The following is a 272,068-nucleotide window of genomic DNA, read 5'->3' on the forward strand; positions in this document are numbered from 1 at the left end:
GAGGCCTGGGGACCTACTTTTGTGTAGGGAACAGGAGAAAAAATAGGCCCCTGACTTCATGGAGGCATCGTCTGTGAGGACACTCGTTCTTTTAGCACTTTTGTGTGTGTGATAAAACAGGCATGATGTAAAATTTACTACTTGTAGCTGTTCAGTTCAGTGGCATTAAGTGCATTCACATTGTTGCATGCCACAGAACTCTTTTCATCTTACAAAATGGAAATTCTGTACTCATTAAACACCGACTCCCCATTCCTCCCCTTCCCCTAGCCTTCTCTGGCAGCCACCATTCTACTTTTTGTCTCCATAGATTTATTTATTTATTTATTTAGAGACAGACTCTCGCTCTGTTGCTCAGGCTGGAGTGCAGTGGTGTGATCTCGGCTCACTGCAACCTCCGTCTCCCAGGTTCAAGCGATTCTCCTGCCTCAGCCTTCCAAGTAGCTGGGATTACAGGCATGTGCCACCACGCCCTGCTAATTTTTGTATTTTTAGTAGAGACGGGGGTTTCACCATGTTGGCCAGGCTGGTCTCGAACTCCTCATCTCAGGTGATCTGCCCGCCTGGGCCTCCCAAAGTGCTGGGATTACAGGCATGAGCCACCACTCCTGGCCGTCTCTATAAATTTGACTACTCTAGGAACCTCATATAAATGGAATCATACAACATTTGTCCTTTTGCATTTGGCTTATTTCACCTAACATACTGCCTTCAAGAGTCACCCATGTTGTAGCATGGGACAGAATTTCCTTTCTTTTTAAACCCAAATAATATTCCATTGTATGTAGATACCACATTTTGCTTATCCATTCATCCATCCATGAACGTCTTAGTCCATTTGGGCTGCTCTTAGAGAATACCATAGACTAGGGGCTTATAAACAACAGACATTTATTTCTAACATTTCTGGAGGTTGGAAAGTCTAAGCTCAAGGCTCTAGCAGATTCAGTGTCTGGTAAGAATTAACTTGCTTCCTGGTTCACAGATGACCATCTTCTATTTTTTTTTTTTTTTTTTTTTTGTGAGACGGAGTCTCACTCTGTTGCCCAGGCTGGAGTGTGGTGGCACCATCTTGGCTCACTGCAAGCTCCGCCTCCTGGGTTCACGCCATTCTCCTGCCTCAGCCTCCCCAGTAGCTGGGACTACAGGCCCCTACCACCACGCCTGGCTAATTTTTTGTATTTTTAGTAGAGACGGGGTTTCACTGTGTTAGCCAGGATGGTCTCGATCTCCTGACCTCGTGATCCGCCCGCCTCGGCCTCCTAAAGTGCTGGGATTACAGGCGTGAGCCACCGCACCCAGCCACAGATGACCATCTTCTTGCTGTGTCTTAACCACTCGGCCACCTCGTCACTATTGTCTTGCTGTGTCTTTATATGGTGGAAAGGACAAGGGACCTTATGTGAGTCTCTTTGATAAGGACAGTAATCCCAGCCATGGGGCCCCTACCCTCATGACCTAATCACCTCTCAAAAGTCTCACCTTGTAATGGTTCCATTACAAACCATTGCCTTGGGGGTTCAGATTTCAACACAGGAATTTGGGTTAGGGCCACAAATCTTCAGTCTATAGCAGATTGCTTCTACATTTTGGCTATTGTGAGTAATGCTGCTATGAACATGGGTGTACAAAAATCTCTTCAAAGTCCCTGCTTTCAATTTCTCTTTTGGATATATACCTAGAAGTAGAATTACTGGATTGTATGGTAATTATATATTTAATTTTTTGAGGAATTGCCCTACTCTCCTACCATTTTGTGTTTTAGAGACGAAGTCTTACTCCGTCACCCAGGCTGGAGTGCAGTGGTGGGATCATGGCTCACTGCAGCCTCTGTCTCTCAGGCTCAAGCCATCCTCCCACCTCAGCCTCCTGAGTAGCTGGGACTACAGGCACGCACCACCATCCCTGGCAATTTATTTTTATTTTTTTGTAGTGACAGTGTCTCCCTATGTTGCCTAGGCTGGTCTTGAACTCTGAGCTCAAGTGATCTTCCCTACTCAGCCTCCCAAAGTGCTGGGATTACAGCCGTGAGATTAAACCATGTCTGGCCTTTCTTAATATTTTTTACCTGCTTTCTTTAATTCTGATTGTGCATTTAGAACTTGAGGGAAATTCAGTCTCATTTTGGACAGTGTTGATTTATTTCTTTTCTAAGGTCAAATTGCAAGAGCAGAATGGCTATTACCTTCCAGCCTCTATCTGTTTGGCTGTTCTTGTCCCATAATGATGATGACAATTAGAAAAATGATTAGGATGATAAAATATATTGAGGCCTTACTTTGTCCCAAGCATGATTTGAAACACTTTAACATATTGTAAGTCATTTTATCTTCACAATCATTCTATGGAGATTGTTGCCCTAATTTTACAGATGAAGAAACTGAGTCACAGAGAAGCAGACCCATAAAACGATGCTGGGGTGGACAAGATCATTTCATTCAATGCTTACTTTCACCAACGAGGGAAAGGAGCCCCCAAGGGGAGATGCCTCAGGTCGTAAACCAAGCTGGGGTGAACTTGCAGGCTTCCAGACATCTGGAATCCCCTGGCCCCATGCTCTTGCTGCCTCTAAGACAGGATTCCATTCATTTATTTTGTTTATCCCAGTGACCCAGGCAAAACCTCATCTGAGAGGCTTCTTTGCTGCGTCTGAATCCAGCTGGATCTTCCTGGTCGTCCTCCTGATCATTACTGAGGCAGGACTGAGCTGAAATATGATGGGGGAGGATTACAGGTTTGGCTCTAGGATTTTGTGAAAACACATGGAAGTAGCATATTAATATTAGTCAAGGACTGAAAGAGCCTTTTTAAGAACTTGAGATAAATTTTAGCAAAATCAGGTTGCCCCGAGGAGCATTCAATGTACCGTGAGAGAGTCTGTCAAAAAATTACATTTTTTTTCCCTTGTTCAGTTTATTTAAATAGTAAAAACCTGGAGTCTGCCTCGCTTGCAAACTTGCACCCTTGAAATGATGAGTCAGACCCTATGTATGGTGAGCCTGTGTTTTTCATTATGTTCCCTTACTCGTTAGGGTTTGCAGTTAGTCCACGTTACACGTTTCCTTCGTGTTTTTCTTGAACTTCATGAATTCTGGCATTTCATTTCACGGATGTATATCCAAGGGAAAAGTAGCCTTCCTTTGATCTTCCTCAGGACCCCATTATGTTTAACCTAAGAAAGATTAGGGAGTTTTCATTCAACGCTGAACAAACACAAAATTCAGCTGCAAAAATGGCGAGTGCTTAATCTATTTACAACGTCAACTCCATTATGAACTAATTCCACAGCAAGCCGACTTTGAAAAGAATTCTTCTGAATGGAATTCCCATCTGCCTTTGGAGGCTGGATGCATATGGTCCCAAGTACTAAATGTTTTAGCCTCACAAAGGAATCTATTTAGCACAAAATATGTACACCGTAGAGAGTGTTTAAACTTTGAGATCACCGTGGCTGTTGGTTCCCTAGATGGGAGTCGAGTTGCTCTTTGTGTCCACTCTGTCTCCCCGAACAGAATGGGCAGTTTCTGGAAAGTTCCCTCACCTTCTAGTTGTGTTTGTCACAACATCTGCTTCACGGTGGTGAAACAAGTCAGCTCCAGTCCTAGGACAAACAATCCTGTGAGCTGGGGTGAGCTTGGAAGGGCAAAAAGCTGCCACTTGGCCAGCACTTGGATGCCAGACAGCTCAGCTTCCCTCTGCCCATTTGGGGTTTCCCAAATGGGTTTTTGAAACTGTCCATCTTTTAAATAGCCCTTTAATGCAACATGCAGGTCCAATTGTGACATATTATTTTTTCTAGTCTTAAAACGAGAAAGGAAGAACAAAACAAAATCAAGTGTTAGCCTGTCAGGATTTTCAGTTCCCTGTCATGTCATGGCATTGATGGAAATTTATTTTCCTAATGAAGGCTCCAGCGCTAATGGTGGCACTTGCTAGAAACAGTTAGGACTAAATGTTATTTAATTCACGGTGAAGCGACAATCTGACTGGACTGTGATTAGTTCCAGCTTTTAGCTATCATTTATAGGTCACCAGGCAGCTAACAACCTCAATTGAGAGACCATTATCTTTTGACAAGATGAAGCTTTTTTTTCTGGGGGATAGAAGGGGAGAGAGAGGAGTTCTACCCAGAAAGCCCAGCTCCTTGCTCTCCATGGGAATAACTTCATTCCTACGAGAGCTTTGCTGCTACTTACTCAAAGGTTCCACGCTACAGTCACACACTGTTTAAGACCAGGATATGTTATGAGAAATGTGTTATTAGGTGATTTTGTTATTGTGTAAACATCATAGAAGGTATTTACACAAACCTAAATGATACAGCCTGCACACACCTCGTCTCTATGGTACAGCCAGTTGCTCGTAGACTACAAACCTGTCCAGCATGTTACTCTACTAAACGCTGCAGATAATGTAATACAATGGTAGGTATTTGTGTATCTAAACATCTTAATGTAGAAAAGGTACTCTAAAAACAGGGTATTATACACCTACAGTTTGGACATCAGGGTGAGGCCTTCTCTCCAAAAAAATATATTATAATCTTATGGGATCACTATTATACCATCCAGTCTGCCGTTGACCAAAACGTTGTTATGTGGCACAAGACTACAGTAGATTCTGGTTAGGTATCATGAAGTCAAAGAAGGAAAAGACTTTCCTCATAGCCACTCATTTATCCACTCAGCAACTCTTCCTTGAGGGAGTCATTGCAGGAGGGTGTATTGGTAGGGTTCCCTGGTACGAAGGCTAATATTCGGCCTGCACATACTGGTATGGCTGTTGTAGTTTTTTTGTGTGTTTTTTTTTAATAGTGTATCCACCATGATAGGTTGGCACATCTATTCTGATTGGTTGGTGCCAGTGCCATACTGATTGTTACAAATTCCAAATAACACCCTTGCCTGGAGTGTTCTTTTATGACGCTTACTTTTTCTGCAAGAAAATGCCATTTTCAGTTAAATTCCCTTTCATCATTAGAGTGTCTCCTTTATTAGATAAAAGCTGTAGACTCTTACTTAAGGTCTAAGCAAGATGACATGACGTTGTTAGAAAGTAGTAGTTTGGGTGTAGGTATAATATTTGAAAAAATTGGAAGGTTATATGTGCTTGGGGGCCTGGACCCAGAAGAGCTGGCTGCTCTTCTTGAGGGCCATGGCAATACTCAGTCAGCCTCCTAAGACAGCGGTCTACAGGGGGAGCCTGAATAACAAATAAGAATTATAGCCTCTGTTCAACTGGAACAATGCAATCGTTCCTGCTACCACCCCACACAGCAACCTGCACCATGCTGCTCGGAATGGCAAGAGCTGACCTCTTCCTACCCCCTGAAACTGGGATCCTCCTTCTTTCCTTCTGGGTCTTGGGAAGGTGGGAGACAGCCTTACATCTTAATCTTGCTTTTGCTTCCCTTCTATATGTGAGTCTGTGTTTTCTGTATAAAAGTCCCACGGTTAAAAGGAAAAGAACCTTTTTTTAGTTATACTTTTGGAACCAGAACATCTGACTTTAACCAGTCAAATGCAATGCCTAAAGCTACCTGCTGGGCATTGGGAGTTGTGAAGGCACTTTACACACATGCTGCCATTCATCCCTCACCTCAATCCAGGGAGATAGGCATTATTTCTCCCAAGTCCTGGAGGAGGCTGGGGCAAGACCTGGGATGCAAACCCAGGCCTGCTGTTTCATGGGACAGATCTTACAGGTGCTACCTCTGCCCTAAGGGGGCTTACAGTCAGTTGGGAAGATGAGCCATGCCCATATAGCTGCAAGGTGAAACTAAGTATCACAATGTTTGTCAAACTTGAGGTCCTGGTTTTACCCCCCAAAAATTGTAATGAACCTCCAGTGTTGACTTACATTCATAAATTATTTAAATATGCACAAATACAAACTTTGCATATATTTCTTATACTAATAATTTGGTGCATTTCCTTATATATGTACCTCAAGTATTTGGGACTTTACTTTAAATCGATTTATAATTATGATCTTCAAAAATTTCCCATACGCTAACATTTTCCTATGCCAGTCACAAAATTTAGAAAATTGTTATTCTGGGCCGGGTGCGGTGGCTCACACCTGTAATCCCAGCATTTGGGAAGCCGAGGTGGGTGGATCACCTGATGTCAGGAGTTCGAGACCAGCCTGGCTAACATGGTGAAACCCCGTTTGTACTGAAAATACAAAAAATTAGGGCGTGGTGGTGCGCACCTGTCATCCCAGCTACTCGGGAGGCTGAGGCAGGAGAATCGCTTGAACCTGGGAGGCAGAGGTTGCAGTGAGCCAAGATTGTGCCATTGTACTCCAGCTTGGGCAACAAGAGTGAAACACTGTCTCAAAAAAAAAGAAAAAAGAAAATTGTTGTTCTTGTCTATGGCCATACCATCCTGAACATTCCCGCTCTTGTCTGAACTCAGAAGCTAAGCAGGGTCAGGTTAGTACTTGGATGGGAGAAAATTGTTATTCTTTTTCATTTTGCATCAACATATGGGACTTCATTATATATTAAATGATTCCCCTAAAAGTGGGCATTTAGGTTGTTTCTGATTTGTGCCATGATAAAGCACACTGTAACATACGTTTTTCCACATGAACCTTTGGCCGCCTTTCTGATTATTTCCTTGGAGTTAATACTCAGGAGTGAAATTACTGGTTCAAAGGGCATAAACAGTTTTAAAACTTTTAACAAACGTATTTCTCCAGAAAGGTTGTACTAATTTGTCTCCTTTTTTTTTTTTTTTTTTAAGACAGAGTCTCACTCTGTCGCCCAGGCTGGAGTGCAGTGACACGATCTCGGCTCATGGCAGGCTCCGCCTCCCGGGTTCACGCCATTCTCCTGCCTCAGCCTCCTGAGGAGCTGGGACTATAGGCGCCCGCCACCATGCCCGCCTAATTTTTTGTATTTTTAGTAGAGACGGGGGTTTCACCGTGTTAGCCAGGATGGTCTCAATCTCCTGACCTCGTGATCCACCTGCCTTGGCCTCCCAAAGTGCTGGGATTACAGGCGTGAGCCACCGCGCCCAGCCCTAATTTGTCTGCTTCTAAGATTGAATATTCACTTTGGGGTGCAAGAGTTGTCAAAGAGAAAGTGGCATTGGATGGCCGGGTGTGGTGACTCACGCCTGTAATCTCAGCACTTCTGGGAGGCTGAGGCAGGCAGATCACCTGAGGTAAGGAGTTCGAGACCAGCCTGGCCAACATGGTGAAACCCCGACTCTACTAAAAATACAAAAATTAGCCAGGTGTGGTGTCAGGCACTTGTAATCTCAGCTACTCAGGAGGCTGAGGCAGGAGAATTGTTTGAACCTGGGAGGCAGAGGTTGCAGTGAGTCGGGGTTGCGCTGCTGCACTCCAGCCTGGGTGACAGAGTGAGACTCTGTCTCAAAGAGAAAAGAAAGTGGCATTTGAACCAGAACATCGAGGGTAGGCAGGAGTTCCACCAATGAAGGCAGGGGTGCCATTGAGAAAGGAGGGGACAAGGTGTATGGGAGATGATAAGCATTCAAATTCAGCAATATTGGAGAATATCCTGTGCATTGCCTCCCAGCGATTTTGTGTATTGAATGCTAGGATTTGGAGCAGGACATGAAGGGAATTAAAATATTCAAAACGTGAAACAACTTAGCAATGACACTGACACAATCACCGTTGCGGTTTAACTTTGTCTAAGTGTCTAAAAGCATTGTCGTTATTCTACCATTTCTTACTCCCCTCAGCTCTATGTTGCCGTTTGAATAGAGCTGTTTACTGATCTTACTGTGGTCTCTCATATAACGGGACAGTGTTCTCACATGTTCTAGAACACGCTGTCTTTCATGTTGACATGGAGTCACACTGTGTTGCTGTCACTCATTACTTGACAATTGCAGCCCTATCTTCCTCTTGACAGACCTCCCACTGGTGGTATAGATTTATGGTTAAGAGAAGCTGGCCAGGCACAGTGGCTCAGGCCTGTAATCCCAGCAGTTTGGGAGGCCAAGCTGGGTGGATCACCTGAGGTCAGGAGTACGAGACCAGCCTGGCCAACATGCTGAAAACCTGTCTTTACTAAGAATACAAAAAATTAGCTGGGCATGGTAGGTGGTGCCTGTAATCCCAGCTACTCGGGAGACTGAGACAGGAGAATCACTTGAATCTGGGAGGCGGAGGCTGCAGTGAGCCGAGGTCTCGCCATTGCACTCCAGCCTGGGCAACAAGAGCAAAACTCCATTATATAAAAAAGAAGTTAAGATTGTTTGGGTGCAAATTCCAGCTCTACCATTTATTGGTTGTGTGGCTTTGGGCAAGTTCCTAAACCTCTTTGTGACTTAATTTCTTCAACTGTAAATGGGGTGATATGGCTTGGCTGTGTCCCCACCCAAATCTCTTCTTGAATTGTGATCTGAATTGTAATCCCCAGGTGTCGAGGGAGGGACCTGGTGGGAGATGACTGGATCATGGGGATGGCTTCCCCCATGCTGTTTTCATGATAGCGAGAGAGTTCTCACAAGATCTGGTTGTTTGCTAAGTGTCTGGCATCTGCCCTGTTTGCTCGTTCTCTCCTGCCACCTTGCCTTCCACCATGATTGTAAGTTTCCTGAGGCCTCCCCGGCCATGCAGACCTGTGAGTCAATTAAACCTCCTTTGTTTATAATGTGCTTTGTCTGAGGTAGTATCTTTATAGCAGTGTGAAAACGGACTTACACCTGGGGTTGAGAATGTTACCTATGTTTATAGGGCTTCCTCGTCCTTAAGTGAGTTAATACACATAAACCACTTAAAACACTGCCGTGCACAGAATAAGTACCTTTAGTGTTAGCTTTTTCTTTTTCTTTCTTTTTTTTGAGACGGAGTCTCACTCTGTCGCCCAGGCTGGAGTGCAGTGGTGCGATCTCGGCTCACTGCAAGCGCTGCCTCCCAGGTTCACGCCATTCTCTCGCCTCAGCCTCCCGAATAGCTGGGACTACAGGCGCCCGCCACCACGCCTGGCTAATTTTTTGTATTTTGGTAGAGACAGGGTTTCACCGTGTTAGCCAGGATGGTCTCGATCTCCTGACCTTGTGATCCGCCTGCCTCGGCCTCTCAAAGTGCTGGGATTACAGGCGTGAGCCACTGCGCCCGGTCTTTTTTTTTTTTTTTTGAGATGGAATTTCACTCGTGTTGCCCAGGCTGGAGTGCAACAGGGCAATCTCGGCTCACCACAACCTCCGCCTCTTGAGTTCAAGCAATTCTCCTGCTTCAGCCTTCCGAGTAGCTGGGATTATAGGCATGCACCACCACACCCGGCTAATTTTGTATTTTTAGTAGAGATGGGGTTTCTCCATGTTGGTCAGGCTGGTCTTGAACTCCCAACATCAGGTGATCTGCCTGCTTCAGCCTCCCAAAGTGCTGGGATTACAGGCGTGAACCACTCTGCCCAGCCAAGTGTTAGCTTTTATTTATAATGTTATATTCAGTTTGACCTACTGGCTAAAATTGGGCAGCATATTTATAAAGGGTATATGGCCAAGAGGTATGCCAGGGCATTCTCTTCACTGAAAAAACAAGGCCAGAAAAATGTCTCCTTCCTCACTTGACCCACAGTTACAACAAACAGCCAGGTGTAAAGGTGAAACATTTTTATTTAGTTTCATTACAGAGGTTAAATAGACTTTTATGACATCCATACAAAATATAGCAATGGTTGTGGGCATAAATAAGAATTGTTCTAACTATTCTAACTGATTTTATAATGCATGGCTCTTTCAGTTGATTACAAATATGAAGTATATCACCTCAGGATGCAGAGATTTTTGAATTCTATTTAGCAATTTCCAAAAGCTGAATTCTAGAACTGAAGACACATATAAAAAGATGATTTTTAAATGGAACCAGCCACCTTGAAAAATATTTTGAAAAACATGATTTAAACTTTAGAAAATAAAACTTTTAATACTTAAGAGATAACACGATGCAAACGTTGCTTGTTGGCCTGACTTTCCAGGACTAAGACCCTCTGGGAATCAATGGGGCTCGGTGACATAGCGTAACCTGCTACTGGGGTGTGGTCTCAGACACAAAATCACACTGGATGTTGGTCTACAGAGGCAGGATTCTCTCATTGCTGGATGACTCTTGAAATGAAGCCTTTGCCTTTGTTACACATTTGGCTTTACAATCTTCATTGACAAATAGTTCTGGAAAGGAAACAAAAACAGTGGTAAAAAAACATGTATGTATATATGTTTTTCAGTTAGGGTTTCTCAATCTTGAGAAAAAATTGACATTTTGAACCAGATGATTCTTTCTTGCTGGGGAGTGTCCTGTGCATTGTAGGATGTTCAGCAGCTTTCACTGGCCTCTACCCACTGAGTGCCAGTAGCACCCCCACCAAGTTGCTGCAACCAAAATGTCTCCAGACGTTGGCAAATGTCCTCTTGGGGGTGGGGAGCAAAAATCTCCCCTAATTGGGAACCACTGGTTTATTTTCATTTTTATTTTTTTTTTTTGAGATGGAGTCTTGCTCTGTCGCCTAGGCTGGAGTGCAGTGGCGCGATCTCGGCTCACTGCAACCTCCGCCTCCCAGGTTCACGCCATGCCATTCTCCTGCCTCAGCCTCCAGAGCAGCTGGGACTACAGGCGCCTGCCACCATGCCCAGCTAATTTTTTATATTCTTAGTAGAGATGGGGTTTCACCGTGTTAGCCAGGATGGACTCTGTCTCCTGACCTCGTGATCCGCCTGCCTCGGCCTCCAAACGTGGTGGGATTACAGGCGTGAGCCACCGCGCCCTGCAGTAACCACTGGTTTAAACCAATAGAATCTTTTTTTTTTTTTTTTTTTTTGAGACGGAGTTTTGCACTTGTCACCCAGGGTGGAGTGCAGTGGCGTGATCTCCAGTCACTGCAACCTTTGCCTCGCAGGTTCAAATGATTCTCCAGCCTCAGCCTCCCAAGTAGCTGGGATTACAGGCGCCCACCACCATGCTCTGCTAATTTTTAAATTTTTAGTAGAGACAGGGTTTCACCATGTTGGTCAGGCTGGTCTCAAACTCCTGACCTCAGGTGATCCGCCCGCCTCAGCCTCCCAAAGTGCTGGGATTATAGGTGTGAGCCACTGTACCCGGCGGCCAACAGAATCTAAATCAGGAAAAAGAATTAACTAGACCGGGTGCAGTGGCTCACACCTGTAATCCCAGCACTTTGGGAGGCTAAGGCAGGCAGATCACATGAGGTCAGGAGTTGGAGACCAGCCTGGCCAACATGGTGAAACCCCGTCTCTAATAAAAATAAAAAAATTAGCCGGGCATGGTGGTGGGTGCCTGTAATCCCAGCTACTTGGGAGGTTGAGGCTGGAGAATTGCTTGAACCTGCGAGGCAGAGGTTGCAGTGAGCCAAGATTGCGCCACTGTACTCCAGCCTGGGTGACAGAGCAAAACTCCATCTCAAAAAAATAAAAAATAAAAAAAATAGAAGTGTTTTAAATGGTCAAGACAGTTGGACTGGGACCGAATGTGGTGGTTCACACCTATAATCCTAGCACGTTGGGAGGCTGAGGTGGGTGGATCACTTGAGGTCAGGAGTTCAAGACCAGCCTGGCCAACATGGTGAAACCCAGTCTCTACTAAAAATACAAAAATTGGCTGGGTGTGGTGGCAGGCACCTGTAATCCCAGCTACTCAGGAGGCTGAGGCATGAGAAATGCTTGAACCTGGGAGGCGGAGGTTGCAGTGAGCCGAGATCGTGCCACTGTACTCCAGCCTGGGTGATAGAGTGAGACTCTGTCTCAAAAAAAAAAAAAGCAGTTTGACCATCTATGACTGTATAATAGTGTACATATACTCATAGATGACAAACTAGAAGTACTATACTGGGGAAAAATGAAGACACAAAACCCCTGCTACTTGTATGGCTACGATACTATTTTTTTGAGACAGAGTCTCACTTCTTCATCCAGGTTGGAGTGCAGTGGTGTGGTCTCAGCTCACTGCAACCTCCGCCTCCCAGGTTCAAGCAATTATCCTATCTTAGCATCCCCAGTAGCTGGGATTACAGGCATGTGCCACCACACCCAACTAATTTTTGTATTTTTAGTAGAGATGGAGTTTCGCTATGTTGGCCAGGCTAGTCTTGAACTCCTGACCTCAAGTGATTCACCCGCCTCGGCCTCCCAAAGTGCCAGGATTACAGGCATGAGCCACCTCGCCCAGCTGATATTATTATTAATGTGTTTTTGGAGTAAGAGCTTTTGAATGTCTCCTGTGACATTCAGTGCCACTGGCCCAACTTCTGAGCATGGCTTCCTCTGCCTGGACTATCCCTTCTCCACTTGGCAAACTTGAATGTCCCCTCCTTGGAGGAACTGTCTTAGCAGGGGGTGCCCACGGTTGTTTGTTTCTGTCTCCATAACAGCTCACCTCCCTTAGTCATGTGTCCTTGTTCCCGTGGCTGCCAGTTCCCAGAATATGAACTGCTCTTGGGCACAAATCATGCCAATAATTTAATCATCACTATAACTTAATTCCTAGCCTGTCGTAGATGCGCAACACATCCTCTGGATGGAGGAAGGGAGGTACTACTTCTAGGCATGCTGCCAAATCTCCCACTTGGACTCCCGTTTATGACTGGGGTGATTAGGGGAACATTTAAGGGGGAGGTTATACGTGACATGAGCCTTAAAAAATGAGTGAGGTTTTGATAGATAAATGTGGACAGAGAAACAAAATTGGCAAAGGCATCCAGATAGGTAAGGGCAATAATATTTGGGGAGGTTGGGATCAATGATCTAGTTTGGGTGGAACACAGGGTATATGTAGACCCACAATGAACCCAGATTTGGGGATTCTTGAAGCTAGGACAAGGAATTAGGATGCAGGATGGTTTGGAACAAGAAAGTCTGAAGGCAGGAAGATCAGCTGGAAACGCTGGCTATAGTCCAGACACACACTGACCGAGACCTGAGTGATTTCTCCTAGAATTCCTGAAACCAAAGTTATTTTCAGATCATAAAGAAAAGTTCTGCCCGTAATTTGTGAAACCCTGAGAATGTGATTCTAATTACAAGACACATTACTTTAAATTTCCCCAAAGCAGAAGGGTTACAACCCCATGCTGCTGAGCGGGTCATTCTTCTGCACAGTGGTCAGAGCAGATGCCAAGGGAGAGGACCAACCGCAACTCACAAGAAAGCCAAGACAAGGGGCCAAGGAAGGGCTCCTACCGGCAAAGAGTAGAGGAGCACGGCCACGAAGAGCAGCAGGATAAGCAGGAACAGCAAGCCGATGATGACCCACTTAAAGCGGCGCCACACGATGAACTTCATGGTCTTGCATGGGTTGGTGAACCAGAGGAAGGAGGTTTCTGGTCGACTGCATTGCAAAGAAACAATATCACCTACCCAACTCAGGAGGGATGCATATTTTATTCCAGAGCATAACACAGTTTCAGGAATAAAGAATCACATTAATAAGGTCAAGAAAAGATACTGTTCCCCTTCGTTGACTGAGAAAGGCTCTTTAACCTATGACAGCTTCCTAAGATGCTGAACTTTGGTTTCCTGGAAAGGAGAATTCTTAAAATGAAACCAGATCACCAACCTCTCCACCCCCACCCACCACTATTAAATACCAGATTAGGAGGACCACAAAAGCTAATCCATCCCATTAAGCCAATGGGAAGGGGGGCTCTCAGCCTGCAGGTGTTTGGGGAGTGGGAGAACAAAGAAGCCCTCTCACTTTGGTAAGTCCAGCTTGGGGTTCATGTTGGGTTCGTCCCGCCCCTTCCCGGCTGGCCTCTCGTCGGCCTCCTTCTCGTTGAGGATTTCCAATGTCATCTCCACTTTCCCCTTCAGTAAAGCAGAGCAGGTTAAACATATGACATCATGTTTCACAAATATTTTTACTTCAACCCAAGGAGTATTCCCCGAGCAATGATTTTTATTCTTGTAAAACAATCCTTAGATTGCCTTCAATTTTCCTCAAGAGATTTCATCCCATTTCCTCTTTCATGTGTTTCTGAACTGACTCTGTGTGGGAAACTTTGAGGACAAATTGCTTCCCCCACTCCCTACTTTTCATTTTCTGTATCCCCCTCACTCTAACATTCTCACATTGGTCTCCTTGTCTCCCCACACACCTTCCTATGTAACTTCACTTGGACCCAGACTAACCTGAATACCACTAATAACAATATCTAACATTTATTGAGCATTATCGTAGGCTCCCAGTAAGAGAACAGAGCCATATCTCTTCATGCCTATCAATCATTGTCACCTACTGTGCACAGTGGCTGGCATTCAGTAGGTACTCCATGTACACTAGCTCAATAAATGAATGAATGAGTGAGTGAATGAACGTTTTCTCCCTGCTCACGGGTTCCTGAGTGATGCTCCCAGCACCGTTTAAATGTTCTACATGGGTTATCTCATGTAATGCTCATGGCAACCCTACAAAGGTACTATTATTGTCCTCATGTGCAAATGAGAACAGTGAGGCCAAAGTGAAAGTGGTCTAGAAACTTGCCCACTTTTGGCTGGGTGCAGTGGCTTATGCCTGTAATCCCAGCGCTTTGGGAGGCTGAGGCGGGAGGATCACCTGAGGTCAGGAGTTCAAGACCAGCCTGGCCAACATGGCGAAACCCCATCTCTACTAAAAATACAAAAAAAAAAAATTAGCCAGCATGGTGGCATGCGCCTGTAGTCCCAGCTACTTGGGAGGCAGAGGTTGCAGTAAGCAGAGATCGCACCACTGCACTCCAGCCTGGGTGACAGAGTGAGACTTCATCTCCAAAAAAAAAAAAGCAACAAACCTGCCCACTTTTATAGTGAGCCATACCTAAGATTGTAACAGACTTTGTAACAGACTTTCTAAGAGCCAGGAAAGGCAGCAAGGTCACCAACAATTTGGGAAGCCCTGGCCCTGAGTAGAGCCCTGATGACCTCTACCCTTACAAGTCAGACAAAGCTGGGTTTCTGACTTTGGCAAGTTGCTCGATCTCTCCAAGACTGTTTTTGGAATCGCTAAAGTGGGGACAATGTCTACTTCATGGCATTGTCAGCAGAACTAAGTGAGGTTATGTGCAAACTGCTGTATTGTAACGGAAAGCAGGTCAGTGGTTTCCTGGGACCAGGGAGGGAGGGAGCAATGGACTGCAGAGAGAGAGCACAAGGAAATTTTGGGGGTGATGGGAAGGTTCTGGATCTTGATTATGGTTCAGTGAGTGTCTACATCTGTCAAAAGTCATCAAATTGTGTACTTTAAATGAATACAGTTTATGTAAATTATACACCAAGGTTGTTTTTAAAAAGATTATGAATGTAAGGTACTTGGCATGCTGCCTGGTTCAAAATTAATGATCAAAAATGTTAGCTATTTTTAATAATGCATAATGAACTAGGTAGTCTTTCGTGATATGGCATGGTAACCCACACTATTGCTTCTAGATCAAAATACATCTTGAGCTCCTCAACTTGCTTGTAATTTATGGCCTTCTTATTCAACTAATGCCAGCACATCTTGCTTCTTCCACCTCTCTTTTTTTTCTTTTTTATTTTTTTTGAGGCAGAGTCTCACTCTGTCACCCAGGCTGGAGTACAGTGGCACGATCTTGGCTCACTGCAACCTATGCCTCCTGGGTCCAAGTGATTCTCGTGCCTCAGCCTCCTGAGGGTCTGGGACTACAGGTGTGCACCACCACTACTGGCTATTTTTGTTGTTGTTTTTGTATTTTTAGTAGAGACGGTGTTTTGCCACGTTGGCCAGGCTGGTCTCGAACTCCTGACCTCAGGTAATCCACCTGCCTTGGATTACAGGCATGAGCCACCACACCCAGCCCCACCTTTTTTTTTTAATGAGAAAAATTCAAATTTGAAGTTCCCTTTTCCATACGAAATTGTACTAGAAGCCTAGCATTAATTAACTTTCCTGATGAAGAAGAAAGGAAAATATAGCGAAACCACCTGGGCTTCTAGTTTTTGACCATTCCAACTTCTTCACCTTCCTCCAACTCCAAACACATGCTCACAGCATCTCCCACCTTATATTGTAAGACAAAGGCAAACATATCCCAAAGACAAACTGTTCCCATAACTTAAACTCCCACCAATTTAAAACTTCCTCATTTTATCTGGAGTAAGTCTATGGATAAAGGGCAAAACCTAAATGATAAAAGGCATAAACGATTTTCAACCAGAACCAGGAAATGTTCATACAGCCATTACGCGGGCGCCATCTTTCTCTGCGTAGCATGGCCACCATCCTTTCATGGACTTCTGCTCAAAGAGGGAGGCTGTCTTGGCTTTAAGGGGGTTCATGGCTTTGAGGTCCGGAATCATGTCCAACCTGCATTTCTCTGGTGATTTTGCAGGAATGATCGTGTGATGCAAGTCAAGTTCTAGGAAACCTAGCCAAGGAAACAACAGTAAGTCCAAATGAGCTTCAAGTGGATCAGCTGTTGTTCACAAGTGAACAGAACGTTCTTGTCAGGAGAGAGGCACACAGTGATTTTGAACAGGTAAATGGTGAGTTAGAGAAAGGGAGCCTGGTGGACATTTAAAGTCTTTCCAGTTAGGAAGGAAAATGGCCGAAGAAATAGCCGTCCACTGCACAGCATCTCCTGTTTTCTTTCTCAAAGATATGAGCATAAACAGAGTTCTTTAAACTCAAAGTAATGAAATATCTACAGACACAATTTTCACTCAACTCAAGGCCCTTGGATCTGAAATGTTTTCCTTTTAGTTCTGAGCCGCCCTGAGCAGAGAGGTCATTTGGCTTTGGGTAAAGACAATAGGTGCTTAGAACACAGGATGCTGGCTAGGCACAGTGGCTCACGGCTGTAATCCTAGCACTTTGGGAGGCTGAGGTGGGCAGATCACTTGAGGTCAGGAGTTCAAGACCAGCCTGGCCAACATGGTGAAACCCCGTCTCTACTAAAAATATAAAAATTAGCCGGGCACGATGGCACACATCCGTAATCCCAGCTACTCAAGAGGCTGAGGCACAAGAATCGCGTGAGCCCAGGAGGCAGAGGTTGCAGTGAGCAGAGATCGCACCATTGTTCTCCAGCCTGGGCAGCAGAGCGAGATTCTGTCTCAAAAAAAAAAAACAAAACAGAAAACCAACACAGGATGCTGCATGAAATGTGCATGTCCAAGACTCTCCTAGTAAAACCTCAGAAACAGAAGCTTGAGAAGGAACATGACTCAACAGAAAACGCTCACCAGGAACTGAGACTCCTAGCCTCAATCAGAGTGTCTGGAGAAGCACATTGTCCCTTCTATGATGTAAAGCATTCACTCTTTTTGAGATTGAGTCTCTCTCTATAACCCAGGCTGGAGTACAGTGATGTGATCTCAGCTCACTGCAACCTCCGCCTACTGGGTTCAAGCGATTCTCATGCCTCAGCCTCCCTAGTAGCTGGGACTACAGGTGTGCACCACAATGCCCGGCTAATTTTTGTATTTTTAGTGGAGACAGGGTTTTGCCACGTTGGCCAGGCTGGTCTTGAACTCCTGACCTCATGTGATCCACCCACCTTGGCCTCCCAAAGTTCTGGGATTACAGGCATGACCCACCATGCCCGGCCGCATTAACTCTTTAGTACCACTTCCACGGTAAGGGAAAAGTGTGTTTTGGGCTTGGGAACTCCTGTGAGCCCTTTCCTTAAGAAAATGGTATCTGTGATGTGGGGTCAAGTCTATGGATGACTGGGGCAAGAGTCTGGCCTTCAGCAGTGGCAGCGAAGAGCAACAAGGAGGTTGTGGCATTTTCTCTTTAAACTGTCAGGCTCAGGGACTACCCTTCAGCATATAGTGGACCCATAAGACACGTGACCTTAGCCTTTCTTGACCTATGACTGCTTTTGTCTCCCCTCTCCTTTTGGTTATGTGCTCACTTGGCATTTTGAGACACAGTCATTCTCTTTATTTGTTGTCTGACAGTTTTCTTTAAATTCCAAGGGAAGGCCAGGCATGGTGGCTCATGCCTGTAATCCCAGCAATATTGGGAGGCCGAGGTGGGCAGATTACTTGAGCTCAGGAATTTGAGACCAGCTTGGGTAACATGGCAAAACCCTGTCTCTACAAAACATACACAAAATTATCCAGGCTTGGTGGCACGTGTCTGTGGTCCCAGCTACTTCGGAGGCTGAGGTTGGGAGGATCGCCTGAGCCCAGGAGGTGGAGGTTGCAGTGATCCTAGATCATGCCACTGCACTCCAGCCTGGATGAGAGAGTGAGACTCTGTCTCAACAAACAAAGCCAAGGGCAAACCCTTTATTATCCTAGAATTTACTGTCCATATGCTTTATGTAAGCCTACTTGCATACTCATTTATTTGCTGACCTCTTAACTAAGCACTTAGTCAAAACCATTGCATTAGGTACTGTGTGGGGAAAAGGGATAAATAAGACACAGCCTTTGGTGGGTGTTTCCTCTGCCAGGAGGGACCCCTGGAAGCAGCGTGGAAACAGGGAGACCAGTCAGGGGCTACTGTAACATGTGGCTAGCAGAGAGTGAGTTTCAACTGGCAAGTGGCAGAGATCACAGGACTAAGAAAATAAGTGTGCGTGATAAAACAGATGACATTGCTAGAATGGAGTGGCTGGCGGGGCGTGGGGAGAAAAGAGAGGAGGAAAACCGCAGAGGACTCCGGGTGCTTTCGCCTGGGTGGCTGGGGAAATGGAGGGGTTGTGAGCTGCTAAATAAGTTCCTGAGGAGAGCAGGGGTGAGGTCAGGGAAGAAATGCTGAGTGAGATTTCAGTCACAGTACAGGCTCACTGCCAGCCAGATATAAAGGTGGGAGGTTCTGGCCAGGAATCAGGAATGACCCTCACAACGATTTCCTTTGACTGTACTGCAGGCACTATGAGAGCGCAGGCTACACGTCCTGGTTTAGGAGCCATACTTTGTGGAAAGGTGAGAGTTGAAGCATGACCTTCCACTGAGGTGAGAGTGGGTAAATCCTTGGAGGGGGTGGTTGGCGGGTTGGAGGAGAGCAGAAGAACCTCAGGGAAGGCCTGTATTCAAAAAGTGGGAGGCTGGGTGCTGTGGCTTATGCTCGTAATCCTGGCACTTTGAGAGGCTGAGGTGCAAGGATTGCTTGAGCTCAGGGGTTCAAGGCCAGCCTGGGCAACATAGTGAGACCTCGTCTGTACTAAAAAGTGAAAAAAAAAAAAAAATTAGCCAGGTTTCGTATGCCTGTAGTCCCAGCTACTCGGGAGGCTGAAGTGGAAGGATTTCTCGAACCCAGGAGGTTGAGGTTGCAGTGAGCTATGATCGTGCCACTGCACTCCAGCCTGGGTAACAGAGAGACCTGTCTCCAAAAATAAAAAAATTTAAAAATAGAGTGGGATGCAGAAACAGAGCTGGCTAATGTGACAAGACCAGAGCCTGGGAGAGTGAAAATCTGGAGAGCACAGTGCCATGGGGGGCGAGGGAGGAGTGTGCCAGGAGAGGGAAGGGCCCGGGCTAAGGGTGCATTGAACTAGTGCCCTTACCACAGAGGAGAATGGGCCTAGGGACAGGAGAAATGGCAGGGGGGTTGGGGACCTTGGTAACTTGGGAACAGGTTGAGGAGGGTGGGAGCTGATTCCCAGGTGCTGAGGAGAGAGTGGCTGGTTTGAAAGTGGATATAGGAGTGTGGCATCCCCCTGCAGAAACAGGACTTGAGTCTTCACAGACAGACAGGAGCTGGTGCAAGACCCTCACCAGAGCCCTTGAAAAGGGATGGCACTCACTGTCAGGCTGCACTGCCAAGAGCTCACACAAGCACTGGGTGTATCCCCTGTCCCCCCCACCAGGCCCCCATTACCAAAAAGTATTGAAGATTTAAAGAATTGCTTCCAGGTTTTCATTGACCTCACTAATTCCAAGTACAGTTTCTTAGAAACAATGATCCAAATGTAAGCCCTACCCAAGTAGTCATCCAGAGAAAACTTGTCATTGTCCCATATCTGAATGATCAGCCTGGGTGGGATTCGAAATTCCGTTTGGTCAATACTCCAGAAATGCTCCTAAAACGAAAAGAAACATGATCATGATGACTCTGAAACACTCACCTTTGGCTCCTTAAGACAGCATCAAAGCCTGGGGCCTTTCTCTCCTTTGCACCCCCACCCTGACACTCCCTTGGGCCTAAATCCTTCCACTCTATCTGTACAGAGAGCAGTCAGGCTCCCCAGGAAATCACAAGCTGGGCAACTGAAAGAATGTCCCAGGTATTTCCCAAAGAAGAAGATTCCTTGCCATGTCCCTATCAGTGTGACTTCCCGCTGCCACCTGGGGGTTGGAGAGTGACTCATCTCCCCACCAAAGACCACTATGTCCTATTTAGATTATCCTCCTAAGGCCAGGCATTCTAGATCAGCCCACAGTATCACCCACCGGGGTGTCACTTCTGCTCAGCAACTTTCTACCCACCCTCCCACCCACACAGATGTCTGAGTGTGCTCTTATTTTACATGGGGGTAAGGAGACTGGGGCCCAGATTCTACTTCTGCTTTTTTATCAGTGCAGATTTAGAATGTCTGGGATGTTTGGCCTTTGAAAAATACCATTGGGCTGGGTGCAGTGGCTCATTCCTGTAATCCCAATACTTTGGGAGGCCAAGGGGGTAGATTACTTAAGGTCAGGAGTTTGAGACCAGCCTGGCCAACATGGTGAAACCCCGTCTCTACTAAAAATACAAAACATAGCTGGGTATGATGGTGCATGCCTGTAATACCAGCTACCTGGGAGGCTGAGGCACGAGAATCACTCAAACCTGGGAGGTGGAGGTTGCAGTGAGCTGAGATCATACCACTGCACTCCAGCCTGGGCGACAGAGAGAGTTTCCGTCTCAGAAACAAAACAAAACAAACCACTGGCTTTTATTTGCTTGTGGTCACTTAAGACCCTCAGATCCTCATGCTAGACGTAGGTTGAAGGAAGACTAGGTAAGTGTCCTGCAAGTTCTTGCCTCCATTGCCTCAGACAATGTTAGCTAAGACTAAACATCTCTACAGCTCAGGTACACCTAAGTTCCTCTGGCCCCAGTGAAAAGAGAATTTCCCACTGCTTCATGAATTTGAAGGAAGATTACTGGGTTGTTTTTCATATTCCAGGAATGTTTTCCTTTGCAGGGCTCAGAGAGCCTGGCTCTGAGGGGCTCGGCAGCCCACTCTGCTGTTATCTGTTGCTGCCTGACTGTCCTGGGTAGGATCATGCTCCAAGCACCACAGGGTGTGGGGAGGTCCGGCCCTAGATGTGGGTAAACAGGAAAGGTAACCATACCTAAAGCCCTGATCCCCACCATCAGCCCTGATGCCACACCATCTGAAAGTGTGCATTTTTGATATCACATTGAGCTTCTGTGCCTCTTAAAAGTCCCCTTTGTCACTTTGGGAGGCCAAGGTGGGAGAATGGCTTGATCCTAGGAGTTCGAGACCAGCCTGGGCAACAAAGTGAAACCTTATCTCTACAAAAAATACAAAAATTAGCCAGGCATGGTGATGCATGCCTATAGTTCCAGCTACTAGGGAGGCTGAGGTGGGAAGATTGCTTGAGCCCAGAAGGTCAACGCTGCAGTGAGCTGTGAGTGCACCACTACACTCCAGCCTGGGTGGCAGAGTGAGACCCTATCTCAAAAAGAAAAAAGTCCCCTTTGAAGGCATTCATCCCACTGGTATTAAAACAGTGCTGGCTGGGCACGGTGGCTCATACCTATAATCCCAGCACTTTGCGGGGCCGAGGTGGGTGGATCACCTGAGGTCAGGAGTTCAAGACCAGCCTGACGAACACAGAGAAACCCCGTCTCTACTAAAAATACAAAATTAGCTGGGCGTGATGGTGCATGCCTGTAATCCCAGCTACTTGGGAGGCTGAGGCAGGAGAATAGCTTGAATCCAGGAGGCAGAGTTTGTGGTGAGCTGAGATTGCACCATTGCACTCCAGCCTGGGCAACAACAGTGAAACTCTGTCTCAAAAAAACAAAAAATAGTGCTTACTACAGCATTAGCACTGAGTAGGGCCAGCAGAGGGTAGGCCTAATGCCACACAGGGCTGGTGGCTGGTACATTCTGATCAGGTGTGGGGAGAGGGGGAAGTTGACAGAATGTGGAGGCAGGAATGGAACAGGGCATCTATAGAAGACATCTGTTGTTATTGACTATGCAGGTTCTAGGCCCCCTTTTTTGGAATGAAAGCACCCAGATTTTCCTTAGCGGACTCCCCTTTTCCCCAAATTTTAGAGAAGTTGCCTCTGTCACTAACTCTAGAGCCTGGACAATCAGAGCATCCCTGGGCAACAATGGTTGGTTCAGGGATAGGCACATGACCCCCAAAAGCAGAGACATTGAGGCCCAATTACAGAACTCTGGTTAGCCCCATGAGGGCTTCGCTCTTCTCTTTCTGCTGAGGTTTGCGGGGAGGACAGGATGTGAGCTGGGGCTGCCACCGTCTCCTGGGGAAGAGTGTGGAGGGTGAAACCAATTTCTAAAGTCATCATCACTTCATCGTGGGACCCAGATGGGCCTAAAGCCAGCAGACCCCTGGACTTTTTGGTAATGTGAACCAATACATCCTTTTTCTGGTGTCAGCCAGTTTGAGTTGAGTTCTGTAACTGAAAGTCTAACTAGTTAAGACCAGGAGGGCCCTGAGCCCTCATGGCAGTGCCTCTGAAGGAGGTAAAGCAGATGTGGAAGTTTGATAAGGAAGGATACCCACTTTAATACTGGGCCTCTGCTTGACTCTGCCTAGCATGGGAAGACATCAGTCTCCCCATCACATAAAGAACACACTTGGGTTGTTGTTTATACTAATATAAAACCGTTACTTCTACCCTTTATCCTTCACCACCAGTATGTGAGTATGTGAGGGGAAAGAAAGTTGTGCTCCTCATGCTTCCTAATGACACAAATACCTGTCCTAGCAGTGTGACCTTGGACAAGTGTCAAGGTGGCAGATTCCCCATCTCTGCTGAGAAGGAGCCGGACTCAGTGACCTCCGAGATCCTGAGCAGCTCCAGCATTCTATGAGTTTCTGAGTTAAGGAAGATCCGTGATACCCACTTCCCAGCGGCATATTTCAGAGCTCACTTTTTTCGCAATGATACAGAGTTGTTCGGCTGGAAGGTAGTCAAACGGGAAAACAAATCGCCAGTTAAAATTCCCTTCACCATCCAAAGATCTGTAATGGACATCTGTTTTCTGTTTGTTTTCTTCATTGCCAGGAATCCAGCTGAAAGGCAGAGGCAAACAGACTTAGCTTCACGTGATTGACAAGTCATATAGCCGCAAAATTGTGCAGTAATTAGGGGAGCGAAGAGCAGGAGAATTATTGCACTTTTCTTGGGCAGATTCCAGTTATCTTCGGAGCTGGGGGTGATTTATGGAGGGGAGGTGCTCTATTGCATCCAACACAGGTTGTGGCCAAATAAAATATCATTCCCCTAAAACCAAAGCAGGAAACCCTTTAGACTTCAGTTAACAGGGCTAAGGTGAAAATTTCTGGAAAATATCAACAATGTAGCTTCTATTTTGGGTACAATGAAGCCTGCTGGCTATGATTTTAGTCCTCACAACTATAACTCATCAGTGTCTTTCAGCACTGCTGATAGGTTAAATGAATATGAGTTAGCTCAAAATTTTAGCATTTCCTTTCCCATATTTTACTTAAGCAAACCAAAGAAGCACAAATCAAGTAATCTTACAGCTTCCTTTTTATAAATTATTCTTAAATTCACTATGATAATATTAATGATACCGGCAAGGAAGATGTCAGCTCTTATTTCCACATGCATATCTATGAGCATTCATTTCAGTAACATCTTAACTTTTAACGTTTGAGAAGTTTTCTTCTGCTTGTGCCTGGCACATAGTAGACACTAGATAAATACCTATTGAAGGAATGAATGAATGAGTGAGTGTGCCCAGAAAGAAGTTGTTGCTACTGGGAAGACTTCTAGTTTGAAACCAGGGGGTAACATTCGATTTGACACTGTCAAAGCAATAGAGAGCGCATGGTTTTCTCGAAACTGCACATTAGAATCACATTAGAATCGACTGGGGACGTTTTAAAAATATTGATGCCTGGACCCCACAGATAGAGATTCATGGTAGGAGGCAGGCCTGGCTGGAAAAACTCTCTGAGCCTCATCTCGCATCTGTAAAATAAGATAAATGATATGTGCGCCCTTCACATGGTCTACACGAAGACAGAAAAGATTATGGTTTAGCAGGGGCAGAGTGGGAATGGAGGTACCTTTAACACACAGTTATCATCTTCTATGTACCAGGTACTTTACATGCATTATTTTATTCTTCCCAACAACTGCGTAACTATCTCCATTTTGTGGAAGAGGAAACTGAGGTTCAGAGAGAATATATTAACTTGCACAAGGTCACATAGCCCAGAACTGACAGAACTAAGTAGGATTCCCAGGTCAGTCTGATTGCGAAGTCCACATCTGTTACTCTGCCTCAAAGAACCACAGAGATTGCAAAGTCACTTGAAAATATTAAGTCCTACTATTAGTAGTGGTATTAATACCAATCAACTGCAGTAGTTTTCCTTTTTGCTAGTCAATTAACTGACTAGATAAATGAGTTGAAAGATTCCTTTTGACTATTAACTTTTTTTTTTTTTTTTTTTTTTTACAAGAGCCAGGTTCTCACTATGCTGCCCAGGCTGGACTTCAAACTACGGGGCTCAAGTGATCCTCCCGCCTCAGACTCCTGAGTAGCTGAGACTGCAGGCGTGAGCCACCATGCCCAGTTTTGACTATTAACTTTTAAGGTAACTCACTGAGGAGAGTTCACATTCTCTTGGCCATGACCTTGGTGGCCTCACCTCCTGACCCACCCCTAAGGGTCACCATCATCCTACCCTAGACTGCTCACCCTTACAGCTCTTCCTCTCTTTTTTTGGTGAATTTTCACATTTAATTTTAAACATAAATCTTTTCATACTTTAAGACAAGTCAAACAGCTCCTATAGGTATATGTATTTGTGTGCATGTATGTATAGCTTGGTATGTAATATAATACCCAGCTGTGTCTAGCACTAGGCATGGTATTTATGCACGATTCATCTTTTCACATGTCGTATTTAGATTTTTATTCCAAATTTTGCAAGGTACTTTAAGTTGAGCTTTATTCTCTGATTAGAGGAGTTTTCTCTCCGTTCAGAATTACTTGAGTTTGTTTCCCTGATTTGAAAAAAAAAAAATAATGCTTATGATAGTCAAATAAATTTGCATATATATAATTAGCTGAGATTAGTTTCCCTAGAGAATGGTAATGAGATCCAAAAATAATAATGAAGAACTTGATGAAACATTCCCTGTTTACAGTGAACCTAAATGATACTAATTATATCTTTAACAAAGTTTTGATTGAAGGCCACATGGGATTATAGGTGAAACTTTGTTCTCACTTTATGAATATATTAAATGTTGCAAGTCTTATCTTTCATGTATCAAGGAATCAAACTCAGTCCACGTGGAATAGCAACAATACTATGTGCCAGGCACTGTCCTAAATGCTTTGGATAACTGGATCACCTGAATATCCCTGGGAAGGAGGAATAATCATTATCACCATTTTTCAGATGAGGAACAGCGAGCTAACTACCTTTCCCAGACAGTAGGGAAAGCACCAGAATTTAGTTGCTATGCTGTACTGCACGCAACATCTATGATCGAGGCATATGATCAAGGCCTAGCCATCCACAGAGACGATTTAATTGAATTAGGCAAGTAAGAGAATATTGAACAACAATGACACTTGACATGTTGGATGCTGGCACTCAGTGCAAGTTGGGAGAATAAATGACTTCCTTTGAAATCTGCGAACATTTCTTCTTTTCCATAGACATGGGCTGCTGGTAATAAAATATGTAGAAAATGAAATTTTGGGAGCTTTACTTGTGTTTCTAAGGCTAGTTATTCAGGGTATCAAAGAGGAATAAAAAGAAACTACGTGGCTAAAAAGTCCCAGAAATAATAAATCTGCTTAAGAAACGGAAGAAAATCCACTTGGTCAAAAAGGAAACAAAGAAATATTTATCAGTTCTTATAATCCTTATATAGCTTTCCTCATAAACAAAGTCTGTACAGGTCTTGCTCTCTCTCCTTTGCTTTCCAGGAGCTACCTAAGTAGATCACATTACTGAGATAAAATAACTTCAAAAAACCAAGAATCCTAGCTATCTATCTTGGGCACATTCAGTAATGAAAACTCACGAAGGAGAGAGTCTGTTTCCCTGAGCTTGGCAAAGTCTCTCACATGCTAACCTCACCCTTTGACGTAGATGTCACTCATTTCCTCTCCTGTGATGCTTTTCTCGTCCAAGATAACGTCCTTGGTGTTCCAGATGATTACACGCAGGTAGTATCTGCAAGAAGCACAGTTGGAAGGTACTTTTTTTTCTGGTCCTGGACCAAGTCCCCAGCCCAGTGTATGTATCAGGGTCTCAGGATGACTTACTTACTTCTTGGCTTTCCGGGGTGTGATGTTGAAAGGAGGGCCTGGTGGCCCCAAACTCTTGGGGAAAACATCCACCCACATCTGAAGTTTTCCCTAAACCATTTGAAAATGAAAAGAGGACTGAAGTTATATGATGGGTAGCAGAAGTCACAATTTTCTTTCATATTTCTTAGATGAAACTATTTCTTTGGTCTCTCTAATTTATTAGTCCACATGGAAGGCAAGAAGTGGAAGAGAGCAAATCAAGGTTAATCTTTTTTGTACAATGTCATTTAGGCCACCCACTTTCCATTCTCACTCAGGGGTCTCTGACGGCTGCACATGCCCACCTGTATCATAGTCTGGGTCTCACCTGGTTAATAAAACTGCAGACTTCCCATCACTAACCCAACCCCAACATACACATCCCACAGGCAGGCACGCGCGTGCGCGCACATCCCCCCGCTTACAATGACTTAAAATTGGGTCCTTCGCCTTTAGCAGTTCTCAGGCTGTCATTCTATCCATCACATTGCCCACCTGACACCAATCCCCATTTTGCCATACCCAAGGGTTTCTCTACTTACCTCAAAATATAAAATCAAAGTAATGAATGCAATTAGTGAAAATGGTATTTAATTTTGTAAAAGAAAAACAACATGGCATTTTCAAAAGAGGAGCTCAAACAATGATAACATTACAGTTCCCAAAAGGTAAGGATTCCTGGCCATTGGTTCATTAGTGCCCACCACCAGGTAAGTGGCTAGCAGGAAGGGGAGGTGAAAGCCTAGACTGACATTTGTGCTCCATCTTGGTGAGGTCCTGCTCAGCTCTTTGACTGCCACAGACTTGGCCCATCTATCTGACTCGAATGTTCTTCCAGACAGGTCAGGAATGCCATGAAAAAACTATATCAACCGTACAAACCAATTTATATTCTTCAAACTGTTTTTGAATGTTCTGTAGACTCTGTCTTCAGACAAAAACAAACTGATCTTCAAGAAAGTTGCCAAGGAAACCACTAGATTGGCTTCCTAATGCATTGTGATCAAAATACATTAAGTGGAGCTCTTGAAAAGGATGTATTTTACTATGATCCTGACTCTCCTCCAACTAATCTCTAGGGCTCAGGGCTCTACAATTCATCAAGCACTCTACAGAATATTAGGCGTCCAGTGTCTCCCCAAACCCAGCCACAGTCTGCGGCTAATAATGCTGGAGGCAGAAGTGATGGGGGTTTGTGGATTCCCAGGGAGAAATCTTCCTCACTCTGTCATTTCTTGAAACTCCTCATATGGCTAAGGGGTGAGAGGAGAGAAAGAAGGAGGAATAAGTTCTTTGGTGAAAGGAAGAGTAAGAAAAGGAAGAAATGGAAATGTAGAACAAAATAAAAGCAAGAAGGAAGTGACAAAACAACCTAGAAAGCCCAGGCCAACCCTTTTGCAATCAGCATGTCCATAGTTTTGCTGTCAGGGTCAACAATATTTGCATCCATTAGATTAATATTTCTTTTTTTCTTTTTTTTGTGAGACAGAGTCTGGCTCTGTCACCCAGGCTAGAGTGCAGTGGTGGGATCACGACTCACTGCAACCTCCACCTCCCTGGTTCAAGTGATTCTCCTGCCTCAGCCTCCCGAGTAGCTGGGGTTACAGGCACCCACCACCGCGCCCAGCTAATTTTTGTATTTTTAGTAGAGACAGGGTTTCACCATCTTGGCCAGGCTGGTCTCGAACTCCTGACTTCGTGATCCACCTGCCTCGACCTCCCAAAGTGTTGGGATTATAGGCATGAGCCACCGCACCCAGCCTAGATTAATATTTCTTAAAGTGTGATCAGAACCTCTTCAGGTACTTGTTAAAATTCAGATTCCTGGACCCACCCTAGACCTACTGGATCCAAATCTCTGCAAACATGGCCTGGACATCTTCATTATAACAAGCTTCCACATAGATTATTTTGTCAGTGGCCATGTCTTGCTTTGCTTCTATGGAAACTGCTCTCCATCTTCTGGGAGTGGAATGTCCCACCATTGCTATCCACATGGTCCTTGCCTCCCTGATACTGTAGTCTCAGATGGCACCTCCTGAACTGGGCCGAGCTCAATCACTTTCCCAGACCCTGCCCACCTCGCTGGAGCTCAGTGGTCCCATGGTGGGCAAAGGAGCCAAGTTTGGGCAACAAATCCCTATGCATTTAGAAGTAGATGGGGCTGCATTACAACACACAAGCACTCAAGGACTCTCTGTAATATCTGGACTCATAGGAAGGCGATCACAGCAAGAGGGCAGATGAAATAGACTCAGAGAAACAGATGAGACACAGAGAGACCCTGGTTCTGGTTTGTTCTGAGTCATGGCCAATCTCCTATCTAGATTTAGAGAATTACCTGAAAATTCTTACAAAAAAATTCCCTTTTGATATGACGCTAATTTGAGTCTCATTTCTATTTCTGTGCATCTAAAAGTATTCAAAGAAGATAAAAGGCACAAACATGTCAACTACTGCCATTGCATTTGGGGCAGGGATAATGGTCTTCAAGGGAGGGAAGGCCCTTTACCTGGGAAATGTTGGGCTGGAAGGTGCTGTGCAAAGTCCTTGTTTCCACGTGCTCAGGGACCAGCCCCTGAGTCCTGAGGATGTGAAGAGCAAGCCGCTCTTCAGGGGCCCCGAGGTGCTGGTGCAGGATTTTGTTGGCTTCTGCAATGGAAAGCAGCATTGAAGCAAGAATGAGTATTTGGGAATAGCTCAGCCAGATTGCCTAGAGCTGCTTCCAGCACTTCATCCCAGACTTTGCCAAAACGGACAGGCAGTGCCAACATGCAAACTTTGACTTGTGAAGGAAGAGTTGACAGAAAGAACTTCTGACCAGGAGCCCTGCCCCAACCAGGTTCAAGCCTAACTTGTGGACTGCCAATAGTAAAGGGGCCAGGACACCAGAACGGGTAAGTGGGAGCGTTATATATTTACTTCTGTGGCACGAGCTCATGGCCTGCCTGTTTCTCAGCCTCCCTTGCAGTTAGAGGAGGCCATGTGACCAAGTTCAGCCAGAGGGTAACATGGGTAGAAGTGACATGTGTATCCCCTCCGGACCTGGCCCATAAATCCCTCCTGGGTAGGAGTCTCTATGTGCCTTTTTCTTCTGGCTGCAAAAAGGAACAGCAGCCTCAGACTCCTGCACTTAAGAACTGCAGAGCTAGAAGACGGCAGGGACCTGGGTTCATGGAGCACTGCTTGGAAGACAGCTACCCACCTGGAGGATACCTACTTAGAATCAATGAGAAATAAACTTTTTTTGTGTTAGAACACGGAAATTTGGAGGTTCAATTTTTACAGCAGCTAGCATCACTGGTATTCTAGGTTTTTTGTTTGTTTTTTGAGACAGTCTCACTCTGTCATCCAGGCTGGAGTGCAATGGCGTGATCTCGGCTCACTGCAACCCCTGCCTCCTGGGTTCAAGCGATTCTCGTGCCTCAGCCTCCCGAGTAGCTGGGATTACAGGCATGCGCCACCACACGCAGCTAATTTTTGTATTTTTAGTAGAGAGGGGGTTTCACTATGTTGGCCAGGCTGGTGTCGAACTCCTGGGCTCAAGCGATCTGCCCTCCTCGGCCTCCCAAAGTGCTGGGATTACAGGTGTGAGCCACTGTATCCGGCCACCACTGTGATATTCTAAAAACATAGGCCCCAGATTCTCTTGACACTTCTCCCATGAAGAGGTGGGGTCTGTGTCATTTCCCTTTGAATCTGGAGACGTAGTCAAACACTGGAGTATGGAGAAAAGATGCTGTGTGACTCCAAGGCTTAGACACAAAAGGCCACACAGCTCCTGCCTGGTTTTCTGGGGACCCTCACTCTGGGGGACACCATCCACATGTAAGGAGCCTGAGTCTGCAGTCTGCCCTGCTGGAAAGGCCTGTGTAGGTGCTCTGGTCATCAGCCCCAGCCGAGAGCCAACACAACTGCCAGCTGTGTGTGTGGGCCACCTGACTGCTCCCCCGAGCAGGGCTTTCAGATGACTGCAGCCTCAGCCAACATCTGACTGCAACCACAGGAGATGAGCCACCCAGGCTCAAACCTAACTTGTGGACTGCCAATAGCAAAGGGACCAGAACTCCAGATCCGGTAAGTGGGAGCATTCTGTATATACTCTTGCGGCACAAGCTCATGGCCAGCCTCGGCCAGAACTGTTCACCTGAGCCCGTCCTGAATTCCTGACCCCGCAAAACTGTGAGGAAAACAAAATGGTTGTTTTCAGTTACTAAGTTTGGGGTGATCTGTTATATATCAATAGTAACTGGAACAATCCCCATGACGGGGGAGTTGTTTGATTGTTTGGGGGTACCCTTAACCATTAGACCATGATGCTTCCCAATTTATTTCCAATCCTGTTTGCAAGTTCACATGTTAGAAGCAGCATCAACATTTCTTAAACATCTAATCATCCCTGATACCAAGTCCTCTTTAAAATGGAAAGACAAAACATAAGTTTTTTTGTTTGTTTTTTGAGACAGAGTCTCACTCTGTCACCCAGGCTGGGGTACAGAGGCATGATCTCAGCTCACTGCAACCTCTGCCTCCTGGGTTCAAGCGATTCTCATGCTTCAGCCTCCTGAGTAGCTGGGATTACAGGTGCATGCCACCACACCTGGCTCTTATGTTTGTTTGTTTTTGTATTTTTAGTAGAGTTGGGCTTTCACCATGTTGGTCAGGCTGGTCTTGAACTCCTGACCTCAAATGATCCACCCGACTCGACCTCCCAAAGTGCTGAGATTACAGGTGTGAGCCACTGTGCCCGGCCTCAAAACATCGTTTTTTACAATGTCATGAATCAAGCTGAGGAGCAGAAAGCACTTTTCTTCCTGTGCACGTTTGTTCAGCTCCCCCTGGATATCCCATGCCCTTGCCACCGCCCCCTCTGGGTAACCCTCCCCCGTGCAAAATATGGAAGCACAGTTCGCATGCTCTATGATGCTTACTGCAGTCTTTGTCATAGTGTAGCTAGCTGTTGATGCGTCAGGACAGGTCGGATTATAAATTGCTGGTTGGGAAAGAGCAAGACCCCAAGCTTGAACATGAGCCAAATGGGAACATAGCAGGCTCTTCAAGCCAACCATAGCATCCCTGAAGCTTCTGGGAGAAGGGACAGAACAAATGATGGGATAAACCTGGAAGGGAAATTCCTGCACTACTGTATGGGCATTTTTTAGCTAATTATGCATTACATGGAAATTAGTTCATTACTAGTACTTTGTATAAAGCTCTAATGGCTATAATCTAAAAAGGGCAAGTGAAACAGCAGACAAGAAAATGTCTCCACTTTGACACTTGACAAGACAGCAGAACTCTGACGTGGCTGTTGTTAGTGTCACGTGCACAGTCTCATGTGGTATAATTAGGGTACTGGCTCTGTCTATTCACTCCCCCAAACCCAGCAATATATATGGGTTACTATACTTTGTACCAGTTTACAATCCACAGCTAGGTGCTCACCAAATTCATCCAAGCTGTAGTCTCGTCCTCCATATCTGATTCTACTCCCATCTTCGGAAAGGATGGGTTGTGGGAAGCCTTTGAATCTGGCGACATTTTGAAGCAGCTGTGTTGGTCTCAGTTGATCTCGCCAGGTATTGACTCCAGAACTGTGAATAGCATCACGTGGCTCGGAGTTACGGAGGAGCCTGCAGGTTCTTCTCAGATTCACACATACATGCTCATGTACTCTTAGGTGCTCCCATATAGTGGGTGCAGAAAATCTGCGCTACACTCTGACTTTGGCCTAGAAATCTATTTCAGAGTCCTAAAAACCCATATGCTATTTTGGCCTCAGAGAAACAAATGTATTTATTTATTTAATATTATTTAGCCCTCAGTTTCCTCCTCCATAAAAGTGAGGAGTTGAGATCACTCTAGTCATAATAGGCAAACTCATAAACTAGAAATTGCAAGCTATGTCTTATCAGATACTGTGGAAAGACACTGTATACCAGGCAGGGGAAGAGGGAGTCACAAAATTAAGTAGAGGGCACAGAGAATCCCTATTTCCCAAGGGCAGGAAATCCCTGCTATCAAACGTTGCTAGTCCTCAGTCCTTGACATCCAGGAGGGGCTCAATGACGGGGAGCAAGGGAACTGGTCTCTGGGCTGCTAACTGTGCCATTCCCCAGCGCACAGCACTGCTCCAGCTGCCACCATTTTACACACACTGTGATGTGAATAGGGGCCATGAGGTGGCCCGGAGATTCCCTAGAATAATCCTGCGATTGAAATCCATACCTAACTGAGTGACAGGAGCAGTGGCTCAGTGAAGGAAGGCACTAAGGTAGAGGGCCTAGGCCTCCCCAGGTGCCAATGTCAGAGGCAGCAAAGTGCCTCTTGTACAGTCAAAGCAACTTACACACAGTACTCCTCTGGTATGCCGCAGTGGGACCCAAAGCGGGAAAGGAATCGGTTTTCCAGATCAATAATTGTTTCTCCTACTTTTTCATCCCGGGTAAAGGTGTCATAATCATAGACAGAAATTTTCAGGTCTTTTTCTTGAGGTAAGTAGCAGCTCAGTTCATACATCCTAAATAAACAAATGCAAGGTCAGAATCTCCATGATCCATCTGAGTACCTCACAAAAACCGGGGCTCTGTGCACAGAATTCCCAGGCTGTGTGTAGTATGGCTGCTGGAGGACATCTGAGCAGGCTAACCAGGGTGGGTGGTGGTGGGTGGCTTGATAAATAGTACATACTAGAAATAAGAACAAGAAGAGAACATATGCTTGCTCAGGGAAACCTGTGGGCTTTAAATGCCTAGCTTCAAATCCTACCTCTGCTGCTTACCAGCTGTGGGACTCTAGACCAGTTACTTCTCTGTGCTAAGTTTTCTCATCTGTAAAGTGGTGATAATAACCCCTCCCATCAGTGTCGCTCTAAGTGTCAAGTGAAGAAATATTTAGAGAGCGTCTGACATGAGTGCATCGCTCCAATGCCAGTATAATAATAATGATGTATTATATTATTAACTTTATCATCACATGCCCATTAGCTGTTCACCAGAGCACCTCCACCCAGCTCAGAGATGAGTAAGGCACAAGTACCCTGACTTAGAGCCCCCTACCTGTGCCCCTCCTAGGTTCCCTCCTCTGCCTCAACAGAGACCACTGCCCCATGGAACATCTTTGACTCACCCCACAGAAGCACAGGGGAGGGGAGTGAGTGTGATTCACCATAGGGTGTGATACGTAGGATGCCCCGAAGGCTCCCCTCTTCTCCCAGACCCACTGGGTATGCCCTTGGCTCCAGTTCTTTAAGGCTTTTCTATAGAACCCATATGAAAATGCAAACACTCCTGAGATGAAGAGAAAGAGTCAGACAGTGCTTCTGTGGTGGGTGGGCGATGTGTGCTAGAGGGTGGGCTTTGGGCTCTGTATCTGCACTGTCCACAGAGGGACAGTCCCGGAGAAGGTGCTCAATACGTTCTATTGAAGGAGAAGCTGTGAGAGGCCTCCTCTCTGCCTCCTCCCCTTCTCCTTGCACTCTGGTGTGTGGACTGGTCCCTGCCCAAAGAGCCAGGAATGTTGATCCATTTGAGCAGAAAACAGACGTGAGAAAAGGTGCTTGAGTCATGACACATGAAGCACCTTACCCACATGTGTCCCCAAACATCACATTTCCAATCCCAAATTCCAAGAAGCAAATCACATGTGGTCTCTGGAAAGAATTCTTCAGTCAAATAAGGTTGAGAACCACTTCTTTTGCAGTTCTTCTGGACAAACTAAAGGTTCTGAGAAGTCCTGCAATTATAACTTTTAAACCCAAGTGTCTTGGTTTTACTAAGGAATATATTTTTTTTTCTTGGAACATCAATTAATATCCTGTGGAAGACACCCATATTCTTTTGAAGGTGATCTGCCATGATGGATAGGACTCTGAGTAACAGCCACGCACATAGGAAAGGTTGTTCCTTCCTGAATTCCTGTTCCAGAGTCCCCAAGAGTCTCTGCGGACAAGAAAGCTACCCCCTAAGACAGAGGCCATGGACTGGAGCCATCTGGGGACTGCAGAGCCGGCATCTCCTTGGCTCCACCCTGCTGGATGAGGGGAAGTCTGCCCATCCGCCAGACAGCGATTGGCCGAGCAGAGCCTACAGCACCCCTTCCTTCCAGGGTGCCTCCGAGCAAGACTTTTCCTGCCACTTAATTAAGCTTGTGCCTGGCTCCTCTGAGACGAGCAATTCAGACAGGGTTGCCTTTCTCCCTTCAAAGCTGGCTTTCCCTGCTTCCCTGTCTCCCTCATGGGAGCCCTCCTTCCTGCCCTGCGTGCCTTTTCCTGTCTAGACCTCGGGGCTGGATCAGTGGAAGGAAAGGAAAACGATCATATTGCGGTGCCAGAGGATTACTTCCATTCCCTGGCCCGGGTGCATGGCCTTGGGTGTGCAGCATGCCGGGGGGGCGGGGGGGCGGTGGTGGGTGGGTGTGTGCAGGTATGTGTGTGTGACACATGACAGAGAAAGAATACATAAGGCTACAAACCAACAAACCCGAGAAGGAAAGAAGCATATGGGCAAGATAATAAAGCCAGAAATAAAAATATATGCCACGCAACAAATAAGAACACAGTATTCTCTCACTCAGCAAGGTTCTGAGAACAAAACATCATTTTCACAAATGTCTCAGACAGAGAACATTTTTCTACAGGTGATGGCTTTGCCACAAATGTGAAACATCACCAAGGCGGTTGGAAAAGCATGGGGCTTGGAGTCAGCAGAATTTCTAGCTAAATCTCGGCTCTATCACTTACCCCACCTCTATTAATAGAGCTCTGGGAGCCCTGTTTTCTGCACCTGTACAGTCGGGTTGGTAATCCCTGCCCTGAGCAGCTAATAAGTTTGACATGGAGATGGAAATCAGACCGTGGCGTGCCACACAGACACTGGGGTCAGATGGTCTGAGTTCAAATCCTCATTCTTTTTTTTTTTTTTTTTTTTTTTTTGGAGATGGAGTCTTGCTCTGTCGCCCAGGCTGGAGTGCAATGGCACGATCTCAGCTCACTGCAACCTCCACCTCCCAGGTTCAAGCAATTCTCCAGCCTCAGCCTCCTGAGTAGCTGGGATTACAGGTACACACCACCATGCCTAGCTAATTTTTGTTATTTTGTAGAGACGGGGTTTCACCAGGTTGGCCAGGCTGGTCTCGAACTCCTGACTTTGTGATCCACCAACCTCGGCCTCCCTAAGTGCTGGGATTACAGGTGTGAGCCATCGTGCCTGGCCCTCACTCTTCTCTTAACAGCTAAGTACATTAAACACTGAGTCTCGGCCGGGCGCGGTGGCTCACGCCTGTAATCCCAGCACTTTGGGAGGGCGAGGCGGGCAGATCACAAGGTCAGGAGATTGAGACCACCCTGGCTAACACGGTGAAACCCCGTCACTACTAAAAATACAAAAAAAATTAGCCGGGCGTGGTGGCAGTCGCCTGTAGTCCCAGCTACTCGGGAGGCTGAGGCAGGAGAATGGCGTGAACCCAGGAGGCGGAGCTTGCAGTGAGCCGAGATCACGCCACTGCACTCCAGCATGGGTGACAGCAAGACTCTGTCTTAAAAAAAGATAAAATAGGAATAATAATAGCACCTCAGAGTTGCGAGATTTTTTTGAGATATTTTATATAAACAAACAGCTCCGCAGCCAGCCAGGTGGGAGGGGGGTCCCCGGAAAAACCCCAACTGGCCTGTGCTCCTATAACACTAGTACTAATGCTGTCTGTCTACCCTGCAAGCTATCAGAACCAAGCTTCTTCACTTCTGTGAAGTTCTTTTATTTTGGGTTTATCTATTTATTACCTGCTCCCCTGTCTAGAATGTTTATCTAGTTCACAAACACAGTTTCAGAGCCTAGGACAGGGTTGGACACATATTAGAGTCTTCATGCATATTCCGTGGAGAAATGAAGGCCAGAAAAACATTTAAGAATGTATATTACCTGCCAAAGACTGGGTTGAGAGTGTTGGGAATGTAGTGATCTCGGTCTTCAATGACTTTTTTGCCCAGTGTTATTTTTATGTAAGGGTCACACTGTGGGACAAAATAGACGGGATGTTACATCATTGTAGGGCGTAAGGTGAAGTCAAGTTCAGGGACAGACTCAGCTCGCCTCCACACCCACTCCCAGCTGATGACAAGGCGGCCGCCATGGCACCCCGTGCCTAAGACAAGGGAGCAATGCTCTCCTTTGGGTGGCATGCAGCCAGTTGTGTGGGTGCAGGGGTGGTGGCAGGGGGTGGGGGGGAGTCCTGGCTCACACCTGCAAAATGAGAAGGATGAACCAGGGGACCTTAAGCCCCCGCAAGCTCTTAGATAAATCCCCACGGGGACAATCCTCCTGAATACATTGTTTTGATGGAGTATCTTTCCCCTAGTGAGATAACAGACGCCCAGAAAGAAAGAACATGACAATTATTGTGGCTGATGACTGTAATTATCTTGCTACAGGAGAAGGCCCCACACCCAAACTCTTACCAGGCCATTGTTGTCCTGGGGCTGGAGCTCTAAGCCTCGAACAATGTAAATCCTAACCGTGCATTCCTGTGGGACGCTGTCAGGTAATTCCCGAAACTGTCTGGGAGGGGCTGGCACGCTGGGGTCATCTGGCAGAGGGTAGATCCGAAAGGAGCCCTAAAAGAGAGAGACAGAAGGACTCACAGGGCCCTGGGTGGCCCAGGTAGAGGGCTCCTGGGAAGTCCCCTCCTCCGCCAGGGGTGTGGGATTGAAGGATGGAAGGCTGCCTTTTGTGAAAGAAATAATGTATATTGCACTTTGCATATTTCCAGTAGGGAAAGTGAAATGATTCTCAAGTAATTATTTGAGAGCTCACAGGGGAGAAGAGAGGGCAGAGCAGAAATTGGGAGTCAAGAGGAGAACATGGGCCAGTGTGATGGAGGAGGTGGTGGTGAGAAAGAGTGAAATACTGCACATTCTTTGAAGATAGGAATAACAATAATTACATTTTAAACCCAACGAAATACCAACAGTGATTCCGCTTTTCCTGTAGCACCTCTGTACTCCACCTCCCACTCCCAGGCAAACTCCTGTTTATCTTTCAAGTCTCAGCTGAAAGGTGTCACTTCCTCCAGGAAACCTCCCTGACTGCTCCTGGGCTTGGTATGTCCTCTGGGTGCTCTCATCCAACCCCATACTCACCCCTGGCACAGCACTGGCCTCTGCATTGAGATAATCTATTTATTCTCTAGATCCTTCATTAGACTGTGGGCTTCTAGAGACGGGTGAGGGGAGCATAAGGTCTTGTTCATCACCCTATCTCCAGGGCCTAACACAGGACTAGGCATATAGTAACGCCAGAAAAATTGTATTTTGAAGGAGCGAGCCAACAAGACCTGCTGGAGAGGCCACATATTTTGCCTTAAAACCAGGAGAAAGCACTGAAGCCGGATTCAGAACATACAGGTCTTAGTTCCAGTGGTCTTTATTCAGTCAAGCAGCATGGAATAAGCACCTACTATGTGCCAGGTACTAGGGACCCACAAAAGAACTCAAAGACTCCCGTCTGGCACAGTGATGTTCAGTAGGGTTGGCTCTTGTGCCATATGTGATTGCTTGGTGGGAGGCTGTACTGAGAAGGATTTGAGACCACACATCGGGCATCATCCTCTCATCCCTTAGCAATGTCTGCTACAGGCAAAGGATTATAAAGCAGCAGCAGCACATCTGCCATGACTTTGCCAAGCGTGGTTGCAGGGAGGGGCAATTATAAAGCAGATACTTTCCATGTGTAAGATGCTTTCATGGAGGCATGAACCCAGACCTGTGGGAGCCCAGAGCAGGAGTGAGTCACGCTGCCCGAAGCAATCAGGGAACACTTGACAAAGAGAGTGACATTTGAGCTGGCGCTTAAAAGAATGAGTAGGACTTCGTCAGACCACAAAGCAGGTAGAAAGGGCACCCAGGGAAGGAAGAAGAGCCTGTCCCAAGCCTCCGACTTATTGAGAGGACAAGGTGTGTCCGGGGCTTGGGCGAGGCTCTCCCAGGCAGGAGGGTGGAGTGTGTGAGGGGGAGGGAGGCAGGGGACCATGTAGCTTGGGAAAGACTGGCTCTGCCTTTGAAAGGAGTTGCGACTTGACTGTGAAAACCCAAGCAAAGCCTTTCAGTAGTCCAGAGAGAAGATCAGATTTGGTTGCATGGAGGCTGGAGAGGAGTGTGACGAGAAAGGTGACAAGGACTGTCAAGTGAGAAGTTGTCACGATGATCCTGCTGAAAGCATGGTAGGGGCAGTAGGATGAGGAGAGGAACTAGATCTTGGAGAGACTGCATCTTAGGATTCAAGGCTGCCTGGCGTGAGCAGGGAGGCAGGAAGAGATGCGGAGATGGCTCAGTCAAGGCTGCTTGGCGTGAGCAGGGAAGCAGGAAGAGATGCGGAGATGGCTCGAGTGCTCTGGCCCCCCTCCCTCTTTTCCTTTCTGGCACCTTCCAGCATCCCTCAGAGGCTGCAGGATGTGCCCCTACCTAGACCCTGGTTGTCCTTTATCCTAGGCCTATATAGAAAATGAAGGTGGATTTTAAATGGGACCAACACACATCTTACTCACCTTAAACTCTCCAACCACAGAAGGATCTTCATTTTCATCCGACTTGCCTCGGTACAACTTGAACGTATCTGAGAAGTCTGTCAGGCCCTCAAATTCTGCTACATTTTCTAGTTCGCAATTATATATCTGAAAACCACCAACAGAGTCTTAATTTCTCATTAAAATGCAGGTAAGGTCTAAAATCAAAAGGGCTGACAGTATCAAGTGGGCCTGAGGTTGTGGATGGGGCGACCGGAACTCCCAAATCGCTGGCGGGAGTGTAGACAGATACAACCACTTTGGAAAATGTCTGGTAGTTTCTTTTGGAGTTAAGTAGCCACCTATTCTATGATCTAGAGATTGCATTCCTAGGCATTTACTGATGACAAGTGAAAACACATACACATGGTAGAAGAATGTTCACAGCAGCTTCATTATCAGGAGAATGGAAAAATAACTTGTGGCATATCCACACAATGGAATACTACTCAGCAATGACAAGGGAAAAACTATGAATACACACCACCACATCATGAGTCTCAAAACTACAACGTGGGGATAAAAGGCCAGACACACAAAACATAAATCATACAAGTCCATTTAGAGCAAGTGTAAAATCAGGCAAAATCAGTTTGTGGTGAGAGAAATCCAATCAGTTGCTCCTAGGAGGTATGAGGATAGTGGAAAATTGACTGGAAAGGGACACGGGGAAGTTTTCTGTGGGAATGGGAATGTTCTGTCTTGTTTTGGGTGGTGGTTCACATAGGGTATATACAATAATCACAACTTGTTGAATGGATCACTTTATCGTATGTAAAATATTTCTCAATTTAAAAAGCAAGAAGGGAAGAGGATGAAGGAGGAGAAGGAAGGAAGAAGGCAGGAGAAAAGGAAGAAGGAAGGGAGGCAGGTAGGAGGCAGGAAGAAGGGAGGGAAGGCAGGAAGAAAAGGAGGAAGGAAGAAGGAAAGAAAGGAAGGAAAGAGAAGAAAGGAAGGAAAGAGAAGGAAGGAAGGAAGGAAGGAAAGGAAGGAAGAAAGGAAAGAAAGGTAGGAAGACAGGCAGGCAGGAAGGGAAGAGGGAGTGAGGGAGGATGGAGTGTGAGGCTGATCCTTCAGCCTCATTGGATCATTTTTCTGAATGAATGGTCCTTTATGTGCTAGTATTTCTTAAGCTACACTGAGAGGTTATGACAATAACATGAAAAGGTGTGGGGTTTTTTTTTTTTTTTTTTTGCTTTGATGGGGAAAATCATTTCAATGACCAGATATTTCTCATTCTAAAGTTTTTTTTTTCTCATATACACTGTTCTGAAAACTTTAGCACTGCTTCTGCTTGAGGACACTACATGCTGAAAATTGAATGAAGAATTAGAAAATTCAAAACATGAACAGAAAGCTCAGAGCTAGTCAGCCGTGCCCAGCTCAGTCGCTTGTCTTCCTGCTGTATACATGTTCTCATGGCTGTGATTTTATGCTGCATACATGTGACAGATTCAACTTTTCAGCTTGTGAAACCAATCCCTGTTCAAAGTACACAACAAAGCATGTTGACATCTTGTGTCATTCTGCAAAGAGCACTATGACTTCTGGGTTTCCCTGAGTCAAACTGGATCATCGTGGCCTAATTAGTGTGGTGCCAGCCCATTCCCAACCATCTGCCAGATGCCTCCAAGCCCCAATGTGGCAGTCACATAACCATAACTCAATAGCTGTCCTCAAGTCCCTGGAATCTTGGCAAAGCCGAAACTCATGCAAGAGGGCTCTCCGGGAAGACAGAGGTTTTCCTGGGCCCTGCTCATTAGCACCCACCCAAGGGACCTTTTAGTCATCCTCTTAGCTCTGCCTGTGGCCAGTTTCAAAGGATGTCGATTCTCTACCCACAGCAGCACAGATCCAGGTACCTTGAGCTTGGAATAGCCTTTCTGAATATACTGTCCGCATTTTTCATGTTCCCCTGAGGAAGCATAAAATTTACTCCACCAGTCCACGATTTCTTCCTCCTAAAGACATGCCAAAATGGAAAAATCTTTAGTGATGTCCTGGATTTCCAATCGATGCAGGAAAATGCATTTGTAATAGTTAAGAAGAAATAGGTTCTTCTGACCCTGTTAAAAGTGAGATTATATGACTTTTGTTTACATGCACAATGGACAAAGCATTCACGACTCTCCTACTCAGAAGCTAGAGGTGAAATGGCCATTCTGGGCCGATGAAATGTGTTTGGCTTTAATGCCCACAATCATACTAGATAATGTTCTTATGTCTTTTACACACAGTCTATTAATTTGTTGGTTTTTACATTTTTATTCTGTTGACTTCATATTTACATATACATATAAATTTAAAGAAAACCTCCAATATGTGTTTTCTACTATCTCATTTTCTTAGCCCTTTTAGCCAGTAATGCCTTGTAATACAATACTCACTAGCTAAAAATTGGAAAAACTGGTTTTAATTCAAGTTCCTTCCTTTATGTTATAAGCCATACCCTTATGTTACAAGCTGCACTGGCTTGGGCAAGTTGTTTAACATCTCTGAGCATCAATTTCTTCATCCACTGAATGCAATAATAACACAATGGACAAAGCATTCACATGCTGCCTTCATCTACCTGCCTCCATGTACCTCCAAAAGTTGTTCTGGAAATCATATGGGATCTTTAGGAGAAAGAGCTTTGAAAATTATAAAACGTGAAACGAAAGGCAGGAGGCATCATGGTTCAGTTAGACCAGGGCTCCCAACCTATCCTAGGAGATGCAATCAGTCTGGGGTGAGACCAGGGCATCCAATAAGCTTTCAGAAGTTCCCCAGGAGAGTCCAATATGTAGACAGTGTTGGGAATCTCTGGTTTGAATGGGTAGTTCTTGGTTGGGCAGAAGGGACAGCATGTCAGAGTCACTTGTGGAATATTGTCAAACTATAGGAGGCCTCCCACTCAGATTTATAACAAGAATAGATTCTTATTAGACCCACCCATTGCTTATTTTAACCTACCTTGGAAATAATAACGCCAAAAAAAAAAAACAAACAAAAAAACACAGAATGTCACCTGCAGTAGAGCCTCTTGGGGGAAAGGAAGAAGGGACAAGAAAGGCTACCACTTTTTTTTTTTTTTTTTTGAGACGGAGTCTCACTCTGTTGCCCAGGCTGGAGTGCAGTGGCATGATCTCAGCTCACTGCAACCTCTGCCTTCTGGCTTCAAGCGATTCTCCTGCCTCAGCCTCCCGAGTAGCTGGCACTACAGGCATGTGCCACCATACGAGGCTACTTTTTGTATTTTTAGTAGAGATGGGGTTTCACCATATTGGCCAGGCTGGTCTCGAACTCCTGACCTCATGATCCGCCCACCTCAGCCTCCCAAAGTGCTGGGATTACAGGCGTGAGCCACCACTCCCGGCCTTAAAAGGCTACTTTTTATTCATGTTATATTATATGTTACATTATATGCTTCTTATTTGTGTGTATGTGTGTGTGTGTGTGTGTGTGAATGCGTGTGTGTTACACATACTTACACAGAATTACTTTCCCTTTATGGGTCAGCAACCTACACATGGATTTAGTTCTTTTTTTAAATTTTGACAGAGTCTCGCTCTATTGCCCAGGCTGGAGTACAGTGGTGCAATCTCAGCTCACTGCATTGCAACCTCCACCTCCCAGGTTCAAGTGATTCTCGTGCCTCAGCCTCCCGAAAAGCTGGGATTACAAGCACTCACCACCACGCCTGGTGAATGTTTGTATTTTTAGTAGAGACAGGGTTTTGCATGTTGGCCAGGCTGATCTCGAACTCCTGGCCTCAAGTGATCTGCCTGCTTCAGCCTCCCAAAGTGCTGGGATTATAGGCGTGAGCCACTGTGCCCGGCCCCCCTAGATTTAGAAAAAAATTATTCCCAGGCTGGGCGCGGTGGCTCACGCCTGTAATCACAGCACTTTGGGAGGCTGAGGCGGGTGGATCACGAGGTCAGGAGATCGAGACCATCCTGGCTAACACGGTGAAACCCCGTCTCTACTAAAAATACAAAAAATTAGCCGGGCGAGGTGGTGGGCGCCTGTAGTTCCAGCTACGCGGGAGGCTGAGGCAGGAGAATGGCGTGAACCCCGGGGGGCGGAGCCTGCAGTGAGCCAAGATCGCGCCACTGCACTCCAGCCTGGGTGAAAGAGCGAGACTCTTTCTCAAAAAAAGAAAAAAAAATTCTGGGCAGAAAATACATGAATCTTAAATGTAGCAAAATGTATACCATAGTTACCTTTTCTGTCAGCTGCTCGTGCACATGTCCCGTGAGGAAGAGGGCAAACCATATAACAGGTCACATAGATATGGAGACCCCAGGAACATGAAGTTTAAAGAGAAAGAAGGAAAAATTATTATTCATGCATGCCTTATATTATCAACATTTCAATGGGCTAAATTATTTAAAATTTTCTAAGTCAGGATGAGCCCACAACTGAACCCACCTTACTGGTTTCTTTTCTGAAAATATGCAAAAGGTTACACACAGTATTATAATGAAAGGCTTGGAAGTAGCCCCTTCCCTGCCCCTCATCTCATGTTTTCGATGGAGTTAGACATTTCCCAGTCGGAAGCACACAGCTCACACAGGAGCAGGGTGTGGAGCTGCTCATCCCCCTACCCCAGACCTTACGTTCCTTTTAGTTCCTAAAATATATCTCCGAACTTGGTCTAATTCTCCTCCCCACAAAAAACTGTCCTGTCACAAGATATGTTTGACTGCAATGTTATCATACAGGTACCCCCCAGCCATGCCTATGTTACAGCACCAAATAAATACTCATCCATCAAAACTGCTTTATTATGAGGATGTCAAGTTTCCCATTGGCCAAATCATTTCATGTGATTTTTTAAAAATGGAGAACCCACCCCAATCTGAGGGCCCATCCAGGAGATGAGAGAATGAAGAACTGGGAAGGGGGGCTTGAATGTGGTCCTGGTATCTGTTAGAGCATTAGCCAAGCTCGTCCTCAGCAGCAGTTTGAAGACATGCTGCCTAGACCCCTTTCTGAGATCTTAATTTTATGTTCATCCTGAAGGGCTCTTCCTCCGGTTGCCATGTGAGAGGCCATGGAGCTGCTTCCGTAGGTGCCCCTTGGTATTTTCCAGATTGATTTTTGTTCATCACAATACAATTGCCAAGAGAGGCAGAGGGACAGATAGATATATCAATTCTTTCTATTAGATTCATACCAAAGCAAGATTAAGGGTTAAATCATCACAGCTGAATTGAGATTTTGGAGAGAGTGATTTTATTTCCAAAGTACTCTTACATTCTCAATGGTTCCTGAGATCAGATTTTTAGAATCTGTTTGTTCACAATTCAAACCATTTCAAGGAAAATAATAGTTCATGATTTAAAAGGCTTTTTTTTTTTTTTTTTTCAGACTAAGTTTTGCTCTTGTTGCTCAGGCTAGAGTGCAATGGCGTGATCTCGGCTCCCTGCAACCTCCGCCTCCCAGGTTCAAGCGATTCTCCTGCCTCAGCCTCCCGAGTAGCTGGGATTACAGGCGCCTGCCACCACACCTGGCTAATTTTTTGTATTTTTAGTAGAGACGGGGTTTCACCATGTTGGCCAGGCTGGTCGCAAACTCCTGACCTCAGGTGATCCACCTGCCTCAGCCTCCCAAAGTGCTGGGATTACAGGCGTAAGCCACTGTTCCCGGCCTAAAAGGCATTATTTAAGACAAGTTGCTGATTTTAAACTTTAGAATTAGTATGGGAGAATTTATTCATGCCTACGTGATCATTAGTTCATGTGGAAAGGTAATGGAAGCAACTGATGTGATTTGCTTTATTATATCTAATAATAAACTTGCAATGGGAATCAAATCATTAAATGGCACAGAAGATTCTTCTTTTAGGCTTAAAACAATCACGTTTGTTTAAAGATCACTTTTCACTCCAAAATCTACTAATGGAAAGAGTTATAAGAATAATTCAAGTCTTTAGGCCAAGGTCCCACAGTCCCAGGCAGCCTCATGCATTTGCTTATCATACATACATGCACTGTCGCTGGAGAAGCCATTTTGCTGAGTGCTGTTGACATACTGCTTAAGCACTGGAATTGGAAGGTAATTGTTGAGATGGCCATGTACGCATGTCCATGTTATCTGGCTAGCACTTGACCAATTTTCCCCGAAGACTTATTTCTCACTTTTCTTGTGATAGTGCTCAGCCCATTTGTTAAGAATTTCCATGGACATCACACAGTAATGCCATGAGTTTCCGGAGTGTGACACTGTCACTCAGAGACACAGCCTCCAGCCCCCAGCAACAGCATAGTTATTTTTGAGGCATTCCCTCCATTTACCCAGATACAAGGCCTGAATTGAGGAAGTGGTAATACATGCGCATTACATGTACATTACATATACATGTAATACAGGACATCAGCAAGCTTGTTATTGGCTCTTTCAAAGTGCAACTTTGTTCATTTGACTTTGTACAGATGTGCGATGTCTACTTTGATGAACAAGTGGACTCAGATTTTTAGAGATTTCAACCAGCCTTTCTTATCAACACAGTGTACCTCAATTAGATGTTAGGAAAGCGGGCTGATTAAAGCAATTTACAATACAGTGGGAATGACTGATACTACCATCACCAATCCTGCTATGTTGCAATGTTTAACTCTATGATGTAAACTGAACTTTCATAAAGTGTTGCTACAGTAACATAGTCATATTTCTTAACTATGGTTAAGAAGTGAATGAAAATACTGGCATAGCTTGTTGACTTTATTCTTCTCCTGTTCCTCAGTTGTTCTTAGGGCTACTGAGTACACTGAAGGCATGTAATAAGAATTGACTGACGATGAGAGATGGCAAACCTGGAGGCAGATTATACAGCGAGATCTTAAACTGTCTTTTTCTAGAGCAGTTGTAAAAATCTACAGAAAAGATCTTAAGTATATTAACTTCTGCCAAGGCTACTACTATCTTATTAGGGATATTTGGGGTGGTTTACAAAGTGATCACAGTAGTTTTGGCCTATGGGATTGGAAATTTGATATTGTCGTTTGTGACTGTGTAGGATTCACAGAGAGTAGAATCAAACACACTGCGCACAGTGCTGGCTGTGGAGACTATATTTTATATGGTCCAGTTGTTAGTGAGTTTAATACAGTGGGAAGGAAGTAGATTTTTTTTTAAGGCACTGTTTATGGACATAACATATTAAAGTGCAATCATGTGCATTTTTGGGCTAGTTTGCACATTAAAACACGCTGTGAATGTTCATCATAAATGCCAAGAGAAACAGGGAGATATTTGGTGTTTTCTTTTTTCTGGGCTGAGGCTTTTTTCCCCCTTTCCTTCGTGTAGAAGTGGCTGGAATAGCGAGTTCTAAAATAGGGCCTTGAGTGAATATTTCAACCAATTTCTTCACTTCAAAACCACAGTGAAAATAAAAACCTGGGTGTCCCATACACTGATAAATATGGTCATTAGAAATTTATCAAACAATTCTGCTTTATGTAGGGGGAAGAATCTGGCGTGTTGCATGTTACCTCTGATCTGAATGTTGCAATGCTATAAATTTGCTTCTCAGACTTCGCTTTCTAGCAAATGATCTTTCTCAGACTGTCCACACCTGTGGTTCTCAGACCTGCCAGCATATTAAAATCATTTGAGGAGATTTAAAAACATACTGATATCTAGGTCCCTCTCCCTCTTGGGAGGTGGGGCCTGGGCATGGGTTTTATTTTAAGTATTCTGGGTGACTTATTAGTGAGGGTTGAAGACTACTAGTCTACACAATGTCATCATAACTGTTGATGAGTGCAAGATTTAGACTCTTGTCTGTACTCAGTCCTCAATAAATGGATTGGCTGATGATTATAATTGCAACAAATTGTTGTTTGACTGAATTCACCAAATGCTTAGACATCTAAGCATAGAAGATAAAACTGACAGCATCCACTGATCAGCTCCGAAGCCTACCTTAGAAGCCAGTAATGGTTTGGTGTCTTCCATTTCGATAACGATGTCCCGGCATGGTGGGGCAGACAGAAGGGAGGCTGCAAGACAAATACTTTCTTAATCTAAGATACTTAGAGAAATACAGTGGTGAACATTCTACTCCAAGTTCAAGTTTAACAGCCATAAGGTGGATGGTAGAGTTTATTCTTGGATGAGACTTACAGAATAGAGAGGACAACTCCTGAATGTAGAAAATAAACCAACAATCCATCACGTTTCCCCAAACATAATATAGTTTTAGACATTTTCTAGGGGATTATATGTCCATTACTGTTTTTAGACAATTAGTCCAGTGCCTATACAGAAAGTGCTCAAAAAACAATTGTGTCAATACATGTCTTTAGAGGGTGCAGGAGTAAGTGGGGAACCGACATTTTTTAATTTCAATAGCTTTTGGGGTACAAGAGGTTTTTGGTTACATGGATGAATTCTATGGTTGTGAATTCTGAGATTGTAGTGCACCTGTCACCTGAGTAGTGTACATTGTGCCCAGTATGCAGTCTTTTATCCCCCTCCCCCTTCTGAGTCTCCAATGTCCATTGTACCACTCTGCATGCCTTTGTATTCCCATAGCTTAGCTCCTACTTATAAGTGAGAACATACAGAGAGCCTACATCTAAAGGAGTCTTCTTTTCTTGAAGTTTGTTCCTAAGAAACAGAAAATAAAGAAGAGAAAAATAAGAAAAAGAAGGGAAAGGAGGGGTGAGAGGCCAGGGGAAGGAGAAATATCTAATGTAGATAACAGGTTAATGGGTGCAGCAAACCAACATGGCACGTGTATACCTATGTAACAAACCTGCACATTCTGCACATGTATCCCAGAACTTAAATTAAAAAAAAAAAAAAAAAAAAAAGAAGGGAAAGGAAAGGAAAAGAAAAGCAGGGTGGATTGTTATATATTTCAGGCCTGAGGTTGCAGTGGCTTATTCAGCCCTTATTCTCAACAGCGTATGCAGAGGGAGAAGACACATGCCCTGACTTTATGTACAATTCCCAGAATATCTGTGACTCAGGATTTGGGGGTTAGAGCATGGACTCAGGAGTAGTCCCTGGGCTTACTACATTTGATTCAGCTAAAGGGGTGGGGGATACCAAAGCCTCACCCTGGGGCGGGGGTAGGATGAGAGGTACATCTCCCATTTATTGAAGAAGCATCAAACAGGAAGACATTTAACAGAAGGCCAGAACCTAGGCAGAACAAACTCTGCCAAGCCAACAGAACTTTCTGTTTAACCACCCTGGCAATTGACATACAGGACATAAAGGAGGAGAAACAACAAATCTTTTTCGGTACCCACCATGTGCTGGGCACTGAGCTAAACACTTTACTTACATGACCTCACTTAATACCTCAATAGTCCTGTAGAATATGTGCCATTATCCCTGTTTTAAAAATTTTAAAACAAACAGAAGCTAAACAGCAAGCAAGTCACTTGCTTCAGGTGAAACAATTAGTGGTAAGTTGGGGAGTAAGTAACCTAGGTTTGGCTGACTCCAAAGCTTGTGTTTTAACCACTACACCAGAGCCTGGAGGAACCATCAGGGGGATACCGGGGAGGAGGGGAGACTGACATTTCCTGAGCATCTGTGATATATCAGTTACTGTGTGAGGTAGTTTTAGATCCATGTGGCACCCCTAGACCTGTAAGCAGTCTCTACACTTCCAAGACAAGCTCCCCTGCAGATCCTGACAAGTCCAACAGTACAGAACAAGACAACCAGAGGGCAGGGACACAGGAACACAACTGAACATAAGTTCTTTCCTAGAGGATCAGTTCTCCACTTCACCCTCCTCATGGAAACAAAGCCCAAGGGACAGGAGGAGAAAGTTATTCTGTGTGCTTCCAACATGAAGCCATCCAAGTGCCCTCAACTCTTAACCTATCACTGGTTTTATGAAAGGACCAGATTTTCCTTTTCTGGGGCTCTCTGAAGCCTTGACCACACTCTACATTGATTACACAGAATTGCTAGCCAGGGCAGTCTGCCTTGGACCCAGCCCACCCCTGAGCAATAGACGCAAACAGGTCCACGTAAGTGATTCTGGGGCCAGAGAAAGCGTGTAGCATTTGTACCCTCTGGGTGATTTCACATATTTGGACCAAAAAACCTTCTCTCATGAAAACAGTAAGAAAAAAAAGCCAGGAAAGTGGTTTCTCTCCATTTAGTAACCTCAAATGAAACAATTCCTGCAATTACAACAATCCTTGTTGTTATCAAAAATGCTATTTTAGGCACCATCAATTCAGCATAAAATGTTTTATATGGGACATTTCTTAATAAGCACATGTAGAGTTTTGCTTAAATGTGACTGTGGATTTTTTTCCTCTTCTCTGAATCAGGGATCGAGCATGATTAGTCAGACCTACACAACAGATGAATTTCAGAGGCTCTGTAAAATCAATACCAACACTTATGAAAGTTTTAATAGAACTAGTTAGTGACACAGCTGCTTAAATAGAAGACATCTGCTTCAGTCTTGAAGCCACCAAGGATCAGCTGAATGAGGCTGTTCCAGCCCTCCCATGGTGTCTAATTTATGAGGCCAGGGGCCCTGGGATCTCTTGCGCTGATGCAATGTAGCCCCCAGCCCCTAACACAGCCCCTAGCACATGGTAAGCTAAAAGCAAGTAACTATTGAATGGGTAATTGCAAAATGCTGTATCACTAGCTATTATTTATTATGGAAATCTAAAGTAAGTATTATGCCCTGCTCTATCATTTACATATTAATTATATGTGATAATGAGGTAGGCCAACAGGTGGAAAGCAATCTGAAATAAAATCTCCTCCTCTCTCAGTGTTCATGGGGTCAGGGAGCTTCCTGTTTTCCCCATCAAGGTATTTATCACACTGGACTGCAACTGCACACTTCCTCGTTTGCCTTCCCCGCTGGACTTTTGCTTTGTGAGAGGGGAACATGGCTTTCTTGGTCCCCACTGTCCCCAGATATCTAGAACAGCACGTGGCAGTCAGTGAGTGCTTCCTAACCATTCAGTGAAAGGCAGAGGAAATGACTTCATCCCCATCACTGATGTGGGAACAGCTCTCCCTGCTTTGCAAGCTGCTTGTTGAAAGGTGAATAGGGAACATTCATGAGCACTTAACACTTCCTCAAAAGAAGTCTTACATTCACCCAGGAGCAGGACGCTTCAGAGAGGAATCCCTCGAGCATGCCACCCACCCCTAAAACAAGGCCGAGATTCCAGACCAGCTCTGCCACTTACGAATGATAGAACCTTAGGAAAGTGCCATAACCCACCGCAACTCACGCAGTTTGCTCATCCGTAAAATGTAGACAATGAATCCAGGACTTACCTTGAGTAGGTTTGTAAAGAGTAATTCAGAGCCATGCATGAAAAGCCCCCAGACTTATGCACAGCCTTGCATGTTACCTTTGAGCTGTGGGACGATGTCCTCTTTCCCTGTATAAGGGTCACAGCGAAAGCGGTCCAGGCGCTCGATGGTGCACTGGCCGACGACAGGCTTCCGCCCAAACTGCCTGTGGTCGATGACCTTGATCACCAGTGGGGGCATGTACAATTCCTCCTTGGGCAAGAACTGGGGGTCACAAAGGTAGGTTTCATTTCTCAAGACCAGACAAGGGCAGCTTTGAGAAAAATTCCCCAGATGGACCGGTCCAGATTCTCTCTGCCACACAGCCCAGAGGACTCGCAATAGTTCAGTTACTCATGTGCCAGGCAAGGAGCTCCGTGCTTAAGAGTGTGAGCTGTCAGCCAGACTGCCTGGGTCAAATCCTGGCACTGCCACCATGAACTACCTGGCTAACCCTTCCATGCCCCCATTATTTCATGAGTAATAGTAACATTGTTGAATTACTCTATGTGAAGAGTACTTAGAATAGTACCTGACCCATGCTGTGTCCTGTAAGTGTGGAATCACTGACCCATGCTCTTTACTCTCAGTCACTGCCCTATACTCTTCCCTGTGCTCTGCTTCCTGGGAGGGGACATGCACAAGGCTAACAAGCCCAGGGCTTTGGTCATCTACTAGCCAAGTTCTGAGCAGACTTTAGAAATGGTCAAGACAAAACTGAACTTCTAAGGGAAATAACTGTGGCTGAGAGTCTCTTTGCCCTGGAAATTCAGTGTAAAAATGGATTGCTACTTTCTCCTCAACTCCGCCTGGCTCCCTCTCATGGAATTTGGTGGCTTTGCTGACAATGCCTGATTGGGGAATCATGAGCTGACCTAGGGGCCCAGTTGGTATGTGGTTCAGGTGAATTTCTATCTCTGGCTTGACACAGGAATAGAAGCTGGGGTCACCTGAGTGGTTTTTCTCATCTCTGCTGACCAAGGCTAGATTCCAGACTAGAACTTGGAAGGTGAGGGAGGTGTGGGGAGTAGACAAGGATAGGTGGAGTGGCCCAGGGACAAGCACTTTGGGACCCTGGCTGGCAGCATCCCAGTGGCTCACCGTCTGTCGCATGATAGGGAGGGGAGCATGGGCATTGGGGTTGTAAGGACCTATGTGCCAACTCTGGCCACTCACTTGCTAGCAACATTCCCTTGTGTAAATCTGTTACCTCTTGCTTTTCCCCAAGGTGGGCATAAGAGAGGTGAAAATGTTCACCCTGCAGGATTAAAGACGAGGTGTACCAAGTAAGAATGCACCAAGCCCTGCACTGCAGCTGTCACTAGTTAGGACATAGTCACTGTGGTATGGAAGGTGTGGCCTAACACTATGACACTGGATAAATCATTTCCCCTCTTTAGGCCTCAGTTTCCTCCTCTGTAATGTAAAATAAGAGGTTAAAGCACGTGACCCTAGAGTTCAAGAGCACTGTATTGGACACATCAAGGTCAGGAAAATGACTGGGGTGGGGAAAGGAAGGTTCTAGGTCTTCCAACACTTCAAGGTAAGAAACTGTCTTTATGTCACCTATTTATATAATAGAGTAAAAAAGAAAGATTTTTTTTTTAAAGTTAAGAAATTAACTGCTTTAAAAATGGAAAGACTGGGTGGCCTCTTCTCACCCCAGGTATTATGGGGTCTGTGATGGAGAGCTGTGAACTGGATCTGATGCTCTCACATCTTTAACAACCAGAGGGTAGCCTCAATGGACCAAAGAAGGTGCCATCCCAGGGGCACCTGGAGGTGGGGCACAGTTACGGGCTGCCAAGGTCATGGCCCTATCACCCCATATACCTTCCCCCACAGCTGCCCCTTCCCCAGACAGCCAGTCCTTATCCAGAAGGTTCTGGTCCATGCACAGTTGTAGGGGGTATATCTGGTCCATGCATGACTGGGGGTTAATATTCTGCCCTCATGGGGTTGACCAACAGCCTGTAATAGATAGCTGAATAGATGGAAAGTTTACTGGAGAAATAAGTAAGTATTGCTCACAGATATTTCTGTGCCACTGGAGTTATTTTGAAGCTTTAAGAAATCATCACTACAGTGGGAGAATTTAAGGGGAAAAAGTCATTGACAAGCTGAATATAAGGCAGGGTTTTTCTATTTGTCAGATTTTGGAAATAAACTCTGTGTTTGCGTGTGTGTGTGAGGCATATACTTTCATATTTCAACGCGCATGGGTGATCACAGAGAATCGATACTGTACCACTTTCATGAAGAGAACAGAACTTGGAAAGTTGGGTGTCTTCTTAAGGTTTTTGATCACCACCGATTCCACCCTTTCTCCTCCACACTCCACAACAAGACTGGGGGATGTGATAGAAGCCATCTGGAAGTTTTTCATATTTCTTAAGCCCCAAGCTAGAATCTATGAAAACAATTTAAAGAGAGGGGAAGGTAACTCAGCACTTTAAAAATAATATTCAAAAGGAAAAATTCTGTCTTAATTACTGGCAAAGTCTTTAAGATTAATTTGAACATTATCCTAGTAAGCTTGTAGGTCATCCAAAGAAAGTGGTTTTGCCCCTTTCTTTCTCCTGCCTGAGCCCCTAAAAAAGCAATGCAGTTAAGAGTATAGGAATCAAATCCTGGCTGTGCCATCTAATAGCTGTGTCAATGCTGACAAGGTAACTCACCTCCCTATGTCTCATCTACAAACAAGACTGATCGTATTATCTGTCATAGGGTTATATTGATGACCACCTGTAAACTTTTTTTTTTCTTTTTTGAGACAGAGTCTCACTCTGTCACCCAGGCTGGGGTACAGTGGCACGAACTAGGCTCACTGCAACCTCCACCCCCTGAGTTCAAGTGATTTTCATGTCTCAGCTTCCCAAGTAGCTGGGATTACAGGTGTGTGCCACCATGCCTAGCTAATTTTTGTATTTTTAGTAGAGGCAGGTTTCCACCATGTTGACCGGGTTGGCCTCAAACTCCTGACTTCAAGTGATCCACCTGCCTTGGCCTCCCAAAGTGCTGGAATTACAGGCGTGAGCTACTGCATCCAGCCCACCTGTAAACTTCTTAACATGGTGTCTGACATGCAAGCATTTCGAAGTGATAGCCTCAGCCTTTGAGAACTCTTAGCAGGACAGCCAGAGAAGGGAAATCTTGGGGTTTAACAGCTGCTTGACTGGACGGGGAAAGTCTTGAGAGTGGGCCAGACACTGTCTATCAAGCCACCTTGTTGGGGTCATCAGCTTGTATCTGACATGTCAACATTGCTCACTGCTCCCATCCAACTTCCATCTCTGCCTCCCTGCCATGCCCCCATGTCTCAGCATATACACCGTCATTCTCTTCTGGTCCATCTTCCCTCTCCCAGGTCTCCAGTTGACCTGAAAAACTCAGAAACCTGCTGGCTCCCAGTAAATGAGGAGTTTAGATGCCCTCAGGAATGTTAGAATTGACCTGTCCTTGTTGCTTCAACAAGCCTTCTACTCCTATGAATACCTCCAGTTTTTGGACAAGTTGTAAAGGAAGTTGGAGATAGCAAGAAAATATGCAGCAGGATTCTATGTTCTATACGAAAGATTCCTGTCCTGCAGTCACATCCGTTTGATTTAATGAGTAACACGTGGGGAGCAGCATACCTCAATGGCAGTGAGCTGGACCACAGGCCTTATCCCCTGGGGGACCATGTATAGATTTGGCGCCCTTTGAGGGGGAAGAATGGGAAGGTTGGAGCCATCCTGTGAAACAAACATGGATATGTCAATGCCTCACATTAGTTCAAGCAAACAGTGCCTAGAATTAACATGCATTTTAAGCAGCTGACAGAATACATGAGGAAGATCACAGCAATGTACCTTGCCCCTCAGAATCAGCTCTGCAGTTACAAGAACATCCCCACAGGCTTTGTCTCCATTCATTACTGGGTGCCAGAGAAGTTTGGGTGTGATGTCCATTTCTGAGTTCAGTTTCACCACAGGAGAGAAAATGCTTCGTCCTAAAAATTCATCTTTGCCCTAGAGAAACAAAGTGATCCTTAAATTCCCCGACAATCATCCCTTCAAATCTCCATCATCCCCAAGTTATCTTAGAAATTCTAAACGACCTACCACTTGGTCATTGTCAAAAAGTTCCATGATAACTTTGGGTGGATTCTGTAGAACTGTTTGGGGTTCCCCATAGATTTCAACTTCATCGAATATAATTGTTTGGTCCCACGTGGGATTCAGGGTTGAATGGATGATCTCAGTGGTTTTGCTCCGATGGAGGAAACAGATATGAGCATATGGATCTAAAACAGAAAAAGAGAATAACAATGGGGCCACGGCTAAAATCTAACTCCCCAGAACCACTCAGTGCAACCATATTCTTTTCCTCCAGATATAATGACAGTGGGCTCTCACTACCTGCTTGGAGATAGGGTTTCTAGGGAGCAGGGAGTTCCCCATGGAAGGTTCTGGCACTGCAGCAGAGGCACCTGAAGCGAGGACCTGATGTGTACTGAGAGGTCACTCTTTAGAGTATGTCCCCACCAAGGTTAATGGGGCCCACAGTTTTTCCCTGCAAAAGTACTGCACTCATGGTTGAGTGAGGCTCTGCAGTCAGATACACCTGAGGTCAACACCCACCCTTCACACCTGCTGCATAACTTTGAGGGAAAAAATAATCTTCCTAAACGTTGATCCCCTCCTCCATGCAATGAAAGTAATATCTGCTTCACGGTGTTGAGAGGATGAAATGATATAAGGAATGTTAGCTATTTGGGACAGAGCCTGTCCTATAGGAAGTATCTGATAAATGCTAGTTTTTATTATAGTTGTTTCTAATGTTGATGGTAATCGATTTATTCAGCAAATATTTATTGAGTTCCAGGTCTCAAGAGTATAACAGCAGCCGGAAAAGCTCAGATGCTCATAGAGTTTACAATCTGTGACAGCAGAAAACTTTGTCTCACTATACTGAAGGATGGAGAGAAAGCAATATTATGTATGGAGAAATAATCCATGTTCTCCTCCTTGCTAAATAATTTCATCAAACTTTTTGCAGTTGCCTGGGGGCTGACTTATCTGAAAAATAACACAATATCTAGCCTGAAACTCTTGTATAAGCCAAAAGTGCTTGGTTTCTAGCAGTGGAGCCATCATATGAACCCTTTGCTTTTGCCCTGATGATAATTCTTCTATCTCAAACTGCAAGGAATGTGCTTAGAGTTTTATGAAGCTTTAGTCAAGAACTTTGGAAAGATGTTTTTTTTTTAACTTTCAGTGATAGAGTGCCCCCTGGTGGAAAATATTTGAAAATGTCTTCAAAGACCCTGTTGGAGATGTATATTGCAGAGATAACCTTGAATCTGCTCAAATTTCTAAGAAAAGGAAACCATTCACAAATATTGGTAAATATTAGTGCTTGGAACACGCTTCAAAATTGATGTGAGCACATGAGAGTGTCAGTCAAATGCTTTAACAAACTTTCCGTTTGGAATAAAAAAGTGCAGCTCGCTGCCAGCACTCATTTCTCGGGGCAAATGGGAAATGGGTTAAGAGGTGTTTTCATAGAAGGCCCAGGGAAACTCTGCTGGGCTTTGAGTCCCAAAGTGGAATTCTCCCCAGATAGCCTGAACTATCCATGGTTCAGCTGCAAGGACTCAAATCCCCAGACAGGCGTGTTCTCCCCTCCTCCCCCGTCCCTTGCCAATAGCCTTCCTCTCAGAACCAGTCCGAAGCAACAAAAGCAGCTGGGTGTCAGTGCAAGAGAAGAAAAAGCCTCATGGTTTTATGGTATTGGGAATGTGGGGAGCAGGCAGAGGAGGAGATTAAAATGAACGCCAAACTGCTCAAAGCCTGGTGCTGTAGGCAAATGGGCAAATTTGTCATCTTTCTGATACCTTGAAAGAGCCTGCAAAAAAACTTAAAGGATCTTAACTTACCAATCAACCCGAGGGTCCAGGGATGAAAACACAGCCATGTATATAAACAGAGATGAGAAATCACTTTCTTGGTGCTTCTTATTACTTAATCAATTAATATCTATTAGTACCAAAAGTATCTTCTATGTATTACTAGGACCCAGCAATGGTGCCTAAAGCATTCAGTGATGATTTATCTAATGACTGAGCAGTTTGCTTCAAGCATGCAAAAATAACCTCAACATGTAAAGGGTTTTTGTTGTTAGAAATGACAAAAAGCATTCACTCGAAACACAGAAGCAAAATAGCATGCTATGTAATCATGTGTAGCATGTAGATTTTTTTTCCTTTACCTGAAAAGCTATCCTTGTCTAAAGCCAAGAGGTTTCTGGCTTGATAGACATAGCAGCGCAGATGGTAGATGTAGACTCCTAAAAAAACAGGATAAAGATTACTTACAAGAAGCGTAACACTGTAAACTGCTATTTTACTGGAATATTTGGAAAAAATACATGTTTCTGATAAATGGGTCACTTGAATCTATTATAGTTCCCCACAGTAAAGAGCACATAGAATAGTGATGATGTGGCCTCCCAAAGTAGTTCTATTTCCTGTAAAATAAAACTTATTTTTTAGGCTGGGTGCAGTGGCTCATGCCTGTAATCCCAGAACTTTGGGAGTCCTAGGCAGGCAGACTGTTTGAGGCCAGGAGTTAGGAGACCAGCCTGGTCAACATGGTGAAAACTTGTGTCTCTACTAAAAATTCAAAAATTAGCTGGGCATGGTGGTGCACGTCTGTAATCCTAGCTACTCAGGAGGCTGAGGCACAAGAATCACTTGAACCCTGGAGACGGAGGTTTCAGTGAGCTGAAATCACACCACTGCACTCCAGCCTGGGCGACAGAGTGAGACTCGGTCTTAAAAACAAAAATCCTATTTTTAAAAAATACTACAGTAAGCTCAATGCAAAGTGTATCAATCAGGAAAACATTACCTTTGTTATAAACTAACTGAATTTAGGGTACTGCTTATCATCACAGACCTTTAAAATGAAACTGGGTCTCCAGCAGTTATAGAAACGGGGCTTTCTATACTACTTCAGCATCAGATCTGGGAAACAGTTAACATCTAAAAGATTCTTTGACATTTCAAAATATTCATACTCCTTTTATTATTATATTCTCTCTGTCTCTATCACACACACATTCACTCTCTCTCTCTCTCTCTCTCTCTTTGTGAGATAGCAGAGCATTATGATTCCGTGCACAGATTCTGGGAGCTCTACTACCTGAGTTCAAATCTCTGTAGTGCTTACAAGCCATAAGACTTTGGGCAAGTTATTTAATCTTCCTGTACCTTGGTTCCTTCTTCTGTATAACGGGAACAATAATAGCACCTACCTTACAGGGTTGTTAAGAGGATTAAACAAGTTATAATATGTACAGGTCCTAGCCCGTGCTAAGACCTATATAAGCATTTGCTAATATTATTGTAGAGCAGGTCTGTCTACTTCCAAAAATCCTGAAAATTATTATTGAAATCAACCATTATTTAAATTTTGGTGCCTTTTTTCCTATAGTTAAAATTTCGATTTTGGGGGCTTACTAGACAGAATGAGCACATATGAGATAGACTGTTAATATCAGTGATCTGACCACCCTTCACCTTATATGTGATATGGTTTTCAACTGTAGTTTTAAAAACTCCTTTCATCAAGGATGAAAATGAAAGTCATGTTTGCATGAAGAGATTTTAAAAATCATATTCAGTGATTTGAAGAGTTTCCTTAAGATAAGAGTTACAGAAGTGGAATTCACAAAGTCATGTTTAAAATTCACTGCTGGCTGGGTGTGGTGGCTCACGCCTATAATCCCAGCACTTTGGTAGGCCAAGGCGGGTGGATCACCTGAGGTCAGGAGGTCGAGACCAGCCTGGCTAACATGGAGGAAATGCAAAAATACAAAAAATTAGCCAGGCATGGTGACGTGCGCCTGTAGTCCCAGCTACTCAGGAGGCTGAGGCAGGAGAATTGCTTGAACCTGGGAGGTTGCAGCGAGCCAAGATCGTACCACTGCACTCCAGCCTGGGTGATAGGGCCAGACGCAGTCTTGAAAAAATAAAATAAAATAAAATAAATCAAAAATAAAACAAAACTCACTGTCAAAATTGCAGGAAACAATGGGGGTGTTTGCTCCGAACACAGTGGTGGCACTGTGCTTCTGTTTCTCCAGGCTCTTCTCATCCCCATCTTCGGTAGTGTCTGCCCCCTGAAGTCAATTAACAGAGTCAATTAGCAGAGAAGTCAATAAACACTGCCTAAAAGCAAATCAACCAACCAAGAGGCAAGAATAACAAATGGAATTCTAGCTTTTTAAAGATGTTATCATGCAAACACCCCATTTTTAAAGATGAATAAGTCCCAGGATAGCAAGTGACTTCCCTGAAGTCGCTTAGCTGGAAAGCAGCCGAGCAGGAAGTGGGAGCCAGCCCTCCTACCTCCAGTCCAGGTTTGCCAAACCCTGCTACTGAAAGAAAGGGAAAAAAAAAGGAAAAATGTAGAGGATAAGCAGGGAGTAAAAGGATGGGATAAGGAAGAGAAAGAGCAGCAGCAGCAGAATACTGTGGGGTCAGAGTGCAGAAATACAAAAATAGGCTGTTGGGAAATGGCTCCTGACCACCCTATGGTTTTAGATCACCCACTGCCATTCTCCTATTCCTTCCTTCCACCTGCCTGCTTTTCCCCCCGACTTCTTTACTGTGCTTCAGTATGTCCTTCCGTATTGCTCTCTAATTTTGTGAGCTAGCCTTCTGATTCCCCCCCCACATCTGTATATTTATGAATATACATATGAATATTTTGTTGAACAGTTGCAGTTTCCAAGATGTGATTCAAGGAACTTGTGCCTGGGATGTGAATAGGTGTCACCTGAAACAAGGGTTCTGGAACAGATACATTTGGAAAACGCTAGGTAAAGCAGGTGTGTAGACAGCAGTATTTCTTAGAACACTCCTGTGTTAATGGTCTATTCGTTCTACACGAGGTATTGAGCACCCAGGATGTGTGGCTTTCCCTCAACCTGTTAATATTTGCCATCTTATAGTACCAGGGTTACAGGGACCTCTATGGAGTTGGCAGTGCTGTATCCAACACTCATATATTTTCTCTACACCAATATGATCTGCGCTCTGGCAACCTAGTACTTACAAGGGCACCTTCAAGTTTAAAGATGGCAGCTGCACCATGTGTTTCTGAAGGAGCCATTTTTCTCCTCCAGCGTCTGCGGCGGAAGGTATCTGAACTACGTTGTTTCCAGTGAAATTTCCAGCCAATTAAAGAAGCATATTCCCAGCCCTCTTGGTCTTGCAATTCCTCCATGGCCTAAAACAGAAGTAAACATGTTAATGATGACGATGATGATGATATTCCTTATTTTGATAAAACAGGTTATATGATCAATCAACAGATACACAGTATTCAAAATCTACTCTGTGCCAAGTACTGAGCTAGAGTCAGGAATACAGAAAAGAAAAAAACAGACAGGACCTCTGCCTTGCAGAGCTGATGGACTGCAGGAGTGCAGAGAGATAACCAGGCAATGACAGCACAATCGTGGACATACCCTCAGGAGGTGCACCTCATTCAGATTTCGGGGTGGGTGAAGCAAGTGGATTCTTTCTCAAATTGCTTTCTGTTTTCTCACTTCATTATTTCATAAAAATGTTGCTATTGTGATATAGTTTGTAAAACATTAGTATCTCCATTTTACATATGTAGGAAAAAAATTAAATGCCCCCTCCCAGGTTTAAATGTCTTGCCTGAGCTAATAGCTGCCATAACTGATAATTAAGTGATCAGAATATGTTATTTCTGTAATAACTAATAACAAATTCGTGTGGTACTTTTTAGCTTAAGAACTATTGATTTACCAGTGGTATCAGTTTTCAATGTTATATTCTCTTCATTCGACAAATATGAGTGCCCACTGTGTGACAGGGATCGTGTTAGGGGCTGAGGACACAGTGAAGAAGAGATAGGGTCTTTGCTTTCATGCAGCTGACATTTTCATGGCAGAAGTTTGATTTAAAATCTTAAAAATATGACTGGATTTAATAAATGTAAAACAATGTGGAATAATATTCAAGACCTGAGAAGTGAGAGCTCCATGTGGGTAATTATTGTTGGGTCTATTTTTTCACTTTAAATAAATGTAAAATGCAGGTTAAGCATAATCTTGTACCTGACCCTCTAGTAACATAAATAGTAGCAGTGAAAATTTTCACATAGCCAAGAGTAAGGCAGGTTAGGAAACATGATCAAAGCCTCAGAAATACTCGTTAGAGCTGGACCATATCCTGAGCCTTCTAACTGATGGCTCAGTGTTCTTCCCGCTTCAACTTGGTGCCCTCGTGTGGAAGAAGAGCGTTCAAGCACCTTCAGAAACTTCTCACCCCGTCAGACGGGGATAATTAAACAATAGAGAGACATTCATTAAACTAAAGAGCTTCTACACAGCAAAAGAAACTATCATCAGAGTGAACAGATAACCTACAGAATGGAAGAAAATTTTTGCAATCTATCCATCTGACAAAGGTCTAATATCCAGAATCTACAAGGAATTTAAGCAAATTTACAAGGAAAAAACAACCACATTAAAAAGTGGGCAAAGGACATGAACAGATACATCTCAAAAGAAGACATTTATGTGGCCAAAAAACATGAAGAAAAGCTCAACATCACTGATCACTAGAGAAATGCAAATCAAAACCACAATGAGATACCATCTCACACTAGTCAGAATAGAGATTATTAAAAGGTCAAGAAACAACAGATGATGGTGAGGCTGTGGAGAAATAGGAAAGCTTTTACACTGTTGGTGGGAGTGTAAATTAGTTCCACCATTGTGGAAGACAGTGTGGCGATTCTTCAAAGACCTAGAACCAGAAATGCCATTTGACCCAGCAATCCCATTACTGGGTATATACCCAGAGGAATATAAATCATTCTATTATAAAGATACATGCATGCGCATTTTCATTGCAGCACTCTTCACAATAGCAAAGACATGGAATCAGCCCAAATGTCCATCAATGATAGACTGGGTGAAGAAAATGTGGTATATCTACACAATGGAATACTATGCAGCCATAAAAAGTAACGAGATCATGTCCTTTGCAGGGACATGGATGGAGCTGGAAGCCATTATCCTCAGCAACCTAACAGAGGAACAGAAAACCAAACACCGCATGTTCTCACTTACAGGTGGGAGCTGAACAATGAGAACACTTGGACACAGGGAGGGGAACAACACACATGGGGCCGGCAGGTGGAGGGAGCGCATCAGGATAAATAGCTAATGCATGCTGGGTTTAATATGTAGGCGACGGGTTGATAGGTGCAGCAAACCACCACGGCACACATTTACCTGTGTAACAAACCTGCATGTACTGCACATGTATCTCGGAACTTAAATTAAAAAAAAAAGACTCATTCATTCATTAGCTCATTTATTTGACTAGATTATTTACTGGGAGCATATTTCTGAGTTAGCAAGGAGGATACAAAGATGACTGTGGCTCCATCTTTGCTTCCAGAAGCTCACCATCTAATAAAAATAATGTCATAGTGCCTACCGGAGTTACCCATTCTGTGGAATAGAGAGAGTTCCTGTTTGGACTTAGCCTGGGTTCCAACACCAGCTTTGTCACTTACTAAACACTTGGCCCAGAGCAAGTCTATTTAAACTCTGTGAGCATTATCTATAAAATGAGCATAAAATCCAAACCTTACAGAACATAGATGATGCATACTCAGTACCTAGCATTATAGAAAGCCACTTCTATACATGCCACTTATTATTGAGTGTTATTGTTCTATTTAATTTATTATTATTCCATTTAAAGCTTACAATACCCTAATTAAAAGGCATAGATATTATTCCCATTTTGCAGATGAGAAAGAAAGGGAAGTCAGGGTTTGAATCTTTACACATCTTGTTCCAAGTCCTGAGCTATTACCACTACTAGATTATGCTGCCAAAATCATTTCCGTTTAACACCTCAGTAGCAGTTCTCAACATTTAGCCTGCCTGGGAATCACCTGGATGGTTTGCTGAACTACAGATGGCTGGGCCTGCCCCCAGGATTTCTAAATCAGGAGGTTTGGGGTGGGACAGTTCTAACAAATTCCCAGGTGATGATGATATTGCTGGCTGGGGTGGGCTCACTTTGAGAACCCTTGAGTGGAGTGTTAGGCTCTGGATTTGCAAATAGTTTCTGCAGAAATGGCTAGTTAGCTGGGACTTTGTAGTCAGGAGGGCAGAGCTCCCCAGTCCAGCTCCCTTCCCTTGCTTCTCTTACCCTTGCGGTGCTTGAAGCAGTCTGTGTTAAATCTTTCTTGCGTTTTCGGACCAGCCTTCGCCGTCTATGAGTGTGGTACATTTTCTCTGCTGCAACCCAGGATTTGGGCTTATGATCAGGAGGAATGGTGATTCCATATTCCCAGCCTGGAACAGAGTTTGTGAATGGTTACCCAGAAGAGATGCATTTGCCAGATCACCAAATAAACCTCGAGGAAACATTTGTTCACTCTCCCTGCCCTCAGATGTTCTGTACTATTATGACCGAATATGTGGCTGTTTTCACTTTGCTGGGTTATTCAGCCAAACTGAATACAGCCTCATTCCCATTCAGCTCCTCAAAATGCCTCCTTGGTGGCCATGTTCTCCCCTACTTTTATGCTTCCAGTCATTCATGGTAATTGAGTGCACTTAGGAATAAAGCACAGTTCAAGAGGCAGGAAGAAACAACAGGTAAGCGTGTGGACTGTGCAGTTGCACAGCCTGGGTTCAAATCCTAGCATCGCCACATGTTGGCTGTTAACTAAATAAGTTTCCAGCAAGTTGGTAAACCTGCCTATGGCCCAATTTCCCCACTGTAAAGTGGGATTATAGGGTTACAGTATTTTAACACTATCAAAATGACATATGCAAAGCATTAGGGCCATACTTAGCACACAGCTATTGCTCAGTCAATGCTAACGATTATTCTGAGATCTGGTGTGTGCATCGAGATCAGTGAGGAGCTTATAATTGATTTGAAATCTTCTGGGTCAATGCCAGTTCTATGCACCATGCATAAGGAAAGAAATGAATCAGATTTTCTCTTTTGAGAATTCCAAATGCTATTGTTCACTTAACTTTAATTATGGTTCAGAAAAAGACAAATATCAGAAGCTATATCAGTAGTCTGCATCATTGCTGCATAGGAAGACTTTAAGGGTAGTTTACAGTTCTCTTTTCTGCATGAGGGGGGCCCTGAATGTGATGTTCCCAGGGAGGTTATGGGGTGTGGCTAGAATAGAGAAAATCTTGACTCCAGTTCCCTCCCAAATTCTCATCCTGGATCCCCAAGCATCTCAAAACCTGACCAGTTGGCCCCATCACCTGATGTTTTTCACTCTTAACACCCCCTGCTCACTTAGCACTTGTCCATACACTTGCCTTTCCCTTGGATTCTACATTTGATTAGTCACAGACGGTACCACATGACCCAGATGCCACAGACCAGCGGTCCCCAACCTTTCTGTCACCAAGGACCAGTTCCATGGGAGACAATTTTTCTATGGACAGGGTTGTGGGGTAGAGGGAGGATGGCTAGATTCCCATAAGGAGCACACAACCTAGACCCCTCTCACGTGCAGTTCACAATAGGGTTCGCACTCTTAGGAGAATCTAATGCTGCCACGGATCTGACAGGAGGCAGAGCTCAGGTGGTAATGCTCACTTGCCCGCGCCTCACCTCCTGCTGTGCGGCCTTGTTCCTAAAAGGCCATGAACTGGTACCAGTCTGGCCTGGGGGCTGGGGACTCCTGCCATAGACCAACAGAAGTGAGGCCCCTCCCTCCCAAGGAAACTTTACCCTGGTTAACCAAGGCCCTGCTGCAGAGCCCCGATCAGGTCACAGATGTAAAATGTTACCTTTCTCATCCACCGCTCGATTTATGTCATAAGACCATGCATCATCTTCCCATTCCCAACCTGGAGGACAAGTCAACTCACTGGGCGATGCTGCTTTATCGCCGTTCTTACAAAATAAAAATAAAAACAAAGAAGAGAGGTAAGCCATAGTGTCAGTAAGAGGCAAAGGGTCCAATATAGTTCCTCATTTAACTATGGCATTCACACCTTTACTTAGATACCATCTTAGAGATCCATTTCACTCAGAAAAATCTCTAATCTTTATTTATTCACAACTGCTAAATAAAAATTAGTTTAAACTACCTTTTGTTTTTACTATTAGGGAATAGTACTAGGTTCAATCATGTGAAATTGCTGTTGTTATAGGTCAAAGTGGTTGAATCTCAGCAATTTCTTATGGTTCAACTTAATATTATGAAATGGTGCAACTCTCTTTATGAGGGGTTACATGGAATAGAACCCATCAGAGAATGGGTAAAACATTCAAGACACATGGTTGTTTGTTTCTTTGTTTTGAGACAGAGCCTCGCTCTGTTGCCCAGGCTGGAGTGCAGTGGCGTAATCTCGGCTCACTGCAACCTCTGCCTCCTGGGTTCAAGCAATTCTCCTGCCTTAACCTCTTGAGTAGCTGGGATTTACAGGTGTGCGCCACCATGCCCAGCTAATTTTTGTATTTTTAGTAGAGACAGGGTTTCACCATGTTAGCCAGGCTGGTCTCAAACTCCTGACCTCATGATCTGCCCACCTCGGCCTCCCAAAGTGCTGGGATTACAGGCGTGAGCAACCACACCTGGCCTGTTTTTGGTTTTTTTGAGACAGAGTTTTGCTCTGTCGCCCAGGCTGGAGTGCAGTGGTGCAATCTCGAGTCACTGCAACCTCCCCTCCCAGGTTCAAGCGATTCTCCTGCCTCAGCCTCCCAAGTAGCTGGGATTACAGGCACCTGCCACCACACTTGGCTAATTTTTGTATTTTTAGTACAGATGGGGTTTCATCATGTTGGCCAGGCTGATCTCAAACTCCTGACCTTCAGCGATCCACCCACCTCAGCCTCCCGAAGTGCTGGGATTACAGGTGTGACCCACCACACCCGGCAGACACATGTTTTTGAGTATGGGGAAATGCTACTGGAGATTCATAATGTTAATTATATACAATTAGCAAAATTTATCTAAAATATTGACTTAAGTTTGCATAAAAATGAAGAGAGTTATGAAAAGAAAGTTCCTAAGTAAAGGAAATAAAGGCGGCCCATAAACATGAAAAAATACTCAGCTTTACTTTAAATTAAGAGAGTGAAAATTGAAATAACAGGATACCACTTATTCATGTGGCAAAGATTATAAAGCGGGATGATGAATATTTAGGCAAACGGGCTTCTTGTACTTTTGTTGAAAATATGAATTTATAAAACTTTTTTGAAGGTTATAAAATTTTATCAAAATTTTATATGCATTTAAACCTAGACCAACCAAATGCAAGGATCTTCCCTACAGATAAACGTTCATAAACATACAAAAATGTATGTTTAAGGATGTTCACTGTTACATTGCTTATAAAAACCAACGACTCAAAACCAAAAGCACCTAAATGCCCAGAAAGAGGGGATTAAATGAATTATAGTAGGTACATATAATAAAACATTCTGCAGCCATTTTTTAAAAGCTCATAGATCTATATGCATTGACATAAAAAATGTCCAAGATATATTGTTAAGTGAAAAATACAAGCTGTGAAACTGTGTGTGCAACACAATTCTATTTAGGCAGGGAAAAAGGAAGTTATATCCTTGTTTATGAACAGAAAACAGACATCAATGGTTATCTTTGGGGAGTGGAATATGGATTGGGGAGAAGAATTACTTTTGATTTCCTTTAATGCTGCTTGGATTTTTTAAAGACAGAAACATTTCATTTGTTATACTATTAAAAACTAGGCTGAGCTTGGTGTCTCATGCCTATAATCCCAGCACTTTGGGAAGCTGAGGCTGGAGGATTGCTTGAAGCCAGGAGTTCAAGACCCGCATGGGCAACATAATAAGAACCCATCTCTACAAAAAAATAAAAAATTAGTCCAGCATGGTGGCATGTGCCTGTAGTCCCAGCTACTGGGGAGGCTGAGGCAGGAGGACTGCTTGAGCCCAGGAATTTGAGGTTAGAGTGAGCTATGATTGCACCACTGCGCTCCAGCCTGGGAAACAGAAAGAGCCTATCTCAAAAAACCCTCAAACAACAACAACAGAACCCTAATTAGATAATAATAAAAATTTACCTAAAAAATTTGCACAATCCAAACTATACCGTGTTCCAACATCGAGTTAAATAGGCCTCATTTCTATTCTAAAGAAAATACTTATTGTGGCACTTGTGTGGCTTAAGCTATAAGTGGAAGACTCTTCAGAACATAAGATGGAGCGGAGGAGAGGTTAAAGCCCAAGCCAGGTGGCTGCTGGGTTCCCCGCAGATCACGATCAGAGGTGACAGGTGAGAGTTTCTTTCCGGAGCAGGCCACTCACCGCATCCGTGTAGGTGTCCTCGGCCGGCTTCCAGTCGCCCCCGGGGTAGCGGCTCTCGTTCTGATAGACTTCATCAGTGAACTCCGTGTGACCTGCATCTGCCTCAGTCAGCAAGCTGTGGGGCGGGGAGGGCTCAAGTTACCCAAGGAGACCGGGTAACCGGCTGCCTCGGGGATTGCCAACACTCAGGAAGCATCTACACCCTGGGAGTGGCACCACTTCCCTCCTCGCTTTACCCCTGTTGGTTCTGACTCCAAATTCCTCTTTGTACTAATCGCTTTTGACATTCCTTTGAAGAAAGAGCCTGCTGGAACAATGTGACCTAAATCATAGAGAACTCCTCAAATTAACAAGGTTGCTCCTTCTCAGTAATGAGGATGGGGTCTGGGAAAACAGTATTGTGGACAGCTTCTTACAGAGACCACAGACAACGCCTTCCATGTTTCTGTTTCAGTTCCAGGCTGCTCAGCTTTTTCTCAATGAAACTCTTGGCTAACAGTTCAAAAGAAAAGGGAGCTGTCCCCACTATTTTTTAAAACAGAGTGTAGACGGTCTCATGAAGCCAAATGTGGCTTGCTTGGTCTACATAACACAAACTGAAGGGAGGAGTTTAAGTTTTCTGGAGAGTTCCTAGGTAGACAGCCAAACCAGGTCATTTCAGACTCCAAACTCCATTTGGGCATTTGGGAAATCCATACTGACTCTCTGCCATGTTAATTTTCCTCTTGGATTTGGAATTCTTTGGACAACCCGCAGAGGAAAGTTACAGAGGCTCCAACTTTGACTCAAGTCTTCTGCCAGGTACCTACTCAAATGAGGGTTTTTTTTCCCTTTATTGTTTCTGCATCTTTTCTCTGCTGTATTCTCCCCTAAAATCCAGCACAGGAAAGGAATCAAAAAAACAAACAGTCCCAATCACTTATATGAATTGGGCATCACGTCTCTGGGCCTCAAAAAAGGAGAATAAAAGCCCTGGCTGCTGCCTGTAGGATTCCATCCAGCCCTGACATGCTTTGACCTTCTGCTTTTTCTATCACAATTTCCCTACCCTTTCCCTGTCCTCACTAACCTTCCTTCCTTCCAGCCAATTCAAACCCCATTTTCCTTTCCCTCACCAATTTCCCCCAACTCCACCTAGAGCAAGCTGCCTGAATTGAAAGCAATCACATGCAAGCAAGCACATTTGGGTCTTAAGAGAGCAGTATTTTCTCTTCCCTCCTCCCTCCCTAATGCCTATGCAATTACAGGAAATGAACAATAGAGACCAAACTCTAGTTGGAGGCCTTAAAACTCAACTTCACAAGGTTTTTCCCTCCCAACTCAAGGCTGCTGTCATAAGATGGCAAGAAGAGGGAATGCTGGTTCTAATGTTAGGCAACATTTAGCAAACAGGCTACAGTGTCCCCCAGACTCCAGGGGAACCATCTTTACTACCTTCTACTGTTTATTTTTTTCTTTCTTTTTAATAACAGCTTTTGAGATGTAGTTCACATATATGGAATTCATCCACTTACAGTGTACCTCCTACCATTTCTTGCAGACATTCTAGCATAATAGTTGAGTACTGGTTTGGGTGCCCACGCTAGACTTGGATTCTAGCCCCTACTATACCATTGACAAGCAATGTGCCTTTGGACAAGTTATTTAATCTTTCTAGATCTCAGTTTCCTCATTTGCAAAGTGGAGATAATACTACTACTTGTTGGGAGATAATTCTCTGCAAGTCTCTTGTGTTTCTGCGCATCTTGTGAGCTCAGGCACTGACTAACTTTGTTATGGGCTATCTTCTCAAAGATGTTTATATGGGGAACACTAAGATAGTCTCTCTCTGCAAAGCAAAGGGCCAGCCTGCTTACTGCCCATTATAAAAAATTCAAGTCCCCTAAGCTTAGAGTTCTCTCATATAACTCAATCCACTGTGTGTACAAGTGTCATCTGGCCCTCTTCATGTTACTCTGTGGGAATTCGGGCATGAAAAAGTCGAGCAAATATCAATACTCTGGCATTGCTATTGCTGTGGGCAATAAAGTTCTTTTATTCTAACCCAGGAGTCATGTGCCGGCATCTGTGAAACTGTGACGGGGGACCTTGTTCGCTTGCAAGTAGGGTCAAATCTCAGATCCTTCTTGCCACTGCCTCCCTTGTAGGGCTGTAGTAAAGATTAAGTAAGATGACGCCAGTGCCCAGCACACTGCCTGACACAGTCAAGCATAATAATTTCTCAAAATGTTAGTTACCAGGTGCTTTTTATATTAGCCTGTCTTATGGTGGAACATCTTTCAACTTTCTACAAATTTCAATGGACTTAGTTCTGCTCAGTGGGTGTTACATAACTATTATCAAGATGATGACGGAGATATATTTAGCAATTTCTAGAGAAAGATTTCATTGCTACCCTTTTTACTCAGAAAATGGACAACTTACCTTCTTTCAGGATCAACTATCCACTCTCCTTCCCATTCCCAGCCTTTTGGAGGCAGAAAAAATTCCCTCTTGAGTTTTATTTTTCCTGTGACATCAGAAAACTTATGACGTCCTACTAATCCAGAAGTACCCCATTTTCCAAACATGAGAGCTTGATTTTCATACTATTAAAAAAGAGATAAAATTGGAGAAACACCATCAGAGAGCAAAAAATAAAGCTAGCACATACATTTTCAAGTTCATCGAGGACTTAGGCTAGACAACTACAGAAAGCAGAAAAAAGCTTTATGCTCAGAAGGTACGGACCTAACTTGAGCTATTACTGATTATGCAACTTCGGATAAATCATTCAACTTTCTAGGACTCAATGTTCTCATCTGAAATCTGAGGATAATGCTACCTCTCCTATAGAGTCATTCTGGAGTTTAAATGTGGAAATGATTGCGAACGTGCTTTGTAAATAGCGATATAGCATCCTAATTGCTTCTATTATAATTTTGAATGGCTCAAGATAGTTCTGCGAACCTTATCTTTTAAATACCTATGAAAGTCCTCAGCTTATGAATGAGCAGATTTTATAAAATCTATTTGTAAGTCTACTGCTGAGAACTTGGGGCACATTTCCCTGTAGAAACAATATACAATTAATGTTGCCATTTCCCAGGCAGTCCACCAAAAAACCCATCTGAAACATGAAGGTCCTTTAATACCCAGCCCTTATTAGACCTAAAAGTTATGAGCCTTAATTCCATCTGGAATGTGGCAAGGAGACCAAGGCCTCTCTGGGAAGCAGGCTGAATGGCAATGGCAGACTCTGGCTTCTAGGGCATTCCTTTCCAAGTTAGAATCTATAAATCTATGACGGTCTGCTCTTCATCATGGCAACCATGGAAAGGGTAGAGATTTGCCAGTGTGGTGGGTGTCCATGTTTGGATCCAAACTAGAATTTCCAATTGTCTGCTGATGAATCCACTGAGAAGATGATTTGCATAAGCCATAGGAAAGCTTTTGGCTGAAGGAGAAAGGAGGAGATTTGAGTGGGGGCCTGATTAGGAAATTGGAATCAAGAGGACACAATGGTGCTTATCTCAGATACTGGCTGTCAGCCTGGAGGGGAGATGAGCTTCAGGCAGAAACTAAAGGAACTGTTATCCTAAGGGACCTTAAGGCTTGGGGTCACATGACATGGACACAGAATGGAGAGCAAGACATTCCTCCTGTTCTGCTTGGAAGCCAGCATAGCTTTAGTAAAATCCAGGCAAAGACTTTGGCATGGACAAGAGGGTATCAGCAGCAGTGGAGATGGGAGCCTCAAGTGGCTTTGAGGGCTGTGGCTTTAGTCAGCAGGACTGGGGCCGGACAGTAAGAAAAAAGTATTCATGAGTAAGCACATGTGAAGCACCTCATAGACTCCCAGAAATCTCGGGGGTGGGGGGGAATTTTGTAGAAAATTACATGCTAGTATTATTAGCACATGAAGGCAAGAGCCAGTAAAATTTCCATTATTATTAATGTGCCTCTGCTGGTACTCAACAGGTGAGTCACACAGAACAACAGAAATGAGTGGATCATCTCTCTACATGAGTTGAAGCTCAGGCTTCACTCTATGCAGGGAAGGATCCAAAAATGGGAAAGAGTGGAAGGAATCCCTGGGCTGGTCGATCATTGCTCAGGGCTGCTTTCTCCAGTTTAGACCCAGCCACAGAGCTGGAGGGCAGGTAGATGCCAAGAAATCCTACAGGAAGGCAGGAATGAGCCTCTCCTTACCTATGCCATGAAGCCCCTACTCCACACAATCCAGCTGGCTGGACATCAACATCCTCCATTCAGGGCCTCCCTAGTGGCCTCCAGCACACCCTCTATCTTCACTAGCACCTCTAAGCCTGAGCTGCAAGGGTTTGTATGTTTCCCACACATTCTACTGTTTCTTAAAGTGGTCCCCACTCTCGCCCCATGTTGGAATCACCACTGCTGCTAATCCCTAACCCAAGCTACACAATCAGAATCCCCAGGGTGCCCCTGGGAGTCTGCATGCTTAACAAGAGACCTAGTTTTGCAATCATTGCAATAGATTGTGAGATCCTTGAGGACCAGGCTTGGCTTCTTCGTCATCTTCAGCAGCTGGTTACCTGGCTCAGTGCCTAGCATGAAGCCACCACTCCCTAAAAGCTCCGATGGACAGATGGAGGGATGGAGGAATGAATGGCTGGGTGGACAGTAGGACAGATAAACTGTCATCATTTATTTATTCATTCAATAAACATGTATTGGGACCTGTTATGTGCCAGGAACTGTTGAATGAATAAAAAGTAAAAATAAAAGATGGTCAAGGGTTGTCTTGCCTAGCAAGCAGATCAGAGCCACAATCCTGAACCAGTTGTCAGGTATAGCAGTGAGTAGCAGGAATAGATTTCTAGACTAGCTAAAATGATGACAGTCTTCACCTCATTTCTTGGAGCATGAAGGCCTATCTGTAGAGTGGTGTTCATCTGAAAGTTATCAGAAGAGACCCACCAAATACATCTGGTAAATTTAAGTCAATAAGCACTTGAGTTAAAAATAGCATAAAAAATCAAAATAATTCTACTTTTAGCTGTAAACGTTTGTGAACATTGTTTTCATTGGTTTAATTGTAATGAGACTTTTCATTAACTAGATGGATTTTAAGCTCAGTGAAGGTTTTACAAATTATCTCTATTGTTTTAGAAGTATTCAGACAGCTTTTTTTTTTTTTTTTTTTGCCCCTGGACAAGCCTATCTGAGGCTTCCCTTAAGTGTGAAATGGGTCTTCAGGGGTATTAAGACCCTCTACCCCAAGTAAGCTTATCAAGATCTGAACATCTCAAGTGTCCCCTCTCCTGGGTTGGTGTGTGTATGTGTGTGTGTGTGCGTGTGTGCGTATACTCTACTTAGTGTCCCAGCATCAGGCACCAATAAGATTATTACAGAGTTCTAGTTTTGAGAGCTAGAAAGACACCCATTTTCAGTATTGCTAGTAAGATTGTGGTGGAAGTCATCTAAGTCATCTCTTGGAATTATCACACAAAAGTGTTAATCACCATGGTGTGTTCCAATGTTGACAATAAAATCTCAGGAGCATCTTCTCTTATCCCTTAGGTTAAGATCCCTTGGATGGGATTTTAGGGGATGGTAAGGAGGGCTGTGGTTGTTTTTGGTATGTAAATGTCTTCCATAAAGGTGAAAAGTAAAAGTACCCCTCCCCCCACCAAAGAAGAAAAGATAGTGAAATCATTAAAGGTACCATTTCAGCAAAGACGGTGAAAGTTCCTTCTGCGAAGCTGTTAAACTTCTTCTCCACAGCACTTAAGCCTAGCCAGATGTTCACTCGCAACTCCACAGGCACCTTTGGCCCGTTGTTTTTCTCCTGTGGATACTGTGAGATGAACAATAGCATGTGATGTTACATTAGGCACAGCAAAGACTGTGACATTAAGTTAAAGCCAAAAACAGAGGGAACATCTAATCATTGCTTTCACCAGTCTAATTTTATGTTTGCTTCAGTTAAAACATTTCCAGATGACCCTACAGCAAAGATTAAAATCACAATTAAAGCAGCAGATCTCACAGTGTGATCCATAGATTCCTGCCTGTCCCTGAGACCTTTTCAGAAGGTCCACAAGGTCAAAACAATTTTTCTAATAACACTAACATGGTATTTATCTTCTTTACTGTATTGACACTTGCACTGGTGGTGCAAAAGCAACAGTGGAAAAAACTCCTGCACTGTAGCAGGAATCAAGGCAGGATTGCCAAACTGGACCTAGTAGTAACAGTAAAAGTAATAGTAATAATAACAGCAATCTCAGTAAAGAAACAAAATTCCAGTTTCACTAAAGAATTATCTTTCCCTTTTTATGTGCAAAAACATAAAAATAAAAGGATTCTGTTGATCAAGCAGTAATGATTACTAATTTTTTTTTTTTTTTTTTTTTTTTTTTTGAGACAAGAGTCTCACTCTGTTGCTGGAGTGCAGTGGCTCAATCTCGGCTCACTGCACCCTTGACCTCCAGGGCTCAAGCGATCCTCCCACCCCAGCTGCCAGAGTAGCTGGGATCACAGATGCATGCCACCATGCCTGGCTAATTTTTGTATTTTTTTTGTAGAGACGGGGGTCTTGCCATGTGGCCCAGGTGGGTCTTAAACTCCTGAACTCAAACGACCCACCCACCTCAGCCTCCCAAAGTGCTGGGATGACAGGTGTGCACCACTGTGCCCAGCCAAGATTACCAATCTTATTAAATCTCAACCCTTGAATACAGGTCTTGTTAATATTTTGTGTGATGAGATGGGAAGTACATGCGAAGCACTTCTGCTGCATATTGGCATATGATGGTTGTCTTGAGAAAAAGCTCTTGTGCAATTTTTTGAGTTGTAAGTTGAACTAGATTTTTGAAAAATGAAATATCACTTTTACTTAAAACTGCGATTGACAGGTAAACATGGTTATTCCAATTTGAGTATGGGGCAAGGATTTTTTTTTTAAACATAAACAAAGTGAGCCTCTCACTCCAAGGAAAAGAACTCTTTATTTGTTGGTGATGACAAAATTCCAGCTTTCACGTAAAATAATAGAGTGTTGGAAAACATGAATCTGTAACAATAAGTTTGATAGCTTCCCAACACATAAAGACTTTCTGATAAGTGATATTAACAAATGTGATTTCAAAGTGTGATTTTTTTCAATATTGTATGATGAAATGTGTCATAACTCAGTGATCTACATAACTCAGTGAATTTTCCAAATGATTGTACATTATGTTACAAAATCATGCATGAATAAAAGAGTCATTCAAAGTCCAAGAAAGACCAAGGATTTTAATGTAGCTGAGTATGAAAAATTCATTGATATGGTTTCAGGTGTCACATTGCAATTAACCTTTTAAAAGCTACCACTTGAGTTTAGTGTTATATCAAAGATGAATATTCATAATTATCTGAAAAGGTTATTATAACACTCCTCCCTTTTCCAACTACATATCTATGTGACGCCAGATCCTTATCATATACTTCAACCAAATAACTAATTCCATCAGCTTAAATGCACAAGAAGATGAGAGAATCCAGTTATGTTTCTGTTCAGCAAGACATTAAAGAAGTTTGCAAAAATGCAAAACAGTCTCACTCTGCTTTCTGATGTTTTACACAAAATGTATTTTGTAAAAATATGTAGTTTATTAACATTTTAAATTAAATATGTAATTGATGTAATTTATGTTAGTAACGGGTTATTGTTACAGTTAAATCAATAAATATTTTAAAAATTTATCAGCTTCGATCTCTATTATAGTAAATATTCATAGGTATAACCCACATAAACCAAAGCTCTCTGGGGCCTTCAATCTTTTTTTTTAAAGTATAAAGGGATCTCAAGACCAAAAAAACTCATGAGTTAAACAGCTCCCTAAACTGTGTAATGAGTATTAACAAAATCAATAAATATATAAAACATTCTCTTAAAAGCATTTTGCTGTTTATCCACTAACTTCTAAAACCTAACACAGAGAAGGTGCCTTTGTCTCCTCTCCCACCCCCTGTGAAGCTTTATTTATTAATCAGTTTGCTTCCACCCACTGCTGAGGTCAATTATAATTGTGGTTCTATCTTAAGTAAAATTTATTCTACCAAGAGACACTTGAAAGAAGATAATCACTCTGATTCTATTTACACCCTCCTGATTAAAGAGCAATGAGTAAATTTATTAAAAGTTAGCAGAATCTCCTTGTTTGAAGAGAACACTCTCTCCAACTCTGCTTTTTCTCTTCTTAATTGTTATTTCTCTGTCCCAAATGCAAAGAACTCCAGTTGGGGTTGGCCAGAGAGATGACGTCAAAACATATAGATGGGAACTATTCTGATTTCTTTGTTTCGGCCCTAGGCTCACCTTTGATTCCCCGTATACACACACAGAGTTCTTAATACGGGGCCCTGGAATGGGCTTATGGGTTGTATGAAGCTCCTAAATTCTATGCAAAATATTAGCTGAACATGCAGTGTGCATTTCCCTGGAGGAGAAGGCCTGTGGCTCTCGTCAGGCACTTAAGAGAGTCTATGACTCTAAAAATATTCAGAATCTCTTCCCTAAAGTTACAATTGTCAAAAATGTTCAATTTGATTGGTTCATCAAATTGAAATTGATTCAATCTATTGCTCATTAGGTTAGAGCAACAGATTCCATGGACCATCCCTACTGCTTTCTCTTTCTTTCCCCAACATTCACTAGAATGAAAGGAAGAAAGGCATTGCCTTGTGTGAGATATTAGAAGTGAAATATTCATGCCAGAAAGCAAAGCATTCACAATGCCATGTTTATATTAATGTCACAAAGACATCTAAGGAGGTGTCCTTGATTGAAAGCTAGCCAACCTCAGATCACTCTCTCTCAGAATTATTGCCCCAGAGGGAGGGACCAGGATGGGCTAGAATTGATCCCAATCACCCTTACCATTCAATGATTTGCAAATGATATAAAGCAGCCCCTTCTCAGGAATACAGCTTTTGCATTTAGTGTGTTTCACATGACACAGTGAAGACATGTACCTTCAGAAAGATGGTTTGGGTTTTCCCACAGTATTTTCCAGATGCATTCTCACCACTGGTGGAGTACAAGACTTGATGTGCGGGAATTCGTGCATAGGCCAGTCTCTTCTCTCCCCGGATCATCCAGATGATGATGTCAGGCATGCTGTTCTGTGGCTGTTCATGAGGATTGGATGGAAGAGGAAGCACAGCCATGGTTAGTCTAAATGGAGAGGGACTGAAGACCCTGCAGGCTGGACCCTCAGGGATTCATTTGGCAAAGAAACGCTGTGGTTAGGGCTCTGTCTCAAATTCCTGAGCTCCCATCTTCTAGGACCGCACTGTGAGTTAGCAGGGCTGGGAGGCAGACTGTGGCTGGCCAAAGGGAAGGGTGAGAAGCAGAGGTGCAGCTTCACCTAGCAAAAGCCCCTCCTACTCTTCTCTGGGAGGTATCTTAGAAAATATTCCATCTTATCTCAAGCATCATTTGAAGAAAGCCACCAGCAGCAGTCAAAGGGTTACAGATTGCATATATTTTACAGGACAAAGAGTCTCTGGCTCACCATCCAATATTTGTCAAATCTGAAATATTAATTTTGTTTTCAAAAACCTCTTTTTTTCTGATTATAAAGAAGATAATCCAGCTTCCAGGGCTGGATATCCAAATGTCCCTATTGGCACACAGTGGTATAAAAAAACTGCTTCTCCTAAGTCCACTATAGAACACTGTGAAAGTACCAAAGCATACAAAGTAGAAAATGAAATTACCTATAATCCTGTGTGCTTTTTCAAGTGTATTTCTACCCACAAATATATGACTACCTACCCAACCCTCTGATTTCTGAGAAACGGGAAGAGTCATCTCCTTACTTCCTCATTCTTCTAGTCCACCGAAGTTAGTGGAGGCCAGCATTTATCCAGCGCTTACTGTATGCCCTCAACTGTGCTAAGCCCTTTACACCTACCATTTTTTTTTATACTTTAAGTTCTAGGGTACATGTGCACAATGTGCAGGTTTGTTACATAGGTATACATGTGCCATGTTGGTTTGCTGCACCCACCAACTCATCATTTACGTTAGGTATTTCTCTTAATGCTATCCCTCCCCCAGCCCCCTACCCCGCCGACAGGCCCCGGTGTGTGATGTTCCCCACCCTGTGTCCAAATGTTCTCATTGTTCAGTTCCCACCTATGAGTGAGAACATGCGGTGTTTGGTTTTCTGTCCTTGTGATAGTTTGCTGAGAACGATGGTTTCCAGCTTCATCCATGTCCCTGCAAAGGACATGTACTCATCCTTTTTTATGGCTGCATAGTATTTCATGGTGTATATGTGCCACATTTTCTTAATTCAGTCTATCATTGATGGACATTTGTACACCCACCATCTTTTTAAAATCTTCACACAACAAAGCTAACTAGTAAGCACTATGTTTATCTCCATTTTACAGATGGGGAAACTGAGGCTCAGAGAGGTTGAATAACTTGCCCAATGTTATACATGGTAGAACCAAGGTTCAAATTCAAGTCTTTCCAACCCCAGCCAAAGCTGACATTTTAATCCTGTGAACTGCAAAGATCATTCAAAATATTCTCCGACAATACCATGAAAATGATAATGATTTGTCCACTTTTGAAGACATTTCCAAGATCACCAACTCAATATTCTTCCCCTGCTCTGATTTCAATCACATTCATCATTAGCATCCTCAGCCGTTACTCTCTGATTTTTACAATCTGTCAGAGCTGCTCAATATCCAAGATAATGTAGTAGATTCTCTTTCCACCATCCTATTCTTGGTGCCATTTCGCAGAGCCCTTCTTCCATATCAGGTGACGTTTGTGTAGTTTAAAAGTCCTACCTCTTCAGTCAGCTGCATTAATTTATCAAGCCAGTCCTCAACTTCTGCCAGTGTGGACTTCACATCTGTGGCTTCCGACCTCATCCTCACAGCCGCCTCATGTATTTGGGAGAGAGATCTGGACCGCAGCTTTCGGATCTGAGTATCGAGAACTGTGACGTTGGCTTTTCCTTCTGTGAGAGGCAACGTGTATCTAGAAAAATGAAGAAAAAAAGAAACAGAGGATTTGAAGAATAACCTAATTTTAGGCTTCAGAACTGTCAAATACATTTATGTTGGATTTCCATCTTGCAAACCACATCAACCTCCTAACTGAATCTACAAGCACTGCCTGGTTTACGCTGGAGTAGAGTGTATCTGGCATTGCCAGAGCAGACCTGCCAGTCTCTTAATGTTCATAAGGAATACAGGGAGAATAAAATCCCAAAGCCATTTTAGGCCTTAGGGTTTAACCTACGGCCCAAGGAGTCACTGGAAAGAAGATGGAAACAGTGGCAGCTGAGAGAAACTGGCTCTCCCTTCTTTTGCTTCCTAGAATCATTTTACAGACCCATAAAATGATGGAAGAAGAAGGGAGGTTAGAGACCATTTAGCTGAAGCATACTTAACTTAGGGAATCCTGGGCCTCTAAGCAATCTATGGGTGGGTCTCGAAGGTCTGTGAAACTCTGGAACTTATAAAGAAAACTGTGTCTATCTGTGTCAACACGTAGTGTGATGTAATGATGAACATAGGCTTTGGAGCCAACAACCTGGGTACTAATCGTGGCTCCATTCTTTACTAGTTCTATTGTCTTGACCAGTCACTTACTTCCTTGTCCTCCTATTTTCAAATGTGGGAAATGCTTTTTGGGGCTGTTATGAGAAGGAAATGAGTTGCTGTATGGAAAGGATTTAGAATAGTTGCATAGCAACGTCTAAACAATGTTGCCATCCTCATCATCATCTCGTTGTCATCTTTATTATCACCATCATCTCATCAGATTCTCAAAGGGGCCCATGAACTCCAGAAAGATTTATGAACCAACCATGTAGGCCAAATCTCCATTCAATATGAGAACTTGGATGTGTTGTGATGAGACCCCCAAGGGTTCCTGAGAATGGCTGAGCTAGAGCCAGAATTAGCCTTCTGCTGCCAGGCCTTGCCTCCCACCATGGCATCTGGTGGGACACAGGGTGAGGATTTCCACCAGGTTCACGAAGCTCTGATTCACAGTGTCCTTACCTAGAATTTCCACTCACTTGAATTTCACCTAGCTTCTTCAATGAAGAAAATCCTAGCACAACTTCCCTTAAACACTGAATTTCCTGTTACATAAAGTTTAGAAAGATTCCAATTTGATTCCTCAAAAACAGCTCATATCAGAAGTATAGATAGATGACTGTGGTTTGCTCTGCAAATCTTAAAATTCACAGACATTTTCTCCATGAAAGTTATTACCAAATGTTTCTGTTTGGTTTCATAAATAACTACGGCATTGTATTTGAAGGGTTAATTCCCCAGAGTGAGACTTTGAGGCAAAAAGATATCTGGAAGCTGTTAGTTCAAAAGTCACACTTGGGGCCTTGAACAAATAGATGTCGACTGTGAAATACATGTCAGGAAGAGGGGCTGAGTTGGCAAACCCAGCTCTGGGCATCAGATATGTCATTTCTCCTCTTTGGGCCTCTGTTTTCTCATTTACAAGATAAGGAAACTGAAGAACATGATCCCTTAGGACCCAGCTCTAACATTCAGAACTTAAACAAGCACCCCAGCAGTATTTGATTCTGGTTGCATTTCAATTACCTGGCTTTACCACTAGGAGGCACAAGAAGACAGGGTGACTTAGGGTGTTAGCCCAGCGTGGGGAATAAAGGCCTTTTTGCTTGTGGAAAGCATTCAATATGCTTTTCTTTCGGAACTTCCCTGTCCACTGCTTTATTAACCATTATTTAAAATGAGTTTGGAACGAATCACTTCCCCCTTTGATTTCCATATGCTAAAAGATCTGAGCTGTTTCCCCGAATCAGTTATGAAAGGTCCGCTGGTTCAAGTCAAATCTACTGGTTTTGCCTAACAGAGGCTTGGCCACAGTGTTCATCAGGCATTCAGTAAAAGAGCAAGTAAAAGGGCTGTTTCTAAAAATATGTTTATGAATTAGAGATATTGTTCTGAATGGTAAAATCAATGCTCCACTCCCAGATCCCATTCTCCGTAGGAGCCAGAAGTCACCCTTCTCCAGGGTGGGGGTCATTCTTGGGTTGATGAGAAGCAGAGGCTCAGGCTTGCTTCTTCCTCCCCTCCCCATCCCTTGCCTGAGGCTGCCTGGGACGTGCTTCCGGGAGTGGAGCCTCAGCCTCCCTAGGCTACTCGAGAACTGGCACCAAATCAGAAAGTGGAGCTTTTCCTGGTGGTGATTCAGGCACTCCTCCCAGTGAGGGCTTTTTACGAAGTTTGAATAATTCAAAATCACTTCTTAGACAAACACTAGAAACAATTCCACAGGCTTTACAGTCTTAGAATTTCAGGGAGGAGCGCCTGGATGAAAATTCTGAGATAGGCGTAAGATCACTGTACCTCGTGTCTTCTATAACTTCATCTATCAGCTTCAGCCACAATTCAGCCAGCTGGTTTGCAGGAATTTTACCTTGGATCCCTGATTTTAGAGCTTCTATATTTGTTTGCTGAAGAATTTGAAAAGAGAGGAAATAATTGATAATTGTTCATTATACCATTATACCTTTTCATATAGTTTAACCTGTGAAATCATGTAAATATCTTTATATATTCAAAAAACAAATAAAATGAAACCAGCAAAGATAGGAGAGGGAACCCTAAAGTGGAATATAACCAGAAATAAAACAGATCTAATTACATTTCAGATGAATAACATAATTACACTAAACTAACCCAAGTAACTTTTGGAACACAGTATTTTGACTATGTACACTTTGTTAAAAGGCAAAAAAAAAAAAAAAAACCCCATAAACATATTGAACTCTAATTAGTAGGCTTATTTTTCACAGTGGTTTATCTACAGATTTTAGGATTGAACCAAGGAGTAAATATATTGAGGATAACAAAGGCCAGATTTCTCACTGTTGGAGAAGAAAGTTAGAGACATAGAAATACAGAGGACTAGAATAAACCTTGTGGTATTGGACTGGAATTGGAAGTATCTTTATGAAGTCATAGCTTTTAATATATTGATAGATATAGAAATAAATAGACATACATGTGTCTGTGCAAATTCGTTTGCTGAGAAGGCCTAGAAGCAATGATATTTCAGTAGTAGTGAGCATTGTATACCCAGATTTTGTTTCTAAAATGCTATTCCCCACTCAAAGGAAACAGCTGCTTGGAGAAATAGCGATTTACGGACTGGGGCAGAGAAAGTACAAGATAAGCTCAAAACATATGGTTCTATCCCATTGAGCACCTGCCAACAGAGAAGTTGAGGAAGAGCCTACCATGAGTGTCAAAAGTCCTAATCAGGGAAAAGGGAAAGCCACCATCCTGTCCAGATTAGGCAGCTTGGTCAGTGGAGAGAGCTGATAAGAAGAACCAGGATGAAAATTGCTGAAGAGCATCTCAAACACAATTAGAACACAGGTGCAACTAATTCTCCACAAATGCCTTTGAGATGTACATTGCCTATCAATTGCAACTTTATTTTCAGGACAGTTATGATTAAGTCAATTTAAACCTATAGTTTTCCTCCCAGATTGCCTTTATAACATAAAATAATATTTCAGATTTTGCCATAGAATTTTAGATCAAGTATAGACCTGAAACCCCATATGTTTTGGTCCAGCCCTGGTGGAGATTAGATCTTTAAAAAATTAATATTAACATAATTTTGAAATCAAAACACCAATGCCAGACGGATTTTAGCACTACCTGATAGGAGTAACTTAGTATATGTGTATATGTGTGTATATATATATATTTATTTATCTTTTTAGGCAGAGTCTCAGTTTGTCCAGGCTGGAGTGCAATGGCGCCATCTTGGCTCACTGCAACCTCCGTCTCCCGGGTTCAAGTGATTCTCCTGTCTCAGCCACCCTAGTAGCTGGGATTATAGGCTCACATCACCATGTCCAGGTAATTTCTTTTGTATTTTTAGTAGAGACAGGGTTTCACCATGCTGGCCAGGCTGGTCTCTAACTCCTGATCTCAAATGATCTGCCCACCTTGGTCTCCCAAAGTGCTAGGATTACTGGCGTGAGCCACTGCACCTGGCCCAAGTAACTTAGTATTTTTGCTTAGTTAGAAATATCTCAGACATATCCCCCTTCTCCTCACCAATCTAGTTGACCAATGTCAACTAGACAGATAATCACAGATATCATATATATGCAGTTTTCACCCAAGGAAATCCCCAACCTCCAAACAAAAGAAGTTCCTCTAGTCTGCAGCAAGAGTGGAATGTGTCAGACACTGGTTCCTCAAAGCTACCTCTTCCTGCAGTGGAGATTCCCACTGCAAAGTTCTCAGAGTTTCATATTGCTATTGGAATGAACCATTCTCTCTAAACAAAAATTATGGCAGAAACTATGAGTTCCTGTTCCACCCCACTCCTACCTTTTTAATCCTCCCTTCTTCCAAAGTAAGAAAATTTTTATCTGGGCATATGCCTGCCCAGGCATAAGACTAACATTTTCCACCTTCCTTGGAGTCACATGTGGCTGTATGACTGGATTCTGGCCAGTGGAAAGTGAGTAGAAATTAAGAGTATGACTTCTGCATCCTTCCCTTCAAGAGAAAGGCCTATGTCATCTTCTCCCCACTGTTTACCACCCCTCCCCTCAGGCTGGAGGGCAGATGTAGTAGTGAGCTGCCTCTACCATGCAGACAATGATAACTCCTGAGTGATGGCAGAACAACCGGGGGTAAGTGCCTGGGTCCCCAATACCACTGAACCTCCATACTAACTTAGGACCATCTACCTCCACTGTTCCTAGAGACATTGCTCTTACCTTATTGATCACTGTATTGAGCACTGTCTTGTGTTATAGTGGCCTGGCCTCCATCCTAATACCTAATTCACCCTGCTTGGTGAAAAGGAAATGCAGAAAAAGAGAAACTTACCAGCCGTTCTGCCATAGCTAGGAGAGTGTTCACCGCATCCAGGCGATGACTAATATCCTCCCAGTATGAAGTCAGGGTAACAACTGGCTTGGTGTGGGCCCAAGGCAAGTAATAATAGTAGTTGCCTGGTATAAAACATTGGGGGTCAATGAACACTGAACACTTAAAATAGATAGCATGTTTATTAAAGAGATGTGCAGACTGAGCTGCTGATTAATCCACAGGCTTAGGGAATAGCTTGAGGTGGTCTGGTTCTTTAATTTGACTCAATTAAGCAACTGAAGACTAGGAAGCTCTTTTTCATTCAGGCTGTTCTGAAATTTTCTCTGAGACACCCTAGTAAACTGAGCACAGCAATCTCAGGATCGTTTAGTGATTCAGGGCCATGCATCTGAACATCAAAGATGGTTTCTTAACGTGGTAGTAGAAAATACAGATGACATAGGAAGCTAGGCTGAACATGTTAGTCCCTAAAAACTGTTATTCTAAATAAATGTTTTTGTTGGAACTGGGGCAAAAGAAAAGAATTTTCTGTTCTTGGAAAGCTTTAGCTGGCTACATAGGGTTTGGTACTAGAGCCTTACTGTGATTAAGAATTATTAGCTGATGTTTTCTAGGATGTCTTATATTTTAAAACTGCTTGTACAAAAGTTAAGTTAAAACTCTGGCAATACTGTTGGGAAATTTGATCAGTATTCCTCTCTCCCTTCTCTGTACTCTCAAACCATTTGTTGACAGTTTTATTGGAAGTTCTCATACTTTGCTTTCTATTATGATTTATTTTATACACTAGAATGTAAGCTCCTTAAAATCAGGGACTGTTTCTCACCCATCTTTGTTCAAACACAGCTATTTAATCCTCACATCAACTCCAGAGAAGACGAAGAAACTGAGGGTTAGAATTCAGTGACACGGTTAAGGTCACAAGCTGGTGAGTAACAGAGTGAAGACCAGAAGCATGATTTCCCAGTATCTGAGCCAGAGTCCCATTCATTTTCCACTACTCAACCTAAGAAAGATCTGGGGCTTCGTAGGGGTAGGAGCTGCTTTGTGGAGCTCAGTACTTAGCACAGTGGCTACCTTGGGGTCTTACATGGCAAACCCAGTGTTAAAGCTGGGTGGGGAGAGGGTAGCATTGGGGTTCAGCCTCTGGCAATGGGACCTGCAACTTCTTGGGTCTGGCCAGTCTTTAAGGTGCCTGAACCCCAACCACACTCTCTTCCTCATTCAACCTTTTCCTTTCCACTAACCATAGGCTGGGTAGAACAGTGCCAGAGGGAAGACACAGTGCTTGCTTCCGGTCCCGTGATGCACCCATTGTAAACGTGTGGAGGAGAGAACTGTTAGTGCCAATCTTACCATCAAATACAGCACGGCTGTACTGAGTTGTTGATGCCAAAGGCTTACAGGTGGTGTCAAACTTGTTGCCATAGTTCCCAATGCTGACTTCAAACTGAATGGCCTCACCAACATCTTGCAACATGGTGGCTGAATGAAACACGGCAGACAGGCTGTACTTCCGCCTTCGCTGGTATTTCTATAAAGTATGAGCAGACATAAGGTTCAGTGAAAGGCCTTTTGTCCTTATTTACATGTGGATTTCTAGCAGACGCAATTCTACACCTAATAATTAGTGCTGAATTAAATGACAGGGGAGAATGTTCTTGGACCCAGCTGTTCCTCTTGCACTCATACAAGTGAGCAAAGATAGAAGCACTAGGATGTTCCTTGCAGCATTGATTGAAATGGAGGGGAAGAAATGAAAACAGTACACACGTCTTTCAGTAGGCCACTTGTTAAACAAGTTATGTTACATCCATAAAATAGAATGAAGGTTCATAAAAAGACTTAATTAGATCCATATGTGCAACCATGAAAAAAGAGTATATTTTTTGGGCTGGGCACGGTGGCTCATGCCTGTAATCCCAGCACTTTGGGAGCCCGAGGTGGGTGGATCACTTGAGGTCAGGAGTTCAAGACCAGCCTGGCCAACATGGTGAAAACCTGTCTCTACTAAAAATACAAAAATTAGCTGGGTGTGGTGGTGCACACCTGTAATCCCAGCTACTCGGGAGGCTGAGGCACGAGAATCTCTTGAACTCAGGAGGTAGAGGTTGCAGTGAGTCGAGATCGTGCCACTGCATCCAGCCTGGGTGACAGAGCAAGACTCCATCTCAAAAAAAAAGAGTATATTTTAAGTAAATCTATTAAATGGATATTTTAATATTCATAAAGGCATATTCATAAAGAAGGTCTGGAGGAATATAACTCAAATTGTTAACAGTAGTTATGTTGAAGAAGGTAGAGAGATTATGGCAAACTTTACTTTCTAACTTATACATTTTTAATGATTTTGAATGAAGTATTCTTTTTTTTCTTTTTTTTTTTTGAGACAGGGTCTCATGTTGTCACCTAGGTTGGAGTGCAATGGCATGATCACGGCTTACTACAGCCTCGACCTCTTGGGCACAAGTGATCCTCTGGCCTCCCAACTAGCTGCAACTACAGGTGCGTGCCACTGCACCCAGCTAAACTATTGATTTTCTAATCAGAAATAACAATAAAGATTTTCATGTCAGATGTAAATAAAAATAAGGAAACTGGGTAAATTTATTTTAAATTGAAATGGGAAATTAAACCTTCCTTTTCCTTTTTAAATTACTGGTTTACTAAGAGAGTTGAAGATAGGGTCAACGATAACCACACTGAGTGCCTATCAGCCTACCAGAAATGACCATGAGCCCTTCAAGCCTTCCTTCATGGGCACATAACATCTCTTGAATCCATATCCTGCCCCAAATCCTTGCTCAGCTGGCATATCTCCTTCTTTATGAGCCATATCTCCACAGATCTTCGGGCACTGTGCCTTCTTTTGCCAAAGAGCCATGCAATGGTTTAGGTTGCTGTGTTTCATTATGTCCCGTGCATTCTGCCATGCAATACTATCCACATCCTGTGTCTATTCTAGAACTCTGGTGGTACCCAGTCTCTGCTTTCAATTATTTTGGGTATATACCCAGAAGTGGAATTTTTAATTCTTTTTTTTTAGACTATGTCTCGCTCTGTCGCCCCGGCTGGAGTACAGTGGCTTGATCTCGGCTCATTGCAACCTCTGCCTCCTGGATTCAAGTGATTCTCCTGCCTCAGCCTCCCAAGTAGCTGGGATTACAGGCGCGTGTCACCACACCTGGCTAATTTTTGTATTTTTAGTAGACACGGGGTTTTACTGTAGTTGGCCAGGCTGGTCTCTAACTCCTGACCTCAAGTGACCTGCCTGCCTCGGCCTCCCAAAGTGCTGGGATTACAGGCATGAGCCACCGTGCCTGGCTAGAATTTTTAAATTTTTAAGGACTGTTTTAAGAACTTCTGACAGTGACTGAAGCTTGTAGTCTTGAAGAACCCCTGGACATCCTTCTATTACAGAGTCTCCATTTTGGTTAAACGAGTTTTTGACATGGTATAATAGAACCCTCCAATAGGGTTTTGTCAAATCCCCTCTAGGCCTCAATCTTTCTAAAAAGTCTTTCTAAACACTGGTTTGTAACCTGAGCTGCACATTGAATGACCTGAGGAAGTTTGACGGGGGCATTGTGAGTCTAAAAGCCTCCCTAGCTTAGTCCACTGTCACCTTGATAAGGGAGGATTGGGGGTGCATGCTACTTGTCAAGAGCTCTGCTTAACTACCCACAGCAAAGCCCCCTGGAATACCCATGGTCCAGAATGATGTGGAAATTCTGGGTTTGGGTTTGAATTGTGTCAAAATGAAAAAGTAGGAAGTTATTTGGATTAGTCATAACTACATACAGCGTAACTTCTTCTTTGTAAACCAACTAGGATGATAGGAGAAAAGGGAAAGAGCTAAAAATAGGAAACATAATTTGTGGCCTGAGTCAGGACCCAGGAGAAAATGACCGGTATTTAAGCCAGAGCCATCTGTTAAGCCAGGGACTGCACAGGATGGAGAAGGATCATGGGGAGGCTTGGAGATGGAGTGGGAACTACGGGGATGATACTCCCAGCTGGGCCGGCTCTACCCCGTAGGCCTCCACATAGCCAGGATTCCATTAGAACCCCGTGGATGCTCTCACGCAGAGCTTGCAAAATGACCCACAGAATCCCTGATAGGACGCTCACCCTGGAGAGTCTGAGCCCTAAAAGCAATAGTTTGGGCTTCTGGCCATCAGCACAATTCCCAACAGAGAAGGGACTCACTATGAGCAAGCCGCTGAAGATGGAGCCGCTGGATCACCGTGCAAGCCCAGATTCCAGGAGGAGCAACCCTACCATCTGCTCACCTGTGCCAGAGCCAGGCTACCCTCGATGATTCAGGCAGCTGAGAATTCTGCCACTCCCTCAGACCTTTCCCACTTCCTCTCTGCCCTCAGGGCACAAAGAGGTAGAGAGAGGAAGGAACAATAAACACCATTCAGAGAAGTACAGAGCCTGGGACAAGATCTGCCTACAAGAGAAAATTAAAGAATATAAATTGGGCTGGGCGTGGTGGTTTACGCCTTTAATCCCAGCACTTTGGGAGGCCGAGGCTGGCGGCGGATTACCTGAGGTCAGGAGTTTGAGACCAGCCTGGCCAACACGGTGAAACTCTATCTCTACTAAAAATACAAAAAATTAGCTGGGCATGGTGAGAGGTGCCTGTAATCCCAGCTACTCAGGAGGCTGAGGCAAGAGAATCACTTGAACCCAGGAGGTGGAGGTTGCAGTGAGCCAAGGTCACACTATTGCACTCCAGCCTGGGCAACAAGAGTGAAACTCTGTCTCAGAAAAAAAAAAAAAAAAAAAAAAAAAAATGTAAGTTGTAGTCTATTGGACTTAGGTGGGGTTAGGGCCTTGGGGCTCTCTTTCTGATCATCAGTGACTAGTGCACCTTGTAGATAAGGTGGTATAAAGTAGAGTTTCAGCAGTCGATTTGGAAAAGGAGGTGATTTCTGTCAAGCAAGATACCGATAAGGGCTAAGAGTTGTTGAAAGTGGCTGTGGACACATAAGGCATGGGACATTAAAGGTCAGTGACAAGATCAGGTACCAATGAACACTGCCCAGCATGCCACCTTCGGTATGTCTACTGAAGGGAGCTGATACCTGATGGAGCAGCTGGAAGAACCTGAAGGTGCTGTTTCTAGCAATATTTTTGAGCCCTTAATGTGGGCCAGACCAATGAGAGCTCTCAAGGAGATTGTAGTTGAGTAGGAGAGAGAATGCAAGTGCATAGAATGCTCCCAAAATACATTCGGTCACATCCAAGGAAAATGGGGAAAGAGGAGCAGGGAGAAAGCAGTCCAAGAACAGACTCTTGATCCTGGAGACAAAAAATGGAGTCCTTTAGTGGCAGGGCAGAGGTTCCAGAAGCCAGCGGGTATTAGAATAACACTGGGTTGGCAACATTTGATCTTCTGTCTGCCTGTTTTACTGTGGAAGTGGCCAGGCTGAATCTGCTGCATCCTTCCTGCACTGCAGCCCCTCTTGACCAGGCCCACCGGGAGCAATAGCTCAGCTCTGCTTTAGAAAGATGGGGAGCACTTGGCAGTTTGGCAAAAAATTTGCCCATTTGTTGCAGCCTCTTTAGCTTTACCAAAAAGTTTTGTTAGCTGCACATAATCCAGAACAGAGGACCTTTGCAAGACAGACAAGGGTCATGATCATGTTTGTAGGTTGACTGCATTCGTTAAGTCCTTCTGGCAGGTGCACAGATCTGCTCATTTCACTCTCTCCTGGGGCTCCTGTTGCTTGAAGTGTGGCTATGTCTTCAGAATCCTCATTTCTCTCCTACTCTGTAACACTGTTAGGTTTTTAAAATTTTTGCTTCATTTCACTTTTGATTTAATTAAATTTATTTAATTAAAAAGATGAGCTATTTTGCTGTCTGTGTTTAATTTAGAGCAAATAAAATGAATTCTGTTTTGTTTACCAGTCAATAAAAAGCTGTTCTTTTATTCTGTTGACATATACTGTGGGCAATATATATTGTTGACTTTTTTTTTTTTTTTTTTGCTTTTACACTAAACTAATGAAATAAGCTTCTTTGCCTGTATGTGTTTAACTATTTGCAGTGAAGAAAACTAATTTGGTTTTGCATTCCAGTTAATAAAGCATTTAAAAAATATTTTCTTGGGCCTCTTTCTCCTTCTCCCTGCAACTATGGTTATTTAAAACAAAGAGAAGCAGCATGAACTTAAATTACATTCTGGTGATGGAACCAAATAAAAGAGGTACTATAATGGTTGAGTGTCCATGGTGGCATTTCTGAATAACCCTGAATTCCAACCAATATTTCAAGAGCCAACTCCAATCTGTAACTACTCAAGTCAAGAACTACCATGTGTCTCTACGGAGGCCTCCAAGTGGTTTCTGGCTATTCTTTTGCATGATCCTGGCTGTAACTAGCATGCAAACTGCCCCTTTTCTCACTCTCCCTCCCTCTTTTTTCCTTAATTTTTCCTCAAGATCTATTGCAATTCCTGGACTTCAGAGTGGGTAATGTTGTGGAATAGAAAGACTATGACCAGGACCTTATTGACTTTTGGCTCCGTGTCTCTTTAGTAAAAAAACAAAACAAATGATCATCTTTGCTGTAGTAATTCATGGGGGAGAACTATTTATTTTCCCCATGTGAAGTTACACGGATGCCCCGTGGCTTGCTGCTGTGGTGATGCTAGGTTCCTTCCTGAGGCTGTGGGGTGGAGAGAGGGCAGTCTCAGGAGCCTGCTCCTTTCCTCTCAAAGGAGGAGACAGGAATGAAATTGGTGCAGCTCAAGCACTGGACCACAGATGTTCCCAACATGTAAAGGCTGAGGAATCCAGAACAGACTGCTTTGGATGCTAACCTCCCGATACGGCTGTCTTGTGGGAGTCAATGAGCAAGGCCACATTGCTCTGGGGAAGAAGGGATAGTTTCTGTTAAAGGGTGTGGCTATTCTCCCTGTCAATCATCCTGCAAAGGGGGCAGATGTAACAGGCAGACATCAGACGACTAGAGGGAGAAGGCCCTGGCTCGCTGGAGAACTCACAGCAGTTGGGCCTGGACTCAGATGAAAATGTGTTCTGGGTACCACGGGAGTTTTGGGGAGAGCATGGAGAACCCAGTCCTGCCACAAGGAGACAGGCTGCGAGTAGACAGGAAGGCTGACTGTCAGGGACCAATGAACACCAGCCTGACCCCATGAGCTTTGAGAATAGCCACATTTCGCAACCACGTTGTCACCCTTTTTACTGTATTTTCGTATTCTTATCCCAAAAACTGAAAGTGAAAGCTTTTTAAAAGTTGCTGTTTGGTTTCTGCTGTAAAGTGGGGAAATCAGGGCAGGGCCTGTCCTGTGTTCTTGGAACAGAGGGCAACAGCAGCCTGGGGCAGCTGGGGGGCTGGCAGTGATTTGCAACCCAGCAAGGAGGGCCGCGGGCAGAGGGGCATCCATGAGCTGGCTGTGCTGGCAAATTATTCAGATTTGTGGAACACACAGGCATCGACCTGGATTCTCAGAAATGGTTGGGGAAGTCAACTGGGAAGATTTCCTGTCTTCAAGGAGGAAGCAGGGTTCACAGGCATTGCAGTGTGGGCCCTCAGCACACCTGCCCTCCTGTGCTGGGAAGCCTGAGGCCCACCAGCCACCTCTGAAAATGGAAATGAGTAGTGGTGGCACCTACAGCTCTTGGTGCCAGCAAGAAGTGGCTGTTATGGCCACTTCCCCATGATCCCCAATGCCAGTTAGCAAACAGGTCATTCAGTTTGTGGGTATCAGTGTTCTTGCCAGTTTTCAATAGGGTATTAACATTTCAAAGGATGAAGTGATCCTCATAGGGCTGTTGTAGAAAACATCCAGATGAGGGCCTTCATTGTGAGTTGGGTTGCCTTCCGACTCCCCCAGCTACCCCTTCAGTCCCTGGAGGTCTCCTTTTCTATACCATGCATTACTCACACTTTAACATTTACCTCAACTACCAGCAGGTCATCATTTGAAATGGGCTCAAGCTTTTTATCTGGTGGTGTCTTCTCAAGAAAAGTGGCTAATTCAACCAAGATCCTGCCTCTGTAGGCAACTCCTTCCCCCTGAAAGGCAATAATCCAGGATTATTCCTCTAGGCAGCAACAGCAAAAAGAATTCTGTGTCTCTAGTCAGGCTAATACAACTGCAAAAAGTTTCTCCTTCCCATGGCCCTAACCTTCGAAATGAATCAGTCGGCAACTCTCCCAGCTGGATTCAGGTCTCTGGTGTTTGAAAGAAGAGCCATTGGCTTTAGGACAGATCTCAAAGAGTACCTTGGGATGCTAGGGCTGAAAAAGATCTTAGCTATGACCAAGGTCAGAGGTCTTCAAACCATGCTCTAGCTCCAGAAGGAGTTTGTGGAGGCTGGGAGGTGGGGGGTGGGGGGTGGATGGGGCTCTGAGTCTCCCTTCACCGTACTTCAGCAGGGAAGCTCTGCATTTATCTGGGTTAACTTGGCTGCTTTTCTCCTCTTCTCAGAATAGGGAGGCTGCCATGCTGGCAACCAGGGCAAGTCTCAGAATAGCCAGGAAGTAAAGGAGGAAGATGTAGGAGGAAGAAGTTCTGGGTGCAGCTGAGCATGAGGATGAAGAGTGGATACTTCTCCCACCATACCCAGCAGTGCTGGCAATAGAACCTTCTGGAAAGGACGGAAGGGTCCCCACCTCCACAGCCAGTCTTTTACCCTTCCCTTCTGAGGGCTTTTTCTCTCTAGCTTGGTCTCTTTCTTGAGCCTTGGGAGATACCTAAAAGACATTTGGCTTCTGTTGTGGTAAAAAGAGCATCTCCCATCTCTGGGCTTCCATGTCTTCATCTATGAAATGAAAGGATTGATCAGATCAAGGGTAATAAAGGGTTTCAGGGGGCATGCCACTGCCTAGTGCTTGGTAAATTCCTGGAATATGATGTTGAAAAGAATTCCAAGGCAGCCCAGGGGCTTATTAGGAAAGAGAGCCAGCATTGATTATTGATGTCTACCATAAGCATAGAAGTTGGGGGAAATGGCCATTGGCCATCACCCAGTGAGATGATCTCCACAGTCTTTTCCTATCTTTGCATTCTAAGTCTTACGGAGTATGAAACTTCTATCCTGCAATACTTGATCAGACATTATAAGAAGAAATAATCACCTTAACCAATGCGGATTAATAACCACCTTAATTGAGAAACCAACCTTTCCAGTATTCAGCTCATCATAGGGGTCTGGGAATCCCGTGTACTCTCTGGGGCTTCCATAAAGATTCAGGTAACAAGGTCCAAACGTTGGAACAAAGCCTACCTCTGTTTCTCCTGTGTTTACTGAGAGAGAAACATCATCATGAGGTGTTAGGCTTTTAACATTCAATCTATTGAAATAAATATTAGTTATTAGTTAGTTAGGTGAGACTATTTTCCTCCATTTTGGGAGTTAGTTGTATTAATGCAAGTTGTAAGCACCATGAGGTTTGCCATATTTCTCTTTTCTTATTGCTACATAAAATATTAAATAAAAACATTTGGGGGTAGCGCAGATAAACTTATTTTTATAAAAAGATAATGCTATTTAAATAAAGAGCAATTAGACTTTGAAGTTGACCTTCACATTTTTGCAAGTTTATAATGGGCATTGTATTAAACATGCCATTGCCAATTGGGGCAAAAGATTATATTGTTTTGGGAGGTCACTTAAATGACATATTTTATGAACTTTATTTGTTCTTCTAAAGTGTCATTTAATCTTCAGTAGTTAGTATAACTAGCAGATGCTGTTAAAAATGTAAGACATTTTAAAATTTTATATGTAATAATAAACTGCCTGCCTGTGGTTGTAAGACCATGTGATATTCATAAATGACATGAAGATTCCCATTCATTGCTTTCTATCTCTGGTGGTCATCTGATAAGCTCCTTATTTCTGCTACCTGGTCTTAGCAAGACAACTCCTCAATAAAGGGCACTAAGGGCAATATAATTAAATAGCTGAAAATGGGGAAACTGTGGGTGAGGGTGGGGAAATATAAGAGTTGGCTTCAATAGCCTGAATGGCCCCCCATGGGAGAGGGATGGACTTGTCTCCAGAAGCAGAGTAAGGACCACTGCTGGGAGCTACAGGGAGATCAGCTTTGGTTCACTCTGTATAAGGCAGAACTTTCTGTGAATTAGAAATGACAAACAATGGGACAGGCTGCATTAGGGACAATTAGAAGAAATGTTGAGGCAAAGGCTTCAGCCTATCTTTCAGCATGTTCTCAGGATAATTCCTGCTATCGATGAGGTTGACCAGATCATATCTATGGCCCTTTCCAACTCTATGCTTAAAACTAAGGGAGAAAGATAAATGTGGAGCAGCGTCATCAGAATGATGCCCATTAATAAATAATTTACCTAACCCTATAGACATATACTGCACAATCATTTTCATTACGTGAAGCTCTCTGCATGTTTAAATGGGCGTGTACACATTTGTGGGGAGATAGAAACCATGGACACAGGCAGAAAAGAGCTGAATAGCAATCTCAGTGAAGACAGCAAGAAAAAAAGAAACATTTAAATGGAAATTTAGAAAATTAAGATGTACAAAAGTAGTGCACGCAGCCTAAGGTTGAGACTTGGTAACAGCCTAGTATGCCACATGTCACACTTGTTTGGAAATCTCTTATGAAACGCAAAGAGGGACCAACAGTTTCTCCAACAGAGATTTCTCTGAATCATGTTATCATCTTCAAGACAGATAAACAGGAGGAATGACTATTATACATGAACATATAAATTGGCTTGGCTTTATCCATTGTGGCATATGGAACATTGCAAAGATGATTAATTGATCACTAATAAGTAGGGTTTGGACTTCTTTCTGTGTGCTAGAATATTTTGTTTTAGTGGAGGGATGTTGGGTGCGAATAGAGAATTAAAGCAGAGATTCACAGAGAGAAAAGGAAGTTATTTTTAGAAGCTGAATCACACACAAAAAAGATTTAAAAAAAAAAAAAAGAGGAAGAAGTTGAATCACAGAATATTCCAGTAAGAATGGATGTTAAAGCTATGGCACCATAGTCATGTCACATTATGGATGGGCAAGCCAAAGCCCACAGAAGTGATGCGACTTGTCAAAAGTCCCACAAACTGGCAGATTTAACCCCAGATCTTGAGTTTCAAAGTTCAGAAAAGGACACCCTCCACTACCCCATCCATTCCTTTGGTCTAACCTCACCTCTCCTCCACCTGGTTCCCATGAGTGACTGTGCTGTCATGTGTATTTGCTTTTTGTTAAAGATCCCCAGGGATTGAAACACAAATTGTCAAGAATGATCCACTGCATATCAGCTTAATGCCAGGGGCTTAATTATTTTTGTCCAACAAATCTCTTCTCTGGTATGTTACCCCTTTGACTTGTTTCATTGTGCATTAACAGAAGGAACTCTCCTTCTATGTGCTCACATCTTAGTATAGTCTCCTGGGATAACCCATTCTCTAGGCCAGGCATGGTGGCTCACGCCTGTAATCCCAGTACTTTGGGAGGCTGAGGCAGATGGATCACCTGAGGTTCAGGAGTTCGAGACCAGCCTGGCCAACATGGCGAAACCCCATCTCTACTAAAAATACAAAAAAAATTAGCCAGGCGTGGTGGCAGGTGCCTGTAATTCCAGCTACTAGGGAGGCTGGGCCAGGAGAATCACTTGAATCCAGGAGGTGTAGGTTGCAGTGAACCAAGATCATGCCATTGCACTCCAGCCTGGTTGACTGGAGCAAAACTCCATCTCAGAAAAAAAAAAGAAAGAAACAAAAAAAGAAAACCCATTCTCTCATAAGCTAAATCTCTTCCTGCCTCCAAAGTTTCCTAATCTGTTTAATGCACAGTGGACACATCAAACTTCCCAATGTCCTTGCTGAAAAGCCTATACAAAATAAAATAAAAATCCTTTACCCTGGCCATCAAGGATTTCCTCTGACCTAGCTACAACCCACTTTCCAACAATATTTTCCATGCCTCCTTTACCTTTTTGAATCCCCTTCATGTTTTGGATTCCTACAAATAATTACTGTATGTTTTAGTTTCTAGAATCCTACATAGCTTCACACCTCTGTGACTAAAGTATCACTTTTCAGGGGGAGTGGCAGGATTTAAGTATGTTTTATTTTGATTTCCTAAACACCTACTACTGGTTCTATCATGTGATACTACTACATAAATATTCATTGATTGGTTAAACAAATAAATAAAGGAATAAAGTGCTTGCACATCTGCCAAGTTCACTGCAAATCTAAGGACTACTTAATATTCATATAAAGTCTGATTATAATGAAATAGATTGTTTAAAGCAAATAAGAATTGGGCATTGTGTCAATTACATAATTACATGATATCACCTTATATTTGCACACAGCTTCAGAGTTTGCAAAGCTTTCCCACATGCAATATCTTTCCCTTCTTACCACAACCCTGGGAGATTATTGTGGCAGGGCGAATCATGCTTATCTGACAGATAATGAACCTCTCTAAACCTCAGAGTCTTCATCTATTAGGGGAACAAAAACATCTGCCCTAGGAGAGTTGTGATGGTCAAGTGTGTGACAGTATTGAGCAAACTTGCAAAAAATGACGAATTCTGTGCAAACCAAAGAATGTGTTATGATCCCTCATTTTGGGGGAGGTGAAGATCTTCAGGGTGCAAAGTAAAAAACGTTCAGTATTTTTCAACCTACAGATTCACGTTGAAATTGGGGGAAAGTTACTTGATACATTTCAGAACAATTGATTTAGTGCTCCATTTCTCTACCTACTGAACATAAACAATAACAGAAAATGTTATATCTCACAATCAATTATTTGCAATAAAGCCAAATACGATGGTGTGCATTTAGCTGAAAGCATGGGACATGGAGCAAAGCCTGGTTAGCATATTTCTTTTAAGCTTAGCCGTGCAGGACAGTCGTATGGCACTTACACAAAAATTATTACTTTAGCAAAACTATGTTGAGACAGCAAAATGTCAAAAAAAAGTTCTAAAGACAGTCGATATATTCTTAATAAGATAATATTAGCTAGGAAGATATAACAGAGAGCAAAATTACGAAGCATAAACCTGTATATGATGCAGCCCCAGTTCCCAAAGATGAGAAATCTATATAGTAAAAATATGACTGGTTAAACAAGAAAAACATGGGCATTATAAAACAGACATTGAAAACGTTAATCAAATCCAGTGCCAGGTAAGTGATTTAGCAACACCAGAAAAATCCCAAATTCAGACCCAAGTCACATATGACCCTTTTGTAATGTATACAATTCTCATCGGTTAAATGCCAAATGACCCGGGCAGAACCACCACACATGAATAACTCAATCTCACCCAGCACCAAGGCAGCCAGGAAGCAGAAGAGCTAGCTTCCCGGGGACAGAGGGGGCCTGGTAAAGTTACCAGCATTTCACGTTTTTAATAAAACATTTACTTATCTTACGGCTTAGTTGGGACCAACATCAGAAAATCCAAGTAAATGTGGTCTGAGGCTGTGTAAGCAAAGGCCTGGAGTTTATTGCACATTATTTGATTGAAAGCATGGTTTGTTTCTTTGTCGGGGGGAGGGCGATGTTGACAGCTCGTTGTTATTTTAAGGCCCCGTAACCCCATGGTCTGCAGGGCCTGCAATGAGAGGCCCCAAAGACAAAAGCTAAAATTGCTTGTAGCAATCTCTGTTTTTAGTTCTTCTGGATGTTACCACCATGTCACTAAGCAAAATGCTTATGCCACTATTTCTGAATAATTATCTTTAGATATTATTTAATGACTTCTCATGAATAATGAATGGATTTCAGTCATCTTTACCCTCCCCCCATATAGTTCCAGCATGATTTTTATTTCCTGTAATGGTCACCTTTATGATTCCATCTAGTCATATTTAGATTCCTGACTTGAAGAGAAGAGACTATTAGCACCCCTGCCCTACCTCCACTCCCCTTCCTCCTTCTGCTTCTCATCTCTATCTTCCACACTTTTACACTGTAATGGGTGATGACATCTACACTTTGTTCAGAGCTTTGGCTATAGGTTAAATTTTAAAAATCAGAATACAACAAATAGTGCTTACATTCTAGCAACCATATAAATATTCTCTGCAGAGAAAAGGAAAGGGCTGTGATTACATTTCCTTCCTTGCAGCTCCAGTGTTATAATCACTATGCTACTCAGCAGAGAACATTCAGATGGAATCTCTTTCTTACCTTCTACCATTTGCTTAAAATAATGCCACATATAGCTATTTATTTGTTTATTCATTCATTTATTCATTCGAGATGGGGTCTTGCTCTGTTGTCCAGGCTGGAGTGTAATGGTGCAATCTCGGCTCACTGCAACCTCCACCTCCAGGATTCAAGTGATTCTCCTGCCTCAGCCTCCTGAGTAACTGGGATTACAGACCCCTGCCACCACACCCGGCTAATTTTTGCATTTTTAGTAGAGATGGAGTTTCACCATGTTGGCCAGCCTGGTCTCAAACTCCTGACCTCAAAGGATCCACCCACCTTGGCCTCCCAAATTGCTGGGATTACAGGCATGAGCCACTGCGCCCAGCCATGTACCTTTATAGTTGTACTATATCTCCTTTGGTCACCATCTTGTCTTTTTTTTTTTTTTTTTTTTGAGACAGAGTCTCGCTCTGTCACCCAGGCTGGAGTGCAGTGGCGTGATCTCGGCTCACTGCAAGCTCCGCCTCCCTGGCTCACGCCATTCTCCTGCCTCAGCCTCCAGAGTAGCTGGGACTACAGGCGCCCACCGCCACGCCCGGAGAATTTTTTGTATTTTTAATGGAGACGAGGTTTCACTGTGTTAGCCAGGATGGTCTCGATCTCCTGACCTCGTGATCCACCCACCTCAGCCTCCCAAAGTGCTGGGATTACAGGAGTGAGCCACTGGGCCCAGCCACCACCTTGTCTTCTGATTGCTTTTTTTTTCGCTTCTGGAGAGAGGAAATCTATATGTTCTTCACCATATCTCTAACACCTTCTTTACCTTCTCTCTATTATCTAATACTATATATACATATATATAGTGTGTATATATATATGCATGTATATATAGTATTATATGTATATATATAATAACCAGGTTCTTATTTATGTTATCCATTGCTTGAATTAACAATGTTTTTTCAAAACCTATAAAAAGACCTTAAACAAGATAAGGATGAGAGGAACCTTGAGTTTCCCAAGATAAAATTTTGTCTCAAAGTCTCTCACATTGTTTCATGTGTTTAATCTCTCAATATATTTAATCTATTGGCAATTACAATAATTTTTGTTTTGGTCACAAAAAATAAGCTCCTGGGCTGGACACGGTGGCTCACGCCTGTAATCCCAGCACTTTGGGAGGCCGAGGAGGGTGGATCACGAGGTCAGGAGATGGAGACCATCCTGGCCAACATGGTAAAACTCTGTCTCTACTACAAATACAAAAATTAGCTGGGCATGGTGGCATGTGCCTGTAGTCCCAGCTACTCGGGAGGCTGAGGCAGGAGAGCTGCTTGAACCTGGGAGGCAGAGGTTGCAGTGAGCTGAGATCACGCCACCGCACTCCAGCCTGGGTGACAGAGCGAGACTCCATCTCAAAAAATAAATAAGCTGCTGGTATTACTGTGTTAACATTAATTTTTTCTCTTATCATCTTAACTGCTTTCCTTCATTCGCTGTTACAATTTCTGGCATATGCACAAAACCATAATGCCAGGTATAGGCAAATAGTTCTCAAGAAAATTGTTTGGAAAACAACAGAAAGAACAATGTGTTGGCTATCAATGCTTGTCAGAGTAAAGACCAAATACACATTATCTTAGGGAGTGAGGACTACATGGTTCATTGGCATCTGACCTTACTGTTCCTGCCAAGGGATTCGGTTGAGAAGGGAGTATTATTTTATATTTGGGTGGACTTGGGTCAATGCCACTCTAAAACATAAGGTGCTAGCTCTCTGTATTGACACAAAAATTTCATAAAACCGCTATTGGGAAAGAAGTTTTGGATGGGAGCAAGAAAGCTGAAAATCTTCAAACTGTAAATTTCATTTTTTTCTAAAAGTTTACAATATATGCATACTAGATTATGATTTTAGCAGTTTACTTATATACTTCAATGATTAATTGTTTTGCAGGCCATCACCAAAACATCATTGAAATGGTTCACTAGGTTCATCACATTTGGCTTCTAAGAAACCAAACCTACTGTGAGGTGGCTACCCCAGTTTGTTTTTTTCTCAGACTGGAGAAAAGTTCTGTATCCAGTCTTGTTCTAGATCTGTTGAGTGACTTACCTTCCACTTCCCCACCAGAGGCAGCAATTTTAGAGAGGTGTAGATATGTTGTTCCAACTACATCATTTTTAGTAAGACGGTCCCTGTATAAAAAAATAAAAATAAAAAAATAAAAAATAAAAGGTTAAGGGCTCCATCTATGAAGATATGTCTTCACTTCAACAATTAAAAAAAAGTTAGAGCTGGAAAATACCCCAGACTTCAGAAATAATCATGTCTAGTGGGCCTCAAACTTTATTGTACTTAGTAATCAACTAGAGACTTCTCACCCTCATCTCCTGCCCACATTTTTAATTCAATAAGCCTAGAGTGGGGACTAAGAATTTGCATTTATAAGCGTATCCCAATTGATTCTGATACAGATGGTCCTCCAGCCACCCTTTGGAAACACTGGTCTAGTAAGGTAATCTATTCTGAAGTTATGAAATTGCAATTGTACAGAGAGGCCAAGAGATGTGCCTATGGCTACACTCAATACCATTGTCATAAAATGAATTAATCAATTATAGGCACATTACATAATTATGATTGTGATGATCATGATGATGGTAACGATATTTGTCATGTTTCCACTGTCAGGGAGCTAAGGGTGCCTGCTGAATGCTACATCCAACTAGAACATTCCAAGAATGGTCTTGTTATGGCCAATCAGTGCTAGAAGGCTGGTCTAGTAAAAATTCTATCAGAACATTTCAAGGACTTTTCCTTGTCTTCATTGAGGTAGTTTTACCATTTTCTTTTTAAACAATAACAATGAATTGCTCTCAGAATGTTTTGGTGATTCTTCCCAAGAAATGCTTGACTGTATTTCTGAAGTCTATTCTGGACAGCCTAATGATATTTAAATCCCTGATTTCTTATATTGGGGCATTTTCAGCATGTTCCCCTTCTTTTGTTTATGAGCAGTTGAACTGAAATAATTGAAGCTTTTTTTGCAGTAACACTATTATTAAATTTTGTTTTAAGAAACACCCAGTTCCAGGAGCAATTTATCCTCTCCTCTGGAAGGAAAGCAAAATACCAGAAAGAGACCATCCAGAGTAATGTTTCACAATATCCAATGTTTATTTTATGTTGAATTAGACACATATGTATTTTCAACTCACCAGTCATATATTGTTAGTTTTATTTTTTCACACACTGAAGGAAACTAAAAAAAGAGACAGAAAAAAGTAGTTATTTCTCAATGATTTAGTAATTATTAAGTAAGTATTCTTACTTTTTCTGAAAGAAAATAAAGTCAAACCTTGATCTGAAGATTGACGACCTGATTCCACTCTGGGTTTGCATTTTTCTCAATTATGTTTGTACAAACCTGCAAAATCACCAAAGCAAAAGTGTAGGTTTTCAAGTTTCTAATTTCTAAAAGTTTACAATCCATGCATACTAGATTATGACTTTAGCAGTTTACTTATATACTTAGGAACCTGGTTAAACTTTATTTTTCTTGATGATTTGTAAAATATGACATGGGTTTAATATTAATTATTGCTGTTTCAAGGCACTAGGAGCTTGCTTTTAACCTTTTTTTTAACTAGTTTTCAATTGTCAGACTTCTAACGTTAGATTAATGTAAAAAAGCAAGAGATAAGGTTGATAGAGCATTTGTTACATACCGTTTGGGAAGCATCTACCATTAACACATCCAGACAGATCTTTTGACCCTGCCCGCCAGCCTCCCTGCCCTCTACCCCAAACTGACTCTTGTTCCAGTCTTTCCATCGCTCTTCATTCAGGTGGTCAGGCTCAGAACCAGAATCAGCCACACCCTGACACTTCCGTCTTCAAGCAGATCCTGGAATGTCTTCAAGCCGATCCTGAAATGTTTCTCCCCAGGACACCTGCGGTTGTCTATCTGAACTCCACACCCTCTCTTGCCTCCTGACTTTCATGTCACTTCTGTGTAACATCTTCAGGGGGCCCTCAAAGTACACTTCAAATAAAGCCCCAATCCTTCCCTGGGCTGATGAAGCCCTACTGTCCCAACCCTACTTCTCACTGATCTCCTAGTTTTCCCCGCTTGCTGGCTCTACAGCAGCCACATGGGCAGGCCTTCCCTGCTAACATTTTCTTCCTTGGGGCCCTTCTATCGCCCTTCTCCCTGCCTGGATGCCTCCCTCCCTGATCTCTGCATATCCAGGCCTCTGCTCAACTGTCACTTTCTCCAGGAGTCTCACCTGATAACCTGGATAAACACTCCTCCCCTGCACCAATCACTTCTTGTCCCTGCTTTGTTTTCTTTGTAGCACTGGGCACCATTTAAAATTATTCAGTTTCTTGTTTGCTTGTTTATTGTCTGTCTCTTCTATTCCCATGTGTTCGTTTCTATATCCCAGTACGTGGGACAGAATCTGGTACTTAATGACTTTTTGAATGAATCAAACCTCTCAACAATCCTGTGATTATTATTATCTCCCTTTATAGTTCAGGAAATGAAAACTCAGAGGGTAAGCGATTTGCCTGCCTATGAAGTGGGGTAAAGCCTGAATTTAATTCAGGCCTCATTTTGCCCCAGAGCTGAAGGCTTTTCCACCACACCCACTGAATCTTTTAGAAAAAAGCACCAGTCATATGTGTATGTGCATGTGGTTTGCCAAATCTTGCTTTCATAATTATATGGTTCGAACACATAAAAGATGCTAGTTCTTTTTGTCTGTAACTGTCCATGATGTGCTATTATTCTACTATAGAATCTCACCCAACTCTCAACTCTCCAATCTTTGACCATCTCTGTAGGTAAAAGTGGTGGTTATAGCTGTCCCTACACCAAGAGTCTCCCAGATATTTTCAGGGGAGTGGGATGGGGCTTCCCTGACCCATTCTCTGGTTTCAACAGTTTACTGGGCCATGGAAGGTGAGAAACATGACAGGAAGGGGCAACAGGGCACTGGCGGGGTGGGGGGGTCTCTGTCCTACAACATTTACCAGGGATGGGTGTGGCTGGCCAGAGAGCTTGCCTAAGGTTAAGATAACATTTGGACCTGAAAAGCAATTCCAGAAATTCAGTGGTAGCCTTCCCTATTTTAATCTCTCGAAAGATTGAATTTCCTAATTTGTGTTCTGCATACTTTCCACTCCAAAATAAACCTGTGGAGAAATCTGGCGTGTTCAGACTCAGATAATCTGTGTTCCCGCAGAGTGCCTGGCTCATCAGGGAGCTATTTTAACAAAGAGTAAGCAGGAATTCACTCCAAGGAAAGCACAGTAGTTTTAGATATTTATTCCTAGCAGCATCTGCATTTAGATCATGTACAAACCTTTTTTCCAGCAAAGGAAACTTCTACAAAAGGATCCACGAGATTTTTCTTATCTGCATTGCCTCCAAATATTTCCTTTACTGTCTGTGAGAAGGCATCATCCACTGGAAGGTAATAGTTATACAGCAGAAATTAAATTCAATTCCCAGAAATTTGGCAAAATTTTAAAAGTTCTCTTATACATCAAAATAGTTGCAACAGGCTAGGCGCAGTGGCTCATGCCTGTAATCCCAGGACTTTGAGAGGCCAAGGTTGGTGGATCACGAGGTCAGAAGATCGAGGCCATCCTGGCCAACATGGTGAAACCCCTTCTCTATTGAAAATACAAAAATTAGCTGGGTGTGGTGGCACGCGCCTGTAATCCGAGCTACTCGGGAGGCTGAGGCAGGAGAAGTGCTTGAACCTGGGAGGCGGAGATTGCAGTGAGCCAAGATCACACCACTGCAGTCCAGCCTGGTGACAGAGCAAGACTCCATCTCAAAACAAACAAACAAAAATTAGCCAGGTGTGGTGGCACATGCCTGTAATCCCAGCCACTTGGGAGGCTGAGGCATGAGAATCACTTAAATCTTGCAGTTAGCCAAGATCAAGCCAGTATATGCCAGCCTCCAGCCTGGGTGACAGAGTGAGGCTCTATCTCAAAATAAAATAAAATAAAATAAAAACTTGATCTTTTATGGAGGAAAAAAATACAATAAAGTTCATTCAGTGAGAGTAAAAGATGATTCTCAAACTCAGGCCTGCTTTCAATCAGGAGAAAGATGCTCTAGGTCAAAATGATATAGTCCTAGTCTGTTTGAGAGAAATTCAAGAAAATTTGACATAATCACAAATAATATATTTAATCAACTACAATCTATAGTTAAGCTAAAAAGTAAATAGAGATCAGGATTTTAATTTATTTACTTTATGTATTTCTTTCTTCTTCTTCTTCTTCTTCTTTTTTTTTTAAAAAAAAAATAGAGACAGTGGTCTTGCTATGTTGCCCAGGCTGGTCTTGAACTTTTGGCCTCAAGCAATCCTCCTACCTTGGCCTTCCAAAGTGCTGGGATTATAGGCATGACCCACTGCCTCCAGCCCATTTGACACATTTTTGAGAGAAAGGTGGGTATGGGGAGGCCCTACAATACTATCTTTTAAGACCATAGGATCTTAAAAGAGGAAAAGGATTCCCAAGAAAAGCAGCAAATCCTGAAGAGATCCATGGCCTGTATAGTGAGTGCAGCCTCCTGGGGACTTGGAGAAGGGTCCCATGTCCCAGAGCCCAGCAGGAACCAGACAGGCCCAGCAAGGCAAATAGGAGGCTGGGCCATCAGCAGTGACAGAGGGATAACCAGACTAGTTCCTATAAATGGAATCACTAGAAGCGATCCCTTAAATGCAACCAGTCTCTTGCTGAATATATTTCATAATACAATAGTGGCAGACTTCTAGTCATTGGGACATTACTACCCTTTGCTCAGCATGTTGTTTTTTGGTTTTTTTTTGTTTTTTTTTTGAGATGGAGTCTCACTCTGTTACTCTGTTGCCCAGGCTGGAGTGCAGTGGTGTGGCTCATGGCAACCTCCACCTCCTGGGTTCAAGTGATTCTCATGCCTCAGCCTCCCAGGTAGCTGGGATTACAGGCACCCGCCACCACGCCCAGCTAATTTCTGCTATTTTTTTTTAATAGCTGGATAGCAAACACCTTGATTTGATAATAACAGTTCACATTTTCATTTGGGATAAAAGGGGTTGGAAGTACTGACTGCTCATATCTCTTTAGCATCCTCTAGAAAAAGAGAAGATATAGAATAGCAAGAGAGAGTGTCAAATGGGCCAAAGGCAGGTACTCAACAAGGAACACGATCAGCAACCAACTAGCTGTGCCATGAGCCTGCTCAGGTAGCTTTCAACGGGGCCAGAATGAATGAAAATAAGCCCATGAAGCCCCTTCAGAAGAAAAACATACAATAGGGACACCAATCACTATTAGAGTTTGATTTTTAACACATTTCATCACACACATAATCGACAATTCTGGGGCAAGATTAAATCAGTACATACTCTGGGGGATGTCCTCAGCTCGGTAGATTTTCAGCAAGAAGGTCACCCACCGGAGGGCAATGCCAGCAGGGAGTAACAAATTACTCTCCACATCATCACTGTCATTATCACGATCTCGTCTCTCAGGCTATTAGGGGCACATGATTTAAATTATACATACAGAAAAGCAGCACTTGGAAAAAGCCAAATTAATGCTTATAAAATGAAACCATTCAGAATCGTTTCCATTAAGATTTCCTGTGTTTGGGGCTTAAGAGTTCAGCCTGCCATCAGCCACCAGTTTTCCTTCAACCTCAAAACTGCTCCACAAAATCAATGCTCATGTTTTTGTATCATTCTGTCATTTTATGAGCATCAAATAGTAAGAGCATGTGCATGTGTGTGTGTGTGTGTGTGTGTTCCTGATGTCCCTTCAACTTCTCTCTGGCCACTTATATTCTGCAGTTTGCCACCCAGTTTCCTAGAATAATCACTAACTATTTAGGTAGCAATGCCTAATTCTGCAAGTAAGTCATGCTTTCTAGATAAAAGCAGTCTTTCTAATGATGCAAGGACGTTGTAAAAACACACTCATCGATTCTCAATTAAACGCTCACTCATAGACATCAGATAAGAGTTTAAGTAAGCTAGAACAATAATTCCACGATGAAGAAAAGAACAGCTTCTGAAGAATAGGGGGAATCTGAGGGTATTGACGGGAAGCTGTGCTCCATTTCACAATTACCCATGCCCACATGCTTAACTCATGGCCTTCTTTTTTAGTGAGAATTGTAGAAAGTAGAGAATGTAGGGACTCACAGGAGGCTCATCTCCGGTTCCCAGGACAAACATGCTGACTTTCATATAACCTTTAGAACCTGAACTGGTATCTTCCGGGTCATTGAGAAGAAGCCACTTTCTCATGACAGCATGGCCTAAAATAGAGAAGGAGTAAAAGGAAATGGACATGCTAAAAAGGTACTGATAAGTCTGTGATTCCTCTGCCATAAGATAAGCTGCATTTTCTTGGAAGCCTCTTCATGACACACCAAATTCCCCAGATGAGTGTCCACTTTCACGTCTTCTGTTTTGTACTCTCCCTACACCCCACCCCCACCATTCTGTCCTCGTGTAACTCAAACAAGACTCTCTAAGTTGTACCAACTAGTTTTATAATTTAATTTTGATAAGATCAAAATATCCTCACAAAACATAGAAATCATCTATTTTGAATGTTAAGATAAAAAATTAGACATTTTTTCTAAGCTACTGTTATTTATTCCCACTAAGTATCCTCTCCTCTCCCTCATTAAGAAAACATTTTTTAAAAAATTCCTTTAACTTTAATTCTTTGATCCCCCCAAATTGTCTTGATTCTTAGAATCATATTCAGAGTTAGAAGGAATGAATTTAAGACTTCATATTGATAGGGAGAACATTACTTACCAGGTTCATCATAAACAAATCCAACATCAATCTGGGAAAACAATAATCAAAAGTAGTCTAAGTAGATTTTAAAATCAGTCTAGTCACTTTAAAGAAGCCATTATTATATTTAAATATCATGTCTTGATTACACTTAAATTTCCTTGAGACCCAACATTTCCGTCTTATCCTCTCTGTATCCCCAGTGCCTTGTCTGATGTGTGGCACATGGAAGACCCTCAGTAAGTCACTATTGAATGAATGAGCTAGTCTTAGGGCTGGAAGGGACCACAGAAGCAGAGTGACCAATATGACCCAGTTTGCCTGGGTTATCCTCAGTTTTACCACTAAAGTCCCAGGCAAAGTGGGACCATTGGTCATCTTACAGAAATTCACCTGTCCCAATTTCCTGTCCAATTCTCCTCCTCCTCCTCCTTCTCCTCCAGCTAATGCTACTACTAATATAACCATTGACTGGGCACTTCAATGTGCCAGGTGCTATACTAGGTGCTTTACACATACTATCTCATTTAATTTTCTCAGTGATCCCATTTTACAGATGAAGAAACTAAGGATCAGAGAGATTGAGTTCCTCTGGGACATGTGGCTACTTGGTGGCAGACAGGGTATGAACACAGGTCTGCCTGACCCAGATCATCTTCTAGGACTTCTAGTGACTGGTGCTCATTTCTTGGAGAGGCAGCCTATTCCATGTAGAATTGCTGGGAAGAAGCCAACCAAGTATTTGTCCTTTCATTCCAGTGAGAGCTACTTATAGAAGCACCCTGAACCTCTTGCCTTGTTTGGCTTTCCTTTCACACTCTGAATTTACCATAATTGGCTTTGCAGATGGAGCTCTGGGGCCCCCAGTAAGTGGAGGTGGATGGTGGACTTCTTGCCATGGTCAACACCCCTTCCCTTTGTGGCAGTGGATTTGCTTCCATCCAGATACAACCCTGGGAAGGGCCCTGATATGGCAGCTTCAGGGCATCTTGCTTTGAGAGCTCTGTTCACTGTTATACTTTGGAAATAGACAAGCCCCAAGCAGCCTTCAGCAAGCGTCATCATGCTGAACCCTTACACATTCCCAAGATGCCACCAAGATGGGTACACAGGAATCAGATTTCTATTATGAAAGTTCTCATCTTTCTGTAAGTTGAATGAAGCAGACTGTTGTCACTCACCTTAAATTCCCCCATCAGACAATCTGCCCGCAGAGAGTGAGAATTATAAACCTGGAAGAAAGAAGAGTAGTGAAGAAATGATTGGCTTTGCCTGGCCGTGAGTGAGCAGCACCTTCCTAATTGCTGACCCTTACCCGGATGCTGATGATCTCATCCATCAATTCAGAAGGGGTCATGTTGACATTGTAGAAAAACAACTGCCAAAACAATAGAGCAGATGTTTAAATGTTAACAGGGGATTCGGGTTAGGGGGATCTGATGCTATAATTTTGGGGGCCCTCCTAAAAAATGCAAAACACAAATTCAAAATTAGGTTTGACCATGTGAACACATGGCAAGGCCTGGAGTTTAAGCCCTGCAGTTTAAGCTTCATGGTAAACCCACTTCTTCATGTTGGAAAAAGGAGAAAAGGGTAAGTAACAAATACAGCATTTACTTAACTAAATAAAATTGTTTACCTGGGGCTAGATATCTAAAAGCTAAATAATGTAAAGATCCAAAGCTAAGCAGGTATCGGGGTACACCCCTGTAATCCCAACACTCAGTAGGCTGAGATGGGAGGAGTGCTTGAGCCCAGGAGTTCAAGACCAGCCAGGGCAATATAGTGAGAAGCCATCTCAAAAAAAAAAAAAAAAAGGGAAAAAGATCCAAGGTGACTTCATGCTGCAATGCTTACCAAAATGAGTGCTTAGAGCTGGCATGACCTGGAGTGTGTTTTAAATTTCTCTAATATCTTTAGCTCTATTAGTGTCTAGTGACTCTAATTTTACTCCAAGAAAGCACCTTTCAAGACAATTTTGCCCATTAGATTAAGTTAGTGCCTCAGCAAAGTCAATATTGACCACATTGTAAAAGCTAATTTTAAGAAGGTTGATTCTTGGGATATGAATATTAGGTATATAGGAGGTTTAACCATGTCAGGCTAATAAATGTTAATCCTAAAAGATTGAACACTTACTCCAACTGAGACTTTTTCCTCCAACTTTTTACTTAGGAATATTTCTAATCTACAGGACAGCTGAAAGAATGGTAAAATAAATACCACCTTTCACCTATGTTCACCAATTGTTCCATTTTTGGACATTTGCTTTATCTTTCTCTTTTTTAAACTGAACTATTTGCAAGAAAGCTTTAGAGATCATGACACTTCACCCCTTCAAAATACATTTACATGCATCTCCTAAGAGCAAGGACATCCGCCTATAGAATTGCAACACCATTATCATAACCAAGAAATTTAACATCTAACAGAGTCAATTTTCAAATTTCTCCAATCATCCCTACAAAAAACTTTAGCTTTTCAAAGAAATCCAGGATCTATGCAAGAATCATACGCTGCATTTGGTTTTTGAGTCTCTTCAGCTTCCAAAAGGAAGCTACATAAAAATATAGAACAGTGCTATTTCCTTTTTTGTTTCTTGTGTTTTCCCTTGCCTTTTGTTCTTCTTTAAATAGAGATGAAGTTTCACTAAGTTGCTCGGGCTGGTCTTGAACTACAGGCCTCAAATGATCCTCCTGCCTTGGCCTCCCAAAGTACTGGGATTACAGGCGTGAGCCACCATGCCCGTTGTTTTGTAGAATATCCCACAGTCTAGATTTGTGTGAATGTTTCCTCACTGTCGGATGCAAATTGGCCATTTGACAAGACTTGACACAGGTGATGTTGATTACTTCCATTATCTCACATGAGGACACCACATCATTTTTGTTCCTATTATTGGTGATAACAAGTTTAATATTAGTTGGTTAAAAAGATACATACAGGCTAGGATTCTTTTTTTTTTTTTTTGGACGGAGTCTCTCTCTGTTGCCCAGGCTGGAGTGCAGTGGCACGATCTTGGCTCACTGTAACCTCCGCCTCCAGGCTTTAAGCAATTCTCCTGCCTCAACCTCCCGAGTAGCTGGGATTACAGCCACCCATCACCATGCCAGGCTAATTTTTTGTTGTGAGACAGAGTCTCGCTCTGTCACCCAGGCTGGAGTGCAGTGGCCCAATCTTGGCTCACTGCAACCTCCGCCTCCCAGGTTCAAGCAATTCTCCTACCTCAGCCTCCTGAGTAGCTGGGACTACAGGTGAGTGCCACCACACCCGGCTAATTGTTTGTATTTTTAGTAGAGACGGGGTTTCACCATGTTGTCCAGGCTGGTCTTGAACTCCTGATCTCCAATGATCTACCCACCTCGGCCTCCCAAAGTGCTGGTATTACAGGCGTGAGCCACCACGCCTGGCCAGGCTAGAAATTTTTTTTAGTAAACCTCTTTTATATATTTGTTTTTATCATCTTACTTTTGTTTCTCCTATCCCGTAAAATTTTTTTTATCGATTAAGGTACTGGACTTCTCTTTTGCCAAGAGATCTAATCCCCCTCAAACTCATTAAAACGGGAAAATTCTGAGGAAGGTGGAGATGTTTGCTGGGCTCCTGGGAATGTAGATGAGTCGACAGGAAGCCTACATTATCAATGCATGGACAGGGTTTACGCGTTAGGCCCAAGTAATCCAGCATCTTGCCTCCTCCCCTCCCCATCCAGTCTTGCCCTCCAACGTGAATCTCTCTGCCTTCCCTGAAGTCCATTTCCAGTGCCCCATCTCTGTGCAGCCCCTACCTCTCATGAGAATGTGTATACTACTGTACTTGGCTGCCTGCTGTCGTCTGCGATTCCTTTGAGGGGGAGAGGTTAGAGGTTAGAGGTTAGAGGTGAGAAGAAAATAGGGCCTTCTGCAGAGCTGGAAGCCAGTTTGAACAAAGAGGAAGAAATAGAAACGCAGCATAGAAGAAACCATTTCTTTTCTGAATAAAGAAGTAGAAAAAAAAAAAAAAAAGGACAAACGCCAGAGCTGGGATTAGAGCTGTAGGGAATGAAGAGGAAGTGTGATAAGACAGGCCTGGGCTGGAGAACAGAGCAGGAGACATAGGCCTGAGGAATCCCAGAAATGTGTCTCCTCAGCACAGTTGGCCAAGACTCTGAAAAGTTCCCTAAATATATCATTTCTCCCCACAGCCCAGTCATGGAGTTTTGTTGCATTTGAGATGATTGTCAAGGTATCATGTATTTTTGAGGAGTGTTATAAAAGAGGGCAGTAGAACAGGCTAAATTCTCAGTATGGGAGGCAGGGCGCAGTGGCTCATGTCTGTAATCCCAGCACTTTGGGAGGCCAAGGTAGGTGGAACACCTGAGGCCAGGAGTTTGAGACCAGACTGGGAAACATGGCAAAACCCCATCTCTACTAAAAATACAAATATTAGCTGAGCGTGGTGGTGTGGGCTGCCTGTAGTCCCAGCTACTTGCGAGACAGAGGTGAGAGAGGATTGCCTTAGCCTGGGAGGTGGAGGTTGCAGTGAGCTGAGATTGCACCACCACACTCCAGCCTTGGCAACAGAGACTCTGTCTCAAAAAAAAAAAAAAAAAAAAAAAAAGGCTGGGTGTGGTGGCTCATGCCTGTAATCCCAGCACTATGGGAGGCCGAGGTGGGTGGATGACGAGGTCAAGAGATCGAGACCATCCTGGCCAACATGGTGAAACCCCATCTCTACTAAAAATACAAAAAAAAAAAAAAAAAAAATTAGCTGGGCGTGGTGGCGGGTGCCTGTAGTCCCAGCTACTCGGGAGGCTGAGGCAGGAGAATGGCGTGAACCCAGGAGGCAGAGCTTGCAGTAAGCCAACATCACGCCACTGCACTCCAGCCTGGGTGACAGAGCCAGACTCTGTCTCAGAAAAAAAAAAAAAAAATTATCAGTATGGGGGGCAAAACAAACAAAGCCCCTGTGTGCTAATAACTGCTTTCCTTTAACATATATTATTTTTGCAGCCAAGTATGTTTTGACACCTGTAAAAAACTGGATTAGTCACGAGAGTTGTCCCTCAGAGACACCCTGCTAATTAGAATAAGCAAAGGTAGATTTAGGAGACATCATGTCCTCTCTCATAAGGGTCGAGGGGATCATCAAGAAGTTGTCACAAAAACACCAGAAAGGCAACAGCATCTCTGAGAACCACTGACAGAGGGGCCCAGGTGATTTTCGTTTTTTTAAAGGCATCTCACTATATTGCCCAGGCTGGTCTTGAAAATCTGGGCTCAAGCACTCCTCCCGTCTCAGCCTCTTGAGTGTTGGGATTACAGGTGTGTACCCCCATACCTGCTTAGCCTTGGATCTTCACATCATTTAGCTTTTAGATATCTAAAAGCTAGATATCTTTTAGATTGTCCCAAGTGAACAATTTTATTTAAATAAATGCTGGCCAGGCGTGGTGGCTCATGCCTGTAATCCCAGCACTTTGTTGGCGGGTGGATCACTTGAGTTCAGGAGTTCGAGACCAGACTGGCCAACATAGTGAAACCTCGTCTCTACTGAAAATACAAAATTAGCCGGGTGTGGGGGTGCATGCCTGTAATCCCAGCGACTTGGGAGGCTGAGGCAGAAAAATCACTTGAACCCCAGAGGTGGAGGTTGCAGTGAGCCGAGATCACGCCACTGCACTCCAGCCTGGGCAACAACAGCGAAATTCCATCTCAAAAAAAAAAAAAAGCTATATTTGTTACTTACCTATTTCTCCTTTTCCAATAGCAGAAGTGGGTTTACCATGAAGCTTAAACTCCAGGGCTTTTTCCAAGACCCTGCCATGCGTTCACATGGTCACACCAAGTTTTGTTCCTGTGATCTCTACTTGGAACTCAGTGGTGTCTTCACCAGTGAAGCTGCTCCCGTGTTTCCCTCCCCAGTGGGACTCATGAGCAGAAACATGCCCTCTCAACCCCTTTACCTCATCAAAAAAAGGGTTGTTTCCTCTCTTGATTCTTGTTCGGTGTGTCTGGCCGCAGACGTGAACTTTGACCACAGGCCTTATGTTGTTGCCACTTAACTGTCGGCCCTCAATCACTCGGACGCGGATCTGCAGCACAGAAGGGGGATGGTTACCCAACCTTTCCCAGCACGTGGGATCCTTAGGATCCTCAGCTGTTGGTTCATTTCCTTCACCTCTTAGGATTGCTAACACCAGGCCAGGGCAGCTTTGTGGTATACCAGGTGCTACCAATTGGGTGGAGCCACCTAGGGTCATTCCCAAGATGGGGAACTGGGGTTGGGTTATAGAGACCAAGAGCAGCTGTAGGGATGAAATCATTCAAAGCCGGCCTAGGAAAGGGCAGGGCAGGTGGAGGTCACTGCTCAGACTCCAGTCATGCACCTGGTCTTGCTGAGCCTAGTGATGAACTAACTCCATAGCTGCCTTCCAAATCTAAGACAGGGCCCAGAGCTGCGAAAAACACAGTATTTGTGCTTCTGTTCTTTGATTAGCTCTTTCCTTCTGCCAAAGGGAAGGAGAATTATAGTTTTATTTCTCTGGAGACCACCAGCTGGCTAGACTAAACCCACTTGTGCCTGCAGAAGAAAGATGGAGAGGTTTTCTTACTGGGTTTATACACTGACATCTCTCTTTACTGGTTGAGCCATTGTCCGTTGGAATAGGTCCACTGAAACATCACTGCAATTGCCAGAAGATGGGCAATATAAAGATTAAACAAAGAAGCAGAACGCCAGGCCGTTGCTACCTGGAAGTCCTGTGGCTTATTGGACAGCATCCGCCGGCTGTTCTTTACTTTGGTGAGCCTCCGAGCAAGCTGAGCTTCTGACACCGTCCCAACTGGCCCCTTGGGCCCAGGGCCCCTGACTGCATTGTCCAACCTGTCTTCATCACCTTCTTCTTCTTCCCCATCTCCTAAAATATCAGAAAGAAACCCAGTGAGGGATAGCTCTTATCCTGTAAATGTCCAAAGGCTCAGGTTTCCAGGACACGGTTTTGTCCGCCATTATGTTTTAAGTGTTCCTAAAGTGGCAGGTGAAGGAGATCCTCTTGGTGACACTGACTTGGGACTTCTTGTGACTTGGAAAAATTCTTTAGGAAAATGTGTTCACAGTACATCAGGGCTGTTGCTCAGGTTGCCTTCGAAGAGACCAAGAGAATGGCAGAGATCACAGGGACAATGAGAGGGATGGCACCGTCGGACCCAGCCAGGGATTGCTGAGTTCTCATTAGTGTTAGGATGGAAAAAGGAAGAAACATCACGGAACACTGCAGTCTTGCAATGACAAGCTTCAACTCCATCCCTCCCACTGCAGATCTTCTCTCTAGAGATCTGCTCGTGATCTATTTGCACTGTTTCCTGCTTGAGCCTCCTAATTCACAACTGCTCTTTCCACCCTAATGGCAGAAGAGAAACTCTCCTCATTTTCTTGCCAAGCACCAAGGTGATCATCTTGCTCTTCCTTCCTCCTCCTGGTTTGTCACTTTAACACACACGTGTCCCCTCCTTTATCCCTCTACCTTCCCTCTGCACTCAGGAAAAGGTTTACCCTGCTCAGCAGAGTGAAAATCTCAACCCTCTGCCATGCATTAGATCCTGCTACCTCCTGAATATTTGCAGATCCTACTACCTCCTGATTATTTTCAGGCTCCCCAAATGTCTCCTCTCTCTTGTGTACCTCCGGGGGTTCCGTCTCTATTGCAGCTTTTCCTCTGCCTTCAAGTAGACACAGGTCTTTCTCTCCCTACAAAACCAAAAACCAAAAATCAACTCTGCCTACTACCTCTCCCCTTTCTTTTATTCACGAGCTCTTTGAAACTCGCTGACAAACTTTAGCTTTTCTTTTCTTAACACACAAAGAGTTAGAACTTCTGGTAATCTGTACAATATAATCTAAGAGAGCCTAGAAGACAAGCCACCCTGTCTAGAACCCTGCTTTTGGATTCTGAAACTCCTTCTCTATGATGCAAGATCATGAAAGATATTTAATTTCCACGGACAGTCACCTGTCAGTCATTCACATCCTGGTATGAATGAGTTTCATCAGATTACTATGTAGCATAGCTCTTGAAATCTTGGGCTCTGAAGCCATGTGGCCTAGGCTCAATCCACTCCCCACCCTCCACTTTCGAGCTATGTGAGTCTGAGTAAGTTTCATAATTTCTCTAAGCTTCAGTTTCTTCATTTGTAAAGAGGGGAAAATAATAGTATTTACCACAGGGTTACTGTAAAGGTGTAATTATCTATAGGCGAAGCCTTTAGCACAATATCTGGCATACAGAAGCACCCAATAAATTAACTGTTTATTTTTTAGTTTTGCTGTGTAATCAGTTTTGGTTGGTGTCTTCACCTGCTTGGGCTGCTATAACAAAATACCACAAACTGGGTGGCTTTTAGAAAACAGAAATTTATTTCTCACAGTTCTGGAGGTGGGGAAGTCCAGGATCAAGGCACCAGCGGATTCAGTGTCTGGTGAGGGCCCACTTCTTGGTTTGCAGTTGGAGCCTTCTCTGCCTCCCATGATGGAAGAAGCAAAGGAGCTCCCTTGAGCCCATTTTGATCACGGCACTAATCCCATGCATGAGGGCTCTGGCCCCATGACCTGATCACCTCCCTAAAGGCCTCCTGCCTAATATCATCACCTTCAGGGTTAGGATTTCAATGTGTGAATTGTGGAGGGACACAACCATTCAGACCATTGCAATTGGAAGGGGCTTCTTCTGGAGCACAGGACACTTCCTGGAACCAGCTACTGGGGGCGTGGGGATGGGGCGCTGGAGCAGTCCATGGGCAGCACAGCAGGCAGGGGTCCCAAAGTGAGGAAGAGGCAGCCACAAGGGAAAAGGGGGCCTCCACATGCACTGCTTTGCAATTTAGCCCAGGGTGGGCTCTGCTCCTCATCATCCATTCATTCATGCTTCGCCCATCCTAGCCTGGCTTCTGTTCTTCAAAGGTCAGTCACCTCTCTTTGCCAAGCTCAGTGCCCTTTTCTGTATCTCCATATTGGATCTTCCATAGCCTTGGACACCAGTGCTCATATACATATTTTTAGATCATTGCAGCTCTCCTCCCCCTGATCTACTTTTTCAGGTTCTTCTGTGGGCCCCTGTTTTTGTCTCCTACTCACTGAGTGTGACTCCCTACTCTGTCCTCTGATCCTTTGACTCAACACTCTCTAGATCTTCACTTCACACTTCCTTCAAGTAGCCATGGACCCACAGAATGTTGTCCTAGAAGGGACCTTAGAGATCCTTCATCCAACCTACCCTTCACCCCATTTTACAGACAGAAAAACTGAGGTCCAGAAAGCTAAGGTAATTTGCCTGTGGTTAAGTTATTAGAAGCTGAGCTAAAACCAGGACCAAGTTTTCACACTGCCTCTCTGGTATAAAACTGGGTTTAAAACCAGGCTGTAGGTGAAGGACATGTTATACTCCTAGTACCTCAACATCTTTTTCAGGCTACTGGGAAAACCTCATGGAAGTCAAAGATAAGGAATCTTTGTCCTCTGCAAGATGATCTGGACCTCCTCTTGCCTATTCTTGAAGAGACTTCAAAAGAAGGGCTTACCTGCTGTCTCTCTTAGGGCACCTGGATCCAAGCTCTTGGAATCTTCTTCATCCTACTCTCTAGCAGGTAAGTTCCTCTCCTTCTTAAGTTTCAGATGAAACATACTGTCTTCCAACATGCCCTCCCCACGTCTTCCAGATGGAGTTAGTCCCGCTCTCTCCTACCCACCACACATTGTTCTTTCTAGTCCTCGCCACATAGTCTTGCACCTGCTTGTCAACCCATAGGCTTCCCCTACTCCCAGGCATTTCAGAAGCAAGGAGCTTGCCTTTGCTTCTTTGTTTCTGCCCCATGCCTTACAGAACACCTTACACAAAGTATATAGAAAGTGCTTGATAAATGTGGAATGAGTAAATAAATGGGAAGGGGAACAGGATCCCAGGCACAAATGTGCCTTCACATTTGGAAAAACTACTGAACAACTCTCAGGAAAGAACACCCAGATGGCTGAAGGGGTGCTCCTCCCAACCTTGGCACCAGCCTTGGGGAAGCACTGCGGGCCAGGCGCTTCCCCTCGGCAAACCTGTCCTGGACCGAGCAATGGCTGGGGCTGACAGCTGTCGGGTTCCTCCAAGCAACGAAGACGAACTTCCTTCCATCATCCTGGGCCTAAGTGGTACTTCCTCCTTGCCATAAATTATAGCACTTTAGGCTGGTGATTGTTTATGGCAGTAAGCAGGAGAAAAAGTCGGGGTCAATCATACCCCTTTGCAATGCTGGACTCTGGACAAGTACTCATTACATTCTCAATGGATGCTCTAGAATCAGCCTGCAGATAACAAAGAATGTCTTCTGCTATTCAGACTTTAGGCTAAAGGGATGGGTCAGAGGAAACCAGCCTAAGCCATGGTGACAGCCAGCCTCTGTGCCTTGCAGCAGAAGAATATTCAAGCAGGAAACCTCCCCTTTATGTGGCAGGAAGCTGCAGAGGATTAAACAATGGTACGGGCTCCACAAAGAATGCTATGGGTTCCACAAAGAATGAGGGGGCCCCTATGGCACTGTTAAACACACCCTGATGTGCAAGCTGTGTCATGAGTGAAAGGCTAGCAGTTGTGCTGGCAGGCCCTGTTCGTGAGACCCAGGCCTGAACGTGATCCACGGCCAAGTGGATCTACAAAGAGCAACTCTTTCACAACCACAGAGGGCCACACCAAGTCAGGAATCACCCACTGAACAGGAAGCTGCTGGTTGTATTAGCTTCTGAAGGCTGTCGTAGGAAGTCCCACAAACTGGGTGACTTAAAACAATAGAAATGTATTCTCTGGCTAGGCGCAGGGGCTCACACCTCTAATCCCAGTACTTTGGGAGGCCGAAGCAGGAGGATCGCTTGAGCCCAAGAGTTTGAGGCCAGCCTGGGCAACATAGGGAGACCCCCCCATCTCTACAAAAAAATTTAAAAACTAGCCGGGTGTGATGGTGCACACCTGTAGTCTGAGCTATTCGGGAGGCTAAGATGGGAGGATCATCTGAGCCCAGGAGGTCGAGGCTGCAGTGAGCCATGATCATGCCCTTGCACTCTGTCCTGTGTGACAGAGCAAGGAAAGAAAAAGAAAGGTAAGAAAAAGAAAGAAAAGAAAAGAAAGAAATGTATTCCCTGACAGTTCCAAACCTTACAAGTATAAAATCAAGATGTTGGCAGAGACATTCTCTCTCTGAAGCCTCGAGGGAAAAATCCTTCCTGTCTCTTCCTAGCCAGTGGCTCCCGGCAATCCTGAGCATGCCTTGCCTGTGGCTGCATAACTCCAGTCTCTGCCTCTGTGGTCACACGGCCTTTCTCCTTCTGTGTCCTCCCATCTTCTCATAAGAACAAGTGGGCCAGGTTCGGCGGCTCACACCTGTAATCCCAGCACTTTGGGAGGCTGAGGCGGGTGGATCACCTGAGGCCAGGAGTTCAAGACCAGCCTGGCCAACATGGCAAAGCCCCGTTTCTACTAAAAATATTTAAAAATTAGCCAGGTGTGGTGGCGTGCACCTGTGGTCCCAGCTACTCGGGAGGCTGAGGCAGGAGAATCGCTTGAACCTGGAAGGCAGAGGTTGCAGTGAGCTGAGATCATGCCCCTGCACTCCAGCCTGGGCATCAGAGAGAGCCTCTGTCTCAAAAAACAAAACAAACAAACAAGGAACTACAGTCACTGAATTTAGTGTGACTTTATCTTAACTAATTACATCTGCAAAGACCCTGTTTCCAAATAAGGTCATATTCTGAGGTTCCATATAGACATGCATTTTAGAGGGCCACTATTCAGTCCACTAGAGAGGCCATCTTTTTTGTTGTTTTTTGTGGTTTTGTGTTTTTGTTTGTTTGTTTGTTTGTTTGTTTTTTTGAGGTGGAGTCTCACTGTGTCATCCAGGCTGGAGTGTAGTTGTACAATTTCAGCTCACTGCAGGCTCTGCTTCCCAGGTTCAAGCGATTCTCCTACCTCAGCCTCCTGAGTAGCTGGGATTACAGGCACCTGCCACCACGCCCAGCTAATTTTTGTATTTTTAGTAGAGACAGGGTTTCACCATGTTGGCCAGGCTGGCCTCGAACTCCTGACCTCAAGTGATCCACCCGCCTCAGCCTCCCAAAGTGCTGGGATTATAAGCGTGAGCCACCGCGCCTGGCTGAGAGGCCATCTTTTGTATCTTTCCAATTTGCTTCCTCTCTTACTCCAGCCCACAAGCAGCCCCAATCTAATGAGCACACTGCCTTCCCTGCACCCCACTTCCTCCATGTCTTTGCTTTACCCCTAGCCCAGGTTAGATCCTGCCACCTAACACTGCAACCACCCCACTGCATGCCCCTCGATCCCCTTCCCCCTCTCACTTCACTGTGCTTACCTGGTTTATTCAACCCTCCACTGACTTCACCTCTGCACCCAGCCAGCTGAACTTGGCTGGGAAGCACACACATCTTACTGGACTGATCTCACTTTAATTTCCTGATCACAAACTGTAAGTGTCCTCACAGGGCTGCCTGGCCATCTTACCACATTTCCAAGACATCTATCCCAAAACTTTCCTGGATCCTGGTCTGAGATGGCCACTAATTAACCAGCACAGTCAAATCACTTTACCTTTCTGAACGGCCACCTATTTTGCATCTTGAAAGCTTCCAACACCCTTTCTATCTTTCTCATTGTCCACTAATGACCTGGCTTCTTATCGCATTGAGAAAATTGGCAATTAGAAGATAATTTCCACATCTTTCCAACTCCAAATCAATCATCTACCTGTATCTGTTGTCTTCTCTCCGGCTACAATTAGTCACTGAACTATCTGTGCTCCCTGACTTGAAGCCAACTCTTCCGCATTTGCACAGATCCTATCTCCTGTTGCTACTTAAGGAGTTTTGCCTCTTTATACGTTCATCGGTTTCCCCCTTTCTACTGGATCATTCCCATCAAAATATAAACACGCTGAAATATCACCCAGAATTTTAAAAAACAAAACTTTCATTGACTCCACAGTGCCCCCTACAGTTACTGCTCCATTTTTCCTGCCCCTCTTGGGAGCAAACTCCTCAGAAGAATCATTTTTACTCACATTCTTCACTCTGTCTCTGATTCTCATGCTTCTTCCAGCCAGCCCTCTGCCCTCCTAGTCCACCAAAACTGCTCTTGTCAAGGCCACTAAAGACTTTCGTGTTGCAAAATCCAACAGTCCAACCTCAGGTCTCTTCTTACTCAAACTCTCTGCAGCATTTGTTCATTTAATCCTTGAAACACTTTCTGCTCTTTGATTCAGCCTATTTGAACCAAAGAGCAGCTGCTCATCCTGGCATTTGCAAATAGAAGTAATCACCAAAGAAACTTCTCTTGGCCGGGCGTGGTGGCTCATGCCTGTAATCCCCACTTTGGGAGGCCAAGGCGGGTGGATCACCTGAGGTCAGGAGTTCGAGACCAGCCTGGCCAACAGGGCAAAACCCCTTCTCTAAAAATAAAATAAAATAAAATAAATTAGCCAGGTGTGGTGGCAGGCGCCTGTAATCCCAGCTACTCGGGAGGCTGAGGCAGGAGAATCACTTGAGCCCAGAGGCAGAGGTTGCAGTGAGCCGAGATTGCGCCACTGCACTCCAGCCTCAGCAACAGAGCGAGACTCCACCTGAAGAAAAAAAAAAAAAGAAAAAGAAACTTCTCTCATCCCATCTTCTTATAATATATTAACCCTGGCTTTGATCAGGCTTTTTTTTTTTTTTTTTTTTTTTTTTTTTTTTTTTTTTTTGAGACAGAGTCTTGCTTTGTCACCCAGGCTGGAGTGCAGTGGCATGACCTTGGCTCACTGCATCCTTCACCTCCTGGGTTCAAGGGATTCTCCAGCCTCAATCTCCCAAGTAGCTGGGACTATAGGTGCACACCACCATGCCTGGCTAATTTTTGTATTTTTAATAGAGACAGAGTTTTGCCATGTTGGCCAGGCTGGTCTTGAACTCCTGACCTCAAGTGATCCACCCACCTCAGTCTCTCAAAGTGCTGGGATTATAGGCGTGAGCCACTGCACCCGGCCATGACCAGGCCATTTTAATAGAATCATAGAACTTCGGAGCTGGAAGAGACCCTACATATTATTAAATCTAACCTCCTGATGTTGTAAGAAAGGAACTTGAGGCTCAGAGAGGTTAAGTGACATGCCTACTGTCACACAGCTTGATAGTGGAGCCAATGCTCAAATCCAGATCTGTTGATTCACAGTGGTTCAAGATTCCTCACTGTCCCTCTCCGGCTATGACAAGCTCTTCACAACTCCCTTGTAGGAATGCCATCCTGCCTCTCCAATAATTATAATGTCACTTGGTCAAATCCTACAAAGCTTCTCACTGCATCCAACACTGACCTGTCTCCTTTCTGAATATCAGTAACTGCATGTGATCCACTCTTCTTTACTTGTGATGTTTCCACTAACATTTGGAAATGGTTCTCCATCATAGCTCCAGCAATGTAATCATTCCTGAGATGTATTGTGGTCCTCTTTCCAGACGCTCAGCAGCAATATTCCTGCCAACTGCCCTTGTGTGCAGTCACTTGTGATAATGACACTTGCCTACATGGCATCTGTCCACCCACTCAGTGCTGAAGAGTTGGCAGCCCTAGAGGACCTCGTGATACAGTCAAGTTTGCCTTTGGCATCCCCAACTGTGCCTTTCCCCAGTGCATATCAATGTCCCTTCTTCCTCCAGGCTCCCATACTGTTCTCTAGCACCACTTCTCCCTACCAAGCAGAAGAGAGTGGGATATCAGTCACTCAGATATCAGATGTCACCAGAGCTGCAGGTCATTGTCCCCCACCTCCATCATCCCACTTTGTCTGCACCTTGCCAGGGAGGGGGATTCTTGTTAGAGCTTCCCAGTGAAGGCAACTCCTAGGAATGGCTGAGGAAAAGGAGCACTTGCTGGTCACCCTGGCTGGACTGGGATCCTCCTGGCTGGAACACAGACCCCACTTCAGCCCCTGGCAGCCCCCTTTATCCAAACATTCTGCCTCTCCTCTCATCTCCTCCCAGGCTCAAACAATCCTCCCACCTCAGCCCCTAGAGTGGCTGAAATTACAGACGTGCACCATCACACCCAGCTAACTATTTTTATTTTTTTGGAGAGATGGAGTCTCCTTATGTTGCCCAGGCTAGTCTCAAGTGATCCCAGGCTCAAGTGATCCTCCTGCCTCGGCCTCCCAAAGTCCTGGTATTTCAGGCATGAGCCACGGTTCCTGGCCTCTGCCTTTGATCCTAATTCTGCTTTTCAAGATGAAGTCTTGTTAAGTGGTGGTACTGGTTAAGCCAGAATTTTATCACTTTGAGCCAAAGGTCATTGCCCAAGCACAACAAAGGGCTGATATCATATTATCTTCGGTGTAAGCTAAAAGACAATGCAGAACAGGAAAGGGTAAGTTTTGAAGCAGGAAAACATGTAATATTTTGGAGATAACACATTTTCTTAGCTGGAATGTAGAATAATTTTTTTCTGAATTTCTAAAATGTTAAAAGTTTTATAAAGAAATGTTTGTGTCCTACTGTAAGCAATTCATTACCCCACCCCAATTCCTGGGTAAATAACACTAAATGTGCCCTAAGAATTTTCTAGCATGTTCCAATATGTAGACCAGAGCAAAGGTACCATGGAGGAACCTAAGAAGCAGGGATGCAAATGCAGTCCTGCGGGGCAATTGGGGGATCAGGCTGTGAGCCAGTCTAGATAACAAAGCCCAGAGATCTATGTCTCCCTCTGGACAACATCACGTTCAGCAGGCAAAACGTACAACTGCAGCGTTTCTCAAAGTGAACTCCGAAATCTGCCTGCATCAGGCTCTCCATACAGACCCGGGGCTCCCCTCCAGATGAGCTATATTAAACTCTCTGGAGATGGGCGCCAGATGACTGCACGTTTAGAGATCTCCCTTGATGATTTCACTGTGTCTAAATGTTGAGAACCACTTGTTTATGATGAGCACTTTGATTTTCCTAAATATCCTAGAGAAAAATTGGACTAATATAATCAGTTTACTAGACAAAGCCACTTGATTAGAAACCCAATCCTGGAAACAGTGCCTGCAACAATCTTCTGGCACATGGATCATTTTCCAGTTAGGCTCCGACCAAGTCAGTCCCTTGTCATGGAGTACCTTTCATGGAGCCCCATGGTCTTCCCATCAAGGACAAATAACCCAGCCTAGGACCTACTACCCTCAGGAACATGCTTCGCTTTCAACACACTTCTGAATGAGCCAGGAGCTTTGGCATATTCACTAGCGTTCCCCAAAATGCCCTTCCTTTTTTCTTCTTTTTATTTTTTTTGAGACGGAGTATTGTTCTATCGCCCAGGCTGGAGTGCCGTGGTGCGATCTCGGCTCACTGCAACCTCCGCCTCCTGGGTTCAAGCAGTTCTCCTGTCTCAGCCTCCAGAGTAGCTGGGATTACAGATGCATGCAACCACGCCCGCCTAATTTTTATATTTTCAGTAGAGACAGGGTTTCACCATATTGGTCAGGCTGGTCTCGAACTCCTGACCTCAGGTGATCCACCCACCTTGGCCTCCTGAAGTGCTGGGATTACAGGCATGAGCCACCGTGCCCGGCCCGAAAATGCCCTTCTTAAAAAAAAATTTTTAAACCATATTCAGTGCCCATCTATCATTCACTCACTCATTCATTCACTCAACCAACCAAGCATTTATTAACAATTATGACTTCTCAAGGGCTGTGCTAGGCACCATGAATACAGAGTTGCAATACACAGCTGAAAAAGTACTTTCTGAAAGCAATTGTTTCCTATATAACAATTTGGTCAATCTCTCTGGAGGAATGTATTACATTCAGCTCTGGGCTATAGTTATTCATGTTTATCTCTTACCTTCCTACTGAACTGCAAGCTCCTTGGTGGTAAAACAATGGCTTTCTCACCTCTGTATGTCCCATAGTCAGGTGTCAATAAATATTTTCTGAACTGGATCAAATTTAATTTTAAGGCTGGGCATGGTGGCTCATGCCTGTAATCCCAGCACTTTGGGAGGCCGAGGCTGGCGGATCACCTGAGGTCAGGAGTTCAAGACCAGCTTGGCCAACATGGTGAAACCTCATCTCTACTAAAAATTAAAAAAATTAGCCAGGTGTGGTGGCCGGTGCCTGTAATCCCAGCTACTTGGGAGGCTGAGGCAGGAGAATCCCTTGAACCCAGGAGGTAGAGGTTTCAGTGAGCTGAGATCACTGGGCAACAGAGCAAAAACTCCATTAAAAAAAATTAATTTTAAGCAAATGACTTTGGGATTCATGGAATGAAAGACATTTGAAGCAGTGAAGTCTGGCTATGAATGAGTTTTTGAATGTCTATGTTTGGACAGGGCGCAAATTTAACAGATGGTGCTTCAAAAATAGACGTGAGATTTTAGAAATAATTTCTTCCAGCTACGGGAATGTAGGCTCCAGTTAAGTGGACTGACATCTGGCGAATTAAGTTGCCATGGTAACAGGTTTTCAGGTCAAGCCTGGAGACTGGGTCAGCCCTCCCCTCTGTCATGGGAACAGTCTTCCAGGGGGGTCAATGAAAAGAACATCTTTGACAACACACACTTTCAGTCAAGCCACCAGTGCCCTAAGGTCTCTACCTTTTGTCATCTTCATATAAAAGCTCTAAGAAAGAATTCCTTAAAAAAGAAGCCCTCAGGTGTTCACTTCCTGTGATATGTGATCATAACTAGCTTCTACAAATGGCAGGGGCAAATTTTCCTAAAAATCTTAACTTTTGTATTCCAGCATAAATACTTCTAATTTCTCCTCTGCAGGAGCCACTATGTGGAGAAGAACCTTTAAAATCAATACCAGAAGTTGCTGGCAGTGGTTATCTCAGGAGGATGGGACCCAGAGATTTTCACTTTCCATGTCATGTATCTCTGTGACATTTACATTTTATTAAGCAGATATTTCTTTTTTGCTCGAGGAAAGAAAAACAAGCTCAAATTTTAAGAATTTGAAAATATATAAATCAGAAGAAGCAGACATTACTTTTACATAGAATGGTAAAGTTTAAGGGTTTCTTTAAAAGTCAGTTGAAGGGAGGCCGGGTGCAGTGGCTCATGACTGTAATCCCAGCACTTTGGGAGGCCAAGGCAGGTGGATCACTTGAGGTCAGGAGTTCAAGATCAGCCTGGGCAACATGGCAAAACCCTGTCTCTACTAAAAATTAAAAAATTAGCCAGGCATGGTGGCACGTGCCTGTAATACCAGCTACTCAGGTGGCTGAGCACAAGAATTGTTTGAACCGGGGAGGTGGAGGTTGCAATGAGCCAAGATTACTCCACTGCGCTCCAGCCTGGGCGACAGACTGAGATTCCACTTCAAAAGAAAGAAAGAAAGAAAGAAAGTTAATTGAAGGGAAAAAAGCAAATTCTGGGCCAGATGTCCTGCTTATGTCATTAAGGTATGCAATGCCAAGAGGTATGGCTGTCTTGCTGTTCTCTGTCTCATATTTGTTTGTCTTATATTCCCCCAAGATTGTAAGTTGTTTTTTCTCCTGGTGTCTTCCCTAGCAGGGGGTTGCAGTAGGTGCTCAAAGATACCTTTTCTCAGTTGAACTGAATTACCATGTGATATAATTTGGATATCTGTCCCCTCGAAATCTTATGTTGAAATCTGATCCCCAGTGTTGGAGGTGGGGCCTACTGGAAGGTATTTTGGTCATGGGGGTGGATCCCTCCTGAAAGGCTTGGTGGCTTCTCTGCAGTAATGAATGAGTTCACCTGAGAGCTGGTTGTTTAAAAGAGAGTGGCACCCTTGCCTTCTCTCTCATTTTCCTCCTCTCTGATCATGTGATGCTGGCTCCCCTTCTCCTTCCCCCATGAGTGGAAGCCTCTTGAAGCGCTCACCAGAAGCAGAGGCTGGCACCATGCTTCTTGTACAGCCTGAAGAACCATGAGCCAAATAAACTTCTTTTCTTTATAACTTACCCAGCCTCAGGTATTCCTTTATAGCAATGCAAACAGACTAAGACACTATGTTAGGGAAAAGAAATGTTTTCCCTTGAAACATCTAGATAGTTGAGGCTATTAGAGGTTGTTTTTTTTTTTTAAATGCTGAAGGAAAGTTTCTCTTAGCCAGATTAGGAAGCCGACACACAGAATGCCACCTTTGACCCAGCCCCGACAAACATTCATTTTATAGAACAAAGGCAGCACTTCCAGATCAAAGAGCCCGGTTTATTTTTTGTAATAAAGAAATTTCACATTACTTCTCAGACTTTTGGCTAAGATCAAACATAGAAATTTCACTCTGTCATCTTGCATTTAAAAATAAAATTGCCCTGCAGACACAGCTCATTTGCAGACCAACACTTGGTGACCTTCTTTGTTTGAAATCCAAATAGAAGGAACCCAAGTTTTGGTTCATTTCCTATCTTAGCTGAGCAAAGTCAGGGATTCTAAAGAACTTCCGTGGGAGAGCGGGGCTGCGCTTGTGCAGTTCCCTGGTGCTGAGCCCGCTGTGAGCCAGACTCCTAAGGGGATGGTGGACTCCTTCAGTCTACTGTCCTGCTGGGAGCACTGGTGCTACAAACAAAGGCTTAAACCAAGAGGAAAGGAGAAGGAGCCTTGGGTGGCAGGGATTTTCTCGCCAGCAGGTTTAAAAGTTCAATAGTTGGGGCCAGGCGTGGTGGCTCATACCTGTAATCCCAGCACTTTGGGAGGCCAAGGTGGGTATTTCACCTGAAGTCAGGAGTTCGAGACCAGCCTGGCCAATATGGTGAAACCCCATCTCTACTAAAAATACAAAATTAGCCGGGCATAGTGGTGCACACATGTAATACCAGCTACTTGGGAGACTGAGGCATGAGAATCACTTGAACCTGGGACACGGAGGGTACAGTAAACAGAGATCATGTCACTGCACTCCGGCCTGGGTGACAAAGCAATATTCCATCTCAAAAAAATAAAATAAAATAAACCCAGCAAGCAATGTTCTTACTTTATCAATACTAACAAATGGTGTGGCGCTGACCTCTTTAAGTTTACTCTTTTTACTTGAATGAACCACAGTATTTTTTTTTTCCTAAAGGCCTGGCAGAAGGGGTAACACAAGAGGACCCATTTAATATTTTGGCTCTTGGAATGGAATCAACATATGAAATTGTCTTTTATCTGCCAGTGTACTGGGTTGAATACTGTCCCCTCAAAATTCATGTCCACTGGAACCTCAGAATGTGATCTTATTTGGAAACAAGGTTTCTGTACAGTTAAGATAAGGTTGCGGACCTTAAGAGAAGGTTAGGACTCACCCTAATCCACAGTGACCTTATCTTAACTTGATTCGGGTGGGTCCCAATCCAATGACCAGTGCCTTATAAGAAATTTGGACGTGGACACACAGAGAGGGGTCGGGTGCAGTGACTCACACCTGTAATCCCAGCACTTTGGGAGGCCAAGGCAAGCAGATCACTTGAGGTCAGGAGTTCAAGACCAGCCTGACCAACATGGTGAAACTCTATCTCTACTAAAAATACAAAAATTAAGCGGGTGTGGTCGCGGGCGCCTGTAATCCCACCTTCTCGGGAGGCCGAGGCACGAGAATTGTTTGAACCTAGGGGCAGAGGTTGCAATAAGCTGAGACTGCACCACTGCACTCCAGCCTAGATGACAGAGCAAGACTCCATCTGAAAAAAAAAAAAAAAAAAAAAAAAAACCGAGTGCAGTGGTTTACGCCTGTAATCCCAGCACTTTGGGAGGCCAAGGTGGGTGGATCACGAAGTCAGGAGATTGAGACCATCCTGGCTAACACGGTGAAACCCTGTCTCTTCTAAAAATACAAAAAATTAGCTGGACGTGGTGGTGGGCGCCTATAGTCCCAGCTACTCAGGAGGCTGAGGCAGAAGAATGGCGTGAACCCTGGAGGCGGAGCTTGCAGAGAGCCGAGATCGCGCCACTGCACTCCAGCCTGGGCGACAGAGCCAGACTCTGTCTAAAAAAAAAAAAAAACCAAAAAATCAAAAACAGACACATAGAGAGGAAGATCCTTGAGCCACTCAGGAGCTATATCCTAGAGGGGAAAAAAGCAACAAAGACACCAAGACACACAGGTAGAACACCATGTGACAGCAGAGGCAGAGACTGGGGTGACGCATCTACAAGCCACAGATGCCAAGGAAGGCGGGCAACCAACAGAAGCTGGGAGAAAGGCTGAGAGGCTCCAGAAGTAACTAGCCCTGCTGACACCTTGATTTCAGACTTTTGATTTCCAGAACTGCGAGAGAATATTTCTGTTGCTTAAGCCACCCAGTTTGCGGTAGTTTAGGACAGCAGACCTAGGAAACTAATAAACAGGGTCTAGCTTAGGAGAAACGACAGTATGAAGAAAGATGCCCTGATCTTTCCAATTCAGAGGCTACTCCAGATAGCCCATCAATGAGGGCTGCCTTGTGCAGGCCAGAAAGCGCCTAGTGCCTTTCCCACACAGATACAAATGCTGGTAACAATAGTCATCGGCAGCGGAGGTCTGAGGGAAATGGGTGGGACCACTCAGTTCTGTCCCTGATGGTGTTACTGGTGCTGGCCTGTGTCCTCTGTGTTTCGTGGTTTTTTGTTTGTTTTTTTTGTCATCACTGCTGTGGAAGCAAAGGGAGCCATGGATGTTCTTGAGCCACTGCAGGGCTCCCGCAGGGCTGAGTGTCCAAAGCCAAGTAGAATGCTCAGGGTGCCGCTAGGAAGAGGGCGATGGGCAGAGCATGCTGCTGATGTGCTGGGGCCATCTCAGTCTTGTCACCAAGAGGAAGCCACCTAACCCTCACTGGAAACTCACAACTACTTAGTCAAAAAATGGGCCAAAACATTCATAATGGGTGCATAAGCAGGGGCAGGGGCTGAGGTCAGGCTGAGCAAGATGAGAAGTCAGGTGGGACTGGGCAGGACAGGCAGGGAGGGTGCTGCTGCAGGTGTCAAGTGAACCCTCGGGCGGCCGGAGAGCCAAGTTCCCAACCAAGAGAAGCAAGAAGAAGATGAGCCCCGAGGAGCCACCTCAGCAACAAGTGCAGGACTTCCTCCCAGGAGGGAGAATTCCATTTTTTTTTTTTTTTTTTTTTTTTTGAGACGGAGTTTCACTCTGTTGCCCAGGCTGGAGTGCAGTGGCACAATCTCGGCTCACTGAAACCTCCTCCTCATGGGTTCAAGCAATTCTCCTGTCTCAGCCTCCGGAGTAGCTGGGATTACAGGCCTTCACCACCACACCTGGCTAATTTTTTTGAATTTTTATTAGAGACAAGGTTTCACCATGTTGGCCAGGCTGGTCTCGAACTCCTGACCCCAGGTGATTCACCTGCCTTGGCCTCCCAAAGTGTTGGGATTACAGGCATGAGCCACCACGCCCAGCCAGGAGGGAGAGTTTCAAGGAAGCAGGTGAGTGTGGTGAGATAAGGGGCCCCTCCCTTCCCGGGACACATGCCGAGACTGTGCCTTGGTCATGCATCTTACGGCTGAGGAAGGGACAGAGACTTTTAGCATCACGTCATCCTGGGAAAACACTGAGAGGGGGTCCGACTCAGCTGCATGAGAGGACTGATTGTCTTGTAGGCCCTCCCTCCCTGAGCCCTCAGCCCCAACCCCACCTAGAGTGGCACCTGATGGCCCTGAATGACTGGCAACCCATGTCAGAGACCAAGGACAATGCGGGCTATGCTGAAGAGAAGCAATTGCTTAGAGGACCTGGGGCTGTTTGGGGACAAGATGGGGCCGGGGTTATGGGAGAGAGTGAAGGAGGTTCTAGTCGAAGGCCATGCCCATGAGACTGGTGCTGAGAGCAGAGCCCGGTGGTGGCACCTTTGGGAGGTGAGGAGACACACGGAGGAGAGCAGAGGGGCCACTCCTTGAGCCAAACAGCCTGGAGACACTGTATGGGGTGGAAGCCACAAACCTGAAGCAAAGCCCTGGGACATTCTGCTGGAGCCTGCATGTGCTTTTTGTGCTCACCATGAGGTTGTTCAGTAAAGGGTTGGTTCACCCTTCCCCTCTACCTTGAAGGGCATTTCGTAAACAATTGCAATGTCCCAATTCAGGCAGCCCCACCTGCCTCGCGGGGCCCCTGTCTGGGTGGGCAGGGAGCTACAGGCTTGTGATCAATGGCAGGCTTTCTCCAGACACTCTCCCGTGTGTCTTTAGCAGCCTCCCCCTGGGGGTGGCTGGGCCTTCAGAAGGGTCAGCTTACCTCCCATGCCTGGCACGCTGGGCCCACTCGGGTCATTTGGATGTGGAGCAGAAGGCGGATCATAGCCGATCACCAAGTCAATGGTGGCCTGGGTAGAAATAATTCGTTGCAAATATTATCAGTGCAGGGCACCAGCATGTTATAGACTCAATGCAAGTGACTTCAGCAGGAGCCAAAGTCTTGGAAGGGGTAAGAGAGAGGGAGTAGGTAAGCGAGGCTGGAAACGGGGAGAGGGACACAAGCTCGACTGTTCCTATCCTCCCACTGACAGCCAAGGCAGGGTGGGGAAATAGCTCCCTGTCACAGGTTGCCAAGTGTATCCTTGCTAAGGGGCCATCTCATCAACAGAGTAAAGTTGTGATAAGCAGGTGTGAATTATCACACACCTCCATCCTAGACTGGAGATGCCCTCCCATCACAGAATTACAATTACAGAGGGTCACTGTAAATGATTAATTTATTTGTTTGCTCATTGCTTATTTCATTATGAATTGCTGAGATTTATTTTCATGCTTCTTTTTAAAGAAGAATTTTAGGGCTGGGCACGGTGGCTCATGCCTGTAATCCTAGCACTTTGGGAGGCCGAAGCGGGTGGATCACCTGAGGTCAGGAGTTCGAGACCAACCTGGCCAACATGGTGAAACCTTGTCTCTACTAAAAATACAAAAATTAACTGGGCATGGTGGCAGGCACCTGTAATCCCAGCTACTCAGAGGCTGAGGCAGAAGAATTGCTTGAACCTGAAGGGGGCGGAGGTTGCAGTGAGCTGAGATCGTGCCACTCACTCCAGCCTAGGCAAAAGAACGAGACTGTCTTTTTTTTTTTTTTTTTTTTTGAGACAGAGTCTCACTCTGTCGCCCAGGCTGGAGTGCAGGGCGCAATCTCGGCTCACTGCAGCCTCTGCCGCCTGGGTTCAAGCAATTCTCCTGCCTCAGCCTCCCGAGTGGCTGGGAATACAGGCGTGCACCATCATGCCCGGCTAATATTTTGTATTTTTAGTAGAGATGGGGTTTCATCATGTTGGCCAGGCTGGTCTCGATCTCCTGACCACGTGATCTGCCCACCTCAGCCTCCCAAAGTGCTGGGATTACAGGAATGAGCCACCGTGCCCAGGGAGACTCTGTCTTAAAACAAACAAACAAACAAACAAAAAACAGAGAGAACTTTAAGTGACTAACAAGGCTGGGTGCAATGGCTTGCACTTTTAATCCCAGCACTGGGAGGCCAAGGTGGGTGGATCACGAGGTCAGGAGTTTGAGACCAGCTTGGTCAACACAGTAAAACCCCATCTCTACTAAAAATACAAAAATTAGCTGGGCATGGTGGCAGGTGCCTGTAATCCCAGCTGCTCAGGAGGCTGAGGCCGGAGAATCTCTTGAACTCGGGAGGCGGAGGTTGCAGTGAGCCAAGATCGCGCCACTGCACTCCAGCTTGCGTGACAGAGCTAGACTCCGTCTCAAAAAAAAAAAAAAAGTGACTAACAAAACATGTATATAAAGTTGTGATTCATAAAATAGGATAAAAAAAGGAGAATTGAATCTGGCTAAAGAGGAAACAAATATGCAAACCATAAAGTTAAATATAATTGCCATTTCTGTTGCATAATCTGTGACCTCCAAAATGCCTAGAGCCAAATGAAAAGGGAAACTGAAAACATTATGTAGCTTTCACTACCAACAGAAGGAAACATACTAGTTCCTTACAAGAGACAATGTTATTCCTACTTATAAGAGCTGAGATCAATTTCTCACATGGAGCATTATTTTAGGGCAGAGTTTGCTGTATACAGTACTTTTTAATTTCATGGACCCACAAAATTTCAAACAATTTGCTAGGGGAAATCAACATTGGGTTGCTAACTTGTATTTTGCCAAACACCTGCCCACAACTATCATCTACTATCACAATCACTTTATAAAAGAGAGGCATTTTAACACCAAAAATGAGAAGAGACAAACCTCAGAATAAAGGGAGTCCTTTGCAAATAAGGATGGCACACACGTACACACACACATATGCACACACACACAAGGTGACCAGATAAAATCTGGACATCTGGACAGGACATCATATTTAGGACATAGTTACACTGAGAAATTATTCGTTGTTTATGTGAATTTTTTTTTTTTTGAGACAGAGTCTCACTCTGTTGCCCAGGCTGGAGCACAATGGCACAATCTCAGCTCACTGCAGCCTCCGCCTCACACCCGGGTTCCAGTGATTCTCCTGCTTCAGCCTCCTGGGTAGCTGGGATTACAAGCACGTGCCACCATGCCCAGCTAATTTTTGTTTTTTTTTTTTTAATAGAGACGGGGTTTCACCATGTTGGCCAGGCTGGTCTCAAACTCCTGACCTCAGATGATCCACCCACCTCAGCCTCCCAAAGTGCTGGGATTATAGGCGTGAGCCACCTTGCCCAGCCTGTATGTGAATTTAAATACACATCCTATATTTTCATTTGCCACTTTTCCTACATCTGGTAGAAACACACACACACACACACACACACACACACAGTGCATTGCCCTTTTTCCATTTTTCTGTTCATCAGTGAATACTCCCTCATATACTGGCACATCGTGTGTCTTGGAACTACTGCTCTGGAAGGGACTGAACAGGATAAGGAATATGACCCTAGCCACAGTTTCACAGCACACAAAGAATCATAAGAGCAGCATCTCATGGCTGAACGCAGGGAGCACTGAAGGGCTTAGTTGCTAAACTGAATCTAAGAATCAAACTTTTCAAACCTAGAAGAACACACAGACAACCACCCCCTTGATCTGTGGTTTTCATGCTGTGTTTTATAACCTCAGGATTCCCAGAGGTGCTCCAGGGACCCCCAAAAGGGTAAGAGGAATTACAGGGGGCAGGGCTTGAGGCCATTTACTTTCCTTACTCCATGATATGGTTCAGATGTTTGTTGCCTCCAAATCTCATGTTGAAATGTGACCTCCAATAGTGGAGTTGGGCCCTGGTGGGAGTTTTTGGGTCATGGGGGCGGATCCCTCACGAAGGGCTTGGTGCCATTCTTGCAGTAATGAGTGAGTTCTCATTCTATTAGTTATTGCAAGGTCTGGTTATTAAAAAGGGTCTGGCCCCTTCCCCCTCTTCTCTCTTGCTCCCTTTCTCACTATGTGTCACGCCTGCTTCCTCTCCACCTTCCCCCACGAGTAAAAGCTTCCTGAGGCCTCACCAGAAGCTGAGCAGATATCAGTGCCATGCTTGTACAGCCTGCAGAACTGTGAGCCAAATAAACCTCTTTTCTTTATAAATTACCCAGCCTCAGGTATTCCTTTATAGCAGTGCCAAATGGACTAACACACTCCACTGAATCACAACAGTTCTGCCATTCTAGGGGTCTACATATGCTTTCTTCTGTGCTTTAAAAAAAGAAGGCAGAAAAATCACTGACTTATACCATCTTTCCTCAGAATCATTTCTCTCAGCTAGGTTTTGGGTAAACACATGATAGCCAACATTTTAAATGTGTGTTTTGATTACAATGCTGATTTGTGGCAAATCTATAAGTTTTAGAGACCAGACCAGCAAAACTGCCTTTCTCTCATATGGCTGTTGAGAGCCTAGCTTTGCTTACAGGGACTGCATCTTTTAGTGTAAATTTTTCTCCCTTTGCCCAGGCTCCCAAGAAAAATAAATTGATTGGAAAATGAAGGGGTTGGAAGTTATGGGCCAAGTACAGTATCTTTATGAGTGCTTCTTATTAATTATATGAAATCTGGGACTTGCGACACTTGAGTCATTTTTTTTTTAAAGCACATGCACTAGAGAAAGAGAATTCTGGTCTTGCATCAGAAAATATTAAGATGTACTTATTTTTTTAATTTTTTTTTTTTTTGAGATGGAGTCTTGCTCTGTTGCCCAGGCTGGAGTGCAGTGGTGTGATCTTGGCTCACTGCAACCTCGGCCTCCTGGATTCGAGCGATTCTTCTGCCTCAGCCTCCCAAGTAGATGGGACTACAGGCACGTGCCACCATGCCTGGCTAATTTTTTGTATTTTTAGTAGAGACGGGGTTTCACCATGTTAGCCAGGATGGTCTGGATCTCCTGACCTCAAGATCCGCCCGCCTCAGCCTCCCAAAGTGCTGGGATTATAGGCGTGAGCCACCGCGCCCAGCAAGATGTACTTATTGAGAGAGGCTGTGACCAGAAAACATCCAGCACCCAATGTAATAAAGATTATGAGGCCAGGCGTGGTGGCTCATGCCTATAATCCCAGCACTTTGGTAGGTCGAAGTGGGAGGATCACCTGAGGTCAGGAGTTCGAGACCAGCCTAACCAATATGGTGAAACTCCATCTCTACTAAAAACATAAAAATTAACTGGGCATGGTGGCACGTGCCTATAATCCCAGCTACTCGGGAGGCTGAGGTAGAAGAATCACTTGAACCCAGGAGGCAGAGGTTGCAGTGAGCCGAGATCATGCCACTGCCCTCCAGCCTGGGTGACGGAGTGAGACTCCATCTCAAAAAAAAAAAAAAAAGATTATGATATTACAGTCTTCATATTCCAAGCTTATGTCAATGAACTGCCTTCTACAGAATGTTTCAAAGAATATCTGACACACAGAATTATACATAACCACACAAATGTTAACACCCACATGGCTAAGCACAGAGCTACACCTAGAGGGGGTCACCCTCACTCTATAGAATTATCTCATAGAAAATCAAATCTATCAAATTTGCTAGTTCTGTGATTGAAAGTATAAAATAAGGTCCATGTCATTTGCAAACGGGCCCAGTTTTTTATTTAAAGCACACACACTTGAGAAAGATCACCAGAAAAATCTCAAAACCAGATTTTGTGTGTGTGTAGTTAGCTAATTATCAATTGATACCTTTTCCTTTTCTTTTCTTTTTTCTTTTTTACCAATTGGTTCTGACAATTTAGACATTTTTCTTTTCTTTTCTTTTCTTTTCTTTTTTTGTTTGTTTGAGATGGAGTTTCTCTCTTGTCACCCAGGCTGGAGTGCAATGGCATGATCTCGGCTCACTGCAACCTCCATCTCCTGGGTTCAAGCGAGTCTCCTGCCTCAGCCTCCCAAGTAGCTGGGATTACAGACACCAACCACCATGCCCAGCTAATTTTTGTATTTTTAGTTGGGATGGGGTTTCGGCATGTTGGCCAGGCTGGCCTCGAACTCCTGACCTCAGGTGATCCACCCAAAAGTGCTGGCCTCCCAAAGTGCTGGGATTACAGGTGTGAGCCACCACGCCCAGACTTAGACCTTTTTCTTAATGGAATTTTGCTCAATCATCTCACTTCAAAGCCATTCAATAAGAGAGAAAACACTCACCCCAGTATCTTGCCCTTTTTCATTTAGCAGGGAGATCAGCTTGTACGGCAGGGATCTGCTCTGGTCACCAGTCAGGTCCTTCAGGGCTACAGTCGCCGTGCCAATTAATCTGCAGGGAAAACAGGAAAGCACATAGCAGCCTAAGTAGGAGATAGGCTTCCAATGACTCAGGACCTCTCAACCCCTACCTCTTCGTCTGTTAAATCATTGAAGTCACTATAATGAGATGTGGGCCATTTTGCTATTAGCCTTGCAGGGCCTTTTGGCAGTAAACATATCTGCCATCACTTCTCCATTACAAGAGTCAAACTCTGGTGCCTATGAAATTTCTTTCTTTTCTTTTCCTTTCTCTTTTTTTTTTTTTTTTTTTTTTTTTTTTTTGAGACAGACTCTTGCTGTGTCACCCAGGCTGGAGTGCACTGGGGTGATCTCCACTCACTGCAGCCTCCACCTCCCAGGTACAAGTGATTCTCCCACCTCAGCCTCCCAAATAGCTGGGATTATAGGCACCCACCACCACGCCCAGCTAATTTTTGTATTTTTCCTAGAGATGGGGTTTCGCCATGTTGGCCAGGCTGGTGGTCTCGAACTCCTGACCTCAGGTGATCTGCCCACCTCAGCTTCCCAAAGTGCTGGGATTATAGGCGTGAGTCACCACTCTCAGCCTGAAATTTCAACAGTCATGAATGAGATAGAGGGGCAAGAGGTAAAGACTGAATAGAGTGGCCAGACACAGTGGCTTATGCCTGAAATCCCAGCACTTTGGGAGGCTGAGGTAGAAGGATCAATTGAGTCCAGGAGTTTGAGACCAGCCTGGGCAAGATCATGAGACCCCATCTCTACAAAAAGTTAAAAAATTAATGGGGTGTGATGATGCATGCCTGTAATCCCAGCTACATGGAAGAATAAGATGGGAAGCTCACTTGAACCCAGGAGGTTGAGCTTGCAGTGAGCTATGATTGTATCACTGTACCCAGGCTGGGCGACAGAGTGAGACCTTGTCTCAAAAAAAAAGAAAAAGAAAAAAGAAAGACTAAATATAGCACCCCACTACCCCCCGCCAGAATCCAGGAAGAGAGAAAAGTAGGACAAAATTCAGTAAGAGAGGAAGGCATTTCTCTGTAATAGAAATGTAAAAGGACCCATAAATCTTTGCCCACTGTGAAAATATCCCCCCAAGTAGACCTTCTAGGGTTGTAAATAGGTTGCTAGTTCACTGATAGGGTTAGCTTGCTATCCCCTGTTTGATGGTGCAGCATTCAAACGTTCAGTGTGTGTACTTCTCTCTTCCTAGAACTTGGTGGATAATATCAGCCTCTGCCACTTACCCATCTATCTCCTATCATACCTAACATATTGGTACAGAAGTACCCTCATGTCTCTGCTCATGAGGAAAGCCCCCTCAACTCAGGGATTCTTGCCTGTTTTACTCACTACTCCAACACAGTACCAGATTATAGTAGATACTTAACAGCAGGTTCCTGAATGAAGGAAAGAATAAATAAGTCTACATATATTGAGAATTAATACTCAAAACATTTTTATAGTTGGGGAACATGATCAAAAACACATATAGAACACACATTCGCCAGTCTATATAAAAATGTAACCTGTGAAAAATAGCCTGTAAATTGGGGTTATAACATGAAACATGAATGAGAGTAGGTAAAGCCAGGAAGTTCCTTGTGTGAAATCCAATCAGAAAGACAAGAGAGTCACATGCTTTCAGTATGTATCCCGAAAACGGACAGAAGAAATATTTAGAATGTTTTATTTATTTATTTATTTATTTTGAGATGGAGTTTCGTTCTTATTGACCAGCCTGGAGTGCAACGGCGTGATCTCAGCTCACCACAACCTCCGCCTCCTGGGTTTAAGCAATTCTCCTGCCTCAGCCCCTCGAGTAGCTGGGATTACAGGCATGCGCCACCACGCCCAGCTCATTTTGTATTTTTTTAGTAGAGATGGGATTTCTCCATGTTGGTTAGGCTGGTCTAGAACTCCCAACCTCAGGTGATCCACCTGCCTCAGCCTCTCAAAGTGCTGGGATTACAGGCGTGAGCCGCCGCGCCTGGCCCAATATTCAGAATTTTTAACTGTTACTTACTTGTATCCTGTCTACATTGGCACTGACTTGTACTAGCAGATAAAATAGAAAATCATTAGCATAAAAATAGAAAGCTAAACATTGAGTCCTTAAAGTGATAGAAGAGATTCCTTATGCCAAAATATCTGGGTGAGGAAACTGTAATTGAACATTTCTATGTAACTCTGGGCTTTTGGGCAAACATAATAATCAGGAAAATTCATCTTGTGGAAATGCATTTTATTTTAAAATATAATACAGTATATTTAAAAATTAGAAAGTAAAAGTTGTTTCTCAGAGGTGCTCCGGGTACGCCACATGGCAACATAGGCACATCTTTTTGAAGTGATAGATGTTAGCAGCACCTGTATTATTCTCCCCAATCCTCTTCAGTCTTCAGAAATAGGACTAGGTTTTAATGCTGGGGTCTGTAACCCAACCACATAGGTCCAGAGACTTGGCAATATTAATAAGTGCCTTCACTTTCTATGAATAGGATATTGCACAAGACCAGGAAATTGCTATAGCACCCTGTTTCACCCAATTTACCCAATGACAGGAGCCCTCTGTACATGGTTTCTTGGAAAAGTGCACTTTCTTGTAAAGAACACCACACAAGACGATCAACAACTGCGATGGACTCTCATCCCTTCTAATATCACAAGCAGGATTTGTAGTTGGGGCCAGGTGCGGTGGCTCATGTCTGTAATCCTAGCACTTTGGGAGGCCGAGGTGGGTGGATCACTTGAGGCCAGGAGTTCAAGACCAGCCTGGCCAACATGGTGAAACCCCGTCTCTACTACAAATACAACAAATTAGCCAGGTGTGGTGGTGCGCACCTGTAATCCCAGCTACTTGGGAGGCTGAGGCAGGAGAATCACTTGAACCGTGAGGCAAAGGTTGCAGTGAGCCAAGATCAGGCCACTGCACTCCAGCCTGGGCAACAGAGCAAGACCCTGTCTCAAAAAAAAAAAAAAAAAAAAGGAATCTGTAGTTGGCAATGGAAAAGAAAATTTTTGCCTCCAGAGGGACAATAGGGAACTTTTCAGCCCTTTTTGGTCAATACAGAAATTAATTCTCAGTCAATGCTGAGAATTGGTGGGAATTTTCTCCTGTTTTGTTGTTGTTATTGCTTTTCCTGCTGCTGTCGTACATTTAACTTCTACATGTTACAAAACCATAATTTATTGTTATTATTTTTTTCTCAAAACAATAAATTATCTTTTAAGGAAATTTTAAAAATAAAACTATCTTTTACATTAACAGAAAAAAAGATTGGATGGGAATTTTACAGAGTATGTTTTTAGATCAGTATGTTTTTTAGGCTTTTTTACAGGAGTATTTTTTTTCTCCTTACTTAGATTTTTATTCCCGTGACATACTGAAGACACCCATTACTCCATCTCCACCAGACAAAACAGATGAGCCTCCAAACAAGGTGAAAGCCCCTAAAATCTCTTCCACATCTCTCTCAGCCACACAGCACGAGTATTAAGGAGAATTTATTTCCATGGTTTTTAAGTCATGAAATCAGCAAATTGAGTTTTCAAGAAAATCAAAACGTAAAAACTAGAGGTTTAAAAGTCATCCAACTGGTATTAAATGTCTAAATGCGATGAAAGATGTGGAAACAAACTGGACTTCATTCCTTGCAATTTCATAATTCATAGCCTAACCCTAGGACTAAGACAGCAACACTGCACACTTGAACATGTACTGATTTGCTTCTGCTAAAGTCAAAATGACCGGAATCTCTGTCATCAATAAATAAATCTTAGAACAAACAGTGCAACACGCTGGGACAATGCTGAAGTAGAAAGAGGGCCAGCCTGGGGTTGGACCAGCGTGTCTCGACCTCAGCACTACTGACATTTTGAACCCGTTGATTATTTTTATGGGAGGCTATACTGTTCAGCTAGATACCATTTGTGATCATCGAAAACTTCGAGGCACATTGCCAGTGGTTCCCTGGAGGGCAAAACTGCCCCAGGTTGAAAACAACTCCTGTTCTATTCATAACTCTGTGTCCCCACTTTCTTGAAGTACTTGGCTAAGTCACCCAACTCTTCGTTATTTGCAAACAAGTGGATTGAAGCAAAAAATTTCTCAAACGCTTTCCAGCTCTAACAATCTGCTGCTAGGCTTGTATATGTGATGCTTTCTATATATGTCTACAGGAAACTATCTAATGTTAAATATTTCTTTTCTGGCCAGGTGCAGTGGCTCACACCTGTCATCTCACCACTTTGGGAAGCTGAGGTAGGAGGATCACTTGAGTCCAAGGAGCTCCAGACCAGCCTTGGCACACACACAAAATGAAAAATTAGCTGGTTGTAGTGGCTCACACCAGTAGCCCCAGCTACTTGGGAGGCTGAGTGAGTCGTGAATGTTCCATTGCATTTCAGCCTGGGCAACAGAGCAAGACCTTGTCTCAAAAATAATAATAATAATAATAAATTATTTTCTCTCTCTTTTTTTTAAAGTCCTACTCTCTAATTTAGAGGGAAAAAAATCTCCTAGAACATGCTCATGTTAGACCATCTAGAATGCTAGGCAGGGTTTCTGCCTTCAAAGAAATTGTCTTATAATGTCGTGAATCAAACTAGAATTCACACAAGAGTGTCAGGAGAGAAGGTTAGGCCAATAACAGAAATGTGGAATGCAACTCGTGCTATGTAATACAATAGTGGGGCTTATGGTTAACTGGAAAGAGCAGGCTTGCCTAAAACACAAAGCCTTCCTGCTGACCTTTTATGGCCTGGAGTGGTTTTACAACCTCCTTTCTGACCCAATCAGTATCCGCTAGTTTCCCTTCCCCCAGAGAGGGTAGTAACAGATCACTGACCAGGAAGGGAGTAAAATAACAGAAACCAATTATAAAGCCTAACCTCAATTTCTTCTTTTAGAAATCTTTAGTTCCATATCCTATTTGGAAAGAAAGATTTGCTTTCTCCTAAAATTCTGATGCTTTTGTAGGGGGGACACATAAAAGAAAACTGGATTTATTTATTTATTATTTTTTCTGAAGTAAAGATAGTGTGTTTAGATGATGGCCTGCAAAGACTTTAATCCCAAAAACATTTTTACAACAAGCTGACTTCAGGAAAAATTCAAACAGAACTTCTAGGAGTTTTCATTGTGAATTGAAGAAAATACGCCCCATGGATAAGTCTGAGCTCTGCAGTGACTCCCAGAGCACTCCTGGCTGGGCCTGTTTTCTGTGACGTTGCCTGGATACAAAATACTGTGAAAAACTGGGAAATGATGACTTGGCCTCTTACAGAGGGGATAAGAACAGTTTGGTCTGACCATAAGCCAATTTCCTTTAAAGGAGGTGACACTAAACCAAGAGTCTTTTTTCTTTTCTATTACTAATGCTATAAAAATGCTAGAATATTATAGTGTGACAGTGAGGGGGAAGACTTGCTCTATATTTTCATGGAAAAGTAAGTCTCCCCATGAACTCCAACCAACACTAAAACAGGACTACTGTCTCAAAAGGAAATTTTTTAGTGAAAGAATCTCGACGTCCTCTGGCCCTCCAGCTTTCCTTGTGGAATTAATAAACTGCAGATGTCTTCAAAGTGAAGAAAAAGCCAGTCATGCTCCTTTGTCTTTCAGCCCACGAATGTCATAGAGTTTGGAGTCGAGTCTCTATGTGACATCAAATATTACACAATGGGAGCAACTACTTGAAAATGAGATGTTATGATTGGGGGAATGAAAGAGTTTAATTGTAAACCAGTCAACTTAGTCTTGCAAGTATTGGTTAAGAGCCGCTTAAACTGTTTTTTTTTCTTCTTTCTTCTTCTTCTTAAAATAGACAGAGTATAGTTTATTTACAAAAGAGAAATGGAAAATGTTCTCCCCTTTAGCACGGCGCAAATGTGAAGGGCCGCATGCCTCTGGAGTGAGTAAGGGCTTTGCCGGCTGACTCTTACTCAGGGGAGCTCACGTATACCAAGTTGTTCCTCTATGCAGCAGAGACACAGCCCACATGATTTCTGGAGGAGGAGTAACTTGGAAATTCCTTCATGAAGGAAGGAAAAAATGTGTTGGAGGCTGAGAAATAAATCACATGTTGCACTGTTTCTGCCTCTAGAGATCGCAGCATGGTCTCAACTTCCCGACCTCTAAGCAGGAACAGCAATCCCAACCTGACTGGGGACAAACACGATTCCAAGCTGCTCCTAGGTCCCCTGTAGGAAACCTAAAAAGATGGTGAAGCAGGGGCTCTCAGCTGGCCGTGCCTTGTCATTCTGGCAGGCCTATGGCCCTGGGGTTCCAAGGCTGGACCCCATCTCCCTCCCCAGCACTTCTCCCTCTCCTGGGCCAGTATCTGTCAAGCTCCTGCCCTGATCCCCAGCCAAAAGGCAGGAGAGCCAAGGATGCCCCCTGTGAACTAGACTGGTAGGAGAGGCCGTGTCAGCTGACAAAGAGTCTTTGCTTGGCCAAACTTGAGTGGAGCTCCTGAGCCTCCTCCTAGGCCTGTGCTTCCTTATGAAATCCGGTGTTAGCAGAGAATCCTACTCAGTCAGTTTAGCAAACAACCCCCATCCGTGAGATCTGATCACCCTCCATATCTGATCGGGTTTCTCATTCTCTGCCATCCCCCACGTGATGTCCTCAGCAAGAATCCTGTTAGGTTGGGTTAGCCAGAATCCCCCTGACTGTGACATTTCCTCTTAGGAATTTTCCATCCACTGACCCCCCACACTCCTCCTTGGCTATCAATTCCTACTTGCCCATGCTGTATCTGAGTGGCACCCCATCTCTCTTCCTTCCCACGAGTCTCCGTTGCAGGGGTCACTTGAGCTAACTCAGTCCTGAATGAAGCCTTCCTGCCCATACTGTACCAGGTGTCACTGAATAATTCTTTCTCAACACGCCCATGGCAGCAGCTCATATCACAGGAAACTATTGCTAAGGTAAAATCCCCGCAAAGGCTGCGCCTCGGTTCACCCCTCCACTTGCACTTGCCCGCCCACCCTCACTCGGCCTCCGCATCGTCTCCCAAAACATTTCTCAGAATGTGCTTCCCCAGACCTCCCTCACCAGGGCGTCTGCAGATTCCCAGATCCCTGAGTCCGACTTTTTCCTTTCGGTAATTCTTAATACCCAGGAAGTCCGAGAAACAATGGTCTAGACAGTGACTCCCAATGGCTGTGGGAGTAAAGTGGAGGAGGTGGAGGGCTGGGGATAGGGAAGGCAGAAGGCAACGCGGGATCTGGGGAGAGGGGGGCTTGAGTGGTTTTGAAAACATTCAGCATGGGAATCCAGGCTCACGTTTGAGAACCACGCATCGAAGTCCAATTATTTAATAGAACAAACTGTAGCAGGCAAATTCCATGAAAACCTCCTAGGAAGGCCTAGTGACCTGCGCTCCCCCCGGGAACTTCCGCTCCTGACTCCAGGCCAGGACTGCCAGAGAACCTTGCGGCTCTTTTCCTGCTCATCGAAAGGGGGTGTGGCTTTTTAAAACGTAGAAACACTGATCCTCAACCGTGATTCCCAAACCTGGCTGGCACAAGTCTCGCCTCTACTTTTAGCTCACTCCACGCCCTGGTTTTGGAATCACTGACATAGCCTGAAGGCTGTGGCAGGATTTGCACGATTTTCGTGGCCAGCATCTACTGTGCTCTTTTTCCCAGCCCCTCCCACCTCTGCAACTCTGGCCACTATGGTATCACTGTTAACACCTGCAAAGGGCTGAGTGGAAGCCCAGGTCTCCTCACCAAAACCCTCCGGGTCAGTGAGGCATTGAGGCCAGAGTCTGTGGCTGCGAGGAGCAGGCTAACTCCTCTGGCATGGAGGAGATGCTGAATATTATTTCTTGAAGAAATGGTCACCTGCTATTTCGTTATTTTCACCTGACCAATTCTGTGCCTGCCTGCCTGCCTGCCTGCCTGCTCTGATGGTTCAGTAGAGTTCCGATGCTCTGTCTCCAGCTAATTCCCTCAACCGTTAGAATCAAAGTAGTAGTTTTTTCATCCATCCATCCATCCATCCATTTATTCACTCTTTCATGAACTTGAACCTTGTAAGATAAGGAGGGACAGCTTTGCCTGATGACTAGGAACGTGGAGGCAGGCAGACCTGACTAATTCAGACTCAGGCTGCGTACAGGTTAACTTCTCCGAGCTTCAGTTTCCTCATCTATAAAATGGGGATAATGACAGCTCCTACTTAATGGTATTGTTGCAGGGATTAAAAGGATTATATGGCAAGTGCTTAACAGTCACCTTGTATTATTATTTCAGACACTATGCTAGAAAAAGAGATGTATAAAAAGCATATGAAGACAGGGCTCCTGGCTAGTACTTGGCAGTGAAAGCTGGTCTGAATCAGCAGGGGGCTGGGCAGGTGGGCATGAATGAATAGATAAGAACCCTTTGTAACTACCCACATCCATTTCTATGTAATCACTATGTAAAGTTCTTAAAACCAGTTCTTTATCTAACCTACATTAAATAGCCCTTCCCCACGCTTAATACTACAGATACCACAAATCCTTTTGGGAAACAATTTTTCTTTTCAGCGTTAGACCAGAGGTAAATGTCAGCTGCAGCTGAATTCTCATAAAATCCAATTTAGTGGAATCTGAATAAAGTCTGTAAACTTCATAACCCATTATAAAAGATTCCCCAGGCCGGGTGCAGTGGCTCACGCCTGTAATCCCAGCACTTTGTGAGGCCGAGGCAGGTGGATCACGAGGTCAAGAGATCAAGACCATCCTGGCCAATATGGTGAAACCCCATCTCTACTAAAAATAAAAAAATTAGTCAGGCGTGTTGGCGGGCGCCTGTAGTCCTAGCTACTCGGGAGGCTGGGGCAGAAGAATCACTTGAACCCGGGAGGCAGAGGTTGCAGTGAGCCGGGATTGTGCCACTGCACTCCAGCCTGTCAACAGAGCAAGACTCCGTCTCGGAAAAAAAAAAAAATCCCCCAAAACAAACCCTTATACAACAACCCTATCTAAACCAGCACCCACTCAGACCTCACCCTGCTGTTCTCTCTCCTTTACCTTCCTTTATTTTCTTCGTATCACTTATCACCATCTGTTATGTCATATGTGTATTTATCTGTTCCCTCTACTCAGATGTTAGCTCCATAAAAGGTATGGAGTACCCCTAGTGTCTAGAGCTGTGTCTGACACATAGAAGGCATTAGTAAATATTTGTGGCATGAATAAATTAGCTGATACATCATTGAAGATAGTCCAATGACCTTGCAAATTATTTACAGGTTGTAAATCTTCCTGTCCTAAGAGATCACCGGCCAAAGAGCCATCAGAAGATAATTACAGCTCTTGCCTTTATGAGATGCCTTTCTCTTTCAGCCTCTCTGGGTATCTTTCTCCAGGGCTGTGGCCCAATCTTATTTAATCACAAGATCTTAACAGATACCAACAGGATTGCAGCAGCTACTTAATCTGCCTTCCAAAAAGTGCAGTTCAGCCTCTCCCTGTATAGAGACAGCCAGCCCAAACCAGGTCAGATCTTTTTAGTGTCGTTGCTCTAATACAGAACTAAAAAGAAATCAGAACTGAGAGTTCTGCCCCACAGTAACATCTGCTTCTAGTTTAGATTTTTGAACAGCCTGAGAAGCTACTCCAGTGAGAAGAATCTGTTTCAATCCATGGGCTATCCTATCCTTCCTCACCAACCAACCCCAGGAGAAGAAAGACCACCTTCTCCCACTGTCACATTTACATGGGGCAAGGTCAGAAATGAGCTTTATAACTAGGAGAAATAAAAGTAATAAAAGCTTAAAGACAAGGTATTTCATATACTAGGGAATGAAAAACGTCTTATAAGCAATATCACACTTTGCCCTACCAAATTAATTTTATTCCAAACGCAGTCTTTTGTTTTTTCTAATTTAAAACAAGCTAGGGAGTTAGTACATTTCTTTTTTTTTTTTTTTTGGAGACGGAGTCTCACGCCGTCGCGTCCAGGCTGGAGCGCAGTGGTGCAATCTCCGCACATTGCAAGCTCCACCTCTTGAATTCAAGCGATTCTCCTGCCTCAGTCTCTGGAGTAGCTGGGATTACAGGTGCCCGCCACCATGCCTGGCTAATTTTTGTTTCTTTTTTTTTTTTTTTTTTTTGAGACAGAGTCTCACTCTGTCACCCAGGCCGGAGTGCAATGGCATGGTCTCGGCTCACTGCAACCTCTGCCTTCTGCATTCAAGCGATTCTCCTACCTGAGCCTCCCGAGTAGCTGGGATTACAGGCGCTTGCCACCACACGCAGCTAATATTTGTATTTTTAGTAGAGACGGGGGTTTGACCATGTTGGCCAGGCTGGTCTCGAACTCCTGACCTCGTGATCCACCTGCCTCGGCCTCCCAAAGTGCTAGGATTACAGGCGTCAGTCACCGCGCCCAGCCGAGAGTTAGTACATTTCACAACGTAAGCTAGGTCTTTTCCTTTTTCTAATTCTATATTCCCCCCGAACAACCTCTCACTTTCAAGTTTTAGCACCCTGGCCCTCAACCTGAACCCATACACACACACACACACACACACACACACACACACACACACACACACAGAATAAACCTTGGAAAGTCTGGGCTCTGTGTAAGAGGATTTTAACATACCTATGTAAAATCCACATGCCTCCACTTAAAGAGCTGAGTGACGTTTTACAATTTAATGAACCTCTTTCAGCCACATTTTTCTCATCTGTGAGTTGAAGATAAGACTGTCTGACTGACTCATAGTTGATATAAGGATTAAATGCAATTGTAAGTGAAATAGTTTTAGCATCGTCCCTGACACACAGTAAACCTAGAAGAAAAAAATTAGCTATTTTGTTGTTCATCAGGAAATTGAAGTAATTTTTTCTTAATTATATCAAATTTGCCCTATATCTACTATTTATTGAGGAAGTATCACAGTCCCCATTATAAAGATTAAGAAATTGCCAAGAGTCACCCAACCAACAAGAAGCAAAACCAAAGTTCTATCTAATCTCATGATTGTACAGCTGGCCACATGCCCACACCTCTTACACAAGAACTGGAATACATTTCCTTCTAGGTATATTGTTAGGCCTTTTTGTTATCTCCTTCCTACAATACGGCAAAACAGATGCCTTGCTTGAGATTTATATTCAGAAACTGTTTCTAACTTTGTTCTGCATTGGTGTGGAAGTATATATAATGGTGGTTTTGCATGCACAAGTACATGTATTTGGAGGGCAGAAAGAATACTAGAAATGCAAATTCTGAGACAGATGATTATGGTCACTTTATTTCAGACATTGTAATTTTCATCTCTAGCAGTCCAAGTTAATTTTTTTAAATTATCTTCCATGTCCCTACTAGCATGCTCAAGCAATTCTCCACCTTCTTGAATCTATAGAATAGAATTCCAACACTCAGCGGGGCACGGTGGCTTATGCCTGTAATCCCAGTACTTTGGGAGGCCGAGGGGGGTGGGTCACATGAGGCCAGGAGTTCGAGACCAGCCTGGCCAAAATGGTGAAACCCTATCTCTGGTAAAAAAAAATACATAAATTAGCTGGGCATGGTGGCATGTGCCTGTAATTCCAGCTACTCCAGAGGCTGAGGTAGGAGAATCACTTGAACCCAGAGGCGGAGGTTGCAGTAAGCTGAGATTGTGCCACTGCACTCCAGCATGGGCAACAGAGTGAGACTCTGTCTCACAAAAAATTTTTTTTAAAGAATTATAATACTTGTTTTACTGTCCATGTCTACTGATTGTGTGCCATTTCTGGGTCAGTTTCTATTGATTGTTTTCTCTCTACATTATGGAGGCAAAATCCTTCCCCATGAATTACAAGGTGTTTCCCCTGGTTGGCGGGAACATAAACTCTTTCTAATCCTGCCTCAAGCAGTTTCCTCACTCAGTTCTCAGCTGAAGATTCAAGGGGAATTCTCTGCAAGTCTCTGAAGTGCTCTCTCTGTCTCTCCTCTCTCTTCTCTCTTCTTTCTTCTCTCTCTCTCTCTCTGTGTGTGTGTGTGTGTGTGTGTGTGTGTGTTTCTCTCCTCTTGGTCCACTAGTAACCTTGGCATCTTTAGACTAACCTTGGCATCTCTAGACTCCCACCTGCACCTCTCCAACTCTGGGAGACAACAAGGATCCCTTTTCTTGCATTGCAGCATGGAAATTAGTCTCTCTAGGCATTAAGCTGGGAACTCTCAGGGCTCACCTCATTTATCTCCCATCTCTTAGAGATCACTGTTCTGTGCCAGCAAAGTCCAACATCTGAAAACTACTGTTGCATGTATTTTGTTTTAGTTGTGTCAGGTGGGAGGGTAAATCTAATCCCTTAGCATAACGGAACTACAGTCAATTCCAAACTACAGTCAATTAAAGGATGAGAATTCTGAGGCCTGGAGAGGGTAAGTAACTTGCCCAGGTCACCCACTAGTAATCAGTAGAGCTGGGTCTCTAATTGGCTTCTGCCTGGCTCCAGAATCCCAGCTTTCAAATACCATGCTCTCCTGCCTTCCTGTGAGCTCAGCCTTGAGTTCCACATCTCTCTACAAAAGGGCATGAGCTTTGTGAGAGAGGTTTGTTTCTCTTGTGTTCTGACCTTTGTATCCTGACCCCTTTGCAGCTTAAACCCAAGTTGGAACTAGGGTGCTGTTTCAGAGAGCCGAGGTGGACAGATTCCACACTGGTGGCCCATTACCAGTGAGCTGACAGGACAGCTGCAAGGTGCTTCGTAAATGGTAAATGTCATCCACGTAGGAGCATCATAAACTCACTTGTTCACTCATTCATCCAACAAACGTTTATTTAGAGCCTACTATATGCCAGGCACTGTGCTAAGTGCTGGTCTTATGGCATTGAACAAGAGTGACATGGAGTTTACTATCCAGTAGAGAGAGAAAAAATGAATAAGTAAATAGAAAAGAACATTTCAGATGGTGGTGAATGCTGAGCTACATATAGCAGGTGTATGGACCAGCACATACCCTGAGTACTTGTCTAAAACACAATTCTAGCATGTATTTGCTCACACAGACTCCTTTTCCCATTCTTACACTCACATGAGCTCCCTAATAAGAAGGGCTTTGAAAGAATAAAACAGAGTAATAAGATAAAGAGTGACAGGGAGGGGCTGCTCTAGGCTGGATGATCAGACATGGTAGGCCCAATGACAAGATTTTACATCTATTGCAGTTTGAGGGGAGGAGCATTCCACGCAAAGGGAACAGCAAATGCAAAAACTCTACGCAGTACCTCTTTTTTCTCCTGGGCATGTGTGTCCACGTGTGCATACACACAGACACACAAATCTGAAAACTTGTCAATATCTTTTATTTCTACATGTACAGGTTCTTGAGGATGGCACTTTTAGGAACTCAAGGGTAGGGCCAGGATGCCAACAGATCAGGGTCCCAGCCTCCACCCCTCTGAGGCTCAAGTCTACTCTCTACTTCTCAAGGTCACTGTGAAGAGCAAATGAGATGAGGTATAGTCTCTTCATATATCTGGTCCATTGCAGAATATAGGCATAAGTGACTTCCTACTCAACAGTATAAAAATGCTTAAAATTTTTACCTAGGGTGGAGCTTATAAAAGGTAGCAATACACTGATATTGAGAATTAAATTTTTTTTGTCAAAATTAGGAAGAAAAATCACTTCTATTTCAGCAGAGATAATTGATCATTCTACCTACATTTTGTTTACTATAGGTAGTCAGAGGCTTTCAGTATAACATAAAAGTCAAGTGTACAGGCCTGGATATAGATGAGCTGACTCTAACACACACCTGCTGTGTGACCTTGAGCAGGTTACTAAACCTCTCTGAGGAAAAATAGGACCCATCATATGAGGTGTGTGTGAGGATCAATTGGGGTAATGAATGCAAAGGGCTGGGCACAGCCCTTGGCACATGCTAAGTCCTCACAAAGCTATAGCCATTGGCTGCCTGCAAAGGGAACTTTCATTCTTCAGCCTCTGGGAAAATCTTTCCACTCTGACATTTCCTCTAAAAATAACATTTCATGTTCCTTATGTGATCAAGAGGCTCCTCTGTCTCCTTTCTCACCCTCATTCCCTCTGAATGGCTGGTTGGATGACTGTAAAATGAGGAAGAAGAGAGTCCACACTGAACAAGGCAGCCCGCTCCCAGTGCCTGAGGGGTGGGGAGGTGTCACTGCCCACAGGTGCTGTGAGCCTGGGACTGCCTGGGTCTAGCCCATGCGGGTGTGGGCATGGAGCCCAGCTGACCCAGGCAGCTGGGAACTGTTTGCTAATAGGCCGGGGAGCAGCAGATGCAAAGTGAGGGCTCATGTTTGCACAGGCCATCTCCATGGCAACAGGAAAGTCAACAGGCAGGACATTCCTTAAGCTGTAGAAAACCCTTCCGCCCCAACCCTGCGCTTCAGGTGAGGGAAGCGGTCCCACACTGAGCAGTAAGCAGATCCTCAAAGGCCAGAACTTTAGTAGAAAAGCCAAAAAGAAAATCTGGGCCCAAAATACACAAATATTTTGAAAACACATATAGTTTATTCCCAGATGGTTAAAAAAAAGTTTGTTTCTGAAATGTACAGGTAATCTGACCAAGGTGTGTGTATTGGTTAGTTGGTGGAAACTAAGCTAATGATCATGATTCCCAGCTGAGGATGGGGAGGCACACTGCTTACAAAAGAGCAGAGGCGGTGGAGGGGCAGGAAATCATGCCTTGTTCATTACAGAGCTGACGCAGGGTCGGCCTTCCACTGCAAGACAGTAAACTATGCAGTGGAATCTGCAGGATGAGAGATAATGTTCTAATTTTTAATGAAAACACCTCCTCCAATGACCTGGCCATAGGGTCTAAAGTTCTCATCTTGTTCACTCCTTCAAGTAAGTCACTGATGGCCTTCAGTCCAAAAGTCAGTGTTACCGGGAAATTAACTATTAGCAGTTATTATAGCATCACCCGATTAATTTCTCAGAAAGTGCCTTGAAGCAAGACCTTGAAGGACTGAGCCACAGGACAGGTAAGTTTTGTACAGGAAAAGAATTGGCAGAAGATGCAGGGTGTGGCTCAGAGGGCAGGCCTCAGCGGGTACCACAGTGGGAGCCAGGAAACTTAAAGACACTGGGTGCCCAGCAAATGTCAGGGGGATGGAAGATGGGAGGGGGGAAAGATTGAAAAAGTAACCAAGACCAGCTTCATAATTGGCCTAGAATTTACCTTTTTCTGTTATGCCTAACAATTCCCGTCATCATAATATCAGAGTAACCATGTGCTCATTTGGTCTTTTTTTTTTTTTTTTTCTCACTCCGTCACCAGGGCTGGAGCACAGTGGTGTGATCTCAGTTCACTGCAACCTCTGCCTCCCAGGTTCGAGTGATTCTTGTGCCTTGGCCTCCTGAGCTGGGATTACAGGTGTGCACAACCACGCCCAGCTAATTTTTGTATTTTAGTAGAGACAGGGTTTCACCACGATGACCAGGCTATTCTCGAACTTCTGGCCTCAAGTGATCTGCCTGCCTCGGCCTCCCAAAGTGCTGACATTACAGGCATGAGCCACCACACCCAGCCTCGTTTGGTCTTTATACTCAGTAGGCGTCATAACACCAAGTGCAACATAGCTCAGCACGATGCATGGTGCCCCTGAACCTTAGAAGGACCCTCTTAGAACAGGACCTATCATATTTTCTTTGTTCAGAATTATGCGTGTCATAGGTTCAGAAAAATATGAAAATGTGCAGGTTCAGATAGACTGCACGTGAACTTGTGATACCCTACCTTGTTTTAACCTGATTGTCTCTCTTAGCTGAAAGAGCCAGACAGACTCCATTTTAGTTCCTTCACTTACAGCCCCTTTACCTCCCTTCCTTAAGGACATAACTAGTGTAAATTGACTCAAAGCACGTCCAGGAATGCACTTACCGATAAAATATTGAGGCAAGCTGCACCAGCAGCTCCTGGGGACGTGCTCGGTGGATGGCACCTAAAGCCCCTGCATTTATCTCTTTGTGATAGTTTAAGCCCCTGCACCTGGAACTGGTTATTTTTTGTAACTGCTTTTGTAACCAATTAATTTTTTAACTTTTTGCCAGTTATGCTTCTGTAAAAATTGCTTCAGCTAAACTCCCCCCTCCCCTATTTAGACCACGGTATAAAACAAATCTAGCCCCTTCCTCGGGGCTGAGAGAATTTTGAGCGCTAGCCGTCTCTCGTTCGCCAGCTAATAAAGGACTCCTGAATTAGTCTCAAAGTGTGACGTTTCTCTATAACTCGCTTGGTTACAACAAACTCTATCTCTAAAAATGCACAAAAATGCCCGAAGTGAGTGCCAGGGTGAGCCTGACGGTGGGGGGCTGACCTCTCCCCATCACTGCTGTCATCTGAGGGCCCCACTGTGTTTTCAATGGGTCTAAAATAAATATATAATGGTCTCCCAGTATTGTTTTCCTGCCTCCTAACTGGTTCCTACCTCCAGTCTCTACACAGAAAGCCTGAGTGATCCTTTTAAAATATGTCAGATCATAAGCAAAAGCTTTTAACGGATTCTCATTCCACTTAGGATGAAATCCAAAGCCCGTGCCTTGGCCCCCAAAGACACATATATTGTGGTTTCTCTGACCTCACCTCCTTCCTGCACTTTCACCCCTCACTGTGCCCCAGGTTGGCTGCCTTTCTCACGTTTCTCCAGCATCCCCAGTGCACTCCTGCCTCAGGGCCTTTGCACTTGCTATTCTCTGCCCAGAATATTCTTCCCCCCTACTCCCCAACCCCCCAGTGAACTGCATGGCTCAGTTCTTCATTATATTAGGTTGGTGCAAAATTGCAATTACTTTTGTGATTATATTTAGGTCTCTGCTCAATTGTCACCTTATCACCACCTCACATAAAATGGGATCTCCTTTCCCCCCACCCTTGACCACTTTCCCTTTTCCTCTGATTTGCTTTTCTTCATGGGATATAACAGTTTCTTCTTTAGCTCACAGCATTCATGGTACCAGACACATTATGTATATATTTTTTAGTGTATTTGTTTATTTTCTAACTTTCCTTAAGTATCGTAACCTTCAGGAAAGCAAGGACTTTAAACCATAGATGAGAGTTTTGAGGCCAGCCCATTGCCATGCTAAAATAGATAAGGCATAAAATGAGGAAGGCCTCAACCAGGCTGGTGGCTGTGGGCTTGGGGAAGAAACACAGGCACAAGCACAGACTTTGGAAAGGAAGAAAACATAAGATCTGGGGACAGACTGGATAAGAGGCAAGAGGGAGCTGGGTGCGGTGGCTCACGCCTGTAATCCCAGCACTTTGGGAGACCAAGGTGGGCAGATCACTTGAGGTCAGGATTTTGAGACCAGCCTGGCCAACATAGTGAAACCTGTCTCTGCTAAAAATACAAAAATTAGCTGGGCATGGTGGTGTGCACCTGTAATCCCAGCTACTCAGGAGGCTGAGGCAGGAGAATCACTTGAACCTGGGAGGCAGAGGTTGCAGTGAGCCAAGATCACACCACTGCACTCCAGCCTGGGTGACAGAGTGAGACTCTGTCTCAAAAAAAAAAAAAGCAAGAGGGATAGGGTGCAGAGAGGTCTGAAGTTTTAAGCCCAGGATCTGAAACCATCCTGTCCAATATGGTGGCCACTAGCTACACGTGGCTACAGAGCACTTGAAATGTGGTAAGTCTCTGAATTAAGAGGTGCTGTAAGTGTGAAGCAAACACCAGATTCCAAAGCCTGAGTAAGAGAAAGAATGTGTGCAGAATATCACAGTGATTCAAACACATTGATTACATGTTGAAATAACATTTTGAATCTGCTGAGTTAAATATATTATTAAAATTGATTTCACCCATTTCTTCATATTTGTGTTAATCTGGCAACTAGAAAATTTTAAATTGCATGTGCACCCTGCACTGTATTTCTGTTGGAGAGGCCTGGTCTAGAATATAAACAGTGGTACCATTTGCAGAAAGAAGAAAGCAAAGAAGAGGAGGGCCTAGTCTTAGTAACATGCAGGAGGCTAGTGTGAGGCCCTCCCCTCTCCTCCCCTTCCCCAAAACTTTGAAATATGGGAAATAAAACTAGCTTTTGGGAGTTGGGGTGGGGAATAAATAATCGTATAATAGTTCACAGCTGAGATATGCAACAGAAACTTAAAAAGCTAGAATAGTTTCCAGTGCAAGAGGGTGGGACCAGAACCTGCCAGAATGTATGCAGGTATGTATTCATTTATTTAGAGATGGGGTCTCACTATGTTACCCAGGCTGGTTTCTAACTCCTGGGCTCAAGTGATCCTTCCACCTCAGCCTCCCAAAGTGCTAGGATTACAGGCATGAGCCACCACACCTGGCCCAGAATGTATTTATATAGTTACAGAAAAATATGCAGGGGGCATCGGTCAGCAACGGAGAATGGTAAAAAGGATCTCATCAAAGGCAAACATGGGAGTGCCTATCAAAGCACTGTCCAGGGAGTCCATGTCTGTGCAGACTCTCTTATTCTGATGCCGGTAAGCAGAAGACCCCAATAACTGCAGTGACCATCTAATTTACTGTACCCCTGTAATCCCAGCACTTTGGGAGGCTGAGGTGGACAGATCAGTTGAGGCCAAGAGTTCGAGACCAGCCTGGCCAACATGGTGAAACCTCATCTCTACTAAAAAACACAAAAATAGGCCGGGTGCAATAGCTCACACCTGTAATCCCAGCACTTTGGGAAGCCGAGGCAGGCGGATCATGAAGTCAGGAGTTCGAGAACAGCCTGACCAACATGGTAAAACCCCGTCTCTACTAAAAGTACAAAAATTAGCCAGGCGTGGTGGCACACGCCTGTAGTCCCAGCTACTCAGGAGGCTGAGGCAGGAGAATCACTCAAACCTAGGAGTCTGAGGCTGCAGTGAGCTGAGATCGTGCCACTGCACTCCAGCCTGGGCGACAGAGCGAGACTCCATCTCAAAAAACAAACAAACAAACAAAAAACACAAAAATTAGCCAGGTGGAGAGGTGCATGCCTGCAATCCCAGCTGTTCAGGAGGCTGAGGCACAAGAATCACTTGAACTCAGGAGGCGGAGGTTGCAGTAAGCTGAGATTGCGCCACTGCACTCCAGCCTGGGCGACAGAGTGAGACTCCATCTCAAAAACAAAAAATAATAATAATTTACTGTACAAACCCAGCCACGTTGACTGCAAAAGAGGCATTATTAATCACTGTGCTAGGACAGCAAACCAGGACTGTCTCAAGCAATCAGAGCATGTGACCACCTACCTCAACTAATTTATCCTAAATTTTTGCTCTCACTGCAGCCTTCAGATTATACCAGATGTGCCTAAGACATAAATTTTTAAATGTACTAACATTACTAAAAACTGAAATGCTTCTTACAATTGATGGGGGCATTAAATATCAGGCTTTTTTTTTTGGCCCCTAACCATTTATTAATTTGATAGTATATCTTATAAACAATAACATCTTGAAATCGAGGATACAAAGTAATTTGGCTTCCCATGTGGTATGACTTGAAGGAAAATTCATGGGTTGGAGGGTAGAAATGCCCTGTCACTAGGCAATTGACTTCCGCCAGAAGGAAAATAAGCAGGTATTCTGGTTTTAAGCATTAGTATCAGCCGGGCACGGTAGCTCACACCTGTAGTTCCAGCCCTTTGGGAGGCTGAAGCGGGTAGATCACCTGAGGTAAGGAGTTCAAGACCAGCCTAGCCAACATGGTGAAACCCTGTCTCTACTAAAAATATAAAAGTTAGCTGGGCATGGTGGTGCATGCCTGTAATTCCAGCTACTTGGGAGGCTGAGGCAGGAGAATTGCTTGAACCTGGGAGGTGGAGGTTGCAGTGAGCCAAGATTGTGCCACTGCACTCCAGCCTGGGTGACAGAGTCAAAAAAAGAAAAAAACCTTTAGTCTCTTGTGAACTTGGTTAGTTTGAATTGGTAACATACGACTGGGTCTACAAGGCCAAAGTCCAGATCCAGGACTAGGGTGAATTTATTAATACTAAGGTCATTCTGTCCCACGGGAACCTGTATGGTAAGTCTCCCAACTTTACCCAGAGGACAACTGTTGGTGTCACCACGGGCACCACCGTGACCCTTCTCCATGTGAAAGGAAAGAGGCCGTAAGGCAAGGATTAAGGTCTGTTTAGGTCTGTTGGGATTAAAAGGCGAAGGAGACATTAACATGGAAATGGGGCTGAAAGTAAAACTTGAATGAGACATGTATGGGCCACAAATAATCAGAAGAAGTGATTTGGGTTGTATCCAATATCACTACAGTTCAGATAAACTACCAGAGATAGGAAGTGCAGTTAACCAAGAAGTTGCAGGCGTGTGAACAGGCTTCACTCTAAGTGCCAAGTTTGATAAACTAGTCTAGGTGGCTTGGTGTTTGCAGCTTTTTGGGAAAAAAAGCAGTCATTGGGAAAAAGTGCTGTGATGGATTAGCCACATCTGCTATTGGCTTAGAAGGGAGCGGGGCATGGAATTAAAGCACATTTATATTGGAAGTATTATAATACGTTATTAAAGATGTGTCTCTTCAACAAAATAACAGTGAGATAGTAATACCTAAAATGAGAAAAACAGGAGAAAACAACTTACTTATTTTGTCCAATTGTCTCAAAATCTTTCACAATAATCCCAAGGGAAGATGAAAAGTCCAGTGGTATACCCCTCAAGTCAAACTCCAAAATCTGTTCACAGAAAGGTTTTGAAAAAAGAAAAAAAAAAAGGCTGTTAGAAGGAGCAGAGATTACACAAAGATGCACCAGTACTACATGTTGGGTCATTATTTTCACCAATGACAATCTTTTGAAGTTAGGCAGAAATGATTAAATTCTAAACCTGAAGGCAGCTGAGGGGGCGGGAAAGCAAACCAGATGTCGACTTAGAGGACCTGTAGACAACTCCTGGCTTCCTGCTTTCTAGGTTCTGTGGCTTCAACCAGGTGACCACACCCCTGCTTCATACTCAAGAGCTGGACTCAACGACTACCACAACTGCTGCAAGAACAAAATGCAGGGTGTTGTTCTCGCTCATAAGTGGGAATTGAACAATGAGAACACTTGGACACAGGAAGGGGAACATCACACACTGGGGCCTGTTGTGGGGTGGGGGGAGGGGGAGGGATAGCATTAGGAGATATACCTAATGTAAATGATGAGTTAGTGGGTGCAGCACACCAACATGGCACATGTATACATATGTAACAAACCTGCACATTGTGCACATGTACCCTAAAACTTAAAGTATAATAATAACAAAAATAAAAAAATTAAAAAAGAATAAAATGCAGGGTATATGTGAAAACATTTTCTTCAATGGCTAGTTTTAAATTATCTGCTCTTCTTAATCATACTACTATCAAACAAAGAAGATGAATAATCTAAGAAAACATTTTCTAAAATGCCTCTCATTTTAAGTTCCACCATGGTCGGTCAATGCTGTAATATACCGACCTTTCTGAGTCTCTCATTTTAATGCAGTAAGTTGCTTCCTAATGACAAAAGTAAAAAAAAAAAGATTGATAAAGCGTCACTGATGCCTTTCACTGATTAGGTAATAATTAAATGATGACTTGATCCTCCTTGTAGTGGGCTTGGAATGGAAGGAAAACTTGTTTCAGAACTTCTTAAAAAATTATTTTTAGCACTTCTAAAAAAAACAAGTTCTCAGTCTCCTCAGTAGCTGGGGATTACAGGTGTGTACCACCGTACCCGGCTAATTTTTTTTTTGAGACAGAGTCTTGCCCTGTTGCCCAGGCTAGAGTGCAGTGGCACAATTTCAGCTCACAGCAACCTCCACTTCCCGGGTTCAAGTGATTCTCCTGTCTCAGCCTCCTGAATAGCTGGGATTACAGGCGCCTGCCACCATGCCCTGCTAATTTGTGTATTTTTAGTAGAGACAGGGTTTCACCATGTTGGCCAGGCTGGTCTCGAACTCCTGACCTCATGATCCACCCGCCTTGACCTCCCAAAGTGCTGGGATTATAGGTGTGAGCTACCGCACCTGGCCAATTTTTGTAGTTTTAATAGAAACAGGGTTTTACCATGTTGGCCAGGCTGGTCTCAAACTCCTGACCTCATGTGATCTACCTGTCTTGGCCTCCCAAAGTGCTGGGATTACAGGCATGTGCCACCACACGTGGCCTCAGAGCTTCTATTAGAACACACCCAGCCTGGGAATGGTGGCTCATACCTGTAACTCCAGCACTTTGGGAGGCTGAGGCAAGGAGTTCAAGACCAGCCTGGACAACTTAGTGAGATTCTGTCTCTGTGAAAAATTTAAAAATCAGCAGAGCGCGGTGGTGTGTGCCTGTAGTCCCAGCTGCTTGGGAGGCTGAGCGGGGAGGATTGCTTGAGCCCGGTTAGTTATGGCTGCAGTTAGTTATGACTGTGCCATTACACTCTGGCCTGGGTGGCAGAGGAAGACCCTGTCTCAAAAAAGAAAAAAAAGAGCCGGGCGCAGTGGCTCACGCCTGTAATCCCAGCACTTTGGGAGGCCAAGGCAGATGGATCACCTGAGGTCAGGAGTTCGAGACCAGCCTGACCAACATGGTGAAATCCCATCTCTACTAAAAATACAAAATTAGCCAGGCGTAGTGGCATATGCCTGTAATCCCAGCTACCTGGGAGGCTGAGGAAGGAGAATCACTTGAACCCAGGAGGCGGAAGTTGCAGTGAGCCGAGATCGCACCATTGCACTCTAGCCTGGGCAACAAGAGCAAAACTCCATCTTAAAAGAAAAAAGAAAAAACAGAACACACCCAGCACCAGCAATCCCAGTGGGTTTGGGGTTGACATTTCATTTGTGTTTGGTTTCAATTATAAAACAGTTTACTTGATAAGTACATCTGCAATATGAAAGGAAAGAAAAAAAAAACATGTTGGAAACAAAATGGAATAAGATGGCTGATTCCCTGCAGAGGACATGCCAGCTCGCATGACAGCACATCTCTCTCTGCCATTGGTCACGTGGCTTGATCTCAAATTTGAAGAGATGAGTTGGGATGATTCAAAATCTGAAGTAGGAAGCACTCTCACATAAATGTATTTTTTATTTGCTTTATTCTTGGAGTTCTGTCAGGTGCTAGGAATCCACAATGACCAACCCAAGGGGCCTCTTGCTCTCATGGAGCTTGTAGTCCAGCTGGCTGTGTTCTGGATTCTGGGGAAATTACAGATAAGTGGAATTCCCTCTCAACCTGCCTGAGACCTGCTGGGCGTTTCAGAAGGGCATTAAAAAGGCTGGGCAGAGTGGCTCACGCCTGTAAACTCAGCACTTTGGGAGGCCAAGATGGGAAAATGGCTTGAGGCCAGGAACTCAAGACCAGCCTGGGCAACATAGCAGGATGTAATCTCTACAAATGTTTTTTAAAATCATCTGGGCATGGGACCTGTAGTCCCAGCTATTCAGGAGGCTAAAGCAGGGGTATCGCTTGGCCCTGGGAGATCGAGGCTGTAGTAAGATATGATTACACCACTGCATTCCAGCCTGGGTGACAGAGCGAGACCCTGTCTTTTTTTAATAATAATAAAAAAACAAAGGCCAGCCGTGGTGACTTATGCGTGTAATCCCAGGACTTTGGGTGCTGGGTGGATCACCTGAGGTCGACAGTTCAAGACCAGCCTGATCAACATGGAGAAACCCCATCTCTACTAAAAATACAAAATTAGCTGGGTGTGGTGGCACATGCCTGTAATCCCAGCTACTCAGGAGGCTGAGGCAGGAGAATTGCTTGAACCCGGGAGGCGGAGGTTGCGGTGAGCAACCTGCACTCCAGCCTGGGCAAGAAGAGCGAAACTCCATCTCAAAAAAACAAAAACAAAAAACAAAAAACAAAAAAAGAACAAAAAGAAAACCCCAAGGCATTAAAAAGTTTTTTGTTTCACTTCATTCAAGAATAAGGTCTAGCGAGGCGCAATGGCTCACACCTGTAATCCCAGCACTTTGGGAGTCTGAAGCAGGTGGATCACTTGAGCTCAGGAGTTGAAGACCAGCCTGGGCAACACGGCAAAAGCCCATCTCTACAAAAAATAAAACAATTAGTTGGGTGTGGTGCACGCTTGTAGTCCCAGCTACTCAGGAGGCTGAGGTGGGAGGATCACCTGAGCCCAGGAATTCAAGGCAGTATTGAATCTTAATCACGCCACCGCACTCCAACCTGAGGGAGACCCTATCTCAAAAACAAACAAACAAATAAACAAAAAAAACCCCAGAAGGCTCTAGTCTTTATCTTATAGAGATATCGAAACTAGTTGGGAGAGAAAGGTGGGTGGGTGGAGGGGAGCCTTCATGGCCTAGTGACTTGGTGAAAATAACAAAGACATTCATTGCTCTTGTCCAGGGAGGTTTGACCCAGCTTTTGAAAAACACAATGGAGCTAGCCATCAACTGTTAAAAAGTTAAAGTTTCATGAATAATTGGGTGGTTTAAAAGAGAGAGACAGAGAGAGAGTAGGAAAATCCTATTCAGTGGGAAGAATTAAATTTTTTCACTTATTTGTGAAAATATTAAACACTGAACCACTTCTAAAATAGATACAAGGTCAACAGTGGGGGGAGGTAAATAAGTTATATGTCTTCAGTAGAATATTGCACAGTCATTAAAATATTTTTGAATTTTATGCTTTTGAATTATTAAAATAATTTTATGCTTTTGAATTAAAATACTTTTGAATTATTAAAATAATTTTGAATTAATATGGGCATATGCTTAGGATATAATAGTAAGAAAGTGTAGGAGAGGAAATCATTTGCTATATGATGCTAGTTTGTGTTATCAGATGTCATATTTCATTAAATATATTCCTCCAATAAACACTTAGTGATACATTACAGATGTTAATAGTAGTTGCCTCTAGAGAGTGGGACCCAAGTTAATTTTTTAAAGATTAATTGAAGTTTTCAAAAATTTCCACATGAAGCATACTGGACATCACTTTTATCAACATAAAACCAATACATGTCATTACCCAGCTAGACACACAGAGAATCATGTGATACACTCTTGATTTGTCACATGCAGACATGTTTTTAATTATGAGGCCTTCCTTCTGAGACTCTGGAGATGATCTAATCCCACCCTTGCTCTGCACATGTGCCCCAGATATGCAACGTAAGTGGACCAAGCTCACACAGCAAGCTCGTGGCGGTCCCTGGTAAGAACTCAACTCTCCTGCCAGTCCAGGCTTCCCTTGCCGCACCACTGCTGTACAGAAGATGGTCGCTGGTGAGCTACTCTCCTTGAACTGCTCTGCTCTCTTGGTGAACACAAAGGGAAACGGAGTGGGTGGGGGTGAAATGTAGAGATTCTCCTTCCAAAGGGAAGAGGTAACCTCTCACCCAAAGATAGGACAATCAGAAATAGCTTATCTATTAAAACAAAGTTGAAAAAACAATGAAGTCACCTCATTCCAGACAGGGTTCAATTCATTATCAACTTTCTTTGTTTTCTTTTTCTCATCTGCAAAAGAGATAAAGGAAGAGATAGCAATCATTTATAAAAAAAATTAAAGAGCATGGGCCATTCATTTATTCTAAGAACATTACCCAAGGGTCTACTTGCACCCACATTTCCCCATTCATCGCTTAGGATGGGTGTTTACCTGAATCACAGTTTTCCAAATGAAATGGCATTTTTTGGTCTACAAGGTTTTCCCATCTCCAGGTCTACATGGAGTTAAGGGATGTGATGTTCTGCCCTTCTCTCACCAAGGCTACCCAGAGCCTCTGCATCTCTGGCTTGCTGCAGAAAGAAGCCAACAAAGCTAACCTCTGAGATGCTGATATTGCTATTTTATAGATGAGGATATTGAGGCTCAAAGAGTTAAGACGTTTATCTGAGCTCACACCTGGCAGTGATGCCCTGATTTAAACCTGGAATTTCAGCTCTGAAGCTCATGCTGCATCTGAGTGTGCTAAGACGCCAACACAGCTTCAATATTAAGCTGGACTCCCTCCCATAGGCTTCGGTACAAGGTCATTAGTAGATGAAAACTTTCTAAGACCAGCGGATAATTTGGGGTTTCCTTTACTCCGAGGCCACCTTTTCTGAAGACACAAGATCTTTTTTCTCTGTGTCTGAGCCTGGACAGTACACCTACCTGGATGAGCACACAAGCAAATCCAGCAAGTGCTTAAAGTTTCCTTGTAGCAAAGTCCAAAGAGCAGAGGCTTCTCTTGGGTCCCCAAGTCCCCAAATACCTACCCAAATAAAAGCTAATCTTCGAGTACAAAATGCTTTGTCAGCATTATCTCATCTAATTTTTTTTTTTTTTTTTTTTTTTGAGACAGGGTCTCGCGAGGTCGCCCAGGCTGGAGTATAGTGGCTCTATTTCGGCTCACTGCAACCTCTGCCTCCCAGCTCAAGAGATCCTCCCACCTCAGCGCCCCATGTAGTTGGGACCACAGGCGCACACCACCACACCCAGCTAATTTTTCTATGTTTTTTTTTTTTTTTCAGTAGAGATGGGGTTTTGCCATGTTGCCCAGGCTGGTCTCAAACCCCTGAGCTCAAGTGATCCACCTGCCTCAGCCTCCCAAAGTGCTGGGATTACAGGTGTGAGCCACTGCGCCCAGCATTCATCTAATCTTAAAAACCTAGGAGGAGCCAGGTGAGGTGGTGCACGCCTGTAATCCCAGCACTTATGGAGGCCAAGGTGGGAGGATTGTTTGAGCCTAGGAGTTCAAGACCAGCACAGGCAACATAATGAAACCCCATCTCTACAAAAATACAACAATTAGCTCTGTGTGGTGGCACACACCTATAGGTTCCAGCTACTCAGGAGGCTGAGGTGGGAGGATCCCTTGAGCCCAGGAGGTCAAGGCTGCAGTGAGCCAAGATCACACCACTGCACTCCAGCCTGGGAAACAAAGCAAGACCCTGTCCAAAAACAAAAAACAAAAAACAAACCCTAGGAGGTATATATTACTATTTTCACCCCCCTTTCACAGCTAAGGAAACTGAGAAGCTGAGTAACATTCAAAGTCACCCAGTTGGCTGGGTGCGGTGGCTGACACCTGTAATCCCAGCACTTTGGGAGGCCAAGGTGAGCAGATCACTTGAGGTCAGGAGACCAGCCTGGCCAACATGGTGAAACCCCACTTCTGCTAAAAATACAAAACTTAGCCAGGCATGGTGATGGGTGCCTATTATCCCAGCTACTCGGGAGGCTGAGGCAGGAGAATCACTTGAACCCAGGAGGCAGAGGTTGCAGTAAGCCGAGATCGTGTCACTGCACTCCAGCCTAAAGGATAGAGCGAGACTCAGTCTCAAAACAAAAAACAAATAAGTCACCCAGTTAATAAATGGTCTTGCTAGGATTTGAGACCCAGGCAGTCTCACATTAGTGGCCACACTTTGAATCACTCCTCAGCCTTTGCTTCTCCTCTGCTGCTGTGGAATGTAGGAGGTAGTGGGTTTTGTTTAGCTAATGTCACATTGCTTTGGCTCCCAGCACACAGCTGCCTGTGGGACTAACCACCTCATTCTTCCAAGACCTCAGCATAGCAAGGCCATGAGTCATGGCCCTCACTCTGCTAAGCATTAACTTTTCCACTTGAGAGGGCAACACACAGCCCAATGGCTTCCCTTCCTAAGCTTCAGCGTGACGCTCCTCATCGGCTTGTGCCCAGACCTATCCTGGCTGGTTCTGCCTGTGCTCTCTCTATGTGGCCTACAGAGCCCCTCACTGCATCTGACTCTGAGGTCCCCTAGACGCTGTCCGGAAACTTCCCCTCCCACACTTCCATTTTGACCCCACCCTTCCCTCTCCTCGTCTAACAGAAACTCCCAATCCTCCTCTCTGGTTACAGTATAAGAAAGTGCTCTTGAGAGAAACAGGAGACATGCAGAGAATTTTTAACTTAAATAGAACTGGACAAAATGGTTTCTATGTGTAATTGTAGCTGCTCCCTCTACAGAATCATCTCTAGGTGCCAGGCTGTGCATTCTACCACAGTGTCTCTAACCATTGAGACAATTCTTCCAGGTAAACATGGTCATTCCCATTTCTAAGCCAAGAAAATGGAGAGTAGTTAACCTGCCTTCAATCACACAGCTAATAAGGAAACAGCCAGATTTTGAACTACATCCCTCTGGCTCCAAAATCTGTGTTTGTGTGTGTTTGCCACCATGCTACAGTGCCTTATTGGAAGCTGTCAGAAATGCTGGATAATGAAGATGCGTAAATGTAACACATGTGATGGGCTTGGCGTCTTGGAAAATGTCCATAAGGAAGTTTATGGTCGCGTTCCAGGGTATCCTGAAACTCTCCAAGATTATTTGCTCTAAAACACAAAATATTGCATCTGTGAGTTTTCTTGGAGGAAAGAGCTCATTGTTCTCATCAGATTCTCAAATGTGCTTGAACAAGCATTCAACAAGCATGAAATAGTACCACCAATCTCCCTCTACCTTACCACTACCCTGCTCCCATAACCGGGGCTTGGGGGGGTGGAGAACTGAGTCTCAAAGGAGTGGATCTGGACCCTGAGACCATGGCGGTCCTTCAAGAGAGAAGATAGGCGATTCCAAGAAGTCCCAGCAAGAAGGGAAAGCAAGGAGAAGGCAGAAAATAATGCAATAGAAACTGAGCACCCGGGCTTGGGGTAGGATTTGCATCACTGAAAGATGGCACTGAAGCAAAATTCCAGTCTCCAAGTCCCCAAGACTCCAACCAGGGAGGCAAGGCAGGGACAAGGGCTCCAGGGAGGTCACAGAAAAAACCAGTGCTTGTCAACATGAAACAAGTCCCAACCCTGGTTCCTGACCCAGGAAACAGAGAACACGGAAGACACGCCGCAAGCTACCTTGAGGCCAAGCCTGGGACCATGGATCCTCTCTGCCCTCAGGAGGGACAGGATTGTTCCAGAGTCAGCAGCTGGGGAGTGTGAAAAGATTCATTTGTTCATTCATTCATTCACAAACATTTATTAAGCATCCACTGTGTGCCAGTAACAGGAAACAGAAGAGTGTAAGATAATTCTTAGTCTTAAAAAGTTCCACAGGCTGGCTGGACATGGCGGCTCACGCCTGTAATCCTAGCACTTTGGGAGGCCAAGGCGGGTGGATTGCCTGAGCTCAGGAGTTCGAGACCAGCCTGGGCAACATGGTGAAACCCCGTCTCTATTAAAATACAAAAAATATTAGCCGGGCATGGTGGTGGACGCCTGCAGTCCCAGCCACTCGAGAGGCTGAGGCAGGAGAATTGCTTGAACCCAGGAGGCGGAAGTTGCAGTGAGCCGAGATCAAGCCACTGCACTCCAGCCTGGGCAACAGAGCAAGACCCCATCTCCAAAAAAAAAGAAAAAGAAAAAAAAAGTGCCACAGGCCAGGTGCGGTGGCTGACACCTGTAATCCTAGCACTGTGGGAGGCTGAGGCAGGCGGATCACCTGAGGTCAGAAGTTTGAGACCAGCCTGGCCAACTTGGTGAAACCCATCTCTACTAAAAATACAAAATTTAGCCATGCATGGTGGTGGGCACCTGTAATCCCAGATACTCGGGTGGCTGAGGCAGGAGAATCGCTTGAACCTGGGAGGCGGAAGTTGCAGTGAGCCTAGATCGCGCCATTGCACTCCAGCCTGGCAACAAGAGCAAAACTCCATCTAAGAAAAGAAAAGAAAAGAAATAGCAAAAAGTTCCACCATGCTCTTGCCTGTCTCATTCTCATCCTGAAGTTTCTTCCTGCCTGTCAGAGGAGGAATAAACAGAAATAATGACTGGTCAGCTCAGGCCAAGAGACCTCACAGCTCAGCCCACAGAAATGGTTCACTGAGTGAGTTCTTCTGCAAACATTAATCAGCTCCTTCATTCTTCCACCCAACAAATGTTTGTGAAATTGCCAGGCACTGAGCACTGTAGGAGACACAAAAATACCCAAGACATGGTTCCTGCCCTCAGGGGGTCTAGTGGGGAGGGGAAATGTGGCTATATGGGACTGATAGAGAAAGGACTTCAGTTGCTATCAGAGGGGTATCAATGCACAGACAAATTCAGAAGAAAGAAAGGTGACTTCAGGCTGTGTGCACAGAAGATGCAGAGGCTGAGCTAGATGAGAATTCAAGGACAAGGAGGGGTTGAAAATGTGGAGCCAGAAGACAAGCTCACTCCAGTAGACACAATAGGGTGGGTGGATCGGGCATGGAGGAGGGAGAACCAGTTATGTCACGTCTGGGGACACTCCAGGACCCAACCGGCTGGAACCAAAGAGCATAGAACTGGGTAGGGGGCAAATGGGCTTTGTGGGAAGGTTATGGTCTCACTGTGAAGCCTCAAGTACCAGGCTAAGCTTCATTTGGCTGATATAAGTACTTAAAGGAGGAGGGTATTAGAAACTGGATTTTATAACTTCAAAAAGTTTATAACTCATGAGAAAAACCAACTGGCCCAACAATTCTCCCAGTGCATGTTCCTGAACACATGATTCAATTGTGTGTTGAAAACAAAGGGGAGTGGCTGAGTCCAGGCAGATGCCAGTTGACCACAGACCAGGTGGAGCTATTCAACCAGAACTTCCTACAGCTCCTGGCACTCATTGTGTGAGGTTGATGCTAATGGCACTACCTCTAGGGGACGCTCACTGCAGGCTGGGCATTGCTAAGCCCCCCAACTTTTTTTTTTTTTTTTTGAGTTAGAGTCTCACTCTGTTGCCCAGGCTGGAGTGCAACGGCACGATCTTGGCTCACTACAATCTCTCTCCTGCCTCAGCCTCCTGAGTAGCTAGGATTACAGGTGTGTGCCACCACACCCAGCTAATTTTTATATTTCTAGTAAAGACAGGGTTTCCCCATGTTGGCCAGGCTAGTCTCGAACTCCTGACCTCAAGTGATCCGCTCGCCTCAGCCTCCCAAAGTGCTGGGATTACAGGTGTGAGCCACCGTGCCCGGCCTGCCAAACCCTTTACATGCATCATTTCATTGAATCCTCCTGGCAAGCCTATGAAGTAGGCACTGTTTTATTATCCTCAGTTTGCAGAGAAGCAAAGAGAGCCCAGAATGGTTAGGTAACTTGCTCAAGATCACAGGGCTAGGACGAAGCCCTCTAACCAGGTCTAGTATGACTCCTGAGCCCATGCATTTAACCACTGCACCTCCCATTTCCCTAGCTAATAAGGAAAAACTAAGTGGCTGGCATTGGCTCCTACCCTTCTGGAGAAACCCAGCTCAATCTCTTTCAAGAAGGAGGCTCTGATGTTTATCAAAATGTGTATATGTTACATTTTATTGAAAACCTATTCTCACACATAAACACAACAGGCAAAAAAAAAAAAAGTAGATAAATTATTTTTCTTATCAGCAGCCAGTCACATATTTGTATTAGTCAATTATTTTATTCTACCTCTGTAAAAATAAAAAAAAAAAAAGGTTAAACCTGCAGGCACTGAACATCAAATTGAATTACAGGAAACTCCCTCCCCTTTCTCCACATTACCTACCCCCCAACCTGGCTCCTGTGTCTAATTTTATTAAGATGACTGTTTCTTCCCATGGAAAGCAATAAAATATTTTCAGCCCAGAACATAACAACTGGCTCAAATGCAGAGCACACTCTGAGTGTGCTCAAGGGCTCAAGTTGTTCTTCAGGACATTTCCTGTTTTCCGATTAGCTACGCCTGCCTCTCACTCAGTTCTGCGGAGGTCACCACTGCAGTAATTAACCCCAATGCCAGCCTCCAAACAAGGTTTCCGGGAGAGCTGAACAGCTCTCTTAGCCAAACCACCCGCCCTCTTGCGCAGAACAATTTCCTTTGCTGTTCACCTACCAGCCAGTGTGTCAGACCCTTATTGAAAATGCCTGGCCCAGTGCGGTGCTCATACCTGTAATCCCAACACTTTGGAAGGCCAAGGCCAGAGGATTGCTTGAGTCCAGGAGTTCAAGACCAGCCTGGGCAACATAGTGAGACTTCGTCTCTACAAAAAAATTTTTTTTTTTTTTTGAGAGGGAGTCTCACTCTGTCGCCCAGGATCTAGTGCAGTGGTGCAATCTTGGCTCATTGCAACATCCGCCTCCTGGGTTCAAGTGATTCTCCTGCCTCAGCCTGCCAAGTAGCTGAGATTACAGGTGCCCGCCACCATGCCTGGCTAATTTTTGTATTTTAGTAGAGATGGGGGTTTCACCATTTTGGTCAGGCTGGTCTCAAACTCCTGACCTCAAATGATCCACCCGTCTTGGCCTCCCAAAGTGCTGCGATTACGGGCGTGAGCCACCACGCCCGGCCCATGTCTACAAAATATTTAAAAATTAACCAGGCATACTGGCATGCACCAATAGTCCCAGCTACTCAGGAGGCTGAGGTGGGAGGATTGCTTGAGCTTGGGAGGTCGAGGCTGCAGTGGCCACACCCCTTCACTTCATCCTGGGTGACAGAGCAAGACCCTGTCTCAAAAAAAAAAAAAAAAAAAAAAAAGGCCTGAAAGACATCAGGACTCCTGAGACTGTCTTGCTACATCTGTGCCGGTGGTCAGCTGCACTGGTTCATTTTAATGTCAAGTTGGCTAGGCTATGGTGGTGTCTAATTGTTTGGTCAAACATAAGTCCAGATGTTGCTGTCGAGGTATTTTGTAGATGTGATAAACATTTACACTCAGTTGACTTTAAGTAAAGCAAAATTACCCTCTATAATTTAGATGGGCCTCATCCAAACAGTTGAAGGTCTTAAGAGCAAAAACTGGTTTCCTGGAGAAGAAATTCTGCCTCTAGACTCTAACATAGAAACCCTGCCTGAGTTTTCTAAGCTGTGGAATTCAGACTAGAGATTGCAACATCAACTCTTACGTGAATTTCCAGCTTGCTGGCCCGCCCTGCAAATTTCAGACTTGCTAGCCCCCACAACTGCATAAGCCAGTTCCTTAAAATCTCTCTTTCTGTCTCTGCACAAACACATGCACACACATCCCATTGCTTCTGCTGCTCTGGAGAATCCTGACTAGTCCAACCAATAACACCAGGTGCCCACGGAAGTAACACGATGGTAACACATTTGAAATGCTTCCAAATACACACCATCTCACTGATCCTAAAAATCCTGCAGGGAAAAGCACAGATGTCAGCCCAGCCCCTCTGACTGGACTTTCATATCTGTGACTTCTCTTCCTTTGAGCTGTTATCTCAGGAAAATATAAGGCTGAACCCCCAAGCTCAGAGTCCCTCATATATAAACTGATGCATTCAGACGAGATATATAATCTCTAAGTTTTCCCCCAGACTTATGGTACATAACCTTTATGAAGTGCCCCCCAAGTCCTGAACGGTTAGATTGCTGTGTCTTTCTGAAATGGCCTCAGGAAAAGTGAGGGTGCTGTCTACAAAAGCTCCCTAAGTAACTCAGCTCTTCGGTAGACAAAATAGAACAACAAGATCTCTAGGTTCAGCCAAGAGTCTACATTTGATCTCCCATTCAGAAGTACTTCTTCCCCTTTTCTAGGTCTCTGGGTCATGCCTCCTTTCTTTTGAGATATATAAAGCCCCATATGAATTCATCTGCCATTTTGCCTAACATTTCACACACCCCTGAACCACACCCATACATGGCTAGCACTTATTATTAAGTGCTCTGAACCGAGTCACTGTTCCCAGTACTTCCCATGGATTCTCTCACTTAATCTTCACAAATCTAACAGATAAATTCTATTATGATCATTCCCAGTTACAGAGGAAGAAACCAAGACACAGAGAGGTTAAGCAACTTATTAGAGCTCACACAGCTAATAAGTGATGGAGCTGGGATTCAAACCCTGGTCGAAAGAGACAAAAAGCAATTAGTTTCCAAAGTTGGAGGATTAAGACAAGAGGGTGATGCCTTGAAGGCTGAGACTATATATTATTAATATTGTTATTCCCCCCACAATGCTTACTACATAGTAATTTCTCCATGACGGAGTAAATTGGACTTCATAAGTTCATATAAGTGTGATTACTAGGCGGCTTTAATGATTAAATGAAAGAATGAATACAAAGTGCCCAGCCCAGGGCCTGGCACACAGTAAGCACTAAACAAATGAGAGCTATCAGATGATTTCTTTCTTTCTTTTTCTTTTCTTTTTTCTTTCTTTCTTTCTTTTTTTTTTTTTTTTTTTTTTTTTTTTTTGAGACGACTGGAGTGCAATGGCACAATCTCAGCTCACTGCAACCTCCACCTCCTGGATTCAAGCCATTCTCCTGCCTCAGCCTCCCAAGTAGTTGGGACTATAGGCATGTGCCACCATGCCCATCTACTTTTTGTATTTTGAGTAGATATGGGGTTTTACCATGTTGGCCAGGCTGGTCTCGAACTCCTGACCTCAGGTGATCCGCCCACCTCAGCCTCCCAAAGTGCTGGGATTACAGGCGTGAGCCACCGTGCACAGCTAGATGATTTCTTATTACAGTACCAGGGCAGCCTCCTTGCATCCCCCCAGGGGGTTCCCAGGCTGTGGAGCTCCGGAGGGCAGGGCCCCTGTGACTGGAGGAAGTGCCCTGTGAGGCTGGGACCGCCCTGGTGGAATATTTCTTCCACGTGGCTCCATTCCAGGCCTCTGAGGTTCCCTGGGGCAGCTGGCATGTGAGCAGTGACTGCTCCTCTCTGGCAGGCAGCCTGGCAGCCTCCAGGAGCCGGCTAATTTGTACTATCAACAAGGGGCAGAGAAGTTTCTGAGAAGGGCTGGCAGAAACGCCTCCACCCTCGGGACTTGAGAGACACTTGGGGGAGCACAGAGACACAGGGCCCATCAGGTGGACCCCTCTCCGGGAGTGTCTCTGACTTTGGCTTTCCAACCCTGGCTGCCCTATCGTTCCAGGAAGATGCTGCCAAACAGGTTCTAGGAGAAAGGCATTTTGGGCAAGTGGCAACAGGATACAAAGCGAGGCTGTTTGGGACATTTCTGAAACAGTCACTGATATCACTGATAAACAGAAATGCCCCAGCAAAAAGGCAGGAGGGGTGACTGCTCCCCTCTCCACACCCAGTGCCCCACTGGCCTCTGGAAATGACCTTTCAGATGTACAGGCTCTTGAATCAAACCCACATTTTCCAAGGGAGCTGCAGTGAAGTCCAGTCCATTTGAATGACTCAGCCAGAATCTGCTTCCTAAAAGCTGATGCTGGGGCGTGGTCATGTCCCAGCTCTGCTCACTGCCAGGGCTGCTGGGAAGGGCTCCCAGGAGGGCCAGGCACCTGACTTGACTGCCTTGGTGTTTGTGTTGTGTGCTGGGCATATTAAACACATTCACGTCTGTTCCCTACAAGGGAGGCTGGGCGCAGTGCTCACACCTGTAATCCCAGCACTTTGGGAGGCCAGAGGTGGGAGATGGCTTGAGTCCAGGAGTTTGAGACCTGCCTGGGAAACATAATGAGACTCCATCTCTACAAAAAATTTAAAAATTAGCCTGGCATGGTGGCTTGCACCTGTGGTCCCAATTACTCACTTAGGAGGCTGAGGTGGGAGGATCACTTGAGCCCTAGAGATCAAGGCTGCAGTGGGCCGTGATCAGGCCACTGCACTCCAGCCTGGGTGACAGAGCAAGACCCTGTCTCAAACAAACAAGCAAACAAACAAACAACAACAACAAAAATAGGAGATATGAGTATGCTCATTTTACAGATAAGGAAACTGAGGATCAGGGTTGTTAACTGACTTGCCCGAGATCATAGAGCCAGTAAGTGGCAGAGCTGAGCTTCAGACCCAAGTCAGCCTTGTTTCCAAACCTGTGCTCTTTTTTTTTTTAATTTTATTATTATTATACTTTAAGTTTTAGGGTACATGTGCACAATGTGCAGGTTTGTTACATATGTATACAAGTGCCATGTTGGTGTGCTGCACCCATTAACTCGTCATTTAACATTAGGTATATCTCCTAATGCTATCCCTCCCCCCTCCTCCCACCCCACAACAGTCCCCGGAGTGTGATGTTCCCCTTCCTGTGTCCATGTGTTCTCATTGTTCAATTCCCACCTATGAGTGAGAACATGCAGTGTTTGGTTTTTTGTCCTTGCGATAGTTTGCTGAGAATGATTAAAAAGTCAGGAAACAACAGGTGCTGGAGAGGATGTGGAGAAATAGGAACACTTTTACACTGTTAGTGGGACTGTAAACTAGTTCAACCATTGTGGAAGTCAGTGTGGCAATTCCTCAGGGATCTAGAACTAGAAATACCATTTGACCCAGCCATCCCATTACCGGGTATATACCCAAAGGATTATAAATCATGCTGCTATAAAGACACATGCACACGTATGTTTATTGCGGCACTATTCACAATGGCAAAGACTTGGAACCAACCCAAATGTCCAACAACGATAGACTGGATTAAGAAAATGTGGCACATATATGCCATGGAATACTATGCAGCCATAAAAAATGATGAGTTCATGTCCTTTGTAGGGACATGGATGAAACTGGAAACCATCATTCTCAGCAAACCTGTGCTCTTAACTGCCACTGCAGGCAGAGGGTGCCAGGCGACCTGTCACTTTTTCAGACCTTCCAGTGGTGTGAACTTGGTCTACTTACTCCAGCTCTTCATATCTAGACTTCTTCATTAATAAAGAATGGTATCTAATGCCCAGAAATAATTCCTACCAACTATAGGGCTTACCATCTGCCAGGCACTCCTCTAAGGGCTTTGTAAATGTTACCTATTATTATTATGATCCTTATTCAAGGCACAAGAAAGTTAAGTAGCTTGTCCAGGATTACCTGCTAGTAAGAAACAAAGCCAGAATTTGAATATAGGTCTTCTGGCTCTGGAGCCACTCAACCTCTCTGGCTTCTGACTAGTATATTTCACATAATTTGCTAGAGAATGAATTAAGTCTCAAGTACTCAGCAAATACATTTCAAACCCAGCTGAGGAGGTAGGGCCTACAGTGCCTCTTAAGTCCCGAGTGTCCTCTAAAAAGGGGATACAAAAGCCCGCCTGGTAGAATTGCAGCAAGGATCAAATGAGAAAGCATACCCGTGCCCAGGACACAGGGGACATTACCAGGTGTTGGAATCAGAACTATCAACTGCTTCCTTCAGGCAAGCTTTGGGAGGATCCAGTCCTCTGCCCTTCCTCGCTCCAAGAGATGGTATCAAGAGAAAATAAAATAATCACTTAAAACAACCTTGAAAACAAATGCAAAGCGCAGAGTGAAAAATCTTGATAATTAGATCCTATCCCTCCCAGGCCAAGAATTTCCAGTTGAATTTAACTTCAGCTTCAGACCCTGGTGTCTCATCATTAGTCATCTCTTTCAATGGAATTTTGGGCCCTGCCAGCAGTTTAATCTACTTTCCTCAACCCTCCTTCCTATGCTGTGCATGGTTTTCACCTCTGGGCGCTTTAGCAAGCTGGGCTGGTTGTTTGCTGCGGATTGGAGGGAGAGCTGGGAGTCAGGAGTGTTTGTGAGTTGTTGTTTGTCAGTGGGGCCTGGGACACGGACAGAGGGTGGAATTAAAATGAGAAGACGCCAAGCACAAAGAAAACCAGCCATATATGAAGCAGTGGGAAAAGGCAAAGGACCAAGCATCCCAAGACCCAGCTTCTAGTCCTTCCCTGCCTCTTTCTGGCTACACAGCTTTGGCCTCCCTTGATATCTGAGTCTAAATATCTTCATCTGCACAATCGGTATGAATATCTGCCTTCAGCACCTGCTTGTGTTGTTGTGGAGAACAGATAAGATTACACCCATGAGCCAGGTATGGTGGCTCACGCCCATAATCCCAGCATTTTGGGAGGCTGAGGCGGGTGGATCGCTTGAGGTCAGGAGTTTGAGGCCAGCCTGGCCAACTTGGTGAAACCCTGTCTCTATTAACAACACAAAAAATTAGCCGGGCATGGTGGTGCACTCCTGTAGTCCCAGCTACTTGGGAGGCTGAGGCAGGAGAATTACTTGAGCCTCGGAGGCAGAGGTTGCAGTGAGCCAAGATCATGCCACTGAACTCCAGCCTGGGCGACAGAGCTAGACTGCATCTCTGAAGGAAAAAAAAAAAGATTACACCCATGAAAAAGCTTTCTACACTGTCAGTACCCTGCAAGGCAGTTTCACACATGGAAGCCATCATAATGTGTCCAACACCCTAGGGCAAACAAGAGGGAATTTGGGGCCCCAGACAAGGCCTCTGAGACCAGAGATGTCCAGCTCAAAGGCACCAATGCCCCAGGCCCCAGCATGGTGTGACCAGATGCCCTCAGGGCTGGCTTTGTCCAGGGAGGTTACTGCCAAGAGTAAGCAGCAGAGCCCAGATTGCCAGCAATGTGGGCTGAGTTCACATGCCTGACCACAGGATGGGCCAGATTTGGATGCGACCAAGACCAAGCACTCAGGGCTGCATAAGGGACAGCACAGGTGGTACAGCCTCGGCGGTAAGCGTTAGTGTTCCAGCTCCACCTAGACCCTGCTGTGAGACCTTGAGTGAGGCATTTCACCCACTCTACCTGAGACTCAGTTTGTTCAGCTCTCAAGTGAGGACTTCTTTCTTATTTTTATTTTTACTTTTTTGGTGAGAAAATAAAGGAGTAGGCCGGGCGCAGTGGCTCACGCTTGTAATCCCAGCACTTTGGGAGGCCAAGGCGGGCAGATCGCCTGAGGTCAGGAGTTCGAGACCAGCCTGGCCAACATGGTGAAACCCAGTCTCTACTAAAAAAACAAAAATTAGCCAAGCATGATGGTGCGCACCTGAAATCCCAGCTACTTGGGAGGCTGAGGTAGGAGAATCGCTTGACCCCGGGAGGTGGAGGTTGCAGTGAGCTGAGATCACGTGACTATACTCCAGCCTGGGCAACAGAGCGAGACTCCATCTCAAAAAAAAAAAAAAGAAAGAAAGAAAGAAAGAAAATAAAGGAGTATGTTAAAATTAAATAACTAAGTACATGTGAAGCATGTAGCACAGTGCTTAACAGCCAGTAAACCATCACCATCAATATAATTGCCAATAATGATAATGTCTCCTTTCCAGAAGTTTTTGTTTTTTTGTTTTTTGTTTTTTCAGACAGAGTCGCTCTGTCACCCAGGCTGGAGTGCAGTGGCACGATCTCGGCTCACTGCAACCTCTGTCTCCCAGGTTCGAGCCATTCTCCTGCCTCAGCCTCCCAAGTAGCTTGGGACTACAGGTGCCCAACACCATGCCTGGCTAATTTTTGTATTTTTAGCAGAGACAGGGTTTCATCATGTTGGCCAGGCTGGTCTCGAACTCCTGACCTCAAATGATCTGCTCACCTCGGCCTCCCAAAATGCTGGGATTACAGGTGTGAGCCACCACACCCAGCCTACACTCTTAATTCACTGAACGCTGGCCCCATTTACAGCCTAGACTATAAGCTGCATGTGGGCAGGGCCAAACTTGCTTTGTTCCCCACCCTATACACAGAGCTAAGCACACTGCCTGGCAGAGTACCCTCTCAATCAATGCTTGGATCAATGCTTGTTGAATGGATTCATGCTTGGAATGAGGAAGGAGCTGCTAAACATAGGAGGGACAGAGACAGGGAGTGTCCTAGCAAAGAATTCAGTCCGTTAGGAGGAGTAAGCAAAAACATAACATTTTATTTATTGAAAGAAAGAGAGAGAAGGGCAAGGAATTTTTTTTTTCAATTTATAAGCTGCACTATTGAGATGAAAAAGATGATGAAGGTCATAAACTAACAAACAGAGGTGAAATGAAGTGGACCTCGCCCTGCCAGTCAAATATTAGATTTTTAATACTTTATATTACAAGAAGTTACGGTTCTAGTCTCCACTAATAAAATGGCTCAAACTTGACTATCAGTGGAACTGATTCACTGCTAAGCTATGTCACCTCTGAGCTTCTGAGTCACAGCATGTCATAAAGGCTTTCATTGCTCTGTTGCAAACTCACCCCAGGGGGGATGGGTTTTTTTTTCTTTTTCTTTTTTTTTAAGTTCTTTTGTTCTTGGTACACTTTCTTCCTTTTTCAGACTGGATCCTAATGACCCCAACCACTAAACAACTCAATCTGTTCAGAGAGAGAGGAACTGTTTATGTGAGTTGGTTGTGTAGTCAGAGGTTGTGAGTTGTTTCTTCATCCATGCTGAGCTCAGTGAAGACGCATGGACCATCTGGAATCCAGTTAAATCCTGACCTGTCTCTGCCTCAGCTCCCTCATAGGGAAAATGAAGATGTCAATAATACCTACTTCCTAAAAACGAAATGAAGGCGGAGTGTGGTGCCTCACGCCTGTAATCCCAGCACTTTGGGAGGCCAAGGTGGGCGGATCACCTGAGGTCAGGAGATCGAGACCAGCCTGGCTAACATGGCAAAACCCCTTCTCTACTAAAAATACAAAAATTAGCCGGGCATTGTGGCATGCTCCTGTAATCCTAGCTACTCAGGAGGCTGATGCAGGAGAATTGCTTGAACCTGGGAGGTGGAGGTTGCAGTGAGCCAAGATTGCACCATTGCACTCCAGCCTGGGCGACAAGAGTGAAACACTGTCTCAAAAAAAAAAAAAAAAAAAAAAAAGGCTCGGCACGGTGGCCAACTGGAAGACCTGGTATTGCAGAGAACCAAGGCTATTTCCCACATGTCTTTGGCTCTACTATGGTTCCCAGCACAACTCTGGCCACATGGACCTCAGAGCTGGGCTCCACTGGCCAAGAGGCCACCAGGCTCTTTCAGGCTGCTGCTGGGCTCCTGCGAGGCGGGCTTTCCATCACAGGAGAGCTGCCTTCCTGCTGATCACTGAGGACGAGGCCTGCACTGCAGCAATTCTCACTCTGAGCTAATGCAGCAAGTGTGAGCTGAAAATCCAAGTCAGAGAGTTGCTAAGAACCTACTATGCCCACACCCATTAAGATGGCTATTATGAAATAAAGAAGAAAAAAAGAAGTGTTGTCAAGGCTGTGGAGAAATTGGAACACTTGTGCAGTGCTGGTGGGAATGCAAAATGGTGCAGGATCTATGGAGAACAGTAGGCCATTTCCTCAGGAAATTAGAAATAAAATCCCAGCACTTTGGGAGGCCGAGGTGGGCAGATCACTTGAGGTCAGGAGTTCAAGATCAGCCTGGCCAACATAGTGAAACCCCTCCTCTACTAAAAATACAAAAATTAGCTGGGCATGGTGACACGTGCCTGTAATCCCAGCTACTTGGGAGGCTGAGGCAGGAGAATCGCTTGAACCCAGGAGGAGGAGGTTGCAGTGAGCCAAGATGGCGCCATTGCACTCCAGCTTGTGTGACAGAGCAACACTCCATCTCAAAACAAAAACAAAAACAAAAACAAAAAAAAACTGTACACTTAAAATAGTTAAGATGGTAAATCTTACGTTATATGTGTTTTACCACAATTAAAAACAAAGAACCTACTTTGGCAATGCCTTCAAGCTGTTTGTGCAGCCACAGCTGACCAGCATCCTGTTTATTCTGAACAGCTAAGCCTGGGCCACCCCTTGGAAATGTCCCCCAGGACTCTGTATGTCCCTGCAGCAATGGGGGAAGAAGTGGGGCATAAAAGCCAGAAGACATGAGCACTTGTCATGCAACATTCTGTGTCAGCACTACGACAAGGTCTCTATATATTTTATCACAATTGCTCCCAACAACCTCCCTGTGAGGTATAGATTATTCTCCACACTCTGTAGATGAGGAAATGAAGGCTCAGAAATATAGTTGCCCAAAGACACCCAGCTCCTAGGGATAAAACCAGGAGTGAAAATTAATTTTTCGAATCCGAAGGTCATCCCTTTCCAAGTATTGTGTTGATTACAGAAAGAAGGGGGTTCTTTTAAGTGAGAGGTTATGTCAACCAACAGAGTAAAGATGGAAAAGAACAGATCTAATCCCTGGAAGGAGACGGGCTGCAGAGTTCATACTCTAGGCCCCCAGAAGGCTGCCCTGTGAGTAGACACATCTGGTCTACCCACTTTGTCTTGGCCTTCCATGCCCCTTGGCCACAGTTGATTGGAGCAGGGCTGAACATCTGACCAAAACCAAGGCAATTGGTGTTTCTCTCTGAGCTATCTCATGCACGAGACGCTGCCACTGCAGTTGGATGTAGAGTCAAGACCCAGTCACCTTGCAGCAACCCAAAGCCCATGCAAGAGGCCTCACTAAGGACAGCCAATTTGCAAAGAGCCAACAATTATAAACAATATGCAGAAAAGTAATGGCTGCCATGTGCAGGGAGAAGCAGAGGCAGGAGGCTGCACAATCCCTGGGAGATGAGGAGAGGGGAGCTGACATGATTCTGGCTCTTGTGAGGTCTGTGATCTGGACTCCAGATTTCTTTCTAGCTTTAGAAAAATCAAGGTTTCCTTGAGCACGCTGAAGTGGGTATCTGCTCCTTGTAATGAAGCAATTCTGAACCATGACTCCCTATCCTTTCAGATAGTACAACAGGCTAGGGAGAGAAGGACCTTATGCAAATGAACCATGGCTCAGCTTGGTTGAGGAAATGCTCCCCCATTTGATCTTTGGGAAGACAGCAAAATTTGTCTTCAAAGATCACTTTGTATTTCTGTTTTTCTTCGATCTCTTGGTGGCCTCCCTGCCTGCTGCCTCAGGTGGCTACTGCCCTTGTGCTGGCCTCTTGCTGAGCTACCCCAACCAGCCCTGCACTCGCCCACAGGGTGCACACTCCAGCTGGAAGCAAGGCAGTCTGATGTTCCATTTCACAGTACAGTGTGAGGAAGGATGGCCAAATTCGCCTGGCCAGTGTGGCTTCCTTATCACTTTAATTTAATCAGGTTGTTTCCTCAGTGTCTTTCCTTATTAGTGCCTTCCTTCTGATTCCAGTCCTGGGATGAGCTCCATCTGTGCTGGGAAGCATTTGACTCAACTAGTAAGCCTTCTTACTAGTCTCCCTGACTAGTACTAATCTGCTGTTCACATTGCTGCCTAGCGGCTCCCCACTGGTTGATGAGTAAAGTTCAATCCCTATTCATACCACATTACTCCTCCCCATGGCTCTCTGGTCCTCCTGTACTGTTCCAAAGCCTGGAATGTCTTTTTTCCATTATTTCTGTCAAATTTCCACTCATCCTTTAAAACCAAGCCAAATGACACTTTCTCCACAAGCTTTTTCACTCTTTCATCTACTCAGATTGTAACTTTTCATGTCTATTCTGGTTTGCATCTCATTCTTGTGTGCTAACTAGTCGGTCACCTAGGCCTGAAAATCCAAGCCATCTTATGCATATTTTTCTAGACTTAGTTCCAGAAATACTCTCTGGTGCACTGTAGTGCTCCATGAAACTGTTATCAAATAGGTAAGGAGATTTATAGACTGCCATGTGCAATGTCACATGTACATTAATTTAATCCTCAAACAGCCCTGCAAGGCAGGAGATATTATTAAGAACACTGAAGCTGATTTTTTTTTTTTTTTTTTTTTTTTTTTTTTTGAGATGAAGTTTCACTCTTGTTGCCCAGGCTGGAGTGTAATGGCGCCATCTCAGCTCACTGCAACCTTCACCTCCCGCGTTCAAGCAATTCTCCTGCCTCAGCCTCCTGAGTAGCTGGGACTACAGGTGCCCACCACCATGCCTGGCTCAGTTTTTTGTATTTTTAGTAGAGACAGGGATTCACCATGCTGGCCAGGCTGGTCTTGAACTCCTGACCTCAGGTGATCTGTCCACCTCAGCCTCCCAAAGTACTGGGATTACAGGCGTGAGCCACCATGACCGGGCTTGAAGCTGCAGATTTTATTTGCTCATGAGCAACTAGGGATGGCCACTGGAATTCTCATTTAGGCATCCCTGGCCCCAGAGCTCAGGGCCTTTGTACCCTCATGCCCAGTAAGAAGTTAACTGATAAGGCTTAAGGTATCAAATGTCCCATAACTTTTTCTGATTGAGAACTGTGCTCAGACCTGCTCAAAGCACACCCCAGTGCAACAGAACAGCTGTTCAATAGAAATTACACAGTGAGTCAGCTGACCACTGCCATATCATGGCATTCTATATACTACGTTTCATGTATGAAGGTTCAACATAAAACTGGCAGCTTCATATTTTCCTTGCCAGGAACAAGAATGCAAAATGTCTTATACACCAATTTGCCCCCAGAGAACAGGTGCTAGGAACTGGTTGTACTCAGGGTTCATGAATACTTGACGTGGTTCTTTGCTAAGCCTCATTCACAAACACCTGAGAGGATATTAAACGTATAGGGCAATTGGATGACTTCCCAGGGTCTCTTTCAGGACTAAGCATCAAGGACTTTGTCACATTAAGGTGTCTCAAATTTCCTGCCAGTTCTTTGCTACATGCTCAATATTTAAAATGTATATTCAACATCAGTGATGTGCTGGGTGTTGCAGAGGATATAACAATCCCACGCCTTCTTGGCAGGGCCAAATCCTACAGTAAAGGAGAAACACACCCGTGATTAGAAAGGAAAACCCATACCAGACAAATACCAGCACCCCTAAGCTGAGGGCACGCAGGTGAGATGTGTTGTGAAGGAGGAAAGAAAAACAAGGCACGTTAATTAATTTTTTAAGGGCCATTGTAGCTTTATAGATGACTGAGACCCTGCAGAATGTGCCTTTGGGGAGTGTACCTTTGAGAATTCCCATGCTTCCATAGGGTGGGGCCACTTTCCTTAGGCAGTGAGTCTCTAAGCCTTGTTCTCCAGAAAGGGATGGGAATGACTCAGTAGATTAAACACTTTTGCCTTCCTGATTGTTTTGTCAATACAATACAGTGGTTTTATGGGAATACCCGAGTAGTGTGATTATCAGTTTGAGCTGATAGGGATCTTCTTGATGAGTCCTATGGTGCTCACTGCGTGAACCAAGGCTCTCTGTGGGGAACGCACCAAGTGCCTGGACAAACCACAGGGAATAATATCCATGAGCTCTTTCTCACATCACTTCCCCATTCTTTTTTTTTTTTTTTTTTTTTTTTAGATGGAGTCTCGCTTTGTCGCCAGGCTGGAGTGCAGTGGCGTGATCTCAGCTCACTGCAACCTCCGCCTCCCAGGTCCAAGCGATTCTCCTGCCTCAGCCTCCCAAGTAGCTGGGATTACAGGGGCCCATCACCATGCCCAGCTAATTTTTCTATTTTTAGTAGAGATGCGGTTTTACCATGTTGGCCAGGATGTTACTTCCCCATTCTTAAGTGGAATCTCATAGCTTTGGAGCTTATTTTAAAAATGCTTTAAAAGATATATTCTTGGTGTTAATGTCCCCCACTGAAAAAAAAAAATCAACTTTATAATTTCAAATAGCAAAGCAGGTTTTTACTAAAAATACACATGTGTCTATTGGATACATCACAGCCTTTGGGGTGTCTAGAGATTAACTCCCTTTCAGATAAGCCATTACAGCCCCATTTTTCAAAAGAAAAAAGGACTCTCTGAGAGGTTAACTGGTTTGCTCAAGACTACAAAGTTTGATATGCTAATCAGAGGGGGGATATTCTAGAAATATCTAGGCTCACATTCCAAAAACAGGTCCAAGTAAAATAACAGGAATCTGGACAAAATAAGTAATAACATGACAATTATCTGGTGGCCATCTGGACAGTAGCAGTAGCCATTCCACAAGGAAAAGATTTACACAAGACCAGAAGGGAGAGAAAATTCTGGCTGATGGAATGGGGGATATTGTAAGGAGAGAATGAGAAAAATGCTATAGTAGCAACAACTACGTACCCAAGGAGGTGGATGTTTTATGTGAATGTAATGTTGCCACATTGTAAAGGCACAATAATATAAAAGTATGCAAGAAAACCTCCGCTCAATCACCTTTTCAAGAGATTGGACACAGGAGCAAGGGATGGGTCAAAGGGAAAATGGAAGCCTATGGCAAGATCCAGCAAAAGCACCTTTAAAAGAAAAGAAAAGGCCAGATGCAGTGGCTCATGCCTGTAATCTCAGCACTTTGGGAGGCCGAGGCGGGTGGATCACCTGAGGTCAGGAGCTCAAGACCAGCCTGGCCAACATGGTGAAACCCTGTCTCTACTAAAAAACACAAAATTAGCCGGGTGTGGTGGCGCATGCCTGTAATCCCAGCTACTCGGGAGACTGAGGCAGGAGAATCACTTAAACCCGGGAGGTGGAAGTTGCAGTGAACCGAGATTATGCCACTGCACTCCAGCCTGGGCAACAAGAGCGAAACTCTGTCTAAAAAAAGAAAAACACACACAAACACACACAAAGATAGAAGCTGTGCTTTTGAAATGTGCATATTCATGGCCGGGCGCAGTGGCTCACGCCTGTAATCCCAGCACTTTGGGAGGCCAAGGCAGGCGGATCATGAGGCCAGGAGTTCAAGACCAGCCTGACCAACATGATGAAACCCTGTCTCTACTAAAAATACAAAAATTAGCCGGGCGTGATGGCGGGCGCCTGTAATCCCAGCTACTTAGGAGGCTGAGTCAGGAGAATCGCTTGAACCCAGGAGGTGGAGGTTGCAGTGAGCCGAGATCATACCATTGCACTCCAGCCTGGGTGACAGAGCGAGACTCCATCTAAAAAATAAATAAATAAATAAATAAAAATGAAATATGCATATTCACAAAGACACGCACCACAGGGACACCCACTGCAGTACTGTTGCTAACAGGCAGTAGTTGGGACAACTTATATGTCTAGAGCAAAAGATCAAGAAGGATTCAAATCAAATTGTTCAGCGTGGTGACCCTGAAGGACTAACAGTGGGAGAGAGAAAGAATAGAAGAGGTGTGGGGAGAATTTTCACTTTTTAGTTGCATAATCCCTTCTGGGTTGTTTATTTTATGTCTACATGCCTTTTTAATTTTAGAAATTAAAAATATTATATTATTTAAAATTAAAAAGTTTTTTAACAACCTGTTCTGTTTGGAGGACTGTTTGGAGGAATCATCAAGTCTCAGAGTTGAAATTGGTTTCAGAGGTCTGTGTAGTCTAATCTCAGCTAGATTCAGATTCACAGCCTGGCTGTCTGCATAGAACTTAGGGCAGAATGGCCACCCCTGGCTCACAGGCACTCACTCCAGCCTCAATTCGGATCTGGCTCATGGAACCTGGTGTACCCGAAGGATATGAAAAATTACATAAGCGTTGTGGCTTTCATAATGTACACCTGTGCTGCTAAACATCACCAACAACCATGCACCAGGACTACAGCAACCCCCAGATCCTCCTAGTTCCTACCAGGCCCTGAGTAATTTGACAGCCTCAGAAGGGTCACTCACGGGTGAACACAACTGGGCGCTCATACCTGTAATCCCAATACTTTGGGAGGCCAAGCCAGGAGGATTGCTTGAGCCCAAGAGTTCAAGGCCAGCTTGAGAAACAGAGTGAGGCCCTGTCTCTACAAAAAAAATTAAAAATTAGCTGGGCATGGTGGTGTGTGCCTATAGTTCAGCTACTCAGGAGGCTGAGGTGGGAGGATCGCTTGAGCCCAGGAGTTCGAGACCATGATCACACCACTGACTGCACTCTTCCCTCCTGGATGGCAGGGTGAAACAGTCTCAAAAAAAAAAAAAGAAAGAAAGAAAGAAAGAAAGGGTTTGAACACGAAAAACAGAGGTCAACTGTAAACCAGTTGGTTGTCAGTACAGCACAATCCCAAGTACAGTGTAGCTATAGCCTAATAGGGCCTCACAGTGTCTATGCGAGCTTCACCATTAACAATCACTTCCCCTGGCCATTCTTCACCGTCTTATAGTTTGAGAAGAGCTGCTTACTGCCCTGACTTTGTTTATTTACCCAAGAGGCAAAATGTTTACATATTTCTGTTAACACAGGGACTTTCTTTGATGCCGCCTTGATCTTCTGGTATGGCTTTTTCCTTTTTTTTTTTGAGATGGAGTCTCGTTCTATCTCTCAGGCTGGAGTGCAGTGATGCGATCTCTGCTCACTGGAACCTCCGCCTCCCAGGCTCAAGCGATTCTCCTGCCTCAGCCTCCTGAGTAGCTGGGACTACAGGCATGGTAGGGCTTTTTCCAGTTTACCATACCCTGCCCCACTCCACACTATGAAGTGTGTCTGCCTTTGTTCCATGTTCCCTCTGATGGACAGTATTTTGCTATAAGTATCCTCAGTTCAGTCAGAACTTAATGTTACTTAATTTTACGCAGTGCTCAAAATTGGGAACACACCTGTAAAGGGTTTGCCATCACCAGGATTTTAAACCACCGACATAGACTGAAAGCAAGAAGAGTGCTGTGTTTGTTGCTATATCCCCTCCAGCACCTAAGGCAATGCATTTCACATCTTGCTGAGAGCAGATAACTCAATACCTGGAACTAGAAAATTAGAATCTAAAAGACGGAAGGCATCTAAAGACCAGTTCCCATCATGCCACAGCTGAGAAATTGGAGACCCAGGTGGTTAAATCAGATATTGAGTTAATGTCAGCTGGAATGCAGATGTTCCTACTCTGAGTTGAGTGCCCTTTCCTCTGTCAGGTTGCTTGTTAGCTAAATGAATGAATGACTTTACCACTCGATTTGTATGAAAAAAGGAGGCCAGAAAAGAGACTAAAGTTAAATGTGTAATTGTTTGTACAGACTATATTTGCCAACTTAACTGAAGTTTTCCACTTTCAATTGATTGTTTGCATTCATTGACTTAGATATATTTTTCATCATTTAAAATGTTTCATCAATGCATACAAACTCCAGACAAATAACAAGTCAGATTTCAATATAGTGTTAACTCTAATTCCTCTATAATCTATAATACTTAAATAATTACATGATCGGACTGATCCAAATGTATTTTAATGTCTTTATATGTCAATGATGAAGGATGTAAAATCTTCATATTATGTCTCTATTATGTAACTGCTTCAAGAAAACAAAAAATTAATAAAACCTAACACATGTAAATAAACTCTGACATAACATGAGTCCATGATATTCACTAGCCAGATTTTCAAACCTCATTGTCCTTTAAGAGCCCAATTTTAAGCTGGGCGTGGCAGTTTACGCCTGTAATCCCAACACTTTGGGAAGCCGACGTGGGAAGAAAGTTTGAGCAAGGGAATTATAACCAGCCTGGGCAACATAGCAAGACCCAGTCTTATTCAAAAAAAAATTTTTTAATTGTTTTAAATCCAATTTTTGCCCTTCAGATTTTTTTTTAACCAACCAACAATTTGCCAGCTTTTTTTTTTTTGAGACGGAGTCTCACTCTGTTGCCCAGGTTGGAGTGCAGTAGCATGATCTTGGCTCACTGCAACCTCCTCCTCCTGGGTTGAAGCAATCCTCCTGCCTCAGCCTCCCGAGTAGCTGGGATTATAGGCATGTGCCACCATGCCCGGCTAATTTTTGTATTTTTAGTAGAGATGGGGTTTTGCCATGTTGGCCTGGCTGGTCTCGAACTCCTGCCCTCATGTGATCCACCCACCTCAGCCTCCCAAAGTTCTGGGATTACAGGCAGAAGTCACCACACCTAGCCAGCCAGCTTTGAGTTTCATTTCTTTCATTTTCTTGCTCATCCTCAGAGAGAGAGGTTTAAGAAGAGAAATAAAGGGGAAAAACGGGAAACAGAAAGGCGAAAGGTATAGATGCCTCAGGAACTGACAGGGAGTAGCAGTCAGGCTCCTGGAAGAAACGAGAAATGTAGCAAGGCATGGTCAGGAAACACATGTCTATCCATGCTCCCACTCTCTCTGCCTTTCCCCCTCTTTCCCATCCCTCTTGCCAAGAAGTGAGTTGGCAATCTTACCAATGACAAACAAAATAGATAAAGCCTCCACACTGAGATTTAGAAACCCCACTTTAGCCAAAACTAAGTCACTTACATCAAATTGTACCATGACACCAAGCATTCCTGTCCCCTCCCCTGCAATGGCAATCAAGTGTCATAGAAAAATAGCCTTTTAAAATTACCATGAGCCTTTTATTTTTATTTATTTTTACACCCAGGCTGGAGTGCAGTGGCGTGATCACGGCTCACTGTAGCCTCAACCTCCTGGGCTCAAGCAATCCTCCCACCTTGGCCTCCCAAAGTTGGCTCAGGGTTGATGAGCCACTGTGCTCAGCCAACCATGAGGTTTTTAGAGATGATCTTGTCTAAACCCTTCTCGCCTGTTTTGCAGAAAAGAAAATTGAGATCCCAGAGAAATGAAGTAACTTGCCCAAGGTCATTCAGCAGGCAAGATAGAACTAGATCTCCAAATTGCAAACTAGCTGTCCAGAGTTCTTTCCTCAATGAGCAATTTAAAAGCTACAGAATGTACAAAAAAAACACCCCAACAGTCTAGATATAAAAACAATTACAAAGGCACAAAAGGGCAGGAAAACTCAATAAAACTATGAACTTCACCCATCCCATCTCCCAGAAACCCAGTGACAATCAAAGCAGCGTCAGGCTGGTTCAAGGAGTAATGGTGTCTCCAACAATTTAATTGCTCTTCTTCCTCCTTTACCCATTTCTCACAGGCAGAGAAAAAATGCATCCAAGACTACTGAAACTTACTTTGAACCAATACAGATGTTTGTTGATACCTGAAATTTAGGGATTCGCAAATACGTTTTCTGCCAAGAGCTTACAGAAATCACACTCTTAGAGCTAAAACATCAGGTCATTCCATGAGTCTCAAGCCCTGGAGAAAATTAAATGCCTTCCCCAGAAACGGGTCCTCTCCCCTGTCCTGCGCAGGTAACAAACGCTGCTGGAGAGACTTGGCTTCATCAGCTGTCTAAATGCAGACTTTTCAAGAAGGTGACTCAAGAAACTAACATTCCAAAACAGGACTTCAGAAAAAGAAGAAAACTTTTTCTTACCCTTAAAAATGACAGAAACAATAGGATCCGGCTTGCCAAATTTCGTTTTAGGGATATTGCTGGCAGATTCCACAATCACTCGCAGCATGGTTCTTAGCTGGTAGAAAGCAAGTTTCAGCAAACGAAGTGGAGACTCGGGCGCTGGAGCTCCGGGTTGCAGCGCCCTGGGAGAGAAGTTCTCTCCCAGTGAAGGGAGGATTTCTCCCAGGGCAAGGAAGGGGAAAAGGCAAAATGGGTGGACCTCTGGCGGATTTTACTGAAGGCAACGTGTAAATTGATACCGAACTCCCCGCGTCTACGCAGTGCCGCAGGCACAGACTTATGAATTCGGGAAATGTGGAAGTGAAAAGGACAAACCCTAAACTAAAAATAATTCCGTGCGACAAATGAAACCAACACGAATTTGGAGCTAAGAAATACGGGTTGGTCAGGAAACCACTAAAATGTTGCTGCCTTTTAGCAATGGTTCGTGAAACTGAATTAATTGATTTTTCCGTCACTGCTTTCATTCTTTTCTGAGTTTCAAGGAGTTTTAAAACTTTAGTCATTTTTTGCTTTTGACTTTTCGCTGTTACTTCTCACGCTATTGAACGCACCCACTCAGTAACCCTATGTTCAGCTTTTTTAAAGCAGCTAAAGGGTGCCTCTTACTGGACGGCAAACGAATGACAGCGTTTATTTCAAGTAAACGCGATCCAGGAATGGGATATATAAATAATTACATATATGTATAAATAATTATATATATATATATATAAAGGACTGAACATAGAATTTCTTCAAAACCCCTTCAGAGGTGAGAGCTGGGCGCCTAAGTTTTCCTGGCTCTTCAAATGCTGCCAATTGCCTTCAGTGAAAATGGAGAAGGGACTCCCCACTGTTTCTGGACCTACAGCTGCCCATGGTGTCTTTCTGTCCCAGAGGGTGCATGAAGACAGTGCAGCTTGGCTGAGATCACAAGAGACGGCCTGGGGCTAGTCAGCCAGATCTGAGTGTGAGACTGCCTCACCACCCTGAGCTATGTCATCTTAGCAAGTTTCTTTTCTTTTCTTTTCTTTTCTTTTTTTTTTTTTGAGACGGAGTCTCGCTCTGTCGCCAGGCTGGAGTGCAGTGTAGTGATCTTGGCTCACTGCAACCTCTACCTCCCGGGTTCAAGCGATTCTCCTGCCTCAGTCTCCCGAGTAGCTGGGACTACAGAAGTGCGCCACCACACCCAGCTAATTTTTTTTTTTTTTTTTTTTTTTTTGTATTTTTAGTAGAGACGGGGTTTCACCATGCTGGCCAGGATGGTCTCGATCTCTTGACCTTGTGATCCGCCCGCCTTGGCCTCCGTGGCTTGAGCTTTACTGGCTTGAGCCACCATGCTGGCGAGCAAGTTTCTTAACCCCTCTCTTCCTCAGTTTCCTCATCTATGAACTGGGGATAAAGGCTGTTATAAGATAAAGGTCATAGCATAGGAGCTGGCACAAAGCACACAGTAATTTGCACATGTAAGAAGTTCATGCTTATTTGTGATCTCATAGCGTTTCTGTTAATGCAGGCTGACTTTTAATCAGGATCTCATTATATTTCAGAAGAAAAGGCTAAAACTTGGGATGAAGAAACATTGGGCTTCTTTTTGCTTTAGAATGCACAGTCAAGCAGACCCACTTGTAAATAAACATTTCAAGTACATTGAATAAGCATGACTTAACCTACAAGAATTCTTCTGTCTCCGTGAGTTTCTCAAAGGCTTAAAGCAAAGAACCAATTACCCAGTGCTGTGTTCATTATTGTATTTAGTGGACATGTTGGCAGTTTTAGTGGAATATAGAGATTATTACTTTTATTTTATCTGGCTGCTTTCTATTTGCCATTTTTACTGTGAAATATATTTACAGAAAAATGCATACTACATAAATGTGACAGTTTAACAAGCATCCAGGTCAAGACAGAACATTGCCAGTCCTCCAGAAGCCCCTGGAATACCCCATATATCATATCCACCTCCTTCTCCCAGAGGTAACCACTCTCCTGATTTTTTTTTCTTTTTTTAGACGGAGTTTCACTCTTGTTGCCCAGGCTGGATTGAAGTGGGGTGATCGGCTCACTGCCACCTCCACCTCCCGGGTTCAAGCAATTCTCCTGCCTCAGCCTCCCAGGTAGCTGGGATTACAGGCGTGCACTACCACACCCGGCTAATTTTGTATTTTTAATAGAGACAGGGTTTCACCGTGTTGGCCAGGCTGGTCTCAAACTCCTGACCTCAGGTGATCCATCCACCTCGGCCTCCCAAAGTGCTGGGATTACAGGCATGAGCCACCACGTCTGGCCCACTCTCCTGATTTTTATGGTAATGATTTCCTTGCTTTTCTTTGTAGTTTTTACCGAAAACAACAACAACAACAAAACAGTTTAGGTTTGCTTGGTCATGACCTTTGTTTGGTGATATAAATTCTTTTGTATGTTATGAACTTTACATACATACACATATATTCATATATATAGGTACACACATACATGTGTTCATACTTTGTGAATTCTTTGCTGTATTATGACTTTATAGAAATGGACTCATACAGAATGGATTCTTTCGTGTTTGACTTCTTTTTTCTCAGTATTATATTGTGAAATTCATTCATGTAGCTCTACTTCCTTCACTCTTGTTGCTATATGGCATTTCATTGTATGAGTTTCTGACATTTCATTTATTTATTTATTTATTTTGAGACAGAGTCTTGCTCTGTAGCCCAGGCTGGAGTGCAGTGGTGCGATCTCGTTTCACTGCAACCTCCGCCTCCCGGGTTCAAGCAATTCTCCTGCCTCAGCCTCCTGAGTAGCTGGGATTACAGGTGCACACCACCACGCCAGGCTAATTTTTGTATCTTTAGTAGAGATGGGGTGTCACCACGTTGGCCAGGATGTTCTCGAACTCTTTACCTCGTGATCCGCCTGCCTCAGCCTCCCAAAGTGCTGGGATGACAGGCATGAGCCACTGCGCCTGGCCTCCAGATTTGATTAATTCATTCTACTACTGCCAGACATTTGGACAGTTCAGGGAATGGGGCTATTACAAACAGTGCTGTTCTGAACAGTCCAAGGCTGTTCTGGCACAAATGTGCATGAGTCTATTTAGAGTCTAATCTATGGGTGGAATTGCTTGCTGGGCCAGAAAATGTATGCATTTCTTCACCTTTACAAGGTAATTCCAAATTATATTCCACAATGGTACTCTTGCCAGCAGTGTATGAGACTTCCTGTTGTTCTAAATTTTTGTCATACTTAACCAATGTTAGATTTTTTACATTTGCCCTTCTGGTGAGCATATAATAGCATCTCACTGGAGTTTTAATTTGCCTTTTACCTATTCATGTGGGAGAAAAAGACAAATGACTTCCAACCTTACATAATACATAATCAATTACAGGTGGAGTATAAATCTAAATAAGCAAGATAAAACATGTTTCAGCCCAGACGCGGTGGTTCATGCCTGTAATCTCAACACTTTGGGGAGGCTGAGGTGAGTCTGAGACCAGCCTGGGCAACATAGTGAGACCCTGCCTCTAAAAAAAATTTTTTTAATTAATCGAGTGTGGTGGCATGCACCTGTGGTCCCAGCTACTTGAAAGGCTGAGGTGGGACAACCACTTGAGCCTGGGAAGTCCTGGTGGCAGTGAGCCATGATTGTGCCACTATACTCCAACCTGGGTAACAGAGTGAGACCCTGTCTCTAAAAAAAAAAAAAAAATCTAACCAGGTGGTGGCAGCAGCTCACACCTGTAGTCCCAGCTACTTGGGAAGCTGAGGCAAGAGGATCACTTGAGGCCAGAAATACAAATCCAGCCTAGACAACATGGCAAGACCTCCTCTCTAAAACAAATAAGTAAAGAAAAAAATCAAACAACAAAAAAAGCCATAGAAGAATATCTATATGACCCCAGGATAGGAAAGGATTTCTTAATATGAAAAAATGTACAAATCATAAAGGAAATATTGATAAATTCAATTATATTAAAATCACAACCTACAAAGGACTAGTATTCAGAGTACATAAACAGCTCCAGCAAATTAGTAAGACAAACACATAGAACTCAATGGAAAAATAGGTAAAAGATTTGAATAGGCACTTCATAAATTAGGAAATGTAAATATGAAAAGGTACTCAACCTCATTGGTAATTAGAAAAGTGCAAATTAAAACTCCAATGAGTTATTATTATATACTCACCAGATGGGAAAATATGTAAAAATCTAACATTGCCAAGCTTGACAAGAATGTGGAACAACGGGAAGTCTCATACACCGCTGGTGAGAGTGTAATCAGCAGTAAATTCTCATGGATTTTCTACCATTACAATTATAGAATCTGCAAATAACGCCTGGGGTGTTTCTTCCTTTTCAATCTTTGTGCTTACTTTATTTTCCCTTTTATTTCTATGTTGATTAGACCTTTCATTATAATATTGACTAGGGGTGGTAATAACAGACATCCTTATCTTTTTCTGTATTTCAAAGGGAAAGATTTCCATACTTCACCATAAAGTATGATGTTTGCTGTAGGTTTCTCATAATTAGCCCTTTTAAGATTAAAGGAGTTCTCTCTATTCCTAGGTTGCTAAAACTTTGAGTTTTGTTTTTGTTTTTGTTTTTGTTTTTTTTGAGATGGAGTCTTGTTATGTCCTTCTGGCTGGAATGCAGTGATTATTCACAGGCACAATCATAGTGCACTACAGCCTTGAACCCCTGGCCTCAAGCAATCCTCTTGCCTCCACCTCCTAAGTAGCTGAGACTACAGGCAAGTGCTTAGCTACTTTTAAATGCCCAGTTTGAAGGCTTTTTATAAGACATAAAGTCGGATTTTATCAGATGGTTTCACTTTATTGAAATGATCATATGAATTTTATGTTTAATGTGGTGAATTACATTTATTTTATTTTATTTTGAGACAGAATCTCACTCTATTGCCCAGGTTGGAGTGCAGTGGCATGATCTCAGCTCACTGCAACCTCCCCTTCCTGGGTTCAAGCAATTATCCTGCCTCAGCCTCCCAAGTACCTGGGATTACAGGTGCACACCAACACCCAGTTAATTTTGTATTTTTAGTAGAGACAGGGTTTCACTATGTTGGCCAGGCTGGTCTCAAACTCCTGACCTCAAGTGATCCACCCATCTCGGCCTCCCAAAGTGCTGGGATTACAGGTGTGAACCACCACGCCCTGCCAATTACATTTATTTTCTAATATTAAACTAACTTTGCATTCCTGAGATAAACTCAACTTGGTTGTCATATCTTATACTTTCCTATTGCTAAATTTAGATTGCAAATATGTTTATATACTATTTATGACTTTTGCATGTATATTTATGAATAAGACTGACTTGCAATTGCCCATCCTCATTTTGTCCTGGTCCGCTTTGGTGTGGAGGTCATGCTAGCATCATAAAATGGGGTGGGGTGTGCTGTTGCCTCTTTTTTAATTCTTTGGAAAAGCTTGTGAACTTGGAATTATTTCTTCTGATATGTTGGTTGTCCTTTCACAAAATTCATACCTGTATTTATTTTAAAGATTCAAGAAATCCTATCAGAGGCTGGTGCAGTGGCTCGCGACTGTAATCCCAGAATTTTGGGAGGCTGGGGTGGGAGGGTTGCTTGAGCCCAGGAGTTTGAAACCAGCCTGGGCAACATGGCAAGACCCCATCTCTACTAAAAATCAAAAATTAGCTGGGCGTGGTGGCATGTGCCTGTAGTCCCAGCTACTTGGGAGGCTGCAGTGGGAGGATCACCTAGGCCTGGGAGCAGTGAGCTATAATTTTGCCACTGCACCCCAGTCTGGGAGACAGCGGGACCCTGTCTCAAAATAAATAAGTAAACTCTACCAGGCTTATTATAAAATTAGCAGTTCACCTCTCCTTACCTCTAGCATTTCCTGACAGCATTTCCATTTCCAGAGGCCCCAACTTTCAGCAATTTCATCTGATTATTTTGGTGTTTATATCCATATCTCCAAGTAACATGCTTTCTTCTATTTTTCACTTTCCAGCATCAGGCATCATCTGTTTCCTAACAAGGAAAATGAGGACTTAGCTGTCTTTTGCCCCTCCTCAAATCCAAACACATATGTGCACACTTTCTGTATCCCATCCCCCCCAGGATAGCTGTACCATAAATTTGCATAGATACATTATTGTGATTGTATAAACACTGTTCACAAGCCATGAAGTATACTGCAATGTGCTTCATACATTTTGATCTTGTTTCAACTTGTTCTTTTCTTTCTTTTGGAGTTAATACCTTGTTGGTGGTGGTTTTTGGTGTTTGATTGTTTGTTTGTTTGTTTGTTTGTTTTCTGAGACAGGGTCTCTGTCACCCAGGCTGGTGTGTAGTGGTGCGATCTCAGCTCACTGCAGCCTCAACCTCCCCTGGCTCAGGTGATCCTCCCGTTTCAGCCTCCCAAATAGCTGGGACTACAGGCACACACCACCACACCTGTCTACATTTTGTATTTTTTGTAGAGTTGGGGTTTTGCCATGTTGCCCAGGCTGGTCTCAAACTCCTGGGCTCAAGCAATCTGCACACCTCAGCCTCCCAAAGTTCTGGGATTACAGGCGTATACCACTGCACCTAGCCCCTTGTTGTTTTTTTGTACTTTAAACTCTTCCCAAATTGTGTAAATTTCCAACATGTTCAAACATATTGGAATTGTATCAATTTCGTCTTGCACCCTCACTTGGGGTCTTCCAAATGGCTCTGATCTGGAGGGTTTTGCTCGGGAGCTAAGCATAGCTGCTATCCCTGAGCTGCCTTTCTCCACCTCTCTTTGCATCTCTCTTATTTTGGATTCCGTGTCTTCCTCTTTCTTGGTTTACTTTCTTGTATTGCTGAAGCATAGACCTTCCCTGTTTGAACAGCTTTATTCTACTCTCCTATTTCATTGGCAGTATGGCTGGCACAGGATTCCAAGTTCAAAAGCATTTCCTCCCAATATTTGAAAGCATTGTTCCATTGTCTTCTGGTTTCCCACATAGCTCGCTCCCGCCATCTCTAGGAGAGTATCACATACCTGCACCTGTGCTGTGTGACTTGCAGTGCTTTTCTATGCAAAGCATGTTGTCCTCTACCCCATTTGTGGCAGACATGGCCATGGGACTGGCTTTAATGGAATGTGGGAATGTGGCTGTTACTACAATACACCACCCAGATTTCCCTCCAGGAATGAAGGATAAAATACCCCCAGCTGCTGGGAGAGCTGCCAGAAAACCTCCCTCAGCTGTTAGCCCTCTTCAGGGATTGCCTGCGCTGAAGAAAATTGCCCTACCCAAGATCATGTTTCCTTCCAGAAGCAGCCTACCTCCCAATGACTGATCAGCACAGGGATATGAAGGCCTGGTCCCCTTGCCCCAAGTGGTGACAATCTACAGGGCCATTCCAGCCTCTGGGTTCCCCATGGGGTCAGCAGGAGCCAGTGATGGACCCAGCTTTCTTCTCCCTGCATCTGTGGTGTTGATCTCATGAATACTTCTTAAGAAATACCTGTATACTGATATCATTTCAGAAATTTTCCCTGGGGAATGCAACCTGTCAGAGTTGGGTGCCAGGAGTGATTCAAGAAAGCAGATCCTAAGATGGGATTTTGAGCTTGATCTTCCACCACCCAGATGGGAATGAAGACCCCTGATAATCTTATCAATGATTATCCCTGGCACAGTACAATTGTAAAATGTGTCACCAATGGAAGGGAACGCATTAGCTGCGTGAAATGTCAAGCAGTTGAAATATGCAGGGAAAACAGTAACTAAGGATTTGGATTTAGGGAGCCATTGCCAAACTCAGTTGACACTCTGGAAAAGTAACAAAAGGTTGAGAGTGATTAATCAGCAATAAATAGCTATGAATGAAAGCCAGGTGGCCTCCTCTCCTGCAGCAGGAGAACTGGGAAAGCTCAGGCCCAGCACCAGAACTTAGTCACAAAAGACGACAAGCTCCAAGGAAGATTGAACCCCCAACTGAGACAAGTTGACTCTGATAAGATCAAGGCTCTGCTTGGGGAAGGACTGGGACTCTGATACATAGGATGGGGATATCTGGTTGATGTCCTTGAGAATCTTAAATCCCCAAATTTCTCTGAGCCCTCTGAGCCTGGGGGAGCTCAGATTAAAGACAAGCACCCCTCCACCTTGCTTGGAGATGATGTGAAGGCCTCTCCCCTGCAAGACACCTTGTTCTTTTCTCAGGATCTGCGAAGTCCTCCCACCCCGGCCATTACCAATATCTACGGTTAAGTCCTAACAACATATTGCTGCCTGGGATGTGCTAGGCCTGCCTGCTGAAGACAGAAAGGGGACACCCCTTGAACAAACTGCAGGACACAACCAATTGGACTGGCAGAAGCTGGAAGAGTTCACATGGGGCTGGATTCTAAGTGTGCTGTGTCGAAGGGCAGTGCAGAACACAAATTTGGATAAAAGAGAGTTGACCAGTATGGGTGCGCTCCCCCAAGATGCTGATTTCATATGCCGCAAGGCCCCCAGAGATGGTGCAAACACACTACTAAGGTGGCTCCTAGGAACATGAGAAAAGCAATGGCCCATCTTAAGTTAAGAAGAAATACCTGTACTGCCCTAACAAAATGGAGGCACAGAAGTGACAAAAAACTTGAGCCAGGATTCAAACCTAGTGTCTTCTGAGTCAAACTCCCTTCCCAGCTTCACCTCAGCTGAGATCTCATATTTCTGTTTCATTGTTTCTTACCTGTCTCAAGTAAACTCAAGCATTAATCTAGGTGAGTGGCCTTACACTTGCCCTGGAACAGTGAGACAAAAGAGATGGGGAAAGAGGAATATGAGAGGAAGAGAAGGGAGACTCAGCCAAAAATCTAGATGTGAAGAGCAAAGTGCTGGGGTAGCAAAGAGGATTTAGTGGAAGAGAAATGAAGATAGATTCATAACATCTTATTCCAATTCCAGTTTAACAGAATCTTAGGTATTACCTAACAGCATTTTTCCAATTGGCATGCACAGAAGGGTCCATTGTTTCAGTTGATAACCAAAGTGCTTTTTAGAGCTAAAATACTATTTTTGGTGGCTTAATTACAGGGCTTCTCACAGTGGAAGACACTATCTTTAAATAACTTAATATATAGTATATTTGAATTTCATTCCTTTAAGAAAGTGCTTGGCAGCAACTGAGTCCACGTAGAGGGCAGGAGGAGATAAATTATTTTATAACATTTGGCACCATCATATTGTCATCATTCAAGGCAACTGGGGGAGCTAAATATAAGATAGGAATTAATCTGACTTCTCTAAGAAGATATTAATATATTTTCTGAAATCAACCTAGAAAAAATAGACCAGGCAAAAGTGGAATAATTTTAAGCCTTGTGCTCACCTTTACAGAAACAATAATTCTTCATCAAAATGTCTGATAGACAAATGGCTCCCAGCTGTTCTTCTGGAACAGCCCTCATTCATTCACGCACATATGCACTTATTCAGCTAATACTTATTAAACGCTACTTGGTGCCAGGCACAATGCTAACTACAAAAATGAATAGGACACATTTCTGCTCTGCAAGAAGCTCACAGATAATTGTAGCATCATGTGGTGAGGGCAATGATAGAAAGAGATAAACAGAAGAGATAAGTATCTGTAGGGCAGGGGAGGGCAAGCGTGGTAGGCTCCCTGGAGGAGGTGACAGCTGAAAACTGGACTGAATCTTAATGGTTGGATTGATATGTGTGTATGTGTGTGTGCCTGACTGTATGATCTGAAATAGAGTTAAATACACATGGTGAACATTTGGAACCCCAAGACATTCCACACTGGTGGAACATCATGTATGACATAAAACAGTCAAGCACTGAGCCTAGGCAGGCAGGCAGTTACCAGCTCAGAGAGCCTTATTTGCTCAGTAACATCTACTGAGTACTCACTACGTGCCAAACACTATCCTAAGCATTTTGTCTCATTGAAACCTTCCACCACCCTACCCTGTGAAGTCCCTGCTATGGTAGGATCCCCATTCTACAGACGAAAAAGCTGAGGCCTGGTTTGGCTAAGCACCTTGCCTAGGTTCTCACGGTAAGTAAAGCCAGGATCTGAATGCAGGCAGTCTTTTTCCAGAGCCCGTGCTCTTCATTCTTACACATACCTCATGGTGACAGGGACCTATTGGAGATGTATTTTTCAGCAGGGAAGTGGAGCGATTGGATTGCCTATTAATACCCTGATTACAAATGAAATGTTTTAGTTACCATGCAGACTTAAATTTTAATAGGAGCTAAAATAGGCCAGGCTCAGTGGCTCATGCCTATAATCCCAGCACTTTGGGAGGCCAAGGTGGAAAGATTGCTTGAGGCCAGGCCAGGAGGATTGCTTGAAGAAGTTTGAGACCAGCCTGGGCAATATAGTGAGACCTCATCTCTTAAAAAAAAAAAAAAAAAAAAAAAAAAGGACCTAAAGCGGGTAGAGCAGTCAGGGCCTGCCCTCTCAAAATAGGATGCACCCCAAATCAAGAACCAAGTCAGGAAGTATCACTGACTGCCTAAGAAGAATTCTCTCATATGAGATTAGCCGCCTGCCCCTGAAATGATTTTCAGATATGTTGCTTGCTGATAGAGCTGCAGTGATCACAGCTAAGTGCTGAGGGGATCTCCCTATTTGCCGATTTAAAATGCAGCCCTTCCTGGCTGAAGATAAACTTTAGGAAAGAGCAGGGGGTCTACCCTGAAAAGGTGCTGAGCTCTAAAAGCATGCTTTTGGTGCATTATTTTAAGTAAGGTGCATCCTTTTAGGTAATTAAGGAATATCGATAACAGAAAGGAAAGAGAGTAAAGCATTTGTCTGTTTCTCCGTAATAGTTTAGATCAGACGAGACTCTGATCAATTCATCCTTGATCTAATTCGCTCAATCACTGTGGTTCTTCTAGGTGCTCAGGATATGGTGGCTGGCAAAATCAGATGTGGCCCCTACCTTCAAGGATTTTGCAGCCTAGTGAGGGGAAAAGATACCAACCAAAGAATCACTCACAAATAAATGTGCAATTATAATTGTGGTGAGTGGTTGGAGAAGTACAAGCTAAAGCGAGGACATCCCTGCAGCAGTGAGAACTAAGATTTTCCAGGGAAGTAGGAAAGGAGATAACAGTGGAGAATTCCAGACAGGGCCTGTGGAAAAGCCCCGAAGGCAGGAAGGAGTCTGCCTGGTCAAGGAATGAAAGGTGTCAAGCATGGCTGGTTTGGGACTTTGGTCTCCACTAGGCCCCAGAGGACAGATGGGGGATTTTTTTCCCTTATTTTAAGAACAATGGTAAATCAATCAAATGTTTTGTGTTTGCATTGGGAAATATGTGACAAGACTGCATTTGCATTATTTAAAACAAAAAATCCCTGCTAAGGAGAAATCAGATTGAAAGGAGACAAGAGTTCATTCATTTCTTCTTGTTCTGCATTTAGAGAACATTTATTGTGTGCATTCCAGTGCTGTGCAATAGAAATATAGTATGAGCCACATTTATCATTATGAATTTTCTAGTCACATCAAAAAAAGTAAAACACATTAGGTGAGATCAGTTGTAATATGTTTCATTTTACCCAATATATCAAAAATACTATCATTTTAACATGTAATAATATAAACAAGTATTAGTGCAATATTTTACATTCTTTTTTCATACTAAGTTTTTGAAATCTGCTGTGTATATTCACACACCTCAATTTGGACATAAAATCTTCCTCAGAAATACTTGATCTATATGTAGATTTCATAAAATTTACAATTGAAAAAACAGGTTTTTGTACCCAGGTTGTTCCAAACATACTTAAAAGTTTTCCAATAAAATAATAATAATAATAAAAAGAAAAAATAATAAAATCAAAAGTTTTTCAATAAACAAATTTTAGTTTTTAAATTAAGATTAAATAAAGTTAAAAATTCAGTTTCTCAATAACGGTGGCCACATTTCAAGCACTCAGTAGCCATCTATGGCTAGTGCTACCATATTGGATAGATCAGGAGGGACCTTTCCATCACTGCAGAAAGTTGTATTGGACAGTGCAGATCTACACTCTGGTGAGGCCCTGTGTGTTCATTAGCATTGCCTTGGAAGATGTAACCTTCAAAGGTGATAGGTGCTCTAACCTACAACAGCCTCCCTATTTCCATTTAATATCTTTAAACCCATTCAGCAGCCTTTTGATCCTGTTTTGGTTTCCCAAGAACAGGTTCCTACTGGGAAGAAAATGAGCTCACCTGCTGAGATAAATATCTAGTCTGCTTGGCTGTTACATTTCTCCTTACATGAATAAAGATGAGTTTCCCAATCTTCATCCTAGACTATCCCTGAGTGAACTATCAACATCAAAGTACTTGTGAGATCTTGTGGAAACTACCAGCTCTTCACAACCTCATGACTGGCAGCCCCTATCTGTAAAGAGCAAACATTAATTTTCAGGGCTAGCAATGGCAATTAGGGAATGTAACAAGCCCCCCAGGCCAATGAGCCTCTTGTTTGCTCCTCTTCCTCAAGGTCCCCACTCACAGGGCGACCTTTAGCCAGAAAAGAAGGTCCTGGAGGGCGGGTGTGGAATTGGAGTGTCTGGCACAGCAGGCCTGGGTGCTGGCTACCCAGGTGCCAGTCCGCCAGGTGCCACCTCTCTCCAGGGTCCCTCCTCCCTCTCCCCCATTTTCTGCTCCCCATTTGGCTTGAAGGTGAACAGGGAAATGTTTTTCTCTATATCTCTTTAAGAATCTTTGTAAATCTCTGTGGAAATTAATTTTGCCCCTCAACTCTGGGCAATGAATAATGTTCACACGATGATTTATCTTTTGCCCTGATTTTTCCCACCCTAATCCCACCTGATACTTTAGTTCACCTTCCCATCAGAAATGGGAGCTCCTTGGAAGCAGGTACCAAACGTCATCTTGCATTCTGTTTTGGTTTTGTTTCTCTGATTCTTTAAAATTCCCCACATGGTTTTCTCATCCATTCTATTCAGTAACATTTGAGTGTTGCCTTTTGTTTAACAATGGCTAACATCAATTGAACATTTACTAAATGTTAAGCACTTTACATGAATTTCTTTCATTTAAAAAAATTTTAAGGTTTTAAAATTAGAGACAGGGATTGATTGGGTGGGGTGAGAGTGGATCTCTCTGTGTTGCCCAGGCTGGTCTCCAACTCCTGACCTCAAGCAATCCTCGCTCCCCGTCCTCACGTAGTGGTGGGATTACAGGAATTAGCCAGTCCACCTGGCCGGATTTCCTCATTTAATCCTTATAACCGAGCTATGAAGTAAATATTATTATTTGCATCATTTTACACATCGGGAAACCGAGGCTCAAATAGGTTAAATAAATTTATCCAAGGAGACACATCTAGTCAGGGCAGTAAGGAATTAAATCTAGAAAGTCCTAATCTAGAGTTTATAACCTTTGTACAATATTGTGTACCTAGGATGTTTTGCTACTGTGTATCTACTGTTTTAAATCTCCAGCGAGTTTATGCTGGGTCTAGGAGAGAAAGGGAGGCCCTGCTAAACATTTCATGTGCTTCTTCTCTCAGCAGTAACGTTCTCAAAGCGGCTAATCAAGAGCTAGAATCGATCAATAGACAGATATCAGGCTGGAGGGTAGCAGTCTGGTCTGAAAGCCGGTCCGCTAGCATTCATAATCTCAGCGTTCAACCTGGGTGTGCCTCTCTGCTCTCCCGTTAACACTCCCTGCTGTGCTGCTGATTTTTGGCAGTAATCCCAGCACTTTAGGAGGCTGAGATGGAAGGATCACTTGAAGGCAGGAGTTCGTGACCAGAGTGGGAAACAAAGTGAGACCACCACCACCCCCCACTCCGCTGTCTCTATAAAATTTTTTAATAAAAAATTAGCCGGGCGTGGTGGCGTGCGCCTGTAGTCTCAGCTACTCGGCAGGCTGAGGCAAGACGATCGCTTGAACCCGGGAGACTGAGGTTGCAGTGAGCTATGATTGCACCACTCCACTCCAGCCTGGGCGACAGAGTGAGACCCGAGGGGATGACAAGGGGGCTGTGCTCCTTTGTGAAATCCCGTTGTCCCAGGGCAGGAGGGGCCGCACTTCACACAGGGAGAACCTATGCTCAAGAGCGCAGAACTAGTTCGTCCCGGTCCACCGTCACTGGTTTTATCCCATTAAAAATAGTAATTTGCTTTCTCCTAAAAGCGTATAAACACAAAACCAGCCCCTGACTGCGAGACACCAAGCTTGTTTAGGTCTAAGCCCGCAGAGAACCCCCGATCCCAGAATTAGCTGGCGGGCCCGGGAGGAAGTGTTCCCGCCCTCTGTCCCGCCCCGCGGCCCCCGCCACTTCTCGGCCCGCCCTCAGGTTTACTCTCCGCCCTTCAAAGGCGGCAGCCAATCGGGGAGCCGCGTCCCCGCCGCGCGCGCGCTGCTCCTCCTTCTTGCGGGCCGCGCCCTGCCGGCAGTGACGTGCCCCGCCCTGCAGCCGCGGGATTCAAACTCCCGGAAGCGGCATCCACGCCTGATGGTGTGACTCGGCCGACGCGAGCGCCGCGCTTCGCTTCAGCTGCTAGCTGGCCCAAGGGAGGCGCCCGCGGAGGGTGGCGAGGGGCGGCCAGGACCCGCAGCCCCGGGGCCGGGCCGGTCCGGACCGCCAGGGAGGGCAGGTCAGTGGGCAGATCGCGTCCGCGGGATTCAATCTCTGCCCGCTCTGATAACAGTCCTTTTCCCTGGCGCTCACTTCGTGCCTGGCACCCGGCTGGGCGCCTCAAGACCGTTGTCTCTTCGATCGCTCCTTTGGACTTGGCGGTGGGTATCATCTCCTTACAGATAGGCGCAGAGAGGCCAAGTGACTTGCCCAAGGTCTTTTGTTAGGACGGCTTTTTCCGATTGGCAGGCACTTTCGTTGTGTGTTCCTCAAACATCTTTATTTTAGAAGTGAGAAAACTTGTGCCTTTTTTTGCAGTTTCTCTTTTCCTGTCTGTCTCCTCAAGTGAGATTTTATGTGGGAATTTTTAAAGATTGGCGTCGCCTTGTAGAAGATGCGGCTTGTAATTGAGGCCTTGTACCGTTTACTGGATGGAAGCGCTTGTTTGGTCACCTGTCCAGCATGACTTAGGTCACTTCAGCTAATCAACCAATCATTTCTTTTCTTTTTTCTTTTTTTTTTGAGATGGAGTCTCGCTCTGTCACCAAGGCTGGAGTGCAATGGCACGATCTTGGCTCACTGCAACCTCTGCCTCCTGGGTTCAAGCGATTCTCCTTCCTCAGCCTCCTGAATAGCTGGGACTACAGGCGTGCGCCACCACGCCCGGTTAATTTTTGTATTTTTAGTAGAGACAGGGTTTCGCCATGTTGGGCAGGCTGGTCTCGAACTCCTGACCTCAGATGATCCACCTGCCTCGGCCTTCCAGAGTGCTGGGATTACAGGCGTGAGCCACCGCGCCCGGCCCCAATCAACCAATCATTTCTGAGGGCTTGCTGTTAGGCTCTGTGGGTAACAACAACAACAAAAAAAATCAAAGTGCAGTCCTTGAAAAAATAGTTGAACAATTGAAAAAATAAAAGGTTAGCAGGGAGTGTAATTGGGTACTAGATTGTGTAGGGGTGGGGGTGGGGCAGCTATATCATTTGTTAAGAGTTCACAGAGGGAAGGCATGCTGAGGAAGGTTTGAACTGTGGGAACCCTGTGGATGACTGGAATAGGAAATACAGGGAAAGGTGGCCGGGCGCGGTGGTTCACGCCTGTAATCCCAGCACTTTGGGAGGCCGAGGCGGGCAGGTCACTTGAGGTCAGGAGTTCGAGACTAGCCTGACCAATATGGTGAAACCTCATCTCTACTAATAGATAAAAAAAATTAGCCAGGCGTGGTGACGCGCACCTGTAGTCCCAGCTACTCAGGAGACTGAGGCAGGAGAATCCCTTGAACCCGGGAGGCGGAGGTTGCAGTGATCTGAGATAGTGCCACTGCACTCCAGCCTGGGCGACAGAGCGAGACTGCCGCCCCTAACGCCCCGCCCCCGCCAAAAAAAAAAAGAAAGAAACAGAAAAAAGAAAATACAGGGAAAGGAGGTTGGTGGGACTAGGTGGTGGGAGAGATCCAAACCGTCTGGGCCAGAGGCTAGAAACTAGTAGTCATTCATTCACTGCCAGAGTTTCTGTGCAAAGGTTAGGAAGCAGATGTTTGGGGGTTCTTTCACGTTCTGCAGATCTATATTTCCATCATTTTGTGTCTCAATGACTTGGTAGTAGTTTTCTGTCCTACGACCCACGATATCAAGTCAACAGTGTGTTATCAACAGAAACACATAGGAAAGAACTTCCTGTGGCAGCAGGTGACTGAGAGACGCCATAACCTTGCATTTCTTTAACTGATGGATGAGCTACTGCAATCTTTCACCTTATAATGGCAAAAATCCAGGACTAACCTTTTGATAGATGATTTCTTCTACTCAATCTCCACAGTTCTAATATGTTTAGACGTTCTGATTTCACACAGGACAATCTTAAAAGTCACTTCACTACCATTCTAAGGAGGTCTCTCCTGTTTTTACTGATATCGTTTATCCCTGTACTTCTCCTGTGTAATATTTATTACAGTTTGAGAATTCATGAACCCTTGTTTGTTTCCTTGTTATTGCCTGCCTTTACTACACTGAAAGCCCCATAACATTAGGGAACATGTCTTTTTTTTTTTTTTTTAAACCAGTTTACACCCAGCATGTATTAGGATACCTGGTAAATAGTAGGCTTTATAGTAATTTTTGAATGCACTAATGGGCTCATACTCCTTTATATCCTTTAATCACACTGCCATTATTTTATCTTGGGATACATGAAGTAGAAAAATGTTTTTTAACCTCCTTAATTAGAGTTACTTTTATACACTATTTATATGCATCGTATGCTTCACTAGATTTTTGCCTACTAAAGTTTATATTATATACTTGTTTCTAAACTGTCATCTAGTACTGCTAGCAGATACTGAGTTTCTCCTTACTTAATTTGGCCCCTTATTCTTAATTCCTTTCATGCCTGACTCCCCTGAATGTTATACCTCTTTTCCAGTAAATGTCTTATTTTAGGTTCTCTTCACTTTTTCCCACTGTGCTCTCTGAAATGATTATTAAGATAGATCTGAACTAGGCTATCTTCTAAAACAGAGGACCTATGTTAAGTAATGACATTTCGTGCCTATATACTCAGAATTACATTATTTACCAACAGCTTTTTATTTTGGGCCAAGATATGTCCTTGATTGTGACCTTCTTCTTTCAGGCTTTATTTAATGGTTGGAGACCCCTTCATTGTTTTTTAAACAAAACTTTTCCACAAAAGAATTACACATATAATTACACATATAGAACACTACACAAAACATAAATGTACAAGTTGACTTTTTTTTTTTTTTTTTTTTGGGACGGAGTCTTGCTGTGTCACCCAGGCTGGAGTACATTGGTGCGATCTTGTCTCACAGCAACCTCCACCTCCCGGGCTCAAGCGATTCTCCTGCCTCAGCCTCCCCAGCATCTGGGATTACAGGCACCTGCCACCACGCCTGGCTAAGTTTTGTAGTTTTAGTAGAGATGGAGTTTCACCATGTTGGCCAGACTGGTCTCGAACTCCTGACCTCATGATCCACCCATCTTGGCCTCCCAAAGTGCTGGGGCTACAGGCGTGAGCCACCGTACCCAGCCCAAGTTGACATATTTTAGAAGGTGAATACTCCCATTTATCTACCACTGAGATTTTTTAAAAAAAGTTACAATACCCCAGAAGCCTCCATCCATCTTTCTCCATACCCTGCTGGTTTGGATATATCATTTCTATTTAGAGCAGATAAGTTATTAGACCTGTTTCAAACTTGAGATTTAAATTTTTAAACTCAGAATTATACAGTTGATTTTTATTTTTACAGACCATTTCAGAGATGTCTTCTAGAAGTACCAAAGATTTAATTAAAAGTAAGTGGGGATCGAAGCCTAGTAACTCCAAATCCGAAACTACATTAGAAAAATTAAAGGGAGAAATTGCACACTTAAAGACATCAGTGGATGAAATCACAAGTGGGAAAGGAAAGCTGACTGATAAAGAGAGACACAGACTTTTGGAGGTAAATGGTCTTCTGATCCTTTAAATTGTAAGCTCTCCAAGAAAGCGATGCATGAAGATTTCCTGATGCTACCTTCTTACTCTTGCCGTGTTCCCTGTCTTGTCCAGTTGATTAGTTTTGGAAAGCTGACGTTGGGTTTAGAATCTTAAATTCCTACTTTGACTTTGCCAAGTCTTAGATGTACTTTAGTCCTTACTAACTTCTCACCTTTTAAATGTAATTGAGTATGTGTTTTGAGGTTACCAGGTACTAAGTTTGTTCTGGAAATAAAGACATTGCGATTAATAGTTTTGCACCTTTAACATGGTCTGTTTCGCCTTTAGTATGCTCTGTTTCTCAGTTATTTAAAACAAAGTAATAACCTAATTCATCATTCTTCCTATAGCTTCTTGGTAATTTAGCTTAACTAAATGAATATTCTTGATAACTTTTGTTATGCTGTATTTAAGATTGTGAAACATTCTGGCTAACTATTTTCGCTATTTTTAAATTGATAGCATAACTTAGAAACATTCGAGTTTCCATATTTTTTTTTTTTTTTGAGACTGGGTCTCAACTCTGTTGCCCAGGCTGGAGTACAGTGGCTTGATCATAACTCACTGCAGCCTCAAACTCTGGGCCTCAGGCAATCCTCCTGCCTGGGCCTCCCAAAGTGCTGGAATTCCAGGTGTGAACCGCTATGCCTGGCCATTCCATGCTTTTTTGGAGTACTAAATTACTCGTTGATGTACTTTAAGGATACTGTGCTGGGCTTATATCTCTTTTTTACTGTGGGAGAGGAGAAAATATTTACCCAATAGTTATATAATCTGGTTTTCCTGTTAATTTACTAAATGTAAAAAATCAAATCTGTCCATTTCAGAGTATTAAATAGTGTTCAGATTTCCTTATTTAAAACATATTTTATCATGCATATTGGCTGCTATCCAAGTAATTCTGGTTTTCAGGCTTTTGAAGGAAAAATTATTAGACGTGTTGGCATTTACACTCTGTTCAACTATATTTCAGATTCCCTAATTTATAATTTGTTATGGCATAGACAGTAAGGAAGTTAGGAACTTATTAGAACTAGAGGGACTTAAAAATGTAATCATAAATATAAACACAAATTTGGATTTAATTATTTTGCAAAAGTGCTTTTATTGTTTGTATTTAGAAAATAAATGGTTAAGGCCGGGCACGGTGGCTCATGCCTATAATCCCAGCACTTTGGGAGGCTGAGACAGGCGGATCACCTGAGGTCAGGAGTTCAAGACCAGCCTGGCCAATATGGCGAAACAAAAATTAGCCGGATGTGTTGGTGTGCACCTGTAATCCCAACTACTCGGGAAGCTGAGGCAGGAGAATCGCATGAACCCAGGAGACAGGTTGCAGTGAGCCAAGATCGCACCACTGCACTCCAGCCTGGGTGACAGAGCAAGACTTCTGTCTCAAAAAATAAATAAATAAATAAAATAAAATAAATGGTTAAACAGTATACCATTTGATTTATTTAAATTCTCTAAACAGGCACATAATGAAACTGATTTATTTTTTGTAACAACATACATTGAGGTAAATGCTTTTTCAAGCACTGAGAGAACAGTCATCACCAGTCCACAGATATGAAGGTTATTTTGCAATCTGGTAAAGGAATCTTATTGCTTCCCTGAGAGATAGCTTTCCATTTCATTCCACTTTTTGAGAAGCACTAGATACTTTGTTCCTTTATAATCAATTAAACTTCCTATAACTTCTACCCATTTGTTCTAATTGTGCCTATTAAAGTTACACAGAACAAGTCTTATTTTTCCTATGCAAACTGACAATTTATTAGATATGGAAGGAAATTTTGCTTCCTCTTAACTTTTCTGCAGACCAAGCTCATATTCTTCAGCTTTTCTGGCTTCTTATCATCTTGAATAGTTTTTAGTTTATTCATATCCCTCCTGAATTATGCACTTAGAATTGAACACAGTATCCTAAATATGTTCTGGAAAACACAGATTGAAATAGTAGTGTTACATCTACTTAGCTGGATACCGTACTCCATTAAAGCCTAAAATTGTATGGCTCTGTTATCTGTCTCATACTACTGATTTGAGTTAAGCTTGTGGCCAACTAAAATCTCCTCATTATTTTCAAATGAATAACCATCCCCCTAAACTTAAATTTTCCCCATTTTATATTTGAACAACTGCTGCTTTTTTCTTCCTAAATGCAAGTTTTAACTTCATGCTGTTTTGACCCTGTTAGCCTATAATTTTAATAATTATTTCTATTATCTTTTTATTTGACTTTTTCCTTTATGCCAGCAGCAGTTTAAAAAACATTACTTATGTATATCTTGTGAATCTTTGAAGATGTTAAGCATTGCTTTAGAGATCACCTTCTAGATTCAATACTGAATCATTTATCGAAAGTAAGCAGGTTAATGAATGCATCCCTCTCCTGCTGAAATATTCTGTAACTTTTAAGTTCCACTGATTAAAATTCATTAAGGAGCATGTATATCTTGTGTGACCCACTTTTAGCTCTTAGTTTTTACAAGATCCAGTGTTATGGAAGAATGATTACCAAATACTCATGGGAAAGCTAGCCCTTCTTTAGCTTTTTCTCACCACCCTTGATAGAGGTGGTTTCTCCTTTCTTCGTGTCTGTGCTCATTTTTTAATCTGTCTTAACTACAGCACTTACAACGTTGCATTAATACATTGGCTTACTTCTCTGTGAGCTATCCGAACATAAAACTTTGGCTTCCTAATCTTTTTTGGCCCTGGTATTTAGCATAATGCTGACTTGATAGATAATAAATGCTTCATAAATGCTTGTTGAAGTATATATTGTTTAGCTAGATGTTTGACCTGGCTTTGTTCTAAGATTCTTCTTAGTTTATGTCTAGAAAATTCGAGTCCTTGAGGCTGAGAAGGAGAAGAACGCTTATCAACTCACAGAGAAGGACAAAGAAATACAGCGACTGAGAGACCAACTGAAGGCCAGATATAGTACTACCGCATTGCTTGAACAGCTGGAAGAGACAACGAGGGAAGGTGAAAGGAGGGAGCAGGTGTTGAAAGCCTTATCTGAAGAGAAAGACATATTGAAACAACAGTTGTCTGCTGCAACCTCACGAATTGCTGAACTTGAAAGCAAAACCAATACACTCCGTTTATCACAGGTGCTAATCATTTCTTTAAACCCAGATTTTTTTTTTCTTTCTGATACAGTTTGTAATTCTTAGGAGGAATGAGTTTGTTAAGACATGCTTCCCAAATGATGAGACAAATGATTAGTATAGTATACTAACAGGTCACTTCACTTTTTTTAATAGCCCAGTCCCTTCTCTATAAGCAAAAATAGTTAATATGGTACCTTCCACTCCTTGTACCATTGATTTGCCTGGAGGAATATTCAGAAGACAACATCTACTGTGTATTTACAATTACCAAGATTTTTTTGAGCTCTTATTTCTATAGTTTGTATCATGAAAACAGTAGGCTTCATTTTTTTGGTTATTTTTCATATTTGAAACATACAATTATAATATCAAGTATACTTTTCCTAACTGCACTTGCATTTTCTCCCCCTTTTGTTTGAAAGGCACTAGCGTCATAGAAAGAACAAGGATACAGAAATAGACATGTGAGTTCAGATCTTGGTTTTGTACTTGCCAGCTCTGTGACTCTGAACACATTTGTTAACCTTTATAGCCTTAGAGACAATACTAGACTTCTCCAGACCCCTGTTCTAAATCTTAGTGTTTTTTTTTTTTTAAACATATAAGCTAAACCTGAGTTTCCACATCAGTAAAATCAGGATAGGAATACTGATAACTAAATGTAATTATGTATGTAAATTGCCTCGCATAGTGCCTAGTGTATAGTAGGTATTCGGTAAATGGTTACTTATTGATCAGACCTTTGATTCTTTTGGAGATTTGGAGATTCGAATAATACTAACATTAATATCATCTATAGGCTGGGCATGGTGGCTCACGCCTATAATCCCACCACTTTGGGAGGCCAAGGCAGGCAGATCACCTGGGGTCAGGAGTTTGAGACCAGCCTGGCCAACACAGTGAAACCCCATCTCTACTAAAAATACAAAAATTAGCCGAGTGTGACGGCACGCATCTGTAATCCCAGCTATTCGGGAGGCTGGGGCACTAGAATCGCTTGAACCCGAAAGGTGGAGGTTGCAGTGAGCCAAGATTGCGCCACTGTACTCCGGCCTGGGTGACAGAGTGAGCCTCTGTCTCAAAAAAAAAAAAAAAAAATCATCTATAGAAGAAAATCTGTAGCTTTCAAATATATCTCAGTGCTGTTAAGGATCTTTCTCTGTACTTTATTTCCCATTTAGGGGAGATAGTGATCAGACCTATACATTTATGTGTATTTTCATAGATGGGCGTTTGAGTGTTTCTGCAGATGAGTTCAAAAAGGTGAAGTTTTTCTAGAGAATTTCCAGAGCTGAAACTCATAAAACGTTACAGTCAGATTCAAAGTAGCTGACTAAAATTTTTCTTTGAAGTTCAAGAGTTAGTTTCTCCACTTTTGGAATGTGAAATACAAACTTGGTAGAAATTATAATTTTTAAAATTTTTATTTATTTTTTATTTTTTGAGACAGAGTCTCATTTTGCCACCCAGGCTGGAGTGCAATGGTGCAATCTCAGCTCACTGCAACCTCCACCTGGGTTCAAGTAATTCTCCTGCCACAGCCTCCCGAGTATTTGGGATTACAGGCACCTGCCACCACGCCCTGCTGATTTTTGTATTATTAATAGAGATGGGGTTTCAACATGTTGGCCAGGCTGGTCTTGAACTCCTGACCTCAGGTGATCCGCCTGCCTCAGCCTCCCAAAGTGCTGGGATTACAGGCATAAGCCCCCGTATCTGGCCTGAAATTATAATTTTTAAAAATGTATTCTTATAATAATTTTGTGGGCTACTCGTATTGATTTCTGTATTAACTAGTATGTCTGACTCCTATAACAACTTCCAAATGTCAGTGTCTTAGGCAACAAATGTTTATTTTTCTCTCATGCTGGTCTAGTCCAGATTGGAGTAGAGGAAGCTTTGCTCCACAGAGTCATTTGACTCCAGGTTCCTTCCTTCTAGTGGCTCCACCTTCCTTTAGGGTGGGGTCCCCCACCAAGTCCTCTGTATGTAGCTGTGAGATGGAGCCTGTGGAGAACTGCCTAGGAGGGGTCTGGGGCCAGGCCTGGTATTGACATATCTCACCTCTGCTCACATTCCACTGGAACACGGCTCCACTAACCACAGGGAAGGCTGGAATCAGTCTACAGTGTGCCCAGGGTAAAAGGAAAGGGATTTAGAGAACTATCTTTGTCATAGTTTCCACCTCGAGGACTGAACTGAGAGAAAGAAAGGGCTACATATTAAAGTGAATGAATAGAGCATCTTTGGAGAAAAATAATTTTTTTGAGCTTCTTTGCCAGTTTTCACAAGTCTCTTATAGCTATTAAAAGACTGAAATACAGCTTTTTCTATGTTTGTTGGCCAGCCTGGCTACCTAGCCACCCACTTCTCTTTTATTCCTCTGAGAAAATGAAGAGGAGAGAAATAATTTTTGAGTTCCATATAATCTATATGAACTAATATTAATAATTAATACTTTTTTTTTTTTTTGAGATAGAGTCTTGCTCTGTTGCCCAGGCTGGAGTAATTTTTGTATTATTAGTAGAGATGGGGTTTCACCATGTTAGCCAGGCTGGTCTTGAACTCCTGACCTCAGGTGATCTGCCTGCCTCGGCCTCCCAAAGTGCTGGGATTACAGGCATAAGCCTGATCTTGGCTCACTGCAACCTCCTCCTCCCGGGTTCTGCCTCAGCCCCCCGACTAGCTGGGACTACAGGTGCGCTACCATGCCTGGCTAATTTTTGTATTTTTAGTAAAGACGGGGTTTCACCATATTGGCCAGGCTGGTCTCAAACCCCTGACCTTGTGATCCGCCCGCCTTGGCCTCCCAAAGTGCTGGGATTATAGGCGCGAGCCACTGCGCCCGGCCTAATTAATACTATTATTAATACAAAACATGATTCTAGAAAAACATTTTTACCTTTTGTTTGACAATTTAATGTCTTCTAGGTGTCATTTAAATAGCCTAGTTGTTTTGTGTTTGTCTTTTTGGTAAAAATCACTGGGCTATTCATATGCACTGAGGGCTATTCTGGCAATCCTGGGGTCTAGAGGACCGCAGAAGTCAGATTAGATAGAAAATCTCAGGATTTCCAGTCTGTTTGGGAAACTTCAGGGGATCTTAATTTTCACAATGGTTATCTCTGGTAACTCTCACCTGGCTTGATGGTTTACCACCATCTACTAGATCTGGATTTTTTGTTTTCTTTTTTTGAGACAGAGTCTCACTCTATTGCTCAGGCTGGAGTGCAGTGGTGCAATCTCGGCTCACTGCAGCCTCCGCCTCCCGGGTTCAAGTGATTCTCCTGCCTCAGCCTCCCGTGTAGCTGGGATTATAGGCACCAGCCACCAGGCTCAGCTAATTTTTCTTTTTGTATTTTTAGTAGAGATGGGTTTTCGCCATGTTGGCCAGGCTGGTCTCAAACTCCTGACCTCAAATGATCCACCCTCCTTAACCTCCCAGAGTGCTGGGATTATAGGCGTGAGCCACCGTGCCCAGCCTAGATCTGGATTTCGGGATGCCCCCGTGAGTTAAACTGTATTATTATGGTGAATGTAATGAGGCAACTTCTATTGTGGAATGTCTGATGTTAACTAATGTTGGATTATTTACAGACTGTGGCTCCAAACTGCTTCAACTCATCAATAAATAATATTCATGAAATGGAAATACAGCTGAAAGATGTAAGTTCATTTCCTTTTAAGTTATGGGTAAAGAGGGCTAATTCATTTATTCTTAAGTTTTACAGAAATTGGCAACATTAGTGCTGTGACAGAAAAACTGAATGGTTTGAGAGCGTCATTTAAGTCTCTTTCTATACATTCAAGAATCATTTCTTCTAAGCATAGTCCCTTTTTTTTTTTATTTTCCTGAGGCAAAGTCTCGGTCTGTTGCCCAGGCTGGAGTGCAGTGGCATCTCTGTTCACTGCAACCTCTGTCTCCTGGGTTCAAGCAGTTCTACCTCAGCCTCCTGAGTAGCTGGGATTACAGGCACGAGCCACCACACTCCGCTAAGTTTTTGTATTTTTAGTAGAGATGGGGTTTCACCATGTTGGCCAGGCTGGTCTCAAACTCCTGACCTCAAGTGATCTGCCCACCTCAGCCTTTCAAAGTGCTGGGATTACAGCTGTGAGCCACCATGCCCGGCATCATGGTCTCTGTAGGGTAGACAGCCCTAGAAATTATCACTGCCACCAAATACCTCAATAACGTCCCTTTTCTATCTAAATCTAATTTCCCTAATTTGCCCAATCATTTTATTGTTTCTTGTTTTTTCAGTATTTTTCTCTTTTTGAGATGGAGTCTTGCTCTGTTGCCCAAGCTGGAATGGACTGGTGAGATCTCAGCTCACTGCAGCCTCCACCTCCCAGGTTCAAGTGACTCTTCTGCTTCAGCCTCCCAAGTACCTGGGATTACAGGCACCCACCACCACGCCTGGCTAATTTTTATTTTTAGTAGAGATGGGGTTTCACCATGTTGGCCAGGCTGGTCTTGAACTCCGGACCTCAGGTGATCCGCCTGCCTCGGCCTCCCAGAGTGCTGGGATTACGGGCATGTGCCACTGTGCCTGGCCTCCATTTTATTATTATAATGTAATTTAATTTGTAGTATCTTCTCTTTTGGTTTATCCATGCAAGATGCTCTCTTTGGTTTGAATACTTCTCTTGAAACTAAGGTTTGCTTTCATAGGTTGAAAAGGAAACGTTCTTTGTACACTTAGTACTTCCTTTCTCTAGAATTTGGTATGAGGTTATTTTAGTTATACAGTAAAGCTGTATTATTGCAAACTGATATCATAAATGGATTGGTGGGTTTTATTGGGAATGGAATAAATTGAGGACACAGGACTGCTACTTACAGTGTATTTTTTTCAAGTTTTAGAGATATGAAGTATAAAGTTTCTGACTTAAGTATTAGGTCAGTATGTTGGTATTTTGGTTCCAAAAATATTACTGGCATGTCTATCCTGATATAAGCATGTTCTTAAGATTTCTGTTTTACTTCATCTATCAAGTATCCTTTGAAGTCTTTTTGATCTTCAAAAGAAGAATTTAAATCTCCTGGATGTCTAGCCAGGTGCCAAGTACTCTTATCAGAATACGTAATTTACCTAGAGGTAACTGGAATGAAAAGGAAAAATTCTGTGTCTTATTACACTGAAGTTTGTTATTCTATGTATATCCATACCTATGCATTAGATGCGCATATTTAGAAATATCTTACATCGCTCCTGCATTCCTCTTTATTTACTCCACCTGCACCACAATGGCTTTCCAGCTACTCCTTGAATAAACCACCTTTTCTCTTTCTGTTCCCTCTGCCTGGGACACTCTTCCCCAGATATCTTCATGATTTCCTCCCTACCTCATGCAGGTTTTTATTTAAATGCCACTTTCTTGGGGTTGGGGGAGGACAGAATGGGGGCTCCCTGACCACTTTGTCTAAAATTAGAGCCCCCAGACAATTCCTATTCCTTTCTCCTGCTTTTCCCTCCTCATCACATACTACAGCTAAATTTACAATCTATTTAACTTCTCTTGTCTAATGTTCAACCTTTCCATCAGAATAGAAGTCATATGAAGGAAGGATTTTTGCATGTTTTGTACACTGCTATATCCTCAGTGTCTAGAACATTTGAAAGAATGACTGGATGGAATCTTGGGAAGTTTCTTGAATTTTACTGGTGTCTCTTCTAGAAAAGTACCTGAAAATAGATGCCATTATCTTAAGCTTACATGTTTTTTTTAGGCATCTCAGTGCTAACTGCTTCAGATATCACCTGAGGGTATTTTTAGATAATGATGATTCTTTTTTATGAAATTAACTTTGAAATACTACATATGTAAGCCCAAGCTTTTTGTTCTATCTTCTCAGCTTATTTAAGGGTCACATTGTGCTTGTCTCCTCTGTCTTAGAAAGGCGTTTATACAAATGGGGTAAAATTTAACCCAACTCTTCTACAAATGGTGGTCTAGACTGAGCAAGATTCACAGACTCTAATATGCTAGGTCTGGGGTAGTGCCTGAGTTTTCTGCATTTCCAGTAAACTCCTAGCTGCTGCTGCTGCTGGCCCTTGGACCACCCTTTGAGAACCATTAACATTATTATTATTATTATTATTTTGAGATGGAGTCTCACTCTGTCACTCAGGTTGGAGTGCAGTGGCGCGATCTTGGCTCATTGCCACCTCCGCCTCCTGGGTTCAAGTGATTCTCATGCCTCAGCCTCCTGAGTAACAGGGATTACAGGTGCGTGCCACCATGCCCAGCTGATTTTTGTACTTTTAGTAGAGACAGGGTTTCGCCATGTTGGCCAGGCTGGTCTCCAACTTCTGACCTCAGATGACCCACCTGCCTCAGCCTCCCAAAGTGCTGGGATTACAGGTGTGAGTCATTACACCCAGCCAGAACTTATATTTGAGGAGCAAGAAGTGGTTTAGCTCTGGTTTTCCCTTTGGAATTTCAGCAAATCTTTGAGACCAGGGGGAAAATTGTAGTTGGAGGACTTAGGGAACACGGAAAGAGACATCTCACTTCTTGCAGCACCGACACTGGCACATTATTTGGCTTTTGAGAGCTCAGCAGTTCTAGTTCCATCACCCTCTCAAAGTTCTCAGAAACTTCCTGTAGAAGCTTACCCACGTATTTTCAGAATTAGTATTTGTTATATTTAAATAAGCCCTAAAAACTACGTACAGCTTCTTTAGGCCCAGTTGTATCATTGTTCCGTTACCATTTCGCTCTGGCCGACAGTTGAAATAATTACGTAGAGTTAATGTCGTAAGCATTGTCAAATGTCAGTACTTTTAGTATTTATTTAAGCATTATGTTAGTATAAACTAGACAAACCAAATAGCCAAAAGACAGTTTTAATAGGCGTTTCTTGCTCTTAAATTCAAATATCCGAATTTTAAGCATAGAACTTAGGGAAGATAAATAATTGTTTTAAAATTATTTTGTCTGCAAACATTCAAATTAACAGAAAAGTTACAAGAATGAGTATGATAACATATAATAACATATAACGCCCATATCCCCTTTACTAAAATTCAACCGTTGTTAACATGTTACCCCATTTTGCACTCTCTTTTTCCTCTTTCAACCCTCACCCACACACATATAGACATAGTATTTTTTTCTGAACCATTTGAGAATGAATTGTACATATCCACAGCCGTTTAAACCCATATACTTCAATGTGTGTTTGTTCTCCCATCCAAGTACTAACCAGACTCAACGCTGCTTAGCTTCCAAGATCAGTCAGGATCAGGCGCGTTCAGGGTGGTATGGCCGTAGACTTCAATGTGTATTTCTTAAGAACGAGGATACTCTTGCCCACAACTATAGCACAGATAGCAACTTTAATAAATTTAACATGGCTACAATACTTCTATAATCTACCATTCCTACTGCAGTTTTGTCAATTGACCCACATTTTTTATTCCTCCAGTATAGGCTAACATTTTAATCTACGTTGGTTGGAATTTTTGTCTACAGAATATTTAGTGGATTCTTGTCAAACCTGGGGGAAGACCTTTATAGCATTCCACAGGACTTTTTTTTTTTTTGAGACAGAGTCTCACTCTGTCGCCGAGGCTATAGTGCAGTGGCACGATCTCAGCTCACTGCAACCTCTGCCTCCCTGGTTCAAGCGATTCTTCTGCCTCAGCCTCCAGAGTAGCTGGGATTACAGGCACCTGCCATTGCGCCTGGCTAATTTTTTTTTATTTTTAGTAGAGACGGGGTTTCACCATGTTGGCCAGGCTGGTCTTGAACTCCTGACCTCGTGATCTGCCTGCCTCAGCCTCCCAAAGTGCTGGGATTACAGGCGTGAGCCACCGCGCCCGGACTCCACAGGACATTTTATTTTGCCCACTTTTGTTCTACATTTTTATTGGTAACTTGGAGGAAATTGTTAAATGCATGCCTAACAAACGTATAGATGACACAAAGCTGGAAGGCATATCTAATGCAATGATGTTTGACTCTAAAAACTCAAAACTAATACAATCAATATTTATGATAGCTATCAACTCCGTGTATTGATACTGATAGAAAGCCGATTTGCACAGTGAGAAGAGGTGGCATAAGGAAATGTTTATTGAGGGAACATCGCCATCATGTGGCCTTTTAGAATACTACCCCTTGAATCTTCAACTAACATGTATTTTTGTTTCTCATACTTAAGTGATGTATGGTTCCTTTTTTTTTAATTAATTAATTTATTTTCTTGAGACGGAGTTTCGCTCCGTTGCCCAGGCTGGAGTGCAGTGGCACAATCTCAACTCACTGCAACCTCCACCTCCTGGGCTCAAGTGATTCTCTTGCCTCAGCGTCCGGAGTAGCTGGGACCACTGGCGCCCGCCACCATACCTGGCTAATTTTTTGTATTTTTAGTAGAGATGGGGTTTCACCATATTGGCCAGGCTGGTCTCGAACTCCTGACCTTGTGATATGCCCGCCTCGGCCTCCCAAAGTGCTGGGATTACAGGCGTGAGCCACTGCGCCCAGCCGGTTCCTTTAAAAGAAAAGAAAAATAAAATAAATAAAATAAAATTGGGCTGGCACAGCGGCTCACATCTGTAATTCCAGCATTTTGGGAGGACAAGAAGGGCAGATCACCTGAGATCAGGAGTTCGAGACCAGCTGGGCCAACATGGTGATACCCCGTCTCTAATAAAAATACAAAAAGCTGGGCGTGGTGGTACACGCCTGTAATCCCAGCTACTCGGGAGGCTGAGGCAGGAGAATTGCTGTAACCCGGGAGGCAGAGTTTCCAGTGAGCTGAGATCATGCCACTGTATTCCAGCCGGGGCCACAGAGCGAGACTCCGTTTCAAAAAAAAAAAAATTGGCCGGGCTCAGTGGCTCATGCCTGCAATCCCAGCACTTTGGGAGGCCAAGGCGGGCAGATCACCTGAGGTCAGGAGTTGAGACCAACATGGTGAAACCCCATCTCTACTAAAAATACAAAATTAGCTGGGTGTGGTGGCGCATGCCTGTAATCCCAGCTACTCGGGAGGCTGAGGCAAGAGAATCGCTTGAACCCGGGAGGTGGAGGTTGCAGTGAGCCAAGATGGCACCATTGCACTCCAGCCTGGGCAACAAGAGTGAAACTCCGTCTCAAAAAAAAAAAAAAAAATTTCATGACCATTTAATTTTGACTTAAATTATTTGTATTAAAATACTACTTAAATGTGGACAAATGTAAAATTTAGTATAAAATTAGGTATCTTTAGTATCTAACACACTATAATTTATAGGTATTTGGATATACATGTGCATTGTGAGTCATACAGTGCTTCCTCTCTTATCAACTAAATTTAAATCTGATCCTGGGTTTCTCATGAGTCCTTTCTTTTGAAAGATGCATAGGTTCTGAGTAAGAACCTCACTGGGGATGGCGGTGGAGCTGAATAAGAGAGTGACTACTGCAGCCTGTTTTAAGATAGGCCAGGAATCCTAGCAATCTTCTCAACTGTACTAAGTTCACTGATTATTTTTCCCAACTTTTATGATTATTTTTCCCAATTTTTATTACGAAAAATGTCAAACATACACAAAAGTTGAAAGAAAGTACATTGAACAATCATATATCTACCACGAAGTTTCAATAAGACAGACTCTTTAAATCAAAAATCAAATTACTACAGTGAAAACAGCCATCCACAGAGCTTTACATTATTGACGATATATAATACAAAATGGATATACAATATCTCCACTTGACAAATGGACTCTTAAGCCATGTAAAGAGGACTACTGTTCCCTAATGGATGCAGAGAGAAAAGTGTCTGGTAAAGTGACTGAGGCTTCTGGGCTAAGTCTTTGATTTTAGAGACTGTTTCTGTCTTCCTAATTCATTTGCTAATTCTATAGCAAACAGACGCTGAAAATCCTTTAAGTGCCATACCCAGGAGCTTTGCTCAAGAGTTTGTAGGGTGCTAGTAGAAAGAGCCTAACAAAGCTTAGAGAAACTCTCTAGACTTAATAAGAGTTTCCATATATGTAGATCTTTCTGGATATGGGACTCAATCAATGTCTTTAAAGGATGGAAATTCTTACCGGAAAGCAGTTGCCCTGATAGACACCCAAAACCTTTAAGCTCCTTGTGTCCTCTTCATTGTGGAACTAGAGGTCTGGAAAGAGTGGCTGCTATAAAAGGAAACACTATATTATATTGTCAGATTGAAATTAAATAGAAGAATTTTATCTATGCATAATAGATCATTTTAAGAGCTACTGTGTTGTTCTCCAAATAGTAATCTGAAATCTGTATTCCACTCTTGAAAAAATGAGCTTTGCTGATACTGTTATAGGTTCTTCGAAGTTCAGATTACTATGAGCTCTGGATTTATAGCAAGTCCTCTGGTGTGAAATGAACTGGTTACAATCCCTGCCATACAAAGCTTCTGTCTTCACATGGCCTCATTCTCTATGTATATCTGTGTGTCTGCTCCTTTTTATAAGGATACTAGTCATTGGATTTAGGGCTCACCCTACTCCAGTATGGCCTCATTTTAACTAATTGCATCTGCAAAGCCCCCCCCTCCCCTTTTTTTTTTTTTGAGACGGGGTCTCACTCTATTGTCTAGATTGGAGTGCAGTGGCGCAATCTTGGCTCACTGCAACCTCCGCCTCCCGCATTCAAGTGATCTGCTACCTCAGCCTCCCAAGTAGCTGGGACTGCAGGTGCGTGCCACCATGCCCGGCTAAAAAATAGACAGGGTTTTGCCATGTTGGCCAGGCTGGTCTTGAACTCCTGGCCTCAAGTAATCCACCCGCCTCGGCCTCCCAAAGTGCTGGGATTACAGGTGTGAGCCACTGCCCAGCCCACAGACCCCATTTCTGAATAAGGTCATATTCTGAGGTTTCAAGTGGACATGAATTTTGGGGGACATTATTCAACTCACTGTAAGTATGAAACCCCTATACAAACAGGTGAGTGACGGCAGCTTGGAGTTTTTAATTGGATTATAAAAGATCATATAAAGGATGAAAGTTGGTAGTAAAGAGAGAAGGTAGCTGTTAAGTTTGATCCTCTAAAGAAGACACTGAGATGATGTTAGGAGTGCAGACGGTTTACTGGGGAGCAAGATCTGTGCAAGGAAAAAGGAAGTAGTTATGCCAGGGAGACCATCAGACCATGATGAAAACCTAACAAGGTCTCTGTCACCCCATGGGGGGCTCCAGAGCAGAGAGTGCTGAAAAGCAGAGTCCTCGTTGGGCAGCAATAGTTAGGCACTTGTTCAGTTGTTGGCTGGGGCCAATCCAGCTCAGCTCAAAAGCTGACAGGGACTTGAAGGAATTAACAGATGGAGGCTGTCAGCTAATCAGCTAATCACTCACCATGCAGCTGGGCAGAGATCCTCTTTTTTTTGTTTGTTTTTTTGAGAGACGCAGTTTCACTGGACTTTCCAGGCTGGAGTGCAGGGGCATGATCTCGGCTCACTGCCACCTCCACCTCCCGGGTTCAAGTGATTCTCCTGCCTCAGCCTCCTGAGTAGTTAGGATTACAAGCACGCACCACCATGCCTGGCTAATTTTTGTATTTTTATTAGAGACAGGGTTTCACCATGTTGGCCAGGCTGGTCTTGAACTCCTGACCTCAGGTGATCCACCACCCTCGGCCTCTCAAAGTGCTGGGATTACAGGCGAGAGCCACCGCACCCAGCCAGCTGGGCAGGGCTCTTGAAGGGGGATTCTGAGCAGTTCATCTCCATGTCTGTCATAAAAGGTGTTTTAGTTTACAGAGAATGACATATACGCACACACAAAGAAAGTTGTGTACTGAAAAAAGCAAACAAATGAACTTAATCCCACATAAACTACGATGGTGTCATGTTGTTATGTATTCTGAAGGCATGTAACATAGAATGGTTGCCCAGAATTAGTCTATGAGCCGTAGAGTTTTTGTTGGAAAAGACTACATCACTTGGACTCTCTTGCCCATTTTAAGATTTTGTTTTTTTATTTTACTGTTGATTTTCTTTCATCTTCCCATTAAGGCTCTGGAGAAAAATCAGCAGTGGCTCGTGTATGATCAGCAGCGGGAAGTCTATGTAAAAGGACTTTTAGCAAAGATCTTTGAGTTGGAAAAGAAAACGGAAACAGCTGCTCATTCACTCCCACAGCAGACAAAAAAGCCTGAATCAGAAGGTACTGACTGGTATAAAAATGTTCTCTAGGGATAGGCCTGACATTTTCCAAAAGGAATGATTCATCAAATTTAGATTTTTATAGATATGTGTTAGAAAGTAAAATAAGAGCAAGTCTTATAGCCCTGAAGTAAGAAATACCATTTTTGCAAGTTTTATTTCCTAACGTTTTCAGATCAAAAGAAAGTACCGACACAGGCTAATGGGTGATCTTTGGCAGTTCTGAAATCACATTCAGTTCTCTCTACCCATGAATGTCCTTTCCCTTTTTCAAAGTCCTTCTCCAGCTTTTACTTCCCCCAGAGTTGGCCTTGTCACAATTCTCTTTTCACTTTGCTTCCCTTCAGCACTTATTCATATCAACCCCAGGAGAAAGAATGCCTTTTTTAGATGATCCTTAAATCATTTGAACTTCAGGTATAGAATTGAGATGAAATTTCTCATTCACGATGCTGTCTTTTTGCCAAGCACTTTGCAGTTTCCCTTACATAGATCTTAGTGGAGTTTTAGAGCAACCCTAAGAGGCGGGGCAGGAAAGGTCAGTATTCTCATTTTACAGATGAAGAAATAGGTTTAGCAATTCTAGATGACAAGCTAAGAAAAGAAAAATGAGAAACTCCATGCAACGCTCTCCTTAAAAGACTGACAGTTTGGAGGGGACCAAAGCCTTGAATTTTATAGAGAAGTCTAAAGAAAGGGGAACAAGACTCATAAGATTGGAGAATCATATTTGAATACTTAAAACAAAGCTAATGCTAAAAAGAAACTATAAATGTCTCTGGAGGCACTTGGAAGCTGTCAGCCCTAATGGCACTAAGTTGCTTCTATAAAATATGTGCTTATGTAAAAGCAGGATTTTAGTTATGGGCTAAGTCTAATTTCTTTTCTTTGGTAATACAGTTCTCTCTCTCTCTCTCTCTCTTTCTCTGTGTGTCTGTTTTATCAAAGCAATATAAGCACTTGTTAGAATAATGTAATAGTGAAGAAGGACCTTGCCCTGTCTTTCCCATCCCAATCCCCATTTCTTCCTCCCATCCGGCAACTGCTCTTAATATTTCTATTTTAATTTTGATAGTTATCTCCACATATAAATAATGAGCTTGTGTTCCTATTTGTTGATTGAACTTCTTTAGACTTTCCCTCCCAACAGAATAGATGTTACTGTTTTTAGTTCTTCTATTTGTGTTTTATAACTTCAAATAGTATACCTGAACTTGTTTTTTATTTCATCAAATATCGACCATAGTCCCTATCTCTTGACTTTTCATGTTGTAAACTAAGGAAATAGTGTGATTCATTTAGATGTTTGATGTTTCACTTTTCAGGAATATTATTTATTTTATAAAGTGAGTTGTGCCATAATGTTGTTTGTCATAGGTTATCTTCAAGAAGAGAAGCAGAAATGTTACAACGATCTCTTGGCAAGTGCAAAAAAAGATCTTGAGGTTGAACGACAAACCATAACTCAGCTGAGTTTTGAACTGAGTGAATTTCGAAGAAAATATGAAGAAACCCAAAAAGAAGTTCACAATTTAAATCAGCTGTTGTATTCACAAAGAAGGGCAGATGTGCAACATCTGGAAGATGATAGGCATAAAACAGAGAAGATACAAAGACTCAGGGAAGAGAATGATATTGCTAGGGGAAAACTTGAAGAAGAGAAGAAGAGATCCGAAGAGCTCTTATCTCAGGTAAACTTAACCAGATCCATAATTCAGAGTGTTCACCGAACACTTTCTAAGTGTCAGGGACTATTTGACCACTAGAGAACTGGCTAGGGACAAAACAAATTCCTGCCCCTCATGGGAGTTATATTCCAGAACAGAAACAGACCATAAACAATAAATAAGGAAACTAAAGAAAATGCAACAGGGTGACATGACAAAGGGAAATTGGGGACCAGTGGAGGCCTCTCTGAGGAGATGGCATTTGGACAAAGACCTGATGATGAGGAGGACCCAGTGAGGTGGGTGACTTTTCCTCTCAATGGAGGAAATTGTACACACAAAGGCTCTGAGTGAGGAGGAGGTCAGTATATATGAGAAGCCAAAAGAAGAAGTGAAGTAATGAGAGGAATCGAGGCTGATTCCTAGACTGGCATCTTAATGGTGATGATATGTGCTCAAGTGAATTCACATGGCATCTTCCATGTTCTTGTTATGCTCATAGCCTTATGCTATGGTATCGTAATAATGTTGGAGTTACTACGTTAGGATTATTGGAATTGAACAGTACTTTGATGGAACTCTTTAATTTAGATTTTGCTTTGCAGCCTGGCATCATGGAAGGAACATTATTTGGAATCCATGCCTAGTCTCTAGTCCAGGATATATGGCCTTAGGCAAATCACCTAACTTCTCTGACTACTCACTGGTTATTCCCTTGTCAAATTAATAATAACCTCTGCTTGCCATATAGGGCTTTGGTGAGGGTCAGTTGAGAGAAGGTAAAAGTGCTTTGTAAACTAAGCAAGGTAAATGCTAGTTATTGCTACTATTTTAATAATAATTTTTAACAGTCCTACAAAAGTTGAGGGTGCTGGTGATGGGACAGTAACAAGTCCATCTATAACATTTGCCATCTTAGTCTTTTTTTTCTTTTTTTTTTCTGAGACAGGGTCTTGCTCTGTCGCCCAGGCTGGAATGCAATGGCGTAATCTCAGCTCACTGTAACCTCCACCTCCTGTCTTCAAGTGATTCTTGTGCCTCAGCCTCCTGAGTAGCTGGGATTACAGGTGCCCACCACCACGGCTGGCCAATTTTTATATTTTTAGTAGAGATGGGGTTTCACCATGTTGGCCAGGCTGGTCTCAAACTCCTGACCTCATGTGATCCACCTGCCTTGGCCTCCCAAAGTGCTGGGATTACAGGTGCAAGCCACTGTGCCCAGCCTGCCATCTTAGTCTTTACCACTCACACTTCTTCTGTCTACAGGTATGAGCAGTGATACTAGGGAGAGATTAAGTGCGCTGATTAAATTTTGCTTCAGCTCTGGCTAAGGGCCCAGCACTGCCACCCATGTTATCCTACTCAGAAATGTCAGAACCTCCAGGAAAGGGGGCATGGCTGCTGCAGAGTTTAGTGCTGTTTATCAGCATTCAGTCTGTGTGCCTCAGGGAACTCTCGGCAAGGGTGGTGGTATACTGCTTAGCTGCTGGCATAGATAGCCATCAGATGGCCAGCTGGAATGATTCACCCCTGACTAGCAGGTGTTGTCCTGGTTAGAGATGTGAGACTTGTGATGTGAGCTTTTCGTGCATCCCAGGTCAAGCCGGAAAAGGTTGGATGTGACAGCATTGGTTCTCTTTATGTCCTACAGGTCCAGTTTCTTTACACATCTCTGCTAAAGCAGCAAGAAGAACAAACAAGGGTAGCTCTGTTGGAACAACAGGTACTCATTGGGGTTGCTTCTAAATTCAATTCTGCCTGTTAGAAAATGCAGTTTTTCCTCATGTTTATGCTGTTCTATGGAGAACCGTTTGAAAGTTGTGAAAAGTGTCTTTAAAAGACTTCAATAAAAGTCTTTTTTCTTCAATAAAAAAGATATTTCAAGAGACTCTGCTAGCCACTTATTCCTGTTGCTGACCTTAGGCTAAACAGGTTCTTGAGGTGTGATGGCAGTTTTCTTGACAGGTAGATGTTGGCCTTGGCAAATTTTGCTCTTCCCCAGTGGCTGTAGTTCCTAGCCTAACAATGTCTCCTAATTAGGGCTACCTTATAACTTCAAGCAGAACTTGGAGAGACACCATTTAGTCTCAGAATGTATTATAAATGGTGTAAAGCAGAGATTTTTAGTATATTCCAAACCAGGGAATAGCTATCTCTTTCCCTTCTCCTTCTTCCCCCTTAAAAAAGGTGGATAGGGAGGAGTAATTCTAATCAACAACTTCTTAAGCTGCTGTTCATTCACCTATACCTCAGCATTGGCTTTGCTCCTTGGATAAACCAAGTCCTCAGCCATAAGCTGCCTCGTTTATTAACATTTCATGGTGCTTAGGTGAATTCTTGCTACGATGGTACAATAAATATTTTCTTCATGTGCTAATAAAAAAATGTGAGCATCCAGTCAAGAGAACTAGACAGTCTGTATCAGCTGTAATGGTCTTGTTCTGGGCCTTTTCCAGATGCAGGCATGTACTTTAGACTTTGAAAATGAAAAACTCGACCGTCAACATGTGCAGCATCAATTGCATGTAATTCTTAAGGAGCTCCGAAAAGCAAGAAATCAAATAACACAGTTGGAATCCTTGGTGAGTCTGGAATGATTAAACTAAAATTTGTCTTCGTCTTCCATTTATATACCAAATCAGTTCCGAACTTAGGAGGATACAGCTTAACGCACAGCTAGCTGTATCTCAAATCAGTAGGTAGAGCCTCTGCCTCATTTGAAGCAACTGCCCTTTGAGCATCAATTCAGAGGACATGAAAGAGGGACATGATCACATCTGGAAACATTCCCCCAACTACCCCAGCTGCTGTGATGCTGGAGGCACTAAATAGTGCCTGAGCTGGGGTCAAAAGGGTAGAATAGAGGGTAGTCACAGAATCCTGAACTGAAATTGTGTTTATCTATTAAAAAAGAAAGAAAGGCTGGGCATGATGGCTCATACCTTTAAATCCCAGCGCTTTGGGAGGCCAAGGCAGGCGGATCATGAGGTCAGGAGTTGGAGACCAGCCTGACCAACATGGTGAAACCCTGTCTCTACTAAAAATACAAAAAATTAGCCAGGCGTGGTGGCGGGCGCCTGTAACCTCAGCTACTTGGGAGGCCAAGGCAGGAGAATCACTTGAACCCGGGATGCAGAGGTTGCAGTGGGCTGAGACTGAGCCACTGCACTCCAGCCTGGGCAGCAGAGCGAGACTCTGTCTCAAAAAAAAAAAAGAAAAAGAAAAAAATGCTGTTTTTAGGGATAATGGACTATTACTGTTAATATGCTTTTTAGATGTATTATGAGGTTTGTGTGAGTCACTCTGAAAACATAATCTTTTAAAACATGAACCTTTTAAATAATATTGTTTCTATGATGAAATGGTTTTTCACTTACTTATTCTCACCTTACTAATAAGCTTTTGGACCAAACTTGTTGGGGGTCTGCATTTGAATATATGTCTGTCCCACTAGTACATATTTTAAATTTTATTCTACTACTATAGAATACTTGGAGACAGTGAAATGTTACAAATATGATTCCTCAGTTTTCAAAGGAGGAAAAAAAAGCAATGATAAAAGTAAAAATCACTTGTAACTTCTGTATGAATAAAAGAAAGAAAATATATTTTTGGCTCTGTTCTTAAGTATATAATTGATTTTACCCATTTATAATATTTGAAATGAAAATTTATAATTCATTTTTGTTATTGGCCATTCAAAGCTTAGGGAGCAGAGGGTATGCAAAAGAATTTGTAATTTTGTGGGGGCGGTTGCAAGATGGCTGAATAGGAGCAGCTCCAGTCTACAGCTCCCAGCGTGAGCGACGCAGAAGACGGATGATTTCTGCATTTCCAACTGAGGTACTGGGTTCATCTCAGTGGGGACTGTCAGACGGTGGGTGCAGCGCACCGAGCGTGAACCGAAGCAGGGTGAGGCATCACCTCACCCAGGAAGCGCAAGGGGTCAGGGAATTCCCTTTTCTAGCCAAGGAAAGGGGTGACCGACGGCACCTGGAAAATCAGGTCATTCCCACCCTAATACTGTGCTATTCCGACGGTCTTAGCAAATGGCACACCAGGAGATTATATCCCACGCCCGGCTTGGAGGGTCCTACGCCTACGGAGCCTTGCTCATTGCTACCACAGCAGTCTGAGATCAAACTGCAAGGTAGCAGTGAGGCTGGGGGAGGGGTGCCCGCCATTGCTGAGGCTTGAGTAAGTAAACAAAGCGGCCGGGAAGCTCGAACTGGGTGGAGCCCACCGCAGCTCAAGGAGGCCTGCCTGCCTCTGTAGACTCCAACTCTGGGGGCAGGGCATAGCCAAACAAAAGGCAGCAGAAACCTCTGCAGACTTAAATGTCCCTGTCTGACAGATTGGAAGACAGTAGTGGTTCTCCCAGCACGCAGCTTGAGATCTGAGAACGGACAGACTGCCTCTACAAGTGGGTCCCTGACCCCCGAGTAGCCTAACTGGGAGGCACCCCCCAGTAGGGGCAGACTGACACCTCACACAGCCGGGTACCCCTCTGAGACAAAACTTCCGGAGGAGCAATCAGGCAGCAACATTTGCTGTTCACCAATATTCGCTGTTCTGCAGCCTCCGCTGCTGATACCCAGGCAAACAGGGTCTGGAGTGGACCTCTGGCAAACTCCAAAAGACCTGCAGCTGAGGGTCCTGACTGTTAGAAGGAAAACTAACAAACAGAAAGGACATCCACACCAAAACCCCATCTGTATGTCACCATCATCAAAGACCAAAGGTAGATAAAACCACAAAGATGGGGAAAAAACAGAGCAGAAAAACTGAAAATTCTAAAAATCAGAGCGCCTCTCCTCCTCCAAAGGAACGCAGCTCCTCACCAGCAACGGAACAAAGCTGGATGGAGAATGAAGAGTTGAGAGAAGAAGGCTTCAGATGATCAAACTTCTCCGAGCTAAAGGAGGAAGTTCGAACCCGTGGCAAAGAAGTTGAAAACCTTGAAAAAAGATTAGACGAATGGCTAACTAGAATAACCAATGCAGAGAAGTCCTTAAAGGACCAGATGGAGCTGAAAATCACAGCACGAGAACAACGTGACGAATGCACAAGCCTCAGTAGCCGATTTGATCAACTGGAAGAATGAGTATCAATGATGGAAGATCAAATGAATGAAATGAAGTGAGAAGAGAAGTTTTGAGAAAAAAGAATAAAAAGAAACGAACAAAGCCTCCAAGAAATATGGGACTATGTGAAAAGACCAAATCTATGTCTGATTGGTGTATCTGAAAGTGACGAGGAGAATGCAACCAAATTGGAAAACACTGCAGGATATTATCCAGGAGAACTTCCCCAGTCTAGCAAGGCAGGCCAACATTCAAATTAAGGAAATACAGAGAATGCCACAAAGATACTCCTCGAGAAGAGCAACTCCAAGACACATAATTGTCAGATTCACCAAAGTTGAAATGAAGGAAAAAATGTTAAGGGCAGCCAGAGAGAAAGGTCGGGTTACCCACAAAGGGAAGCCCATCAGACTAACAGCTGATCTCTCAGCAGAAACTGTACAAGCCAGAAGAGAGTGGGGGTCAATATTCAACATTCTTAAAGAAAAGAATTTTCAACCCAGAATTTCATATCCAGCCAGAGTAAGCTTCATAAGTGAAGGAAAAATAAAATCCTTTACAGACAAGCAAATGCTGAGAGATTTTGTCACCACCAGGCCTGACCTACAAGAGCTCCTAAAGGAAGCACTAAACGTGGAAAGGAACAACCAGTACCAGCCACTGCAAAAACATGCCAAATTATAAAGACCATCGAGGCTAGGAAAAAACTGCATCAAGTAAAGAGCAAAATAACCAGCTAACATCATAATGACAGGGTCAAATTCACACATAACAATATTAACCTTAAATGTAAATGGGCTAAATGCTACAATTAAAAGACACAGACTGGCAATTTGGATAAAGAGTCAAGACCCATCAGTGTGCTGTATTCAGGAAACCCATCTCACATGCAGTGACACACATAGGCTCAAAACAAAGGGATTGAGGAAGATCTACCAAGCAAATAGAAAACAAAAAAAGGCAGGAGTTGCAATCCTAATCTCTGATGAAACAGACTTTAAACCAACAAAGATCAAAACAGACAAAGAAGGACATTACATAATGGTAAAGGGATCAATTCAACAACAAGAGCTAACTATCCTAAATATATATGCACCCAATACAGGAGCACCCAGATTCATAAAGCAAGTCCTTAGAGACCTACAAAGAGACTTAGACTCCCACACGATAATAATGGGAGACTTTAACACCCCACTGTCAACATGAGACAGATCCACGAGACAGAAAGTTAACAAGGATATCCAGGAATTGAACTCAGTTCTGCACCAAGCGGACCTAATAGACATCTACAGAACTCTCCACCCCAAATCAACAGAATATACATTCTTCTCAGCACCACACTGCACTTATTCCAAAATTGACCACATAGTTGGAAGTAAAACACTCCTCAGCAAATGTAAAAGAACAGAAATTATAACAAACTGTCTCTCAGACCACAGTGCAATCAAACTAGAACTCAGGATTAAGAAACTCACTCAAAACCGCTCAACTACATGGAAACTGAACAACCTGCTCCTGAATGACTACTGGGTACATAATGAAATGAAGGCAGAAATAAAGATGTTCTTTGAAACCAATGAGAACAAAGATACAACATACCAGAATCTCTGGGACACATTTAAAGCAGTGTGTAGAGGGAAATTTATAGCACTAAATGCCCACAAGAGAAAGCAGGAAAGATCTAAAATTGACACCCTAACGTCACAATTAAAAGAACTAGAGAAGCAAGAGCAAACCCATTCAAAAGCTAGCAGAAGGCAAGAAATAACTAAGATCAGAGCAGAACTGAAGGAGATAGAGACACAAAAAAACTTTCAAAAAATCAATGAATCCAGGAGCTGGTTTTTTGAAAAGATCAACAAAATCGATAGACTGCTAGCAAGACTAATAAAGAAGAAAAGAGAGAAGAATCAAATAGACACAATAAAAAATGATAAAGGGGATAGCACACCGATCCCACAGAAATACAAACTACCATTGGAGAATACTATAAACACCTCTACGCAAATAAACTAGAAAATCTAGAAGAAATGGATAAATTCCTCGACACATACACCCTCCCAAGACTAAACTAGGGATTACATTGGAGACCCGTCTCCCGTCTCCCTCTCCCGTCTCCCGTCTCCCTCTCCCTCTCCCGTCTCCCTCTCCCATCTCCCGTCTCCCGTCTCCCGTCTCCCTCTCCCGTCTCCCGTCTCCCGTCTCCCTCTCCCGTCTCCCTCTCCCGTCTCCCTCTCCCTCTCCCTCTCCCGTCTCCCATCTCCCGTCTCCTGTCTCCCTCTCCCTCTCCTTTCCACGGTCTCCCTCTCATGCCGGGCCAAAGCTGGACTGTACTGCTGCCATCTCGGCTCACTGCAGCCTCCCTGCCTGATTCTCCTGCCCCAGCCTGCCGAGTGCCTGCGATTGCACTCACGCCGCCACGCCTGACTGGTTTTCATGTTTTTTTGGTGGGTTTCACTGTGTTGGCCGGACTGGTCTCCAGCTCCTAGCCACGAGTGATCCGCCAGCCTCGGCCTCCTGAGGGGGCAGGATTGCAGACGGAGTCTCGTTAACTCAGTGCTCAATGGTGCCCAGGCTGGAGTGCAGTGGTGTGATCTAGGCTCGCTACGGCCTCCACCTCCCAGCCGCCTGCCTTGGCCCCCCAAAGTGTGGGATTGCAGCCTCTGCCCGGCCGCCACCCCGTCTGGGAAGTGAGGAGCGTCTCTGCCCGGCCACCCATCGTCTGGGATGTGAGGAGCCCCTCTGCCTGGCTGCCCAGTCTGGAAAGTGAGGAGCGTCTCTGCCCAGCCGCCATCCCACCTGGGAAGTGAGGAGAGCCTCTCCCCGGCCGCCATCCCATCTAGGAAGTGAGGAGCGTCTCTGCCCGGCCGCCCATCGTCTGAGATGTGGGGAGCGCCTCTGCCCCGCCGCCCCGTCTGGGATGTGAGGAGCGCCTCGGCCAGGCCGCGACCCCGTCTGGGAGGTGAGGAGCGTCTCTGCCCGGCCGCCCCGTCTGAGAAGTGAGGAGACCTTCCGCCTGGCAACTGCCCCGTCTGAGAAGTGAGGAGCCCCACCGCCTGGCTGCCACCCCGTCTGGGAAGTGAGGAGCGTCTCCGCCCTGCAGCCACCACGTCCAGGAGGGAGGTGGGGGGTCAGCCCCCCACCCGGCCAGCCGCCCCGTCCGGGAGGGAGGTGGGGGGGTCAGCCCCCCGCCCGGCCAGCCGCCCCGTCCGGGAGGGAGGTGGGGGGGCTCAGCCCCCCGCCCGGCCAGCCGCCCCGTCCGGGAGGGAGGTGGGGGGTGTCAGCCCCCCGCCTGGCCAGCCGCCCCATCCGGGAGTGAGGTGGGGGGCTGAGCCCCCCACCCGGCCAGCCACCCCGTCCGGGAGGTGAGGGGCGCCTCTGCCCGGCCGCCCCTACTGGGAAGTGAGGAGCCCCTCTGCCCGGCCAGCCGCCCCAGCTGGGAGGGAGGTGGGGGGGGTCAGCCCCCCGCCCGGCCAGCCGCCCCGTCCGGGAGGGAGGTGGGGGGGTCAGCCCCCCGCCCGGCCAGCCGCCCCGTCTGGGAGGTGAGGGGCGCCTCTGCCCGGCCGCCCCTACTGGGAAGTGAGGAGCCCCTCTGCCTGGCCAGCCGCCCCATCTGGGAGGGAGGTGGGGGGTCAGCCCCCCGCCCAGCCAGCCGCCCCATCCGGGAGGGAGGTGGGGGGGTCAGCCCCCCCCGGCCAGCCGCCCCGTCCGGGAGGGAGGTGGGGGCTCAGCCCCCTACCCGGCCAGCCACCCCATCTGGGAGGTGAGGGGCGCCTCTGCCCGGCCACCCCTACTGGGAAGTGAGGAGCCCCTCTGCCCAGCCAGCTGCCCCGGCCGGGAGGGAGGTGGGGGGGGTCAGCCCCCCCGCCCGGCCAGCCGCCCTGTCCGGGAGGGAGGTGGGGGGCTCAGCCCCCCGCCCGGCCAGCCGCCCCATCCGGGAGGGAGGTTGGGGGGTCAGCCCCCCACCCGGCCAGCCGTCCTGTCCAGGAGGGAGGTGGGGGGGTCAGCCCCGGCCACCCCTACTGGGAAGTGAGGAGCCCCTCTGCCCGGCCACCACCCCGTCTGGGAGGTGTACCCAACAGCTCATTGAGAACGGGCCATGATGACAATGGCGGTTTTGTGGAATAGAAAGAAGGGGGAAAGGTGGCAAAAAGATTGAGAAATCGGATGGTTGCCGTGTCTGTGTAGAAAGAGGTAGACATGGTAGACTTTTCATTTTGTTCTGTACTAAGAAAAATTCTTCTGCCTTGGGCTCATGTTGATCTGTGACCTTGCCCCCAACCCTGTGCTCTCTGAAACATGTGCTGTGTCCACTCAGGGTTGAATGGATTAAGGGTGGTGCAAGATGTGCTTTCTTAAACAGATGCTTGAAGGCAGCATGCTCGTTAAGAGTCATCACCACTCCCTAATCTCAAGTACCCAGGGACACAAACACTGCGGAAGGCCGCAGGGTCCTCTGCCTAGGAAAATCAGAGACCTTTGTTCACTTGTTTATCTGCTGACTTTCCCTCCACTATTGTCCTGTGACCCTGCCAGATCCCCCTCTGCGAGAAACACCCAAGAATGATCAATTAAAAAAAATATATATATACAAAAATTAGCCAGGCGTGGTGGCACACGCCTGTAGTCCCAGCTACTTGGGAAGCTGAGGCAGGAAAATCACTTGAACCCGGGAGGTGGAGGTTGCAGTGAGCTGAGATGGTGCCACTGCACTCCAGCCTCATTCCTATTTGGATGCCTTTCCTTTCTTTACCTTGTATAATTACTCTGGCTACATGATTACATATAACATTTTCAGCATTTGTAATCTGACATCACATCCATCTGTTGTAATACACTGATTGTTACTTTTCAAAAAAAAAAAAAAAAAAAGACTAAACTAGGAAGAAGTTGAATCTCTGAATAGACCAATAACAGGCTCTGAAATTGAGGCAATAATTAATAGCTTACCAACCAAAAAGAGTCCAGGACCAGACAGATTCACAGCCGAATTCTACCAGAGGTACAAGGAGGAGCTGATACCATTCCTTCTGAAACTATTCCAAACAATAGAAAAAAAGGGAGTCCTCCCGAACTCATTTTATGAGGCCAGCATCATCCTGATACCAAAGACTGGCAGAGACACAACAAAAAAAGAGAATTTTAGACCAATATCCCTGATGAACATTGATGCAAAAATCCTCAATAAAATACTGGCAAACCAAATCCAGCAACACATCAAAAAGCTTATCCATCATGATCAAGTGGGCATCATCCCTGGGATGCAAGGCTGGTTCAACATATGCAAATCAATAAACGTAATCCAGCATATAAACAGAACCAATGACAAAAACCACATGATTATCTCAATAGATGTGGAAAAGGCCTTTGACAAAATTCAACAGCCCTTCATGCTAAAAACTCTCAATAAATTAGGTATTGATGGGACATATCTCAAAATAATAAGAGCTATTTATGACAAACCCACAGCCAATATCATACTGAATGGGCAAAAACTGGAAGCATTCCCTTTGAAAACTGGCACAAGACAGGGATGCCCTCTCTCACCACTCCTATTCAACATAGTGTTGGAAGTTCTGGCCAGGACAATCAGGCAGGAGAAGGAAATAAAGGGTATTCAATTAAGAAAAGAGGAAGTCAAATTGTCCCTGTTTGTAGATGACATGATTGTATATCTAGAAAACCCCATCGTCTCAGCCCAAAATCTCCTTAAGCTGATAAGCAACTTCAGCAAAGTCTCAGGATACAAAATCAATGTGCAAAAATCACAAGCATACTTATACACCAATAACAGACAGAGAGCCAAATCATGAGTGAACTCTCATTCACAATTGCTTCAAAGAGAATAAAATACCTAGAAATCCAACTTACAAGGGATGTGAAGAACCTCTTCAAGGAGAACTACAAACCACTGCTCAACAAAATAAAAGAGGATACAAACAAATGGAAGAACATTCCATGCTCATGGATAGGAAGAATCACTATTGTGAAAATGGCCATACTGCCCAAGGTAATTTATAGATTCAATGCCATCCCCATCAAGCTACCAATGACTTTCTTCACAGAATTGGAAAAAACTACTTTAAAGTTCATATGGAACCAAAAAAGAGCCCGCATCGCCAAGTCAATCCTAAGCCAAAAGAACAAAGCTGGAGGCATCACACTACCTGACTTCAAACTATACTACAAGGCTACAGTAACCAAAACAGCATGGTACTGGTACCAAAACAGAGATATAGACCAATGGAACAGAACAGAGCCCTCAGAAATAATGCCACACATCTACAACTATCTGATCTTTGACAAACCTGACAACAACAAGAAATGGGGAAAGGATTCCCTATTTAATAAATGGTGCTGGGAAAACTGGCTAGCCATATGTAGAAAGCTGAAACTGGATCCCTTCCTTACACCTTATACAAAAATTAATTCAAGATGGATTAAAGATTTACATGTTAGACCTAAAACCATAAAAACCCTAGAAGAAAACCTAGGCAATACCATTCAGGACATAGGTATGGGCAAGGACTTCATGTCTAAAACACCAAAAGCAATGGCAACAAAAGCCAAAATTGACAAATGGGATCTAATTAAACTAAAGAGCTTCTGCACAGCAAAAGAAACTACCATCAGAGTGAACAGGCACCCTACAGAATGGGAGAAAATTTTTGCAATCTACTCAACCTACAAAGGGCTAATATCCAGAATCTACAAAGAACTTAAACAAATTTAAAAGAAAAAAACAACCCCATCAAAAAGTGGGCAAAGGATATGAATAGACACTTCTCAAAAGAAGACATTTATGCAGCCAAAAGACACATGAAAAAAATGCTCATCATCACTGGCCATCAGAGAAATGCAAATCAAAACCACAATGAGATACCATCTCACACCAGTTAGAATGGCAATCATTAAAAAGTCAGGAAACAACAGGTGCTGGAGAGGATGTGGAGAAATAGGAACACTTTTACACTGTTGGTGGGACTGTAAACTAGTTCAACCATTGTGGAAGTCAGTGTGGCAATTCCTCAGGGATCTAGAACTAGAAATACCATTTGACCCAGCCATCCCATTACTGGGTATATACCCAAAGGAGTATAAATCATGCTGCTATAAAGACACATGCACACGTATGTTTATTGTGGCACTATTCACAATAGCAAAGACTTGGAACCAACCCAAATGTCCAACAATGATAGACTGGATTAAGAAAATGTGGCACATATATACCATGGAATACTATGCAGCCATAAAAAATGATGAGTTCATGTCCTTTGTAGGGACACGGATGAAGCTGGAAACCATCATTCTCAGCAAACTATCGCAAGGACAAAAAACCAAACACCGCATGTTCTTACTCATAGGTGGGATTTGAACAATGAGAACACTTGGACACAGGAAGGGGGACATCACACCCCAGGACCTGTTGTGGGGTGGGGGGAGTGGGGAGGGATAGCATTAGGAGATATACCCAATGTAAATGATGAGTTAATGGGTGCAGCACACCATCATGGCACATGTATACATATGTAACAAACCTGCACATTGTGCACATGTACCCTAAAACTTAAAGTATAATTTAAAAAAAAAAAGAATTTGTAATTTTCCTGTACTTTGTTCCTGCTATCCACCCTCTTCACTGTGCTGTAAAATACTCATTTTTAACTACTCCAAGTTCTTAGAAAAAAAACACGAAAAAGGAAAGTCTCAGAGGTATGATAGAATATCTTAGTCATTTCTGTGTATAAGCTGTTTGAGCTGCTAAAATTGCTTGCTGCCTTTAATTTCCATGTAGTACTTTATTGCTGACGTTGCCTCTGTTTTACAAAACCAGCAAATTTAATCAGCCTTGCATATAGGCCTACCTAATATTCGACTCTGTGTCCTAATAAAACATATTCATATATACACCCAACTCCAATATCTGGGTAATTTGGATAATTACAGTAGTTATCTGGATAAATTCACAACTACCTCATATATTACCCGCATAATACTGATGAGCTGAAATTCAAAAGAAAATCTGTCTACAGTGCTGAAGCAGCTATAATACTTATGGAACAGTTAAAATTGCTGAACAGGCTGGGTGCAGTGGTTCATGCCTGTAATCCCAACACTTCGGGAGGCTGAGGTGGGCAGATCACTTGAGCTTAGGAGTTTGAGACCAGCCTGGGCAACATAGAATTAATTTTTTGTAGAATTTTCTATTTCTACAAAAAATAGAAATATTATCTGGACGTGGTGACATGTGCCTGTAGTCCCAGCTACTTAGGAGGCTGAGGTGGGAGGATTGCTTAAGCCTGGGAGGTCGAGGCTGCAGTGAGCCATGTTTGTGCCACTACACTCTGGCCTGGGTGACAGAGTGAGACTGCCTCAAAAAAAGAAAAAAAAAAAGCTGAACATTGGCCCTATTTACAAATTCTATTATTTGAAACTTATTTTTCAGAAACAGCTTCATGAGTTTGCCATCACAGAGCCATTAGTCACTTTCCAAGGAGAGACTGAAAACAGAGAAAAAGTTGCCGCCTCACCAAAAAGTCCCACTGCTGCACTCAATGAAAGCCTGGTGGAATGTCCCAAGTGCAATATACAGTATCCAGCCACTGAGCATCGCGATCTGCTTGTCCATGTGGAATACTGTTCAAAGTAGCAAAATAAGTATTTGTTTTGATATTAAAAGATTCAATACTGTATTTTCTGTTAGCTTGTGGCCATTTTGAATTATATATTTCACATTTTGCATAAAACTGCCTATCTACCTTTGACACTCCGGCATGCTAGTGAATCATGTATCTTTTAGGCTGCTGTGCATTTCTCTTGGCAGTGATACCTCCCTGACATGGTTCATCATCAGGCTGCAATGACAGAATGTGGTGAGCAGCGTCTACTGAGACTACTAACATTTTGCACTGTCAAAATACTTGGTGAGGAAAAGATAGCTCAGGTTATTGCTAATGGGTTAATGCACCAGCAAGCAAAATATTTTATGTTTTGGGGGTTTTGAAAAATCAAAGATAATTAACCAAGGATCTTAACTGTGTTCGCATTTTTTATCCAAGCACTTAGAAAACCTACAATCCTAATTTTGATGTCCATTGTTAAGAGGTGGTGATAGATACTATTTTTTTTTTCATATTGTATAGCGGTTATTAGAAAAGTTGGGGATTTTCTTGATCTTTATTGCTGCTTACCATTGAAATTTAACCCAGCTGTGTTCCCCAACTCTGTTGTGCGCACGAAACAGTATCTGTTTGAGGCATAATCTTAAGTGGCCACACACAATGTTTTCTCTTATGTTATCTGGCAGTAACTGTAACTTGAATTGCATTAGCACATGCTGCTTAGCTAAAATTGTTAAAATAAACTTTAATAAACCCATGTAGCCCTCTCATTTGATTGACAGTATTTTAGTTATTTTTGGCATTCTTAAAGCTGGGCAATGTAATGATCAGATCTCTGTTTGTCTGAACAGATATTTTTATACATGCTTTTTGTAAACCAAAAACTTTTAAATTTCTTCAGGTTTTCTAACATGCTTACCACTGGGCTACTGTAAATGAGAAAAGAATAAAATTATTTAATGTTTTAATATGTCTAGTGTATTCATGTATATATAGATATTCTAAGATTCTTTTTTAAAAAAACAAATGTGTTGGACATAATCAAAATTCAAAATTTTCACAATAAAATATTTAAGACATAATTCAAAGCACATTATCAAAAAAGTGAAAATACAACCAATAGAAAGAGAAAAAATATTTTCAAACCATGTATCTGATAAGGGTCTAGTATCCAGAATATATAAAGCACCATTACAACTCAATAAATAGATATTCTAAGATTCTTACCCCCAAGGACTTATCAGGGGTTACAGATTAACACTCAGTGTAAGATGATAAGGCAGTTAAGGATACATCAGAACCGAAAACTATGTGAAGGAGTTAGAAGGAGTAGATGCTTTCACGCATCTTTCTTAAATAAATAACTCTTTATCAATAAATATGAATTTGAGTTATTTGTTACAGAGGCAAAACAATAAGCATGCCAAATTATATAGGGTTTTTTTTTCTAACCATAGAAATTATACAGATCTGTTTATGGAAATAAAATTTTGCCATTACTGTTAATCCCAGGCTCACAAGATCTTCAACTACAGTTGAACAAAAGATATGGACATATTCAGCCGCATAGTTCTTATTCCGATCCACAATGTTATAGCAAAGACCATAGTATTAAATCATAAATATATGCCATAAGGAAGTTGCTCCCCTTACAACTTTAAAGCAAGCCAGTATTACCTCTAGTTTGTAGATGTGGAACATGTCTTGGTCATCCAGTGAGCAGTGGAGTCAAGCAGAACCCAGGCCTTTGGTCCGTGCCTGTATGGAACAAGAGATGTGGCCTCATGGGATAACTGGCCAGGACATAAACCATAACAGAAGCGCCAGCCTGACGACCTCTGAAGTTTGATTCCCAGAGCCACAGGGTGATCTGGAGTTTGTTTCAAGACTCTTGTACTTTCTGTGTTTCACTGGAGGGCTGTACTTAGCTTTCCCTGCTCACTTTAGCCACCTACATCTGGGCACCAATATCAAAAAAATACTTTGGAAAAATTGGGCAGGCTTCTTGTGGAGCTCTGCTACTGTAGAGGGGGAATTTATATATTTCCGAAGAGTAGATGATTTAGAGCAGGAAGGATTCTACTTTCCCAGATCATGTTACCAAAGCAAGGGTCAATAAAAGGCATCTTCAAGACCTGAAAATCTTCAAGGTTCTCATAATTAAAGACTTTTTTTTTCCCCTTCACTGTCCACCTTTTTTCTTGGCAGATAACCACTTACCCTTAGGGCATGTTTTCTTCTGTGGGACTGTAAACTACCAGAAACCATGCTAGATACTTTAACTACTTATACTCATTAGCTCTTCCTTGCAAATCTGTGAAGTAAAGTGCTAGCACCAGCACCATTTTTCAGATGAGAAAACTAAGGCTTGCAGAGAGTGAACAATTTGCCCAAGGTCACCACTGATAAGTAGTAAAGAAAGGATATAAACTCAGCTCAGTGTGTCCCAGAGTTCATCTCTCTCCATTGTACAGTTACATTCCCAACCAACATGCTGGGGCTGCCATGCCAGGATTACTCCACTCTGTTGCTTTTTATTAAAAAATTATGTTACATATTTTATTACACAATTATTTTACATAAAATAAAATGTACAGATCAATGAGTTTTGACAGATGTATATATATATCATTGTAATCATCAGCCAAATAAAGTTATAGACTCTACCAACATTTCTGAAAGTTTCTTTAATTACTTCTAGTCCAGAATCCCCTCCTCCCAGAGGCAATCTAATTTATTTTTATTTTTATTTATGTATTTATTTTTAGAGACGTCACCCAGGCTGGAGTGCAGTGGTACAGTCATAGCTCACTGCAGTCTTAAACTCCTGGGCTCAAGTGATCCTCCTGCCTCAGCCTCCCAAGTACCTAGGACTGCAAGCACATGCCACCATGCCCTGCTAATATTTTTAATTTTTTATAGAGACATGGTCTCATTGTGTTGTCCAGTCTGGTCTCAAACTCCTGGGCAAATGCAATTCTCCTGCCTTGGCCTCCCAAATTGTTGGGATTACAGGTGTGAGTCACCGCACCTGGCCCTATTTATCTTAACACATGCTAAATTAATAACTACACTAATTAACTAAATTACTAAATGCCACAATAAATTAACAAAATTAATAAGACTAATGCTGGAGTGTTATTGTGTCTTGAAATCAGGGTAAGTCCCCCAACTTTATTCTTCAAGAATGTCTTGACTAATATAGGACATTTCCATTTTCATATACATTTTAAAATCAGCTTGTCAATTTTTACAAAAGTTTCCTGGAATTTCCATTGGGATAGTATATATCTATAGATTAATTTCTCAGAAATTGACATCTGCACAATCCAGAAACATTTCTTCATTTATTTAGTTCTTTTTTAGCTGCTCTCAGCAATGTTTTACAGCTTTCAGTGCATAGAGCTTAGCCTTTTATTAAGTTTATTCTTAGCAGTCTGAGTTTTATGCTATTATAAATGGCCTTTTAAAAATTTATTTTCCAGCCAGGCGCAGTGGCTTACACCTGTAATCCCAGCACTTTGGGAGGCCGAGGTGGGTGGATCTCTCGAGGTCAGGAGTTCGAGACCAGCCTGGCCAACATGGTGAAAACCCGTCTCTACTGAAAATACAAAAATTAGCCAGGAGTGGTGGCGTGCACCTGTAATTCTAGCTACTGGAAAGGCTGAGGCACAAGAATCACTTGAACCCAGGAAGTAGAGGTTGCAGTGAGCCAAGATCATGCCACTGCACTCCAGCCTGGGCAACAGAGTGAGACTCTGTCTCAAAAAAAAAAATTATTTTCTAATTGTTTGTTGCTAGGGTTACAAATGCAACTGATTTTTGTATATTGACCTAGTAGCATCCTGGAATCTTATTAATTTATTAATTAATTTTAGTATTTTCACCGCTCTGAATTCAAATATTGTATTTTACAGTTCTAGAATAGTGCTGTCCAATGGAAATATGCAAGCCTCATGTAATTTTGTTTTCCAGTAGCCACATTTAAAAAATACTAAAATAGACAAGGCATGGTGGCTCACTTCTGTAATCCCAGTACTTTGGGAGGCCGAAGCAGACAGATCACTTGAGCCCAGGAGTTTGAGACCAGCCTGGGAAACATGGCGAAACTCTTTGTACCAAAAAAAAAAAAAAAGAAAGAAAAAAAAATTAACTGGGAATGGTGGTGCATGCCTGTAGTCCCAGCTACTCAGGAGGCTAAGGTGAGAGGATCACTTGAGCCCAGGAGCTGGAAATTGCAGTGAGTCAAGATCATGCCACTGCACTCCAGCCTGAGTGACAGAGTGACACCCTGTCTCAAAAAAAAAAAAAAAAAAAAAAGTAAAACAACAACAAAAGTAGTAAAATAGCCAGGTGCAGTGGCTCATACCTGTAATCCCAGCACTTTGGGAGGCCAAGGGAGGAGGATCACTTGAAGCTAGGAGTTCGAGCCTGGCCTGGACAGCAAGGAGACCGTTCCATCTCTACAAAAAATAAAAAAAGGAAAATAATTGGTGTAGTTAATTTTAATAATATGTTTCATTTAACTATACATATCCCAAATATTATCACTTAACATATAATCAATATAAAAACTATTAATGAGCTATTTTATGCTAAATCTTTGAAATTTAGTATTTCAAAATTACTGCACATCTCAATTTGGACTAACCACACTTGAAATGCTCAATAGCCACATTGTGGCTGTCGTGGCTAAGGGCTACCATGTTGGATAGCATGGATCTAGGATCTCTCTTCTTTTACTAGAGTTCCCATTTCTCTTCTGAGTTCTCTATTCACCCATTCTGTCCATTTTTTCCTGTATATTCTTTAGCATATTCATAGCAGCTTAAAACAGTTATCATAGATGCTAATTCCAACATCTAGGTCATCTATGTGTCTATTTTTATTGGCTAATTTTTCTCATTATGGGTCACATTTTTGTGTTTCTATACATGTCTATTAAATTTTTTAGTATAGGAGTGACATTGTAGATGATTCATTACAGAAATTCTGGATTATTTTCCTTTTGAGAATATACAGTTGTGTTCTTGGAGACTCAAATTGCCACATTTGTTTAGGCTGTATTTCACCATGCACCGTCAGGACTAAATAATACTCATGGGGGAAAGCCAGTTAAATATAGAACTCACTTTGCTTCCCTTCTTTCAAGAGCCATGGCCATTCCAGTGTCTGCCTGCCTTTGGTTGTTCTTCATTGCCATCAACAGTTGTTTTTTATATTTTGTCCAGAGTTTATAATCGTTATTGAATAGTGGGTTAGTCTGATAAAAGCTACACTGTCATTACCAGAACTGGAACCATCTACTGGTTTTGGTATTTTCTGTTGTTGTTGTTTTGTTTTCCTTTTTTATTTTATTTTATTTTTTTTCTTAAGAAGTCTGTTGTATTTGAGCAGGAGTTTATGCTAGGAGCCATATTCTGTGTGTGCATGTCCAGCCTCCAACAAACCCACAAACTGGTGATTCCTTGGTGACTTTAATATCAGCAAACATAACTCTCGTCCTCAGACAGAAGGCAGATGGAGGTAAATGGAGAAGGGAGGGAAGGATAAATGAGTTATAGGATCCATTGCTTTCACCAAGAGCTTAATGTTTTAAAGGCAGGGGCTACATGATAGAAAAATACATTCAAAGAAGAGAACTTCATGGGAAAAACTAAAACCTCTGAGGTTCCCACTATGTGCTAAATTTGTGGTTATGTGTTACTTTGTCAAGGGCTACAGCTAGCCACTTGGATTTTTTGTTTTTTTTGTATTTTTTTTTTTTGAGATGGAGTTTCACTCTTGTTGCCCAGGCTGGAGTGCAATGGCGTGATCTTGGCTCACCACAACCTCCACCTCCTGGGTTCAAGCGAGTCTCCTGTCTCAGTCTCCCGAGTAGCTGGGATTACAGGCATGTGCCACCATGACTGGCTAATTTTATATTTTTATTAGAGATGGGGTTTCTCCATGTTGGTCAGGCTAGTCTGAAACTCCTGACCTCAGGTGATCCGCCCGCCTTGGCCTCCCAAAGTGCTGGGGTTACAGGCGTGAGCCACCGCACCCAGCCCAGCTAGCTACTTTGACAGCCAAGAAAACTGAAGCAAATCCCCCACTAACATTTAAAAAACAACAACAAAAAGACATTCTTGGGTTTCCAACCCAAATCCATGGCCAAAGCCCATCTTCTTTCTACCATGCCAGAAAACCCCTTACATATTCTCCAAACTCAGTAACCTTAAGTGAAATGTGTAAAGTGAAATAACCTTAAATGAGCCTTAATAAAACCTTAACTAGAGTAGTAGAATTTTTCTCAGGTTAGAGAGAAAAACCGAAAACACCAACTGGTCTCTTGCACCCCTCTGATCTGAGAAGAAGGCCTGCCTTGTTCAATCCCTCCATCTGTTACCTGGATTCCCACTATGCCAGTTCTCTAACATCTTTACTTTCATTCTTCAAACATTTATTAAATGCAAAGCTCTGGGCTCAGTATTAGTGATAAGCAGCTTGATAAAGATAAAATGCAGCTTGATCTTCACAGTCTAGCGGAAGAGACCAATATCTAAACAGGTAAGTATAATACATTGTAGAAAGTGCTATAATCAAGGTATATATAGGGTAGAGGAGTTTATTTAAACTCTGGTTTATTCTAACAAAGATCAAAGATCTGACTCTTCAAAGACACAAATCTTAGACTAACATAGAATAAAAAACAAGTAGGAAAAATACACATCTAAGAAAGGAAAATAGAGCCACTCACAAGGGTAGCTCCCCAGGCAGGCCATGGAGCCTTTCCAAGACAGCCATGAGTTTGGTGCTGAGCTTTGCAGATGGTGGCACAAAGAAACCATCCTGGTCACTTCAAAGATGGCCGAATAGGAATAGCTCTGGTCTATAGCTCCCAGTGAGATCGACACAGAAGACAAGTGATTTCTGCATTTCTAACTGAGGTACCTGGTTCGTCTCATTGGGACTGGTCAGACAGTGGTTGCAGCCCATGGAGGGCGAGCTGAAGCAGGGCAGGGCATCGCCTCACCTGGGAAGTGCAAGGGGTTGGGGGATTTCCCTTTCCTAGCCAAGGGAAGCCATAAGTGACTGGACCTGGAGAAGCAGTACACTCCTGCCCAAATACTGTGCTTTTCCCATGGTCTTTACAACCGGCAGACAAGGAGATCCCCTCCCATGCCTGGCTCAGTGGGTCCCATGCCCATGGAGCCTGGCTCGCTGCTAGCGCAACAGTCTAAGATTGACCTGGGACGCTGGAGCTTGGTGTGGGGAGGGGCATCCACCATTGCTGATGCTTGAGTAGGCAGTTCTATGCTCAAAGTGTAAACAAAGGGCAGGGGAGCTCAAACTGAGTGGAGCCCCCCACAGCTCAGCAAGGCCTACTGCCTCTCTAGATTCCACCTCTAGGGGCAGGGCGTATCTGAACAAAAGACAGCAGACAGCTTCTCCAGACTTAAAAGTCCCTGCCTAACAGCTCTGAAGAGAGCAGTGGCTCTCCCAGCACAGCGTTCGAACTCTGATAACAGACAGACTGCCTCCCCAAGTGGGTTCCTGACCCCATGTAGCCTGACTGGGAGACACCTCCCAGTAGGGGCCAACATACACCTCATGCAGGTGGGTGCCCCTCTGGGACCAAGCTTCCAGAGGAAGGATCAGGCAGCAATAGTTGCTGTTCTGCAGCCTCTGCTAGTGATATCCAGGAAAACAGGGTCTGGAGTGGACCTCCAGAAAACTCCAACAGACTTGCAGCTGAGGGGCCTGTCTGTTAGAAGGAAAACTAACAAACAGAAAGGAATAGCATCAACATCAACAAAAAGGACATGCACACCAAAACCCCATCCGTAGGTCACCAACATCAAAGACCAAAGGTAGATAAAACCACAACGATGGGGAGAAACCAGAGCAGAAAGGCTGAAAATTCCAAAAAACCAGAACACGTCTTCTCTTCCAAAGAACACAACTCCTCGCCAGCAAGGGAACAAAGCTGGACGGAGAATGAGTTTGACAAGTTGACAGAAGTAGGCTTCAGAAGGTCGGTAATAAACTTCTCCAAGCTAAAGGAGCATGTTCTAAACCATTGCAAGGAAGTTAAAAACCTTGAAAAAAGGTTAGACGAATGGCTAACTAGAATAAACAGTGTAGAGAAGAGCTTAAATGACCTGATGGAGGTGAAAACCACAGTACAAGAAATTCATGAAGCATACACAAGCTTCAATAGCTGATTCAATCAAGCAGAAGAAAGGATATCAGTGATTGAAGATCAAATCGATGAGATAAAGTGAGAAGACAAGATCAGAGAAAAAAGAGTGAAAAGAAACGAACAAAGCCTCCAAGAAATATAGGACTATGTGAAAAGACCAAATCTACGTCTGATTGGTGTACCTGAAAGTGACGGGGAGAATGAAACCAATTTAGAAAACACTCCTCAGGATATTATCCAGGAGAACTTCCCCAACCTAGCAAGGCAGGCCAACAGTCAAATTCAGGAAATACAGAGAACACCACAAAGATACTTGTCAAGAAGAGCAACCCCAAGACACATAATTTTCAGATTCACCAAGGTTGAAATGAAGGAAAAAATGTTAAGGGCAGCCAGAGAGAAAGGTCACGTTACCCTCAAAGGGAAGCCCATCAGACTAACAGCTGATCTCTCCACAGAAACTCTAAAAGCCAGAAGAGAGTGGGGGCCAATATTCAACATTCTTAAAATAATTTTCAACCCAGAATTTCATATCTAGCCAAATTAAGCTTCATAAGTGAAGGAGAAATAAAATCCTTTACAGACAAGCAAATGCTGAGAGATTTTGTCACCACCAGGCCTGCCTTACAAGAGCTCCTGAAGGAAGCACTAAACATGGAAAGGAACAACCAGTACCAGCCACTGCAAAAACATGCCAAATTGTAAAGACCATCAATGCTATGAAGAAACTGCATCAATTAATGGGCGAAATAACCAGCTAGCATTATCATCACAGGATCAAATTCAAACATAACAATATTAACCTTAAATGTAAATGGGCTAAATGCCCCTATTAAAAGGATAAAGAGTCAAGACCTGGCTGGGCATGGTGGCTCATGCCTGTAATCCCAGCATTTTGGGAGGCCGAGATGGGTGGATCATGAGGTCAGGAGATCGAGACCATCCTGGCCAACATGGAGAAACCCTATCTCTACAAAAAATTAGCCTGGCGTGGTGGTGGGTGCCTGTAGTCCCAGCTACTCAGGAGTCTGAGGCAGGAGAATGGCGTGAACCCGATATGTGGAGCTTGCAGTGAGCCGAGATCATGCTGCTGAACTCCAGCCTGGGCGACAGAGTGAGACTCTGTCTCAAAAATAAAGAGTCAAGACCCATCTGTGTGCTGTATTCAGGAGACCCATCTCACGTGTAGAAACACACATAGGCTCAAAATAAAGGGATGGAGGAAGATCTATGAAGCAAATGGAAAGCAAAACAAAGCAGGGGCTACAATCCTGGTCTCTGATAAAACAGACTTTAAACCAACAAAGATCAAAAGAGACAAACAAGGCCATTACACAATGGTAAAAGGATCAATTCAACAAGAAGAGCTGACTATCCTAAATATATATGCACCCACTACAGGAGCAACCAGATTCATAAAGCAAGTTCTTAGAGACCTACAAAGAGACTTAGACTCCCACAGGATAATAATGGGAGACTTTAACACCCCATTGTCAATATTAGACAAATCAATGAGACAGAAAATTAACCAGGATATCCAGGAGTTGAACTCAGCTCTGGACCAAGTGGAACTAATAAACATCTACAGAACTCTCCACCCCAAGTCAAAAGAATATACATTTTTCTCAGTACCACATCACACTTATTCTAAAATCGACCACATAATTGGAAGTAAAACACTCCTCAGCAAATGTAAAAGAACAGAAATCACAACCGTCTCTCAGACCACAGTGCAATCAAATTAGAACTCAGGATTAAGAATCTCACTCAAAACCGCACAACTACATGGAAACTGAACAGAATGACTACTGGGTAAATAACGAAATGAAGGCAGAAATAAAGATGTTCTTTGAAATCAATGAGAACAAAGACACAACGTACCAGAAGCTCTGGGACACATTTAAAACGGTGTGTAGAGAGAAATTTATAGCACTAAATGCCCACAAGAGAAAGCAGGAAAGATCTAAAATTGACACCCTAACATCACAATTAAAAGAACTCAAGAAACAAGAGCAAACAAATTCAAAAGCTAGCAGAAGACAAGAAATAACTAAGATCAGAGCAGAACAGAAGGAGATAGAGACACAAAAAAACCCTTCAAAAAATCAATGAATCCAGGAGCTGGTTTTTTAAAAAGATCAACAAAATTGATAGACCGCTAGCAAGACTAATAAAGAAGAAAAGAGAGAATAATCAAATAGACACAATAAAAAATGATAAAGGGGGTATCACCACCTATCCCATGGAAATACAAACTACTATCAGAGAATAATATAAACAACTCTACACAAATAAACTAGAAAATCCAGAATAAATGGATAAATTCCTGGACACATACACCCTCCCAAGACTAAACCAGGAAGACGTTGAATCTCTGAATAGACCAATAACATGTTCTGAAATTGAGGCAGTAATTAATAGCCTACCAACCAAAAAAAGTCCAGGACCAGACGAATTCACAGCCAAATTCTACCAGAGGTACAAAGAGGAGTTGGTACCATTCCTTCTGAAACTATTCCAATCAACAGAAAAAAAGGGAATCCTCCCTAACTCATTTTATGAGGCCAGCAACATCCTGATACCAAAGCCTGGCAGAGACACAACAAAAAGAAAGATAATTTTAGGCCAATATCCCTGATGAACATTGATGCGAAAATCCTCAATAAAATACTGGCAAACCGAATCCAGCAGCACATCAAAAAGCTTATCCACTACGATCAAGTGAGCTTCATCCCTGGGATGTAAGGCTGGTTCAACATACGCAAATCAATAAACATAATCCATCACATAAACAGAACCAATGACAAAAAACACATGATTATCTCAATAGATGCAGAAAAGACCTTCAACAAAATTCAACAGCCTTTCACATTAAAAACTCTCAATAAACTAGGTATCGATGGAATGTATCTCAAACTAATAAGAGCTATTTATGACAAACCCACAGCCAATATCATACTGAATGGGCAAAAACTGGAAACATTCCCTTTGAAAACCAGCACAAGACAAGGATGCCCTCTGTCACCACTCCTATTCAACATAGTATTGGAAGTTCTGGCCAGGGCAATAAGGCAAGAGAAAGCAATAAAGGGTATTCAATTAGGAAAAGAGGAAGTCAAATTGTCTCTGTTTGCAGATGACATGATTGTATATTTAGAAAACCCCATCATCTCAGCCTAAAGTCTCCTTAAGCTGATAAGCAACTTCAGCAAAGTCTCAGGATACAAAATCAATGTGCAAAAATCACAAGCATTCCTATACCCCAAGAACAGACAAACAGAGAGCCAAATCATGAGTGAACTCCCATTCGCAATTGCCACTAAGAAAATAAAATACCTAGGAATACAACTTACAAGGGATGTGAAGGAACTCTTCAAAGAGAACTACAAACCACTGCTCAAGGAAATAAGACAGGACACAAACAAATGGAAAAACATTCCATGCTCATGGATGGGAAGAATCAATATCATGAAAATGGCCATACTGACCAAAAAAATTTATAGATTCAATGCTATCCCCATCAAGCTACCACTGATTTTCTTTACAGAATTGGAAAAAACTACTTTAAACTTCATATGGAACCAAAAAAGAGCCCACATTGCCAAGACAATCCTGGGCAAGAAGAACAAAGCTGGAGGCATCACGCTACCTGACTTCAAACTTTACTACAAGGCTACAGTAACCAAAATGGCATGGTACTGGTACCAAAACAGATATATAGACCAATGGAACAGAACTGAGGCCTCAGAAATAACACCACACATCTACCACCATCTGATCTTTGACAAACGTGACACACACAAGCAATGGGGGAAAAGATTCCCTATTTAATAAATGGTGTTGGGAAAACTGGCTAGCCATATGCAGAAAACTGAAACTGGACCTCTTCCTTACACCTTATACAAAAATCAACTCAAGATGGATCAAAGACTTAAACGTAAGACCTAGGACCATAAAAATCCTAGAAGAAAACCTGGGCAACCTGGGCAATACCATTCAGGACATAGGCATGGGCAAAGACTTCATGTCTAAAACACGAAAAGCAATGGGAACAAAAGCCAAAATAGACAAATGGGATCTAGTTAAACTAAAGAGCTTCTTCACAGCAAAAGAAACTATCATCAGAGTGAACAGGCAACCTACAGAATGGGAGAAAAGTTTGAATCTATCCATCTGTCAAAGGGCTAATATCCAGAATCTATAAAGAACTTAAACAAATTTACAAGAAAAAAGCAAACAACCCCATCAAAAAAATGGGCAAAGGATATGAACAGACACTTCTCAAAAGAAGACATTTATGCAGCCAACAGACATACGAAAAAATGCTCATCATCACTGGTCATCAGAGAAATGCAAATCAAAACCACAATGAGGTAGCATCTCATGCCAGTTAGAATGGCAATCATTAAAAAGTCAGGAAACAACAGATGCTGGAGAGGTTGTGGAAAAATAGGAACACTTTTACACTGTTTGTGGGAGTGTAAATTAGTTCAACCATTGTGGAAGACAGCATGGCAATTCCTCAAGGATCTAGAACTAGAAATACCATTTGACCCAGTGATCCCATTACTGGGCATATACCCAAAGGATTATAAATCATTCTACGATAAAGACACATGCACATGTATGTTTATTGTGGCACTATTCACAATAGCAAAGACTTGGAACCAACCCAAATGCCCATCGATGATAGACTGGATTAAGAAAATGTGGCACATGTACACCATGGAATACTATGCAGCCATTAAAAAGGATGAATTCATGTCCTTTGCAGGGACATAGATGAAGCTGGAAACCATCATTCTCAGCAAACTATCACAAGATCAGAAAACCAAACACCACATGTTCTCACTCATAAGTGGTAGTTGAACAATGAGAACACATGGACACAGGGAGGGGAACACCACACACCGGGGCCTGTTGAGGGTGGGGGGCTACGGGAGGGATAGCATTAGGAGAAATACCTAATGTAGGTGACGGGTTGATGGCTGCAGCAAATCACCATGGCACCTGCATACCTATGTAACAAAACTGCAGGTTTTGCACATGTAACCCAGAACTTAAAGTATAAAAAAAAAAAGAAAAAGAAAAAGAAAAAAAGAAACCATCCTGTACACCATTTAGAGGACTTAAAAACACAACTGATCCTCAGAAGAAACACAACTAGAAGCACTGTTGGTACTGAGACTAAAGAAATCCATTCCTCCACTGGGCCTCCACAGAGAAGAAACCGTGTAGTGTAGTGGTCGATGTTCTCCACAGCAGTCCTGTCGTAAACACAGCAGTCAGTCCCACTTCACTGATTTTTTTCTTCTTTTTTGAGACGGAGTTTCACTCTTGTCGCCCAGGCTGGAGGGCAATGGTGCAATCTCAGCTCACTGCAACCTCCGCCTCCCGGGTTCAGGCCATTCTCCTGCCTCAGCCTCCCGAGTAACTGGAATTATAGGCACCCGCCACCACGCCCGGCTAATTTTTTGTATTTTTAGTAGAGACAGGGTTTCACCATGTTGCCCAGGCTTGTCTCGAACTCCTGATCTCGTGATCCACCCTCCTCGGCCTCCCAAAGTCCTGGAGATTACAGGCGTGGGCCACCGCGCCAGACCCCACTGATTTCTTAATACCTTTCCACATAGGCAAGAAACCTCAGTACCAGAGGCTACTCCATAATTCTCAATGTCCAGTTACATCCAGCAGTTCTCTGCTGTTCTGGCTTATCCCAGAATAAATTTCAGGGTGAAGGGAGCCCCCTCTAACGCCCCCTCTGACGGGGGCCTGACAGGTTAAGGACCATGAGTCAGGCTGGCCACTGACGATCGCAGAGGCTGCAAATGCATGCTTTCACCCAAAGGGGGCGCAGCTGCTCAGCGCCAGCTGATGTCCCAGGGCGCTCTGAGTCCAGTGTAACTGATCTTTTTAGATTTTCCAAGAGAAATCTGGAATTTTATTTGTTTGTTTGTTGGAATTTTAAAATATGAAATCTAATAAAAGTTTTAACACTGTGGGACAAACTCATTTTTCGGTTCGTAACGTTTGTTTGGAGCATCTGAATGGGGCAAAAGAAGAGTGATTCGCTCAGGCTGGGGTGGGAGGAAAACCAAGGAAGGTTCTTGGTTCCCTCCCGGGTCTTACGCCGGAGGTCTCCCCACGTCCAGTTCAATTAAAGAGGTGCTGATGTCAATGACACCGTGAACACCACCCTCCCTGACCCTCCCCTTCCACCTGCCATCTGGCTTCTTTCCTGGCTACACTTCTTGGACAGAGAGCTGGCTGGCTGCCAGCATTTCCTGGCTACCCTCTGCTCCCCTAATCAGACAACCGAGGGAGTGTCAGGGCTGGAAAGGAACTGTGAGATCATCTACTCCAGTGTCTTTTGTCCAGGAAATCCCTCACTCATGGAGCTTGTTGAAAACGGTGGTTCTTTGGCTTCCCCCAAATCTCCTAAATCAGAACATCTGGAAGAAGCTGCATTTTTAACAAGCTCTCCAAAGCATCTCCAAAACATCTGATGCATTACTAAGATTGGAAACCTGTGATCTCATTTAACCCTGATGAAATGGAGTCCCAGAGAGGAAAGTGACTTTTCCAAGATCACAGAGCAGATTTGCAGGAGAGGGAAGGAGGCCCAGGCTCCCGAAGGCAATGGTTGTTAGGGCCCCTACCATCTGGGCTTGTATGACACAATTCCAGCAACTTCGTTCTTTCCAAGCCCCCCAGTGCTTCGTCTTCCTAAGGCAAACCTAGCGGTTTATTGGCTTGATTCCCTTCTTCTTTGTCCTCTGTGCTGTGCTCTCTGCTTTTGAATCTAATTATTTTTGGCCTTGATGGTTGAGTAGGAAATATTAGCAAGACATCCAAGGGGCGTCCTCTCTGCCATCCTGCCTGCAGATGGTAACACTGCAAATAAGTGGTAACACCCAAATAAGGGTGAAAGATCAAGACCAAGCTAGGGGTTTTCGTAGAGTGCGTAGACAGAATCCAGAGAGATGACAAAGAAAGGAGTAGAGATGACTGAGCCCTGGGGACTGTCCCATGATCCAGAAGTAGATAGGAGCACTCAGAACCACATTCATGTTGTGTCACCCAAATCAAGCAACCATAGAAAGAAGGAATGGTACGCACCGAGGAGAAAGAGTTAGCACCTGATTATGGCCTTCACCTCCTCGCCCGCCAGGTTCACTAGATTGATTTCACCCCAGGAGCGGCACATCTCCCACTAAAACGTTTTAATAGGTATTACAGGTAAATTTCCTGAAGAAATCTTATCCCTTTCAGGTGATGTATCAAGCACTGATCTCCTCACTTGCTTCAGCAAATATTTAACCCATTTGCAACAAGCAAGGTGCCATGCAAGGCTCTAGAGATGGAGAGAAGAGTAAAGCAGAGATCGTCTTCAGCAGAGCCATGGCCAGGCCGACATCAATGCAGATCAATGGCAGCACAATGAGGTAAATGCCACATTAAAGTCACCCCAAGGATGAGAGGACAGGCTTTCCAAACAAGGCCATGACTGAGCTAGGTTTAAGAAAACAAATGCTATTTCAGTACTAGTAGTATTTGTTCCTGGACTTAGGTTGCAAGTAAGTCATTAGGCAGAGCTTAAAGAAAAATATGCCTTGTATTTTATTGGTCACTTTTTGATGTCAAAGGATGAGGCTGTAGAGGAAGGGCAGTAGATCAATCCAGTTTCTGATACAGTGAAGGGCGTTGCTTCATATTCTACTAACTTGATGTTGAGAGTCACTTAGCTTCAAAAATACAGTAAGTAAACTATTTTGAATGCTGAACTATCAGAGGAGATAATAAACAAAGGTTTTTGTTTTTGTTTTTTAGTTTTTTTTGTTTTTTGTTTGTTTTTCGAGACATGGTCTCACTCTGCTGCCCAAACTGGAGTGCAGTGGTGTAATCTTAGCTCACTGCATCCTCAAACTCCTGGACACAAGTGATCCTCCCACTCAGCCTCCTGAATAGCTGGGACTACAAGCAGGTGCCACTGTGTGCCCAACTAATTTTTTTTTTTGAAATGGACTCTCGCTCTGTCACCCAGGCTGGAGTGCAATGGTGCCATCTTGGCTCCCTGAAACCTCCGCCTCCTGGGTTCAAGTGATTCTCCTGCCTCAGCCTCCTGAGTAGCTGAGATTACAGGTGCACACCACCACACCCAGCTAATTTTTGTATTTTTAGTAAAGACGGGGTTCACCACGTTGGTCAGGCTGGTCTCGAACTCCTGACCTCGTTATCCATCCTCCTCGGCCTCCCAAAGTGCTGGGATTACAGATGTGAGCCACTGTGCCCGACTGCTAATTTTATATTATTTGTAGTGACAAGGTCTGGTTTTGTTGCCCAGGCTGGTCTCAAACTCCTGGGTTCAAGCGATCCCCTGCCTCCCAAATGCTTGGATTACAGGCATGGCCTCTAAACTAAAGGTTTTAATGAAGGAGAAGAAAAGCCTTGGGGGAAAAATGCTATTATTCTGTTTGATTCACAAATTATGCATAATGGCACATGTGCTACCTTGCATGGATTATGAAGGCAAGCATTTTCACTTCAGTTTTGTAAGGTAGAGGTAAGGGGCAGGAGAAGCTGATAATAGAGGATTAAGAAAAAAACTTGTAGAGTATATTATTATCAGCATAAATTTAGCAATCTGTTAATTAAATTTTGATCTGTTAAATGAGTTTAACAATATGTTGCATATATGCCACAGTAGTAATTTCTTCCCTTGAAGGAGTGAACTTTACGGAAGTGATTCTGTTTATTGGCACTCAAAAGAGAAGCACCTCAAATTAAAAAAAATTTTTTTTGTAGAGACGAGGTCTCATTATGATGCCCAGTCTGGTCTTGAACTCGCGGGCTCATGCAATCCTCCCACCGCCTCAGCCTCCCGAAGTGTTAGGATTACAGGTGTAAGCCACCACACCCAGCCCAATCAATTTAAATTTTTTCTTTTGTTTTACTGCTTGTTTTACATCATGTTACTGTGCAAAGAGCTTTGAAAAGGGAACTACCAGACTTGGAATCAAATTCTGGTTCTGACTTTGAGCCAGTCTCTTAAATTCTGTACAAATTTTAGTTTCCTCAACTCCAAAATAGGAATATTAATGCCTATCCCATAACATCCCAGGATGTTATCCAGGTTGGGCACGGTGACTTACACCTGTAATCCCAACACTTTGGGAGGCTAAGGCAGGCGGATAACCTGAGATCAGGAGTTCACGACCAGCCTGGCCAACATGGTGAAACCCAGTTTCTATAAAAATACAAAAATTAGCCAGGCGTGGTGGCAGGTGCCTGTAATCCCAGCTACTTAGGAGGCTGAGGCAGGAGAATCATTTGAACCCAGGAGGTGGAGGCTGCAGTGAGTCAAGATTGCACCACTGCATTCCAGCCTGAGCAACAAAGTGAGATTCCATCTCAAAAACAGAAAAGAAAATCAAAATCCAGTATTCCAGGGGCTCCTGTGTATTAAGTGTTTTTAGTATCCCAGGTGATATGTTAAACACTTCATAAGTGTCATGTCATTTTATTCTCACAGTAACACTATATGGGAGTTTCTATAATGGTTCCATTATACAGATGAGAAAGCTATATTTAGAGAGCTTGTCCAAGGTCAGACAGCAAAAAGGGTGGCAAGTCAGAATGTGAACCCAAGTGTGTCTGCCTCTAGAGGCTGAGCTATCAACCCCTACATTATGTGGCCACTCTTCTATCACCCTAAAGCCAGAAAATGTATGTGAAAGCACATTGCAGATGGCAAATACTGTCCCAGATTATTTTCATTTTTCAGCAATGACTGTAGTGTGGACGGAGCTGGAGAGAACGTGAGAGAAGAAAGTGACATGACCTGCCCCCAGAACTGCCGTTCATTTTACTTGTCCATTATCACCATCTCTCATCCTCACCTGAAACTAGTATCAACGCAGGTGCATTCAAATGCAAATAACAGAAAAGACTTACACCACCAGGACATTTATTGTCTTTTTAAAAAGAAGTATGGAATCAGATGCTCGCAGTTTAGATCAGCAATTTCACAAGGTTAGGGCTCTGGACTCTCATCTCTATCACTCTGCCCAAGTTCACATCTCTACTGCTACAGTTCCAAGCCTCACATTCTAATAAGATTTTTCTTCAAAACCAAGAAGACACCTTGCCAGGGTCATGAATGAGCACTCCTAATATGTTTCTTTTGTTTTATTGGAAAGTCCATTCTTTGGAAATGGAAATATTTATAAGGAAACTCCACAGCACATGTCCCTTACATGTTATTGACTAGAAATGGATATATATTGTATTAGGATGGGCCAGGCTAGGATTCGGTAAGAAGTAAGCCCTGAAATCTCAGTGGCTGAACACAATGGAGGTTTATTTCTTGCTCGCCTGACAATCTTTGTGTGCTGGTGGCCCCCTTTCATCTTGTAGCCTCCACCATCACTGCAGCAGGGGAAGAGAGAGATGGAAATGGTGCACCGGTTTTTGGTTTTTAGTTTAGTTTTTTTTTTTTTTAACACGGAGTTTCACTCTTACTGCCTAGGCTGGAGTGCAATGGCGCAATATTGGCTCACTGCAACCTCCACCTCCCGGGTTCAAACAATTCTCCTGTCTCAGCCTCCTGAGTAGCTGGGATTACAGGCACATGCCACCACGCCCGGCTATTTTTTTTTTTTTTTTTTTTTTTTTGTATTTTTAGTAGAGATGGGGTTTCATCACATTGGTCAGGCTAGTCTCGAACTCCTGACCTCAGGTGATCCACCTGCCTCTGCCTCCCAGAGTGCTGGGATTACAGGCGTGAGCCACCACGCCCGGCCTTTGTGCACCGGTTTTTAACTGCCCCAGATGGGAAGGGCTGCATCTCTGCTCACATTCCTATTAGTCAGAACTTGGCCCCATGGCCTCACCTACTGCAGAGGTGGCTGGGAAGGGCAATTGACCCAGGAAAGGAAACAGCAAGATGAACACATTGTATTGTGTGCCGCACACTGCCACCCCCACATGTTAGGGAAGGAGGGTCTTGGGAATGGCTGCTGGGTGGGTGACTGCCACTCCACCTCACTTCCACTTACTCCCCAACCAGGCCAGCAAGTCTGGTCACAGATGTGGCAGGGGAGGCTCCCCTTCTGTGGGTTTCCATGGCCTTGAAGGAAATAAAAATATTTCTCCCTAAAATATTGAGGATTGTTAAATTAAAGACCCTTAAAACACAGGGGAACACTCTACCTCACCCTCTACTTGCCTGATGGCAGGACATAAATCCTTCTAAACTGGATGTGTGGGTGAATGGGCAGCTGGATGGATGAGTGGGCAGGTAGATAAGCGGGTGGATGGATGGGTGGGTGGATAATTGGGTGGATAGATGGGTGGGTAGGTGGATAGATGGGTGGAGGGTTCAATAGGTAGATGAATGGATGTGTGGGTGGGTGAATGTGTGGGTTGGTGAGTAGATGGATTGATGGATGGATGGATGGATGGATGGATGGATGGATGGATGGATGGATAGATGGATGGGTAGATGGGCAGGTGGATGGGTTGGTGGATGGATGGGTGGGTGGGTTAATGAATGGGTTTGTGGGTGGATGGATCAATGGATCTTCCATACTACTTATGCACCCAGAGGAGGCACCAGCAGGTACCAGAGGAATCTGGAAGCAGATTTTACAATCTTTCCACATTTTCCCTACCTTTTAAAAAGGGAACTGCTCTCTCTCTTGTCTTGTCACTATGTAGGATTTATGGCTCTTTCTTAAAATACTATTTAAGCAAGGCCACTGCCTTGAGAGAGAAATACTTTTTTTTTTTTTTTTTTTGAGACAGGGTCTCACTCCCAGGCTGGAGTGCAGTGACACAATCAAGGCTTACTGCAGCCTCAAGCTCCTGGACTCAAATGATCCTCCCACCTCAGCCTCTCAAGTAGCTGGGACTACAGGTGTGCACCGCCATGTCTGGCTAATTTTCGTATTTTTTGTAGAGACAGGGTTTTGCCTTATTGCCCAGGCTGGTTTCAAACTCCTGGGCTCAAGGAATCCTACCTCCTCGGCCTCTTGAAGTGTTAGGATTACAGGTGTGAGCCACTGTGCCTGGTGGAAAGGAATACTTTTAAAACTGAGGCCTCTTTCACATAATGGGTACATCACACATTAATAAACTTCTGCTTGTTTTTCTTTTGTTAATCCGACTTTTGTTTTCAGGAGAGTGACTCAACTAAGAAGCTAAAAAGAGAAATTCCCCTCTGCAGCCTCTTGTGCCTCCCTCTTCCCCAACCCTTCTCTCTCAGTATTAGTCTTTCACTGGCCTGCCACCCTCTCCCCAACCCTGACCCTAACACACTGTAGACTTCTTAAGGTCACAGGTTGTCTTCCCTTCCCATCTCTCACACCTACACTAGGATCTGGCCCATTGTAGGTGCTCAGCAGATGTTTTTAGAGCAAGTGAAAGAGGGTCTTTTTGAAACAATGGTTTCAATCATTTGTGTTTGAGAGCTGCCTGGCTTTTTATCTTTTGAATTTCTGGTAGAATCATTGAGGAAAGAGAAGTATGATTCAACCCTTAAACAAACATGGATACACAAGATGCCATAATGCAGACCTCAAAAATGTGGCCATAAATAAAGTAAATATTTGGTCAATGACATCAACCTATGTAAAACATTTCTTTAAGGAAACTGACTTAGAATCCCACTTAAAATACCTTAAAAGACCTGGCTTTACTCAAAACTACATTTCCCAGATTGAAAGTATTGAGCCGGGCACAGTGCCTCACGCCGTAATCCCAGTACTTTGGAAGGGCGAGGCGGGCAGATCACCTGAGGTTGGGAGTTCGAGACCAGTCTGACCAACATGGAGAAACCCCATTTCTACTAAAAATACAAAAAATTAGCCAGGCATGGTGGCACATGCCTGTAATCCCAGCTACTTGGGAGGCTGAGGCAGGAGAATCACCTGACCGGGAGGTGGAGTTTGCTGTGAGCTGAGATCGCTCCACTGCACTCCAGCCTGGGCAACAAGAGCAAAACTCTGTCTCAAAAAAAAAAGTGTTGAGTGCCTTGCATGCCCAGAGAAGGTACCACAGGGATGGTGGCTGAGGCAATGGGTAAAAAATACAGGGTAGTTAGATATATACTCTTTAAGAAATTTAATTTAATTAAGGAAACCAAATAAGAGAGATGCTTTATCAGCAGGGATTATCATCACTATTATAGTTGTTTGTTTGTTTGTTTGAGATGGAGTCTCACTCTGTCACCCAGGCTGGAGTGCAGTGGTGCCATTACGTCGACAAAACCGCAATTACTTTTGCACCAACCTATAGCAGGTGTCTTGCTAATCCGTCACTGTGTAACAACACACCCCAAAGCCTAGTGGCTTAAAGCAAAAATGTATGACTACCTCTCATGGTTCTGTGGATTGATGGGGCTCAGCTGGGTGGCTTCCTCTCAGAGTCTCTCAGCAATTTCATCAGATAGTCTTAAGGCCTAGTTTTAGAAGTCACACAGCACCACTTTGACTGCAATCTTTTATTTATTTATTTATTTATTTATTTATTTATTTATTTATTTATTTTTGAGACGGAATCTCACTGTTGTTGCCCAGGCTGGAGTGCAATGGCACAGTCTCCACTCACCACAACCTCCGACTTCTGAGTTCAAGTGATTCTCCTGCCTCAGCCTCCCAAGTAGCTGGGATTACAGGCACCCACCACCATGCCCAGCTAATTTTTTTTTTTTTTTGTATTTTTAGTAGAGACGGGGTTTCTCCGTGTTGGTCAGGCTAGTCTCGAACTCCTGACTTCAGGTGATCCACCCGCCTCGGCCTCCCAAAGTGCTGGGATTACTGGTGTGAGCCACCATGCCCAGCCTTTATTTACTTATTTTTGAGACAGAGTTTCACTTTTGTTTCCCAGACTGGAGTGCAATGGCGCCATCTTGGCTCAGTGCAACCTCTGCCTCCCAGGTTCAAGCGATTCTCCTGCTTCAGCCTCCCGAGTAGCTGGGATTACAGGCGCGTGCCATCATGCCTGGCTAATTTTTGTATTTTTTGTAGAGACGGGGTTTCACCATATCGGCCAGGCTTATCTTGAACTACTGACCTGAGGTGATCCGCCCGCCTCAGCCTCCCAAAGTGCTGGCCCAGCCACTGCATTCTGTTATTTAAAAACAGGGCACAGGACCAGCCTTGCTTTAAGAGAAGAGGACAACACACAAGGGGATGAATACCAGGAAACATCCTTCACTGGGAGCCATTGTGGAGACTGACTACCACAGTGGAGCAAGCTGAATGAGCAAACACAAGGCATCTCTTGTGTGTGCTGAGGACCATGCCTCTTGAAAGGGCTTTCACATCCATTTTCATTTGATCACAGGTATGTGAGCTAGGCAAGCCCGTGTCAGGACTAGATTTCCTTTTATTTTTTTTTTCAATTCTCAGAACATTCTGGATATAGATCTCTATTTTATACATATAGACGCTGTAGCTCAGCAAAATTGAGTAGATTATCAAAAGTCACACAGCTTCTAAATGTGGGTGTGGAATGTGAACTTTGGTCTTCCGATTTAGCCCTGCAAACTATAGAATTTTCCAAGCCACCAGTGCTCAGAACTTTTTGACACCTTGAACAAACCAGGAAGGAGACAAGAGTCTCCACCTGCAAAAAGTAATCAAGGGGAAGCAACCACAGATCTAAATTTGAAAAGAAAAAGGTTATCACAATTGTTAGAGTTTTACAACATGGTCATACCTACTATAATTGGTGATGGGGAATGGATACGTGGCCACTGCTCATGAGAGTGTGATTTGGTGCAAACTTTCCAGAAGTGCAATAGATATTAAAGCCTTAGTTTTGCAAAATTTGTAAGCTAGGAGAAAGTTAGCCAGGCCTTAGAGCCTCCTTCCTGCACGGGTTGTAGAAAGACAGGACATGGGGCTTGCACTCAGAAGTTGCTCAACTAAGGCTGGTTATTTGTCTAGGGAGTCAGGAATCTGATGAGGCCAGGCCAGGGGCCTCTGAGGCTGAACAAAACATTAGCACAGGAGGAGCAAAAGTTAAGCACACACACACACTCATGCATGCACACACATATGCACATGAACCCAATCCAAAATTTCATATCTAGAAAATTTTCTAGATTGGGTAGATTTTTGCTAACAGGGAAAAATTACAAATAGTTAAATATCTAACAAGAAGTATTTTGTTAAACAATGGAAAACTATTCTGCCATTAAATTGAAGTAGTAGAAAACTATTTAGTGCCACATGAAAGACTGCAATATTATTGATGGGGAAAAAGCAGATTTTGAAAGAGCATTGTAATATTATCATATTTTTTTTTTCAAAAATATACATGTGGGCATATACACAGAAGAGATAAGAAAGAAAGAATACCAAAATGCTAATAATAGTTATTTAAGGATGGTGAGACTATGGGTGATTTTTTCTTTTTCTTTTTCTTTTCTGAGACAGAGTCTTGCACTGTCGCCTGGGCTGGAGTGCAATGGCACGATCTCTGCTCACTGCAACCTCTGCCTCCCGGGTTCAAGCGATTCTCCTGCCTCAGCCTCCCAAGAAGCTGGGATTACAGGCGCCCGCCACCATGCCTGGCTAATTTTTTGTATTTTTAGTAGAGACGAGGTTTCACTGTGTTGGCCAGGCTGGTCTTGAACTCCTGACCTCATGATCCACCCACCTCAGCCTCCCAAAGTGCTGGGATTGCAGGCGTGAGCCACTGCGCCCAGCCTTTTCTTTTTCTTTTATTTCACTTTTCTTTCTTTTTCTTCTCTATATTTTCAAATTGCTTATAGGATGTGTTGCTTTCGTAATGAGTTTTTGAAAAAGAAAATAAGAATGGGAATTATATTTTCTATGGGAAAATATAGAGAATTTTAAGCTGATTTCAACCAACCAATGGAAAATATACAAATGAATAATATAGTACTGTGCATCTGACTTTTCAAAGTGCTTTCAAATTCAAGGTCTAATTTGATTTCTATAATAACTCAGTGACGGAGACTGGACAGGTATTATTATTTCTATTTTGCAAATGGGACAAGTGAGCCTCTAACCAGCCAATTAGTGACAAAACCAGGACGAGATCCAGATCTCCTGGGCCATTCACGGACCTCAGATGAAATCACACCTGGCTTTGAATTTGGACAGCTTACTTTCTATGCAACTTAATCTGTTGGGGACCCCCTGTTTTAGCCCACCCAGAATCCCTTGTCCCATCTTTTGGTCTCAGCACCCTGACTTTTCTTATGAACCTGCCCTTCCTCAGTCGGTCCAGATTCCTGATGGGCATGAGACCCCCACCCTGCCTACAAGAGCCACCCTTGGGAAGTGTGAGGATAGTGCTGGAAGAGTCTGCTGAGCTGGTAGGAAGTGGGCAAGAGCTGCTATGGCCTCTTTGCCTCCACTAGGGGATGGATGGGCTTCCTGAAACAAACCCAATCCAGAGAAAAGAGTCAGAGGTGAGGACAGGTGCCCAAATAAGTTGTTGTTGTTTGCATCCCTGGATCCAGATGTGCCTAAAGCTAGAGTCACTGCCTGGACTTTTTGCTTATCCAGGCCAGTGCATTTCTTTTTTTCTTTCTTTTTCTTTTCCTCCTCCTCCCTTTTATCCTCCTTCTCTCCTTTCTTCTCCTCCATTTCTGTTTGTTTTATTTGAGTTGGATTCCTGTTAGTTGTAACCCAACGTCTCCCGATCATTGTATTCTTCTGCCTCAGTCTTCTCACCTGTAAAATGGGGATGATAATAATAACAATGTTCATCTTCTGCACAGGATTGTTGTGAGACTTAGCTGAGTCACCACAAGTAAGATGCTTGTTACATAGTGAGAGGTCAGTAAATGTTACCTATTAAGGAGTTGGAAAAAGCTGAATTCAGAGAATTTTATCTCCCTGCTGGGGGCGGTGGCTCACACCTGTAATCTCAGCAATTTGGGAGGCTGAGGCAGGTGGATCATCTGAGGTCAGGAGTTCAAGACCAGCCTGGTCAACGTGGTGAAACCCCATCTCTACTAAAAATACAAAAAATTAGCCAGGCATGGTGGCACACGCCTATAATCCCAGCTACTCAGGAGGCTGAGGCAGGAGAATCGCTTGAACCTGAGAGGTGGAGGTTGAAGTGAGCCAAGATTGCACCATTGCATTCCAGCCTGGGCCACAGAGCGAGACTGTCTCAAAAAAAAAAAAAAAAAAGAAAGAAAGAAAAAAGAAAGTTTTATTTCCCCCTCCCCCCCAAAAAAGAAAGAGATTTCTCCATGCATCAAAATATGAGGAATAGATTCCTATAATGCAAATTATGAGAAAAGAGAAAGCACTGTGTCAGTCAGTTCACCAGGGAGTCATTATTCCAGAATTTATGGCCTAGGAGTCACTGACCTCACCTCACGCCTCTGTCTTTCTCTCTTTCTCTCACTCTCTTGCTCGTGTGTGTGTGTGTGTGTGTGTGTATGTGTGTGTTTCACAGGAATTGCGAGAGAGGAGGAGAAAGGGGAGATGAAGTGGTTGGCTGGACAGAAATGGCTGGTTTTGCAATGCAGTTTGGGGAGAGGAAAAGTAAACTGGGAGAAAGTTATCCAGGCCTTAGAGCCTCCTTCCTGCATGGGTTGTAGAAAGAGAGGACATGGGGCTTGCCATTCGGAAGCTGCTCAGCTAAGTCTGGTTATTTGTCTGGGGAGTCAGGAGTCTAATGAAGCCAGGCCAGAGGCCTCTGAGGCTGAACAAAACATTAGCACAGGAGGAGCAACAGTTACACACACACACACACACACACACACACACACACACCCATTCTGGCTGGATTAAACAGAAAAAGGTATAATGTAATTCACAGCCTCTCCGATGGGAGGGCCAGAGAATTGACCGTGAAGACTTCCCAGCCTGGAACGATGTCACATGATGAAGGCTGCTCTAGTGGAACACTCAGTGTCACCACACTACAGCACAGACACCATGCCTGGCTTGCACCACTGGTTCTGGATGTGAGATCCTAGAAGCCTCTTGATTGTGCCCTAAACTCTTGCCCATAAATGGATTCTGTGAAACCCTAGCTTGTCCTCTCCTGCAAAGCCAAGTCTCTCACGGTATGTCTGGTGGTCTAAGCTTAGGGTACATGCCTTGGTGCAAGGGAGATGGGAAAGCCAGTGTTGACCTTTCCCTTGGGGAGGCAGGACTCATACTGTGGGAAATTTGCAAGTCACCTGATAGAGTTCAAAAGGACAGCCATCAAGTCTGATATATATCCCCACAATAGCATTGCTATATTGGGTGTGTGTGTGTGTGTATGTATGAAATAGACAAATGATCTATATCTCAAGGTCCACTTTCCAGGATGGTTTCATCCTTAAAAATCCAAAGAACCATCATTCAAGCTGCCACCAGGAGCAGGGAGCCCAGTTCCCTCATTTGGGTGTCACTCAATACCTCTGAGTCCAGACAACAGTTCCAAGCTCCAGGTACCGTCTGGTCACCCCTTCTCCTTGTGGCTCTGCTTGTTCAGGTTAGCATTGCCCCCATATGTGGGCCCAGGTCCCTTTCTCCCCTTACCCCCGAAATGAAAAGCTGACACACTCTTCAGAGATGTACCAGGCTCATGGATGGATGGACGGATGGATGGGCGTATAGGTGGATGAGGGGGTGGGTGGATGGACACCAGAGGTTTGAGGACAATGGTCACCGTAGCCAATGACACCAGGGGGCAGTGCGGAGCAGCTTTTCAAGGCCTAACTCCCTACACTCTTCCATCAGACCTGGCTGGCAGGGCTTGGAGAGCTCATTTTGTTCAACATTTTCATTTGTGAGGAAGTTGTTGAGGCCCAAGACAGGAATGGCTGTGTCAGTAGCGCACAGCAGCTGAGCTGGCTCTTGGTGCGGCTCCAGCACCCTCTGCATTACAGTATTTACATAAGCCCACCTTCCCAGGCTCGGAGGGCCCCCATGCTGCCAAGCCTCCGTCAGCTATCAGTGATTCTGGAGCCCTTCCTAGGAGTCTCATCGGTTGCCGGCTGCTGAACTCAATCAGCATAGAGGAAACAGACAGTCAGAGTTCAGGGCGTTGGCCAGGCTGAGTCATTGTCTTCGCCCCTCCGAAGGGCTGCATGTTAGGGCCCTCACTGGACACCCCTTCCCTAGCCATGTCTTTTCTCTCCTTTTGGAATCCAGATCACCTGGAGGTCATATTTCCCAGGAAAGGAAGGACCCCACGCTGAGAACACATCTTACAATAAATGATCCCTCTCTTCTCAAAATTTACTTCTGTGTTACATCCCCTTTAGCCCTGCTTTTTAATTTCCACTGCCTGTTTCTTTGGGGGCAGTGGGGGTGGAGTGGCGGAGTACCAGGGTGGTGATGGCCCCTCCCACCCCCACCCCCATCCTTATCCATCTTTACAGCAGGCTCCTGAGGACCACAACTTAGATAGCAGAGACATCAAGAGGCTCACTAAACCTCAAATTTCCATTTTCGTTCATTCATCTATTTAATTATTCAACTATTGAAAATATTTTAAGCCCCTACTATGCGTCAGATGCTAAAAAAAAGTCACAAACTTACACTTATTAATCCCTTACTACACTAAAGATGTGACATTTAGTATATTATCTTACACAAGCCAATGAAGGAAGTATTTTATTTATTTATTTATTTTTATTTTTTTGAGACGGAGTCTTGCTCTGTCACCCAGGCTGAAGTGCAGTGGCACAATCTCAGCTCACTGCAACCTCCATCTCCTGGGTTCAAGCGATTCTCCTGCCTCAGCCTCCTGAGTAGCTGGGATTACAGGTACCTGCCACCCATATCATTCAATTCACAAGCATTTTAATGACTGTGTAATATTCTAATGAAGACATATAACTGATTTACCTCCCCCTTACTGTTGACCTTATATCTATTTTAGAAGTGGTTCAGTGTTTCAGTGTTTAATATTTTCTTTCTTTCTTTCTTTCTTTTTTTTTGAGACAGAGTCTCGCTCTGTCGCCCAGGCTGGAGTGCAGTGGTGTCATCTCGGCTCACTGCAACCTCTGCCTCCTGGGTTCAAGCTATTCTCCCTGCCTCATACTCCCGAGTAGCTGGGATTACAGGTGCCCACCACCACGCCCAGCTAATTTTTGCCATGGTGACCAGGCTGGTCTCGAACTCCTGACCTTGAGTGATCCACCTGCCTCAGCCTCCCAAAGTGCTGGGATTACAGGCGTGAGCCACCGTGCCCAGCCTTGAAGGATGCATTGTTATTTTCGTTTTACAAATGAAGAAACAGAGATCTAGAGAAGTGATGTCACTTGCCCAAGAGTGCACAGCCAGTGAGCTACAGGACAGGAATCAAACCCAGGAGGCCACACCCAAGTATCAGACATTTCCTGCAAGTGTTCAATTGTGAGGCTTGCTCTTCCCCTTCAGCTGCACCCCACAGGCAGCGCCAGAGTGCTGAAGCATGCAGCCCCAAGCAAGGGCCAATGGGTGAGCAGGAGTGGCAGAGGCCAGGTTCTGGCCACTGAAGTGTGTTGTAGCTTTGGGACTTCCGGAGTGGAATTCCAGAATGTTCCATCAGGTTCCATTCTTCAGTGATGCATGGTTGCAAAGCTGCAGCTCAGGGAAGAGCCCCTCCAAGGTCACTGAGTTGAGAATCGAGAACCTGAGTCTGCTCCACTGGGGCTAACGAGCCATGTAAGCGGGACCATCTCCCTTTGCTGCACGGGGGCCACCTGCTGCCTCCTCTGTGAAACGCGAGAACATACCACCTGCCCTGGAGAGCTGTCCTCGAGATGAGATAAGAGCATGGACATAAAAGGGTCTGGAAATTTGGAGGTCTTTGCTTGTATGAATATGTGTCCTTATTATCGCCATGTGACGGGCTGGTGAGTCTTGACTGAGTTTCTCTGGAGATTGAAGCAGTAGTCAAGTTTTTTTTTTTTTTTTTTTTTTTTTTTTTGAGACGGAGTCTCGCTCAGTCGCCCAGGCTGGAGTGCAGTGGCGCGATCTCGGCTCACTGCAAGCTCCGCCTCCCGGGTTCACGCCATTCTCCTGCCTCAGCCTCCCGAGTAGCTGGGACTACAGGCGCCCGCTACCACGCCCGGCTAATTTTTTGTATTTTTAGTAGAGACGGGGTTTCACCGTGTTAGCCAGGATGGTCTCGATCTCCTGACCTTGTGATCCGCCCGCCTCGGCCTCCCAAAGTGCTGGGATTACAGGCGTGAGCCACCGCGCCCGGCCAGTAGTCAAGTTTTTAACATAGGATTTTTTGTTTTGTTTTGTTTGTTTGTTTTTAATGACTGCCACACATACTCTGTCCTAAAAGAAAGAGAAGTTTAACAACAACAGCAAAATAAGCAGGACATAATCTTGCAAGTAAAAATGGATGTGGTTAGCCTTGGGGAAAACTACACAGTTGACACTTTTCCCATTTCACTTTAAACCAGCGGAGACTAAAGCAGAGGCTGGCCTCTGAGAGCCATTGCTGGAGGGTGGGTGTGGTGCATAGCTCTGTCCTTTCACCTTGCAGCCAAGCTGGGGGCTAAATATGGCACGGGACAGTTGTGTGCATTGAGGAAACTGAGGGATAGAATAGAAGAATAATGTGACTGAACAAAAATTTTTTTTTTCTTTGAGACAGAGTCTCACTCTGTCACCCAGGCTGGAGTGCAGTGGTGCGATCTCAGCTCACTGCAACCTTCACCTCCCGGGTTCAAGCGATTCTCCTGCCTCAGTCTCCTGAGTAGCTGGGACTACAGGCACGCGCCACTATGCCCAGCTAATTTTTGTATTTATAGTAGAGACGGGGTTTCGCCATGGTGGTCAGACTGTTCTTGAATTCCTGACCTCAGGTGATCCACCCACCTCAGTCTCCCAAAGTGCTGGGATTACAGGTGTGAGCCACTGCGCCAGGTCCTGAAAACATTTTTTAAATGCATATTACAAAATAGTGTGTGCAACACAATTCCCATTTTATAAAATACCTGTAGGCATACAGACAGCCCCGGATGTACAGAAAACACACTGGAAAGTTACACAGCACAATCTCACAGGATTATCGCTGTGTGGAAGAATGAAGGACAAATTTATATTTTTCTTGCATTTCATAATAGAAACATAGAACTAATAAAGAAGCCAAAAAAAAAAAAGAAAAAAAGAGAAAAGAAAAAAAGAAAGTGATGCAAGAGGAATCGCGCAACACTGCAGTATCTTGGCCAATGGTCTCCTTGGGATGTGCGGAATTTCGGTAAAGCTACATCTTGTACTGTAGAAAGCTCTTCTGGGCTTGTGCTCACATCCTTACCTGCTGTCTGGCCATTTCTAGGACTGGGTGTGGTGCCGGCCATGCAGTACGTGCTCCATCAGTGTGTGCTCAATGGACTGCCTGCCATCCTCGGCTGGCCACTGTGGCTCCTGGCCGAGAGAGGGCCACAGAGAAACACTACCGCTTAAGTAGAAATGGACCATATCAAAATTGCTCTTCTCTCTGAGTTGAACATTTTGTATTTAGGGGCTTTAATTACATCTTTCCTTGGAAGAATGGGAAAAAGGTGATTACCAAGATCCCACTTATCCAGTTTGAGCTCCCGTATTGGGCAATCTGGCCTCATTAAAATAAAGACTGTCTTTAAAACATGGGGGGAGGGGAGGCGTCAGATGTTGGATCTTCTATTGATTAGACTCCTTGGTGACAAGCAACAGGAGTTAATAAATTCTGGCCAATTTAAGCTGGAAAGAAATGCACTGGGAAAGATCCTGGTAGCTACCACTGTGGACAGGAAGGCTGCAGAGCCGAGGTGATAAAACAGGCAGGGCTGAGAGCGCTGAGTTGCAGGGACCACTGCTCGAGCCCCTGAGCTTTAGCCCCCAAACAGAACTCACTTGTCTTACTAATATTTATTTATTTATTTATTTGCAACAAAGTCTTGCTCTGTTGCCCAGGCTGGAGTGCAGTGGCACGATCTTGGCTCACTGCAACCTCTGCCTCCTGGATTCAAGTGATTCTCCTGCCTCAGCCTCCCCAGTAGCTGGGACTACAGGCGTGCGCCACCATGCCCAGCTAATTTTTATATTTTAAGTAGAGATGGGGTTTCATCATGTTGGCTAGGATGGTCTTGATCTCTTGGCCTCGTGATCCACCTACCTTGGCCTCCCAAAGTGCTGGGATTACAGGCGTGAGCCACAGTGCCTGGCCACTACTACTAATTTTTTTTTTTTTTTTTTTTTTGAGATGGAGTCTTGCTCTGTTACCCAGGCTGGAGTGCAGTGGTGCGATCTCAGCTCACTGCAACCTCTGCCTCCCGGGTTCAAGCAATTCTCCTGCCTTAGTGTCCCAAGTAGCTGGGACTACAGGCTTGTGCCACCACACCCATGTAATTTTTATACTTTTAGTAGAGATGGGGTTTCACTATGTTGGCCAGGCTGGTCTCGAACTCCTGACTTCGTGATCTGCCCACCTCAGCCTCCCAAAGTGCCAGGATTACAGGTGTGAGCCACCGCACCCAGCCACTCCTATTATTATTGTTATTGTTCTTTCTACCCCCTCTTGCCAGTCCCCCTACTCCTCAGTGTTCCTTCTTCCCCAGTTACCTCAGCAGTGGGGGGCTGATCTTTTCTGGACTATTGACTCCTAAGGCCTCCTCAAGGCACTGGGGCTTCTTGAGGCATGGCTTCACCTCTTCTGTCTGCCTGGGAGGAACAGAGTTTAGTCACCCCAGGACTCCAGCAACAGTGGTTAGGCCTGGCCGTCCAGTGTGCGGACATCCCCGCCCTCACAGTTGCTAAAAGGCTGGCCCTTGCTCTCCTTTCTTCATCTCCTCAGGCAAGATTGCCGCAGAAATGAGCTTGAGGAAACTCCCAGGCAGACAAAGTCGGCTCAGTGGAACTCACAGATGGGCCCTGCCCGGTCAATGCCCCCGCTGTGATAGGGTATGTAACTGTCCAGTGGGTTCACCTTGCCCACTGCCTAGATAGAGCTGATTTATCAAGACAGGGGAATTGCAACAGAGAAAGAGCAATTTATTCAGAGCCGGCTGTGCAGGAGACTGCAGTTTTTTTATTACTCAAATCAGTCTCTGCGAGCATTTGTGGATTATAACTTTTAAAGATAATTTGGTGGGTAGGGGCTTGGGAAATGGGGAGGGCTGATTGGTCAGGTTGGAGATAGAATCATAGAGGGTCAAAGTGAGTTTTTCTTGCTGTTTTCTATTCCTGGGTGTGATGGCAGAACTGGTTGAACCAGATTACCGGTCTGGGTGGTGGTGGCTGATCCATCGAGTGCAGGGTCTGCAAAATATCTCAAGCCCTGATCTTAGGTTTTGCAACAGTGATGTTACCCCAGGAGCAATTTGGGGAGGTTCAGACTCTTGGAGCCAGCATGACATCTGAACTGTAATTTCTAATCTTGTAGCTAATTTGTTAGTCCTGCAAAGGCAGACTAGTCCCCAGGCAAGACGAGGGTCTTTTCGGGAAAAGGGCTGCTATCAATTTTGTTTCAGAGTCAAATCATGAACTGAATTCCTTCCCATAGTTAGTTCGGCCTACGCCCAGGAATGAACAAGGACAGCTTGCTTAAAGTTTAGAAGCAAGATGGAGTCAGTTAGGTCTGATTTCTTTCACTGTCATAATTTCCTCAGTTATAATCTTACAAAGGCAGTTTAAGGTATGAGGTGGGCTTTGAGGGCTTGAGCAGAAACCGCAATCAAGTGGGCAGGAAGAGCCCGTGAGAAGGGCCATTGCTGCCCTCAAGCCCACAAACCACGAGGCACAGCCACTTCTAACCACATTGCAGGTTTCGGCCTGCCAAGGACTCCCACCTGAGGGGCGTGCACAGGGGCTCAGCCCCAGCCAGGCCCTGTTAGCCATGCCCAGAGCGTTGGCTGCATCAACCCTGGGGAAGGAGCGCCTTCCAACTCATCTGTTCAGGGAAGTCCCTTTTTTTCTAACTTATGTAAAGCTTTGAGTGTGCTAGCTGTGGCCCGGCCTCTGTATCTTGTTTAAAGTAGACACAGTATGATCCCTGCCCTGGGCCCCTAGTGTGTGAACAACTTATCAACAGGCAGCTGCTCACTTGAGTCTTGCTCTTATTTTCCAGCTTCTACTTGGGTTCCTTCCTTTTGGTGGATAGGTGTGCTATGGCAGTGGAGAAGATCACAGTGCTGGGCATGCCAGAGCACTTGCCCCTTCCCAGGCATGTGTTGCTCTCTCGGGCCTTCCTACCTTTGCATTGCTGTTCCCTTGGTCTGAATGCCTATTCCCTGTCTCCCTGGGAACTCTTGGGCCTCCTTGAAGAAGGAGCCTTGCACCACCATCAGGGTGCAAGGTGATCTTCCCCGTCACCCCACTCTGGCCTGGCTGAGGTGGTTACTCAGCTATGAATGCTCAGGGCAGTTGGGTCTGGGGATCTGGAAGGGGTCTCACCTTGACAGGATGGGAGGAACAGAGGCAGGAGAGAGACTTGAAATCTTTGCACGAGGGTGAGCAACCTTTGCATTCTGCTCTATAATATATCCTAATTTTGCACGGAGATACCCTGAACCTGCAAAGGCATATGTCTCAGAACTGATAGGTATAGACAGACAGACAGACAGATACATACATACACAGACAGATGGACAGACTCTCACAGAGAGATTTGGAGGTCAAGTAATGAACCAGTAAGCATTTTCATACTAACTTTATAACATTTTTCCAGAGAAAAAATAAGAAAACCGGCTCACACCTGTAATCCTAGCAGTTTGGGAGGCTAAGGCAAGTGGATCACTTGAGGTCAGGAGTTAGAGACCAGCCTGGTCAACATGGCAAAACCCCATCTCTACTAAAAAGATGGGTCTCGAACCCAGCTACGCAGGAGGCTGAGGCAGGAGAACCACTTCAACCTGGGAGGCAGGGGTTGCAGGGGGCCAAGGTCACGCCACTGCATTCCAGCCTGGGCAACAGAGAGAGACTCTGTCTCAAAAAAAAGTGAAAGAAAGAAAGAGAGAGAGAGAGAAAGAGAAGAAAGAGAAGAAAGAAAGAAAGAAAGAAAGAAAGAAAGAAAGAAAGAAAGAAAGAAAGAAAGAAAGGGAGAAAGAGAGAGAGAAGGAGGGAGGGAGGGAGAGAAAGAAAAGAAAAGAAAAGCATACACAGAGAAAGTCCCCTGTGCCCCTCTCCCCTCCTGTTTGGTTGGAAATGTAAAGAGGTACAGAAGCCACCTGCAATGTTGGCTTTCTCTTTAGCTTAGAAACGAGACTGTCCAGATTTACGCTTGGTAAATCCTTGTCTCAGTTTCTATGGCTTTATCTGAGAGTGGAAGAGGTAAAGAACCAATACCATGGGCAATAAATATGACTTTCACAGTGATGGATCAGCCGATGGGTATCTACTGTCCAGTCTCCAAGGAATATGTGAAGTCTGTCTACCCTGAGGATGCCACACCCAGCCCTGTGTATGAAAGGGATTTCACAGCTGTGCACATCTGGGGCCCAAACACAAAGCGGAGCCCAGTGGGTTGGTTAAAGGGGTCACAGAGGTTGTAGTGAAACCTCTCTGAGAAAAAATGGTAACATTTTTGGCTTTTGCCACTAGACGTGACCCCACGACAGGGTTAAAAATAAGAAGTAAAGTCTTGTGAGGTCTCAAGAGCACAGGATTTCTCAGCCTCAGTACTATCAACATTTTGGGCTGGACAATTCTTTGTTGTGGGGAATGTCCTGTGCATTGTAGGATGTTAGCAGCAGCGTCCCTGGCCTCTACACACTGGATGTCAGTAGCAATCTCCCAGTTGTGACAACCAAAAATGGCTCCAGACATGACAAAATGTCCCAGGGTGGGGGTTGCAGCAAAATCTCCCCCAGTTAAGATGCACTGCTCTAGCGGTTCAGAGCAAAGACTCCGGAGTCAGACTGTCTCGGTTCAAATCCCAATGTTTGCAACTTGTAGGGGAATTGAATGAGTTAACAAACACAAAGGAAGGATGGCCATATACTTTATCCTCCAAACCAGGGCAATTTGAGGATGAAAAAGGTTCTAATAATAATTTCATAAACTGGTGCTGGCCATGGTGGCTCATACCTATAATCACAGCACTTTGGGAGGCCAAGGTGGGAGGATTGCTTGAGACCAAGAGTTCAATACCTGTCTGGGCAACATAGCGAGACCTCACCTCACAAAAAATAAAAAAAATTATCTGGGCATGGTGGTATGCACCTGTAGTCCCAGCTACTCATGAGGCTGAGGCAGGAGGATCACTTGGGCCCAGGACTTCAAGACTGCAGTGAGCTATGCCCATGCCACTGTACCCAACTTGGGTGACAGAGTGGGACCTTGTCTCCAATAATAATAATAATAATAATAATATCATAACTGGGACTGTCAGCAAGCAGAGTTGTGTCCATAATCCATATACAGTGTTGACCACAGAGTCTGACCCACAGTGTCCACTCAGTGACCACTGTGCGAAATGCTTTACATAAAGGAACTTCATTTAATCTTCCCCAAACCCTACGAGGTCAGTACTATCACTATCCCCTTTCATATATGGGAAGACTGAAACTCTAAGAAGCTACAGTAACTTGCCCAAGGTCACACAGTGAGTTGTCCTGCCAGGGCTCTGGTCCCCAAAGGCTAGTGCCCACGTGGGCTCGGGTACTGCAGGGAAATGGCACTACTCAACACCCATCCGGCTCTGCATGAACTGCTAGCTCTACTAGGTAATTCATAGTTCCAGCATTAGACTCATGACATTGTACCTTACAAAGCTGAGTGTTTAGGAGTTGCTGTGATAAAAAGCAGGGACTGCATGAAAATCAACATGGAGCAGTGCTCAATATGATTTTGTTTTGAAAAACTGTGCAGAGTACAACAAGTGCACCCAGCCCATCAGGAAGCTATTGTTGTTGGTTTTTTAAAAAAATTTTTTGAGACAGGGTCTTCCTTTGTTGCCCACATTGGAGTATAATGACCATAGCTCACTGTAGCCTCGACCTCTCAGGCTCAAGCCATCCTCCCACTTTAGCCTTCCAGGAAGCTGGGACTATATAGGTACAAGCCCCCATGCCCAGCTATTTTTTTTTTTTTTTGTAGAGATAGGATCTGGTTATGTTGACCAGGCTAGTTTTGAACTCCTGGGATCAAGTGATCCTCCAGCCTCAGCCTCCCAAAGTGCTGGGATTACAGGGGTGAGCCATTGCACTTGGCCTCACTGTGGTTATTTAAGAATGAAACAACAGGCCGGGTGAGTGTAATCCCAGCAGTTTGGGAGGCTGAGGTGGGTGGATCATTTGAGGTCAGGAGTTTGAGACCAGCCTGACCAACATGGTGAAACCCCATCTGTACTAAATTACAAAAATTAGCTGGGTGTGGTGGTGGGTGCCTGTAATCTCAGCTACTCGGGAGGCTGAGGCAGGAGAATCGCTTGAACCCAGGAGGCGGAGGTTGCAGTGAGCTGAGATGGCACCACTGCACTCCAGCATGGGCGACAGAGTGAGACTCCCTCTCAAAAATTAAAAAAAAAAAAAGAAACACTAAAATTTTTACCCCAATTTATAGGTATTATTATTTTCCAAGATAGTTACTAAGTTGTTAGGACATAAAGTCTTATTAAGTTGTTTGGACCCAACTACTTAATAAATGAAACGTTTCTGTTTGGTTTTTCTTTTTGCCTAGGGGTGCCATGAAGGTGCAGTGAATGGAGAAAGTTTATGAGCCTCTGCACTCAACATTTTGCCATTGGTAGAACCCAGGAGGTTAATGTTGGAGAAGGCCTTTTAGTGCAAAGAGCCCACCCTGGTTGTACATTCTAGGGAAACCTCTCTGTGTCTATATCATCACATCAGCCTGTGATGTAATCAATCTCTCTCTGTCTCTGTCTGTGCTTTTCCCTCTTACTATCTCTCTCTGTCTCTCTCTCTCACACACACACACACATACATATACATATAGTTTCCTTTCCCTCACACAAACACTAATATCCCCTGACCCTAATCAGACAGTTGCCAAAACCCCATTTGTCTGAGTTCCCTTTATTTCAATTTTTTGCCCTTTTTCAACTGTTTCAGGAAGCAAACCAGTTCTGTTTTTCAACTTGAACCTAGTCAATGTTCAAGCTGAGCATCTACTTCTCAGGTTAGAAGTCACATCATCAGCTCAGACCTGTTTGATACCATGAAAAGCAGACACACAAATGGACCCCCTCCCCAGACAGTACTTCAGACTCTGGCGCAACCAGCCTGAAGTACTTAGATTTCTTTCTTTCTTTCTTTCTTTTCTTTTAAGATGGTGTCTCGCTGTGTGGCCCAGGATGGAGCGCAGTGGCCTGATCTCGGCTCACTGCAACCTCCACCTCCCGGTTTCAAGCAATTCTCCTGCCTCAGCCTTCCAAGTAGCTGGGATTACAGGTACCTGCCACCATGCCCAGCTAATTTTTGTATTTTTAGTAGAGACGGGGTTTCACCATGTTGGCCATGGCTGGTCTGGAGCTCCCAACCTCAAGTGATCCACCCGCCTTGGCCTCCCAAAGTGCTGAGATTACAGGCATGAGCCACTGTGCCCAGTCAGTACTTAGATTTCTTAAGACCCAACCTTAAGAAAGACAATTAGAAGACAGAGTGGGCAACTGGGAGAGGCCTGGTAATATGGCAGAGGGAAGAGGGGGTGAAGGTGTGGGTGGCAGGAGGGTGGCTGGTTGGGGAAGTGGCCACTGGATCTTAGGCCACAGGCATACTTTTCCATCTCCAGCTTCCCCATTTACAGAAAACGAGACTGCAGTGGTGTGATGGAAATGTGTGGGACGGGGACAGGTGACTGGCTTTCATTACTAACCAGAGGACAGCTTAGACAAGTCACTCTGGCTGGGCCTCAGTTTCCTTATCTCTAACGGGACTGGATTGCCCAGTGCTCCTCAAACTGTGGCACCTGGGGCACATTCATAGCTTGTGTGTGAATCTGCCAGCCTTGAAATATCTGTCTTCCTGGGATGGCAAGTTTATTAAAAAATTTGGAAGGACTCACCCTTTTTATAAGAAAGCATTTTATGTCGTTCAGAATGCAAAATGTATATGCATTTTAGTTACAATAACTAATATTTGATAACATTTAACGAGTAATTACTGTGTGCCAAGTGTGCAAAACTCTAGGTGAGCCTCACAATAACCTAATGGGGTATTATTATTCCCATTTTATAGATTAAAAATCTGGGGTAGAGGGAGTAGATAATCCACCTAAAGACCTGTTATTAAGTAGTGATAAAAGATCTCCACTCCCTCTCTCCCCCACAAAAAATATGGACTCATTACAAGTTGTTTTAGGATCTACCTCCAGACCCATGGAGTTTCTTTAGTAAAGCCTGAACGACACAGGCCAAAATAATCTCCAAAGGCCAGCTCTGACCCTTTTAAATCAGTTTTAGCTAAATCCGTTCACAAAAGGCTTCGCACATCCAGTGTCCCTGAAAAATAAAGGAGG

At 44.0% G+C, this 272,068-nt stretch overlaps 2 protein-coding genes across 5 annotated transcripts; one reads left to right on the plus strand and one right to left on the minus strand.

Annotated features, from left to right (window-relative positions):
- Positions 1–9,584: 9,584 nt before the first annotated feature.
- Positions 9,585–185,225, minus strand: MYOF (myoferlin). 3 transcript variants are annotated; one of them, XM_016918879.4, is made up of 54 exons: positions 184,746–185,225; positions 159,513–159,568; positions 154,706–154,797; positions 134,069–134,177; positions 128,749–128,836; positions 112,276–112,442; positions 111,489–111,617; positions 106,860–106,922; positions 106,726–106,776; positions 105,563–105,593; positions 104,936–105,051; positions 104,138–104,264; positions 102,092–102,195; positions 100,081–100,149; positions 99,941–99,984; positions 98,835–98,917; positions 95,619–95,657; positions 91,730–91,854; positions 90,504–90,620; positions 83,922–84,099; positions 82,563–82,687; positions 80,049–80,155; positions 77,490–77,682; positions 75,651–75,806; positions 72,355–72,486; positions 69,093–69,256; positions 66,669–66,783; positions 64,157–64,262; positions 62,538–62,683; positions 59,386–59,559; positions 58,339–58,447; positions 56,534–56,611; positions 54,385–54,566; positions 54,133–54,291; positions 53,917–54,015; positions 52,530–52,691; positions 50,341–50,506; positions 46,907–46,983; positions 43,201–43,212; positions 40,858–40,956; positions 38,978–39,103; positions 36,894–37,049; positions 36,358–36,449; positions 32,790–32,960; positions 31,886–32,034; positions 28,953–29,092; positions 26,421–26,509; positions 26,229–26,324; positions 23,027–23,168; positions 19,867–19,966; positions 16,167–16,357; positions 13,693–13,802; positions 13,179–13,326; positions 9,585–10,157 (listed from the first exon to the last, which is right to left on the minus strand). In XM_016918879.4, the coding sequence occupies exons 1-54, from the start codon at positions 184,831–184,833 to the stop codon at positions 10,119–10,121; spliced, it is 6,186 nt and encodes a 2,061-aa protein (XP_016774368.3). In that variant the 5' UTR covers positions 184,834–185,225; the 3' UTR covers positions 9,585–10,118. The 3 variants fall into 3 exon arrangements, with proteins under 3 accessions (XP_016774368.3, XP_016774369.2, XP_063638089.1); XM_016918880.4 differs by lacking the exon at positions 95,619–95,657 and having other exon boundaries at positions 184,746–185,222; XM_063782019.1 differs by lacking the exon at positions 128,749–128,836 and having other exon boundaries at positions 184,746–185,042.
- A 13,969-nt stretch (positions 185,226–199,194) lies between these two features.
- Positions 199,195–234,462, plus strand: CEP55 (centrosomal protein 55). 2 transcript variants are annotated; one of them, XM_003312687.7, is made up of 9 exons: positions 199,195–199,379; positions 202,632–202,826; positions 205,708–205,983; positions 209,581–209,649; positions 217,973–218,123; positions 219,500–219,813; positions 221,441–221,512; positions 222,246–222,371; positions 233,320–234,462. In XM_003312687.7, exons 2-9 carry the CDS (start codon positions 202,644–202,646, stop codon positions 233,521–233,523), a joined length of 1,395 nt encoding a protein of 464 aa, XP_003312735.1. In that variant the 5' UTR covers positions 199,195–199,379; positions 202,632–202,643; the 3' UTR covers positions 233,524–234,462. The 2 variants fall into 2 exon arrangements, with proteins under 2 accessions (XP_003312735.1, XP_521564.3); XM_521564.8 differs by having other exon boundaries at positions 199,201–199,521.
- Positions 234,463–272,068: the final 37,606 nt, after the last annotated feature.

The sequence above is a fragment of the Pan troglodytes genome, chromosome 8, assembly GCF_028858775.2.
Source record: "Pan troglodytes isolate AG18354 chromosome 8, NHGRI_mPanTro3-v2.0_pri, whole genome shotgun sequence".
Lineage (NCBI taxonomy): Eukaryota > Metazoa > Chordata > Mammalia > Primates > Hominidae > Pan > Pan troglodytes.

Coding starts and splice junctions, on each gene's coding strand:
- MYOF (XM_016918879.4), bottom strand. CDS start 184,833: ATGCTGCGAGTGATTGTGGAATCTGCCAGCAATATCCCTAAAACGAAA. Junction 66,784..69,092: donor ATAGTTGATCCTGAAAGAAG/GTAAGTTGTCCA, acceptor CCCGCCCCACAG/CTTGCTGACTGAGGCAGATG. Junction 29,093..31,885: donor CTACAGCTTGGATGAATTTG/GTGAGCACCTAG, acceptor TTTCCATTGCAG/AAGCCAACAAAATCCTGCAC.
- CEP55 (XM_003312687.7), top strand. CDS start 202,644: ATGTCTTCTAGAAGTACCAAAGATTTAATTAAAAGTAAGTGGGGATCG. Junction 209,650..217,972: donor TGGAAATACAGCTGAAAGAT/GTAAGTTCATTT, acceptor CTTCCCATTAAG/GCTCTGGAGAAAAATCAGCA. Junction 222,372..233,319: donor TAACACAGTTGGAATCCTTG/GTGAGTCTGGAA, acceptor CTTATTTTTCAG/AAACAGCTTCATGAGTTTGC.